The 270,841-nt window shown below is 47.9% G+C and overlaps 4 protein-coding genes and 1 long non-coding RNA gene across 12 annotated transcripts; 2 read left to right on the forward strand and 3 right to left on the reverse strand.

Annotated features, from left to right (window-relative positions):
* Positions 1–2,216: 2,216 nt before the first annotated feature.
* Anks1a (ankyrin repeat and sterile alpha motif domain containing 1A) lies at positions 2,217–163,164 on the reverse strand. 6 transcript variants are annotated; one of them, XM_085679889.2, is made up of 25 exons: positions 162,855–163,162; positions 106,520–106,600; positions 104,655–104,811; positions 102,599–102,661; positions 95,842–96,138; positions 95,095–95,170; positions 94,791–94,892; positions 94,592–94,696; positions 88,950–89,146; positions 86,237–86,329; positions 81,335–81,455; positions 68,428–69,014; positions 28,142–28,208; positions 23,492–23,598; positions 14,237–14,335; positions 13,198–13,350; positions 13,010–13,117; positions 12,390–12,554; positions 11,178–11,303; positions 10,865–10,936; positions 10,478–10,564; positions 7,855–7,992; positions 6,363–6,533; positions 5,456–5,553; positions 2,217–4,306 (listed from the first exon to the last, which is right to left on the reverse strand). In XM_085679889.2, exons 1-25 carry the CDS (start codon positions 163,040–163,042, stop codon positions 4,303–4,305), a joined length of 3,462 nt encoding a protein of 1,153 aa, XP_085536015.1. In that variant the 5' UTR covers positions 163,043–163,162; the 3' UTR covers positions 2,217–4,302. The 6 variants fall into 6 exon arrangements, with proteins under 6 accessions (XP_085536015.1, XP_085536018.1, XP_085536019.1 ...); XM_085679892.2 differs by lacking the exon at positions 2,217–4,306 and adding an exon at positions 6,002–6,100 and having other exon boundaries at positions 4,313–5,553; positions 162,855–163,164; XM_085679893.2 differs by lacking the exons at positions 2,217–4,306; positions 102,599–102,661 and adding an exon at positions 6,002–6,100 and having other exon boundaries at positions 4,313–5,553; positions 162,855–163,164.
* Positions 38,644–41,054, forward strand: LOC146890871 (uncharacterized). Its single transcript, XR_014998385.2, has 2 exons — positions 38,644–38,783; positions 39,567–41,054. It is a non-coding gene; the product is annotated as an uncharacterized LOC146890871 (long non-coding RNA).
* A 117-nt stretch (positions 163,165–163,281) lies between the features above and the next one.
* Positions 163,282–171,076, forward strand: Taf11 (TATA-box binding protein associated factor 11). 2 transcript variants are annotated; one of them, XM_087898389.1, is made up of 6 exons: positions 163,282–163,418; positions 164,069–164,857; positions 167,044–167,192; positions 169,288–169,375; positions 169,850–169,946; positions 170,482–171,076. In XM_087898389.1, the coding sequence occupies exons 2-6, from the start codon at positions 164,687–164,689 to the stop codon at positions 170,610–170,612; spliced, it is 636 nt and encodes a 211-aa protein (XP_087754515.1). In that variant the 5' UTR covers positions 163,282–163,418; positions 164,069–164,686; the 3' UTR covers positions 170,613–171,076. The 2 variants fall into 2 exon arrangements, with proteins under 2 accessions (XP_087754515.1, XP_048307138.3); XM_048451181.3 differs by lacking the exon at positions 163,282–163,418 and having other exon boundaries at positions 163,866–164,857.
* A 787-nt stretch (positions 171,077–171,863) lies between these two features.
* On the reverse strand, positions 171,864–225,856 carry Bltp3a (bridge-like lipid transfer protein family member 3A). 2 transcript variants are annotated; one of them, XM_085679895.2, is made up of 21 exons: positions 225,694–225,856; positions 197,559–197,721; positions 197,421–197,459; positions 197,079–197,170; positions 194,539–194,728; positions 194,218–194,358; positions 193,709–193,879; positions 192,305–192,503; positions 190,855–190,941; positions 190,038–190,208; positions 189,512–189,651; positions 188,900–189,041; positions 188,324–188,517; positions 186,717–188,164; positions 183,635–183,831; positions 181,008–181,159; positions 180,782–180,932; positions 177,565–177,827; positions 176,271–176,379; positions 176,032–176,132; positions 171,864–175,676 (listed from the first exon to the last, which is right to left on the reverse strand). In XM_085679895.2, the coding sequence occupies exons 1-21, from the start codon at positions 225,735–225,737 to the stop codon at positions 175,551–175,553; spliced, it is 4,320 nt and encodes a 1,439-aa protein (XP_085536021.1). In that variant the 5' UTR covers positions 225,738–225,856; the 3' UTR covers positions 171,864–175,550. The 2 variants fall into 2 exon arrangements, with proteins under 2 accessions (XP_085536021.1, XP_087754514.1); XM_087898388.1 differs by lacking the exons at positions 197,079–197,170; positions 197,559–197,721; positions 225,694–225,856.
* An 8,938-nt stretch (positions 225,857–234,794) lies between these two features.
* On the reverse strand, positions 234,795–247,296 carry Snrpc (small nuclear ribonucleoprotein polypeptide C). The gene is made up of 6 exons (XM_048451179.3): positions 247,187–247,296; positions 246,865–246,907; positions 245,446–245,554; positions 242,633–242,722; positions 238,766–238,870; positions 234,795–235,129 (listed from the first exon to the last, which is right to left on the reverse strand). The coding sequence occupies exons 1-6, from the start codon at positions 247,192–247,194 to the stop codon at positions 235,005–235,007; spliced, it is 480 nt and encodes a 159-aa protein (XP_048307136.1). The 5' UTR covers positions 247,195–247,296; the 3' UTR covers positions 234,795–235,004.
* Positions 247,297–270,841: the final 23,545 nt, after the last annotated feature.

The raw sequence follows: 270,841 nt of genomic DNA on the forward strand, positions 1-270,841 counted from the left end.
TTGTCCTCCCTCCTGTGCCTTTGAGCCGTGGCTGACCACGCTGTCCACTGCTGCAGGTACACAGGCAAGGGCTTGCAGCCGGAGTCTTGCATTAAAGCATGCTTGTGTTTCTGTGGCTGACCTTCCTGCTATGCCAAGGTTTCGGTCTGGCTAACTTTCCCACCAGCTTTTCTGGGTCAATTTCTGGTGACAAAGTTCTTCCATTTTCTTTCACCCTCAAAGGCCCTGATTCTGGTTCCTTCCTGAAAAATACTGACTTGTTTTCGATGAGGTAGGATTGTTGTGGAATATTTAACTTTGCAAGGGTGTGTTTAACTATGTAAAGATGTGTTGCTGTTTTACCTTGCTTGCCTAAGGCACCTGAATGGTCTAACAAAAAGCTGAACAGCCAAGAGTGAGGGAGGAGGTATTACAGGCAGGACTTCAGGCAGGGAGAGTAAGTAGGAGGAAGAATTTAGGCTTAGGGGAAGACAGAAAAAGACACCAGGGAAATGCCAGGGGCCAGCCAGGCACAGAGGAAGCAGGAAAGCAGAGCACACAGAAGGAAAGAAAGGTAAAAAGCCCTGAGACAAAATGTAGGGGAAAAGAAACAGGCTTAATTAAAAGAGCTAGTGGGGCAAGCCCAAGTAAAGGCAGGGTATTCTAAATCTCCATGTCTTTATATGGGGCTGGCTGGTGACCCCCAAAATGCCAACTACATAAGATTCTGGTTTGTCAATTCCTCCCTCCCCTCCCATCTTTTTTTTTTTTTTTTTTTTGAGGTGCAGGGTCTTACTCTAGTCCAGGAATGTACTAGAACTCAGGACATAACCCAGAGTAACCTCAGCTCATGACACACCACCCTAGCATCCCAAGTGCTGGGTTATAAGACCAGACATATGCCACTATGTGCAGTGGTGTGGGCTGAAGACAAGTTCCATGTCATCCAATTGCTTTTCTTGTAGTGGTGCACACCTTTAATCCCAACACTGGGAGGCAGAGGCAGGCAGATCTCTGAGTTCAAGGCCAGCCTGGTCTACAGAGCAAGTCCCAGGACAGCCAGAAACCCTGTCTCAAAATCCCTCCCCTCCCCCAAATTACTTTTTCTTCAGAAATCTGATTATGCAGTACTAGTATCTTGGGTAAGGATTTTGTTGGGTTTATCCATTTTCAGGTTTGTTCTGCTATCAGCAGGTTTGGGTTTCTTGCCAAAACTGTGATTAAGGCATTTATTTATTTATTTAGTAGTATTTTTCCTTTTTGAAATAGTCCACCAGAGAGTCTGCCCACTCTGCACTCTGAGTCCAAGCTGCTCTGAATGCAAGCCCTCTGTGCCTTTGCCTCCTGAAAGCTGGGGCTGTAGACTTGTGCCGCCCGCCACAGGACTGATGCCTGGCTGGAACTGCTGCTGTTGGCCACCGCTCTGCTAGCAAAGGGATGACACAGCTTCCCTGCAGCCATGCTAGACAGATCCAGATTCCTCCTTTGGCCTCAGCCAACACCACTGTCCTCATGAAGAGCCTCAAGTAGACAGCCAAGCTCCCCTGTGGCATTTGGATAAAGGGGAGCAAAGACCAGAACCGAACTGTCTTGTCTTTCAAGGCTGCCTCTTCCCTGGTGCTGATCTACAACGACTTTTGCTTGCCTCCCTCACTGCCTCCACCCAGCCAATTGGTGTTTCCATTGTATCTGTCCTGGGTTTAAACTGTCCTGAAGAAGGGAAGCAGATGTTCCCAGTCTTCTTATCGAGCCACCCTGGGTTTCATGTGGTACAAACATTAATTCCAGTTGTTTCTTTTTATGAATGGCTGCATTTTGCTATGCAGAGATGTTTGGTTTTATATAGAGCTGAGCACATAAAAATGTATCAGGGTTTTAGTGCATGCTTGACAGGGCTTTTCTCAGTAAGACCCTGCGATGGAGGCTTTGGGCACTGAGCTGCGCATGTTCAGCACAAATCTTGCAGCCCAGCTAGGGGAGCAGTTCTTCCAGCTTTAGACCTCAGTGGACATCTGTGGGGGAGCCTGGCACAAGGTGTAAAACCCATCTGTGGCCACGCATCCCTTGTGGTTCGGTCATGTCCCTAAGGATCCTGCTGCAAATAGGCCTGGCTGCCTGGGCTTCCTTGGCGCCTGCCTGCTGAAGGACACAGGTCCTCGACCTGCAGTGGCATCTAGCCCGTGTCCATGCGTAACATGAGGAAAGCAGCTTTCCAATTCAGACTCAGAAGCGATGGCTGGTTTCCACCGTTCTCCTTTATTAGCTCAGTCTGTCCTAAGCTGTACAGCTACGAAAATAACAGACAGAGCCGGAAGCCCAGGAGACGCACTCCGTAGTGAGGTCAGCCTATGCTGTTGCACGGTCGGTTATGTTTGGTACCACAAGGTGTTCATAATTCAAACAAAATTGGACAGATTAACAATTTTATGTACAGTAAAACAAAAGGGAAGTCATTCAAGTATCAAAATATGGAAACAAAGATTAAATAACATTTTTCTTACAATCCAGTCCCACTGTCTGCCATGAGCAACAACTTCTGTGACCTGTAGCTTAGCCGACTGTGAGACACCGTGACGATTGCAGCCGTGGGTTCTGAGTGTTCAAACCCAAGGCTTCTGGAGAACTCCCAAATAGGCAACCTCAGAGGCAGAGCCTGCTGGAGCGGGCCTCCTGCTCAGGGCAGCTGGCTGGCTGGGAGGCCAGGAAGGGAGCCTGCGGCCACTGCAGCAAGGGCACTGGGCACGTTTTACCACTCTGACCAGAATGGTTCCTTCACAGCCTCGGTCTTGCCATAGGGCATGACCTGTACAAGTGCCAAAGGCAGACCCTTCCACTTGGCACCTGTCCTGAAAGGGAGAGACCCACCCCGAGGAGTAGAAGAGGAATTTGACTATTCAGAAACCAATCTTGAAAGGAGACCCAGAGCAGACAAGCTAGAGACTTTCTGGTAGAAACACCCTGAATAAATAAGACATAGCAGCGTCAAGGGGAAGTGCCTGCCTGGGATTTCTAGAACAAAATGCAGCTGGAGCTAATTGTAGTGTCTGCAGTGTCCCCAGGCTTCGTGCCTACCACTGAGCTCACCTCTGGGAGCAGGATTCCTGCAAGGTGGGGGCGGAGAGTGTGAAGCAGGGAAAGGAAGTTCTGTGGCCAGTACCTAGCAGTGGAGGACCACTGGCTTCTTCCCAGGAAGGACAAAAAGCCCACAGGCCTAGCAGAGGTAAACCCTGCTTCCCAAGGAGCAGCGCTCCATGCGCACACCCCGAGCTGCAGTCACAGATCTGCTCAAGCCGGGCCTCCTGCCCCCAAGACCAGAATGCGTGCTGCCAGAGAGGCCTGCCACCTGCTAACGCACCCACGGGCTCAGTGCTTCCCTCCTTCGCTCTCCACTCCAGGAACGCCGGGGAGTGGCTGGCCTGGCCGTCCCCATCCCCAGGACTCTGCTCCTCACCGCTCCTCAGGCCCGGGAGGATGACTGCCACCTAAGTCACTCTAAAGAGCAAAGCTAGCAGAAGAGTCTAAGGGACACCAGCTTGTCCTCAAGACCATGGCCGGGAAGACTGTCACTGGACATAGCCTTTTCCACATCTGGAACAGACTTGTCCAGCAAGAGGAAACAACAGTCAAAAAACCAGAGTGAGGCCAGCCAAGTTCCAAGCTGGCAAGCTGCAATCTTAGCTGATAACCACTAGCGCCCCAAACAAAGCCACTTCTCCCTTCTGACACGGCTGCTAAAGCCTGCCAGCACACGGCACGGCTGCTGTGGGCAGTGCTAACGTGGACAGGAGAGTACCAAGGGGTTCCCCACACCACAAACTACTTGCTCATCCCCACTGGAACCCCAGAAACTTCTGCTCTGGCCAAGGGCCATCACCCCAGTCCAGCTCTAGACTAGTAGCTGGGAACAAAAGTCTAAAGTCTCAACTCTGCCCCAAGTCTCCCCCAGGCTGGGACTCCATCTTGCAGGCAGAGGGCTGGACAGATGAGGTCTTTTCCTGTCATCTTGATCGACAGCTTTATCCAGAAGCTGGAACCAAGTATTAAAAATTTATATATATAAAAAAAAGATTACATTTTCCTATTAAAAACACATGTCCTGGACAGGCCACTCTTGGGCCACCAAGAGTTATGGTCCCGTCGGCTAGACGCCTGGTGTCTTCTCTGCCTCCATGGCTGGGTTTGATCTGCCAGACCAAGCGCTGAAAGGAGATCCTACGGGCAGGGCTGGGCCTGGGTCTTCAGAGCTGTCGACGAGGCTCGGTGCGGGGGCAGGAGCCTGTGCTTTCCACGGCTGTGTCTGCAGCACAGTGGCTCCTCCGTGGCTCAGCTTGGCAGAAGCAAACAACGGGGGAGGAAAGAGTTAAACCAAAGTCTGCGCAAGGTGGAGGAAACGGAAAGGACACAGAGCAGAAGAGAAGGCCCCTGCCTCCCCCGAGCAGGGCCGAGCGCCCTCCACAGCCTACAGCCCACCTGTCCAGGAAGGCACAAAGACAGACACGCTCGAAGGGCCAGCCCTGGTAGACAGCTCTCTTCCACTGTCCTACACTGTTGGCACCAAGGCCACAGGAACCAGTTCTTCTGCCTCCTGCCATCTAGACTGATCTTCCCACATCAGGACATGTGGGGCTGTCTCCAAGATGAGCTGCATGATGCTAGCTGGGGATGGCTGGATGACGGCTGTCTCAGGTCCCCACCACCATAGGGAGTGTGAGAAGGCTGCCAGACACCAGAGAAGCTGCTCAGTCTCCGCCCTGTGCGCAGGCAGCTCCACTCTGAGAAGGAAGAAGGTGCACTTGTGTGCAGGGCACACCTCGGTGAGCTGGACTCCAGAACCAGGCCGACAGCACAGAAAGGGGCCAAGCACACGCAGGTCCCTCAAGAACCCACTGTTTGGACGTGCTCGAGGGTGTGGCCAGTACCAGCCTTGGCCCTTACAGAAAGTCTGTCCCTGGTGAAGCCATATCACGGGGCCTGACCAGGTGAGAAAGCAGCTGTGTGCAGGGCCCCTGGCACTGGGTGATCACAGTGGTGGGTGGGTCACAGCAGCACCTGAGAGTGCTGTGTGCAGGGCCCCTGGCACTGGGTGGTCACAGTGGTAGGTGGGTCAGGAAAGGTGGAAAACTGGTAGCTTTTGGCATCCAGCTGTGACCCAGGATAGGACAGGAGAGGAGAGCAACCCTGGGGAGGCTACTGGGGTCCCCGTGGAAGCTACCCCCACTCCTCACCTCCCAGGACCTATTGCAGAGGCTTTGGGGCCCTCGAACGAAAGCTGCCCTAGCTGTCCTCGGCCCACAGGGAGGTTCACAGTGTGGGTGGTGGTAAGCAGGAGCTCTGAGGGAGGAGGTGTCTAGAGCTCTGCAGGAGGGCAGGTCTCATGCAGCTGGAAGGAGAGCTGAGACAGCAGAGCCATCGGGTGGCAAAGGCACAGTGGGGTAGTGGAGACAGGGTGGCTGTTTAGAAGATAGTGGTCTCATACTTGGTGCTGAGGCTCCGCTTAGAGTCTGGCTTTGGGTCCACAATCCAGGAAACACTAGCATGGGATGGGGCCTCCTGGTCCGAGTCAGGCGGTTCCAGCTGCCAAACAAGGAGACAGGGTTAAGACTGAATGCAGCCTCTGCACAGGGCCCAGCACACCTGCCCGCCCTGAAGGTGAAGGACGGGCACCTCCAGGAGCTTGAAACAGTTCCTCGGGGGCTACACAGAGGAACCCTGCCCCGCTAGAGTTCACACTCTAAGCTGCAGTCTGGTCATGGTGGGCAGGAAGGGGACGAATGCTCAGAAGCCCCCAGCCCCTGGGTCCCTCTAGTGGGCAGAAGAGCTCAGCCTGAGGCCGACCACTGCACGCATTCTAGACCTTTCAGAGGACACACGACAAAGACAAAGGGCAGAGCACACAGCGAGGGCATCTCCAGAAAGGAAAAGAGTGTCACACAGGCAGAGCATGAGGCCACCAGGATATGAGACAGCTCACGGACGACGCTTCAGAGAGCCTGACACACAAGACAGCGGGAGGCAGAAAGACCTTGGCTCCAGGACTAAGAGACGGCAGCGGTAGGTAGGAAGGACGGTGGGTGGTGCAGGTGTGACAGTGACAACAGCGAGTATCAGGGGGCATCGGCACCTGAGGCGCAGAGCAAAGCAGACAGACGGGGATGTCACTGGTGTTGTAGCCACACACGGCAGCCCCAGGACGACTTGCCCGATCGGGCATGACAGTGGAAGACGGCTGCCCTCTCCTGCCCAAGGAACCCAGGGCTGCAGGGGAGGGGAGCTAAAGGAAGAGGGCTGCTTTCCTGGGGCAACTGCCAAGGACTGAGAAGACATTTGATGCCCAGCTCCACCCAAGCCCTGGGGTGCCTTGTGGATGGGGGATGGGCACGTACTGCAGACTTCCTCACGCCGACCCGAGGCTTAGGCACCGGTTTGGAAGATTTTGTTTCAATCATTGCAGCTGCAGAGGCCCCCATCGCCCTGGATTTCTGGGCCTGAAGGGCCAGCTGATAGGCCACCTCAAACGCCTGCCCCAGGGTCAGGATGATCTCGTAGGTGAGGTTCTGGGAAGAAACAGAGAGGCTGCTGAGCACTGCAGATTCCTGCGGACCCTGTACTCCTACAGGGAGCAGGAAACTTCTTTTTGAAAATACAAAGTTAAGCCCAGCAGTGGTGGCACACACCTTTAATAATAGCACCCAGAGCCAGGGACTTTAATCCCAAGAGGCAGAGGCAGGCAGATCTCTGAGTTCAAGGCTAGCCTGGTCTACAGAGCAAGTTTCAGGACAGCCATGGGTTACACAGAGAAACCCTGACTCAAAAAACCAAAAACAACAAAACAAAATAATTATAAAAAAAAAACAAACCCAACAGACTTATTTCACAGTGAGGAATTCCAGCACACTTAGCTTCCTTAGGCACGATTCTTTCAAACACTAAACTTCAAAACCAGCTAAGCTGGGGCTGGAGAGCCAGCTCAGAGGTTCAGAGCACTGACAGAGGACCTGGGTTCAGTTCCCAGCACCCACATGGTGGCTCACAGCCATCTGTAGTGAGATCTGATGCCCTCTTCTAGCCTAAAGGAATACATGCAGATAGAGCCCTCGTACACAAAGATTTTTAAAAAACCAAAGCACAGCTGGGCTGCTCATATCACAAGAAGAGACACCTGTAGCCCATCCCTGGCGTCCTGGGGACTGTGCTCTCTCCTGAGTCTTCTCTGGCTGGCTTCCCAAGGTGGAGGGAGCATCAGTGATCGGTAGAGTGTGCCCTCAAACCCATGTGCCTAGAAGCCCCGTGGTCCACTTCTGTGGACCATAGCCTGTGGTTATGCAGCACAGCGAGTTAGGAGCAGGTGTGCCTCTGCGAGCCACAGGTGAGGAGCTGCTAGCTTACACCATGTAATCTTCAGTACAGCCCAGAGGGAGTAGACGTAATGTTTTTACATCATCCAGCTACTAGGGGCAAAGCTGGGCATCTGACACCACAGTCTGGGGCTGCAAAGACTTCCTGAGCGTCTGTGTGGAGGAAGCCCCAGAGAGCTAGACACAGGAGACTTCCTGCTGGGTGAGCAGGAGCAAGGAGAGCCAAGGCCAGGGTGTAGCACTATCAGCAGCTTGGGGACCTGTCCCACCTAGGAAACACGTAGCTAAAAAACCAAGGTGCCACCAATAGCCACGCTTAGGGTGCTTCCCTCTGGGCTGCCACTCCTGCTGTGAAAAGGGCTGCACTGGGCACCACTGGCTTCATTCGCAGGCTAGTCCTGCCTGTTAGGGCTAGGCCAGCACAGATCCCCATCTAGTCACAGGGTGGCGGGCTCCTCCGTGGCCTTGGTCATCTTTGCCTTCTCAAGGCAGAGCCTACTGTTGTCACGGGGACACTCACCACATCCACTGTGCTGAAAACATGGCAGTAGTGGTGGCTCGTCTGCAGGTCCTTGGTGATGTAGGCAAAGGTACATAGGTCCTCCGGGTCCTGCGCAGCGCAAGAAATGTTCCGGATCTCATGCTCAGCAATGACATTCTGCCAGGAAAAATGTGTTCTGGAACTCACGGTCCTCTCAGGGCATGCCTCTAGGATTACTACCCTAGCCTTTTAGCAGCCTGGAACTCCAGACAAACCCCTCTCTTTCCTCACCCCTGGCCCTGGCCAACAGGCAGCAAAGTGTTCCCAGGCAAACGCATGCTCCACCTGTCCCCCCACACGAGGGCAGCAGAGCACGGAGGGAACCGCTGAGGCCAGGCCAGGGACCTGACAACCAGGTGGCTCTGCCCACTGCTACCCTTTGGACAGGAAGTGCTTCAAAGACTCATGTACTGGACACTTTTCTCCAGCTTTGGCAATATTCTAGAAGATGCTGGAGACTTTAAGAGGCGGGGCACAGGAAACAGGTTATCGCGAACATGCTTTTGGAAGGTTATATGGGCCAAGGCCCTCCTCACTGGTTCCTGTCCACCACAACAGAGCAAGCTTGCTGTTCTGAAACCGTAAGCCAGACAAGCCCTTTGTGCTCTGAATTAGTTCTGGGCTGCTTGGTCACGGCATGAACAGGTAACGTGACATGGAAGTGGAGCTAGGCAGTGCCTAACCTGACAACATGGTTCCGCACCCGTGCAAAGGTATGCATGTGGAGGAGTCTGGAAATGCGGGATAGAAAAGGCCACTCCCTGTCCCTGCCCCTGGACTGAGAGGCTGAGGTGGAGCAGGTGCATTAGAAGGGGCTACAGCTATGGTGTTTGAGCCAGGCTTACAGGGAGAACTGGAAACAATAACCAAAGCAGAAAGCTGTAATGAAGCTGCCCAGGACAAAATGGTTTCTGAAGACAGGAGTAGCATTAAAAAGGAGCCGAAGGCTCTGCATTAGAATAACAGGAAAGTGACTTTGGAGGCAGTCTGGGCACTGGGCAGACCCTACCCACGACAAACCCAATAGGATGGAAGCGTGAACTTGTGAAGGGCAGCCGCTAGAGCGCGCTCTGCCTGTGCGGGACCGCCTAGGAGGTGTTTTCCTGGAGCCATCTGACCGTGTTCTACCACTGTGGAACACTCCTTCACTGTGAATATGTGTCACTGGCTGGTTTAACAAAGACGCTGACTGGCCAACAGCTGAACAGGATAAAGTTAGGCAAGAGAGCCAGACTAGGGAGAGGAAGGGCGGCAGACACAGAAGCAAGACGGGCATGTTGTACTGAGAAACGGCACCAAGCCACATGGCAAAGCACAGATAAGAACTATGAGTTAATTTAAATGTAAGGCTTAGCTAGTAACGAGCCTGAGCTGAGCTATTGGCCCAGCATTCATATTAAACCCCTGTGTGTTTATTTGGGAGCTGCTGGCAGGACAGAAACTTTGCCTACAAGCCACAGCCGTGGCCTAAGGGCCCAGCTACTTTAGTGACAGCAGACCCTGGCATCACCTATGAGATACTAGTTTTGCTGTCATGAAGAGTGAGAAAGGTTACAGGGTCATGGAGGCCTGCTCTCCAATTTCAAAGGAAGACCCAAGGGCCAGGTGGGGCCAGGCAAGAAGCTGTGACGGTAACAGCAATGGAGACTGAAGGCACCAGGAATATGGATATTTCCCAAGAAAAGCTGGGCACAGTGACCAGAGGCAAGAGCTGAAACAGCAGGCTTCCGACCCCCCCTAGCCCTCAGAGTAACACACCACATGCCCAGATGCCAGCCATGGAACTATGGGTACCACTGACCTTGCTGGGCCCTGGTTTGCTTTGGTCTGATCTTTCTCTGCTATTCATGTTTTCCTTAGAGTGAAGTTTTTATTCTGTGTCATTTGGTTAGTTGGGAGCATGAGATTTGTCTCCTAACTTCTACTATTCAGGAAGTAAACATGCGTAGGGAGTTTTGCCTGTGTGTGCCTGTGAGCCACATGGGCCTGGTGCCTGCTGAGGCCAGGGAAATTCCATCTTCCTGGAAGTGGAATTACAAATGGTTATGAGCCATGTGGATGCTAAAAATTGAACCTGGGTCCTACGGCAGAGCAGCCAGCGCTCTTACCCACTTAGCATCTCTCCAGCCTGGTTTCTGACTTTTATTGGAGCTCACAGTTAATAGTCTGAGCTGGGCATGGCAGCACATGCTTTTAATCCTGCACTCGTGAGGCAGAGGCAGGCAGATCTCTGTGCGCTCAAAGCCAGCCTGGTCTGCAGAGTGCCAGGACTATAGATTACTAGATGGTCAGGAGCCAATGGGACCAGCGGCAGAAGACATAGTTAGGAAATGAGGTGTCCCTGGAAGGATCATGTACTGATGGCCGGCCTTGGCTGGTAGTGCTATTATAGGAGGTGCCAGAGCCTTGTCCCTGCCCTTTCCTGTCTGTCCCCTTGAGCTCCATGAAGTGAATAGCCTCTACCACATGTGCCCCAACCCCGTGTGTACTGCCCGAAACACTGAGGCAGGTGACCACAGACCAGCCCTTCTGAAACTCAGGTGGTTTTCTCTCAGGCATCTGGTTATGGGACACCTGCCGGCAGGCCTCACAAGAACCATACCTTGTTGGAAGCATCGATGAACTTGACCCCTTTGTATGTGATGGACAGGATGATGGTCGGGACTTTCTTCATGTGCTCTGTAGATTTCTGTAAGAAATATGGGGCAGGCTGAGAGTGATCTGATGGTAAGGTCCACCCCTCCGTGGTGCAGTCGGCCCAGGGGTGGTAACTGGCATTCCCACTTGCTGTTCTGGTCAGCCACCTCCCCGCGGTTTCCCTTTCTATTTTCATGCTGTGTATATGTCAGCAAGAAGAGGGCATTGGATTCTCATGGAACTGGAGTTACAGGTAGTTGTGAGCCGCCATGTGGGTGCTGGGAATTGAACCAGGGTCCTTGGCAAGGGCACCGGTGCTCTTAACTGCTGAGCTGTCTCTCCAGTCCCTTACCCGCATTTTGGCACAGGCATCTTGTGTGGATTCTGTCCCTCGCAGATCTTTAATCAGCATGGAGCCCAGATACTGTGGGAAGGGGCAGAAGGTGGGTTTAGGAACAAGTGTGCTGTCGTGTAGGATGACCTAGCCAATGTGGGCCATCCTGCTGTTAGAGGGTTACCTTTCCCAACACAGTCCTCTCCTGTCCCATCAGAGTTCCCTCCCCTTAGCACAGCAGAGGCTGGCCTGTGGTCCTGGGTTCAGCCTTGTGAACAGCTGCCCCAGAGGGAAGGGTGGGTGGCCATCTGGGAGAGAGTGAGCGACTCACATTAGCCTCATAACCACAGGATTCAAAGATGAGTTTTTCTGGCTGGTGCTGCCAGCTCTGCACCGGAGCATAGGGGGCGGCCAGGCTGGGCGGACGGAGGGTCAGCTTGGTCTCACTGGGCTCCTCCTGTAAAAACACACACAGTTGGACACAGCTCACCTGTTCCAGGGGAGCTCACAAATTCACTTTCCGGCTCTAGCATACCCAAGTGTGGGGAAACTGGTGACCCCAGCAAGGGCAGGAGTCAGGTGCAGAGGGCACTGGGGCCAAGGGAGGTGCTCTCAGGGCAAGTGCAGCCAGGAAGAGCTCCGGCACCCGAGACAGGAGCAGGCACATAGCAGGATGTGTGGAAACACAAGCCGCAGGCACGTTTTGCACAAAGAACAAAGGCTGAGGCCATGGAGCTGAGTCCTTAGATTCCTCAGGTCCTGGGCAAAGGATGCGATTTAAATGGACCCTCTGCTAACAACTGGGGTGAGAGGAGCCACCGTAGTACAGGGGATGGAGTCTATACAGGGGATGGAGATACAGGTTCAGAAAAGATCTCAGACTTCTGCTACCATTATGTGCAGGCTCCACAGAGAACTGAACAACTGGGCAGTGTTCAAGTCTGTAAATAAACAGCTGCAGAAAGGAGAGGGAATGCGGAGAGAACAGGGAGACGCCTAGTGACGTGGAGTGTGTGCAGGGTGTCACCTGTGGGAGTGAGATGTCAGCTCTCCCAGAGGGGAAGGGACACCTGCCAAGTTGGGGTCCAGAAGGCTACTTGCAGCAAGGGGCAGAGCCAGAGGCAGGAGGACAGACAGGCAAGCACTGGAAGAATGTGTGAGGGTGTGGGCTCCAAAGGCTGAGCCCAGAATGCGAGACTGCACCAGCCCTGCCCTGGTGAAGCACAGGGAGCAGCAAATGTCTAGCTGTGCTCAGAGTCTAAGGACAGCGGCGGCGGAGCACACGGGGAACTGGGTTGTGGTTCTGCAGGGTTGGTGGACAGGAGGACAAGGAGCTTTCAGCTACAGAGAAGTTCTGGGGGCCAAGATGGGTGAGAGGGTGGGATTAGCCATGGGGATGAGCAAGGGCCTGCAGGGCTAGACAGGACGACCATGCCACAGGAGAGCCCCAGATCTGAAGATGGGAGGCCCTGGGTAGGGGTGAAGTAGGCCGCAGTGCTGCCTCCTGATGCTGACCCCTGCAGGTTCTGACCCTTCCGCTCACCTGGACTCTGAAGCGCTCGACTCGAGAGGCTGCCCCAGGGTCGTATGGGCTGTCGTGGCGCCTCCTGCTGGTGTCTGCCGAGGGCAGCAGCAGTTCTGCTGACCGCCCTGTGCAGGAATCATTCTGGCTCAGCGGGGACGACGTCTGGGAGATTAAGTCCTGGCACTGTTGGGCAAGAAACTGGTGAAATTCCCAGCTGAACATGTCGGCTGTTCTGAGGCTATCTAGGGTGAGTACAGAGCTGAGGGGTGGAGAGCAAGGAGGGGCACAAGTGGCCAAGAGCAGTGGACAGAGGCGACTAGGCCTTGCCTGGGCCCAGGAAGGAGCAAATCCCCCAGAGGCCAAGTAGCCTCACCAACCCCATCCTGCAGAAGCCGTGGGCTCACATTTATTAGCACTAGGTGAGGCCCCAGCCTGGAATCGCCTACGTGAGCTCTTTGCTATAGCTAAAGTGGTCCTTCGCTGGCGGCCATCTTGCACCTTGGGATACAGACAGGTGTCACTCTCCTGTGTGTGAGTCCAGCAGGAGAGGGCAGCAGAATAGCTGTCTGCTATTCTGAGTCATGTTGAAACCAGGACAAAAACACAGAGTCAGAGACCGTCTCCCTCTTTGAACTCACTCTTAGCTGGGAAAACCTCGGGGGCTTCTGGGGTGGCTCCTCATAGGGCCTTTCCGCAAGCGAGGCGATGATGCGTTTACGGTGGCCCAGCAGGTGAACCTTCAGGACCTGGTGTTGGAGCAGAGGGGTGGTGAGTGGAGCGGGGCTCCTCAGCCCCCTCCTGCCCTAGCCTCCCACGCTGCACTCACGTTGACAAGCTCCAGCTCCCAGAGGTTCTTCACAGTGTCGATGGAGCTGTAGCCGCTGGACAGGAAGGAATGGATGTAGTCCTGCAGCCCCAGTGAGTCCAACCAGGAGGGCACCGAGGGGGGGCTGACCCCATCATAGCCAAGAGCCTTCACCTGTGGTGTGAGGAAGCAGAATGGCATCCCTGAGTCTCAGAGCACCTGGGGACCGAGGGCTACCCCGAGTCACAGCCCTCACCACTCTGAGAGGTAGCAGCTGCTTGATATAAGGACGAGGGGCCAGTAGGTGAGGCAAGATGGAGGGAAGGGGTGACAGACTGCTTCTCCCTGAGCTCTGGGAGGTCACAGGCTTGTAATGGCAAGAACAGAATGTGTGCCAATGAAGCAGTTACTTCCTGAACTCTGGGTTAGTGAAAAGATCAATGGGACACTGGCCACGGCACTAACCGTCAAGGGATGGAGGCTGTAGCCGCAGAGAAGTCAGTGCTGCCGCTGCCTCTCATGCCTGCTCCTCTAGGGCCTCTCTGGGGTCAAGATAGGCTAGCCTGGGCTCTGATGAGTCAAAAGAGACTCCAAAGGTGGCACCAGTGACAGGCCAAGACTATGGGACTAGGTTCTGTGCCAAGAGGACCCTAGATCTTCCTTGGCCAATAAGACAAGATGCTTATTACCTCTGAGGCCCTGTGGGGCTTTACAGGGAAGGAACCAAGACCCTCTGCCCTGCTGGGCTCTTATGAGGGCAGACATGGGACAAGACCTGCATGCCTTAGAGCCAGGCTCCTTTCCACTCAATCTAGGTCAGCGGTTCTCAACTTTCCTAATGTTGTGATCCTTTAATACAGTTCCTCGTGTTGTGTTAACCCCAACCATAAAGTTACTTTGTTGTTAATTCATAGCTGTAATTTTGCTGTTGTTGTGAATTGTAAATATCTGATATGCAGAATATCTGGTAATGTGACCCCTGTGAAGGGGTCATGACCCACATGTTGAGAACCACTGGTCTAGGCATTCAAGAAGACAGCCCTGGCCCAGGAGCGGTCACCTTAGGCAGTGAGCGTGCAGCCTGCAGCAGCTTCCGCCGGTGCTGTGGGTCACTGATGCCAATCTCCCTCAGGTCTTGCTCTTCCATCACATTCGAGCCCTGAGACAGAGAAGAAGTTAGGTCCTTCCTACACTGAAGCCTGGTGTCTGTCAAGTCAGCCTGCCATGACCCCATGCCAGATTTTTCTGTCACAGCTACTAAGTGAAGGCAAGACGGTCACCAGACAGCGGCCAGCATAAGCTGAAGGCAAACCTGCTCAGACTGTCCATTCCCCGAGTGCCTGGAGCTTAGGCCAGGCCAGACTGCACTCACAACCCCTGGCATCAGACATACATCTGTCAGCCAAAGCTGAGGGGACAAAGGCAGGCTGACAGCTGCTCAAGAGAACGGAGCTCCCTGCTGTAGGGGCGGGTCCAAGCTAAGCTTCACTCAGCATTCCCACTGACCTCCACTACAGAACAGACGGGTGGGGTGGGGTGGGGAAGCTGCAGAGACAGCGTGGCGTGGCACTGAGTCTGACAGGGAAGTAGGGGACAGCTGGCAGGCCACAGGCCTGCATCCTAGGTGCTGCTTTTACATGGGTTACCCGACCTCACCACAATGATGCCAGCCTCTCTAGGAATCTTGGCAAGGTGAGGAAATGGAGACACCTGGCAATCAGAATTTTCCAGAACTTCTATATCTAGCGGCAGAGCTTAGATCTGAACCCAAGCAGTGAGACCCCACACCTGTAGCCCACGAGACTGTCCCATTGTAATAGACACAAGTTTTTTAGTTTTTTTTTTGGGGGGGGGTGTTGAGACAGGGTTTCTGTGTAGCTTTGGAGCCTGTCCTGGAACTCACTCTGTAGATCCGCCTGCCTCTGCCTCCGGAGTGCTGGAACTAAAGCCGTGCACCATCACCATTTGGCTTGTATTGTTTTTTTGAGATAGGTTTCTCTCACTGTGTAGTTCTGGCCTGAAACTAAGAGACACCCCTGCCTCTGCTCCCGAGTGCTGGGATTAAAGGCGTGCGCCACCACATCCAGTTGTGAGAGTAGAAAATCTATGTAGTCACAGCTCCTCGTGAGCTCAGCTCTTTGATCTTCTATTTCCCTGTGAAGGGGTTACAGGTGCGCAGCCCCATGCCAGGATTTCATGGTGCTGGAGACTGAGGTCAGAGCCTTGTGTATGATAGGCGAGCACTCTGCTCACTGACCCTCGTCACCCCGGGTGCACGGCTGTTGTCACCTTTACTTCTTTTTCCAGGACAAGGTTTCTCTATGTCACAGTCCTGGCTGTCCTGGAACTTACTATGTAGACCAGGCTGGCCTTGAACTCAGACATCCACCTGCCTCTGTGTCCTGAGTGCTGGGATTAAAGGTGTGTGGCACCACCGCCCAATGACACCTCTCCTTAGTTCTTCCGATTACCCAGGCCAGGCCACTTACGCAGGCTGTCTTTCTCTGAAGCCAGTGGAGTCCCTGGGTGAGGGCGTGCCCACTCCCAGTGCTGGAGGAAGAATGCCTGGTTCCAGGTCATTCACAAATGGCACCACTAGAATCCCAAGGCACTGAGCTCTGCTAGGCCAGAGCTGCAGACAGGAACCTCTTGCTTACAGGGTGTGTACATTTAAGGTCCTGGCAGATGTGTCTCATCAGCGCTGGGTTGCCCATTCTCAGGGAAATGAGCACTAGGTGTCCCAGCGAGGCTGATGTCTTCTCATTTTGTTCAGGCATCCATCAGGGTTCCGGCTTCGTGGTCTTCCTGCTCTGCACACAGGCCTTCTGGGTTACAGGCGCTCTCTGTTCCTGCATGGCTTTGTGTCTGCCTCCAGGGAGGAAGCAGACCTCCTCTCTGAGCAGGCTAGTTCAGCTACCTCTCCTTGGCTACAGGACACACCTCCTTTCTGCCACGCAGAGTCTGGGGCCAGCTTCTAGGTCACCCCATGTCCAAACATCACCCCGCTGTTTCTGCAGCTGCTCTGCTTCTTCCAGCGTCCCTACGGGCTTTCTGTCAAGCCCTTCTTTTCCACACCTGAGAGGGCTCGGCTCCCGTGGCACATAGTGAAGGTCGGGCTTGGGAATCCCTTCTAGGGTTACTCTTTAAGCACTGGCATTTTCTTTTGTGTAGAACGATGTCCTTGAGCCAGTTTTCTTCCCTTCCGGGCAGAGGCGGTCTGTTTCTTTAGCGAGCTTTATCTAGAACTGGAATTGTGTCCTGTGGGTCTAGAATGGCTGTTTCTGGGCCTCTTTCTAGAAAGGCTGGTATCCACTCCCACTCTGCACTTGGATGTGTTGAGTGGCTTGGGGCAGTGCATGCAGACCACGGTCTGGCGGCCCCACCTCCACCTCCTCGGCACCTGTGTGTGGGACAAAGATCCTGCAGAGGACACCACCAGTTTGAGAGCTCTGTACTCGGCTTTGCTGCTTCGGGGCTGCAGAACGCACCCCCTGCAGCTGCTTAGGACTGAATCAAAAGTCTGTTGCCAGGTAAGGCCACATACCCAGACTGTCCCTCTTTTGACACCTAAGCAAGAACTTGAGGTAAACCAACATGAACTTCTAGAAGCGTGGCCCAAGAGCCACTTCCATCACGCTCCTGCTAGCTCTACCGCCAGGCCGGTTCTATGTGAGTCAAACCCTAGTCCAGGGTCAGGAGCTGTAAGCTCTGAGGAAGACGAGGAGAACAAATGAAGGAAGGGTACGATGGGAAATATGGCTCCCAGAGCAGTTCCTTCTGTGTTCCTTCCTCTCCCTGGGACCTTGACAGTGTGAGCTTACAGGAGGCCCAGCGTCAGATGCCATGGGAAGGGGAGGGTGTGTGCATGCATTGGTGGCTCTTGCTGCCCCGACAGGCCCTCTCCTGACTCAGCTTGCACCTTCTTCCCTACAGTTCATATCTCTAGAGTACTTACAAAGCTCAGCACAGTGCAATGCCAAGTTGTTACTGCATTGTTCTGTGTCTGCATTGGTCAAACACTCTTGACCAACGGCTGAACCCACTGTTAGAGAGGATTGACTGCATATTCTGTCTGCTGGACACTCATTTTCTTCTCTTTATTTCCTAAACAATACAAGGTAACAAAGGGTGGTCCAGTAAATCCTGGGGAGAGAGAGGGCGCAGAAGGCCCTGCAACAGTGGGCAAGGGCTGGACAGATGGACAGCAAGGCAGAGGAACCAGGTCTTACACCAAGAATGGGGCTGTCACTGAAAACAGTGCCAGTCACGGTCTGTCCGTGCTCCCGACATCAGCTGACCCTAGTGAGGAGCCACGTAGCCATACGTGCCTTCACAGTGGAGTAAAAGACACATTTCAGAGACCAAGGCAGCCAGGCCACTTGCCCAGGTGAACTAGTTCTTGACTGTGAGCCTGTTCCTGATGGCCAGGCTGAGAGGCCTGGGGAGAGGCAGATGGCAAGGGATTGCAGGGGTAAGTACATTGGGGAGTGTAGACCTCAATTAGAAAGACCGGAGCTTCCCAGGTTTAGGGCTCCAGGGAAGCCCAGCTGAGGGCAGGGAGCTCCCCAGCTGCACATAGCAGGCAGGACAGGCTGGCTTCAACCACTTCCTTGAATCCAAAGGAGGAACATGGTAAGAGGCACAATCCTGGGCTCTGCCAGATGCCACATAGGCAGCACCCCAGCAATCAGGTCCCAGACTAGAGTGTGACCTCCCTGATCTCCCTCCCTTCTGTGGATATAAGGAGCAGCATCTGTGAAGGAACATTCCAGATAGAGACGGACAGAAGGGAAGGAGCTCCAACCTGGACAAGTGACAGCTGCATTGCTTTCCGGTCTTCGGGCCAGGATCAGGTGCAGAGTGCAAAGGAGACCCCAGAGCAGGTTACTCAATGGGAGGGGTTAAGAGGCTGCGCGGCACTCAGCCCATCCGTGGCTGTTTGTTCCCAGGACTGAGTATGCTGTTCACTAGAGAGTGCTAACAGAAAGAGCAGATCGGGGAGCACCCTCCTCTACCACCTGTCTCTGGTTTGTGTTCACTGAGTCCTGCCTTCTCCACATCAGGAAAATGTTTTCCTCAGTTGGAAACTCACACAGGTTTATTACAGAACATTTCAAAAGTGAAGGAAGCACAAAGCAATTGTGAAGGCCATTTGTCTATCTGTCCCCTAGGTAGGGGACACCATCATTTTTCTTTTCCTTTGTTTTTTGCCTCAAGATGGTATATTTTTCCCAGTGAGTTAATTTTTGTTGTCTTCCATTCTGTTTTTGAGACAGATCTCACTGTGTTTCTGGGGTTGGCCTGAACTCCATACGTAGACCAGACTGAGCTGGAACTCACAGTAATCACCTGTTTCTGCCTTTCGAGTGATGGGATTAAAAGTGTGCACCACCACTGCCTGGCTTTAGACACCTTTGAATAGTGCACACCATCTTGCTGTTTCCTTGTGGAAAGAACTGTGGAGGTGCTGGGGTTTATCCAGGCAGGTTCTTGTTGTCTCTGTCCTTTTGGTCTGGGAGAGGCAGAGGTGCTGGTTTTGTCCCCACTTCTGCAGGGTTGGTTTGTTGAGCCAGAGTCAGCAGAGAGTTGATTGGTTTCAGTCTCGTGTGTCTGCAGGCACAGGCACTGGTAGGCAAAAGCAGCTCGATCTCTGCAGATGCCATTGCTGCCAGCTCTGCTCCAGAGGAGGGCATGTGCCACCCTATGGACCCTCAGCCTCCACGCAGTAACAACCGCTTGCCAGTTAGGGTAATAATGGCACACTCCCTTTGGAGCTTATGCGAATGCATGGGACCATGAAGGACACTAGTACACAGCACCTCACAGGTAGGATGAACAGGGAGGAGGAGAGCCTGTCCAGAGCTGCTGGAAAGGATCTAGAGAATACATTGTCTTCACTTAGGCTTGTTGAACCAAGCAGAGCTGTGAGTTTTCTCCTGGACTTTCCCTAGCTACTACATGGTGACCACAACCTGGCCTTCCTATGCAGGTGTCATGAGCATGTGCCACCACAGGTCAGGCTGCAGAGCACAGAGAAGACAGATTTTCCTCAATTCCCTTATCAGCCTTTTGGAGGGTGAGTGGGTGGAATTTGGATCAAGAGACCATCAGTGTCTGGGGCACCTGAGGAGTTTAGCTCTCACATGGCAAGGCTGATGTAGCCCAGAAAGGACACAGGCTTTTCTGAGAACTTGCCTGTCTATGCCTCATCTCCACCAACCTCCTACTTTGGGCTCCATGTCAATGGGACAGAGAAAATCGTAGCCCAGCAGTTGGCTCACAAAGTGCTGTGCAGAGACAAGCAGAAACTCGGGGAGTGGGGAGGGCGAGAAGCTGGATGCTGTGCAGCATCTGGGCAGCTCTGCTCCAGTTGGCTGTGGTTCTCAGACTAGCAACAAAGGTAAGGGGGGGGGGCACAGAAGGAGGAAGTGGCCATAGGGAGCACAGGAGCCAGGGCAGGAGACCCGTGAGTCAAGCAGAGTGGCTTGAAGGGAACAGTCTGTGGAACAGGACGGGGCACCCTAGAGCCTGGGGACTGGAGCTGACAGAGAAGGGGCTTCTGGTCAAGCGGTGCCAAGAGTCAAGACCAATAACCTCAGAACAGACAGGAACCCCGTGGGAGCCTATCAGCCCTCAGCAGAAATCCTGTGGAGAAAGAAAGCAGTGAGGGCAGCTGGAGGCCTCTCAGGTGCAGCATAAGAAACAACTTCTTTCCCATCCTGTCTGCTTCTAACCAACTTGGAGCCACATTCTCCCCCCCGCCCCCCAACACTCCACACTGACTGTCCTGACACTTTAAACCGCCTTCTGGAGCCAGAAGACAAAGGCCCTTCAACACAGCGTTCAGAGACATCAAGGCACCTCACATGGCTTTCAGGACTTCAGGGTCAGGTGCAGCTCACCCTCCTGCCTCATCAGGCCCTGCTCTCAAGCCAGCTTCCTGTTTTACTGCCAGCAGTCTCTGGCCCATCACCGGCTTTCCCCTTCAGACTTGGTAAGCACAGGGCCAAGTCTGGAGCTACTCTCTGCTGCAGCCTCAGCGCCCTGGCCCTCCACTGTCCCGCCTGTGGTCCTGTCTGCAGCAGAACGTGGCTGTTCTACAGCATCTAGAGCCTTCACTCAGGTCTTAGCACGAGGCTGCTCCAACATGCTACTGCTTTCTGAACTTGTCATCTACAGCAGGATCTGCTGTTCCAACTTCACCCCATTCACAGCAAAAGACAGAGAAAACCCATTATTCCCCCCAAAGGATGAATCTCCTAGAGATCAGCACAGGTGTATCTTGGCCGTCCTTACACCGCCCATGCACTGTGGGTCATGCATCCCTCTGTGCGCTCCCAACAGCCCCACATGGTCTCCCTCTATCAGATATTCTTTGATTCTACGTCTTTTCACATCCATCACAACCCTCTGGCTTCGGAGCCACCATCATTTGTGCCATCAGCACTCCCACGAGGCTTTCACTGCGGCTCAGCAAGCTTGAAGGCACAGGTGTGCCAGCCATCGATGCCCTCCTTCTGAACTGACTGAATGCGTTTGCTCCTTACTCCCGGGAAAGCCCATTTCCTGTGGACATGGTCTGTGGTGAAGATGAATGGGCCATGCGGCAGTGTGGTGGCTGCTGGCTGGCAGGGCAGCCACACTCCCTTGCCTGGTTTCCTGGTCCTAGCATTGAGCCCCTCATCAGTCTCCATCAGCACAAAAGCTCAGGGTAGCTCTCATGGCCTTGGCTTGACCCTTTCTGCCTGCAGGCAAGAGGGTGTGGAAGAGGTTCAAGCTATAAAGTGCTGGCCCAAATTCATAATCATCAAGCGAACAGTCAGGATTAAGAGCACGAGCCCAGACCTCATAGAAACTGTAAAGCCACCATGAAGCTTTCAATTGTCTAGAGGACATAAGTCTTCTGTGTGGTCCCAAAACAGCCTGGGAGCGACAGACAGAGGCATGAGGACTCAGTGTAAGTGCGAGCGTTAAAGCGGCCAGAGCACTGGGTCCTCTCACTGAAAACATGAGGGCAGAGATGATCTAGCATGGTGAATGCAGATCGGCCTGGAACACGCCTTACCATGCACAGAGCTCCATACTGCTCATGAGCACCCTGACATGGAACTCCACAGTAGCACCTTGACTATGAACATGTGTCCAGATGTTCCCAACACATCTGGATCTGGGGTTACTGAAGCTACCTTGCATCTGGTAGAAACATCTCCAGGGAATCTTAGAACTAGGTGAAACATTCACAGCCTACTGTGACCCAAACTGGACGGGCACACCAGGACCACGTGCTCAGTGTTTCTGGAATGGGAACATGCCCCTGCTTAAAACTTATCCTCGAGTCCACCTCGCGGTTAACATACAATACCCAGGATGGGGTTCGCCACTCAGGCCCATCCAGGTACCTGAAGCAACATACTGACCTCAGGTGTGCTCAGGTCACTGCTGGGCAGCCCTCCTGTGGACGCCCCAGACGAAGAGCTCTGCCCTGGAGGAACCAGGCTGTTAGCTACAGGGTGGAGGGTCTTTCTGGTACAGGCTCTGCACCTTACATGGCCATGCGGTTCAGGGCCATGCTTCCCCAAAAATGTCATCTAGGCGTTTTCTGGTTTGGTTCTAGGTAGGGTCAGGTAGCCCTGGGGTTGCTCAAGGGCTGGAGAAGTAACCCTTCCCAAATTTAGGAGCTGTGTCTGCAGGCTCAGCCCCTGGAGCACTGGGGAGTCTGCAGATCTCAGCCACTCTTGTTTGATCTGCCAGCAGCATGGCGAAAGGAGGACTTAGAAGGAAAGACCACAAAACCCCACAGCCAGGGCCAGTCGTCCTTCCCACTGACAGACCCCACCGCCTTCCTAGTTCATGGTCCTTCCTAAAAGAGCGTGGTGAGTCAGAAGCAAAAGACCAGAAATCGTAACACACTTACACAGCTTAAATTTTACAAAGGGAAAAACAATTTTAAAACTGTAGCTTTTAAAGTTTGAAAATGCAGTCCAACCTTGGCTCGCTGCAGACTTGCACAGGGACAGAGACGGCTTGGTTAAGGCGCCTCCCACGGGTCTTCCCTGGAAACCAAAGCAGGACCCCCTCCCAAAACACCAAACCCTGTGCTGACAGAGTAAACCCAGCCACCCCACTGAGGCGGGGGTCAGCTGGGGCTGTGCCAGCTCTACAAACATGGCCCTCACACGAGGGACAGAAAGTGCACAGTGACCGAGCTCTGCTGCAGGGGACGGTCCGAAGCCCCCGGGACCAGGAGAGGAGGGAGGAGCAGGGCAGTGGTTTGCTCACTTACCAAGGTGTGCAGCTTCTAAATAGTTCTGCCACACCCCAAAATGAGAGAACGGGCAACACTGTTCAGAGAGCGACTTCTCGCCTTCTAACTCCCAAGCACGCATTTTCATTTGGCCAGTTCCCAGCAGTGCGGCCCTGGCCAAACCACTGAACCTCTGTATCACACTGTCTGCATGCAGGGAACAGGTGACGACAACAGCACACGCCATGGTGCTGGGAAGTCACAGAGCTCACATACATGAACTGCCGAGATCGGCACACAGCCCGCTGTAAGGACATTGGCTATCACGACTGCTGTGATGTCACAGCTCCTGGGCATGCCTTGGCTCAGGCACTGCCTTGAATGACCCACGAGGACAGACACACTGGGCAAGGTTTCTAGGAGACAGACAACAGTGGGACCATTGACTCCTAAGCCCAGGGTCTAAGCTGAGTCCCCACTCCCCAGGGAGTGGAGAAGCCCCAGTTATTCCAATGACTCCTTATATTCTGAGTGCAGACTGAACCTTGGAAAAGCAACCAAACTGACATTCAGCCTTTCCCTGTCAGCCTGAGGCCAGGCACACGTGGCCCTGGCCTTTCTTACTTGGCTGGAGACAGGGACCTTTGCTTCAGTGACAACAGCAAAGATCTGAAAAATAAAGAAATTCCTGGCATCCAGCTGAGATGGGACATGGAGTCCCCATGGGGTCCTGTCTACCAAAGCTGTTGAGAACTGACTCCACATGCAAGCCAAGATGTCCCAGCATCCAGTCTAAGAAGCAGGGCTGTGGTACGGGTCTGAGTTAGGGATCCTTCTGAGAGTGTTCCACCCGAATGGTATCTGGGACAGAGATAGTAGGGCCAGGAGTGTCTGCAAAGTTGGCATCAGGCACTCTGCCAACTTCCTAGCCCACACCCCCTCTGTTAGCTCCTCCCTGGGGTAGGGGATTACATGCTCTTTCAAACTCCAGCTGGCTCAGTTCAGTCAGGGAAGCCAGGGTTCAACAAGCAGCACCAGTCGTGGCCACTGAGGTGGCCTGCAAGCACTTACCAGGAAGCGGACATCATCAAAGCCATTCAGCAGCAACTTGCCCTCGTACTGCTGCAGGCCAACCGACTCCAGCCACTCCCCGACGCTCTGCTCCAGCGTCCGAGAACCTGACGAGAGAGGAATCGGCAGACGCTTGAAAAGGGAAAACCCATTAAGGCGGTAGCAGCGGCACTCAGAGGAGGACAGATGGCACTGCCACATCATGGTCATTACCATAGAGCAGCCAGACTATGTACAAGAGAGCAGAGAGAGCAGGCACGCGGCTTCTGCTCTCTCCTCCGTGCAGGCAGGGTAGAGCTGCCTGGTACTGTACACCGGCCAACTCGGGCGGCTGCTGCCCACTCACACCCCACGGTGTGAGCTGTCCAGGACCAGGGCCGAGGCTGCACATGCACGATCTTGCCCTAGGGGTTGGGGGAGCCAACTCCCAATGGTCTCTGGGTCAACTCCTAATTAGTGTCCACACAGAGGCATGGCAGAAAGTCTGTCCCCATAAGCATTAGAGGGGGATACTACAGCTCCTAAGTGCCCACCAGCCTGGCCGCTCCTCTCCATGCAGCTTCTAGAGCTGCTGCGGGGCTGTGGCGAGGGGCTAGTTCTGCGACCTTGCAGCATAAACCAGTCAGGCGTGAGTGAGCGCGCGTCTTCATGCAGCTGAGGGCACAGGCACACAGCGAGGGCTCCGGGAAGGAAGCAGTGGCGGCTGTTCACAGGGACCCAGCACATGCAACACAAGCAGCACAGAACATGGCAGGGGGAGAGAAGGGACTTTTACTTGTTGTCCCCCAGCAGTCCCGGAATAAGCAAACCATGGCCCCAGCTCTTTGTGCTCCCAGTTCAGGACAGTCAGGGGGCAGTGTGGGAATCAGGCTCAGGTGTGGCTCTGCTGGGCCAATGGCATGGTCTTCTACCGGGCTGTTTGGCCAGCAAACTTGGGTGCCTCCGGGGCTGAGACGCTGAGCACGAAGCTGCCTTCCTGGTCTGGGTTGGCTTCCGGGAATGTGGTGGTGTTCATTCTCCCCCTCTTCGGTGGCGGTTCCCGTGACCCGCCTGCCTGCTTAGGGGAAAGCTGCCGGGCTGTTCAGTTCTTGGTCAAAGACAAAACCCAAGCAGATAAAAGGAAGAGGCGGCACTTGTCTGTCAGGAGCCGGCAGCTCATCTATTTACACTGTGCTGCTCTCTGGCCGTGAGACACACACAGCTTTCTTCCTGGGGTCTCTGGTCTCACCATCTCTACAGATGCACAGGCAAGGGGATAGTTATTCACTGTGCTCTATGGTCGGCACAGGACTGTGGCAGTGCAGGGAGGACGAGAGTTCAGTCCTTCCCGGCAGTCCTAGGATGTTCTGAGCCGGCCGCATTCACATATCCCACCTTACTTCTTTGGTTCTTGCAGCAAGAACGGGCAAAAGAAAGATAAAGAAGGGGAGAAAGAGAGCTTCAAGGCAGGAGAAAGAAGAACCAGCTACAGAAACATCACCTCCCAGGGACTCTTCTCGACACGGTGAAAGTCATTTTGCCGTTACTGGCAGTCTCTGCCCTTCAAAGCAGGGCAACGCCAATTTGCTTGTCTTAGGGACCCTGCCGACCAACTGTGGCAGCCGCCACTCCTCTCCTGTCCTCCGCAGAACAGATGGTGGGTGGTGACAGGGTAGTCTCTGGATGCAGGCGGTAGCAGTGTTCCAAAATGCCGAGTCTGGGGGCTCCTAGACTTGCCCTTGAATGGAAAGTCAGATCCAGGAACCTACGCAGCAGGCTCTTGAATGCTCATGAGCTTGTATGGCCCCCACTGCTGATTCATTCCTGCTTGTAATCCCAGGGCTGGGCAGCTGTGGTCCAGGCTGCTGCCGGTGGATGTGTGCGCTTACAGAGCCGCAGCAGAAGGCTTTGTCTCAGGCTCCGGGGCTCCACACTGCTGGCTGCCGGCTCCACAGTCCTTGCTCACTCTCGTGTCTGGCCCTCCCCTTCCTCCCCTCCCACCCTTCCCCCTTCTACGCTCAGGAAAATACATCAGGGATCGGACACTGGAGCAGAAGCCGCTGCTGCCGAGGGAGCCAGAGTGAGAGGACAGGCTTCTTGAGAGCGACGCTGCGATGCAGATGAAGGCACCAGGGGGAGACAGCTGCTTCATCTCAAGTTTGGGGGACAGGAAACTCTTACGGGCACAGAATAATCATGCCTGTAACTTGGGCTGGCAGTTTTGAGGACAGCCAGGAGAGGGGACCAAGGGGCAACACAGCCCACAGCTAAGTGACCCCAACCTGAACCTTTAGGAAACATTGTCCTGTTTGGCAAAAAAATGGGAAAGCGAGGCTGCTGCACCTGATGTTCCCTAGATGAGCACGCAGGGGCCAGGCAAGGAGGCACACACCTAGAGCAGGACACTCAGCAAGGGACAGCCAGGGAGGGGGAAAAGGTCACAGATATACAGGAACCACACATCACCCTGGAAATAGGCTGGAGGTGCCTGCATCTCAATAGGTCACTATGGGCATTGTGTCCAGAGGGACCAGGCCCTTGGAGGCTACACTCGGCAGTTACTCAATAGTGAATGGGGAGTACAAACAGAAGAAAAGCCAGGCTATCGTCTCTACAGGGCAGGCCTTTGTTCAAAGACTGCAGAGTGTTAGTGTGATGGACTGCTGGTAGTTGGCAGAGACAGGAAGGAGTTGTAAGACATGTCTTTTGGGAATTTGGGTATCTAGCTCCAGTGTGGACAGTCCCGGGCTCTTGGGTATCCAAGCAGAACTGGACTCCAGTGCTGTGGTCTTGCCCTTCAGGAGGGAGCCCTGTGCAGAGTCTGCCTCTCTGACCAGCCATCACTAGCTTGGGGCCTGTTGTTGCTGGAGGCTGTGCCTCCAACAACACCAAGCTGCTGGTGCCAGAGCCCAGGTATCTCCTCTTTGACTCTTGCTGACAACTGAACCCTAATACACTCAATCCTGACCACTCAAAATGCACTCTGCTTTGGCCTGAGTCAGCCTCTCCAGGCTTCTTGTCCAGGTAGTGGTGCAGACCCCATGCCCTGGGGCTCTCTACACAGCATGGAACACATCTTCGCCTGTCCTGGGTGTCCCTAAGCTGGGGTGTAGAAGGTGGCTCAGCAAAGTAAGCATGTATACAGGAACAGGTGCTGCGGTCAGGACAGCCCAACGGTAGAGAAGCCCTCTCACCACTCCCCAGGGTGGGAGAGAAGGTGAAAAGCTCAGTGCAGATGCCTTCAAGCGCAAGGCTCTTCCTAGGAGGCTCTTACTGGACCCAGAGGCAGTGGCCTTCTGATTCCGGCCTCTTGGACAAGCGTGGCTTAGGCTCCTGATCCTTAGATGAGGTACAGGGAAGCAGTGGCCACAGCTAAGCTCAATGCCCTTGGTGCCAGCTGTGATCAGTCCCAAAGCACAGCCTTGAAAGTGGCATGAGGGTTTATCTGTCCATCATAAACACCTATTCCCTACAAACACCTGACCCTAGCAAACATGTTTACTCCGGAGGTGCGGGCAACCGCCAGGCAGAGTGCAAACAACTGGAGAAAGGTCCAGGGCTGGAAAAACCATCTGTCAACTCCAGCCATCATTCAAGATGACAAGGACCAAACCCAGACCAGTCCCTCTGTTAGAACCCAGGAACTGAGGCCTGCTGGGAAGGAGGCTCCAGGAAACAAGGCTAAATGCGGAGGAAGCCAAGGCAGGGAGCAAGTGCGCTGTCCCCAGAGTTCATCGGTGTCATAGAAATAGGCATGGCTTCCATTCACTTAAGCGCATGAGTATCTGATTGGTTTACTATGCGGTAAGCGGCTGAGAGGTGCTGGTAGGAGCCTGGCACTCAGGTGGGATGAAATGAATGACTTGCCCTGAAGTCTGTATCTAGAACCGGGATTTGAACTCAGGGCAGTGCGGCTCCAGGAGCCCAGACTCAAGTGTGCACAGCACCTGCCCCGCCTCCATCAGGCCTCTTGGCAGGGCAAAGACGCCTAAGACTGGGAAGACCCAGGAAGACTTCTGGGCCAGTGCTAAAGGAGGTGCAGCACAGAACCCTGGAGAGGGGCACACTCGTCAGAAAGGGATGTCCTAGTTCTGGGGTCTGAAGGAGGGCTCTTGGGCACTTTAGGGACCTCTCTCCTGAGAAAGAAACCTGGCATGATGGTCCATTTCACAAAAAGGGAAAGCAAGACGGACCTTACCCCATCGGCTTGGATGAACAGACTGGTCTGTTCTGTGGGGATCTGGGTAACACGGGCAGATGACTGAGAGACCTGGGAAGGAAAGAGACAGAGCCCCTCCCAGAGACTCTGACAAGTGCTAGCAGGGAGCACACTCACCCAGCCCAGACTGCCAGTGTAGTGAACAAGGCATATGGGGCTATGGTGTCATGAACAGCTGGTGCCAGGGCCACCTCAGTCTGATGAAGTCCAAAGCAATGAGCGACCTGACAGCCACGACATTACAACCCCTTTTCTTAACAGCCAGCCTCACATTCAATCCATACACTTGCCCCCAGAATGCAGGGCCGTTTTTCCATACAGGTCCAGAACAGGGCGTGGCCCAGGCTGGCCCCTTTCTCCTACAGACATCTGTTTTGGTTCAGAGAAGAAGCTGAGGCTGCCAGGGCCAGGGAGAGGCCTGTGCTTTTACAAGGTGGGAACCAGTATAGTACCTGAGAGCTTCTGCTGTTCCTGAGAAAAGTCAATTCCTTCTCCAATCGAGCTCATGATTTTCTCAATCTGAAACAGAAGGAAGAAAGCAAAAGAGGGGTCAACTTGGGGTCAGCATTGCCAGCTCAAGACCAGCACCACCTAGCTGCCCTGCCAGGGTCTAACCTAGGACGGTGTGGAGAGCCATTCTGCAGGGCTCCAAATAGCAACAATGTGGACTGAGGTAAAGATGCGACCCCCTTCCTGGCCTCGGAAGCCTCACTCTCCAGCCCAGTAGTCTGCACCAGTCACCACTCGTTAGAACTGGGTTTCCTGAGAGGACACAGCGCCAACTTTGCTCTTGGCAGACCGTGAGCACAATGCAGATAAGTGGCGGCCATAACTGCTAGCCCTGAGGTGTAGGGGTAGGCAGACCACCTGCACACAGGAAGCTCCCGGAAGGTGTGTGTGTGTGTGGGGGGGGGTTGCATAGCCCTGGATGGAAACCCTTTTGCATCTGGGAGGCTAGATGGAGTTTTGCACGTATTGGGGGAAAAGAGACACCAACAGTGACCTTCCTCTGGACCACAGCAGAGACAGTCAGCCTCAAAGCATCTAAATGGCCTCAGCATAGCCCCTGGTAGGGACCACCTGTCTCAGCACCTGCCTTTGCTTACTGTGGGCTGGAATCAAGCTGCCCCATCTGCACCTCAGTCCAGTGTGTTCGGCCAGGGGTAGGTCTAGACAGCCAGACAAGGATCGCCTGTCCCCCTTTCTTGGGCTGCAGTGATAATGAGCTCATTCACAGCTTCTTCCAAAGCCATGAAAAGAGGGACCTTTTGTACCAGGGCTTGGATGCTCTTCCCCTAAGTGCAAGTAAGGAGACCGGGTCTGACAATCAGAAAAACAACTCCCAGCTGGCTTCCAGCTGGCAGACAGGGCGTGCAGTTGACACCCAGGGGAGCACAGACTAAGTGCCTTCTCTCTCCCTGAGGCCAGTCCAGCCCACATCCTCAGCTAGAGTTCAGTCAAAAAGCACAGGGACACAATCGAAGCAGCCCTCGGAGCAGACTGTGGCAGGGACGTGTGCTTGAGAGGCGGTTCTAGGGTGGGTCTGCACTGCCCCTTGGAGTAAACAGCCGCCCACATATATCCCTACATGATTTCAGGTGCTAGAGCACAGGCAAATGACCCAGACAGCCAGGAAGAGACCACCAGCCTCTAAAGTCTGGGATGTAAATACATAGAGACTGGATTAAATCTATACCGTGCTCACACGACATCTAGGGGATACCACGCTCACAGTAGATGCTCAACAGAAATTAGCTTGTGCTCACTGTCCCCTGTTGCCCTATGAGGGTTCCAGCCTACTAGAGCCTAAACTTGAAGCTTAAAAATATTTTTATTGTGTATGGGTGTTTTGCTTGCAATAATGTCTAAGCACCACATGTGTGCCTGGTGCTTGTGGAGGCCAGCACAGGCCAAAGCAAGCCCTGGAACTGAAGTTACAGATGGTTATGAGCCACCACATGGGTTCTGGGAATCAAATCATAGGTCCTCTGCCAGCAGCGAATGCCTTTAAACCTTGAACCATCTCTTCAACCCACTCAAAAAATATATATTTTTAAAAATTTTCAAGACAGGGTTTCTCTGTGTAACAGTCCTGGCTGTCCTGGAACTCACTTTGTAGACCAGGCTGGCCTTGAATTCACAGATATGCTCCTGTCTCCGCCTCCAAGTGCTGGGATTAAAGGCATGTGTGCCACCACCACCTGGCCTCAAAAATATTTTGACTCATGTTACTTTTGAGACAGGATCTTACCATGTAACCATGGCTGGCTTAGAACTCACTACACAGTCCAGACTCGCCTTGAATTCAGAGATCCTGGCTCTGCCCACCCACCAGTGCATCACCATGCCTGGCCCTGGTATAAAGATGTGTACTTCTTTATACACACACTACTACTCAGAAACTACACGACTATTCAGAGAGCAGCATGCCTCCTGCTGGCCTCCCATTGCCTTTTCCGTCCACCCTTTTAGATCACTCCCCAGATCACCCCAGTAGACGTATCTTGCTTTTTCCATTAAGCAAGTTCTGGAGCTCTTCATGTTCACAGAGAACTTGCAATGGATGAGCCACACTGCCAGAGCAGCTCTCCAACTATGTGTTTAACAGTTGCCTGGCACATGTATGGGTAATGAGCTGTTCCGAGCCTGTCTTTGTGCACATTTGCAAGTATGTGAGTGGGGTCACTTCTGTGTGTGTGCTGAAGCTGTGTAGTCTGAGGAGGTGGCTCGGTGGTGAAGTGCTGTCATGCGAATGTGTGGCCCTGAGTAAGGATCCCACAGACTCGTGGACAATGATCGTAATAACAGATGTGGGAGCTGTACCTGTAACCTCAGCACCGACTGTGAGATGGGAGGTAGGGACAAGAGTCCCCAGCTCACTGGCTCGCTAGCCTGGAATGCAGTGACAAACAAGAGACCCCGTCTTAAAAAGGAAGGTGAAGTGGGCCTCTGACCTCCACATACGCACTGTGATGAAGCATGGGAGTGCCTGCTGCACTTACACACGACACCTGTGTGTGCATGGAGGCAGAGCCCTGCTCCCATCCTCAGCAATTCTGCTGAAGGTCTTCCAGGAACGGTGATCAACAATGCATACTGTCAGCTCCTTCCGTCTGCAGGGTGTCTACCTGTGACATTTGTCTTCCCCAGAGTTACAGCTTTTCTGTATGTACTCCAGGGCGAGGGCTTCTGCCCTCCGGAGAGGCTCGCCTGGCCCAGCCTAGAAGACACCTCAGGGCCAGTTCTCAAAGCTTGGGTTACCCGGTCTAATCATAGATGCCTCACAGCCAGGCAAAGAGCAGTTACTCAATAAATCCTGCTCCCTCGCCTTCCTTTTCCTTTCTAGAACATCTGTAGAAGAGAAAGGCGCTCAAGGAGGGAAGACCATATGGGGGAGAACGAGGCGGTGTCAGAGTGGGAAGATGGGGGCCTCTATGGCAGAGTCCCCAAGAGTGAAGTCAAGGGCATTTTATCCCGAGCACGGCACATGGTGAGTGAGTGAGCAAATGGACAAACAGGCACCTTCCATTACGACGGCCTAACAACAAAAAGTCATTGTCCAAGTCACAGCCCGTACCATGGAGAGACAGCTGCAGTGGGTAGTGGTCCCGTGGAGATTTCCCAGAGGGCCATTTGACATGAGTGCTGTTTGACCCCAGAACCACCCACATGTGCCTGGAGGCCGGCACAAGCCAGGGTTTCCGCAGCCTGATCTGTGCGCCTGTGCCAGTGGACACTGCCCTGTGAGCTGCCACAGCCAGGCCATGGAGGACCTGCAGGAACGCGCCAGTCTTCCGACAGCAACTGGAACTTACAGAGGAGACAGGGTGGCTGGAAGGGGTTCCAGGCAGCCCTCAAGTAGGACTGTGGAGTCACAGGGGGCTGGGCTTTGCTTTCCCGGAAGCAGTGGACCGTGCACCTGCAGCTCTGCTGTGCAAGGAGAGGCAAGTGGCAGGCAGACGCCACCCCCCAACACACAGAGCCGGTTAACTGAACAGGGAAAGCTGAGGAACATGAGTGTTCCCAGAAGTGTGCTTTCAAGGGAGGAGGGGTGTGTGACAGGAGGGCATGGATTTCTCTTTCTGCTGCTCGCATGAGTGACATTTCTGGAGCGATGGCTAGAACTGCACTCCTCACCAGCTGCAACCAGAGAATGTCTACCCGTGTTAGTTAAGATAAGGCCCTGGAAGCGGTCACAGGGAAAATTCTTGTGTTAAAAAATGTTTTGAAGCCTGGTGGTGGTGGCACACGCCTTTAATCCCAGCACTCAGGAGGCGATGGCAGGTGGATCTCTGTAAGTTTGAGGCCAGCTTGGTCTACAGAGCTAGTTCTAAGACAGCCAGGGCTACCCAGAGAAACTATCTCAACAAAACAAAATCAAACAAAATGGAAATGACCCATTTCAGCAAATGTTCAGGATGCTTCTGTTCAGGTGGCTCCCCTGCCAGTGCTGTACACTCCCCAAATGGCTGGGAGCAAACCCTGGCTATGCTGCTGACCTCTGCACAGAGCCCCTAGGACCCTGGATGCCTGCCTGCAGCTGCCCATGGGAGGTGGGCCCGTCCAGCCATTGAGATGGTACTGTGCTTTTCAAATAACCACTGAAGCAGAAGGAAAACCTCCTCAAGTTCTGAGGAGTGTTGTGTGTGCGCCAGGAAGCGTGTGAGCTGCAGGCGGTCCCTGGGGCACCCTGGAGGGTCAGTGCACTCCTGCTCCTGAGTCCGTGGGAAATTTCCCTTTTGGGTGGAGGACAAGTTAGAGGCAACACTGTGTCCAGAGGTTCCATTTGGGATCAAGCCAATCAGACAACAGTCACCAGTTAGGTGTGTGCCTAGAGGTTGAGGACTCTACGGGGAGGAGAGGAACTGCCTTCCTCTTCCTGTTCTAAGTGTAAATATTAAAGGCGATGTTTCTGGAGAGCCTCAGAGTTGGCTACTGACATTGTCCAGCTCCTTCCTGCTGCCTGGGGAGCATTTCCACACACATTCCCTGGGAGTCGGAAAGCATATGCTAGTGTCCTCAGGTCTGTCCTACAGAGCTGGAGGTGCCCACCTCCGTCCTCCATCCCCCACTTAAGAACTTTCCAGAAACCTGTCTGGCTCTCTTGTTTTTAGCAGTTTTAATGGTGTATCCCAGTGAAGCCAAGAACATGGGGCGGGGGCTGTCTCTGGGCCTCAGATCTCACCCTGTGTCTTCTACAGAACTGGCGGCTTGGTGACGCTCAGGCCCAGTGATAGCAGTGATACCTACTGTTAAGAGCTCTCCCCCAAGCTGGCCACTAAACATGGAATCACGCTTACATAAATGGAGAACACAGGGAGGGTGGCCTACGTTGGCTGCGGCTTCTGGGTCTGTCTGGATCCTCTGAAGTTCCTTCCCTTATTTTTACAGCCTGCCCAACTCCTCACCATCCCTGCCGAGCCTCAACCCATTGTAGAGCTTGCTGTGGAGCAGGCAGAGCCTCACATCCAGGGAGGAATCCAAAGTGCCACACCTTGGCAGATCCTTAAACGCCAGCAGCCAAGCCTGCTACTGGGCCCGAGAGGCACCAAACAGTGTTTCTGGAGGAATGAGGTGCTGAGGACCAGGCAACAGCCTTTCACCTGCCAGAGGTTCACCCTACCCCATCCTGTGACCACTGATGCCGACAGGGACACTCCCAGACCAAGAGTCCTGAGAACTCATGGTCCTCTGCGTTGCTCGACTGCCTCTCAGAGCAGACAGGCGCTCAGCCTTGAGTGGGCTTTGACTCAATATCTGAGAAAGGTCAGTACCAGCTGTCTACCAGGGTCTACCCGGGTCTACGGCAGCTTTCACCCTTCCAGACTGAGCTGCAAAAGGCCTCAGGAAAGACAAAGATGGACTGAAGTAATTATTTGTTCTGGCTTTCTAACCTTGTCCATGGCTTTTAGAAGAGGCCAGGATGGTGTGGAGAAGCAGGGGAGGGAGGGTGCTCTGCGGTGGAGATGGATAAAGATCAGCCAGGGGTTCAGGGCTTCTTCTCCAGAGGGCCAGGCTGGCAGCTCTGGAAACAATGGACAACTTCTCCTCAGAGCGGACTGTTAGTCTCAGCTCAATCTGTCTCATCACCAGAGGGCACATAGATGGATACCATATTTACTGTGGTATCCCCTCACTCTAATGTCCCTTCCCTCGCTGCTTGCCTTCTCTTAAGAGCCCTTTTTCTTCCAGGCTAAGGGGTAAAAGAGCTGCTCCATTTCAAAAGTGCTTTGTCCTGCCTGTAAAAATGTCTGCCCTCTGTGATGGCCCCAAACATAGAAGGGCAGCCTGGTAGGGAGGAGAGCACGGATGCCCAGTCCTAGGCCATGTCTCTTCCCTCCAGCCTGCACCTCTGGACTGCAGATACTGGCCCTGCAGCCCTGGAGTGCCTCCTATGGGTCCCTGCTCCACCCAGGGGCAGGGCCAGTGATCCTTAACTTGCTTGTCAGTCTGACTGGGTTTGGAGTCGTGTGAGACTGACTTCAGGGCACGTCTGTGAGTGTGTTTTCATAGAGGTTGAAAAGAGAAGACACCCCACGGGCTGGGCTGAACTGAGCAAGGAGGAAAGTGAGCTGGGCAGCAGTGCCCATCCGCCTCTGCCTCCTGACTCTGATGCAGTGTGACCTGCAGCCTCTACTGCCACCACCACACTCTCCTGCCACGGTGGGCTGTACCCTCAGACCGTGACTGCTTTTGTCACAGTAATAGGTAAACAGAAAGGAAATACGTAGCTATGACAGGGCATGACAGAAGAAGCCACATGGAAACAAGCAACTGTTGCCAAGTGGCCTCCTCCCGCCTGGACGGCCCCGCTCTGAAGCAGTCTTTGACTCAAAGTTGCTGGAAACTGCTGAAAAGAGAAAAATTGGGAGACCTAGATTCCAATTAACTTTATTATTGCTTGCCACATAACTCTGGGTTATGTGCCAGGCTTTGGCTTTAAAAAGTGGGACAACTATCTAAAAGATTAATGAGACTTCGCATTTGGGTTCTGGTCCAGTTTATGCTTAGTGTTTGGCACATGTAGGAGGGACACGAGATAAGTCACACAGCCTAAGGTGGGGCACAGGCCCTGGACTGGCTGGGGATCCTGCTTCTGGTGTCACCTTCACTTTCCTGTCCTCTGTGTGCTGTGATGAAAAAGAGGCCCGTGAGAAGGGTGAGATGGGCGCAGCGCTGGGGGAAGCAGAATCAGCTCCTCAGCCTGCCGGCAAGCGGCTCCTCACAACACAGCAGTTAGAGGACAACATGCGTACAATCAAGAGTCAGTTCACCACCATATCATCAGCACCCGGAGGCAGTCTCACTTGTCAGCCCTAATTACTGCTGGACAGGAAGAAGTTGTAGAAACAGTACAAAGCCCCAGACTTTCTTCTCAGACAGGACCGTCTTCAGCTAACACACAGTGCACATCCTGCACTGCTGCCATTTAGATGGAGTGACAGACCAGTCACCATACCAACGATTACCGTAGTAAATGCCAGAAGAGGAGGTGACCAGGAGGTCTAGGGTGGGGTTGGGTAGGGACTGCTGGGAAGAGCAGGAGGGAACATTCCGGGGTCACAGTCGTCTTCTGCATCCTAACGGAATTTGGGGTTACACAAATGTGGTCTGCCAGAGTTTATGCAATGACGGCTATGATCTAAGCTTGTCTCTGAGTATGTATTACCCCACTTTCATGGCCCAGACTATAAACAATTGCTGAACTCTAGTAATGACAGCTTTCTTTCTTTCATTTCCTTTTGTTTTCTTCTGAAACAAGGTTTTTCTCTGTAGCCCTGGTTGTCCTGTAACTCGCTTTGTAGGCCTTGAACTTTTTGATCCACCTGTCTCTGGCTCCTGAGTGATGGGACCCACGTGCGTGCCATTATGTACCGCTAAGGACACAACTTTTTAAAGTTTAGGGATGAAATGTACTTATGTTTGCAACTTACCCTGAGACACACCAAAAAAATAACATGGTTTACTAAATGGACAGAGGGATGAAGGGCTAAGATGCACAGAGGGCTGAGCAAAATGGCAGTTACAGAATCCAGGACCTGGACCTGGCATTTCCTATCTCAGTCACTCGAGTTTCTTGTAGTTCAGAACTTGGAACAAAATCCTGGGGAAAAATGTTTTAGGAGCAAATCTTAGAAAATATCAAATTAAACATGGGTTCATGTTTTCTCTGTTAAGAACTCTGCTCAACATGTCATAACATAACCAAAGGCATGCCCAGCAGAGGCCATGTAACCAAGGCCACACCGAGAAGAGGACATGAACCACAGCCATGCCCAGTAGTGGTCATGGAACCCAGGCCACACCCTGCAGTGGCCATGCAAAGAAAAGGATGTGAAAGCCTCATCCCTGTCCTTCCCTGCACACAGCACGGGCTGAGGGCTCTCCCGTGGCATCTGTGCTGTGCTGTGCTGTGCTCTCCTGTGGCTGCTGTGCTGTGCTGTGCTCTCCCGTGGCATCTGTGCTGTGCTGTGCTGTGCTCTCCTGTGGCATCTGTGCTGTGCTGTGCTGTGCTGCTCCATTCTGGAAGCAGATAAATCCAGGCCCTGCAGTCTGAAAACCCAATTACTAGTGTTCTCAAGAAAGCAGAGTCTAGGAGACTGGATAGACCCACGAGACACCAAAGAAGTTGATCCCTGCGTCGGGAGTGACAAGACCAGAGGAAGCAGCATGCAGGAACGCTCAGCTCTTAGCAAATTCACATGCCTGACAGCCTGAAATCCACAAACCCTCCCAGGACATGGAAGGAGCAGGGAGCAGGTGTGGGCATGCTAAAGGCTTGTTAGGCTAACCCCTTCCTACTTTAAGAGGTTATATGTCCTTGGAAACATTACAACTCAAGCCCTGCACGGTGCTTGGTTCTGTCAGTGGAGCAGGTGGGCTGGACACCAACACAACCCTCTCCTCCTTACAGCCCACCGGTGACATCCATGCTCCTAGAGCAGGAGGGATGGCCACCAACACAACCCTCTCCTCCTTACAGCCTACCGGTGACATCCATGCTCCCAGAGCTTCACTGGCTCTGGTGAATCATTTCCTACTAACTTCCTGTCCAGCTTATTTTATGGCTAGGCTCTGCTGTGTGAAAGCTCAGGGTAGGGCTTCAGATCTGCCGGAAGGACACCACTAAAGGCAGTGATCAGGTGCGGGCAGAGCAGACTTCAGAATAAAAATCCCAAGTTCAAATTCTGCCTCTCTCCACTCATGAGCAGAATCTTGGAGAAGCCATTCAACATCTCTGAGCCTTAACACACTCCCAAAAAGTATGAGAAAATTCCTCACTTACTATATCATTACTATGGCCGATGACTTTTCTTCGTCCCTCTCCCTGCTCCCCTGAGCAAGTCTCACAATGCAGCCCAAGCTGACCTCGACGTCAAGCCTAAGTTTCCTCAGTGCTGGGATTTGCGGCATGTACCAGCATGCCCAGCTAGTTCCTTCTCAGTCCCAGTTTCTCTCTTCAGAGGCTGCTGGGAAGGTCTGAGCTGTTGTATGAAGCATGGGCAGAAAACAGCCTGCGTTTTCCAGTCCGAGTGTGGGAGGCCTGGATCCTGGTGCCAGTCCGCTATTCCCCGATGACATCACTGTTGTGGAATATCACTTTAACCATATAAAGATGGGCATTTGTTTATGTTGCATTTGCTTAACGATGTAAAGATGTGTTGCTTTGCCTGCCTAAGGCAGCTGATTAATCTAATAAACTGAATGGCCAATAGCTAGGCGGTAGAGGGATAGGTGGGGCTGGTGGGCAGAGACGAGAGGAGAAGGAGGGAAGGAGAGGGAGATGCCAGGGTCAGCTAGGTATGGAGTAAACAGGAAGAAGGACAAACAGATGAAAGAAAACCAAGAAGCCCCGAGGCAAAACATAGGTGAGGAGAAACAGGTTAAAGTAGTTAAAAGAGCTGGTGGGAAAAGCATAAGGTAAGGCTGAGCTTTCATCAATGATAATAGGTCTCTGGCTGGTAGTCCAAGAAAGCCTACTTACTATACATCACCCTAGAAGATGAGGTTCTGCGGTTCCTCTTCCAGAGGTGGGTCTGTCTGCACTGTCTTGGGAAGCTTCAGCCTAGGCCTTCCTGGGCTTCCTCAGCCCAATCCTTAAAAATGTGAAAACTGAAAGCTGGGAGAAGGAAGGCAGTGTTTAGGGAGAAGCCATGGAGCTGCTGCTGGAGAAAGATGTGCTGAAACTTTGCTGGTAGGCCACAACCTAGTGGTGATGCACAGATTGATGGAGATGGGTTAAATTAAGATGTAAGAGTTAGCAAATAAGAAACTAGAGCTAATGGAAGGCAGGCAGTGGTGGCTTTAATCCCAGCACTAGGGAGGTAGAGGTAGGTAGATCTCAGTGAGTTCAAGGCCAGCCTGGTCTACAGAGTGAGTTCCAGGACAGCTAGGACTATTACACAGAGAAACCCTGTCTGGAAAAACAAACAAAAACAAAAAACAAAAAATGTGGGCTGGAGCTGGATCATCATCTGCTTCCTGCTCTGTATCCCACCTGACTGGATGCCATCCTTCCTGCTCTGGGACACATCTATAGTCTTTGTAAATGGCATATGCCAGGCCAAGTGTTCGACACTCCTCCCTCCTCACTCATTTACTGTAGTTAGAAAGGCTGCCACAATTTACATTCATCTCATTCTAAAATAAACAGAATTCCAATTCCTTTAGAGATTAAACCTGACGGAAAGGGCAGAAACGTTCACAACCCCCGTGAACAATAGCTTCTTGGACACAGCTGGTGGTGGCTTCTCCATCCAGGACAAAGTGTCCCGGTGAGGGAGGGCCTTCCTGGTAAGAGCTTTGGGACAGTGCAGGCCTGCGCTGTTCCAACAGGGTAGAGGTGAGGGCTGCTGTATCTGCGCTCTCCATACTCGGGAGAAAGTTGGCTGCACAGCAGGTCACAAGACAGGCACATTCGCTGCAGTCTGCTCTGTAGTTGTGGCCACTGTGAGCTTGTACTTGACTAGCAACCCTCTGCCTGCCACTGACAACAGAGACGGTAGCAGCAGCTCCTAAGTCTGTGGTCACCTTCATCCCACCTACCTGCAGATTAGCTAACTGCACAGCATCTCCTCCATCAGCAGCTGACAGGTACTGCAAGGCTCACAGCCTACAGGCTTCTCTCCAGTACCCACAGGGGAGGATGGTTGGGAACTGCACCCAAACTGTTAATGGCGGTCACATCTACTGATGGGAATGAGAGTGTGCTGTGTGTGTGTGTGTGTGTGTGTGTGTGTGTGAGTGTGTGTGTGTGTGTGTGTGTGTGTGTGTGTGTGTACAACACACCCGTAACCTCAGTGCTTGGGAGGCTGAATAGGAGGGCCTAGAATTCGAGGCCAGCTTGGGCTATCGTGGGACCATGTCTAAAACATAAATAAGAAAGAAATTTAGGACTAGGACCATAGTTAATTTTAGAGTAAGTGCCTAGTAGATGCGATCTCCAGCCCCATCCCCCACCCCCACAGGGAGATAAAAGAGAAGAAGATGTAATTAAATGTTACAAAAGTAATGAAACAAGTAAAAATGCTGTTTCTGTAACAACCAAGTGGATAGACTCAATAAAGGGAAGATTGGAAAATGTGTTCTTCATGAAGCACAGTTGGTAAAAAAAAAAAGTTTGAGAGATTCTGAAAGAATTCTATACTCAGATTGCTTCACAAGTGGCTCAATGCTGGCTTTATTTACAAGAAAGTCACACTGTCAGCTCCAGCCAGAGAAGCACTGTGGATGTGGGTCATAAAGATGGGCAGAGGACACAAACTGAGCAGAGCCACACTGAGAGAAAGACCGGGTTCCTTTCAAAGAGCACACATCTATAGTTAAAAAGTAAATTGATGTTTGTATTCCTTTAAAAATAATGACCTTCTTCAACAGGGCTTGTAATTAACCTAAGAACCCCACGGAAGCAGCTGTGCCAGAAGCTGCCACTAAGCAACGGGACAATGTAGAAGAGCACCCACCCCCAGAGCTGGGGCCTGAAATACAGGGCAGCACTGACTTTCTTTCCAAGCGCCTCCATCATCAGGCACGTTCCACCTCCCGGGGCACAGTCCCTCTCTTGATGCTTTTCTTAGAAGTCAAGCCTCTCCACCGACTGGAGAACACGAGGGAGTGGGCATCTCCTCCTTTATAGAAGACCTGTTTACTTTCCCTGATTACTACCTTGGTTTGGTACACGCCGCCACAGTCTGGCCTTGTTGAGCTACTCATCAGAGCACATAGGTATCGGCAGAGCCTGGGTAGCCCAGAGGCGGCTGGAGTTCTAATTCCAGCCTCCATCCACACACGGCAGGCGGTGAGCCAGGGCCCAAGCAGGGAGCACAGAAACAGGCTATCAGGCTAAGCCCTTTGACATGTGGAGCCCTCTCTACCCGGGCAGACCACAGGACGGGGGCAAAAGCAATTCAAAGATCATTCAGAAGCTCAAGGACACCCAAGGTTATCTAAGAGAAAAATGTTAAGCTATGGAATAGGAGCTAACCCACACCCAGCCTGGCCTCTGCCCCACAGAAATGGCATCCTTGTTCCCCAAAGGCAATCCTGGAGAAAAGTTTCCATGCCTGAGAATGCTGAGAAGAGCCGAGATCAGGAACAGGGCAAAAGCAGGGAAGCCTGGCTTTGGTGGAAGATGTGACGGTGCTCCTGCCAATCTGTGCCTAGTGTCCTGTCCCCATTCCTGCTGATGCCGGAGGTCTCTGGCTAGAGTCTGCAGGCCTCTGCTCCTCTGTAGTCACCCACTCTTCACTCTGCAATGCCTCTCAGGGGCAGTCTGGTCTCTGCTCTTCCCTGAGGTAGCAGAATAAATCTTCACAGTCAGGGCAAGGCTTGTGCTTGGCTGGCCTTTCCGCTAGCTATCACCTACCTCAGTTTAATCCATGCATGGGAGCCAAAACCCCTCCATGCAGGCAGCAGGGTGAAATGGAGTGGTTGGCACTTGCACACACTCGTTAGTCCATACACCCAAAGTTACTGCATTGAGTTCTCGGCTGCACACAGCAAGGTCAAAGCACTTGCATACACAGGCTTGGCCCCAACACACTCACAGGCTGCTGAAACGTCTGCGAGGCCCTGGCCCCTGACTTACTAAATACGAATGGAAAAATGAACCTTTAATGAGGTTAAACGCTAACTGCCCCTTAGGCACAGAAGTCCTAGGAGCATCCCTAACGAGGAAAGAGGAGGGGACAAATAGTGGCTCGCCCTGAAGGACATGGTGTCTTCCCATCTAGAATTCCTGCAGCTGCATCTTCACCCTGTGACGCTAACATCCTTCAACATGAGCTCATGATGTCCTCCGCTGTTGTAGGATGTTTGTTTGTACTGTAAAACCCCAAGATTGCGTTAATAAAATTAACTTTGGATCAGAGGCAGAACCAGTGACTAGTTCACAAGAGTTTGCCATAGAGAATATGAAGGACAAGGGAAGTCAAATAGAGAGACAGACAGGAAGGAGAAGGAAGACATTTAGAGATTTGCAGGCTTTTTGGTTTGAAACAAAAGGAGAAATGCTCTTACTGGGTCTTCAGGTAAAAAGTCGGCTGGTTGTTTCTCGACTTGTCTGATCTAGCAGGTTTTCACCCCAATATCTGATTCCCGTGACTTTATTGGTAAAAAGAACACTTAGATAAAAACATTTGGCGTCCGACATGTGGCATGAGATCCCGCAGTTGCTTCCAAACCCACCACTTCAACCTGCCATTGCAGTCATCCCCAGAGCAATGCCCGCCTCTGCACCCTGGGCTGATGCTGTGTGACAGCTGCTTATGCTATGGCATCTGCTTGGGCTTCTTCAGCTGTTGCTGCTGCGCTACCCAGCCTCAAGTGCCTCACAGCCCTGCCACCATAGACGGCACAGCAATTTGGTGAGACACCTGGGTAGTCCAAAGAAAAATCTTTCCCACATTAAGAACGGGAAATACTGCAATGCGGGGAGTTAGGACGCTGTAGTGCCGCCATGGATGGCTTGGAAACGGAAAAAATAAATGAAGGGATAACCAACTTAGCTGGGACCAACATAATGCCAGTTAGAATTACTACCACTTTGAGAACTCAGATTTTATTCTTAAAAAAGTGGTGGCGCACGCCTTCAATCCCAGCAGAGGCAGGTGGATCTCTGTGAGTTCAAGGCCAGTCTGGTCTACAAGAGAGAGTGCCAGGACAGGCTCCAAAGCTCAGAGAAGCCCTGTCTCAAAACAACAACAACAAAAAAGTAGTTTCATAAGTGTGCCAAATATGAAAAATTGACTGATAAGATATAAGCCCTAAAAGACCTAATGAAAATAGGAAAAAATCCAGATAGAGAAGAATTCAGACGAGAGCCGACTGCAGCACTGCATGATGAGACTGAAGGGGGGCGGCTCACGGACAGAGACCCAACCTCAGTTTACCAGCTACTGTGCAAGAACAACAGACAACAGGCACCCACAAGGTTTTGCAGAAGTTAAATGGAATCCTATAAAAATACCAGATTTGAGGAGATTCAAGGAAGTGGTCATTTCATATGTATGCATTCACCCTATGTGAAACAGATGTTAAATTCCTGGGCAACCCAGAACACAATTATCCCCCAAGACTGGAAAGATTTAGCTACAGCAATATTGGTCCTCAGTTACAATGGAGAACACAGTGGAAAGAGGAACCTAGGGCAATAGAGCAATGAAATATGGCTAGAGGTATTGATATTTCCCAAGACCAGTTCTTGGTGAAGGCCAATGCTGACTTATAAAGACAGTTTGAATTTGATGACCACACCTTGGCCCTGTATCATTTAGCAGTTTTGAATGTTTAGGACAGGATGAAGACTCAGGAAAGAAGTCTGAGTCATTCGCTAAAATTATTCAAGGCCCAAAAGAAGACTTCACTGATATTTTGCAAAAATTGGCTTCAGCTGTAAATAGAATGGCACCAGATTCAGAAGTCAGACAAATATTAATTGAATCACTGGCTTTTGAAAATGCTAATTCAGAATGCGAAAGGGTGGTAAGGCAAGATGGGGAGCAATAGATGAATGGATTAGAAATACCGCTGACATTGGATCTCCAACGTATGATGCTAACTCTGACAGAAGTGACTTCTAAATTTTTAAGAAAAATCAAAATGTTAAGTGCTTTAATTGTGGTAAGCAATGCCATCTGAAAATGGATTGTAGGCAAGCTGTTCCTAGAAACAATATTTTTCTAGAGATAATCCAAACAGAAGGCTCTAGTCTTGTAAAGGCAGAAGGTGTGACAAAGACCAGCATTGGACTAATGAATGCAGATCAACAAGGGACAGACAAGGAAACACCTTAGGGGCCTCCCACAAGCTCCAAATCAAATTTGGTTCAATCATTCCCTGTCAGAATTGGAGAAACTCATCCACAGAGCAATTAAAAGACTCAGTGCCTGTTTGTTAAAAACAGCTCTGCCCTGGATGTGATCAAGGACAGAACAGCCTCAGTAGAAAAACAAAAACTTCAGGAGAGACAATAAAACAAGTATTTTGGCAAACTTCTATAAACAAAAACCAAAGCTGAAAATACTAACAAATGGCATTGTGATTGAAGGATTACTTAACACAGGTGCAGCTATAACCATAATTTCACCAAAATCTGACATTCAGATTTGCCTCTTCAGGGGGTAAATATTCAGCTTTTAGGAATTGGAACTTTTTCTCAGGTTAAGAAAAAAAAAAGCACAAGGTGGGTTGAGTGTGGCTAACACAGCAATGAATTTATGGGGATGTGATTTGTTACAGTAATGGGAAACACAAGTTAACATTTCTCCAATCTCAGAAACAAACCATAAAATAAAGAATGCTTCCAAGAGCAATATTAAGAGGTGTTATCAAGAATAGCCACAGATTGTTGAGGTTGCACATAAACAGGGTGTAACAGCTGTCTGCCTTTCAGAGGTACCAACTACCCTACCTTTAAAGTGGTAACTGACAAACCCGTGTGGGTAGAACAATGACCTTTGACATCAGAAAAATTACAGGCACTGGAACAGCTGGTATAGGAGCAGCTAATCCTCAGCTTACTGAAGAATCGACCAGTCCTTGGAAAATGGGGAATAGTAACAGATCTGAGAGCTACTAATAAAGTGGTCCAGCCAATAGGCTCTTTATAGCCTGGAATTCCCTAGCCTTTTTTATTACCTAAAGGATGGTCTATTACAGTAATTGAATTAAAAGACTGCATTTTTACTACACCTTTACAAGAACAGGATAGAGAAAAATTTGCCTTCACATTGCCTACTTTTAATCATTCCCAGCCTGTTAAAAGGTACCACTGAAAAATTCTTCCATAAGGAATGCTAAACAGCCCCACCTTGTGTCAATATTTTGTACAACAGCCATGAGAAATATTTTGTAAATAGTTTCCTCAATCTATAATTTACCATTATATGGATATCTTACTATCTAATTCAGACACAGATAACCTTAGAAAAAAATATCTGATGAATTAAAGAGAATTTTGCTCTTGAAAAAAATAGAAAGAGAAAATTCTATTAATTACCTAGGATAGAAGATAGTCTATTAATTACCTAGGATAGAAGATAGGTTTACAGAAAATTCAACCAGAAAAATCAGTACAAATCAGAGGTTATCAATTATGAACTCTTAATGACTTTCAAAAATTGCTGGGAAATATCAACTGGCTATGGCCCATACTTGGATTAACTACTCAAGAGCTAAGTAATTTATTTCAAATCTTAAAAGATAAGGACTTAAATAGTCCAAGAAAATGATCAGCTGAGGCTGAAACAGAATTGGCTCTGGCAGGAAAAGAATTATAGGATGACCATGTGGATTACTTGGATCCAGAGCTTGACTGTATCCTAGTTAGTTTACCTACTATTCATTCTCCTTATAAGGAATTCTTATGCAGAGAGAAGATAGTATCTTAGAATGGGTATTTTTAGCACATAAACAGTAAAAAAAATTAAAGACTTATATAGAGGTTTCTGAAAATTCTGAAAAGACAACTGAGACTTTGTCAACGAAGAGAAAGGGACTCCGTGGAAATTGTGGTACTTTTACTACTGCTGCAGTCGCCTCACAATGGGCAGAAAATGAACACTGGCAAAGAGCTTGCAGCAACTTCTTACGTGAGATTATCAAGAAATATCCCCAAAGCAAAAAATTTAAGTTTAAAAAGAACTAATTGGATCCTTCCTCACATTGTATGGGGAACACCAAAATCTGGAGCCCCTACATTCTATACTGATGCAAGAAAACCATGAAAGGCAGGTTATAAGTCAGGGAAAATAAGTCAAGAGGCTCCAAGCCCTTATGGTTCAGTTCCAAATCAGGATAAATGTTATTCTTATGTATCATTAGATTTCCCTCAATCTCTTAATACAGTTCCTGACTCTCAATATGCAGAAAGAGTTGTTTTACATATCAAAACCGCTGAACTTATTCTTAATGAATCAGAATTAGCACAAAGTCATGATGAAATTGACCAGCAACTTGTAGGAAATGTGCTGGAAGTGTCAGGATTTCATAAACATCATGTTAATAGCACAACTTAAAGAGTTTTCTATCACTTGGCAAGAAGCCAAGGAAATTATACGTGAATGTCCTACTTGTTCTTCGTGTAACCAAACTCTACTACCCGCAGGGAACAACCCTAAGGGTATCCAAAGAAATAAAATTTGGCAAAAGAATGTGTTTTATTTTTGCAGAATTTGGAAAATTAAAGTGTGTGCACCATACCATAGATACCTATTCAGGGTTGAAATGGGCAACTGCTTTAAATTCTGAAAAGGTTGATTCTGTAATTACACATTTACTAGACATCAAGGGGATACCTATACAAATTATGATAGATAATGCTCCAGCAAATGTCTCTAAGAAAATGGAAGCTTTTTACAAATTACAACATAAAGCATATTACAGGTATACTATACAATCCTCCAGGACAAGCAGCTATAGAAAGATCCAATAGCACTTTAAAAGAAATACTTAATAACAGTAAGGGGTAATAAAGACCCCCAGAGATGGATTACACAATGTTTTATTAACTTTAAAATTTTTAAATGCTAGTTGGGTGGTGGTGCACACCTTTAATCCCAGCACTTAGGAGGCAGAGGCAGGCAGATCTCTGTGAGTTCAAGGCCAGCCTGGTCTACAAGAGCTAGTTCCAGGACAGGCATCAAAGATACAGAGAAACCCTATCTCAAACCCCGCCCCCCCCCGAAAAAAAAGAAAAGGAAAAAGAAATTTAAGTGCTAATGAGAAAGGAACAACAACTGCAGAGAGACTTTGGACAGTAGAAAAAAGTGCTAAATTAAATCAGCTGGGAAACTTTAACAATGTGTTGACCTCAGAATGCAAATCAGAATATATATTAGGCTGGGGAAGAGGTTTTGCTTTTGTTTCTACAGGAGAAGAAAAGCGGTGGATACCATCAAGATTGATAAAGATTAGAGTCAAACAGGAGAGACCTATTGATTAGAAGAAATGACAGGTCATCAAAGAGCATGACCATTCAATCTAAACTAACTTGTGAGACTAACAAATGCCTTTCATTTGATCAGGTAAAAAAAACTATTAATGATAATACTTTTTTATGTTATCAGAAAACATTCTGCCTTAACAAAGATATTTCTGCCAAAAAAAGGAAAGGAAACTCCCCAAAGTTAAGATGGGGGCAGGTGTCTCCAGAAGAAACATCCAACTAAGGAGTCTGCAGACCACTGGACAGATGAGACATCTGAAGGAGGAGGATGAATCCGAGAGAGAGAGAGAGAGAGAGAGAGAGAGAGAGAGAGAGAGAGAGAGAGAGAGCGCAAGCAATTGACCTGATGGAACAGCACAAATCCAACAGGACAAATCCTCATAAATCTTCCCAGATGCTTGTTTCTCCACAGACGTATAAGGCAAATGGTCTTTTTGTAGTCCCGGGTCCAATTAAAGAGTAAAGCTGACTCGAGTTGTAGTGTGGCTTCCCTTCTCTAAACCCAACCATGTTTGTTAAAAGAAAATCCAAAATCTGTCTCATGCCAGAAGAGCCACCTGATATGGGACAGAAGAAAAACCAAAATTAAGGGACTATCCTATTGCCACTAATCTCATAAGCCTTTGGTTTTATTATGATCTTTAAAAACTTCTATTAAGATATAAATATTATCTCAAAATTTATAAGATTATATACATTTAAACCTGTCATGATATTAATGGTCATATAGAATACTAATCCCAAAAATAGGCTTCATCTAGCTTCCTGTACATGATTTCAGGCTTGAATCTCAAGTAAGTAACTAGGAACTAAGTTTGTATACCTGGGATGTACTTAACAAATTATAGTCCTTTAACCTCACAGAGATCTGCTACATATAACATTTAAAATGTTTTAAGTTTTCTCCCGTGGACCATGACCATTCCTAGCAGTGACCTTTGAAATCTACAAGAAGATGATAGTGCCCTACAACAACAATGAATCTACCTGGATTGTGGTAACACCACAAAGCTGGCAAACACCACCCAAAGATCAGCTTTGGACTACAAACTGCTCAGGGCAATTTCAAAGCAGTTAGCTAAGATGGTCCAGCAGTTAGCACAGACTACTCCAGCCAGGCCTTCAGACAAGTCCTGAGCTTTCCCATCACACAGAGAACAGACAACAAATGCTACATCTAGCTCTCCCAGGACTTGGCCATTATCCCAATTTTCTCAGGGCCCCCTAATGATGCCATCATCCCCAACACATCAAAAAGTAATTTTAAGAACACAACAGTCACATTCCTGAGAGATGGGGTGTATGGTTTTTGGTTGTTCAGTGAGTGATGGATTTTGTCATTATTTGGGGGGTTAGTGGCAAGTTGTTATTGGTCATGATCAGAGAGGAAATTAAGAAAAAGAGGTTTAAGGGAGCTCCTTCTGAAAAGAAAAAAATAGGGAGGGATAGGAATGATAGGATAAAAGGGTAGATTATTGAATCACTTTTAGACTAAAAAGCAACTACTAGTCTCAAATATTTTACATTGTTATGGATTTTTGTATACTGATACAAACTTAAGGTTATTTTTGTTACAACATATTATAAGGTATTGTACCTTTGCAACTCGTTTTGTAATGTAATGTTCTAGTCTTTGAAAGCTATTATTACAAACTGTTTAGGACAATGAAAATAACAAACTTGTAGTAAGGGTTTAGATGTAGATAGAAATAAACTTTCTTTAGACTTGTGTATTTTAGACAGATAGGTGGTCTTCATACACTTCCGAGATTTACAGAATATGGCATTTAAGATGTTTGAATAACATAGGGCTATTCACGACAGTGAGATATGTCTACTCCTGGCAGCACCAATTTATTTCAAAGAAGATGATGGCATTCATATGGAATTTGCTTTCACTGTGGCAAAGTTAGATGGTCCTTCAGGGTTCCTGCTTCACAGAAGAAACTGCCAGGTATTCTGCAGGACACAGAAGAAAGCAACTGATGAACTTTGAACAAGGCAAAACAGATCTCCAAATTTTCTGCTTCACTGAAAAGTCTGCCAGATATTATGGGCCTATGATAGGCTGAAGATGGATGCCCCAACATTACAAAAAAACTTTGGGTGACTGTCCAGGCAGCGAGATGTCTTTGTCATTTCTAGAAACTTGGAAATTGCTTACAATGCACCTGTTTACTTAGTAATATTATATCATTCTGTAGCCTTTGATGGCGTTGAAGACAGATAGTTATAGTTATAGCTTTCCTTAGATATGATAAAAGATAAATTAGATATGAAACTTTCCAGATACAAATAGACTAAATACTGTAACTGTAATTCTTACTTGATACCAGTTTTGTTACATGCAATTTTGCTATGTTCAAGTTAAAACCTTCCTTTTTATTTAGACAGAAAGGGGGAAATGATGTGAGATTCCCCTCTGTATGCTGTGAATATATTTTATTACCACTGGTTGTTAAAGAAGCTGCTTTGGCCTATGGCAGGGCAGAATAGAGCTAGGCAGGAAAACTAAACTGAATGCAGGGAAAAAGAAGAAGTCACGGAGATGCCATATAGCCTTCAAAGAAGAAAGACGCCGGAACCATTCCAGTAGGCCTTGTGGTGATACACAGATTAATAGAAATGGGTTAATTTAAGATGTAATAGCTAGCTAGAAATACACCTGAGCCATTGGCCAAACAGTGTTGTAGTTAATAGAGTTTCTGAGTCAATATTCGGATCTGGGCGGCAGGGAAACCAATGCATAGCCTCCGATTACAACTGTTCCTACAGAACACAGAGGTCCTACGACTGCAGGAGCCAAACTCCTGTTTCTAGTGCTCCTGGAGCCACACCTAGGGCCAGACACTCATCTCTCTGGGGCGAGAACAGTGGCCACAGAAGGACCAAGACCAGAAGAAATGCAGTCCTGTACTGGGCACATAGAAAGCCAGCTCCACTGACCACTCTGTGTGTGGGGAGCCACATGCAACAGCAGGAGGGGGTAAGCTCCCCACTGACAAGGAAGCACAGAGTTAGTATAGGACCCCACCGCTTGGAAAGGCTCTGAGACTCCATATGTGGTGCACTGTCAAGGGAGCTGCAGGGAGGAACTATGAAATGACCATTTTCTTGGAAAGGACGTAACGTAAGCAGAACACAGAACAGGGGAAGGCAAGAGAAATGGCCACATGGCCACCCCGATACCTTTGTGCTGGGAGACCCTAAGGCTGCCCTACCCATGAGCCGACGATGCTCTGCAGCGTTAGTCTGCATGAAGACCCCATGGCAGCATCACCCCAAGCCCAGTCACTCTGTAATAAGGGTCAGTGCCAAGGCTGGGCCTGCAGGGCTTTGTGTGTGTCTGGGCTCTTCAGAAAAACAGAAGATCTGCCAGAGGAGCCAAGAAAGACCCAGTTTATTAATGAGAGTAAGACCCAGGGCAACTGTTTCTCTTAGTGTTTCTCCTAATTTTATAAGAGCCCCACTTCTGGTTACTTATGGGATTTCTGCCAATTTCTGTGTTTCCCACTTTTGTTCCAATAATCAATAAAGACTTAGAGTGGATCATGTGCTCATTTCAGATGCAGAAACCATGGCTGGGTCGCTTTGTTCCTTCCTGAGTTCTAGGGCAACAGGAGAGAGGGAAAGACTGGGCAGGGGAGGCTTGCTGGGATCCCAGGGGAGCCTGGCGGTGGGGCCCAGCTCCTGTCTGTGGTACAGCTTGTCTTCTGAGACACCCCCTTTGCCTGATCAGGAAGTGAGCTGCTGCAGAGCGGGGGTGTCAGGCTGAAGGAGCGACCTAAGGCCTCACTTTTCTCACTCTCTGAGCTCAGGCTATGTGCACATCAGAATCTCAACTATGCTCCTGTGGGGTTGAGAACAAACATGATGGCTCTAATCAAACCGTGAGGCATGCTGAGTGACGGTGGCACACACCTTTAACCCCAGCACTCAGGAGGCAGGATTTCTGAGTTTGAGGCCAGTCTGGTCTATATAGCTAGTTCGAGGATTAGTAGGGCTACACACAGAAAAACCATGTTTTGAAACACCAAACAAACAGCAAAGAACTGTGAAGAAAGAAGCTTCTAGACTCCCCCATCCTACCCAATTTGCTCCCAGAAGTAGGAATGAGGTCAGCTGGTGCAGGTTCTCTCCGACATGTCAGTGGGCAGGCAGGACAGGAGGGTGAGGACAGAGGAGGAGCAGGGACCTCTTTGAGTCTCTAGGTCAATCAGTGCAGAGACCCTAAGATGCTCGATGACTTAGAAGTAACGGCACCAGGCATTGCACTGGCTATGTCCTGCTTTCTGCCCTCTGCTAAAGCCCACTGACTGTGATAGGAAGTGGGAGTTATGGGGTACTTGGTGAAGGTACCCTGAATGGTGTCCCTCCAATTCAGATGGTGGAAGTGAAGAAAGTGTGTGGCACTGAGGTCTTTGCCATACACAGGAGTGTGGTGTCTATAAGCTGGGAGAACTGTCGTGAGGGGCTGCACATGGGACTCCAGACTCCCTCAGAGCCGACACTGACTCTACCACACCTGAATATCCACAGAAGCACAAAGACGAGGGCCACTGCGCATCCTCATTCTCTCCCCACACCACAAAGCAGAAGCACACACCTGCCTCTCTGACAAGGCAGCCTCCAGCCAGGCCACCTTGTGTCCCAGTTCACCTGGGAGACATGGGGCAATGACCTTGTATTTGGCCAAGACCAAGCTGTGTCTCCACTTAAGGGGAGGAATGGAATGTTAAGGCTATCAACTTTTCTCAGCACACAGGAATGAAGTACAGACCTGGGGTCAGATGAGGGAAATCTCTGTGGTGACCCAGTGCTCAGTGCAGGACGCTGCCGTGGCACCGTAGGGCTGTCTCTGTCAGTTATGGAGCACTGCCCACAGGCAGAAACTAGGGAATGGCACCAAAGGACCACCTGGAACCATTCCTGTAACTGCTTGTGAATACACAACTATTCTAAAATAAAGCATTTGGGTGAAGAAAAAGAATGTTAAATTAACCATGCCTTTTTTTCCCCAATAGAAGAAAGGTCAGCTGAGCCAAACACTGGGAAGGACAGACAGAGCAGAACCAGTGCTGATACACCCCTGGCCCTCTGGCCTTAGTTCTTCTCTCCTGTGGCCGCTGACTGGGGAGGCAGGCAGTCTCCATCCTCACCAGCCTGGCAGACACGCAAGGTGCCAGGACACCCACCCCAAGGGAGGCTGGCACAGGCTCCCTTCCTTCCCACTGTGGACAGGAGTTTGGGCTGGGGCTAAGGAAATGAGCATCCACATACCTGTTCTGCTTCCCACTCTGCCACCAGAGCCTCTCCCCTCCTTTATGGCTCTCTCTTGAGAAAATGGCCTCTCCCCTCCTTTACCGCTCTCCCCTGAGAAAAGGGCTTGAGGTCAGCTGTCTTCACTACTCAGTTTTGGGTTTTTTTTTTTTTTTTTTAAATCACCGAACCCTGCTCTCCCTGGCTGACCCCGAGGGCTAGTCTGTCCTCACAATACCCTGCCACCATGCAGCCCCAGACTGGAGCAAGCCCTCCTCTGTTAGGAGGGCAATGGCGGTTCTCTAAGACACAAGGGGCAGCACACAGGGCAGCAGAGGAGTGGGGGAGCAGGTTGCTGAGAGGTTACCCACACCCAGCTGGCACTCAGCAGGTGTAACTTGGAGGTTCCTGCAGCCCCTGGGAGGGGTCACCATAAGCATTAGTCCCACCTCCCCTGAGGGGAGCAGCTCACATTGCAATTTTTGTTGTTGTTGTTTTTTGTTTTCAGGACAGGGTTTCTCAGTAGCTATGGAGTCAGTCCTGGAACTCACTCTGTAGACCAGGTTGGTCTTGAACTCACAGAGATCCACCTGCCTCTGCCTCCCGAGTGCTGGGATTAAAGGCGTGCACCACCACTGCAGGCACATTGTAACTCTTAACCCTCGCTCTACCTGCAGAGTCTAAGGAGGTCGGTGTCCTGCTGCCCAGGAAGTCACTGCCCCCTCCTCAGCTCCAATCAGCGCTCCCTGGGGTCACCTCCAAATAAGCAGTTTGGATTTAATTCCTGCTTTTGGAACTCAACCTAAGATAGGTGCTCACAGGGCAATGAGGGCCAAAAGCTAAACACAGTGAGTAAAAATGAGGAGTGGAGAAAATCCACAACAGCAGCAAGGCGGCCAGCAGCCACCCAAAAGCCTGGGTAGGGTGGAAGGATGTATGTCCATAATGTGAATGCGACAGCCACACGTATGAATGACTTTCATCTGCCGAGTTACCACTGGCACAGTAACCACACCTATCGGATATGTGAGCCAAAATCCGCACTAGATTTCATTTGACTACCATGCTCGGGTCCCAGGGCACTCTGGGAGCCAGACCACTTGCAACCCAGGTTTCTAATTATGAAGGTTGAGAAGCAGCAAGAGCAGCTCCCTCGGCTCTTCTGTGGCGCTGTCGCGCTGGCCGACGACACTTCTGAGACACATTCTAGAGGGGCACAGACAAGGGAGAACTTAGGGAAGGTCGGCACTGGTGACATCACCAGGTGGCAGAGGAACAGGTGGCACTATCTCATCCAGTACACTCACACTGGGTTGGTACAATGATAGCTTACACCAAAAAAAAAGTAAAAATTAACTCTACTACTCAGACAGATGCCAGGAGGCCTGGGCTTACTCGGGGACTCAACAAGTGCCCCGCCTGTGCCAGGATGTTGCTAAGCAACAGAGACTTGGGCTGTGTCAAAGGTCAGGTGAGACTGAGGTCACCTCCTGTGTGAGCCTCGGTTGCTCATGTTTAAGGCCATCTGGCTCTGGTGCTGCACAAAGCAAAGCTGCAGAAACACGCTGCCTGCTGCAACACCAACCACGATGGCGGGCAGTCCAAGGACGGCCAAGGACTGCCAGTGTCTGGGCCCAGGGACCTTCCTGGGTGGTTGGAGTCCAACACGGTTCAATGAATGCCAATTAAAGGTGTTGCCAAGGTGAGATAGTACGACACCCAGTGGCAACTGAAAATGCAGAGGCCCAGCATGAGCTCACACTCTTAACCCGCACTCCCCTGGTATATTATGACAGTTAATCACAGCACCGCTGAAGGAAGCCAGGCTCACACCACAACTGAAGATGCTGTGGTAACCTCTGCTGGGCTTTAAAGAGCCCTTCTGCTTGGAATGCAAAGCAGGCAGAGCAGGGAGGTGGAGCAGCCACCTGTGAAGGGCATCCAGTCACTCTGCTCAGGGAGCGCTGGTGCTGTGTAGGAAGCCACCCAGTCTGACCTTGCAGGCCCCATGGGAAATACACAGGGAATATTCTTGTCTTTTCTTGTTTTATCGGGAGTGAAACCCACGGAAGACAGCAGAACTGTGCGTGGTTCTGTATTGACAGGCCTGGGGAGTCCTGGTACTGAGCAGCCAGGCTGCAGGGAGGGAAGACCTAACACACCTGTTAGGGTGTCCTAACAGACACCCACTCTAAGACCTAACGTCGCTGAGGCATTAGGGCTGAAAGGGTGGAAGCAGAGTTCTTCCGGTGGGCCAACATGAGTTCCGCCCTTTTCCGACAGGCTCCAGCCTTAGAGAAGAAACCCAGAAAGCTATTCTTGTCCTAACACACAAAATGTAAGTCAACAGGGAAACCACTGGGGCTTGCTTGAGTCCTAGCCCCTGCCTCAGCATAAGCTCTGCTCTCAAAGCTCTTCCTGTGGCGTCAGGAATGGCCCTGCAGGCTACAAGCCTAGAGCGCTGTGTCCTTCAGCTCCACCCCCCTGCCCAAGGCACCCCGCACAGCCTGAAACAGTGGGCGCCATAAATACCTGTTGATAAAGCAAAGGGCTCGGTGCCAGCCAGCCTGGTCAGCGCTGGCAGTGAGGTTGAGAACAGGGCTCAGGGAGGCCAGCCAGTGCCGCTGGCCTGTTACTCAGGGAGAGCCTGTTCCTAAGCCAACCTGTTCTGCTCCTCACATGGCAACGAGTCCCTCGGGTTCATGGCACCGGTGTCAGCTGAGCTGCTTGTTTATGTTTTAAAATACCAGCCTAAGTCTCAGCATCTGTGCTTTAGCTGGGGATGCCAGGTTCACGATCACAGCTAAGCTTCTGTGGCCCTGCTGTCGCACCTGTCAACCACTGCTCTACTTGGACGCAGTTTTGTGGCTTTGTTAGTCTCCAGACAATCTCAGCTCGGATTAGTAATGCTTCATTTCCTTTTCTAGATCAATGCTGAAGACATTTAATTACCTTATTACATATAATTTCTCAAACGATGCCAAGACACTGACTCAAGTCATCTTCCTTCCTTCCTTCCTTCCTTCCTTCCTTCCTTCTTTTTTCTTTTTTTTTCTTTTTTTTAAATTTTCAAGACAAGGTCTCACTGTGTAGCTCTGTCTTAGAACTCGCTACATAGACCAGATTGGATTTGAACTCAGAGATCCATATACCTCTGTCTCCCAGAGCTGGGATTAAAAGCTTGTGCCACTGCCCAGCTTGGAAATGTATTTTAATTAGAACAATAAAAAAAAATATGGTCTAAACTAAGCACAGCCCAGACTTGGCTGGCGCACACATGCTCACAAACGCAGAGAACGCCCCACAGGCTTGGGTCTGGCCCAGGACTGTTGTCATTTTCTTGCTTCATACTCTCTGGCCCAAGTCACTAAGTGGCCTTCATGCACCCTGCTCACCTCATGCCACTCGTACGTCCCTGAGAAACATGCTGGGTGGGGCTGGAGGCACGAGTGTGCCTCAGGTTTGACTCCAGGGAGAAAAAATGACTAACCATGGTGGAGTCAAACAAGGCCCCACTCCATAGCTGGTCCACACTCCGCAGCGAACTGCCCTCCGTGAAACACAACACAGGCAGCACTTTCTCCTTGGAAAAGGAAAAGCCAAGGCGAGTGGTAAAGAACAGTTAAACAGCAAGAGATCCAGCAGGAACTACCAGGAAGACTCCTCCCCAGGCCAAGAGTAAACCTGAAGGTCATGGCAAGGGGCTGTTCTCACCCCTTCAGTATGCAGCTGTAAACCAGGCAGGAGGGGCTCAGTATATATCTTTTTCAGACCAAAGGAACTGTGGGTGTCGGTGACTCTGTCAGCCTTAGTAGCGTTCTCTGGTGGGCAGCAGCAGCCTGCCCAGGCCCACCCAGGGGCATAGCCCAGGGCAGGAGAGACTTCAGGCCCTCACTGCAGGAGGACCAACAGCCTCGATTTCCACCCTCAAGGCCAGATCAAGGCTCAAGGCTCACCAGAAGAAAGAGCAGATCTTGTCCAGAGTGAAAGAGCCAGACAGGCTCGACCCTCCAGAGAAGTTAGCAAGAAAAGCTTTCCCTGCAGGGACCAGGGCCCGACCAGGGCTCATACTCCACTGAGAACACTCATCCAAGTGATGCCCCTGGTATCATGTATGCCAGCGACGTGAGCCCTCTGCTTTCTTGACTGTTTCTTTCAAGGTCTCGGCAGCTTGTCAGGTTGTCAGGGTCTAGCACTCCACCTCCCAAGTCTCTCTTCAAGAGCATTTATTTCATTTGTGATAATCTTACCAGTTTGAACTGGCTTAACATCAGTCTCCCTTTAGACATTTAAGTGCCTCAGAAGTGGGTTGTCTTTTATTTTGTTGTTCTAAACAGCAGTAGGCATAGAACCAAGGGGCTCAGGTATGCTAGGCAAGCACTCTATACCACTGAGCTATAGACTCAGCCCATTGTTTTATTTTATTTTGTCTCAAGATAGCATCTGGCCTTTTTAACTCTGCAGTCCAGTCAGGCCTTGAGTTTGTGATCCTCTTGCCTCAGCCTCCTGAGCTGGGATTACAGGCCTGGGTCACCAGGCTTAGCCAAAGCTGGGTGTTTATCATGTTCATATTTTCATTTGCATGACCAACTCATAAGCAATGCTAGGTATGCAGCAGGCTTTCGATAACTGTGGGGAACTGGGACTGGGAGGCAGCTCACTGGGTAAGATGCCTGCTGCACAAGCCTAAGAACTTGAACTCAGAGGCCCAGCAGCCAGATAGAAGGTCAGATGCCATGGCATGTATCAACAACCCTAATGCCGGGAGGGAGGGGCAGGGGAGACAGGAGGACCCTCAGAGATTGCTGGCTAACCAGTCTAGACAATCAGCTCCAAGTTCAGTGGAAGCCTCTACATCAAACAGTAGTGGCTAGGTAGTGGTGGCACACACCTTTAATCTTAGCACTCAGGCGGCAGAGGCAGGTGGATCTCTGAGTTCGAGGCCAGCCTGGTCTACTAAGCGAGTTCTAGGACAGCCAGGGCTGTTATTCTAATGATTGAAACAATAATAATCCAAAAAAATTTGAGTTCTAAAATCAATTGTGCTACAAGGCACCTCCTCCTCCATTTATCAATGCAAGGTCACAGGCCAGGTCTTTCAGCTCTTCCTCTCAAAACCCAAACTACACTGTGGACTAGATCAGATCACTGCTACAGACAGACAGAGAGCTCAACACTGTGGACTAGATCAGACAGATCACTGCTACAGACAGACAGAGGGCTTGGCAACAAAACAGAAACCCCAGAAGAAATCACGGCTGAAAAGCAAAGCCGTAAGTTCAGAGGGAAAACAGCGCTCTTTTGGGGAAGATCTTTTTAACCAAAGACACAAGGCGGAGGTCACTGAGGAAAAGCAGGTACTTTAGAAGGGTGTTCATTTCTGGGGCTAGAGAGGGCAGCTAAGACAGCTGGAGAGCTGGAGGGCAGAGGGCGGAGCTCTGCTCCTAGCTCCCCTGTCAGGTGGTTCAAACCACTTGTAACTCCAACTCCCAGTGGAACTGAGGTCCTTTCCTGGCCTCTGCAGGTGCCTTCATTCACATGTACATCCCGCCCCCATATGCAAGTAATTAAGATAACATCTTAAAGATCACTTTAAAATGGCTCAGGCCTTTAACCCTAGCACTTGGGAGGCAGAGGCAGGCAGATCTCTGAGTTTGAGGCCAGCCTGGTCTACAGAGCGAGTTCCAGGACAGCCAGGACTACACAGAGAAACCCTGTCTCGAAAAACAATCAAAACAAAACAAAATTTAAAATTCCTTGCATTTTTTTTTTTTAAAGAATGAGGTGCAAGCATCAAGAGCTCAGCTCAGCAATGGAGCACTTCCCAGCATGCAGTGTCCTGGGTCCGGTCGTCAGCAGGAGAAACAAACCCAAAAAGCAGCTGTCGAGTTGGTGAAGGACCAATCCCTTCAGACACACGGAGCTTCTACAGTCGGTAAGAAGAACACTTCAACATCAAGGAAAGAGAAAGGAAACGGCTCTCTGATTTTATCTTTTGTTTCTGAGCTAGGGACTCATCTAGCACAGGCTAGCCAGAACTTACTTTGTAGCTGAGGATGACCCTGAACTTCTCATCTTCATACTTCCACCCGAGGACTGAGATTCATGCTACACCACAGCTGGCTAGAGTTTCTGCTGCTGTTGTTTTTAAACAGATTTTAAGCAAATGGAAGAAATGTCAACCTCATTCGTAACGAGACATATTGGAAAGCTTTACCAAGATAGCATAGTTGGGCTATGAGCAGTGGCGCATGCCTGTAATTCCAGCACTGGAGAGGTGGAGAAAGGGAAACTTAAGTCCATAGACAGTCTAGGCTACACATTTGCCTTTAAAAAAAAAGAACTACTCCAATCTGCTAAGCAAAGTGCTGGATGTGTTACTTGTTGATTACCCCATGCTAGGGAGCACAGAAAAGCAGCTTTTCCTGTGTGTTCTGAGTGGGAGAGCAAGTTTGACAGAAAGCCAGCCATTCGGTTTCTGGAAATGACCACACAAGGATCCGCCATTGCCCCAGTACTCTTCTTAATCAGCAAGAGCGCCATACAGTTGCCAGTCCACCAACAGGAACCTTCTGCAGTGGACAACAGTGTGTGTGTGCCACGGGGTCTAGGACTAAGCTCTGCATGCTCTTGGTTAGTCATCTAAAAAGCTATTATCAGACAAAAAAGGATTCGCGCAGCACATACACATGGTATTGTCTTAAAGAGAACAATGTTTGCTATGTTGGTGATGCTCCAACAAGTGAAGGATGAGGATACTAGCGACTAGGGAGAGGAACTGAGGGTGTAAGAAGGTGGGGGAGACTCACTCCTCGCTCCCTGTTCCTCACTAAGTACTTCTGAATTTGCAGCCACATGGCTGGTCTGTACTTGCAATCCCATCAACCAGGAGTTGAGGATGGAGGGCAGAACATTCAAGGTCAACCTGGCTCACATAGCAAGACCTATTACTGAGGAAAAAAACCAAACAAACATTTATTTCTGGTCAATGGCTGGTATTAACTTAAAAAAAAAATCCCCAGGGTATAAACATTCCACTTTCAGAGTTGGCTCTGCCTGATTTCCACAGCCAGTTGGGCAGGAGGGGGCTGGTTAAGACACAAAAGCCCTCCAGAGGCGCAGAAACAGCCTGAGACTCAGGGTTGGGCAGCTCAAAGCTGAGCAGCAATGTGAAGACAAGATGCTCGCCTCAGTCACGGCCACTGGGTTTCAGCGTTCTCTACTGTCCACTGAGCCGCGTGGTGGGCAGGGCTGGTGGCTGGAGAGAAACTCTCCCAGGAAAGCGTTGGTGCCAGCATGGAGAACAGTTCCCAGCTGAGACTCTAGGCCTGTCCTTGCCCAACAGACAAGGCCTCATTGGGCTGGAGCACATTCTGCTGAGTCAAGGCCTCCTGCAGTGGAAGGCAGGTGGGCACAGGGGTGCATGCCTGTGACCTTCAACCCAGGAAGCTCACCAAGAGCTCCAGACCAGCCCCATCTGTGAGTGACACTCTCTGTCTTAACACCCTTCCCCCACTACCCAAAGAAACCCCAAAGAAAGAAGAAAATGGGAAGAAACCAGAACATTTGTACAAAGCACACAACTCTTGGGGCTTACAATGGCTTCTTAGCTGTTTAAATCAGGCCAGCCAGGAACAGATTGCCAGGCAAACTGTCATTTGTCAGCCCCTACTGAGCTCAGACAGTTTCCCACCTGTCCAGACAGACAAACAGGCTGCCTACAGCTATGGACAGGTGGGCCCCGTGGTGCCAGACACTGGGTCATTAGAGCTTGTGAGACACAGAAGAGCCACTTAGCAGCACAGGCCCAGGCTTCCTTCTCACCCACTTACTCGGTGGCACAGAAAGAGAACACCGGGGAAGACACAAAAACAGCGACAGAGGAACCCTGACCTGGAAGAGCAGCTTGATACAAGTCTGGAGCTACGACCTTAGACTACAATGCACCTCCTTCCCGGGGTGGGGTGCCTCCGTGCTGCCTGAGGGCTGCAGAGGCCCAAGGAAGCCAAAATGAGCTCCAGGAACGGCTTTCCTGGAGTTGTACAAAATAAAGGCTTGCCCCCCCCCCCGCCACTATCTGGCCAAGGAATCATTTAGCTGCAATGTTAACCACTTAAACTTGTCTGAGGCATCATCTTCTGCCTTCATATCTAGTGCCTCGGAAGCTCCTGCTATACTGACCTACAAACTCCACCCAAGGCCAGAGAGGAAACTGAAGTCCCTATATTTCATTCTGTAACTGGCTGTGGTGAAATTTGCAACTCATGTACCAGCCTCCTAGGGGTACGTATACAAAATGTATCATGCTCCAGGGGACACATGTAAGATGCACCGGACTCGCCGGGCGGTGGTGGCCCACGCCTTTAATCCCAGCACTCGGGAGTCAGAGACAGGTGGATCTTTGTGAGTTCGAGACCAGCCTGGTCTACAAGAGCTAGTTCCAGGACAGGCTCCAAAGTCACAGAGAAACCCTGTCTCGAAAACAACAACAACAACAAAAAAAACAACAACAAAAAAAGATGCACCGGGCTCCTTGGAGATACATGCAAGATGTATAGGGCTCTTGGGGGGGGTGCATGTAAGATGTACCAGGCTCCTGGAGGGACACATGTCAAACACACCATGCTCCTGTGGTATACATATAAGACACACCATGCTCCAGTGGCACACATATAAGATGTACTAGGCTCCTAGGGGGATGCCTGTAAGATGCACCAGGCTCCTGGGGGACACATGTAAGATGTACCAGGCTCCTGTGGGACACATGTAAGATGTACTAGGCTCCTGGGGGACACATGTAAGATGCACCAGGTTCCTGTGGGGAGACTGAACGGCACACGAGGCAAATTCCTTGTGGCAGGGCCTCTTACACCTGCACTGATCACCTTGGAGGCCTTTACACCTGATCCATTCACTGAACCACCGTCTTTGTAATTCTGAACCCTTTCCCTTGTCTTAGAACCCTGGAATTTAGGTTTCAGCTCCACTGATCACGTGATAAGTTCATGAAAACTTCTCCTGAGGTAGGGACGCAGCAGAACTCACCCGGGGAGCCCACCCAGTGGAAAGCATGATGGAACCTAAGGAGTCTCAAGGATTCAGATTTCACCATAGTCCACAACTTAGAAACATGATGCGCGAGTACTTAAAAGGTGCCAACACAGTCTAAAGGAAAAACAACAAACCAAACCAAACCCACGGGGAATAGATGAGAAAAGGCGGGCAGCAGTATGACCTGGAGGGGACCGGGAAGGAGACCTAAGTTACAGGGTTCTCTCTGTAACATGTGAGCACAGGATGGAATTTGAAATTTCTTTTACAGAGAGAAACAAAGTAGCTGAATAATATTGCCGCCCCCAGCAGTGCCACACCCTTTACCCTAGTCCTCCCCTGCGGACTAACAACACACTAGCAAACCTGCTTATCGACCTCCCTTTCCCCCTCCAGGCTGGCTTTCTAGAATGCCCACACTGTGGAAGCCAGAGGCTCTGTCTTTTTGAACTAGGCTGTTTCCCAGCATCTACAACAGTGCCTGGGACACAGCGGGCACTCAACAAACTAGCTCGATGAATAACTGCGAAGGAAAGAAAACACTAAAAAGATGCCTACTGTGTCTCAGATGCCATTGTTTAGAATTATCCAAGGCAAATTATCATTGCCAAAATCATACCAAACCTTTCCTTCCACAGCCTGGGGCGCTGACGATGACACTGGAGTCAGGGCGTGTATGTCTAGACATGCCCCAGTATGCGGAAGCTGGGCGTGATGGTGCACCCCTCTAACTTCACTGTTGTCACCCGAGGTCAGCGTGGGCACATAGTAAGACCTCAAAGTACCGCCCCTCAAACAAGTCAGGAGAGAATGTCTGAGGGACTCTCGGCTCAGGAATGAAGATCACATCTGATAGTCTCCTCACTCACCTCCTTGTGTCACCAGAGTTGGGTTTGTTGTTTTGTTTTGCTTGTTTGCCTTTTTGAGACAGGGTCTCTCTATGTAGTCCTGCTAGGCTGTCCTGGAACTCGCTTGTTGTAGAATATTATTTTAAGGTGTGTTACTTTTGTTTATGCTGTGGAACATTTGTACATTTGTTTAATGATGTAAAGGTGTGTTGCTTTTGGTTTATGTTGCATTTGTTTAACTCTGTGAAGCTGTGATTCTTTGCCTGTCTAAAACACCTGATGGTCCTAATACAGAGCTAAACAGCCAACAGCAAGGCAGGAACAAGGATAGGTGGAGCTGGCAGGCAGAGAGTATAAATAGAAGGAGAAATCTGGGTATATATCCAAAGGATGCTCAATCGTGCCACAAGGACACGTGCTCAACTATGTTCACAGCAGCTTTGTTTGTCAAAGCCAGAACCTGGAAACAACCTAACTGTCCCTTGACTGAAGAATGGATAAGAAAAATGTGGTACATTTATATAATGGAGTACTACACAGCAGAAAAAAAAAATAACATCTTGAATTTTGCAGGAAAATGGATGGAGCTAGAAAACATTATTTTGAGTGAGGTAACCCAGACCCTGAAAGACAAGTACTCACATGTACTCACTCATAGGTGGTTTCTAAACATAAAGCAAAGAAAACCAGCCTACAAGCCACAATCCCAGAGAACTTAGACAACAATGAGAACACTAAGAGAGACTTACATAGATCTAATCTACATGGGAAGGAGAAAGTAGAAAATGACAAGATCTCCTGAGTAAATTGTGAGTAAATTGGGGGAGGGTTGAAGAGGGAGGGGAGAGGCTGGGAAGGGAGCAGAGAAAAATGAAGAGCTCAATAAATATTAAAAAAAAAAAAGATGCAGCGCTGCCTGGAAGCAAGAGTGACTTAAGTGGTTAGAACAAAATGCCTCAAACCTAAAACCAACGGAAACTGAGAGGATGAAGGAAGGCTGTGACTCCAGTGTGTGCCAGGAAGCAGCTTAAATAGACATTCCAGGCTCCGGGTTGTCCCCAGAGGTGGGAGTGCCACATTCTTGTTTTGAGTGGGAGGGCTGTGCTCGCTATAAAGCATGCCTGTTTACACACCAAGGAACAATGCACACTGCAGACCTGTGACACACTCAGAGTCGTCGGTGGAAGCACAGACCTCTTGTCTTCTCAGGGGTTAAAGGCGAACAAGGCCTCTGTGGAGCTGCACCAATCATCTCCCCTCTTGATGACATCACGCTAGCTCTAAGGGACAGCACTGGAAAAAGGGAAGCCTGGGGACTTGGCCTGGAAGGGTGCTCTTCCTGCCATCCTTTCAGACTGAATCAGGGTGAGCTCTGTCCGAACTGACATCCCGAAGCAGGAATCACTCCGGGCCTACGGAAAAGGCATTCGGAGCACGTTCCCGCTCTCCACCACCTCCCACTTGTTTAATATTTATGAAGCTGATTATAAAACACAAATTTATCACTTAAGCCTTCAGCCAAGTGTTCCCTGACTCAGATATTTATGCTAAGTAGACAAGCAGCCTTCTGTGGTTTTCTCCTTCATAATCCCCAATCCCATTCAAAAGCAGGCATGCGGGGAACCTAGCTGTCCTCACAGACGGTTGTCTTTGCTCTTACAGACAGCGTCCACTTCTGAGGGCCTATACCTGCAGGTCCAACCAACTACAGAGTAAAAAGTTATGGACAATAAGCTGATGCCGATGTTCTACATATACCATTGCTTTCCTTGTCTACATTACAGAGTTAAACAACTGCTCCCGCAGCGCTTCACTTTGTTAGGCACCGTTAAGTAACCCAGAGATGGCGTGAAGCATGCAGTGGTGTGTGAATAGGTTGTAAGTGGCTCCGCCATCTTATGCAAAGGGCTTTACTATCTTTGGGACTTGCCTAGCATGGCAGGGTTGGTTTACAGATACTATGGTATAGAAGACATTTAATTCTGCCATTATGTGCTTCTGCTGCTGCACATGTGACTGTGGGCAGGAGGCAGTTAGGAGTTTATCTAGAGACTCAGACACCACTGAAACTGCCACCTTGGCAAATGGAATTCTGGAGCCTTTCCTACGGCCGGAAGTGGGAAAAGCTGTGAGTTCTGACCCTCCCACTCGCCATCTCTCAGCGTCCTGAACACTCAAGCACTGCACACAAAAATCAGTTTGCCAGAGCTGTGCTCAGCACAAGCCATCTACACTTGCTTAGAGGTGATACAAATAAGGTCCCCACTTGAGAAAGATGTCTCGTTCCACTGAGGAGACTTGATAATGGCATTATTGCTGGGCATAGTGGCACACATCTGTAATCCTAGGACCTCACAGGCACAGTCTAGCAGAAGGACTACTGTGAATGAGATGCTCAAACAACAACAAAAAAGCCAGCATGTATTTGTACAAAGAGCGCCAATATTAAGCTTCAGGGATAGTGACAAGTCAGAGTGGGGAACCCATGCTCAAAGGTAGAGGGACTAGAACCTGGACACACCTGCTCCTGGAAAAGGCCCCTCATAGGAATGGCCCCCTTTACCAGAGGGACACAACCAGCCCCACTCTCCCTGGGACTTCAATGTAGAACATACAGGCAGGTTAACAATGTTGATGGAAGGGAACGGACTTGAAAGGTAGGAGGGCGTAGTGGGTATAGCATCTTGGAAGCCCAGCAATGCTAGTGCAGCTAAACAAGCAACACTGAACCTTAGGATCCATTGAGACAACCCGATGGCAGAGCATTGGACTAGCACACATGGGTCCTGGGGTAGATTCCTAGCAACACACATACAAGGGCAGGGGACAATATTGACTTCAGCTCTAAATTCTACCTTGTCATGGAAAGGTATCTACAATGTGCAGTTATTGGGTAAGAAAAGTAAATTATAAATTGGTAAACATACAAGTCAAATTTGGCTATGTAACAAATATTCACATAGGTTACCTATGTGGGAGGTATATGTGGTTTTTTCCTGTCCTTGATACACAGCTTCTCAGTTTACCCGCCAGTGAGCTGCAGGAGTCATGCTCGAACTTGACTGGAGAACTCAGATAACATCTGGAGTCTGGCATCAAAGGGCCCTCTTAGGCAGAGCTCTTTAGTAAGCAAACTCCATTACTTCTCCATTAGCAAGACTCTAGTAGGACATAAGAAAAAGGCTAGTGTCCTTACGGGATGCTCTGTTGCAGGCTGATCTTCACCAGGCCAGCACTCAGAAGGCATCTTGCCCAGGGCAGTTCACCAAGGGCTGCATCACCAGCAGTAAAGAGCATGACCCCAAACCTCTGGGCTAAGCATGCTCTCAGGCAGAACACCTCGGCCATCCGTCAACCAGCTCTGCTGGTCACAGTACATAAGATGCATTCGGTGGACCCATGCATTTGGGGGCTGAGTTCTCTCCCATCTTCTCTAGGAAGAGACGGAAGTTCACAGCCCCTCCAAGACCTAAGGATGTCTGCCTGGCTCTACCAGGCCAGTGTACACTCCCTCTCTCGGTGGTGGTGGTGGTGGTGGTGATGGCGAGCCACATGGGAAGAGGGTCACATGAAGGGCTTGAACTCCACTGCTTGCCAGTCACTTGGCCACCACCTGAGGATCACCTATAAAGAGGGCTGCCTTTCCTAAGGTTGAAAACTGTTGAGGACTGTGGACTCTCAGACCCTGAATTTTCTATGACCCTTTGCCTGCCAAAGTAAACAGTTTGTTTTCCTGTGCTTGCAGCTGCTCTGAACAACCTATGCTTGTAGCTACTCTGAGCACGAGACCCTAATGGCAGGGGGGTGGTTTCTGGTGGCTTGCAGCTGAAGGATCCTGAGAGCTAGGGTGTGGCCATTGGTCAGGGAAGGCACTATGTAAGCTGCCCTGGAACCCAATAAAGTTGGCATTCTTGTTTCAAGGATGACCCGTGTCTCTGTCGTGTGTGTGTGTGTGTGTGTGTGCATGTGTGTGTATGTGTGTGTGTTTCAATCTCTAGTCCCTTGCCCGACTCGCGAACCACCGTCCTGTAGTACAGGCGGTACTACAGGCATAGTATCGTAGTACACAAAGTACAGGCGCTACAGGACCGTTGTACATGTAGTAGTATGGACGGTACAGAAGACAGTCTAGATTCAGTTCTGTTTCTCCAAAGCTCCAGTAAGTGATAATACTAGATTCTGCCATATAGCTACCTCCTTGGGCACACCAGGAAGTGTGTGAGGTACTTCTATGTGTCCCTACTTGGGGCTGTTCCACAATAAAGAATAACCCTGAGAATGCAGAAAACATCCACGGGATGTGAAGTGGATGGTGGTAATGGCTTTCGAGTCAAATTCACAGCGGTTCAAAATGTCTTCACATCGCACTGTCTTCTAGAAGCGCCAGCCAGAGTCACTGCAACTCCTCAGTGCTATGCCACAGCTGCCCTGGACCTTTTCCTCTCCCTCACAGGCCTCAGTGAGGAGGCGCTGTGCCCTGTCTTCTTCAGAGCTGCTTACCCAAGACTGCGGACCCAAAGTTCACCGAGGAAAAGCTAAGCACGCACAGGATGCGATGATGCAGCCTCAACGCCCTGCCTAGGGTGGGGTGGGCACAGTCAGCACCAAGGCCCTCATATGCGACAGCCCACCAGAGGCTTGGGTTCAGGACTAGTCCAGCAGACAACTTCTGAAATTTTTTCAGAGAGAGGAATCCACAAAAACAAGCAAATTATGGCTCAAAAGCAATGCCGAGAGGCTGGGGATGTATAGCTCAGGGGTACAGAACCTAGCATATGGGTTCCATCCCCAACACTGCACAGGCTGGTCACAGGACCACACAATGTGGGTCCGACCCCAGAATAGCACGCGGATGCTGGACTACCCACAGCATGCCTCTGATTTTGCGAGCAGGGCTCAAATCTTTCATAGTGGCTCAACTATCTTCACATTTTCTCAGATTTAAGATACAGCAGTGCAGTCTGGCACAGTGGTGCATATCTACAACCCCAGGACTGCAAGCTTAAGGCCAGGCTAGGTTACACAATGGGACCAACAATCAATCAAACAAACCTGAGAAGCACAGTAGTGCTTCTGGTGCTTTAGACTTACTGCAGAAGTCCAGAGCCCAGCGTGGTGGTTCACATCAGTGATCCGAACAGTCAAGCAGTCAAGGGTCGTGGCCAGGAAGCAAATCTTAAATTTGAGGCCAGCCTATGCCACATAGTAGAACCCATCTTGGAAAAAAGAGTGTGTGTCTGTAAAGGTGTAACAGCACAAAAACCTTATCACATTATAAAGCAGAGAAACTTTGTATAGGTCTAAGTGGCCAGCTTCACTTCACCGCCATAGTGATCTGGCTTGTTCTCCAGGAGGAAATACAAGGTGAGAATACATGCGGCTGCCTGGCAGCGCCACACCTGAGTGCAGTGTGCTTGCCCAGCATTAGGATCTTAGGATGAGGACGCCTAGGCCAGGGAGCCATGAAGACGAAGTCAGTCAGCCAAGCCACCTTCTAGCAGATCCCGCCATACTGCTCTCGCCTCACCTTCAGGGCCTCTCTTTGTCTGGTCCCAAGCCCCACACACACACCTGCACACTCCAGGAACCCAATGCCCTCTTTTCCTATCTCCAGCAAACTATCTCTTCATGTGCTAGCCTCAGTCTGCTTTGAACCAAAGGAGTTATTAGCTCCTTGATTCCAGTCTAATTCCACTTCTCCATGGTCCTTCTGGAAGCTCCTTCCCACACTCTACTGACTTTACCGCTCCACCATGTCTGGCCATCACCCTAAAGATGTTCTGAGGGACATCCTTTTTTTTTTTTTTTTTTGGAAACAGTGTTTCTCTAACTTTGGAGCCTGCCCTGGAACTTGCTCTGTAGACTGGACTGGCCTCAAACTCACAGATATCCACCTGCTTCTGCCTCCCAAGTCCTAGCACCACCCAGCGAGGGACATCTTCTTACACACATACTCTCCAATGTAATCTGGGGCACCCAGGAGCAACCTCACACACTGACTTCCCTCTAAAGCCTGGCACCTTCTGGAACAGGTCCACCAAGGTTTTGATTAAGCAATGAAAAATCATTTGCACAGGGATTCCTGGGTGTCTAAACAGTCCTAAGCCTGGTCTTATCTGGAGATAAGGAGCAGAAGGAGTTGCCCTGCCCTGTCCCACACTGGGAATGGGATGGGCTTTGGTTTATGTAACTTTGCAGTAGCGACACCATCAAGCTGGGTTGGGCATAAGGGCTACAGACTGTTCACAGGCACATGGCAGCTGTACTGCACCCTCCTTTTAAAGAGTTTAATGCATCCCAAGATTGTTCCTGGGAGACAGGCTGAGTCCACTTCAAAGGCAGCTCCGTCCCAGCAAACAGACTGTAAGGCGGGTATTTTAACATTCCTAGGGTATTTGCCAATCATTCAGACACATGTTCTTTTGCCTAGTAGAGCACTCTAAAAGTCTCTGGGAAATAATCGGTTCTACCTCCAAATGTTTAGTAACAGTGGTTAAGAAGAACCCTAGGTCTCACACCAGAAATGCTTTCTCCTCACCAATCTTTGATTCTTGAGCCTCCAAAGGCTCTGCCTAACCGAGCTGGGAATGTGGGACGGGCTGCGTGCATCTGCTGGGAGAGGCTTCTGGGTTGCAAGAACATGGCAAGAATAGCCAGGAGGAACCCAGAATAGAACATCGTCCCTGGAACCCCTCTCCACAGCTTCTTCCCAGCACTCCCGGCTATCCCCACCTGCTGCCCTGCTAAGCTTGCTCTTCCCTCAGCCTCTCCAAGGACACGCAACCAGTGCCAGGGGCCCTTCTGAAGTAACTTCAGAGTGAGACGGGGCGGAGGGGCTCCAAATGTTTCCAAACACATGTCATTTCTAGGAACCGTCCCTCCCTCAGCCCTGCCCTGCCCTGCCGGGCCTCCACTCTCAGGTTTAACCATTCGGGGACATGTCCTTTGGGACCCGGGCTTCTTGGAGCTTGCCGTAGTAACTATCACCAGAGATACTCTTAGCACAGTGCTCAGGGACGGGGCAGCCCTGGCACAGATCCTGGTCCCAGAAGCCAGTACACGGGGAGCTGGAGTGTACTCCAGCTACAGCCAGGTGGGCCAGCCCAAATTCTCTGTGACATCACAGCAGCCTTACCTCGTCCCACTCAGAGGCAAACGAAGGTGACTTCTCCAGTCTCTTCTTTCCGAGGCTGCAGTTGGACAAAGACTCGCTGCGACTCCCCATCGTGGTGTCCTCCGTGGGGGAGCAGGTCAGGAGGTCAGAGTCAGACTTTGACAAACTGCGGCTGAGCTTAAGCTCAGCCTTGGGCTTGCTAGTGGGAGGGGCTCGGCTTCTGGCCCCGCTCCTGTCCTCCTCTTCCTCAGCCCCAGCAGGGTGCAGAGCGACTGTGTGAGTCAGAGTCTGGAGGTGTGCTCGGCCGGCTGAGGCACTCAAGCCTGCTGGGAAGCCCACTCTCTTGCTTTGGTCCAGGACGCCGGGCTGTGGGTTTCCAGTGCCTTGCACGCCCGGTTCCTCTAGCTGCATGCTGGCCTCGTGGCAGGCGTCCTGCTGGGGGGACCCTGGGTGGTTCTGGCTGGGGGCAGTAAGCAGCTGGAAAGGGTCCTGCCCCACCTCACACACTGGGGAGGAGCCGTGGAGGAGGCCCGAGAACTGCTCCGGGACCTGCCCGTCCTGCCCCTCCACAGAGTCCTGGCTCCGGCTGCCGCTGCTCCGCCTGTGGTCTTGGAGTGGACAAAGAGAAATAAAAAATTAAACGTGGTAAGAATCAACAGAGTTCTGATGCAGCGCGTGATGGCAGAGCAGAGTTCACAACAGAGAGGAAGAGCGAGGCTGGGTAGGCTGAGGGGAGGGAGAGAACAGAAGAGAGGAGGGAGGAAAACAGTTTCATATTGTTCATGTTCAATTTGTACCCAAAGTCAGAGCATTTATGAAATTCCAAACACTGGTCTGATTAATGCTGCCTGGCAGCCATCCTCCTGTTAGACCTCTGTTAACATTACGGACCAGACCTTGCTATATAAGGCCAGGAGAAGCGCTAACTACAGACAGAAAGGACACACATAAGGACAGAGTAAGGACAGAACAAGGGACCGGGAGCGAGAGTGCGCCAGCCAGAGAGAGCGGCTCCTGGGACACTGGATACATTTCCATGAAGGCCAGTGTTATTTAGAGCCACCCGCCCGCCCTTCCTCTGGCAAGCAGCTGCAAGGGAAAAGGGAGGTCACGATCACAACCTGCAACTTCTGGAATTCCTTAACTGAAAGTGCAAAACAAAACGGAGGGGGAAGTAACTGCTTCCTTTCTCCTCCAGGCCTCTCAGATCCACATCCACGCCTCGTCCTTCCGCAGGAACAGACTTTCCCCCTTTTTTCTTTTTGAGAATGTGTGCACCTCACTCCTGCCAAGGCCTCCCAGCTGCTCGCTCATATTTGTTTAAGTTTAACCTTAGCTGATCCACTAGAAAAGGAAACAGTCTAGTTTGTCAAACCAGGAGACAGCTGCTGCTCCCGGGAGACCTCCCTTATACCCTAGAAATCTGACACCGCTAGTTCCCGAGGCCAACTACTGCCACACTCTCAGAAACTTCTGCCACGAAGTGGTGTAAATCAGCAGCTGAGTCCACGTCTCACGTCAGCACCACCCTGGGGCACCCGGTGGGAACTCAGTCCTATAGCAGATTTTCACCTGCACTCTCAGCTGAGGCAACACCACACCCGGCAGTAAACCACATTCCAAAGCACATCGTCTACACGCACACAAGTGGCACCTATGCCACTTCCATGGCATGGAACCAAAGAATTCCCTGATCTGTCCAAACAACCCAAGAACTGTTCATGGGCTGGAGCGCCACAGAGCAGTGTGTGGTGCCGGTGTTTTCACGGACGAGTAATCTGTGGCCCCAGGCACGGCACACTCTGCCCAGGGTGGTTGGGCAGAGGTTCACCCAGAGGAAGAACTGGCTCTGCTCCTCTCCAGCTGTGTGGTCAGACATCTTGCTGAGACTCTGGCTGGGCTACTTGATGCTTAAAAATCCCTCAGCCGCCATGACAGTGATGAGAATCCCAGTCCCCACAATCGGAGATGGGACCGGTCCCTTGGATGCTATACAGTGCTGCCTGTGCCTCTGCTGCTGCAGAGCGCAGCTCCCACTCCACACTTTCTTGCTTTCCCACTGGCAGCTGCAAGGTCCTTGAAGAGGCTCAGTATACAACACAGGGAAGGAAGCTGGGGAGAAGGGGTGCAGATGACCAGCGTGTCACATACATGAGGGGCATGCTAGGGTCTCACAGTGCTGGTTCTTCTGAGAGTCTCTACAGGCCCCAACAACCAGCTCCCTCCAGGCGCCCTCACGGCTCAGCTCTGGGCAGGTCTGCAGGGCAGAGGAGCAGCCAACTCATTCATTACAGGCTCTGATCACTAATCCATGGGAACTCAGAAGTATGAACTGCGGTGCCTCCCTTCTTTACATCTGACAACTCTGGAGTTCACACCCTCCATTCACTAATCCTATACTCTTTACAGGGCAGGTCCTGCGCCGTGAAAAAGGTGAGAACAACCTGAATGAGTTCTCCAGGTAGAGAAAACAGAGAAGAGGAGTTCCATTCAGTTTAACTGGGGCCTGAGGAAGCCATGACTTTACAGCCGCACACACACTATAAGAATGAGCACCAGGCCAAAGCTGCCTGCTGACTATATGAGGCTACAAAGAAGACAACACGTGACCACCTAATGGAGGTTCAGGGTAACAGTGTTTTCCTTGGAGAGGTGGATGGGTCTGTCGTCTGTTACCCTTGTTGATATTCAGGAAGGGGCCTGGGTGCAGGACACATGCCTCTGCTCCTCCACATCAGCTTCCAGGCTCTTAGGGAACCATTTGTGAGTGGTGAAGGGGCAACAGAAGGAGAACTCCACAGCCCAGCACTGGGAGACTTCTTGGCTCACCGAATCAGTAGGGCTCAAAACCCAAGCCAGAGAAGGTTCTGGCTGCTTGCTGGGGGAGCTGACAATGAAGGCCTTCAGACAGCCACTCATTCATGCCAGCCATCAATGAAGAAAGGGAAGCAGATGCCAACACCAGAGAGATGCCAGGGAAGGCTGTGGGCAGGAAGAAAGGAGAGGAGCTTATGTAGGATGGAGGTCTGTGGAGGGAAAGAATCTCTGCCCTCACAGAAAATACAGCCTGCAAATCTGTCAACAGGAGAGAAGCCTCTGCATTGGAAAAGCTAGCTCAGCAGGGCACAGGAACTTTAGTGTGTCAGTCTGTCTGACCCCCGTCTGTCCCACCTCCCTCTCTGTGTGTGCTGAGACAATGTGTGCTAGCTAGGTAGCCCTGACTAGCTTAGAACTCTATAGCCCAGGTTGGCTGCAAACTCACTATCCTGCTCCTCAGCGCTGCAACTACACTGCATGCCACGATGCGTGGCTGAAACTGGGATCTTAATATGCTAGTGAACTGTCTGTCTCCCCAAAACTGCACCTGACCTAAGTATGGAGGCTTAAGTGACTTTTCTATTTCCAGAAGAAAACACCATGACCAAGGCAACTAATAGAAGAAACAGGGCTTATATTTTGAACCGCAAGCATGACGCAGAGAGTGAACTAGAAATGGTGTGAACCTTCACACTTCCAAAGCTGCCCCAGTGCCATGCTTCCTCCAACAAGGCCACACCTCCTGAGCTTCCCAAATAGTGCTACCCACTGGGGATCAAGTACTCCAATGTCCAAGGCTATGAAGGACATCTTATTCAAACCATTCCAGGGCTCAAATCTATAATTCAATTCTGGATTCTGAGGCAGGAGAACTGATCTAAATTCAATGTCAGTCAGGCTACATAGCAAGATTCTGTCTCCAAAAAAGCAAGAAAGAACATGCTGAAGGTATCTGTGTCCAGCAATCCCAGCACAAGGCTACACTGCTCTTGGACGGCACACACTTTCTCAAGGAGAAAGGTTCTGACCACATGACGCAGGCACTACTACAGACGAGGATCTGAAGGAGCCCATTCCAGTCCACAGCGACTCAAGAATAGATCAGATGATGGATAGGAGTCAAGAGGTCCAAGTGACAGTCCACCCCAGTGACCTTCCCTCTTGGGATCTTTCTCAGAACATGAACAGCTGGGACGCATGAGGACATCCTGAGCCTCTGGTGTGACTGTATGATCACCCTGTCTCTGCAGCCCCTCGGGTGGAGAAGTGGTTCTAATCAGGGGCCTGGACTCTGTGGACCAGGGTTTAAGTCCCAGCTCTGACACCAGTGCTGCGCATTCACGGCCACTTGTTTTCTCTTCTGCGGCTGCTGCAAGGTTGAGCCGCTCGAGTCTCAAGAAACAACTAACCCATTCCTCCATAGATTTACCTCACCCTGCCAGCTCCCCGGAGTCTCTCGGCTCATCATGCTCACTCCTCAAGGTTCCCCCTGCTCACCACACTGGCGCCCCCAGGTTCCCTTGCTAAACTCTGCTCACCCAGCTGGTTCCCGAGGCTTCCCTCTAGGAATCTCTGCTCTATGTTCATGGTACTAGAATTCTCAACAACCATGAAGAACTGGTGCCCCTTATTTACACAGAAACTGAAGTTTCAAGAAGGTAAATGACCCTAAAGGCCACTGACCAAAAGGAAACAAGCAAGTGTTCTGATGCAAGCCTCAACACCCGACGGGGTCAACTTAATTCCTTCTTCCTTCTTTCCAAACACTCTGATGTCACCATCAGAGCAACTGTCTCTTCTGTTCTTTTAAGCCAGCATCTTTAGCCACAGCACCTTCCCCAGAAGACTGCAAGACAGGTTGTAACTGCTCCATCCTGTCCCGTGTCAACACCAGGGAATTTCACTTCTTCCCCTTTGTCTCAGAGAAGCCCTGCACCATTAGGATGTAGCAACAGCCCTCCGATCACCCGACACTTTCTAGTCCTCTCCTTCTATTCTGGAGTCACTGCACACAGTGGTAATGGTAACCGTGTGCTCCTTTTCCTCTGCTTCCTTGACCTGCAATTCTTAGAGTTTCTGCCACCTGGGATAAAGGCTGTGGTTGCTGCTTGGGACAGCTTCACTTCACTGTCCCTGTTGGTGTGAAACTTGTGACCTCTTGTCCTGCTCACCTGTAGATCAGGTTTTAAGGCTATTCGAGTCACACGCTCAATGTTTAGGGACTATCTTTAAAATGCCTTCTCCTTCCTATGCTAATGACTTGAAAGTGAACAGTCAAAAAGGAAGCAACAGGTCCCAGGTCTGTGGAAACAGACTTCCCCCAGCCCTGTGCTCACATCTATAGAGATCATTCAGTTTGCTGGTGCTTCCCATTCGTTCCTCTCTGGTTCAGCCCTTCTAACCTCAGCCTCTCTCCTACTCTTGAGAAGCACGTCTCTGGGTGCTGCGGGCATACCCACACAGATGTTCTAGATGTAGTGTCCTCCCTCAATCACGGCCTTCCCAATCCCCATCCAAACTGGTTATATAACACTTTCTCAGCCAGGCTAGAAACCTCAGAACCTCCCTCAGCACCCAGCCCTTGTTCACCCACACTTGGCGGCACCCTCCTGTCATCCTACCCCTGAAAATTACCCCACCCTTCTCCCTCCCCATAACTTCCTTCTGTCCCTCTAGGATAGATTCTAGTTACCCTCAGAGATTCATGACAGTTGCTGGCTGCAAGCTATCCCTGCACCAGCCTTTCCCGAGCCAAGACTCCCGAGCTCTGTCCCTTTAAAGTGCAGCTCCTGTGCTGTCACCCCACTCCTAGAGTTTCAACAGTACTGCTCTGTCTCTGGAAGAAAGACTGACATTTGAGATCCAACACTCTATGACAAGTTCTCTTTGTTCCAGCCAAACTGGAGTGCTGGCTGTGCCCCAGGCAATTCTCCACCTCCTCCCCCACCCCCTCCTGCCCTGAGCCACGCCCCTGCCTGGAACCTCTGATCAGCTCCCTCCCCAGTCTTGCCTATTCAGTTGAAGTCTCTATTTCTGGGCCTGGCTCAGACCTTCTCTTCATAAAGCTATCTCTGATCTCTTACGTGGACATAATTTGTCTCGCTTTTTCTTTGTACCACTTTCATATGAATTTAACTCTGTCCCCTTTCCACTATTTTCTGTATTTAACACACATGTCCATGTGTATATATATAACTGTCAAAACACTCTGTGGAAGAAAATACAAGAAAATCACAAGGCTTATTCGACCAGAGGGAAAAAAACTACTCTAACCCCAAAGCAGCAAGAGTGCAAAGGAGCTGGTCCCAGTCTGGCTGGGTCAGGAGGCTAAGTCAGGGGCTGGGGAGACTCGACTGCCACGCTGTTGACAAACTCAGGCATGCACACTTCCACCATGAAAAGCTTGGACTTTCAGGTAAAGATAGGGACTGAACACTGGCACTGTTTTCTTTCTGAATTCTGACTTAATCAATAGCAGTGATGCCAGGCTGGGAGAGGCCAGGCTGCTGGGAGTCACCAAGGCTCATGTATGGAAGCAGAGGGAGACCTGCACCTGGGAACCCTTAGAACTCGAACAGCACCACACATGTACACCGCCTGCAGATCAGCCACTGCTGCCCATGCTAAACCTCCACTTCACAGACCATTGCTGGATCTCCTGGCTACTTTCCTATGTGCTATCAAACCCACAGAGACAGCTACGGAAAGCTGTTGCTGCAACTCTGAGTGCTCACAGCCTGGAATGTCCAGCACAGAGTCAAACACTAACAGGGGGGCACAGAGTGCTCAAACAAACCACAGAGGGACATCCCCACTTGTCAAAAATGATCACAAATGCCACGTGGGCCTGATGCTTTAGGAGGACATGCCTTTTCTGCCTCAAGGATCTGCTAACATTTTCTCCCATGGCTGGGTTTTTCCAGGTCCCTGGGCGTGAATAACATATCTGGTGGAAATTCTCCTGTGCCACAGCAGGCTCAGCATCCCCGCCCTCCACGACTGAGGGCCAATTTTAAGTGAGTAGGGATCCTCTGCAGTTCAAATTGCCTCACACACAGTGCCGGGTGACTGAGCCATTAGTCTGTGTCCCCACTGGAGTTTGGCTCTGAATCTTCAAACTCTCCCAACTATTCTGAATGCTCCCCCAGGGGTGATGGCACACTGCTTATTAAAAAAGACCTTACAGCTTTTTACAGTCGCTGAATGTCAGGCTGGCTGCAAGTTCCTGACATCATTCCCACACATGCTGTTTATGATTAGTCCATCATTTTACTCTCCTGCTCCTGCCTTTTCCTCCTTCAGATGAAGTGTGAGAGCTGCATAGGCCGGCGGCTACGCCAAGAGGCAGCGTATGCCCATGCCTTATCCCCACTCTTCCTGCTGCCCTCCCAGCTTTCGTGAACTTCAAATGCCACCCCTCTCAGGGCCACCACACCACATCATGAGGAAAAGTTTCTGCACCCCAAAAAAACCTCTCCGCCGACACAGCAATCCACAAGACCCAATCAAACCAAATTAGAAAAAGCCCAGGTTTAATGGATACAAATACTCCTGGATAGCTTTCCAGCCACCCAGAGAGGAAACAGAGGAGACGGGAAAGGAAGACCAGAAAATCACGTGTAGAGTGGTCTTAAGCATCTCTGGGGAGGGGTCATCGTTTGGGGGGATTTCCCAAGGGTGGAGTCTGGACTAAGGCAGCTCCAGGGGAGGGGTCTTGGGGTGGAGCTTCCATCTGAACATTCCAGACTCTTTGAATATATGTATGCCAGGGGCTGGGGTGAAGCTTCCACTCAGACAACATGTACTCTTAAGAAGCATTTCTTTCATTTTCCCTTTCTTTTGTTCTCTCGTCTTTTGAGACAGGGTTTCTCTGTGCAGCCCTGGCTGTCCTGGAACTTGCTCTGTAGACCAGGCCGGCTTCGAACTCACAGAGATCCACCTGCCTCTGCCTCAAGTGCTGGGATTAAAAGTGTGCGCCACCACCTGACACATGAACCAATTCTACTGCCACTGTTTTTTTTTTTCCTTCCTTTTTGAGCTGGGGGGTGCTCACTATGTCACATCCGGGATGTTCTGGAATTCCCAGACTTAAAAGACCCCCTGGCCTCTGACTTCCAAATGATGGAACCACAGTTCGTACCACCTCACCCAGACACCATTAATTTTAATGTAAAAAAAGAAAACTGAAAAACAAAAACATAGGCATCTCAGAAACTAAGTAGGTAAGACTATATATCTTCAGAGGTTAATGCATTTGCCAGCTTTGTTTCCTCAAGCATATGTGTTTGTGTGCCTTTTCACACTGACGTACGTGTGTGTGCATGAATAGATCATCAGTGCTATTACTGACTGGGGAGGTTGGGTCTCTCACTGCACCTGGGGGCTCACCCAGGCCAGCTGGAGGGCCCTCCTGTTTCTACCTCCCTGACACTGGGAGTAGAGATTCACATTATCAGCTGGGCACTGGTGGTGCCCAAGTCCCAGCACTCGGGAGGCAGAAATAGGAAGATCTCTGTGAGTTCGAGTTCAGCCTGGTCTACAGAGTGAGTTCCAGGACAGCCATGGCTACACAGCCCTGTCTCAAAAAACAAAACAAAAACAAAGAACAAAGAATGAAGAAAAAAATTCATGTTTATGTCCATGTTTGGCCTTATGCTTGCAAGGCATGTGTGGAGTGACCCAAGTCCTACTGCTAATTTTACTTTTTTCTTGAAGAATTGTTTTATAATTCATATGTACGTATCTGTGTGAGTGCACACCCATGTGTGCAGGTGCCCAAAAAGATCAGAAGAGGACACTGGATCCCTGCAGCGTGACAAGGTGGCTGTGAGCAGTCTGATGTGGCGCCAGGAAGCAAGCCTTGGTCCAGCTCTGCAGCCCAACCTTCTGGTAGTGCTGACGCGACAATGACAGTGGGGACAGCACGCTGGGGGGCGGGGTGCTCTCCTTACTCTTCCTCCTGCTAGTAGGGAAACACAAATGTGTACACCGCATGCCTGCGGCAACACAATTCACAACAGAGAAACCTTGGAGACACATACATCCACCAACTGGAAATGAGAACTGAGAGGGGCTATTTAGCAGTGATTAAGAAATAGCTTAAATAGGCTGACATTTAAGAACCAAGACAAAACTGGATCCATGATCTACAAACAAGTGCAAAAAGCAAATTCTCATGGTCATTTGTCACATGTGACTCCATTCTGGGTTAAATTCCAGTCGGCCTGGAATTTCTTCACACATTGCTGTGTGAAGACAGCAATGGCCTGAGTGGGCCAGGTTTCCACAGCTCGGGAGCCTCCAGCAACTCCAGAACAGAGAGGCACAGAGCCTTAGCATCCTGTCTCTATTTATTCTTGTAATGTGTAATTTCTTTTTCTTTTTGGTGAGTATACACCAGTATAATTAACAAGGCAATTCAAAAGTATCTCCCATTCAACCCCACACTACAGACTAAGGTAAGCCAAGCTCTGTCTCATTAACATAAACATAAGCTCTGGAAAACAGATCAATTAATTCCTAAGAGCTGCATACGACAATGACATTAATGGAAAAGGAAAAAGGAGTCATTTGAGCTAAAGCACCACGGGCTGCTGACTGCCTCCCCCTGGGTCAGTGGAACCTGTGTGCCGACAGGACGTGCCGGGTGCCTGGGAGACCAGCAAGTTGTTTCATAGTTGGTGTCTCAGCCCTTGTCTAAAGCTCCAGGGAGTCAGGCTAAAAGGCAAGCCCACGGGCAGGGTGCCCTACACACCATGGTTCAGTTAAACAAGCTGCCCACAGCACTCACTCTCAACAGCAAACAGGGCAGAGCAGCAAGGAGCAGAAGGCAGACATGAGACTGCCAGGAACTGGAAGAACTCCTGACCTTGGGACAGGAAATCCCCAGGCAGCCAGGGGACAGGTTTGCTCAGAAAGCTGTGGTCCTTCCCCTGCACTCGAAAGGCTGAGCAAGCTGTGTGCAGTCATCCCATGCCAAGCCTCTCAAGGAATCACCCTCCTCCTTCATGGAGCACCTTCTTCAAGAGCAACATCAGAGGACAGGCCTGTTTTCCAAAGTTAATTTCCATGATCTTTTCAGATAGGGACTCGCAATACAGCCTCACCCAGCCTTGAACTCTGGAGCCCACAGCCCTTTCCTAGGTCTCCAGAGCTGTGGGGTTACAGGAGTGAACTCACGCGTGGCTCACGTCATTTAAGACTCAAGATTAAACTAAGAACGCACTCACAGGACGGGCAAACTCTCACGGCCAAGGCACCAGAACTTACCAATGTGGGGGACGCAGCATGAACCCACACGCAGACCCAGTATGATCACGTATAGAAATCAGCATCTCGGTAAGATGAAAGAACCGAAATACTCAAGATACTTCCGGAATAATAGCAGTATTACCAAGGCGATTTAATAAAGAAAAGGATGCTTCAACATAGTGCTGACACAGCTGGACGTGCACACATGAAAGTTATCTCGAAATGGGTAACATCCTTAAGCAGAGAACTCAGAGCTAGAATTTCAGCTCTGAAAATACAGAAAAGAATGCCCCTGGAGCTAGGAGGATGGGCCGGTTAAGAATGTGTCTCCTGTGTAGCAGGAGAGCCAAGTCAGAATCTTAAGCACCCTTCTAGAAAATGCCAAAGTGCGGTATATGCGGCTGCAGCACCAGCTGAGGGGGGGAGAGCACAGCTGGGGGCCCCAACAGTTCAGTGTCAGTCAGTCAGTCCAGCCCCATCAGCAGCCCCTTCATCAGGAGACCTTGTCCCAAAATACAAGGTAGATAGGGTGTGGTGACACCAGCGTTTAATCCCAGCACTAGTGAGACAGAGGCAGTGGATCTCTGCGTTCAAGGCCAGTCTGATGTATGAAGAAGCTTCAGTCAGCCAGAACTACACAGCGAGACACCGTCTCAAAGGTAAATAAATAGAGGAAACCACAGAGGAAGATACTTGACACCAACCTCCGGTCTCTGCACAGACCCACACATGCATACACACGCAAGATCAGGCATACCCCTCCCCAAGGCACGACTTTATCCATCAAAAAAAGAACTTCTCTAAAATGAAGCTCCTAAAGGCCACGGTAAGTGCGGTTATACACTGAGAAGAAAGCACATTCGATAAAGAAGTCAGCAGAGTGTGGTGGTGCAGGCCTGTGAGCCTAGCTAGCACCTGGGAGGTTGAGGCAGGGGAATCACTGAGAGTTCAAGGTCAACTTGGGCTATAATAATAAGACCTTATCTCAAAATCTTAGAAAACAAAAATGTTCAAAACAAATAAATAAAAAAATAAATTCCAATTCAGTCAGGCATGGCGATAGACATACATAACGACAGCACTGGGAGGCTGAGGCAGGAGAACTGCCATGAGTTTGAGGCCAGTCTGAGCGACACCTTGTCTCAAAAGACAAAAAAGAATTTATGCCAAAAATACATAGAGATCTCACAGCAGGTGTCCGCGGACACTGAGGATGGGGCACACAGAAGCTCTGCTGGGGCAGGTGGGGGTCCCACTTCTCCGAGGATGGCTGAAGCTTAACAGACCTGATGGTGCTGCGGCCTGGGCCGACAGTACACCACAGCAGGGGATCCAGAATGGTGTGTCATTGGCACATAGCTGAGTGGCTGCTAATGAGAACCTACGCCTACATGAAAAATGGTAACATATAGGAGTTTTACCTGAAACTCAAATACTGAAAATGACTAACTGGTCCTGGGTGGGGAAAGGATAAACTGTGGCACACCTCTATAAAGGAACACAGCTCAGCAATGAGAGGGAAGAAATGATGAAAAATGCAAGATGGATGCACTGTGCAGGACAGAGGTGCACGCTGACTCCTGACGTGGGACTCCCCCCCTGTGTGCTGTGAATACCATTAGTTAATAAAGAAACTAGCTTGGCCTGATAGGGTAGACAGGTGGGGAAAACTAAACTGAATGCTGGGAGAAAGGAGGCGGAGTGAGGAGAAACCATGTAGCTCTGCCAGAGACAGACACGCTGAAATTTTGCTGGTAGGCCACGACCTTGTGGTGATGCAGATTAATGGAGATGGGTTAAATTAAGATGTAAGAGTTAGCCAATAAGAAGCTAAAGCTAATAGGTCAAGCAGTGATTTAGTTAATACAGTTTCTGTGTGATTATTTTGGGGCTGAGCAGCCGGGAACCAACAAGCAGCCTCCATTAACAGACTCCATTCACATAATGTTCTAGAAAAGGCAAATTATTGGGACAGATATCAGATGCCCTGTCCCCAAGGCAGGGAGCAAGCAGATGCAGAGGGACAGAGGAAAACCCTTCACTGTGCTTAGACTGTCCCCTATTTTGTTTCTGGCTGCAGTTACTCACAGACTGTGCACAAACACAGATGCATTTCATTGCACCCAAATCAGAACCTTTTAGGAAAGTTCCCAATGGAAACTACACAACACACACAACTACTATGACTATGACCGAAGTTCCTACATCCAGGGGAGACCTCTAAGCAGGATGGGAGGCAGTGTGCTGGGGTATCTGGTCAAGGTGAAACAGAAGGGCTGTGAACTGACAGAGTCAACAGGAGGCACTAGGCATACATGGTGGAGGACCTCATAGCTGTAAGTGTGGGGAGCAGGGACAGGCAAGTTCCCTCCAGACACTGCCCTTCAGTTGGCTTGGTGTTCATGCATCCTCCCTCTGCAGGGCTGGAACTTAATTCCAGAATGGATTTTGCTGAAGCAATATAGGTGGGCACAGTGACAAAGCACTGTAGTTACAGGTGACAGCCCATCATGACCCTAACAAGGAGCATACTGTCCCAAGGTCAGGAATCACAGAGTCCACCCTGCCATTGGCATGGGCCTGAACAACCTAGCTTGCTAGGCTAGCACCACAGGCTCCAATCAGTCTCCACAGTAGTGCTTGCTGTCTCCCTCCCACAGCTGCCACCTGGGTGCCCTCGCCTGCCCTGGCTGCACCTGTGGGAGTGTTGTGTCCCCATCCACCCAAGAGCATAGAGTCTAGGTATTGATGAAAACAACCATGGGGCCCCAGACTTAAGAACCTTAGCTGCATGACTCACACCTGCAGTACCCGCCCTCCCGCCATCCATCCCTGTGCCATGGAGGGAAGCAGGGAATACCTTTAGTCTTTCCGTCTGTGGCCCCCAGCTTCTTGGTCTCTGCTGTGAGCAACAGCTCATAAGGGTGCTCGTCCTCTTCCCGGGAGACGCCGCTCTGAGTCCTGGGTCTCACAGTCAGGGCCTAGGAGACAGAAACACCCAGGATCCGTTGGCAGAGATGGGTGGTACACAACAAAGCTCCAATTCCCACAACCTTGCAGGGCAGGCCGAAGCAGGGAAGGGAAGGAGAGTCAGGACCCTGTGGACTCCCAGGAGATTTTCTGAGCCTACTGTGCGCTCTGGTGCATTCCCCAAAGGTTACCACACCAGAAGCTTGACGTGCAGTGTGGCGGGGATGGGCCCTGGTGGGTGGGTGGTCCTCAGGACTCCTCTCCTGAGTGGAGTCCTAGCTTATGTGGCACCACAGCAAAAGGCTGTCATCACCCGGCACCCCCTGCTCTTTCCTTGGCCCCACTGGGACGCAGCTGAAGCCCCTGAACCAGAAGCTAACGAACAGATGGAGCCACTTTTTGGTAGCCCACCTGTGAGTCAAATCCTTTTCTTGATAATGTACTTTGACTTGGCAAGAGAAAAGCCAAGAACAATTCCTGTATGGGAAATCTCCACAGTATGACTAAACTTTTTTTTTCCTTTGGCCACATTTTATCCTTAAAAAAAAAAAAATGATAAACTCCAAGCCTCTCCCCCCCCCCCCAGTGTTTCTGTGAGAATACTTTCCTAGCAGTTGTTACCTAGGATGCACCGCAACTGCCCTTTCTCCAGGCTTCCTGACTGCACATTTCCTCCACCTCCAAAGAAAACAAAACACCCTTGCCACTTAAATGGCCTCTCCTTCTTTCCTCCTCTGCTGCTGCAGCCCTGGTAGCCTAGGACTTGCTGTGCACACCAGGCTGATCCTCTGCCTCCGCCTCCCAAGGCCCAGGATTAGAGGCATGAGCCACCACAGCCAGCTTGTGACTATCTTCTTCACAGACTCCCTAAAGCCAGCTTTCTATTGGGTGACTTCAGATGCCTCCAACCGTCTTGAGAGTAGACAACTAGCAATGCGAGTTTCTGTGGGTGAACAGCAGCTCTGTCTACTGAGGTCTTGATTCAAGCAGGTTAAGTGCCTCCCACACGGGAAATGCACCAGCTGCAGGGCTCGGGGTAGGTGAGCATCAGGGGATCCTCAGCTAGTCCTGGCATTAGAGCAAAGTTGGTAAAACCACAGTGCTGGAGACACAGGGAGGGGCTGTGGAGAGCCTCTGCTCATCTGCCCTGGTGCCCATGTGTTTTAAAGGCAAGTCAAGAATGATCACAGATCAGCTACAGCAATCAAGCCAGAGCACAACGCTTCCAGAGCTGTTGGAAGAGATGAGTACAGCCTGGGAGGGAAGTAGGGGTAGCTAGATTTCCACACATACCGAATAGATCAGCAGACCCCACAAGGGAAGCTCCCACCTCAAACAGACACCTCCCACTGTACACTGGAGAAGCACCAGGTTAGTGTCCACCAGAGTCCTCCTTTGTGGGGACAGCTCACAAGTCGTCCTGAAGAGAGAACTGCACCCCCAGTCTCAGACAGAAGGAGATGTCTATTTATTAGCCACTCACGGCAGAACAATGGGCTCACTCTAAAACTGCTGAGCACAGCAGGTACCACACCATGCAAGTCACCTGGATGCTAAAGACGCCTTTACTCTGGGAGCCCTGTTTTTATAGGAACACAATTAAGGGACCATTAAGTAGTTCACACCGTGTCAATTTAACACCACAGGTGTCACTGGCAGGAATTTACGCTCTGCAGGTTTTCACCCATATGATCCCTCAGGCAGAGCCCTGGAAATCCAATTCCCAGTATGTTTGCCTCAGCAAGACTTCTCACCAGGCCCAGGCATGCTTCCCTGGAAGGTAACCACAGCCCTGAAGCCTGGCCTATAATCCAGGGCAGGACAGAAGACTTCAGTGGCAAATGAGTCCCCCAGGGAGGGCAAATGTGAGCCAAGTTCACCAACCACAACTAGGGTCCTGGGTCTAGCCATTTCACCTGTAAACCCAGAGGGGGTCAGGGACCTGTCCAAGGTTATGCAAAGTTCACAGCAGAGCTGCAGTCATTAAATGCAGTTTCTCGGATTCTAATCCAGATTGGCCTCATTTTTCTCCATCCAATTTGGACCACCTTCCCTTCTTCAATTACATAATGAAAGCCCAATAAACGAGGGTGTTCATTTCCTCTTGTTCTGACCCTGACCAAACTAGGAGATTAAACCTTCACAGTCAACAATAAACTTTTCTTCCAGACATCCTTGCTCCCACAGAAGCGGCACTGTGTCACAGTGACTATGGCAATAACCGATTTTCAAAAGAAAGGATTCCATTTTTAACTAAATTACTTCTTAATCTTCTTTCCCTTGTCCTCCGGGGCTGGCAATGGCTCAAAGCTCAAGAGTCTCTGTGGAGAGCAGCACTGCTTGGGCACAGAGGGTTGCAAGGAGCCAGCTGTCACCCAGCTGTGGCTTGGAGAATCCACAGGGGTGTGGGTGGCTGAGAAGCCTTGACACAGAGGATACCATGGCCAGCCCATGGCAGCTGGCAGTTCATCATGAGGAGTAAAAACCTTGTGTGTGTGTGTGTATCTGTGTGTAGCGTGTGTGCGTGCACGCACACCTGTGCATGTGTGTGATGTCTCATGCCTGGCATCATGATAAGCTCTCCAAAGTCAAATCCTTGACCACGTGACTGACAGACGCACAGCCCTAGATCTGGCTGGTCATAAAGCCTTCCTTAGCACCAGAGACTGCTGTGTTCAATCCTCCCAGTGCTGTAAACAAAGCAAAATGGCCTAAAGTTTCTTGACATCAGTGTCTCGGTGTGAAGTTTCGCTTCAAAGCTTTGAGCGAGCTGGAAACAAAGACAGTGGGGTGGGTTGTGGTCCTCGCTGCTCTGGCAAAGGATCAGAGTGTAAGTCCCAGCACTCACAGTGGGCTGCTCATGAGCATCTGAAACTCCAGTTCCAGGGGATCTGATGCTTCTGCAGCCTCTCAGGATCCCAGGCACACTTGTGACTCACAGACAGACAGACAGACAGACACATATGCCAGAAAAAATACCATAAACATAAAATAATAAAAAAGTCCTATAAATAAATAAATTAAAAAAAAATAAAAAAATCTTGTCTGGATCATTAAGAGAACAATGACTCAGGCCATGTTTCCTCTATATTTATGCATCCATAGTAACAGCAAATAGGAAAGTTCAGGGCTGTCACTGTCATGGTCTTCCAAACATCAACTACACTGGTTCAACTGATTTAGAATTCCAGGCTATTATGAAACACTTTCAAAGGATGAATCTCACATCACATACAGACATCCCACCAAGCAAGATGGCCCAGCAGGCAGAGCTGCTGCCTCTACAACCTGTGCTCAGTCCCCTGGACAACATAACGGGAGGAAAAAACCCTGTCCTCTGAACACATGCGCACGCGCACACACAAACACACACACACACACACACACACACACACACACACACACTGTAACATAATAAAAAAATTCTATTTTGTTTTTCAAGACAGGGTTTCTCTGTAGCTACGGAGCCTGTACTGGAACTTTCTCTGTAGACCAGGCTGGCCTCAAACTCAGAGATCCATCTGCATCTGCCTCCCGAGTGCTGGGACTATAGTCGTGTGCCACCACCTTCTGGCCATAAAAACATTTTTTAAAAACGTAGACTATAGTCAAACATAGTGGCACTGACATTTAATCCCAGCACCCAGGAGGCAGAGGCAGGTGGATCTCTGTGAATTCGAGGCCAGTCTGGTCTACAGAATGAGTTTCAGGACATCCAGGGATACTCAGTGAGAAAATGTCTTGAAAAAAGAAGGTAGACTGTTATAAATAACCACCTCTTTCCTTCTCACCCTCCCGTATACCTCCTATATATTTTTTATTTAATTTTATAAACTTGATTATTTAATAAACTTGCAAATAAAATATCATGTAGCAAAAGTAACCAGACCAAAGTCCTATCTTTTCCAGCTGTCAACTCTAACTTGATTCGTGTTTATATATAGTCTTCACAGGAAGTAGTGAAAGGGTAAAAACAGAAAGGAGGCCTCTGGGGCCCAGCCACCAAACTTCATAACATGGTACTGTTCATACAATGGCAAGGACAAGGGTACTTGGAACCTTGTGTCAAACACAGGGTAAAGGCAAAGAGTCGAACTGTTCAGCTGGGGCACCCAGACAACAGCCGGTTATGCTTCCCATATGGCCGGTATGCTAATGCTGCACCAGAACTCTTAGTCTGAAAAGCCTTGATCCAGATACCCACACAGGGACACCACGAGAAGATAAGGAGTCAAGGCTGGTGATAAGGCCAGGGGGTAAGAGTGCTTGCTCTGCAAGCATTAGGACCTGAGTTGGAATCTCCAGCACCCACATAGACAGTGTGGCATAGCTGTGTGTGCCTGTTACATGTAGGGCACATGTACCTATACACTCATGTATAAGCCTCACACTCACACACAAATACAACGATGATCTCTCCACAAAAGAAAATAGGCTGGGGAAACGGGTGAGGGACAGAGTGCTTGCTTGGCATACACAAGGCTCTGGATTCTATGCACAGGGGCTGGAGAGACAGCTCAGCAGTTAAGAGCACTCACTGCTCTTTGAGGGGACCCAGACTCAAATCCCTGCACCGATATGGTGTCTCATACCTACCTGTAACTCCAGTTCCCGGGGATCTGATGCCCTCATCCTACCCCCACGGGCACCAGCATATAAATCTACACATGCACATACAAAAAAAAAAAAATCTTAAAGAAAAGAAGCAGGAGAGAACAAAGCCTCCTTTGAGCTCACACAGCTACCATCTAACAAATGCTAGGTCAGTGATGGGGTGACCCCAACCCTCTACCTCAGAGGCTGTCAAGGGCAAATACTTCTTATCTACGCGTTCTTCCTCCTCTTCATCAGGTGGTGGCTTTGCTGGAGGCGGTGGACGTTCCCTCTGCAGAAGAAAAATAAATATTCTACCATCTCTCCTTTTCAAGTATGTAACTTTTTGACTTACCCTTATTTTAGTCCTTGGAAATAAAAAGAATTACGTAGGGAGCTGGAGAGATGGCTCAGTGGTTAAGAGCATTGCCTGCTCTTCCAAAGGTCTTGAGTTCAATTCCCAGCAACCATATGGTGGTTCACAACCATTTGTAATGAGATCTGGTGACCTCTCTGGCCTGCAGGCAGATATTGTATGCATAAAAAATGAATAAATATTTAAAAAAAAAAAGAATTACGTAGAGAATTCCTCAGGAGCCCTAAGTTAAGGTCCAGTCTCTGAGCAGAAGCAGGACCCCACACACAGACACAGTTCGATCAGCTGCACTACGGTTTCTGACATCTGCAGCAAAGACCACACACACCTCCTTCCTGGCTGCACGGGGACCGCAGGGAAAGCTCACAACCGCCCCACTGGCACAAACACTACACGTGACAGACACAAAAAACTGACAGCAAAACGCAGGGCTCAACTTTCAGCCTATGCTGAAAAGAAGAAACCTGAGACCAAAGACGCAGTTCCAGAGCTCTTCTAAAGCCAGGACTCCCGGGGAAGCAACGGGAAAAGCAGCTAAAGACGGAACATTCGTCCTTGCTCAAACTCCAATGCTGTGATACTGGTCACCCCTACTCAGGAGGGAAAAAATTCCACACCAACCTCTCTCAATCTCTCTCTCTCTCTCTCTCTCTTTCTCTCTCTCTCTCTCTCTCTCTCTCTCTCTCTCTCTCTCTCCCTTCTTCCCTCCCTCCCTCCCTCCCTCCTTCCCTCCCTATGTCCAGACATGACAAAACCAGACATGGTTTCTCTGAATAGTCCTGGCTGTCCTGGAACTCACTTTGTAGACCAGGCTGGCCTCGAACTCACAGAGATCTGCTGCCTCTGTCTCCCAAGTGCTGGGATTAAAGGTGTGCGCCACTACTGCCCAGCCCACACCAATCTCTTAGAATCTGTAGTTTCAGCTAGTCAGGGGACCGAGGCAGGAGGATCACCCAAGCCCAAGAGTTTGAGGTTACCCTCAACTCAAAATAAAACAAAACAATAAATTGGGGGTTTTGGTTTTACTTTTTTTGAGAGAGGGTCTTACTATGTTTTTCTGAGACAGGGTCTCATGGAACTTATTATGCAGATCAGATTGGCGTCACAGAAACCCTCCTGCTTTTGAGTCTGGGTGCTGGGATTAACAGTATGGCGTGTGCTACCACGCCCAGCACGTCTCTTGTTTTCAGTCACCCCTTCAATAATAACATATAGTTACAGGGAACCCTGTGAGCCGCCCCTGCTCATTTACACAGGAGCATGAGCACCAGTCTTTTTTGTTGTTGTTATTTTGTTTTTTGAGACAGGGTTTCTCTGTGTAACAGTCTTAGCTGTCCTGGAATAGCTCTTGTATACCTCTTGTAGACCAGAGGCTGGGTAACCGAACAAGAACGGCTACAGCACACGCAGGCACACATGCCAAAGCACGCATTCCAAGATGCTCTGGCTTTTGCTTAGCACAACCAGCAGAGGCTGGCCTTCAAAGGTTATTCAGCTCTCTTCAGGACGTGTGGCTTCTAGCAAAGGCACTAGCGCCCCCTACTGGGAGACACCTGTAAGCACCACTTAAAGCAAAGCCTTCTCATACAGGTTAGATACCAATAGGGAAGAGAAATGCCATGCTTGGCAAATGCACTTCCGCCACTCACCAGAGTGCAGAGTACACGACAGTTCCTACTCTGCTAGGCTGCCACACTAGAGGGCTGACTGAAACCCGCACTCAAACACTGCCACGGCATCAGGTCAAGCAGACCACCAACAAAGAATACTCCATGAAGTTCTAGGCCTTTCCGAGGCCACAGTTAGAAAGGTCAAGGATGACTATGTCCATCAGAGCTGGGCCAGAAGGGAAGGCCAACGGGAGAATACCCCACATATGCCCTCACATCTGTCTCTAGGTGGTTAGCCAGCTAGGTCAGACAACCACCAGAGTATAGAAACTCAGATGGATAACAATGTGCGGAGATGGAAAGAAAGTGGGGACAGGGCTGCAGACGAGGCATCCTGACTCTGGGGGAGAAGGGGAGTCAGGAGTCTGGAGGCCCATGGACAAAGCAGTACCAAGACAAGAGGGGCTGACCACAGAGAAACACAGTGCCGCTTTCATGAAATGGGGCCAATAAAGAATCAACCAGCAGACATACTGTCTAATAAGAGCACACACTGTCCGATTAAGTCTTGCTATGCCCTCCCCCTGGGGCAGGACCACCCCGTCTACATGGCTGGTAGGGCAAGCAGGGCTTGGAACAGTAATTCCTGTCACTGGGGAGTCCTGTTCTCCAGAGAGAACAAACCATGAGCCCAAAGGCTTGAACAGCATCAAGGCTAAACCAGAACAGAAGACATGGATGTCTGCGAAGGCAGTGGGGGTGGAGAGATGCAAACTGGCTACACAGACGGAGCCTGAAAAAGCAAACTTCTACCTCAGTATGAGCTGTAGTTTTACCACATGAACACGAGCCGGCACCAGACGTCCTCTTGCCAGCACCCACAGCTACCACTACCACCCCCGGAGGCTCAGGCCTGGGTCACGTACAGGCCTGACTCCAGCAGTTCTTGCTCCTGTGGCCTCGGTCTCCTTGTTCACAGAATCTCGGTCAGACGATCGCCCACTGGCCGTGCTGTCCAAGGAGTGACAGGACACAGCATTGTACAGTGCCTCGTAGGGACCCTCCTCCTCAGCATGCGTGTCAAAATCAATAATCAGTTCAGTGACTGCTTTCTCCACGTTGCCTGGAGAAGACAGAGAACACGATCATTAGCAAGCAGGGGCAGAGCCTTGGGTTCTGGACACTCCGGCCGAACCGCAATGAACACTAACCCTCAGGGAACACGATCACTTTGATAAGGACGAGGACTGATTTTCTCTGATTCAATACAGGGAGTGCAGCATAGTGGTAGTACTCAGCTTAGCATGCACATAAGCCCTGGGTCCAATTCCCAACAAAAAAGAAACTACTTTAAATATGTAATTCATATGTTTTTTTGTAAGCATTCCAATGTCTCAATACCATGTAAATGCCAATTTAACTTGAAAATGTAGCAATGTGTAACTGAAAATTAAAATGGTTTAAATTATAGTTGATTTCTTTTGGGGGGGGGCAGAGTTTCTTTGTGTAGCTTTGGTTGTCCTGGAACTCACTTTGAAGACCAGGCTATCCTCAAATGCACAGATATTTACCTGCCTTCTGAACTCACTATGGAGACAAGGCTGTCCTTGAACTCAGAGATCCACCTGCCTCTGCTTCCCAAGTGCTGGGATTAAAGGTGTGCACCATGCTCTGGGTTTTGTGTTTGAACATGGAGCCCACTTTAAGTGATTCAATGAAAGCTACAAACACTCAGAGGAAAGCAAAGCCTTTCTGAGACAAGGAGCTATATGACTTAATGCTGTCTCCTCAGCACTGTTAGAAATGGCATCCCGAGTAGCTTGTAATAGTCACAAATACCAGTGTGAGCTCAGTGAATGATTGATCCCACTGCTAGCAGATTCCAAAATCAAGAAAAAGTTTGGAGTGGGGGGGCTGAGTAACCCAGCAAAGACATGCCGGGAGTCCAAAGCCCACCCACTTCCGCTCTGTTCCACTCCTCCCCTTTCAGTGTTGCTTTACTGTTTATTACATCTACATTTAGGGGAAGTTGTCAATCAGCAGTTATTTGTCTTTGTCTTTCATCATACCACAAGCTACTCAGCAAACCAGAAAGGATTCTATTGTGGAATATTATTTTAAGATGTGTTATATTTGTCTCTGCTGTAAAACATGTTTAACGATGCAAAGATGTGTTGCATTCTTTTATGTTGCATTTGTTTAACTCTGTAAAGTTGTGTTACTTTGCTTGTCTATAACACCTGATTGGTCTAATAAAGAGCTGAACAGGCCGGGCCTGGTGGCGCATACCTTTAATCCCAAGGCAGAGGCAGAGAAAAAAAAAGATATATAGAATAAAGAAAGGTAGAAAGCCCCGAAGCAAAATGTAAAGAGAAACAGGATTAGTTAGAAAAGCTGGCTAGAGACAAGCCAAGCTAAGGCTGGGCATTCATAAGTAAGAATACGTCTCTGTTTATTTATTTGGAAGCAGGGTGGTGGACCACCAAAGAGTAAAAAAAAAAAAAAAATCAACTACATTTTGGCATACCAACGTGAGAACATGAGGCTCAAATACCTAGGGCCTCAGAAAGCTGAAAAAGAAAGGAAGGGGATATGGCTCCTTTAAGGAACTCTGCTAGCCAGGCAGTAAGTGGCACACACCTTTAATCCTAGCACTTGGGAAGCAGAAGCACAGAATGAAGTCCATGAAGTCCAAGACAGCTAAAACTGTTACACAAAGAAATCCTGTCTTGAAAAACCAAAAAAAAAAAAAAAAAGAAAGAAAGAAAGAAGGAAGGAAGGAAGGAAGGAAGGAAGGAAGGAAGGAAGGAAGGAAGGAATCCTGCCGCACAGCAGAGCACTTAAACAGCCTTTTTCACTCTAAGTAAAACAAAAAGCTAAATACAAAGCACGTGCCACAGTGCAGAGCACTGGCACAGAGCTGGGGCCTAAATGCAGTTCTCAGTCACCTACCTCTGCCCAGGCCCAAGGCTTGGCTCTCAAAGACCAGCGGTGTGGGCAGAGCCCGTCGACAAAGCTGTGGCAGAGGTCCTAGGCATGCCACTTAGCAATTTAAAGGCTCACACGGTCAGAAAAGGACAGAGATGCACAGTAAAGACGGATTCAGACGGGAAAAACCTCTAAACAGGTTACGGTGTGTTTAACAATGTGCATAGGCTTCAAGAAAAGAGAAAGGGTACAGACGTCACAGAAAAAGAGCAAATAGTTTAAAGTTTTTAGGAAGAGAAGTAGAGTAATATGAAAAATAATAAGCTGCAGAGACGGAAACACACAGGGAGCCTGCATCTTGGATGCTGCTGCACTGACCTTGCATGGATTGAAAGAGGGACTGCTGGAATGAACGAGCCCATATAGATAAAGAATGCCTTCATTATAAATGCACTGCCTGGGAAAAGAGGTGGGTGTGGGTAGATTTTGGCTATTTAGTGGGTTATAGATGTTGGTTATCATTTAGAAGAATATAAGAATACAGGATAAAAAGACAACTATGAGTCTCAGATATTTTGCACTGGCATAGATTTTGGTATATTGATACAAATCTAAAGTTATTTTTGTTATGCTGCATATTTCTACTCTTCTTTGGGGTATTCTGTTTGTAGTTCATTTTAAAATACAATGGATAACTAAGAAATGAGGTTAGCTCAGCACTTGGGAGTCAGAGACAGGTGGATCTCATAGTTTGAGGCTACTCTAGAATTCCAGGACAGGTTCCAAAGCTACAGAGAAACCCAGTGTTGGGAAAAGAAAAAAAGAAAGAAAGAAAAAATAAAAAGAAATGAAGTTAGAAGTTAAACTATAATAATCAAACTTGTAGTCACATTAGGTATGTTTTCAAGGTAAAATGGGTATATTTTAGGCAGATAGGTGAATTTCAAACACTTCAGAGACCTACAGAATATGGTATTTAACATATTTAAGACCTAAGGATTTTCATGACAATGAGACACATCTGCTCCTGGCAGCACCAATTTACTTCATAAAAGGATGATGGGCATCAAAGAAACTCCATATGGAGTTTGCTTTCAATGTGACAAGGCTAGCCATTTGGGTAAGAAACTGCTCTTGCCTTGACTGCTGACATTATGGCCTATGACTGTTGAACTTTGTTAGGACAAGGTAGGACAGTCCTTTGAGATTCCTGCTTCACAGATGAGTCTGTCAGACATTGTGCAGGACAGAGCAGAAAGCGAACACTGAACTGTGATAATACAAGGGACAGTCCTTCAAATTTCCTGCTTCATTGTAGGACAAAGATGGATGCCCCATTGCAGAAGAACTTTGGGTGACTATTCAGGCAGCCAGATATCGCTGTTGTTAGGTAATATTACATCCTTCTGGAATCTTTGATGGAGATTATATAGTTATAATTGCAGTTTTCCTTAGTTATGACAGAAAGTAAATTAGGTATAAAACTTTGGAATCACTAAGATAGATAATGAAGTATTTTTTTCTGAATCTGATAAATACAAATGGACTCTGTAAATGTAATTCTTACTTGATAGCTGTTTTTGTTGTATACAGTTTTACTATGTTAAAGTTGAAACTTTACATTTTTGTTTAGACAAAAATGTGTTAAGACGTGTTACATTTGTTTCTGCTGTGGAATATTTGTTTAATGATGCAAAGATGTGTTACAGTATTTTATGTTGCATTTGTTTAACTCTGTAACGCTGTGTTACTTTCCCTATTTGAAACACCTGATTGGTCTAATAAAGAGCTGAACAGTCAATAGCTAGGCAGGAGGGAGAAAGATGGGGCTGGCAGGCAGAGATTATAAACAGGAGGAGAAATCCAGGCTGGAGAGTAGGGGGAGGATCAAGAAAAGGATGAGAGAAGAACACCAGTGACTAGCCACACAGCCACACAGCCAGCCACATTATAGGAAGAATAAAAAAAGGTAAAACCCCAGAGGCAAAGTGTAGTTAAAGAGAAACGGGAAAAGCTGGATAGAAACAAGCCAAGCTAAGGCTGGGCATTCATAGTAAGAATAAGTCTCTGTGTACTTATTCGGGAGCTGGGTGGTGGGCTCCCAAAGAGTTTGATTTATTGCCACAATTGCCATGTGCACAAGGACTAGCCAGCAGACCCTCACTGGACCAACAGTTCCCAAAGCGCTGCCATGTGTTTTAGGATAGAAAGCAACAGCAAACACAAGTTCTAAGTTGATCTTGAGATGACTCTGCCAATTACACATCCCTACAGAAGTACAGGCCAAAATAAAGCAGACATGGAGCTGGAGAAATGGCTCAGAGGTTAAGAGCACTTAGTGTTCTTGTAAAGAACCCAGGCTTAGCTCCAAGCACCCACATGGCAGTTTACAGTCATCTATAAAACCCAACACTCTCTTCTGACCCTTATGAGCTCCTGTATGAATGCATGCATGCAGTGAACATAAACACACCTGGCCACATGCAATATATATATTTATATTTATGTTATAGTAATAAATATAAAAACTATATTTATATACAAGTAATATATTTTATTTATATTCTATATTTTATATTTATATATGAATATTTTATTTTTCTATTTTATAATAGTTTTTATATATCATATTATATTTATAAAAATATAAAATATGTTTATAGATATAAATAAAATGTTGGGAAGTATTATTTTACGGTGTGAGAGTTTTGTTTATGTTATGTTTGTTTAACTGTGAAGCTGTGGTTCTTTGCCTGTCTAAAACACCTGATGGTTCTAAAAAGCAGCTGAATGGCCAATAACATGGCAGGAGCAAGGACCAGCGGGGCTGGCAGGCAGAGAGATTTAACAGAAGGAGACCGAGGAAGAGAGGAGCAATGAGAGCCCAAGGAAGAATGTCAACAGTCAGCCGCCCAACCATCTAGTCAGCCGCGGAGTAAGAGTTAAAGGAAGAGATACAGAAGTAAGAAAAGAAAAAAGCCCAGAGGCAAAAAGTAGTCAGGATAATTTAAGTTAGAAAAGCTGGCAAGAAACAAGCCAAGCTAAAACTGGACATTTGTAACAAAGAATAAGTTTCCATGTGTGATGGGCCCCACAAGAGTCCAGAAAGTTAGAATAAAAATCACTACATATATATATGTGTGTGTGTGTATCCACACACACACACACACACACATGTATATACACACATATATATGTATATTGCATGTATGTATGTATATACGTATATATGTGTGTATTTTATATATATAAAAGTTATATGTATATAACTTTTGTTCTGTTTTTTAAATTTAAAGACAGGGTCTTACTGTGTAGCCTGGTTAGCCTGGACCTCGCTATGTAGACTAGGCTGGTTTTGAACTCACAGAGAGCTTCCCGCCTCTGTCTTTCAAGTGCTGGGGTTAAGGCCTGGATTAATTAACACAACTTATTTTAATGAAAATGGAAAAGTAGAACAAATGATATCCATACCAAAATTTGCATCATGCCTGCTAAGACTTCAGGAGCAGGGAGACAACCGAACTGAGTAAGTACTAATAACACCCTGCAATTATCTGAATGTAGAACTTTCCATTCTACCCAAGAGTGACTGGCTCTCCTCAGGCTACCCCTCGTTCCTGGCTGAGGAGAAGCGCCTCACCCTGAGACTTTGGTGCCGTGGTGTCCGTGCTGGAGAGGAGAGGTAGCTGAGCTGTGGTGCTCTTCTTCTCTTCTTCTTTCACGCTTCTTTTTCCAGTCATGTGGTCTGTAAGGAAAGATGGTTTAAAAAATAAAGTGAGCGGCTGCACCACGCACAGTGCAGGTCAGCGGTCCCTGGCCCCAGAGCATGCAGCCCGTACCTTCTATCAGGGCTGCTATCTGCTGGCTCTTCTGCGAAGGCAGGTCGCGCACAGTGTCGAGGGCAGTCAGTCCGCGGCTGTCCTTTATGTTAACATCGATTCCTGGGAGGACAGCAGGTGGGCCAGGGAAGTGAGCATTTCAGGGAGGCCCAAGGACTCGCGCGGCTCTCAAGTAGCTCGACCGGCATTCTTCACCCACAGCCAACAGCCCAGCGCTCCAGGACCAAGTCACACAGCTCTAACCACACACAGACGCTGGGCTCAAACACCGCCCGGCACACAGGATCAGCACTGCCAACCTCACCTGCAGCCAGCAGAATTTGCACCACATCGGTCTTGCCAAACAAAGCAGCCTCATGCAAAGCGCTGCCCATCTCCGTCTGGAAGGCAAACAAGAGCGCAGCAGCACGTCATGAGAACAGTTGGTGTGTCACGTGACAAACGGGACACGGGTAAGGAGGGGTGGCAATCGAGCTACACAGGGCCCTCTGGGGCTTCAGCTTTCCAACATTTCTTGTATGGGTTCTAAAAAATCCACACAGCAAGACCACTTGGGTGCCATCTCAGGCCACGTGCATGAGTCCCCACTGCTTGTAGGGATGCTGACTCCTAAAACTTGACTGAGCTCCACTTTTCTGAGAAGAGGGAATAAAAGCACCTCACGGCCCACAAGGAAAGTCAACACCAAGCTCACGGAAGTACTGGCTGAGAGAAGCTTGCCATCACAGAGGAGTGCCAAGTTATGTTGGCAGTTGAAGCTTTGGCAGTGCAAAAAAGGTGGCGGGGGTAGGAGGTGGGGGCCATGTACGGGAAGGCAATGAACCCTTCTGGTTTGAGATGGCCCACAAGCACTTCTTTTCAGGGGTTCAAGACTGTATCTCACACCCTGAAAAGAAACAAGCAAAACCACCAGACTCACTCCACAAAGCTCTAAGATGTCACAGCAGAATAGTGACAAACGGAAGCACGTGAGTGTGATGTGAAACGTGCTGAGCACACACACAGCCCGGCGGCATCGTCCCTGTGCCAGGAGAGGTGCCCGCCTTGCTACCTGGTAGTTGCTATCCATGCCGGCGTCCAGCAGGACCTGCACCACGGCCTTGTGGCCATTCCTCGCGGCCAAGTGTAAGGGGGTGTGCTTCCTGGTGCTGCAGCTCAGGAGGTTGGGGTGCGCGCTCAGCAGCATCTTCACCACCTCCAGCCGCCCATAGAGCGCTGCCAAGTCCAGAGGTGTTTCGAACTTGTTGTTGCGCATGGTGGGGTCTGTGAGCTCCTCCAACAGAGCCTTCACGACCTCCGTGTGGCCGTACTGTGCTGCACAGTGCAGGGCAGTCTCGTTGTCATTGTTCTGAGGGTTAACAAGCACAGCATATCAGAAAGGGGTGGGGTAGGGGACCAACATCTGCCTGTATAATCACCCATAAAAACCACTGAAATTTAAATGAAAAAAAAATAGCAGCAATACTTGGAAACTTACAGGAGTCGGAATCCAGTCACCGCCCCCAACAATCAAGCCTGATTGCTACCATAGGCCACATCTGCCCTCAGTCCCTGCAGGAGGGGAGCATTCTCTGAACATTTGCAATCTCTGTATGCCATTAAGGGCGCATCTCCATACTGAATGCGAGGGAACAAGAAAATTTGGCAGGCGTTTGGTAGACGGCCTGGCACGCATGTACTGCTGCCATTGTTTCATTTAAACTTCAACTGGTTTAACAAGCATTTCTTTGATCGACCCTGTGGTTCTGATTCTGGGTTTATCCACCATCCACAGCCTTCCACACAGTTTTTTAAAAGGAGGTTGTCATCTGTGTCTGGCATGCAAATCAATCAGCCAGCAGAGAGAGTAACAGAGCAGAGCACCGCAGACCACTCTCGAGATAGCAGTGGGCAGCCATTTCTGAGGAAGGCATAGGCTAGGCATGAGAGAAATCGAGACCCTATCCTGCCCTCATGACGGCTGCAGAAGGGCACATGAGGCAATTCCCATGGCTTCTGCTGCATGAGAAAGTGAGCACGCTGGAGAAGCCTTCTCACGCAGAAAGGGACAGGCCCTAGACACTTGGTGTGAGGGGAGCAGAATATTCCACTGCAACACTGCCCTCTATGCAACTTGCAGTCTGAATGCTTCTGGTGCCAATCTTGTCTCAAGGACAAAGGCTGGGGTGAAAGTGGGGAGCACTGTGTTTTCCCAGCTGTCAAAAGTAAGATGTAAATCATGCCGATTAAGCCCTTTGCAAGATGGATGACATATACTGGAGGAGAAAGGCTCTCACACGTCTCAGAGTCCTCAGTTTACCCAGGAAGCTTCTGCTACTTTGGGGAAGACAGGGCTTGAGAGGGCCTGTCCTGAGTCGATAGTGTGCACCTTTCAGCTGCCAGAAGTTAACAATTAACTACGTCTACGGTTGTTTCAATTCTGTTAGTGACGTTAAAAGGAACAGATGAAGAGTTACCCAAACATGCATCAATTCCATCTGCTTTTGACTGCATCAGGGTTTTGTTTTTTGTTTTCTTTTGATGGTTTTTTTCCCCTGGTTGTTGTTTTGTTGGTTTTTTTCTCAGCTACATAAAAATGGATGAGAAAGTTCCCAGGCTGCTGAGACCAAGACCCCAAGCGGCCAGAGTGACAGCAAAGAAATGTTTTAAACGAAAACAAAGACAGAAAAGGTGGCAGCAGGGGCACATGCAGAGATAAAAACATGTAAATAAGATGCAGAGGACAGTGCCAGAGGGCAGCACAGCTTGGCAAAAGCAGCTTTCAGTGGCCACTGGGCATGCCCACCTCCTACCAAGCTAGGGCCCAAGGCCCCCCAAGCAAACTCAGGGCTGTCACTTTGCTTCCTGGTGACAAAACACAGCTACTTCAACAGAGCTCATGGGAGCTTTCTGGAACATGCCACCCAAAGAAGTTTAAGAAAAGTCTCTAAGTTTTCTACCTCAACTTTTGCATGCCAATCAGGGCCAAAAAGTCGGCTTATTCTCAATAAAACTCCACCAGTAAAACTTAATGACTTTGAGACAAATCATGGCCATGGTGCCTCCTAACATCCAGGATTACATGTCCTAGACTTTGTAAAACATGTGACTTAGGGAGACTGAAAAATTGTGCAACTCTTAAGACAAAACTTTCCAGCAAGGGAGGAAGGGGAAAAGGAGGGAGGGGGAGGGAAGAGGGGGGACAGAGATATAAAGATGTGCTAGAAATGTAGCTCAGTGGTAGAAAAGTGCTCAGCGCTCACAGGGCCCTGGGTTTAGTCCCTAATGGATCCTACCAAAACGGCAAACATAGCGAGTGCTTTTTACGTTTTCTCTGGCCTCTTTGCTGGTTTTTGCTAGAAAGATGACAGCTGTTCCAAAGTTGCCCTGCTAAGGTACAATTGTGGTCAGCCCTGGCACATCGCCTGCCTGGTGCTAAACACCACCTAACCACACACCTCACTGGCACAGTGTGGAAGCATCTGAGAGTGTATTGGCTTTGCCAGATATGAGCTGGTAGTTAGCTTCCTTGAGCTTGTTGTGGTGACCATGTCACCATGACTGATCACATGCTCTCCTGGTTTCTACTTGGAGCCAAGGGCTGTCAGGCTAAGGAGTCGTCTGATTCATGGACCCTCAAGAGGGGCAGGGATCCCTTGGAGAGTACAGATTCAGGTCGCAGTCATGGGGCGTACTTCCCTTTCACATCTTCTGAACAACACTACACTCACCACCTTACTCTGAACTGGGGGAAGGTTGCACAGCCCAAGCTAGCCTTGAACTTGATGCTAAACCCTTTTACTCACCCTCCAGCCCCACTCATCTTGAGATTAAGTTTTCCCTGCTACAGTCAATAGGTCTAAGAAAACAGGGGTCTACTCTTCTTTGCAGATTCCACTGAACTTCGGATCCCGTGTGTAACTCACAAATAGATACATTCATATGTGCATAGAGAAAATCATGCAGGAGTTCCACGGGGGAGTATCCCATCATAGTCAGGCTCACGTGTCCCCGTGGACAGAGGCCTGTGGTAAGGAGCCAGAGCTGTAGCCATCTGCAACTGTGCTGCTGGTTCTAGAGACGTAACCAAGAAGAAAGGCAAAGCCATGTGTACAAAATTAACAAGGCGGGAAAGAAAGAGAAGATTGACCCCATGACAGCAAAGAGGAGTTCAACCCCTCCTGGAGCGCAGAACTTGGACCAAAGTGGACAGCAGAAAGACACACCAGTCGGCTGGGAAACTGCAACCAGCAGCCCAGGCACATGAGCCGGGCAGCAGGTAGTTCTGTCTGTTACCAGGAAAACATGGAAAGAAAATGGAAGAGCATCTGTTCAGGTGACAGAGCAAGGATCCCTCCAGGTAGGAAGTTGGCTCAGGAATACATCTCAAAGACTCATCTGGGAACTACATAGAGTTTAAGAATAACCAGGAACTGGCCCAACTTCAGAGTTGGCCAAGAAAGTTGTGAGAGTATAAGGACACATAAAACTATTATTTAAAATTCTGCTGGTATGGTAGGATATACCTATAATCCCAGCACTCAGGAGACTGAGGTAGGAGGATGGAAGACTGTGAGTTCAAGGCCAGCCTGGACCTCACAGCCAGAACTTATCTCAAAACCAGGGCTAAGTGGTTGCCTAGCAGATTCAAGACCCTTCTGAGGTGTACCTTCAAGCCCACTCCCTTGAGGAATGAAACCACCTGCAAGCAGCATTGTTGTTAGGGAGACACAGAGAAAGGCATCACTTCTGTGGAGCCCTGTCCCACACAAGGATCCTGAACCTAACCCACAGTAACAGCTTCATCATGGCTGGCTGGAGGGTGGTAAGAATGACAGGTGGGCAGGGAGGAAGGAGGAAGGGAAGGAAGGGGAAGGGACAAGGTAAGGAGAAAGGACTGAGAGGCACAATATGTATGGACAGCGCATTAGTAGAGTGAATTTTCTGAACTTAGTGACTGCATCAGGGTCTCCTTACTGTCTCCAGACAAGGTCCCACCATGCTCTCTGGCTGGCCTGTCACTCACGAGGGAGCCTGGGCTAGCCTCACCCAGGCTAGCCTCAGACTTTCAGTAACTCTTCTGCCTTAGCCCAAGTGCCAGAATACAGGTGTGCCCCCACCTTGTTCGGTTTTATAAACTTAAAGCCTTTGCTCTCAGATCTTGGGTGAAAATCCAATTAATACAAAACTTAAGGCTTTGGTGTCAAGGCATGAATAACCTAGTCTCAAACACATCACTCGATATGGCCACAGCCACACAGGGAGACAGAAAGGCAAAGGGCGGAATGTCACTGCTGTGCACAAGAAGTGCACACCGCAGCAGAGCCCCGGGCATAGGAAACATCCTAAGCTAAAAGTCCTTCAAATGGAAGGTTCTCCAACAGCTTCTGCGCTTCTGATGCAGTCAAGTCAGGTCCAGTTCAAGGTCCTTCCTGCTCTGGGACGTGGATGGTCAGAAAAACTGGTCTACCACAAAACAAATTTGCCTATGCTGCTTGCTTTGGGACAGCCAGACTAAGGGGAAGCTGTCTTACAAGGGTGCCTGTCTCCCACGGTTCACTGTAGCTACAGTCCATTTTCACTTTTACTGGCTATGATGACTGCTGAAAGGAAAAGTGTTGAAAGGGAACAGGAGAACCTGGGAAATCCACATCTGCTCCTGAGATGGTGCCTGAGACTTCTAAGCTTGTACTCGAGCCAGATAGGATTTAGCATTCACATACGCTTTAGTAAAGCAATTCCTAGCCTTGGGTCAGGCTAACCAACCCCCCTCAAGTCAGGACAAAACCTAGGAGTGTAGGACCTACTGACGCCAGAAGGGTCGGCATCCTCAACACAGATAACCCAGCTCAGTTCTCGGTGCTGTGTGCACACTCATGGAAGAAAGCACAGAGCAGTGCTTCCAGATACAAACGTTCACTGACTCAAATCTTCTGTCCACGAAATAAAAAGCTAGGGAAAGCACTTTTAAGAACCAAAGGTACAGCATTAATTCACGTTTTAGAAGCCAATTCAATCACAGGTGGAAGCAGTCACCTCAGATTCCTCCTCGTCAAACCAAAGCTTGAGCACACTGAGCAATACTTTGCTAACCACTCAGCAGCACTGGAAACAGATCATCTGGTGCCTTTTCAGAACAGCACAGGTAGCCAGGTGTCGTGGCGGGGCACACTTTTAAGCCTAGCACTTGGGAGGTAGAGGCAGAAGGATCTCTGTGAGTTCAAGGCCAGCCTGGTCTACAGCTAGAACTACATAGTGAGACCCTTTTTCCACAAAAAAAAAAAAACAAACCCGCAGATTGCACACAGACATTTCAGAACATTTCACGTATTGTTAGTCACCGGATACTTTATGAACATGACTCCAAAACAACCCAACAAGGAAAGTAGTAACAACCCACTTTATAAAAGAGTAAAAAGAGTAAACCAAGGCTCAGAGAAATCCTGGCTTACTGGGGTCAGCAGCAGCCCAGAGCTCAGAGTCAGGCTGGGGAGCAGCCTGGCTGGCAAGTCTCTACTCTAATGCTCTGCCCCTACCTCAACCCCAAAGCTGCTCCAATTTAAGTGTCCCCTATTTGATTCTGAGAACACAGAAAGAATACACCAGAACAGAGTGGATGCACTGACTGCCTCAGTGAAACCATCTGATGAAAGGGACGATGTCCCTGCCTGTCAAGAGCAAACCCTGGAAGCAGAGTATGCTTCCCTTCCCCAGGACAGCTGCATTCTGAGCAAGCACCAAACACCAACCAGGACAATTTTGGTGTCTCGACCAAACTCCAGACTGCACTCAGAAAGCAGTTTTAGAGCTGGAAGGCAGCTCAGGCAGTCGAGGGCTGCCACACAACACAAGGGCACAGCTGAGCTCTCCATAATCCACGGAAAAAGCAGGGCAGGGCAGTATGCATTCCAGCACTGGGAGGTGAATCATGCAGACTCACTGCCAACCAGTCCAGCCAATTAGCAAACTCCAGGTTCAGTGAGAGACCCTGACTCAAAAATAAGGAAGGGAGTGACTAAGGGAGACACTCAACCCTGTGGCATGCGCACATGCACATGCGCGCACACACATATACACACTTACACAGGGGTGGGGGGTTAGAGAGATGAGGGCTGGAGCAGAGACAGAGGAAAGCATGTGCATGCGTACCAACCCAAAATTCATCTGAGTTAGCATGTGAGGACAAGAACCGTACCCACCACCTACTGAGCTCTGCCTCTTTATGGAGAAGTCTCCGGGCATGAGAGCAGCTGGCCAGGTCGGTCTAGCAAAGCACTGTTGCTCCAGGCACCAGGCCAGAGCCCGTCAGGGTCGCAATGACAAAGCAGAAAGAGAAGTGATGCTAGGCAAGGGAATAGAAAGACCCACACAGGGAGAGGACGGCAGCCAGCAACAGCTTCTGAAGGAATGAAGTGCGGCACCTATGTCCCCCACACCACCACTGTGGCCCCAGAATCCTGAAAGAACGTCAGATTCCACTTCAAAAGAAATGCGAGAGCGGAAAGAAAGGAGAAGTCCGCTTCAATCATCCTCTGTGCTTGTTGCTGTCTGCTGGATCTCTTTGCTGAAGCAATACAATATTGCAGGCTTACGCTGAGGTCCCGGTTCCTATTCCTGCTGCTTCAGATGTTCCCAACCTTTCCTGGATTGGATAGTTTGAAAAATGAAGTCTCGGCCCCTGTGTTCCCTAAACAAGCCAAAAGCAGATGGGCTGAGGCAGGCAGCTGGAGGGTGGTGAGGAGCCTGGGCAGGCGGACAGAGGACCACAGCAGAGGCGCAGCATGGAGAAAGAGCATGGACAATATGGGTCCTGGCCGTGATGTACACACCTTGGCATTGATATAAGGGTCAAAGGGGCCGTACTTTTTGAGTTCTCTGATCTCAAGAGCATTCTATAAAAAGGAAGGAAAAGACAATGTGATGATAAAATGGATGAAATATATCAAAGTGACACGCAGCTCTGTGGCTCAGGGCTAAGCGACCTGGATCTGAACTCAGAGTACCTGAGGGAGTTAAAGAGAGGGCAGCTCCACGGATGCTCACTCTTATCCACGCATCTGATGGAGCCACGTTAATGCTTTAAAACCACTGGCATGGTTCTAACTGCCCAGATCCATTCGGTTCTTCCAGCACCTTGGACAGCCTGCCCAGCCCCTGCCTGCAAAGGTCAAGTACTGGGCTGGCACCCCCTACCCTTGCCTACTCCAGCAGGAGGCAGCTGTGAGCAAGACAAGCTACACATCAAGTGGCTCACAAACCCAAGCAGCTGTGTGACAAGGCAAAGTGGGTGGAGACAGGATTAGAAATGATTGCTGCAATTGCTCAAGTGAGAAGGACTTCAATGGGTGGGCAGCTTTTCAACATTGAAGAGTATTAGCTAAAGCAAGCTTCTCTCTGCACTTCCTCCAGAGTCAGGAGAACCGCACTCAGGCTCAAAGAGGCAATCAGACCACTGTCATCTCATGGCATCCACAGGCATCCTCACCAACGGTCTGTCTGCTGCTTACCTATTGGGAAGCCCCGTCCACGAGGAGCCGGCAGGCTGCCGGACCACTGCCAACACCCAGCTCCACATGGAGCACCTGGAACTGATGGCCTCCCTCCTCAGAGCCACACTCTGGCGGCTCTCCGTGGAAAACTGTGTGGGCCTTGCTGACGACTGGGCTTGCCAGACAGTGCCCTAAGTTCTGAGGAAGGACCTGACACTCCACCGAGAAGGAGCAGCACAGTGCACACTGCAGGAGCAGGGACAACACACGGCCCTCCCCGAGGGACCTGCTCCTGGGACCCAAACTACAGAGGTGGGGGTCACAACAGCCTTGGAATGAAGTCTCTCTCCAAGAACAAAGACGCTGTTCTAAGGGTTTAGATGCAGGGGCCTTGTAAGGTTCTGCTGATTCTCTTCTCTCTTTCTTCTTTTCAGATTAGGGTCTCATGCTGTAGTCTAGGCTTACCTGGAACTTCTGAACTTTCTGCCTCAGCCTTTTGAGTGTGGGGATGCAGGCTGTACACCAACCACCACAGCTAGCTTAGGTAATTTTTCCCTCCCTTCCATCCTCCTGTCCTTCCTTTCTTCTTTCCTTCCTCTAGCTGCGTAGCCAAGGATGACCTTGAAACCCTTGATCCTTTGGTCTGCACTTCCCAAGGGCTGAGATTACAGGCAGGTGCTACCAAATTCAGCGAAGTAGTTTCCCCCGAACACTGCCTTTCTGTTTTCTAATAGCTGTGGCTTCTCAAAGTATGCTCACTCTTAAAGCAGCCTTGGAGGAGGACACCAGGGAAATGATCTTCATTCCACCGGCTCACCTCTGACCCGCATCTACATGGTTTCGAGTTGTGAGCTCATCTTTTCAGTACTAGCACAAACATGCCCGCTTCTACACATTCTGATGTGTGTAAAATAACAGGCTAGCTCACAGGCACTGACAAATGCCAGAAACATTGTGCCGCCTGCTGATGGCACAAGCACAGATTGTAATTATGTAATCCCTCGAGTTTGAAACTAACTCTACATCATTTTGAAAGATTTGTGTCAAATTTTATACTGTGAGTCTATCTGTGCATGTGTGAAACTCTACCAAATTCGCATGTGTCAACTGCATATAAAATGCATCCTCTAGGCCTGGTGTGGTGGTGCATGCCTTTGATCCCAGCAGATCTCTACATTTGAGGCCAGCCTGGTCTACTGATAAAGTTCCAGGGCAGCCAGGGCTACACAGAGAGACCCTATCTTGAAAAACAGAAACAAAACAAACAAATCATCCTCCAGAACACAATCTCCCCACTACTCCTGATGAGGGGGTCATGCCTAGAGAAGGAGGAACTATGTCCTGAGCAATGCATGTCTGGGGACTGAATGAGGCGGAGGACAGTCTCTCTCCCGACCTGTTCATTGACTCTGGTGTGCGAGGGCCCTTGGTGGATGAGCAAGCGCACTATCTGGGCGTCTCCTTTCCATGCTGCCAAGTGCAGCGGGTAGCAGCCTTTTGAGTCAGCAACATTGGTCAGCGCATCGTTCCTCAGCAGAACCTCAACCACATCCCTAGAAAGCAAAAATCCACCATGAGCTTATAGAACCAGACGTCTTCCCACGGGTGTCCTGCAGTTCTCTCTGACGTCAGCCTCCTCTTCTGAGCTCACTGCCAGATCTTCTTCTAAAGCCCCACGGCCACTGATGTATCACCGCAAGGAATGATTCACCTTCCCCTGGCCTTCCTTGATAACCCATCTATTTCCCACTACTTTGAAAACATCTGGACTCCTTGTCTAAACTGTGCATCACTCCCCAGTTTGTGGCAGTTAAATAGCGTTCAGCATTGACACAGAAGCAGTCAAACACGGCAGGTGATGTTCCTCATTACCTAGTCCAACGCCTTGGGGGTGTGGGAGCTGAATGAGGACAGAGCAAAGTCAATGTCACAGACATAAGTCAGATACACAGAGCATCATCTCATAGCATCAAAAAGGCGACTCTGGCTTTCTTCATGGTGACATTGCTAATAAGGCAGACACAAATGTGTGATTATCCCCAGGCACACAAGGTCAGAGAAAACCCTCCCTGTGACTACACACAGGTCCTGGAGAGCAAACTGCCACCTCTGAGTCGAGAAGTCACATTAATTCAGACTTTCCCAACTTCTTGAGAGGGGTCTCAATATATTTCTTTTCTCTCTTTGTGCATATACCATGTGCCATGAAGCACAGACGGAAGTCAGAGGACAACTTTTGGAAATCACTTCTCTACATCTACCATGGATCCCAGGTATCAAGGTCGGGGCACTGGGCACGCAGCAAGTGCTTTACCCTCTGAACCATCTCACTGGCCACGGGCCAGCTTTAAAGTTGTTTTAGAAAAGAAATGGTGTCCACCTTCAACTTGAGAAGAGTTCAGTGCTGGAGCAAACCATCAAGTGACCACACACTGGCCAGGTGACAGAATCTGCAAAGTGTGTGGGCCTCTTCCTTGCTCGGATACAATGAGTGCTGAGTATCTGGGTTAGCGGCAAAGCATGGGGTCAGCACCAAAGATAAGGAAGGGTGGGAAATTTCAGCGAGTCCCTGGTCCCTGCCACCAGCACTACACCCACACAGCTCTTCTTCCTAGGTAGGACTTGGCTCTGACTCTCAATGCTATCTTTTCTGTCCGCTTTGTGTCTGCTCTTCCACATCTGGGCAAACCCGCCCCACACCCCATGACTGCACCTGCACTGTGGGAGCTCTCAGCTCCCCTGAGTTCATCTTCTCCAGAAAACTTTCCACACATATGCCCCACTCAAGTTCTAATAACCTCCTTAGACTTCTGAGGATTACGTGGGCCATGTACAGAGTTTCCCTCTCTACTAGGAATCAGAGTTCACACGGCTGATCTTACAAGGGAAGAATGGCAGCTATCAGACAGAAAGTCAGCCTCTCATGTCCCACCCCCCCCAAACACTGTGTTCATCAAGAGATGGGTGCCTGTGGGCCAGGATCTTTATGATCTGGCCGTCCTGAGTCTGGTCTTCACAGTCACCACCGTTGTGTGAATACTCCAGACAGGAAGGGATCATCAGGAGAAAAGGTGAAATTCACTTCTTTCTAAAGATCTTTCTGGGGGTGGGGCAGAAAAGGATGCTTATGTCATTCACTGAAGAGGAACTCAGTATCTGCATGGTCTGTGTGGACTCTGTGTCTCTCTGTCCTCACAGGAGGCAGAGAGACACCTGAGCTGGGCTCTGCAGGGTGGGCAGGGGAGGAGCCCTGGTACTTACCTGTGGCCATTCAGCGCAGCGTGGTGGAGCGGCGTATAGCCAGTGCTGTCTACGCAGTTCACATTCGGCCCCCTCCACATGCTGATAAGGAAAAAGAGAGAGATTTCAAAGTCTGAAGAGCCAGTTCCCTAATGATATAGTAGATCACCAAACCAAAAGCTTCCACAGACTGCTCATGTGGATGGTGGTGCACAGCACCTACTGAGCAAGGAACCTAAGGAGAAGGCCGCAGTGTCAACCCAAGGGCCAGTTCAGCATCCGTTGGCTCACCTGGGTGGCATCATTACTTGGTTTTGATCTTAGGCCTCTGAGGGTTCCCAACTCACAGAGATATCACTCAAACAGCACAAAACCAAGTCACCTAGCCAGACATGGCTGCTGAGCATCACCCTGTTCTGGTGAGTGGAGACAGGAGCTACCTTGGTACAGATCACAGACTAAGACAGCACCCAACAGTGTCAGAAATGCATGAGGGTACTTGAGTTAACACAAACCAGACTGTGTCCCCTTCCTTCAAAAAGACAGTTGGCTGAGGGGACAGCTGGTTCTGAATTCACAGGTTCAACTACAATGGGCTGAAACAGGCATTAAAAATATACCTCTACTGAACATACCCAGTCCCCTTTCTTATCGTTATAACCCAAACGATACAGTCTAAAACCTGCTTGCACAAGGCTGGAAGTGGTGGCCCATGCCTTTGATGCCAGCACTCCAGAGGCAAGTGGATCTCTGTGAGTTTCAGAACAGCCAGAGCTACACAGTAATCTGTCACAAAAAAAAAAAAAAAAGCCGTTTGTATAGCAGTCAAGAGCACGTGGATGTGTGTGGATAAAGTCCCATGGATACAGCCATTTCACACGAAGGATTACTGGAGTCAGCCTCCTGTGGATGCTTATAAGCCACGACATCTTATCTGTGGATGTCTGTGTATCCACTGACAATCTATCGCTGGAGAGTCGCATCTCCCCGAGAAACACCGCATGGGAAACAATGTCACCTCCTTCAACTCTCAAAGCCCTAATTCCAACTTGTCTCCCATCTCCTAGCACAGGCCAGAGCCTCAAACGTCAAGTCCTTGCTTGTTTCTGATTCCGCCAGCACTGACAGTTGGAAGCACCCCCTCTCTTTTAACTTTTTATGGTTTGGGGGATCAAGCCCAGGGTCTCCTTCAAGCTGCTAGGGAATCATTCTGTCACTGAGCAACATCCCGCCCTTCCCTTCTAAAAGTATTATCAGGGAGAGTTGTTTAATCGAAAAGGATTTTTGGCATCTATGAAAATAACCAACTTTCATGTCCAATGGCCTAAGTGCTGCAGCGTTGCTCCAGCTTCTATATTAAGCTACTCTCATTCTTGGAGTGACCTTATCTGTTGCCACCTGTGAGGGTCTGGCTGGTACACACTGTGCGGTGTCTGCTTTGGAACACAATATTGAATTTTCATGTCTATGTCTGTGAGGCCGGCACAAAGGTTCTGCCTTTTAAAGTCACTGTAAGTAAGTGGACAGTGTCAATGCTCAGTTTGGTCAGAAATCAGCTTGGCTGCCATCCTCTCATACAAAAAATCATTATGCTGATTGTTTTAGATTTGTTTCTTACGTGCATGGGTATTTTGCCTGTGTATGTGTCTAAGCGTCACATGTGTGCCTGGTGCCTGTAGAAGTCAGGCGAGCAGTAGGTCCCCTGGAGCTGGAGTTACGGGTGGCTGTGAGACACCATGTGTGTGCGGGGAACTGAACACAGGTCCTCTGCGGGAGCAGATGTTCTTAACCACTGAGCATCTCTCCAGTCCTATTCGATTCTTTATTTGGGAACCAGGACTCAGCAGCGAAACCATTTGGACACAGTCTTCGAGCCTGCGTGCTAGAAGCTGGATCACTACAGGAACAACTTGCAAACAAGGCCGGTACTACAGCCTAGGCAGAGCGGTACACGAACGATGATGATGAGAAATTCATAGAGGGGAGATACAGAGGGTAACCTTCAATGTTTTCATTGGGTGCTGTCTATTTTCTTCTCCTGACACAAGGTCTCACCAGGATCTGAAGTTCACCAATTAAACAAGATGGGGTGGTCAGCAAGGCCCAGTGACCCTCCTGTCAATCCTCCCCCCAGGATTGTAAGGGTGTGCCACCACACCTTATTCAGTGCAGGGGACTGAGTTCAGGTCCTCATGATTGTATGGCCAGGCATTTACTGACCTGAACCCTCAGCCCTTTATGAGACAGTCTTAAAAAGTAGAAAGTTGATACAGCCAAAAAGAACACAAAGTACACCATTATGTATGACTTTCCACCTATCTGATCTGGAATTATCACGTGTTCGTGAAAGCAAGCACACCACGGGAACAGGTTGAAGTCAACTCCACTGGGAACAAATTTGGCAGCATTTATCAAAACCAAGAATAGCGTTCACTTGGAGCCAACAGCTTCACTTCCAGGCAACTATCCAAGAGAAACATTTGTACATGTGCACACAGCACACGCTCATACAGGACTACTTCATGAGAAGAGAAAGATTCTAAAAGCACACACACACCAAGAGACAAGCAGTTAAGACGCTGGTGCACCCACAACACGAAATACAACACAGACATTAACAGTAAAAACAGAAAGCTGGGCTTCTTGTGTGTCCTGACGTGAGTTCAGCGTGCTGAAAGCCTGGGAAAGAACCTCACTGAAATAGAAGCGCCCCATTTTATAAACACACAGGACACAGACGCTATGGGTGAAAGCAGACAAGTGCTCACCGAGAACTATTCTTAGTGGTGACCTTGGGGACACTGCAGGTGATGCTCAGGCACTTCCATGTTGACGCAGCATTGTACCACGGCAGTCAGAACATGGGCAGCCATGTGCTCTCACAGAGAGGCCTTCCTTTTACATGAAGAACCAATACAAAGAAACGAAAGCACCACGGTGTCCCTAACAGCGGCTGGGTGTGTAGTGGGCCTCTCCAGGAAGCCTCACATACTGACTCAGAGCCCTAGGAAAGGAAGTATTAGGGAAGAGCCGACTGAGCAGCCGCAGGAACAAGTGGCAGAGAATGCAAGAAACACCTATAGGTCACGCACCTGAGAAGCAGCTAACATCTGAAACACACACGAACACAACTGATCGCAAGAAAACAAGCCAATGTAAAGATGGGCAAAGGACACAAAGTACATCTTTATGATTGTGATAGGGCCTCCTGTAGCCCAGAATGGCCTTGAACTATTGGTCATTCTGCTTCTACCTCCCCAAAGCTGGGATAACAGGCCAAGACACAGAATCAACAGGAGGGTCCATTGACAGATGATCAAGAAAAGGAAGTGGGATGCTACTCAGCCCTGAAAAAAGAGGGAAATCCCATCATTTGCAACAGAATAAATGAACCTGGAGGACACTATGCTGAATGAAATGGATGAGTACAAACACCATATAGACGCACTTAGATGGGAATCTGAAGGGGAGCTCAGGAACTTCTCGAGTCATGTCAAACACTGCAGCACATGGACACTCACAGTGCGCTTGCCAATGAAAAGATGAGTTAAAGGAAACAAAGAGTGTAGGGTCGTGCGAGCCGACATTGGGGCAGTCTTCTCACTATGGTAAGCCTGAGGTACGTCCCGACATGAAGATATCAACCACGATGTCTGGTCCCCCTCTGCACCTGCCAAATGAGGAGTCACCAGCAATTACATCTCACCTTTCCCAGCCATTTTTAATACCAAACTTGTCTAATTGTATTTGATAAAAAGAGGACAGAAAGGAAGTGAGCAGGGAGAGCTAGGAGAGGTGGAGCTAGCAGAGCGGTGCTGAACAAGGGAGTCTAGTAGCAAACAGCACCATTGAGAGCCTAAGAGCAGGCACCAGCCATACCAGCGAGAGAGCGGGGCCACTGGTCAGGCAGCTCTTGGCACCCTTCCAGACAAGGACTTTAGGTCTTACTGGAATGCCATGAATGAGCTGGGAAGGCAGCATCTCGCGACCACACTAGCTTAGTGACCCACCAGGCGCCAGCCACCTCCTACTAAACTCAGGGTCAGGCTGTCCTTCATTTCAGCAGGAGTTCTCCAGTACCTCCCCCTTAGGACTGCAAAGGCATTAAACTCCCTCGAGACCATACAAGATGATGACCACAAGGCCAACCCCAGCCTCCTCCGGCCCTCTTTCTCGATCAGCATCTCCTCAAGAGGTCCAGCTAGAGATTCTGGGATCCAGGGAACAGAGCAAGCAAATCTGAATACTGAAGGAAACCTGTGATCTCCCTGTTTGGAGTTTAGCTCTGGACAGGATGGCAGCAGCATCCTCTCCACCCAACGCTCTTCCTTTTCGGCAGCCCAAGGAAAGAGTTATTTACAAATCTTGGTCTTCCGCCCTGTCACAGCTGTCCCCAAACAGTGGGTCCTGGAAGGCTGCTCACCCACAAACACAGCCACAGCAGAATGGAGATGGGGGCGGGGAGCTAAAAGCAGTACCGAAACAAAGCTTCATCGGTAGGTAGGTTCTGCAGAGTCGAATCTTTTGCATCTGACCTGCAAGGTGAATCCTAAGACAACTCTGCAGCCGTGGAGAGTCACAACAATCCTTGGGGTAGCCTTAAAGGTTCAGGGTCTAGGCTCCGGCCTCAAAACTAGCCTTCACGTGGCAGGCACACAGTCTAAATCACTTACTCAATACTCCACACCAACATCCATGCATCTGCAAACTCCACGATGGCCTCCCCGGACTTTCATCGTTCAAAATTTCTAGAAACTTGAGCCAGATTTGCAACATTAGGGTTGAGGGCCTATTGTGTGTGGAAGGCTATGCTGCTGTTTCCACATGCTGTAGGAGCACAGCCTGGTTCAAGGCCTCAGAAGCCTCCAAACACCTTGCAGCGGCAAGGGAAGACATAAAAGCATGGATCTTCGTCTCTGAACCTTGCCTCGGAGCCTCTCCATCCCTGTCCTCCCAGCAGCCATGCCTGCAGGCACAGAGGAAGAACACACACCTGACACAACACTCCATTCAGTGAGTCAGGTCTGGCCACGGGGGTCATTCATGCACGTGTTCAGCAGCATGTGAAGTGTGGTCCACACAGGAAGCATGCTAGAAGCGGGATCGGGCCTGAATGAAAGCCTTTATTTCGTGTGGCCATGAGCCAAGGTTCATGCACTTGGATGTGCACAGAGACCAGAAGTACATCGGGTATCTTCCTCTCTCATCTCCACCTTATTGTTTTGAGACAGGGTCTCTCCTGAACCTGGAACTCACACCAAGCCCCCAGCGGCAGGTGTGCACTGCCACACCCAGCTTTTAGGTGACCGCTGGGGATTGGAACTCAGGTCTCAAGTTTCCCACTGAACTATGTGCTGAGAGAAAGCTCATCTCAAAGGACAGGATCCTGACCCATGGCCCACTTGGCCTTCTCCAAACCCAAACCGGAAACTCCAAGATTCTTTCCTGGAGACACAATGACTCCACAGTAAAGGTCAGCAGAAGCTGATCTGGGGAATCTGTCACCCTGTATTGTGACATGGAGTGTCCCTGACAAGCTCCTCTTGCCTTTGCACAGCACCCAATCAGCTTCTTAGTCTCAGGCTTACACAAGAAGACGACAGCCAGGGATCCTGGACCCTGAGGAAACCTTCAGTATGGGAACACAGATAAGGAGTCAGTAACCCTCAAAAACATCACAGCACACAGGCACAGGTCAGGAGAAAACAGGAAACACGCAGTGAAAAGTTCCTGGAAACCAGAGATCACTGCAGAAATTTAAAATATAAAGCACAAATGACGAAGTTGAATAAATCAGAAGAAAACCAAAAAAATCAGAAAAAAGAAAGACAAGAAGATCAGAAGACTCAGAGTTCTAGAAAAAAAGAGACAAAATAAAGGGAAAAAAATCAAAGTAAAAAACTGGTAGGGAGTGGTGTCACATACTTTAATCCCAGCACTCAGGAGGCAAGGGAGGCAGATCTCTGCATTTGAGGCCAGTCTTGTCCAAGCCTGCCTGCCAAGGCGGCATAGTGAGACTCTATCTCCAAACAACAAGGTAAAAAGGAAGGAGGTTAGGCTCAGTGGTGGAGTGCTTTCCAGCATGCCGGACACTAGGGATTTGATCCCCAGCAACAGACACACACACACACACAGCCAGACACTTGTGATCCAACTCCCAGTGACACCCACTCATCCAGCTGAACACTCAGGATTTGATCCCCAGTGACACATGTACACCCAGCCAAGATGTTCGAGATTCGATCCCCACCGACACATACACAAACACACCCAGTTTTTGCATTTTGAATACATGGAACAACACAAACCATGATTCTAGAGAGAACGTGGCAGCTTACATATGCTATTTCTTCTCAATATTTTTGGGAGCCCTGACTCCAAGAACAATGCCTCCAAACTTGTGAGGTGAAATCATTCCCACTTTAGACCTCTCCAGCAAACACACTATTGTCAGTGCTCAAAGAGAGCAAGACATTCATAGACACCCAAGATCTCCAATCTGACCTCCCACACCTTCTCGGGAAGAGCTGGAGGATGCGCTGCTCTGCCAACACGTGCAATGAGAAAAGGGAAGAGAGGCATCCGGACACCAGGCGCGGGAGAGGCAGACTGCAGAAACAAAATGACTGCAGGAGACAGCGACAGCAGCAAAAACACCTGCCTGCCATGTGGGGAAACCTTAAGGAATTTAACAAGTGTAGTTGTGGTTTTGAAAGTAAACTCAGAAAACAAAGAAAATCAAAAGGTTATTAATAAATTATACAAGAAAAACATAGGATTATATTCCTATGTGCTGTTACTATTATTATTTTATTGTATAAACTGAGGATTATATTCTAATGTATTCTAATTGGCTCAGTAGATGAACCACTGTGACAGCCACAACAGCACAATCAAAACTGACCACCAGGGCAACATCTTCAGTACACAGTGACAGGGAGGGAGCTACAGCCTCTCGTCTACAGTCAAGACTACAAAACGACAGTCAAGCTTTAAGAATAAAGAGGCAAGCTGAAGCCATGGCTCTGTAAGCATGAGAACCAAGTTCAGATTCCCAGTACCCATGCAACGCCAGGCATGGTGGCTGGCATGCACCTCTAAGCTCAGGTGGGAGACAGCATCCTTGAGGCCCACTCAAGTTAGTCTGGCTTAATCAATGAGCTCCAGGTTCAGTGAGAGACCCTGCCTCGAAACCTACGGTACAGAGTGACAGAAGGAGGTATGCATACACACAGAAGGGGAGACGAGGAGGGAAGGAGGAGGGAAGGGGGGCGCAACCGCAGTAACTACTACCGGGGAGGAGAGGGGCAGCAGGAAGTACGGGGCTGGGAGGTGGTTCTATTCCAGTGAGAACAGAGGACTGAGGAGCTTGAGAGGACACTCAGCTAGAGCAGCCCCGTCACTCTGAAATGTAAAGATCCGCTTTCCTGGGAGCTCTGCGGCAGTGTGTTTTGTTGCAGACATGTGATGGGCAGCTCCAGTCCAGAAGGCTTTCCCTCTGGAGGGAGGCACAGGAAAGGCAGTGCTCCACTTCACCTGTGCACACACAACCCACACAGTCTGGAGGAGGGGGGCGGGCCAAGGACAGACATACAGGTGACATCCATTCTGTTCTGCACCTTACTTCCAGCTGGCAGTGTGGGGAGACGAATCACAGTGAACTAGGCAGGCTTTGGGGGAGCAATGACTACCTGGAAACTCCTGGAGCCTCTCCTAGGGCAGGGGAAGCATTGTGCCCTGGGCCCTGCTTGGTGATGGGAAGGGAAGTCAGAGAAGCCCAGGGACCACGCCCACAGGGTGAGTGTCAAGAACCCTACCACGTTAAGATGATCCATGAGCATTCAGAAATAAGTACATGTTTGCAAGCCGCACCTCCCCACTGTTCACACTATTATTAGGGACATTTCTCTTTATTTGACTGAACTTCTCTCAGCAATCCTTCATGACCCTTAAGCGTTCACAGTTTCTGATCCACAGCTGCACACCAGGCAACTATCTGCTCAACTTACAGGAGAATGAACTGCAGGGCTCGGGCGTTAAGTGTGAACCCTCCAGCGTCGACAGTGACGGCAGAGACGGTGCCTGCCCTGGACAGAGTGCTCAGCCGTGGGGAGGGCAGGAAGAGGGAAAGGTCACTGCTCTATTCTGGGTTTATTTAAAAAGATGCCAACCCCTGTAAGGAAATAAGCACACGCCAGTGCGAGGCACCTGCTGAGGGAACACGGCCATGGGGTGGCACGGCCATGGGGTGGCTGTGACCTCACTAGGAGGCAGAGGCACACAAGAGTGAGAGGCAGCAGGGCCTTCGCTGGATTCTTTACAGGAATACCTACTCTGCTGGGTTCTCCCCGCCACACCCGTCAGTCCCTTCAACTCCTGTCCAGGGTAGAGCAGAAGTGACTCCTCGGGGCACCGACAACGCTACCTTCCCTGGCCAGCCAGGCTGCCCCATAAAGAGCAGGTCTCTTGTGCTTGGCCACCCTCGAGACCATCTCACTTCAATTATTTGATTGTCTCTTTCACCAGACCCACAAACAGGGCAGACTCAAGTAAATTTTATTTACCACTGTATTCGCATTGTCAATGAAGTGCTAGACTCAGTACCTTTAACACCTTGGTTACTTAAGGGATAAAGGCTGGAGAGACGGCTCAGTGGTTAGGGCACTGGCTATTCTTCCAGAGGAACAGGATTCAACTCCCAGCACATCTATCCTCCCATCTTGCTCTTCTTTCTCCCCAGGGTCATGGGGAAGCCGCACAGAGTGCTGAGGGTGAGAGACATGGTATTCCAGGCACAGACTGGGTCCCAGAGGGAAATGAAGAGGTATCTAACTGAAGATCCACTAACATTTTCAGAAATCCACTTAGCTGACAGACTTCATCACATAGAAAGTACCAATGCTACACTTAAAGATACCAACGGATGCATGTACTCTTAAGGTAGTAAGATAATAATCTTGTTTGGAGGAAATTAAAATGACAGCAATTTTCCATATAGAAACTACTCATGCAAACAGGTCAAAAGTTACTTATTATCAGACTCACGATCCTTCAGACATCCAGGTATTTCCTGGATGTCCCAAAGGGCCACAGACAAAGCAGGATGGTGACTGTTGCTAGTAAGTGGATGTCTGGGGTCTAGAGTCACCGCTCACACCCACAGTCAAACCAGCGGAATCCTGGATTAACACATCAGCTGCAGAGTCGCTGGCCAACTGCCAGGTGACTCTCATCCGCTGAGATCACCATGGTAAATGGCAAGGAAGCCCTTGGAGTTGTTAGATGGAGTAAGGGGAACAATAAACGTGAAAATAAAACTGTAGACTGCACATGGAAGTGCTTATATTTTAAATAGCGTCGGTTTACAATTCTGGGTAAACACCATGTCCAGAGTCAAGAACGAGACTAGTGCGTGCTGATGGGAAGCAACGGCTCAGTTGCATGAAGGGGGCGGCGCCCTGCCAGTCTGGAGAGTGACCTTCCCTCACACCAACACAGCACACTGTTAGCCCTGACCAGTTCTGGACATGAGGCACACATGACTTCTGCAGTAAAACATGCACTGTGCTCTCTTCCCCGACTGCAGTCTAGTCAAGCCTCTTAGAGCCCCACAGTCTGCTCAGCAGGTGGAGGGAGAAACACATTAATTAAGCTGGAAAGTCCCTGAGCCCATGCTTGGTCAAGATATCCCCAAGTATCCATGGGATAGCTAAGTCTGTACTGTATCTTCAGAACCCTGCTGGTCAGTTCTCTCCCCTAAACTAGAGGCTTCCACCATGGAATCTTCTGTCACTTCCACCCTGTTGAAGGCTACAAATCTCCATTTACGTCTGCTTTATGTGGTGAGAAGCCCGATCCACCTGTTCCTATCTCCCTACCCCACCTCCTGGCCTCTACAACAGAAGCCAGGTCTATTCCACAGAGAGTCAGGCTTCCAGCTGTGAGCACGGCAGAGCATGCACAGAGAAGGGCTCAGGGGACATTTATTTCTGCGCCCTTTTAAGGACCATTGTGGTCCCTGATTTTCAGCCCCTGGAGGGTGAGCACCAATCTGTCCTTCTGAGAGAAGTTCCTAGATCACAAAGGTCGTGAAAAAAAATTGCTCTGGAGACTTTAGCCACAGGGGAGGTGACCATAAGGTCAGTGAGTTCAAAGGCTACTGGACTGAGAAGCCCAGCAGGAACCGAGAGACAGCTGAGACTAGGAGAGGTGAGTGGCAGGTCAACATGGACGCTCGTCTTAGTGTGACACTGCAGTGAAGGGACACCATGACCCAGCGGCTCTTATTACACAGTTCACAGGTTTGGTTTGCTATCATCATGGTGGTAAGCATGGTGGCATGCAGGCAGACACGGTGCTGAAGAGGAGCTGGGTTAGCACTCAGATTGCACCACTCTGAGTGACTTGGCTAGCTCTCAGAGCAGCCATCCAGACTGGCAGACAGCAGGAAGAGAGGGAGACACTGGCACTGACTTGAGCATCTGAGACCTCAAAGTCCACCCTCGGTGACACACTTCCTCCAATAAAGCCATAGGCCATACCTCCTAATAGTGCCAGTCCTATGGGGGCCACTTTCATTCAAACCACCACAGCGCCCAAACCCGAGATGCTTTCCTCCCTGGGACAGCTTCATTTTCAAAGTCACTTTCTTAGTCTTGAAATCACCCCCAAAATGATCAAGATCACTTTGAGTCAGCAACAAAGAATCATTTTCCAGAAGGTGTCACTGTCTCAAGGGCTCATCCAGCCAGGTTTGGCTCAGAGCTTCCTAGGCTGCCCTCCACAGAACAGCTCCTCAACCCCAGAAGCCCTACCCCCAGCAGTGGCAGCACCACCCACCATCCTCACGCAGACCCCTCAGGATCAGCTGTGCGTCTGTCTGCACACACTGCTCTCTCCGCTTTACCCCATTTCAAACTCCGAAATCTCCAGCTTCCTTCAAGGCCCTACTGCAGGGTCACCCCGCTCCCGTGGTACTGTCTGTCTTGTCTTTGCACATGGGAAAGGCCACAGAGGACAGCAGGGACGGGTGCTAAGTGGCTGAGCCACTGCTGCTGAGCCACACTGGGAGCCAGGTTTCTGGTTCTGCAGCACTGTTCTTTCTCTACACTAGCTGCACTCAGTTTGGGAGAGGAACACGGTCATTATTTCTGAAATAGCGGTACAGGTTATACAGATCAAATTCTGCTGCCTTAAGCTCTTCTGTTCAAACTAATTTTTCAAGAAGTTATTTCTCCCTAATTTAGTAAGTTGTCTAGCTGTAACTTCCGTTAGTGAAAACAGCTGAACAAGGCAAATGACTTTGGAACAACAAAGCTGGCTTTGGCTTTAATCGAGCCCAGGTTTTTCTCACTCTCTTTGTTTCTATTTGTAATGTGTTTAAATTTAGCTTAATCCCAGGGCCTGTCTCAGGATCTCGAAGATCTGTCTTTAATCAGTGTTCCAAATCTGCTCTGCTGTCAAATTCTTCATCCAGCTTTCTCAAGAGAAGTGCAGTTTCGCCGTAGAGTCTTTCAAAAGTGAATCCCCGCTCTGAACGGCCAAGGCTGGCAGACACGCAGCTTTGGAAGCAGTACCACTGTGTGCAACATCTGCTGGTGGAGGAGGAAGAGACACAGCTAAAGACAGCGTCCTAACCGGATGCTGTCCCTACAAACAGCTATTTGCCTCCAGATTATAAATTCACAAGACGCAACTAGCCACGATCCGACCATGTGGGAACAAATGAAGCTTCATATACAAGAACAGGGGAAAGCCATCATGGCCGCTAGGCTAGATAGGGTAAAGAAATTCCATCTTCAGTGACCGTGGCGAGAGTCCCCTGGACTAGACTGTCAGAGCAGGTACATGACCAACTCTTAACACCAAATAGGAAAATAAGAATTTGCTTTACACAAATCTGAGTATGTTCAGTCGTGTGGTGTCATCTCCAGGACAGACAGTTATCTTGGATGCTCTCTTCCTAACTTGCCTCCCTCCGGTTCACTACCTACCTCAAGCTACAGCTTGAGGCTCAAGTGTAGGTTCCTAAAATGTTTGAAAGCCTCTTACAAAGTCTTCGGATGCCACCAAGTCCTAATGATCTGTCTGTGTTAGCTGCTAAGTCCTGTGCTCTAAGCACACAGTCTAACAATGACTGGCTAAAAAACAGGGATAACTCACGGTCAGAACATCATGTTCTAAATTATAATATGGATCACTTCTTGGCCTTGTTGCTAAGAGCAAGTATAAACTATAATACCAACTAAAGTCTCTTACTCCAGATTATTGCTCTGAGAAGAAAAAAACAATTTGAGAAACATAATCCCAGGCTAACAATGAAAACACAACAGTGGCAAACGGGAATCAGAGGCACCAAAGGAATACGGTGAATTACTATGCCCACAACCTGGGAACTTCCAAGAAGTGGGCAAACTCCTTAAAATTAAAAGCCTCAACCTACATGTTCATGAAGAAAAACAGATATACACAGGTCTGGATCTATTAAAGAAATTGAGCCAACAATCCCTTCCCTCAACAAAATGCAAATGCCAGGCCCAGAAAGTTTTACTAGTAAGTTCTACCAAACATTGAGAGGAAACAGAACCAGTCGCTTGTCCTCCCTTCCAGAATAGGGAAGCAGAGAGAATACAGCTAATTCATTCTGTAGGACTGGCAGTATTCTAATGCCCAAACAAGAAGTAAACCAGCAGGCACATCTGTGAAACTAGCACTTGGGAGGCTGGAGTAGGAGGGGCATGTGTTCAAGGCCAACCTGGGATACAAAATGAGACCTTGATTCAAAGAGAAGAAAAAAGATAACAAAAGACAGGGAAAGGAAAGAAAGGAAAATAAAGGACCATTATCCCCAATGAAACAAATACAAAATCAGCAACGAATGGCAAGCCAAACAAACAGAAAGAGTTATACACCACGGCCGAGTCATTTAATTGGAGCTACTGAGAACAGGTTCAGACAGACTCACCACCCTGACCTGAGCTCTCAGGCCCTCCTGTCCTCACCTCCCCAGGACAGCTATGAATCCAGCCTAATAAAACTGTAAACTTACTTAAAACAAAGTTGGGAATGTTAAAGCTGTATTATTATTAAAAGGTAGCTGGACTGTGGAGTTCCTGAGCGCAAACATCATAGATGACTACATGGTGTTGCAGCGTCACAAGTCTCACACCTTAGAGAACACTTCCTCCAGAGTGGGCTGCACCAAAGCCATGCAAAGACAGCCAAGAGGAACCTGCCCTGAGTTAGTCAGGACAGCCGGATTCACAGGTCGATACGTGGTGGCTGACACTGTTGATTTTTGCCCCTTACCCAAAAGAGATCTGCAACCAGGCTCTCCTGGGGGGTTCCAACCATGCAACACTCAGCACTCGGTGACAACCCTGGGTTGTTTTTTTGTTTTTTTTTTTTTTTTTTTTTTTTTTTTTTTTTTAAAGGAGCAGCTTGGGTCAAATCTCAGAACTGAGTCAGGGTTGTTGAGAGTGTTGACATTGGAGAACCCAATCCATTTATTATTAAAGAAGATAGGTCGTATACTCCTTTAGTTAAAAGAATACCTGGTGCTGGGGCGGGGAGGGGGAAGAGGAGAGGGATGCTGCATCCGCAATCCCAACACTCGAGATGCCTGAGACAAAACCAGCCTGGGTTACACAGAGATCGTCGTCAAAAAAGAAAATAGTCTTGAAATACACGCTTTCACTGCATATAACAATAGTAATAGCAATAATAATGTTTCTTTTCTTTTTCTTTTTTTTGAGGGGGAGTATTTTGAGACAAGGTCTCTCTACACAACCCTGGTCATTCTGGAACTCACTCTGTAGATCAGGCTGACCTCAAACTCACAGAGCTCTGCCTGCCTCTGCTCCCAAGTGCTGGGATTAAAGGTGTGCGCCACCAGGCCTGGCCTCTTTCTCATGACTTTGAAAGAAAACCAACACAAGAGGCTGGAAAGGTGGCTCAGCAGTTAAGAGTGCACACTGTTCTTGCAGAGGACCCAGGTTTGGCTCCTGGCACCCATGTTTGGGTAGCCTACAACTGTATATAACTTCAAATCCAGGGGTTCCATCATCCCTGGTCTCCATTTATGTCCACAGGAATACACAGTTACAAATAATCATAACAATAAAACATCAACAATGTATTAAATGTAAAAAAATAAAGGCAGATCAGCTTTCACCACTGAAACAAATATGGACTGTATTTGTATATGCACAGAGAAAAAAAATGTAATTTCTTAAGATGTTATAGCGATCCAAAGGATAGAGATATTTTGTAAATTTTACATCTCGATTAAAAAAAAAAAAAACCAGAGGGCATAGTATGTAAATACTTTTAAATGGGTTTTATATTTTAGGAAAATTCTGAAATAGCAACATGTTTATCTTGGTTCATCTGATTTTATAAGAAGCATGTACAAAAGACAATCTTATGAAGAATCATCAGAAAGAACATGTCTCCATTCTACAGACTGTCGCAAACTGAACCACACCTTATTTCTGTTTTTCTTCCAAACTTGTCCTTGTCATGAGTGTCAAGTGCAGATTCTCATAGGTGCTTCAAGGACATAGGCCTTCTGAGCACACTGTCTAGAACATTCTAACACTGATTAGATGCATGTTCTGAGAGACAAGGAGACAGCACACTGCAGGCTGCCCCGCTCACCTCCAGGTCATCCGGATGCACTGCTCACAGCATCAGTAAGGCGTGCACTCAGTAGCTCTGCCTTGCTTTCTACGTCTCCAGAGCTCACTGCATGGAACCAACCTTACACAGTGTCCTCACCAGCACAGACCACATGGCTGCTGATGCTGCGACCATTCTTGGTGTGAAAAGCAACTGAACAGTCTGAGACACCAACTCTGGAAATGAACTCCTGGCCATCTCCCCAGGACCCAGATAACAGACCTGGGCCTGAGCCACAGGGCTTCCTCTAAACCTTAAATAATTGCAGCCACTCCCTACAGGCTGGAACACAAGGTGAAAAGGCCACAGGAGAGAAAATGTCCCAGCTCCCCCAGCCTGCTGGAGATCTTTTCTATTGCAGATAGGAGCCATTGGGAAAACTATGAATGAAGAGCACCAATGTCCCTCAGGTATTCTCCAAGACTTTATTCCCCGAGGCAGGTTTTCTCTGTGTAGTCCTGGCTGTTCTGGAACTTGCTCTGTAGACCAGGCTGGCCTCGAACTCAGAGATTCGCCTGCTTCTGCCTCCCTAGTACTGGAATTAAAGGTGTGTACAACCACCACCCAGCTCCAAATACTTTTTACTTCTCATTACTTGAAAGCAAAATGAAGGCATCTAATGACTTCCCCACAGGAAGGACATTGCTAAAACAAACCGTGGAAGTTCACAATAAAACACTTACAAACACAGGCTGTGACAAGCTGACTGGCTCCAGCCAATGTGATGAGGGGCCTGCCCAGGGGAGGAAGGAAGGGCTCTGGAGACATTGGGGTCAATGATCGCTCAGCAATGCCAAGCTGCTCAGTGCTGGGGAGCTCAGCAGGCTGCACATCAGTCAAGGCCACAATCACTGACCCTGTCACTGATGGCACAGAGAACTTCTATTTCCACCGGACTATTCCAATCTCGTCTTAGCTGTCTGTGAAATAACTGTATTTATTAAAGAAAAGAGCCCCAAGTCAGTACCCAGAGCCCTTATGCCATCTAAAAACCAAACACTTTTGAGGACAAAAATTCATGAACTGGATTTGAAGGTACTCAGATAGGAAGATAAAGAGTTCAACCTGGTCTGGACTATACAGTGAGATGTAATCTCAAAAAAGTAATACACACACACACACACATAAAGTCAGACAGCTACTAAATAGTCTAATATTGTAATACTTAGGAGCTTTGGCGACACACTTGGTTTTTGTTTGTTTGTTTCAGACAGGGTCAGACTATGTAGTTCTGGCTGCCCTGGAACTAACAAAGATCGACTAAACACTGGGATTTTATGCCTGGCCTTACACTTGTTTTTTTAAACCTGTTTTTCAAGATTGTGGGTGAAAACCACGTGAGGTTCCATAACTGAGTGTGGGAATAATAATAATAACCCTGCCAAGTACCAACTGAACAGGAGTGAAGAGTGGGAGCCTTGTTTCAGGTAGATCTTAGTCAAATGCATCTAGTATCATACCAGCTACAGTTTATCATGTATAGCCCTCCGGACACTCAGGAGTTCCTTCTGGAACTATTGCTTCATGACTTGATTGTGAAGTGATACTGAACTGTCAAGCACCTTTTCTGTATCTACTGAGACGATGACATAATTCTTGCCCATAAGTCTGCATGTTGTATTTACTATACAGTGAGGGTCTTCTTTCTCTCGTGGTCTGAGGTTGCTTTATCAGATTTCAGAATGGCTATGGTGCTTGTTTTGGGTTTGTAATTGCTTGGTGGGTTGGTTTCCATTTCCTGGCTCTCCATTTGCGGTCATCTTAACCAGTAAGGTGTGTTTTGGATAACCTGATCTTGGAAAACAAATAATTTAAATATTTTCCTATTATCATTACTTATCATGTAATAAAAAACAATTTATCATCAGATTGACTTATAGTAGACACACAAACACATCCATGTTGTTAGTATGCAAATTTTCTTTCATTTAGTATGTGACAATTCACATGTAAACTGAGAAATTGTTTTAAAATAAATATCTTTAAAAAATTATTTATTTTTATTTTATGTGCATTGGTGTTTTGCCTGCATGTATGTCTGTGTGCAGACAGTTAGTTGTGAGCTGCCATGTGGATGCTGGGAACTGAACCTGGGTCCACTGGAAGAGCAGCCAGTGCTCTTAACCACTGAGCCATCTCTCCAACCCCCCAAATAAGTTTCTCCTTGAGTTATAAATGTTTGATTTGCCAGGCAGCAGTGGCGCTGGTCTTTAATCCCAGCACTCGGGAAGCAAAGGCAGGTAGATCTTTGTGAGTTCAAGGTCAGCATGGTCTACAGAGCGAGTTCCAGGACAGGCTTCAAAGCTACAGAGAAACCCTGTCTCAAAAAAACGTATAAATAAAAAAGTAAGCAAATATTTAATTTGTACACCTTCTTTTTTTTAATCATATGAAAAGTCCTTGTGGGTAAAGGGGCTGTGAAAGAAACTGAGAAGCTCTGTTGTGTGTGATTCTTTCAGTCAATGGGGGACAAAAAGTATGTACCGCAGGGACGCAGACTCCACAGCACAACACCCAGTCTTAGCAAACGCTCAGCAGGACAGAGATGGGCCTGGGCAGGGTGAGGGACTGGTAAGGGGCCAAGGGCAGCTGTAGGGCAAACACCAGCACATCTGCCCAGTAGGGCAGGAAGGCCAAGCAGGGCAGAGACACTGGCATCCTCCACAGCACTCTACTTGTTCCTCAAGAGAAGACGGCTCTCCCTGGACTCTCTCTCTTCTGAAAAAGCCACAGGGAGACTGGATTGTTAAGCGCCAGTTCTACAGGGTGCTCCCAAGCTGGTGCTGGGAATTCTTCTAAGGAAAAGAAAAGCCTTTAAAACTGAGATTAGAAATAAATGGCTTAATGCCGGGCATGATGGTGCATGCCTTTAATCCCAGCACTCAGGAGGCAGAGGCAGGGGAATCTCTGTGAGTTCGAGGCCAGCCTGATATACAACGCAAGTTCCAGGACAGCCAGGGCTACACAGAGAAGCCCTGTCTCAAAACAAAATAAAACAAAACAGAACAAAAACAACACAGAACAAAAATAACCCAACAACAACAGAGAGAGAGAGAGAGAGAGAGAGAGAGAGAGAGAGAGAGAGAGAGAGAAGCTTAAAATGTACTTGAAATGGAGGAAGTGCAGAAGGCATCTATTCTGACTGTATTTGCTGAGGTAATGAGAAGAGAGATCACTACAGGACTGGGGGAGAAGAGGAAAGGACCCGGAAACCGCCACTTCCAGTGATGACAAGTTTGACAGCTCCACAACAAAGGACAAGGGTACAGCACAAACAGGACTCAGTCAGAGCACCATGGAGGCTATGAGGCTGGGAATGTGCTCAGGGCCCCGTCCTCACAGGTTCTGCTTAGGAGCAGAGCAAACAGCACTACCAGAGTCCGCCCGTCACTGGCAAGCTACTGGCCCTTCAGATGGAGGCCAGACCAAGCCAGGGAGAGCACCAATGCTGCGGCTGAGACGCCACACTTACTTTCCCCAGTGTGAACATCTTCACCCGTCCTCACGTGATGCTGCTGCTCCTCCACTTGTGCCACCTCTGCCTTCCTCGCCTGCCTTCCCACTGCTTCACACCGCGAGTCCAGGGCTACAGGCCTACACTTCCTTCTCGGCCTCCACCACAGAAACGGGGCCTAAAGGTCAGCTATCTAAGGCTGTCCCCACAGTACAGTAGCCCCCATACCTGTGGGGGATATGTCCCACGACTGTGTTCTAAAACTATGGACAGCAGTCAACTCTGTCTATGTCATGTTTCCCCTGGGCTACGAGCACTAGGTGGGAATCTTACAAGAATGTACCGTAGTAAAAGTTACTTAAAACTTAGGGGGCTGGAGAAGATGGCTCAGAGGTTAAGAGCATTGACTGCTCTTCCAGAGGTCCTGAGTTCAATTCCCAGCAACCACATGGTGGCTCACAGTCATCTGTAATGAGACTTGGTGCCCTCTTTTAGCCAGCAAGCATACATGGAGGTTGAACACTGTATACATAATAATAATAATTAAAAAAAAACTTAGATGCTAGTAACCTAGGGAAAGAGGCAGGACAGTCACAGACTCAAGACCAGCCTCTCTTAAATACACAATAAAACAACAAAAATAGAAAATAACTGTAAATAGCTTGACCTGATAGGGTAGAGTAAAGCTAGGCAGGGAAAACTAACTGAATGCTGGAAGAAAGGAGGCAGAGTTAGAGACAGACATATTCTAACCTTGCCGGTAGGCCACAAACCTCATGATAAAATATAAAATAATGGAGATGGGTTAATTCTAGAGGTAAGAGCTAGCTAGCTAGCAATACCTTAAGTAATTAGCCAAGCAGTAATTTAATTAATAGTTTCTGTGTGGTTATTTCAGGAGTCTGGGGCAGCCGGGAAGGGAACAAGCAGACTCTTACTACACACACACACACACACACACACACACACACACACACACGGGGCGGCGGGGTGCAGAATAGATCAAGACTGCACTGAGAGGGCAGGCAGGCCAGCCCCTCACAGTCCCCAGCCCCAGAAAGTCTAGGAAGGAGTGATGGTCCAGAGGTGAGAGCTGGCTTGCCCGACTCCTCCTTCAGCAAACACAGAACAGGGTTGCTCACAGAAATTCCTGAGCCTCCCTCAGCAACCCTGCTTTGGGAGAGGAGAAATGTGGTCTCACTGCTCCAGAGGGTAGCTCCACCCAGGAAATACACCACCCCTCTCCTTCAAGGGTCTCCTGACAGCCAGTGGCCAGCCTGCTCAGTGCTGGGGATCAAACCTAGGGCCTAGAATATGCCCAACAAACATCTCCAGCCTGAAACTTTGATATTATAAGGTGGATGTCTATATGTTACCCACTGAGCCTTTTTGTTGTTGTTTTGCTTTTTGTTATCCGAGACAAGGTTTCCCTGTGTAACAGCCCTGGCTGTCCTGGAACTCGATTTGTAGACCAGGCTGTCCTCAAGCTCAAAGATCCGCTTGCCTCTGCCTCCTGAGTGCTGGGATTAATGCCAAGTGCCACCACCCCTGGCCCACTGGGCCTTTTAATGGTAGGCAATAACTGCAAATGTTCATGTCTTTGGGTTTAAAGAAGAAGACAAATAAGGCTACAGGAAACGGGCACAAATATTGTATGCCAGCCCTCAACTTTTTTCATAGTCACATGGAAACGACAAAGTCTAGCATCAGCAAGTCTGCGCTCTCTATCTTATCTCAGCAGGTTTTAGTGCAAGCTGGCACCAAGGCAATCGGATTTTATGTGAAGGCTAAAGCCACTGAAAACTGGAACACAGGGCCGAGGGACAGCTCAGCCAGTACATAGCTTGCAAGCATGATAAGCCCACAGAGTCTCCCCCCCCTCCCCGCAAAGAGACAGTGTGGTAGACAGGCAGGTGGATCCCTAAGGCTCGCTGACTAGCCAGCCTGGTCAGTAGGGGCAGTAGGACATGGTCTCACAAAAAGGTGTCTGCCAGCTGAGGAACACACTAAAAGATTGTCTCCTGACCGCCACACAAAGGCACTCATGTGTACCATGGGAACAATCCGCTCCTGTCCAGAACAGCAAAAGGGTGTTCTCCTATGGGAGTGAGCAAAATGGCCTGCAGAAGGTTGAGAAACTGAGAAAAGAAGAGATTGGAGGAGAAGGGGAAAGGGGAAAGGAAGGCTGGGGGTGAAAAGAGAAGGAAAGGCAAGGCTGTTGCAGTGGGGATATGCATGGTATTTTCTTTACAAGTCTTGGCCAAAATAAACAGGTTCACATGTGCAAGAGCAAGGCAGGCTGGAACAGAGCCAGCTTGTCACGAGGCCCAGGTCCTAATACTAGGTAGGTGGCAAAGCTTCAAGGATTCTTGCAAAAGGGTCAGTGAAAAGGACGTAGGCAAGACTCCTGAGCTACATGGAACTGCCATTGAGAAAACAGACGAAAACCAGGCAGGGGTCTGGAGTGAAGCCAAAACAAAGCTCACCAGACCCTAGGCGAGCTCCAGAGACCAGTGATGAAAACCTGCTTTCACCTAGGCCATGTGTGTCCTGGGAACGAAGTGAGGGCTGCCTTCCTCAGCTCTCTGCAGAAGGTTTCCATTTATGAGAGATACACAAAAAGAGCAGCCTTCACCTCTCCGACATATACAGTCAGTCATCTGGGTGTACACTCTCCCTTTCTCTACTAATTCTCCTGCAACCTTGGTATCCTGGTCTAAGGCCCAGTCTTAGAGTAGAATGCAGCCCTAGAGCGTCAACTCCAGGCCACCGTATTAGGAGGAAACCCTAACTTTCGCAAACAAAATGACAGGCACTCTGTTGTTTCCAATGCTGCAGATTAAAGTCAGAATTTCTCATGCACGCTAAGCGAGCACTCTGCAACTGGAGCCACATCCCCGTTTCCGAAAATCATTTAAAATCACATTACATTAATCCAATTTTTCAGTATTTTTTTCAAAGACGCCATCCTTCACAAGCCTTTGGGAAGATGTCAATCAAAGACACATACACACACACAAACCTGGAAGAAACCAGAGAATCCAAAGATGTCAAATGTCTAAAGGAAGGCAGCCCTTCCAGGTCATGCAGTTCTGCCATGTGCAGTCTGTGCAGCTGCCTTCCCTCACATACACAGGACCCTCTGCCAGCCCGAACTTCACATCTTTTTAGGTTTTCATTGCTAATTGCTGATTTCAAAACATCTACTTGGACAGCAATGTTTAGTCTACAACAACAGAGCTGGAAAGACCAGTGACATGAGTTAAGGTCCAGACTGTCAAATGGAGCCTTCAAAGAGAATCTACTCATTACAGCTCAATAATTAAAAATTAAACCAATTACAGCTGGACAGTGTGGCACACGCCTTTAATCCCAGCACAGAGGCAGGTGGATCTCTGTGAGTTCAAGGCCAGCCTGGTCTACAGAGTGAGTTCCAGGATAGCCAGGACTGTTACACAGAGAAGCCTGTCTTGGGGGAAAAAAAAAACAAACTAAACAAAACAAGCCCAAAAGACCTAAGTAGCAGGACCTTGTACAATGAACACATAACAATGAAAGAAAGAGAGCCCACAGCAAATGGGGTGGGAAGCAGTATCACAACTGTCCCGTCCTCGGAGAGATGACTACAAAGACCAAATGACTGAGGTGTGACATATGGCAGTGGGAAAGATGTGAGGCACAAAGCAGGGGTGGGGCTTGTTCTAGAATAAGAGTAATAGCTGTGAGACGGACATTGGACTTGGATGCAGCTTCAGCCCAGCATCCCCATTAGCACACTTCTCTTCTCAGAGTGCTTAGCTAATGCCTTGGCCCAAGGACACCAGGGGGCTTATCGTACCATTACAGCTCGCCTGTGACAGACTTTTCCTGACAGGGTGATTCCAAGCATGAAATCCCAGTCCCTCCAATGACCCCGGGAGGCTGTGGCTAAAAACCCTGTTCTCCCCATCTGCTGTGGGGCAACCTTCACAGTTCCAAATGTAATCTCCGTACGGCAGCCTGACTAGGAGGGCAAGGTCCGGGCCTGCCCAGCAGGAGGAGCAGCCTCTGCATGCAGACTGGAAAGTATTCCCAGGCTCTCTGGAGGCACAGAGGCTCCTTATGCAAGGACTCAAATCCAATGAGAAGCCTGCAGGTCCAGAGGATCCAGGTAGGGGCGAAGCCAGACAGACAGCAGCCATCAGGATGCAAACATTTATTTGTGAGACAGGCCAACACAAAGAGACCATCTGGGTGCACACAAAGACATCAGCTGTCTCTTCCTGCTTCTGGGTTCTGACGACAGACCGAGAAGCCACCTCAGATGGGAGACGTTTCCAGACGTTTCAGTTATAAGGAACACATGAGGACTTGCTCTCTAATAACTTGCCCTTCCCCATTCTCTCTCCCATGTCCACCTCCACACACACACACCCCGCCCCGCCCAGTGGTCTGTGTGGATCTGGAGATCTGGAGCACCTCGCGCTGGCCTCCCTGTGCCTCATCAGTCCTCCAACCCTGGACACGGGCCGCTGTTTCGATGCTACACTCCTTCCTCTCTACCCATGCTGCCACTGTTGCTCTCCTGGCCGGCCTCCCCGTCACTGCCCCTCTTTCAACACTTGACTCATCCATTCAGACTTCAATGTCCTTTCGCCGTCCCAGAGCTTAGCGCCCTGATGGTCTAAGTATCACTCTACGGTTCTCCTGTTTGGCCAGTGTTGGGATTCACCTGGGGGCTTACTCGTGGGAAGAAACACTCTACTACAAAGCTACAGCCCCAGATCTCATTTTAAAACTGACACAATCTCATTTAAGTTACTCACGCTGACCTGGAACTCATTCTGTAGCCTAAGTAGGCCTTGAATTCATGATCCTCGTTCAACTTCCAAGCAGCTGAAATACAAGCCTGCATGAGCAGGGCAGTCTTGAAAGCAAACATTTGGTGCCTACTTATGAATGAATCAATCTTCTATCCTCCAAACCACACACCCCGTCTAACTTCCCATTACCCCATCAGTTTCCTGGTGGCTTCTTAAGACATACTAAGGCCCTTCTCCCATTGGAACCCTAATGCACAGTGTCTCCTTGCTTGGACACCATCTCCAGATGTCTTCTTGGCCACCTCAGACCTTCAGCCCACTACCAACTCCAAAAAGGATGTCTCAAACACACCCTCCCCAAGCAGGTGTTCTGCTAAGAGGAGCAATACTGATTAGTTATTGTGTGCCACGGTCCACTCCCATTGAACTATGATGACGTGATCCTTAGAACCACCGGATGCAGTTATTTCCAAGGAGACAAACTAAGTCACAGGTCAGTTGGCACAAGGTCACAAAGCAGGAACAACCTAGTGCCAGAACCCATGCCAACTGTAAACACTATACAGCAATTATGACCTGCTTTATAGCGCACTGAGATCATAAATTGCTCTACAGTGGGACCCATGCTTCCACCACCCACACCATGCCCAAGCTGCACAGCTGGAAACAAGGTCAAACCCCCAGGCAGGGACTGGTCATGGCCCAGCAGCAGCTCACACAGCAGGTTTTCTTCTCCTGGGAGCTGTAGGGAAGGGCTAAGTACCATGGGTACTTAAGAAGGCTAGGGAAAAGCCATAGCACCCTCTAAATAACACCAGACTGATGCAAGTGTACCCACATGAAATGAATCTCATGTACATGGACAGAACACGCTTTGTGTCTCCACAGTCAATGGCCCAGGGCTCTAGGATTCTACAGTGCCAAGTATTTGTTTTAGGTATAACATCAGCTACTTGATATATTGGAGAGGGTCACAAAACAACCAATAAGGTTCTTTCTGGCAACGCCATGTGAAGATAGTTGGCAAGGCTGTGCTCTCCAAATCCTCTGAAGATGCTCCAATGGGACTCTCTGAAAACACACCTCTTCCCAGGCACAATATTGGATAGTCAGTTTCCCGTGGCACTGCCATTTGAGATCAGAGGCTAGTCCCACCTTAAACTGTTTTCTTAAAAATATGCAAACATGCTGGCTGTGGTGATATACACAGGCCTTCAATTCCAGCACCCAGGAGGCAGAGGCAGGAAGAGCTCTGAATTCGAGGACAGACTGGTCTACAGAGTTCCAGAATAGTCAGAGCTACACAGATAAACCCTATCTCAAAAGAACAAGTAAAATAAAAATATGCGTTCAGAAGTCTGTGTGGTGGTTCAGACTGTGACCCCATCACCTGGGGAGGTGAAGATAGGATGATTGAGAATTGAAGTCCTATTGAAAGAAAAAAAGAGACAATGAAATAGAAAAACTATCGTGCAAACAGAAAATTAGACTGTAGTGATGTTAAAAGGCTGGGACACTAGTGATTCACAGGAAAACAGCAGACTTTCCACCATCCTGACGAACTAGCACAGCCTGCTACCTTCAAAGGCAGATAGTCACGGTAAACCCTAGTTTCTAATACCTTGTGTTTTCCTCCTTGAAAAACACTCAGAAGAAACTGTGCTTTGCACAACAGTATAATTCTGACAGAAAGTCTAACACAGACTAACCTTTGTGCATGCTCTGTGCCACTCTGAGATGGGAGGATACCCGCAGGGCAAGATTAACTATTTTTGACTTTTGGAAAAGAAGCCATGAAAATAGATGTTTCTGGGCTCTCTCTCCTCCTACAGTTCCCACGCTAGCTGGCTGCCCACAGCCCTATCATTTGGCCGCTCACCGCCTGTGCTACTGAAACACTGTGACTGTAGGGTAGTAGACCCTAGCCACCCAGGATCTTCCCTATGGAAAGCTGCAGTCCCCCCAAAGGTCAGCTTGAAGTCTATACGGCTCCCAAGATGAGAGAGGCTCCAGGCTGGGACAGCAGTCATGGATAGAGGGAACCAGTTAGCACCTAACCCTGGCTGGGACAGCAGTCATGGATAGAGGGAACCAGCTAGCACCTAGCCCTGGCTGGGACAGCAGTCATGGATAGAGGGAACCAGCTAGCACCTAGCCCAGGCTGGGACAGCAGTTATGGATAGAGGAAACCAGCTAGCACCGAGCCCTCAGCAAGGCAGAGAATGCCATAAGGCAGAGTCTACCCTGGCTCTGATAGCCTCTGAGGGCACTTTTATCTAGCTTTCCAACTCCATCCATCTCCCAAACTGGTCTTGAACCCACACCTATCCTCCTATACTAGAACTATAGCATATACCACAAGGCCTATAAAATTCTTTGGGGTGGAAGGGTTTAGGTTTTTTCAGGGTGGATCTCAAGTAAACAAGGCTGGCCTTGAACTCCTGGTTCTCCTATCTCTAACCCCCCCCCCCCAGCTGGGATTGCAGGCGAGCTCACTGCTGTGGAATAATCCTTTTGTATACTGTAAAGATTTGTAACTCAAACTGGTTTAATAAAAAGCTGACTTGCCGATGGCTAGGCAGGACTCTTGGGGCAGACAGCATGTTGGGAAGAAGGTGGAGTCAGAGGAGTTACCAGCAAGAGGAAAGAGAGGTAATGGCATGTGGCTAATGTAGATAATTAGAAATGGGTTAGTTTAAATTAAGAGGTAGTTAGTAACAAGCCTGAGGGATGGGCTGAGCATTTATAATTAATATTAAGCCTCTGTGTGGTTTCTTGGGAGCAGCTTGCAGGACAAAAACTTCCTCCTATACCCCACCACGCACACTTCAAGTTACATTACTTCCAAACAGGCGTAATAACACCTAACTCAGAGAAACTTGGCCAAACTCATAAGGACAGACCTGCAGAACTGCCTGTAAGACCTGGCACAGCAGGCTTACTGAACGTCATTTCAAATGCTCTGTATATCTTAAAAAACTGCCCTTAATGAGCGGTCAGGAAAACAACTTCAACCTCTTAGGTTTTGAATGGGCAAGCAGACCTACTTTCAACCGTGATTTAGTCAGAGAGGCAAAAGCACAGCACAGACCTACCCCAACTCAAATGGCAGAGGAAACAAAGTATACCAGGTACAAGGAGAGAACTGAAGCCAAGACACAGACTGTACCTACTTCAAGAAGCTGCTAAGAAGGACAGAAACAGAAAACAGGAAATAGCAATGCAATAAAAAATGCAACGATGAAACTGGGCAGTGGTGGTGCAGGCCTTTAATCCCAGAGGCAGGCGGACCCTTCTGAGTTCGAGGACAGCCTGGTCTACAGAGTCCGAAGTATTTTGAAACCCTGCCTTGAAAAACAAAAAACAAAGCAAAAACGAGAAACCTACGCTGGTGACAGAGAATGGGCCCCACAGGCAGGAGGGAAGTCTTCCTGTGCAAGCAGTGGCACAGAGGGGATGGCGTTACACAACAACTGCCAAGAAGCTGCCATGGATCTCATCTAACTCTGGGCACGATGCTGTGAAGCTGTTTCTCCTGCCACGCTGAAAACGAAACAAGCCAAAGAGCCATCCCAAGGCCTGAGAGCTATACTGCTGCAAAGCTGGGACCTGAACCCAAGTAATGGCTCAGCTGTGCGCCCAGAGAACTAAGTAACCCTGCACCATCTAGTGTACCTCGAGCAGAAAGCTCAAGAAGGGGAGCTGTGAACCAGACTGAAAAGCCTCAACAACACAGGAGGGCAGGCCAATGGAAGGAAGGCCATGGTCTCAAAAAAGGCGTCCTAAGTCAGGACTTAATTTCCTGTTAGAAACAACGGTCCTCAGGGGACCTTCACCTGGGACTAATTCCCTAGTTTTCCATAAGGGGCTGGGAGCTAACAGTATGGTTTACCAACTATACTGATACTCATGTTTAACTTTCTCCTTTTTCTTTACTTTGGTGATGAGGGTGGAGCCCATGGCCTTGCACATGCTAGACAGGAGTCCTGCCACTGAACTACATCAGTACCCTGGAACTCAACATCTAAAAACAGTATATAAATTTCAAACCTTAGGAGCAACTTCTCAGCCTCACAACCAGAGTGCTAGTCTCACAGTACTCTGCAAGAAGGCGCACTTCCATTTACTTTCTGCCTCAGCAAGATGGAAAGCAACAGGGCGCTTTAAATTGGGCTGTAAAATTCAGGAAGCAGCAGCCGCTGTGGAGACTGAGATCATGCTGTATGGGGTAGCTTCTATGAAACTGGTCCACAGAAGCTTCGTGTTACCTTCTCTCCTCCCAAGTCTCTCCCAGAGTGCAAAGGTGCACTGCGGTGGGGGCTGGGGTGGGGGTGGGGAGCTGGCTGGCAGCCATATTGTCTCAGTACAGCACAGCAACTATAAAACTAACATCTAACAAACACTATCCACACGTCAGGCTCTGCTAGAAACTCTATCGGATGAGATCCTTTGCTCCTCACATCAACTGCATGAGGCATTGGGAAGTGAGGAAACTGAGGCACAGTGTTATAAAACTTTGTGCTGAGGGGCAGCCAGTGCACATCCCAAGCGGTACCTGCCTCATCTGCCCTTTGATTTTCACCCAGAAGCCCCACACCAAGGTCTCGACATTGTGAGTCCTGACGGCCAGACTCAGTCTCTGGACGGACCAGCAGGGAACTGACATTAGGGACAGGTGGAGGGAAGAGTGAGGTAGGAGCGGAGGAGAAAGTCGGGCTCCTAGGAGTGCTCAAGTGTGAGAAGGAGAGCCTCTTCTCCAAGCCCACATTCCTGCGGCTCTACAACAGCACCCGAGGCTCCATGCTTTCTATACCTGGCAGCCATGGGCCAGTTGGCCATGGGCCCCCCTGGCCTTAGGTCTAAAGCAGAGGTCAGGCCGGAAGCAGGGCCACAGGTGTGTATTCTCCATCAACAGGGTGTCTCTTTCTTCCATCCTGTTGGAAAAAAAGCAAAGAGCCTCTACTCACCAAGACCCTTCTGCCAGGTGTGCTGGCTTACCCTGAAATCACACTACACAGGAAGCTGAGGTAGCCAACCTGGGCAACACAGTGAGCACTAGGCTAGCCTAGACTAAGTGACTAAGTAAGACTCTGCTGGGCGAAAGAGAGATGACAGACCAACTAACTAACCAACCACAGTCCAGTCAGCATAACAGAGAAACATGGAGCAAGGCTGGACAGCGTGACACGTTCCTTTTTTTTTTCTTTCTTTTTGGTTTTCCAAGACAGGGTAGCTATGGAGTCTGTCCTGGAACTTGCTCTGTAGACCAGGCTGGTCTCGAACTCACAGAGATCCGCCTGCCTCTGCCTCCCAAGTGCTGGGATTAAAGGCAGGCGCCACCACCAGCGGGACCAGCACACTTCATTTGTGATGCTCGTTCTTCTCACAAAGTTGTAGCTCTCTCCATACAGCGGTTCTAAGAATCTCAACAGGTCATTTGGAACTCAGGGTGGGGCTGCAGAGCTCACGGGGTTTGAAGAGGAGAAATTACCGAATTGAAAAGTGTTGGAAGAAAAGGCCACTGTCAAGCAGCAGCTCCTCCCTCAGCTGAGGGCCAGTCCCCAGTCAGCGCCAGCATTTCCCCATCAGCAACTCTGTCCTTCACTCAGACAGAGAAAGCGACCAGCAGGGTGCTGAGGTTGCTTCTCTGAGCCCTCCTCCTCTCCCAGCTCCTTCCCTGCCAGCCTACACTGGTGCAAGATTTACATAAAATGCAGGAAGGGTTGGTGATGGGTCAAATAAAGAAACAGACTGAGGCACTGTGTAATTGTCCTGGCTAGTTCTGTCAACTTGACACAAGTTAAAGTCATCCTGAGAGGAGGAAATATCACTTAAGAAAATGACTCCATAGAGCTGGACTGTAGGCAGCAGACCTACATGGCATTTTCTTAATTAGTGGTCCATGGTGGGTGGTGCCATCCCTGGGCTGGTGGTCCTGGGTTCTATAAGAAAGCAGGCTGAGAAGGTCAGGAAGCAGCCCCTCCACGGCCTCTGTATCAGCTCCTGCCTCCAGGTTCCTGCCCTGACCTCCTTTGATAATGAAACTGTGTTACAGAAGCATAAGCTTTCCTTTCCTCCCTTTCCTCCCCAAGTTGCCTTGGTCATGGTGTTTCATCACAGAAATAGAAATCCTAACTAAGACAATGATGCTCCAAAAACAGAGATGTCCATCAGAAGGGCCTGTGCCTCTCTGGAAAAGAGGAAGACCCTGTCCTAAGCATGGGACCTTTACTCTAACACAGGCAGGAGGGTGTGTTTGTCAAGTCTTTGTCATTGTAAGGAAATGCCGGAGACTGAGTGCCTTATAAGGAAGAGATGTTTGTAGGATTCCTGAAGGTTCACGGAGCTGATGCTGGTACCGGCACCTCACAACAGACAGCAACGAGGCAGGAATGCGTGTGAAAGACATCACAACATGAGACACACTGCTGGACCCTGAGGAAAGACATCACGACATGAGACACGCTGCTGGACCCTGAAGAAAGACATCACGACATGAGACACGCTGCTGGACCCTGAGGAAAGACATCACGACATGAGACACGCTGCTGGACCCTGAGGCAGGGGTCAGTCTCACTCTATCTTAATAACAGGCTCTTATGAGAATTCACAGGTCCCACCCTTACACCCCAGGACAAATCACCATCCTGGACTTCTGGCAAACACACCACACCCAATCAGAGCAGAGGGGGGCAGGGTAGCTGCCCAGCAGGACAAACACCTTCCAGGAAGTGCTAATGTTGAGGCTGCCTTGGAGAACCGGAGCTATGTGTTCCCATGACCAACCAATGTGGAGAGAAGATCTAGGACACACCAAATAACCTAAGAAGATGTCTCCAAACTTTAGTGTCAAAGAATGCGGTGTCATCTGCCGTTACTTTTATACAGTGTAATTCCCAAGTGAACTACACAGGATTACAAACCCAATGCAGATGGGATTCTGAAGTCAAATATGTTTATTTTTAAATTACGTGGGCGCAGAGCATATTTCAGAGCAAAGGGAAACTTTTCCAATAGACCAAATGAGGAAATGTTTCCTTAAGACGAGACATCTGGAAAACCTGGCAATTCACTTCTTGTTGATATAAGTTTCTGAAAGCCAGGATCTCTCTGCATTATTTTTAAAGCAGAGACTTCACAGGAATTTGTGTGTGTGTGTGTGTGTGTGTGTGTGTGTGTGTGTGTGTACGCACGTCCCACATTTGCTGTTATTAAAATAAGGTCTCCTGGCTGGCCTGGAACTTGTTATACAAGCATGGTGGCCCCAGACTCACAGCTAGCCCCACATCTGTAATCTCGGCCTTCGGAATGCTACAGGTGTGAGCCACACACCCAGCCCTCTCCTACATAGTTTCTGAGATACAGTCTCTCAATGAACTTGGAGCTTGGCTTAGGCTAGGCTAGGCTAGGCTAGGCTGACTGGCCAGTGAGCTGCCAAACCCTCTTGTCTATGCCTCCCTAATATTGGAATTACACTCAGCTTACCTTCCACTAGGTCTAGAGATCTTAACTCAGGTCCTCATGTTTGTGTGACAAGCACTTTACCCAGGGAGCCACCTCCCAGGCCCCAAGAGAGCACTCTGTCTGACAACACAGCTTTCACAGTTTGATGCAGCAATACTTACTAAAGAGCTCGCTGTGGTGAGAGGCTCAGCAGGTAAAGGCTCCCACACCTGCCAACTAAGTCTGGTCCTTGGGTTCCACATGCTGAAAGGGAACTTTCCTCTGTCCTTCACCTGCATGCCATAGCATGCCTGGACCCATACACAATACATAAATTAACAAATGCAAGTTAAAACACACACACACACACACTAGGAGCCAGGCATAGGGGCACATACCTTTAATCCCAGCACTCAGGAGGCAGAGGCAGGTGGATCTCTGAGTTTGAGACCAGTTTGATCTACAGAGCGAGATCCTGGACAGCCAGGGCTGCACAGAGAAGCCCTGTCTGGAAAGACAAACAGTAACAGCAACAACAAGCGTGCTGTGGCCCAGACTTGTCTCGCACTTCAGCACTCCATGCCCGGTTTCCCTCCCACTGACACACTGCCTGTCCCCTAGATCCCTAGGCTCCCGGATGCAGAACCAGGACAGGATGACTGGCTCAACCTTGGAGTGGACCCCAGGCAGAAGAGAGACAAGGCAGAGTCCAAAGCCCAGCTGACCTACCTCAGGACAAAAACACAGCAAGATCCTCTTTTATTTTCACAGTTTCTTTTGCGTGCATGCGTGTGAGTCTGTGTAGACCAGAGACCAAATCTCCCTCACCCTACTGCTTTTGAGAAAGGACCCCTCACTTAACCTGGAGCCAACTGGGTAGACTAGCTGGCCAGTGAGATCTATGCCCTTCTGCCTCTGCACCCCTCCCCAGTGCTGACATCCCAGGACGAATGCTGAGCATCTGAATTTGGTCACCATGCCATCACAGCAAGCACTTCAGCAAAGAGCCACCTCCCTACACCGATGCTTCATTTCTACAGCTTCATCCATCGAAAGTTCAGTAAAGAGAAAAACTTCTGGAAATCTTGGGACTGTAAGGGTCACAGCCCCTGTAATCCCAGCACTTGGGAGGGAAACTGCAGGAGAGTTCTGGCCTGCCCAGGTTACATGGTAATGATGTGGGAGTCCCCTCTATGTGCTGTGATTACCATTAATGAATAAAGAAACTGCCTTTTCCTGTTGATAGGGCAGAACTTAGGTAGGCAGGGAGGACTGGACTGAATGCTGGGAGAAAGAAGGGTGGAATCAGGGGAGAAGTTATGGAGCCACCGGAGACAGATGCTAGGAATTTTACCCGGTAAGCTACAGCCTCGTGGCAGTATACAGATTAATAGAAATGGGTTAAATTAATATGTAAGAGTCAGCTAATAAGAAGCCAGAGCTAATGGGCCAAGCAGTGATTTAATGAATACAGTTTATGTGTGATTATTTTAGTTCCAGGCAGCCGAGACAAACAAGCTGGCTCTCCTCCTACACAGCAAGGCCCTGCCTGAAAAGAAAAAAGAAACACCACTGTACAAGCTGGCAACCTCAATGTATTACTAAATCCACATGAGTGCTATAGGACAAATGTCTCCATGCACAACACAGCACACACACGCACACACACCATGCAAGGCAGGCCACGGCGCTAACCAGGACTGAGAATGTCCTAAGTGTGCAGTGCCACAGGGGCAAGAATACAGGAAACAAACCCATTTGTGCATACCCTAGAGCAGTGGTTCTCAGCCTTCCTAACATGTCAACCCTCTAATACAGATCCGTATGTTGTGGTGACCTCAACCATAAAATTATTTCATTGCTACTTCAAAACTGTAATTTTGCTACTGTTATGAGTCATAATGAAAATATCTGATAGGCAGGGCATATCAGAATATCACAGAATATGTGAATAGTTAATACTCCTTGCTTCAAACAGAAGGACTCTACATACATGATACAACAAAAATTCCATTTTAGAGTAAAACACAGTCCCACTTCACAGCTGAAAAAATACGAATAAAGGGACCAGCAGAATGGCTTGACAGGTAAAGCTGCTTGATGAGCAAGCCTGGCAACCGAGTTCAATCTCCAGAATGCACAAAAAGAAGGAAAGAGAAGACCAACTCCACCAAGCTTTCCTCTGGCTTCCAGATTCACGCTGGCCCCATACGCTCGCACATAATACATGAGCCTTGTTTGAAAATCAGATACATGAAGCAATTTGTCTGAGGTCATGCAGATGACAGCTTTTGTTAGGCAATATTTCTAAGTCATATTCTCCTCCCACAGACAGCTCTGCCTTTCTCACTGATGCTCCCAGAAACCTCGGCAAAATCGCCAGGAAGAAGCAACCACACAACCGAGTGTGGGGAACTGGGAGCCTTGGGATGGGCCTGCGTGCAGTGCCACAGTAGAGTGCCAAGGTCTCACTTTATTGAGAGCAGTTTCCTCCTAAAGCACTTAAGAAGCTGAGCCCAGGTGTGACGGGAGGGGAGATGCAAGCATTAGGAGACAGAGGGCAGTGCATGTTGTTTCTCACATCCTGGCCAAACCAGCATTGGTCAGGACTTTTAAAAAACAAAACCCTTGAATCTGTCCCTTTCTCACTCTTAGAAAAGGCTGACTAGCTCCCTAATTAACTGCAGAGTACACGGTGAGGCTGGATCCATGACAGTGCTAGCCTAGCATTTCAGTACTGCAAACACAAACCACCACAGAAAGGAAAGAGTGTCAACCACATCACTCCACAAGCAGCAAGTGACTCGCTACACTATGACTACGTCCTCAGACAGTGTGTGAAGCTTTAATTAACACTGTTTGTGTCTTGGGGCTTTTGTATTTCATTTGTGTGAGTATTTTACCGACTTGGATACATGTACACAGCACCATGAACACGCCTGGTGCCTATGGAGGACAGAAGAGGGCACTGTTACCTTCTGGAACTGGAGTTACAGGTGGTTGGGAGCCACCATATGAGCGCTGGGAATCAAACCCAGGTCCTCTGTAAGAACAGCGCCCTTAACTGCTGAGCCATCTCTCCAGTCCTGAAGAAAGGAATACTTTTTTTTTTCTTTTGTCTTTTTGAGACAGGGTTTCTCTCTGTGTAGCCCTGGCTGTCTGGCCTGGAACTCAGAGATCCACTTGCCCCTGCCTCCCAAGTGCTGGGATTAAAGGTCTGGCTGGAGAAAAGTATCACTTAAGCACAGCTACTCGATGATCCATGGTTCTGCGTCTGGGTCTGAGGACAGGTCCCAACACACAGAAATACATTAAAACATTTGAAGAAATGATAAATTCCCCTCTGCAGAAGCCAGTGCCCTTTACAAAGTACAGGAGAGGAAACCAACAATAGTGAGTCACATGGAGGTCAGGAGAAGAGGCATCACACTGCAGGCAACAGGCCACCAGAGAAGGGTCTGTATGTAATCACAGCATCTCACTGCTACACACCAGATATGCAAAGACGGGCCAAACACAGTATGCGAGCCTGCAGTCCTAGCAACAAAGAGGCTGAGGCAAGAGGAACGTGAGTTCAAGGCCAGCCTGGGTTACAGAAGAAGCTATGTCTCAAAATAATCAAGCAGGGAGTGGAGCTATAGCTCAGTTACTAAAGGCCTAGGGTGGACAAAGCTCTGGGTTCAGTCCCAGCACTCGGGAGGTGAAGGTCGGAGGATGAGAAGTTCAGTCATTCTCAGCTACATAGTATGTTCAAGACCAGCCTGGAATATATGAGATCGTGTCTGAAAAGATAAATAAATAGGAATCTGAGGAGATGGCTCAGTCAGCAAAGCATTTGTCATGCAAGCATGAGGACCTGAATTTGTTCCCCAGCACCCACAAAAAAGTCTGAGCAAGGTGGCAAGTGTCTGTAACCCTAGCACTGGGGAGGCAGAGACAGGTTGATTCTCTAAGGCTTGCTGGTCAACAGTCTAGTCAAATCCATGAGCTCCATGTCTAGGGAGAGACCCAGTCTCAAACGGGTTGAGAATGACTGAGAAAGACACTTAACATTAACCCCTGGCTTCCACACACACATGAACACATATGTATATACATGAAGAAGCACAAATGTTACTCAAAATTAATTTCTCAGTTCAAAATATATCATGTTCTCGCCAATGGTACTCTAACCATGGTATCAAAGTGTTCTTCCTGATGCTCCCTCTTATCTAGTGCTCCCTCTTATCTAATGTCAGCTCTGCAGGAGAGTGCTCCCTCTGATCTAATGTCTTTTCCACAGGAGAGTGCTCCTTCTGATCTAATGTCTGCTCTGCAGGAGAGTGCTCCCTCTAATCTAATGTTCATGCTGCAGGAGAGTGCTCCCTCTGATCTAATGTGTGCTCCGCAGGAGTGCTCCCTCTGATCTAATGTTCATGCTGCAGGAGAGTGCTCCCTCTGATCTAATGATCTAATGTCCGCTCGGCAGGAGAGTGAGGCAAATCTCTAAGCAGATGTCTGTTCGGTCCTTCCCAACTATTTCAATCTACCTCTTTCATAAAGCATGCTGCCAACTCCTTCTCAGAGACAAGGGTCTTTCCTGGGCTGGAGATGACTAAGCAATTAAACGTACTTGTGGCTCTTGTAGAGGGCCCATTGCATATCTCAGAACCTATGTGAGTACCCCCAACAGGCTGTAACTCAAGTTCCAGGGGATCCTACTCACCCTCATTGACCTTTGATGGCACCAAACACATATGTGATGCGCGCGCGCGCGCACACACACACACACACACACATACATGCAGGCAAAATACTCTTGGAAAAAAATACTAGGGTCTTTCTCCCCCAACTAGCCTGCTGTCCTACCCATAGAGGGCCACTTGGACTCAGAGTCTGCAGCACTTTCCCCTAAAGAGCCCAGCCAAGGTTTGAGAGAATCCACAAAAAGCTCTTGAGAGAATGGGACTGAAGCCCATCCACTCTCCAGGGGGCTGCTGGGGGAGGAAAGCTTTCAGATGCTGTCTTCAGAGGGAGCAACATTCCCGAGTGGTGAGGACCATGTTACACCTGGATCGGAGGAATACTGACACTGACACTGACACAATGAGTGACACAAGCCACAGTGAACGACAACCTGAAGATGTGATCTGGTCATCCCAGCAGTTACTTAGAGAGCCATCCCCTAATTACTATGAAATCCTGACATGCTTGACATTCAAGGGGTGGATCACGAGTGGTGGTCGCATCTCAACATGGAACTCAGGTTGCACATGCTCAGCCCAGCAACAGTGCTCATGCAGCATGTCTGTTTCCTTGCAGTGTGCACTCCTGAGTGGAGCAGGTTACATGCTGTTGCGGTGGTGCACCATCCTGGTACACAGCCACATCCTAGACGCAGGCCCTCCTCAGCACACAGCGCAGATTCCAAGGACAAGAAGTCAGGGCTTATGCTGCCACGGGTCGGGTCTATCACCTGAGGATTCTCAGCCCTGCACATCACTGCCATTTTTTCTAAACTGTCAGGGATTCATGTTAACAGGAAAACTGAAGATGGAGCTGAGAGATGTCTGAATTGGCTGCCCGAAGAGAACAGCTTCCTTTCCGCATGAAAGGGAATGGTCCATGGTTTCAGCTGCCTCTCGGAGTCAGGACTGTAGGGGTCACAATCACAAAGCCCTGGGAACTTGATCTGCCTATTTTCTTTCTTTCTAAAATTAAAACTAGTTTTTGGTTTTGGTCTTCAAGATTTTTTTAAAATTACGTGTGTGTGTGTGTGTACAAGGAGGCACCCACAGAGGTCAAACAGCCCTGGAGCTCCCAGGTACTCTGTGGAGCAGGAAGTACTCTTCATCCAGTCATCTCTCCTGCCCCGTTCTGCCTTTTCCAGATGTCCTCGGTGCTACCCGCACAGTCCTTATGAGTGACAGTCCAACACGAGGGTGGAAGCACAGGCCATGATAGCCAATGGCACCCCACTCCCACCCCCACCCTGCTGTTATCCTGTGTGTGAGGAAGAGCTATCCCAGCACAGTTCAGACAAAGAAAGAGCAGAGCGAGCTCTAAGTCTTACGAACCCTTAGAGTCCATACACTAAATGGTTCACAGGAAGCGCTGACTGGGCTTTCTGTGTATCAGTGAGCAAATAACTGTCAGGTCCTGCAGGCGAAGGAAGGCGGGCCTCCTCTGCTGGCTCCCACTTGGTCCAAGGATCACAGGACTTCTCTGTGGACTACCACTGGAAGACACAAGTGCTGCCATAACAAAGAGTAAGTAAAACAAACTGGAAGACCGACTCATTTGTCTGCTTTTAAAAGTTATCGTTAAGCTGGGTAAGCTGGTGTGGCACATGCCTTTAACCCCAGCACTTGGGAGGTAGAAGCAGGAGGATCTCTGTGAGTTTGAGGCCAGCCTGCTTTACACAAGTTCCAGGACAGTCAGACTTGGCCTCAAACAAAACAAAACAAAACAAAGAGTCATCATTCAACTCTAGGCCTTAGCTACAAACTCCCACGCGCGCCACACAACCTGAGGTGTCTGAAAGCAAGAACAGCCCCCCAAGAAGGAAAGGCATTTTGTTTCACTTATGACCCACAAAAATCCATTCCTTCCATACAGTCCCACTCCGCAGCTTCACGCCTGATGCTAAGACACGGGACAGAGGAGCTTCTCAGTGCAAACCAACAGTCACAGCATCCTATCCATTCCATCTTCTGATGCTCTCACTTGCCTTCTTCCTGCTCCATCAGGATATTTATCATTTTGCAACCCCTAGCCCACAAATTCATTTCATTAAAAAAACAATGAACCGATCTCTCTAACATGTTGAGTTGGCTCCCGTCATTTATCGCTGTAAAACCCAGCACCTTAACATGGTCACCTAACGCTGTCAGCTCTGCACCTTAACATGGCCACCTAATGCTATCGGTGCTGCACCTTAGCTTGGCCACCTAACGCTATCAGCTCTGCCTCCTGCCCAGCTATCTACTCCACAGCTCAGGCCTTGCTCTCACATCCTCCCCAGCTTCAGGCTGGACTGCCTCAATGCGCCCTGCTCTTCTCTAGCCTGAGGCAGCTCTGGCTTTCCCCTCCTCTGCCTGTACAGTTCCTTAGCCTTCCTGTCCTGGGAAGGAAGCTCATCCTTGGTTTCTGGAAAGCCCGCAGTATCCTTCCATCCACAGCACTCACCACAGGATTATTGCCTGTTCGCTCTTCCAGCAGATGATCAAATGGCTGAATGGAGATGTCTTTTCTCTCTGTAACTCCTCTAGCCAACAAGGTGATCCGGCACAGGCAAGACACTCATTAAATGAAGAAACTGCCAATTGTCCTTTGGCTCCAAATCAGCACAATTCCCCCAACTTTCCCAGAGAGTAGCCCACATTTTGATCACTTAAATGCATGTAGAAACATGGATCAGGTGCTAACTACTGCTATTAACCCCATGTGAACCATGGATGGCTTTAAGCCAGTTCAGGACACAGAACAGGGTACAATGGAGAAATCTTGGCAGGATGAGCTCGAAGTTATTAGGCCTAGGAAGTGTTTTCTCGGAGGCTCGACATGCATCTGGAAATGTGTTAGCACAGGCCTTCCCCTTCCCCATCCAACTGTACTGCACAGACCTGAGTACATGGTGGAGCAATAGGACATGTTTCTAGAGACTCCCCAGTGTTAGAGGGCAAGACAATAGCTTCCTCAAGAAGGGTACTCTGGGCTTGGGTGTTGGAATGTTCCTGTGAGCACACAGAGACACTCAGGGGTAAGAATATATAGACCTGAGCCTGCAGTGCTCATGTATTCAATCCCACTCATACTTCTTTCCTTTGGCAGCACTGCACAGCAAACCTTGCACATTAGGCAAGTGCTCTACACTGAGATGCACCTTGAGCCAAGAGAAAGCATAAAAGGATAAGGCTGAGGGGCTGCAGAGATGGCTCGGTGGTTAATGGCACTGCGTCTTCTTCCAGAGGGCTCAGGGTTTCCATGCACTAACTTAGAGGTTCACAACCATCTGTAACTCCAGTTCCAAGGGATCCAATGTCCTCCTCTGGCCTGTGACAACACCGGGCACACAAGTGACACACATGCAAAACACCCACACACATTAAAATAAATAAATGGATACATTTTTAAAAGTAAGCTGGGTAGTGCACACCTTTAATGCCAGCACTCAGGAGGCAGAGGCAGGTGGATCTCTTTGAGTGTGAGGCCAGCCTGGTCTACAGAGTGAGCTCCAGGAAAGCCAGGGCTACACAGTGAAACAAACCAAGGCTTGGAAGTCAAGGCCACACTGTGCAGACAGTGACTGGGCCTGAGCCTGGCATTTATTTCTATAACAAGGTTAGTGGACACACACCCAGGGCGGCAGCATACAGAACAGTGCACACGGTAATGCCTCATGATGACCCAACAGCACTGAGGAGTTTCTTTACTTAACAGAATACTGCAGTAAATAAAATTTACTTCACAAAGGTACTAGATCCATAATCACTTGATCGAACTGTATCTTTCCCAACAAAGATACAACTGTAGACCAAAGGACTCTACAGTCCTGCTGAGACTAAATGAGTTTCTGGACTACTCTGATTCCTCAGTTCTCTCCAAAGTCTATATACTTCTTGAGGCCCAGCATTCAAGCCTGGACAATCTGCTGCCAGCCGACCCAGCAGCCTCACCTTAACTGACTGTGCAGGGGCCTCATGGCACCAACTGGGCAAACAGGTCTAGCCTCCACTTTCACCCCAGCAGTTCCCCTCCCGCCTCCACCCAACCTTCTCAGCGCTCTGGATCCTGAGAGAACCTGCATGGCCGAGAAAGGACTTCCAGACTATCTCCGTGCCCAGCTGCCACCTCCTCCTCCGCACTCCTCAGGACCGACGACAATTTAACCCACAACTGCATGGCTGGGCGCCCAGGAGGAGGCTAGGTCTCCTCTGTGCAGATACTAACACTCCTCAGCCGCCCTGCTGCGTTCTAGCTGTCTGTACGCATCCACACATAGTTCATGATGGAACCTTCAGAAAACCGCTTAGGAGAGCTCTTCCTTTTCTGTTTGTTTGTTATGTTTTTTTATTTTTATTTATTTTTGTTATTTTAGAGATAGAGTCTCCTGCAGCTCAGGCTGGCCTGGAATTCACCATGTAGCCAAAGGTGACCTTGATCCTGCAACCCCCACTTCCCAAGTCCTGGAATTACAGCACACACTACCATACCTAGCTGACGTTCTATTATTATAGATGATGGAAATGAGACAAAGAGATAAGGAAGCTGTGTCAGCCGGCAGGGGGAAAAGCAAGACCCAAACTCAGGCCACTGTTGTTTGTGCATTTTGGTTTGTTGTTCACTTTTTCAAATTCATTTTATTTTTATGTGCATAATTATTTTGCCAGCATGTATGCCTGTGTGCTATGTATGTACCCGATGTCCTTGGAGATCATAAGAAGCTATCAGATCCCCTGGAACTGAAGTTACAGTTCATGAGCTGCCATGGGAGGTATTGGGAATCAAACCTGGGTCCACTGGAAGAGCAGTCAGTGTTTTTATTGTGTGTTTTTGAGGCGGGGTCTTGCTTTGTAGTTTATGCTAACCTGGAATTCCCTATGTAGCCTAGGCTGGCTCCAGACCTTCAGCAATCCTACTCCTGGGTATTAGGATTACAGATGTGACTTCACACCGACATAATTTTAAAAGCATTAAAAAGAAGCATGGAGAGTTCTTGTGCTCCCTTGCAGCTTCTTCCCATTCTGAATATCAGAATGACAATTAATATCCATTACAAAGCAACGGAAAGCACCATTAATATGAAAACAGACATTTTGTTTGTTTGTTTGTTTTGTTTTCGAGACAGGGTTTCTCTGTAGCTTTGGGGCCTGTCCTGGAACTAGATCTTGTAGACCACACTGGCCTCAAACTCACAGAGATCTGTCTGCCTCTGCCTCCCAAGTGCTGGGATTAAAGGTGTGAACCACCACTGAGCAGCTAAACACATAAGAAGTCATTATTAGGGGCTGTAGAGATAGCTCAGTTGCTGGCTGCTCTTCCAGAGGACCCAAGTTCAGTTTCTAGGTTCACAAGTTCAGTTTCCAGTTTCTTAGGCAGCACACAACTGTCTATAACTTCAGCTTCAGGGGATCGGATGCCTCTGGCCTCTTAGGGTACCTGTACTCACATGCACATACCCACGGGACACACATGGAAACACACACACACACACACACACACGCACACACATGATTTAAAACATTTTTAAAACAAGTCTTTAAAAAATAAAGAAATCAGTTTGAGGCCATTGAGATGGGTCTGGAGGTAAAGACACTTGACACACAAGACTGGAGTTCTGAGTTTGATCCCCATAACCCACATAAAGGTTGAAGGAAAAAATGGACTCCATAAAGGTGCCCTCTGACCTCCACACATGCACTGCAGCATGTGTACCCACATATATGCATCATACACACACAATAATAAATTTTAAAAAGAGGAAATCAGTTTCTATGTTCTTTCAACAAAAACAATTTTGGAGTTTGCTTCATCACTGCCTCTTTATCAGCATGACAATCATACAACCACACACACTCCTCTGGGAAATCAAAGACAAGTTTAAATGACTGTGAAATGTCACTCAAAAAAAATCAGGTTTTCCTAAGCGCCTGACGAGAGAATGAGACGCGGTTAAGTACTTGTAACACAAATGTTCCCTTTGTAAATGAACTGCAAAGTTGTTGAGAGCCTCCTTATCAGGGTGGAGGAGCACAAACCTGCACTAGTAGCCCTTGGAAGGCAATGAGGAATGATTAAAAGTTCAAGTCCAGCCTGTACTACAGCATACAGGCAAGGCAGTTCATGGCCAGGCTAAACTAAACTACACAGCTTCTGAATCAACCTATCTCTCTCTCTCTCTCTCTCTCTCTCTCTCTCTCTCCCCACGCACACACACACACACACACACACACACACACACACACACACACACACACGGTGCATACCTGTAATCCCAGCTCCGGGGAGGCTGTCAGTAGAATGAGAGGGCAGCATGGGCTACAGTAAAACAGTGAGACCCTATCTGAAAACAAGCCCTGGGTCCGATTTCTTAAGCACTCTTTAAAAAGAGAAAACTGCTAAACAGTAAAGCAAAGCCATAAATACTGAGCTGTTGACTTAAACGCCTTTTTGAAAATCTGCTCTGTCTGATAATGAGAGCAAAATGAACAGCTGAGGAGCGACTAGCAAGGAAACGAGTCTCCAGCTGGATCTTATATGGACAATTATGGAGAAAGCAACAGATTACAAGTGACAAATCCAGACTCTCTGCCAATTTCCACATCTGAGCTGTCCTTATTGCTAGGTAAAGTAATAGTGCGCCCCATGACTGCCAACCATACAGGACCCAGGGGCTGCTTCCAGCCTCTGACTCAGTCTCCTCTATCAGTCCAGGAGCTGTGAGCTCCACACACGACAACCCTAAGGGCCACGTGGGGAGGAGGGCCGCAATCCCTCTTTGAATTTCATCAGTAAAATGGACACTAATGCTCTCACTGAAGAACTTAAGATTGAAACAGCAAGGATTATGGCAAACAACATTTCCCATCTCACAACTCCAGGCTTCAACTATTAGCCACATCATTTGACCCAGGCAGATTAGAGTCTCTGAAGATCATTTTCTGAAGACTAATTATTATTTGAGAAAGCAAGACCCAGTTGTAAAGACTAAGGGTGGGAACTGAGAAGGGAGAGCAGAAAGCAATAGCTGCGCAGAAGCACACAACAGTGTGTGGTTACAAGAGCACACCCATGCAAACAAGAGCACATGTGGTACATGGGTATGAGTGTGTGTACACATACACATTCACACATACCCATACACAGTGTGCAGCTATGAGCATGTGCAAACATTCACACACGCATGCACGCACACATACACGCCTCTGGCTTCTCACTAGCGGTTCAGACTCACTTCCCTGAACTCACTTTGGCCACACCAGTGTACCTGGCATTTCATCAACCTTAACCACTTTCACCTGACGGAGGAGTCTGGCTTTTCTCCCAGGTAAGATGCATGGCTCCATGAACCTGTCTTGAGGAAACCAAGGCCTCTCAGAGAGGCATATGGGAGGTTTCTCCCTCTTCCTGTGCCACAAGAGCATCATTCCGCACATGCTCTGAACCAGAGAGCTGGCGTACATTTAAAGACATCTCTCCATCCAACTTTCCTATATCCCAGAGAAACGGCCAGTGGTTAGAAAGAAATGAGCTGATCCAATTTTACATAATCAACGTGCTCCGCAGGGCTGTGTTCCAGTCTTGGGAAAAAGAAAGAATTCCCAGGTGCTTAGTAACTAAGCCAGAAGGCTGGAGCCAGTCTGCCTGGGTTCAGAACCAAGCCTCCCACTTCCCGGCAGCTTGCTACCTGGGTGGCATTGCATGTGCCCTTCACCAGTGAGTTGTTACAAAGACAAAATGAGTTAATGTTGGTGAAAGGCGCAACATGGAGTAAGGTATGTAAAAGCAACTATTCTAGGAAATTAAGTAGAGCTTTACTGAGCTCTCCAAGTGCTCCAACAGCTGCTGAGATCCAGAGTTTGGGAGTTGCAGGAACTCCTGGCTCTGCTCTCTTCTGTGTGGCCCCGAGCTGGCCACTTTAAAACCCCTCTAAACCTTCGTCTTTTCAGCTGTAAAGTGGGAATAACCACTGAGCGAGAGTTACAAAAGCAAACATAAAATAGGGATACAGAGCCAAGTACAATGAGTGCAAAGGTGACCTACGTATACACGTGTTCACACCCACCTGCTGACACAGCCACCTGCAGTGGTCTGGAGAGTTGACAACCATAAACACTACAGGGTGGGCCAGGCTCTACACTGGCTTCTTGGGGAAGATGGCCACCCCAAGAAGGCTGGACCCAAGGACCAAAACAATGATAGTTAGGGATAAAGCCAGAACCGGAGCTGGGAGTGGTGGTGCACACCTGTAATCCCAGCATTCAAAAGGTAGAGGCAGGAAGATCAGTTCAAAGTCCCTCAGCTACGTAAGCTCCAGGCCAGGCTACCTGAGACCATATCTCAACAAAAACAAAGTAAGTTAAGATGCAGAAGGAAACCCTGGGGCATCCAAGAGTCTTTCAGGTGCTCAGTTAAGTGGCCTGAGCTGATCAGTTCTGTAAGCGTGCCTGCTCTAGGACTTTTTTATAAGTAAAAAGCTTAATATTCAGAAAAAATGACTTGAGAAATGAAACACATTTAAAGGAAACAGAAAAGGAAATCACAATGACTGCTCAGGTATAGGGAAACAAGGGAAGGCTGTTCCGGTGGATGAACAGGGCTCAGATGCAGGCATACGGTGCCCACAGAGGCCTGGTGTCCAGTTAACTGGGCTCTGCTTTCTGGTTATCTGACAGACTTCAACAGCACCACTTCGCCTGCCTTCTCACAAATAAGAGGAACAACTTCCATTTTTAAGTCATTTTGATTTGGGGGAGGGTGGTACTAGGACTTGAACGCTCGGCCCTGGGCACACTAGGCAAGCATTCTACCATGGAGCTATATTCCCAGCCCTTCTCATATTTTTCATTTAGAGAAGGGTCTTGCTAAATTGCCTATGCAGGTCTTGAATCTGTGATCCTCCTGCCTCAACATCCACAGTAGCTAGGGTCACGAGGTACCACAGACCCACCTCGTCTCTACTGTTTTTGTTGTTGTTTTGGGCTTGGCTTTTTGAGGGTTTCTCTTGTAACAGAGCCCTGACTGCCAGAACTCACAGAGATCTGCCTGCCTGCCTCTCCGCCTGAGTGCTGGGATTAAAGGCGTGGGTCACTACTTTTAAATAAAGGGTTCCTAGGCTGGGGATGTACCTCAATTGTTGGGTGCTTACCAAGAATGCATGAGATTCTGGGTTCCATCCGAGGTGGGGGTAACTATGTCCCTTAACAAAATTAGCATTGTTGAAACTTTAAACTTTCCATACAACTGAAAGGAACGTGATAGGGAATCTGTACTGCTGCTGCAAAGCTGAAACTCACGAACACCCACGAGAATGGACAAATGAACCACGCATGGTGGCACATGCCTGCAACCCTAGCACCTGGGAGGCGGGGGGATCACAAGTTCAAGATCAGGCTCTGTGAGTTGGAGGCTACAAAAGATCCTATCTCCATCCATAAATAAATAGATAATAAAATTTTAAGGGGCAGTAATTAAAAAGTTATTTTACTTATCCTAGTGAGCAAACACTTCCTGCCTGGCAAACTTAATCCTACGACACAGCGCTCAGAGAACACTCAATAAAGGCTTGCATGATCTCCTGGCTACCACCAAACAGAGACAGGAGCAATATGCAGCCATGACAAAGGATGGACCCCACCGCACTGAGGCTTAGAAGCTGCAGATGTGTAATTACCCACTTTAAAAGCTAGAACAGCGCGAGTGAGAGTTGCTGTGTTCACATCATCTCACTGCGAGTGCAGAGCTTCACGTATGTGTTATTCACAGCCTTCTAAACATTTGCCTTGGAACAACATGCCAACCCTGAGTTGACCACTAAAACTCCTATGTTTGGCTAAAGAGATGGCTTGGTGCTTAAAGTGCATGATGCATCATCATGAGGACCAGGGGTTGGAGAGATGGTTCAGCTGTCAAGAGGACCCAGTTTCAATTCCAGGTTCCCACATGATGGCTCACAACTGGTTGTGATTCCAATTCCAAGAGACACAATGACCTCTTATGACCTTTATGGGCATCAGGCATTCATGTGGTACACAGACATACATGCAAGCAAAACACCCATGTACATAAAATAATTTTAAAAGAAAAATTTTAATCATAAGAACTGAAGTTCAGATCCTCAAACCCACTGTAATAAACTCCTGCACATCTAGATCCAAGGACCCAACATCCTCTTCTTTTATTTTTGGTTGCGAGCCTAGCCTTTAATGGCTGAGCCATACCTCCAGGCCAACAACATCCTCTTCTCAAAACAACAGAAACCACTTTTATCTTCAGTTATGAGTACACGTCTGTCTGTGTGGGGATATGTGCACGGATGCAGTCCTGGAGTCCAGAAGACAGTGTTGGGTCTCCTGGAGCCGGAGTTAAGTGTCTGGGAGCTGCCCAGTGTGGGTACTGAGAACTGAACTGAGTCCCCTGCAGGAGCAAGCAGACCTCTTAATCACTTAACTTCTCAACATCCTCTAGTCTCTACAAATGCAGAGACACATGAACGCTCACATGTGCACAAGCACATGCACATACACACACACACACACACTTTTTTAAGGAAAAAAGCCCTACCCTCAGGACAGAGATGTGGCTCAGTGAGTGAAGCTGCCAAGCACAAGCCTGATGAGATCTATCACTGGGTCTCGTGGGTGGAAGGAGAGACCCCACTCTTACAAGTTGTTCTCTGAGGTAGGATGATAGCACACATCTTTAATACCAGCACACAGGAGGCAGAGGCAGGCAGATCACTATGAGTTCAAATCCAGCATGGTCTCTATAGCAAGTTCCAGACCAGTCAGAGATACCACACAGTGAGAGCCTGTCTCAAAAGGAAAACAACAGTGAAAACTTTCCTCTGAACCCCCACAATATAAATGCAATAAAAAATTTTAAAGCCAGGTGGTGGTGGCATACACCTTTATTCCCAGAACTTGGAAGGCAGAGGCAGGTGGATCTCTGTGAGTTGGAGGTCAGCCTGGTCTACAGAGTGAGTCTAGAAAAAAAAAGAAAGAAGGAAGAAGGAGGAAGAGGAGGAGGAGGAGGAGGAGGAGGAAGAGGAGGAGGAGGAAGAAGAAGAAGAAGAAGAAGAAGAAGAAGAAGAAGAAGAAGAAGACGACGACGACTCATGTCTCACAGGAGGAAGGGGGTTAAATAAATGAAAGTTCCTAAATACCACAGATATCACTAAGGCTCTAAAAACAAGGCTGAAGAGTATAAAGAAGGGACTTATTTGCTTGGTTTTTATCTCTCTGTTTTTCTAGACAAGGTTTCTCTGTTTAACAGCCCTGGCTGTCCTATAACTTGCTTTGTAGACCAGCTTATGATGTGGGATGCCCTTCTGTATGCTGTGAATACCACTGGTGAATAAAAAAACTGTCTTGGTCTGTTGATAGGGCAGAACTCAGGGAGGAGGGGAAAACTAAACTGAATGCTGGGAGAAAGGAGGTGGAGTGGAGGAGAAGCCATGTAGCCCAGCTGGAGACAGCTGAAACTACAGCTGGTAAGCCACAGTCACATGGCAATACACAGATTAAGGGAGATGAGTTAAATTAAGATGTAAGTGTTAGCCAATAATAAGCTAGAGCTAATGGGCCAAGCAGTGATTTAAATAATATAGTTTCTGTGTGATTATTTTGGGGCTGAGCAGCCTTCCTACTACAAGCATAGCCTTGAATTCAGAGATCCACCTGCCTCTCAAGAGCTGAGATTAAAGGTGTGTGCCACCACCACCACCACCCAGACACAGGGCCATTTTCATAACACCTTATGTGAAAGTTTGACACAAGTTACTAACACTATAATGTCATTTCCATGTTTAAAAAAGATTTGCACAAAAAATCCAAGTATGAACAGCACAACTGCAACCATTACGTCTTTAGGTGGTAGAATTATAATTTGTGTGTGTATGTGTTCTTGTGTTTTTGACATTTTTCTACAACAAAGTAGATGTCTACAACCCCCAAATAAAACAAGCTCTAAGCCAAGCACAGTGGTACAATCCTCTGTGAGTTCGAGGACAGCCTGGTCTACCAGTGAATTCCAGGACAGTCAGGGCTACACAGTGAGACCCTGTCTCAAAAAGCAAGCAAACAAAGAACCAGACAATTTAGATGCTGTGAAATTATATTTCCACAGTCAGCAGCAACTATTGTGCTGCAAACCCGGCTGCAACTGGAATGCAGCTGCCCGGTCCCTGTCACAGTGAATGCAATCAGTCACCGGACACCAGAGAGTCACGCTGTTTTAGGGACTCACAATCCCACTGAGGGGCTTACATCACTCTCCCAGGTCTTAGTTAGGGTGTCTAGTGCTGTGGTAATCACCATGACCAAAAGCAGCCTGTGGAGGAAAGGGTTTATCTTAGCGTACACTTCCATGTCACATTCCATCATCCAGGGAATTCGGGGCTGGAACTGAAGCAGAGGCCATGGGGGGAAGAGGGGTGTTACTTACTGGCTTCCTCGACCTGCTCTCATTATAACCCAGGACCACCTGCCCAGCGGGGTACTACCCATAGTGAGTCAGGCCCTCTCATACTGACCATCAATCGAGAAAATGCACCACAGGCTTGCCCACAGGCCAATCTGACGGAGGCATTTTCTCAGTTGAGGACTCCAGCCTGTGTCAAGCTGACATAAAACTAGCCAGTACACTCCACAACCCCAAAGCTCCAGCAATTCTGAACATTAAGCAAGAGATTGAAGACCTGGCTTAGCTTTGCCACTCTGATGTTTTAAAAATGAGATTCCTAGGATGGCCATGGAAGTACACGCCTTTAGACCCAGAACTTGGGAGGCAAATGAAGCTGAATCTCTTTGAGTTTGAAGCCAGCCTGGTCTACATAATAATTTCAGGATAACCAGGGCTACATAGAGCAACAGTGTCAGGGGTGGGCTGAAGATTGAGATTTCTTCCCTCTGAAAGAATCAGGAGCCTGTAATATCAATTACTATCAGTTTACAACGACAACAGTAAAAGACAGGTCCTTCACAAGCAGACTCATGGGGCCAACTCATCAAAGGTGGCGACATCTGGATGGCGCTCACCGTGGATGATCAAGCAGCCACGGTCTATTAACCTCTGGACACAGGCTAGGTTGGACATGCCTTGCATATTGTTTCGACTCATCTGATGTTAGAGAGACAGACCCGTCCAGGTTGGCTCTACCTATGAGGAGACAGCTTGGAGAAGTTTGCTAAGCTGCCTCAGTCACAAGCTGTGACTGATGTCCTGAACTCCAGGGCAGCAGCCTGAAGGCAGCTCTGCCTCCTAGGTCACATCCGCCCCACTGGCTCAGTAACTACAGTGGCAGGGCCAGCGGACACAACTGGATTTAAGACAGACAACTGACTTATTTTAAAAACTCCTTTTTGATTTGTAAACTAAATGAACTTGATCTATAAATTACTGAGAAAGGATAAATTGGAAGCCCTACCATATAATTTCTTGCGTTGCTACCACTAACCCTAACCACACCAAAATTATTTGAGGATGTTCTATGGATACAACACATTACACAATATAATTTTCTACACCACAGAAAATCTCCCCGTAATCTTTAGGAAATCAATGTGGGAAACATTTTCCCGGGACACTCCAGAAAGGAGCTCTTGCTCCTTTATCCGCCAGGGAGCATGGTTTCCAAACACAAGCCCTCTACTGTCCACTTTGGGGGCTTCCCTGGTGTCTGCGAGATACAGAACCTAATTTATTTTCCTCCCAAGGACAAGGGCAGAAATGGCCTGAACTTCCTTCTCAAAAACCCAAATTCAAAGCTGTTTGGGATGAACCAACTCAGGAAGGGGACCAAGGGGGGTTTTCTGGAAAGGATATAACGTCTGCTGGTCCCTGAGCTCTTCTGACAAGTGAACAGGCTGAATTGACCAGGGCACAAATCAAATTTCACACCACAAGGCTCTGTAGCTAATGTAGTAAAAACTGAACTCAGCTGCGGAATTTGGAGAAAGGGAAGCACAGACTTATTAACTACATCAACCGCATTCTGCTACACATACTATTCTACTCACTGACACACTCAGCCGGGCGGAGGTGGCACACGCCTTTAATCCCAGCACTCCGGAGGCAGAGGCAGGCAGATCTCTGTGAGTTGGAGGCCAGTCTGGTCTGGAGCGAGCAAGATTCAGGTCAGGCTACAAAACTACACAGAGAAACCGTCTTTAAAAAGAAATTACCAAACAAACAAACAAACTGTACAGAGAAACTGTCTGAAGGGGAAGGGTTTGACACAGTCAGGCAGTGGTGCACACTTTTAATCCCAGCACTAGTGAGTCAGAGGCAGGTGAATATCTAAATTTGAGGTCAGCCTGGAACAAAACTAGTTCCAGGACCACCAAGGCTAAACAGAAAACCCGGTCTGGAAAACCAAACAAAGAGCAGAACTCTCTAGACTGTCTTTCCGACTAGCAAAGATCAGAGTCAAGCCCAGGCCTGACAGGCACCAGCAAACTCCAGCCCTGCACTCCATTCTGATGCCAAGATCCTGGATATAAAGTAACACGTAGTGCCAGGATGGCTACCCCTTTTCTTTTTTCTTTGTTGTTTTGAACAAAGTAACCATTCTCATTTAGAGAAAACACTAAGATACCTCAATTCCAAACTTAAGAAAGATCAAATTCTTAAAAAAGTATCCTAAGAAGTTCTTAGAACTGGAAAGACGGCTCAGTCATTAAGAGCATTCTCTGATCTGGAGGACCTGACAGCCTCTTCTGGCCTCCACTGGGATGCAGGCATGCACTGGTGCAGACACATACAGGCAGAACATTCGTGTAAATTCTTTACAAACTGGTTGGCTGGGGTTGTAGCTGTGTGGCAGAGCACCTGCCTAAAATATGCGCCACCCTGGATTCAGTGTTACACTAGCACCTAAAAAAGGCTTTCTAAATGAAGATAGTTTAATGAAAGATTGGGGGAGGGGGTAGCTACCCTAGGAGTTGGCTGTGTCCTGGTTTGTAAAGTGGGTTTTATTTGTTTTTATTTTGGGGTCTTTCTCCTGTTTGCCTTTGCGTTGACTAGAGCAGGAACTTAAATGAGGCAAATTCACAGGATCACACCACATCACCCATTCTGCCGTCTTACACAGTCAGTGTTCTCCTCTCAGGATGCTAAACACGTTTAACGTCATTTGTATGTTTGTTTTCACATGATGGCAGAGTAAGGACTGAAAACTACACCTACTGGTACTGTCCATAGCTTCTCAGATCTCTTCAGCTGTGGCAAAGTCGCCTTCACAACCACCACCTGCGACTGTATTTCTCTGTGTGACCCTTGGATGCAGCTCACTTTGCCTCTCCTCTCACATATACCGATTCATGGCTCAGGAGGCAGCTCACAGTCTTAGCAATGACCTCAGTCTCTCCATATTTTCATGTTTCACAGACTCTGACCTTTCGGCTTTTTTTTTGTTTGTTTTGTTTTTTGTTTTTTGAAACAGGGTTTCTCTGTAGCTTTGGAGCCTGTCTCTTATAGACCAGGCTAGCCTCAAACTCACAGAGATTCGCCTGCCTCTGCCTCCCAAGTGCTGGGATTAAAGGTGTGGCCACCACCACCAGGCCTTCAGCTTTTTAATCTACATCTTACTGTATTCTTAGACATAAACTGCTTTCTTGGAAATCAGTAGTTTCACTGTAAACCTAAAAATGGCTGACTACATTTCAGGAAAATTTCATGTCTGTTATGAGCTTGAGGCTAAAAGCATCCTAAGTAAAAAGTTTAAAGGCTGTCTTATCCCCAGTTCTCAAGCTATGATGTGCATCTGGGAAACAGAAAATGAGCCTATTCCATGCAAAATATACTCCATGCAGTGCAGGATCTGCATAGCACTTTGGAGAACTGGCTAATCTACTGATCATTAGCAAAGCAACAAACATTATATTTGTTAGAAAGTTAAACATCTACTGAACATAATCATTATTTATTGGTTAAAACTCATAATAAACAGCACTAAGATATAGCACAATAGTGTTTTGGGCCTACTCAGGTGTGGAGAGCTTCAAACCTCTGTATCCACAGTCATTTGAGTCATTGGTCGAGTTAGTTGGGTTGTTAGCCATGACTCGACTAAGGTGCGCGTGTGTACATTCGGCTACACGCCCCATCCTGTCAGTTTGTCCCAGGCATACTATACGACTGTAAACTCTATAAGCTAACCGGACATACAGTGAGAAGGGCTAACTCTGACATGGCATCTACTTTATGTTAGTGTTGCATCTAGCAATCGCTTGGCCTGGAACAAAGCAGTTAATGAATGGCATTTACATGTCTGCCTATGCAGGTCCATACCCTACTGACAGTTTCTAATCCGCCACCTCTCAAAGAAGAGAGAAATCACCAAGCATGAAAGAAACCAGTAAAATGTGTCTCAGTGGGGGCACAGTTGAACATACCTATAATATAGCAGCACTCAGGACTTAGAGAATCAAAAGTTCAGTCATTTGTGGCTACCTATGAGTTCAAAGCCAGCCTCGACTACATCAGACCCTGTCTCTAAAATAAATGAAATAAAACGAAACGTGTTGCTGGGTGGTGGTACACACCTTTAATCCCAGCTCTTGGGAGGCAGAGGCAGATAGATCTCTGTGAGTTCAAGGCCAGTGTGCTCTACAGCGTGTGTTCCAGGACAGCCAGGGATACACAGAAAAACCCTGTCTCAAAAAGCAAAAAAAAAAAAAAAAAAAAACAAAAACAAAAACAAAAACAGAAAGAAAAAAGAAATGTGTCTCACACAGCGATTTGCACGTAACAAGTGCAACACGAGAGGCTGCGTGATGAGCAGAGGACAGTTAACTGCGACTGCACAGGATGTGTTAGGAACTGTGGTACAATTTCTTACCCAAGGCAGCATCTACGGCAGGTAATATTATCCTCATCTTACAGAGAGCGGGGATCAAAGTAGTTACTGTCTACACATCAAGGGACCGGTCCATGGCGGCAGCGGACGGTGCATTTAGACAACTGACTTCAGTCTAGTGCTCTACGCCGCAATAAGGGACGGTAAACACACAGGAGCCAGGGGAACGCAGTGTCCATAAATGCTCTTTCTTAACACTACGCTTCAAGTACACTCTCGGTGACTGAGGACCGCAGCACGAGAACTTGCCAGTGGCAGGTTCTTGGGTAGGGGTTCTAGTACTGTGATAAGCGCCAGGACCGAAAGCAACATAAGGAGGAAAGGGCTCACTTCAGCTTAGAACTCTCAGGTCACACTCCATCCCCCGGCAGCGGGGTCCGAGGGGGTCGGGGCAGGAACTGGAGGCAGGAGCATGGGAAACAGAAGCAGAAGCCACAGAGGAGCACGACTTACTGGCTTGTTTCATATGGCTTGCTCAGCGTGGCGCTGCTCACAGTGGGCTAATAATCAGGACTTTTCTCAATTGAGGTTCCCTTCTCGCAGATGACTCCAGCTTGTGTCAGCTGACAAAAACCAAAACCAAAACAAAACAAAACAAAACAAAAAAAAACTACCCAGCAAACAGACCAAAGAAATGAGCTATGAAAGGGAGGCAAGTAAAGGACGGGACGGTGAACTACTACATATTACAGGACGTGCCCCCCAGAGCTGGCAAGATCTGTGGATACGGGAGCCATTGCAGACTGTGTGAGGTGAAAACCCAAGTAGAAGATGACTCCCTAAGAGACAAGTCATGCAGGGAGAAAAGAGAGCATTTTCTAACTTCAGAATATACTAAAGGGGCTGGGAGGGAGGGGGATAGCTCAGATGGTAAAGTGCTTGCCCTGTAGGCATGAGGACCCAAGTTCAATTCCCTAGAACCCACATAAAAATGTCAGGAGTGCTGGCGGTGTCTGCTTGCAAACCCAGGGCTGGGGAGAAGGAAACAAGAAGAATCCTGAGAGACACTCCTCCCCTGCCAGCAAAAAAAAAGGGGGGACCAACACCTAAAATAATGACATCCAAGGTTCACCATTGGCTTCCACATATGTATACATGCAGCCCCATGAACACACACACACAAAGAATACATACGGGGTGGGGGGGTCATAAATACATGAGGAAACAAACACGTGTGATTCGCAACACCATATCCACTGAAGCCACAAGCTCCTTAAACTGCCAGAGGAAGGCAGGCTGCAGTTGCGGTACTAAGGAGCAAGGATAGATATGTCCTCTGACACAAGTCAAGACGTCAAACTAGGAGTCCGCAGCTTCCAATAACAACTCAGGGTTCCCAGCAAGAGGAAGAGGCTGGATACCTGAGGGAACGCATCTCCGCCATCTCCAAACCTGCAGAGGGGACATGCTGACCTAGCGGTTATGTAAATGCATGGCCTCAACCTCTTTCAGTAGCTGAGCAAGTCATTCCTAATTAATGACACACCTAGGGTAACAAGGGCCTAAACGTCCTCCCTGCCTCTAAAAGTCACAGAGTGGGAGATTAGGAAGCTCACGGACATCTGTGGCCTCTACTAGTCACAGGAGCCAATGAGGAGCCCAGCAGCTCTGTGACTCTAGGGAAGGGAGACACCACGCATGCTTGATGGCAGAAACTGGAAACATCGGCAGGAAACCCAAAGCAAAACCACTGCGCTTGACAGACCTCACTGTCCTGCTCAACGACACAGCAGCTCGCTCTCATACATCTCATCGGCCCTGAGGGAACACCAGCAGGAACCTGACTGTATGTGAGGGCAGAAGTCTACACTCCTCCAGCAGAGTAGTGTGGCCGTTAGGGCGTTTCTGGCAAATCTCCAAGTACTACCTCATCAGTTCATTAGAGGGACCTCCAAACTTGTGTAGTTTTCCCTTACCTCTTAGACACCAAAACTGCTGGATGTCAAAACAGTACAGGAGAAATTGAAAAACAAGCCTGCTGGTGCACACTGTTAATACCAGTTCTTGGGATGCAGAGGCAGGCAGACTTCTGCGAGCTAAAGGTCACTCTGGCCTATATAGCGAGTTCCAGGTCAGCCACGGCTACACAGTCACTGTCAAAAAAAATAAAAATAAAAATAAAAATAAAAATAAAAAGAAGAAGAAGGAAAAAGGGGAGGAGGAGGAAAGGAAGAAAGGAAGGAGGCAGGGAGGGAGAGAGGGAGGGAGGGAAGGAAAGAAAGAGAAAAAAAATGCACTCAATGTTTACTTGCTGAGCACCTGTGTGCTGGCTGCTTTTATGCCAGCTTGACACAAACTAAAGGCATCTGAAAGAAAGGAGCCTCGATTGAGAAAATAAGACCTGACCGTAGGGTATTTTCATAATTAGTGATTGATGAGGGAAGGACCAGGCCCTTTTGGGTGGTACCATTCCTGGGCTGGTGGTCCTGAGTTCTGTAAGAAAGCAGGCTGAGCTAATCATGACGAACAAGCCAGTAAGCAGTGCCTCCACGTCATCTGCATCGGCTCCTGCCTCCAGGTTCCTGTCCTGTGTGAGTTCCTGTCCTGACTCCATCTGGTGCTAACTAGGATGTGGAAGGTCAGTCAGATAAACCGTTCCTTCCCCGGGCTGCCTTTGTCATGGTGTCTCATGGCAGCAGTAGTAGCCCTAACTTGAACGACCTGCCCTCTGTCTCCAGGCACTAATGTGGGGACTGAGAACCTAAGTGTGAGGAGGACTGTCAACAGGAAAGGCGACCAGTGTACCAGTCCTTTCTTATCTACCCTTAAGGGGTCCAACTACTCAAGATCCCAAGCAGGACCTTCTCGGAGTAGCCCACAAACACCAAGCAAGTCTCCTTTCCATGCCTCTGAGCAGGGTGTGCTTACCTGGAACACTCTCACTATACATGACGGATCGACGTCAAAGTTAGCCTAAGTACACCGTTCCCTGAGGTTCGGACTTCCAACCTATTCCTACTCTGAAGCACTAACCTCTAACAGTAAGGACTACCACCCATTTATATAGAGACGGATGATCCCCTGAGGAGACAGCTCAATCCATAAAGAGCTTGTTTAGCCAACAGGAGCCCCTAGATTTGAACCCTAGCACTCATGTTTAAAGGAAGGGGAGAAAAGTCAACATGGCTGTATGTGCCTGTAACCTTAGTACTGGGAGGGTAGGGTCAAGGGGAATCCCTGGGACTGGCTGGCCAGCCAATCTAGCACAGTCAGCAAACTCCAGGTTTAGTGAGGGACACCGTCTCAAAGAGAAGATAGAGAGCAATTGAGGAAGACACCAATGTCAACTTCTAGCCTCCATCGCGCACACAACGATCATTCTCCAATCAGGACTTCTATCTATTCAACAAATTTTGCCAACTACTATGAGCCAGTATTGTTCAAGGGACTGGGGAAATCGCAGCCAACAGACTGGGGTTTTTCCTCCCCAAAGGAAGGGGAGGGTTCTTCTGGAATGCTTCTTAAAATCTTCCTGAGAAGATGTAGGTCGGAACTTAGTACTGGATACCTGACTGTTTCGTGGAGCCTTGGGCTTCTTGGGTCCAAGCTCTCCAAGCTCACTCAAACTGAAGGTACACAAACTAATAGGGAACAAAAGCCAACGAAGCCTGCTAAATGAACTTCCACTTCTTGAAAACCTCAAAAGAACAAGGAAGGAAAAGAAACTGCTACGAAAGCGCAGCTGAACCAACACATTTCATGCACTCTGACAAAGCGTTCCTTCCAATCCCCCTTGTAAGCGACAAAGAGTGACACCCCCGCCCCCCCCCCCCCGCTTGCAACCCCGGATTCAAGAGTCTAACAGATATCAGAAAGTTGAACGCACCTCAGCTTCCTAAACAAGGCTTTCCCAACCTTGATTTCTTACCGAGAAAGTGCCCGGGGGAAATGAGCAGACGCCACTTGGACGAACCCAGCGAGGGTGACTATAAGGAAATTGACAACAAATAGAGCTTCAAGTCCAAGAGAGGCTCAAAGACTGAACACCTCGTGCGCAATCAATGCTGAAGCAATTTTAAAAACAAACAAAAGCCGGGTCCCGCACAGCCCAGTGGAACGTTCCAAGTTCCAGGGAGAAGGAAATGAGGGGAATGTGCTCCAGGGGAGTCGCGAGGCTCTGCGCGGCGTGGGAGCTCCTGCAGGATGTGAGAGGGATTCCGCGAATTCGGGTTGCTCCGAAGTCGCTTTTGTGAGACGCGACAGCTGGCACCCCACGGCGGGCGAGGGTGACGCCGGGTTGTGCCAAGCGGCGTGGGCTGCCACCTGGGCACTCCCCCCATTCTCCGCAGCGCCGACGCCAGATGCGAGAGCCTGGCCTGCGCCGCGCGCGCCCCTGGAGCCGCGACCTCTCGAGGGAGCCCGCGCCGTCCAGGCTGCGAGCCCCGCCGCCCCGCGCCGCCCCGCGCCGCGCGCACTCACCTCAGCAGACTGGAGAGCGGGTGGCTGGAAGAGCCCAGGCCGCCGCCCCCCGAGCCGCCGCCACCGCTGGAACCGCCGCCGCCGCCGCCGCCGAAGCCGGAGGAGAGCCGCTTCCCGGACAGCAGCTTCTCCACGGCCGGGAGGTGCCCGGTGCGGGCCGCCTCCAGCAGCTCCTGTTCCTTCCCCATCCCCAGGGCCGCCGCTCCTCGGACCCCCACCCGGGGGCCACGCAGAGCCTGCTGCAGCTCCCAAACTTTCCGTCTCCGGGCAACGCACCCCTCAAACCGGCCGGGGACGCCACCCCCTCTCCCTCCCCCGCCTCCTGTGCCTCCCCCCCCCGCGGCGCGTCACTTCCGGGATCCGGCGTCACGCGTCACCGCGCCCCCGCGCCCCGCCTCCTTGCCCACCTAGTGGGCGGGGCTCCGGCCGCCGTGCAGGTGACTGAGCCGAGCGGAGCCCAGCGGAGATGGGGTCCACGCCCAGCGCGCCCGCCCATTCTACAGGTCGGAGAGAACACTCGCGGCGCACCGCTGGGAGCCTCCTGACGTGCTCGCCTTCCCAAAGGTTTGGACCTCGTGCGACTGGAAATATGGCAATTTGTTCAGGCACTGTAGAAGTCAGAGAAATTTGGCAACACGCACCTGTGTTTCCAATTCCATTCAAGACTCATAGATTAAATACAGAATAGGGGCGGAGACCTAGAACCAGACGTGAAAAATCCCGTCCTCTGGTGCCTCCTTGAGGAAAGACCGTAGAACTTTAAAATAGCCGGACGTGGTGGCACATGCCATCCCAGCACTCGGGAGGCAGAAGCCGGTGTGCCTCTGTGAGTTTAAGGCCGGCCTGGTCTACATAGCAAGTTCCAGGCCAGCCAAGGCTATGTAGTGAGACCCTTTCTCTAAAAAAAAAAAGTGGGGGGGGGGGGAATGAGGGATGGGAGACGGGAGTGGCCAAGTGTGATGCCCATCACCCACATGGAGCCTCACAACAGTCTGTAACTCCAGGTCCAGCGGATTCGACACCCTCTTCTGGCCTCCCAGGATACCATGATCGCATGTGGTGCACAGACATACACGCAGTCAAAACAACATACACATGAAACAACTTAAAAAATGTTTTCCTCGCGCTCCATCCTAAACAGCTTCAGTGAAACGGTCAGAGGAACTTCCTCTTAGTTGTCGTGAAATTAATCAAACTTTTTTTTTTTAAGTCAGATTTGGACGACCAGTCCCGATTTTGAGTATTGGTGGAGTGGAAAAAACGTGCAGTCGGGAAGGGGCGACTGACTCGAGGTGACCGATAACTGAGGCGTTGAATGAGAGCATTGGAAATGCTGCTGGATTGGAGATGCTTGCGGAGCAGAGGGGAAACCCTAGCAATTCCCTGGTGAACACAAGCCCGTGGTCTCTCTTTCGAAAAATACAAGGCTGGGTCCCTGCCGGAAGCTGTTCAGCCCTAGGCAAGCGGCGGGATTGCGTTTTCTTCGGTTCCCCGACTTTGCTTTCAAGTAGTCAAGTTAAAGAAAGATTAATTGGCGTTGCATTTCCAGGAAGAAGAAAAAGAAGTCTCTCCGCAAATGAATGTACGCTCTTTCAAAAACGCTTCTTCCCTAAAGCGGAGGATCCACGCTTCTAAATTCCTTTCTCGTGAAAACACAGTTTAAAGGAATCCCTTGGGCCAGCAACGCGCTTCTGAAAATGAGCTCTCCGAGGAGCCGTGGGGTGACGTCATCTAGGCGCGACCAGCCGTAAACCCTGGCTCCGCCGGTCAGCTCGCAGTCTCACTCTATCAACTGGCTGTGCTGCGGTGGCCTCTGTCTCGCTTCTGCGGCGATGGACAACCCTGGGGAGTCGCCCACAGACAAGGGCGGAGAGCCAGCGGAGTCAGAGGAGATGAGGACTACTCCTGGGGTCCCGGCGACCGCCGACACTGTGGGAATCCCGGAGGAAACCGACGGGGATGGAGACGCGGACTTGAAAGAAGCGGCGGTGGAGGAAAGTGAGGTAGGTACCAGTTGTGGATAAGGCTGGAGGAGCACCCGAGTTGCTTCCTGGCTTCCGTAGCTAGGAGAACTGGAACTCACCGCGAGTCATTGTGTGTCTACAACCTTGAGGGGCTGGGGACGGGGAGGTCGAGGACCTGTCGGTGCTGCTTCGGTCCGCCCCTACCTTCATAGTGCATTGAATCAGTGTCTTGGATACGAAATTCCAGAAGCCTCGAAAGGCCACCAAAACCATCAACTGTGCCACTTCCAAAGCTAAGCATTGTTGCCTAGTTGAACCTCAGCGTTCTTTCGGTTCCATTTCTGCAGATAAAATCTCAGAGCTTTAGAGCTGGAATTGACTTTGAGAGCTCATGGAATGACAAGTAGATAAGATGGAAATGGACTTCCCAACGCAACTGCCTCAAAATGTTGACAGTAATAACAGTCAGGAAAAAGAAGACGTAGCAAAACTTTATGGAATTTTGCTCTTTTCTTTATGAGGAGCGTCTCCCTAACACAGACTGGCCTTGAGCTTGTGACCCTTCTGACACAGATCGGCAGCAAAACTGTTTTCAGAAGAAAATTTTAAGCTGAATGTTTCATGCGGGCAGCTGAAGTAGAAGGAATAAATTCCAGGACTTCAAGAGCTACAAAATAAGGCCGGCTTCTACCCCAACTACCAAAAAAAAAAAAAAGGAAAAAAAGCAAAGAAAGGAGAACAAAAGAGGGGAAAGTTAAGGACAAATTTGAAGAGCTGAAGCACAAGCCAGGTGCGCATGCCTTTAATCCCAGCACTTGGGAGGCAGAGGCAGGCGATCTCTGTGAGTTCAAGGACAGCCTGGTATACAGAGGGAGTTCCAGGACAGATTCCAAAGCTACAGGGAAACCCTGTCTCAAAAAAGAAAACAAATAAAATTCTGAAGCGCAAAAGTTGGTAAATATGTATAGATCAGTAACTGAAACTAAGTTGAAAGGTTTGTCAGATATATGCCTTCACTCCCCCTCGCTGAATTTCCGAGTTTTTAAATATGAATCTCTTTTTAAAGGAACTGTTAAATCGTAGTAATGAGTTCTGGTATATTAAGATTACATGATCAGTTAGTAGAACAGAATTTGGATTACATCTGTCACGAGTAAAACTGTTGAGTGCTGATATGGAGAGAAAAGTAAATAATGGCTTTTTTAAAGCACAGGGCAAGTAAAACGACTCAGCAGGTAAAGGGGCTTGCCACGAGAGCCTGGGAACTGGAGTGTGGTCCCCAGAACCCACATAAAGGGAGATGAGACCCAACTCCACAAAGATTGCCCTGTGGTCAACACTTGCAAGTCCACACACATTATTTTAAGTTTGGGCTTTTTAAATTTTTTTATTGTATGGATGTTTTGCCCTTGTGTACATATGTTTGCCATGTATGTGCCTGGTCCCTGTGGACGTCAGAAGAAGGCATCAGATCCTCTAAAACTGGGGAACCAGATGACTGAGCTGTCATGTGATTGTTGGTCATCGAATCCTTTGCAAGAGTAGCCAATGCTCATGACCTCTGAGCCATCTCTCAGTTTTTAGTTTAATCTCAGTATGGTAGTACAAGTTTATAATCCCAGCAAGGAGGCAGGACAGGGGAGTGCCAGGAGCCTCAGCTACAAAATAAGACCTTGTCTTAAATCACAAAGAAAAAATGTTTCCAGACTTTGATGGTGGTGGCACAGGCCTTTAATCCTAGCAATTGGGAAGCAAAGGCAGTCAGATTTCTGTGAGACCAGCCTGGTCTACACTGTGAATTCCAGGACAGTCAGGGCTATGTAAAGAGACTGTCTCAAAAAACAAAGTTTCTAGTCTAGTAGTGGGAAGGGTCGGAACACTGCAGGTGGTGGTACTCCCAAGACACATGCTGGATGGAGGACTGTGCTGATGTCTGTGGGATGAGGTAGGGGAGTGCTGATTTGGCTCCTTGGTAAACAGATACAGGATATCTATGTAATTGGCTCAGCTGGAAGACTGGACTACTCATTTTCCTCTCCAGCTGGACTATAATCTTCCTTTAGGAGACAGACAGCCCCTCAGTGCCGATGGTGTAGGCAGTGCCTAGAACTAGACAGCTACTGCATAAACAGATCGACTGAGCTGGAAAGAGGAGGGCATTTGCTGGCCTTGCCCAAGGCTGAAAAGTATACCAAACATGTAACAGTTTCTGTCCATCTTCCCAGATCAAGAGCCAGGACGTCTCAGATCTAACAGCAGTTGAGAGGGAAGACCCGTCTTTACTTACTCCTGCAGCCAAAAAGCTGAAACTGGACACCAAGGAGAAGAGAGAGAAGAAGCAGAAAGTGGACGAGGATGAGATTCAGAAGATGCAGTGAGTCTCTTCTAACTTCCATTCCAAAGCTGTAACTCAGCTCTGCACTCGCTCTTATGTGCTGCTTGTTTGTTTGTTTTGAGATAGGGTCTCATGAGGTTTCAGTTAGTCCTGACTCTTGATCCTCCTGCCTCAGTCTCCTTAGTGCTGAGATTACAGGCATTAGCCACTAACTATGCCTGGATATAATTTCAGGTCAGCAAACTGCCAGATAAAGATGCCTGCCACCAAGCCTAATGGCCTGAGTTCGATCCTGGGAAACAACACTGTAAGGAGAGAACCAGTCCCTGGAAATTGTTCTGTGATCTCCAAATATAGGCATGCTCCTACACATACACAAAATAAATGTGTAAATATAAGAATATTAAATAATTGCTGTTTCAAAATGTTTTGTTCTTAACATTACATTTAGTCAGTGTTTCTCATTATTAGTGATTATCATTATACATCAAAGTCATCATTTTCTTCAAAAAGCTTGACTTTTAGAGTGGCAATGATATGGGCTCATTACAGATAACTCATAATACCAAAAAAAAAAAAGACCCAAAATTCGGCTGCTGAATCTTATTCCAAGAATATAGATGTGGATATATTTGTGTATTTAATCTGGTTGTGCTGCATCTCATCTGTGTGTGACTCATATTAACCCCTTTATCTATTCTAGGTAGACTCTTGAAATTATTATTTCTTTTAACAACACTGATACATCTTTGGACATATCTCTACATCTTATCCATTTCTAGGATAAACCAGCTATATAAACTCTAGTTTGAATGTGTTTCAAAGGATTTTCAGCATATCTTCTGATTTATAAACATTGTGATCTTGTTTAGTTGTTTAAGTTCCTTGATTAATACTTAAGGTTCATTTTCTTCCATCTTGATTGGCCATTGGATTTTTGTGAATTTCCTATTCAACCCTTAGTTCATCTTCTAAAATTGGTTTGGCCATCTTTTTATTTATTTAAAAGAATTAACTATAAAGAATAGAAGGGGCTAGAGAGACTTCTCAGAGGTTAAGAGCCATCTGTGCTAACAGGATTCGCAGCCCTCACATGTCAAGCTGCTCACAAATGCCTCTAACTTGTTCCAAAGGATCTGGCACTCTCTTCTGCCTTCTGTGGGCACCTGCACACACATGTGCACACATACACACACACACACAAGCAAACATACTCACATAGGTAAGCTCAAAAAAAAAAAAAAAAAAGGAAAAGGACGCTGGAGAGATGGCTCAAAGGTTAAGATCACTGTCTTCTCTTTCGAAGTTCAATTGAAGTCCTCAGTTCAATTCCTAGCAACCACATGGTGGCTCACAACCATCTATAATGAGATCTTTTGCCCTCTTCTAGCCCAAAGGATACAGCCCACCAGATAGGGCACTCACCATCAAGCCTGACAACCTAATTCCATACCCATGACCTACATGATGGAAGGAGAGAACTGCTTACCTCAAGTTGTCTTTCATGTGTCCCCCACACATACATACACCACATAGGCATAGAAGATAGACTCAGTAATTTAAAATATCAGGGCTGAGGCTATTGTAGATTACCTGCAGAGCAAGCAGGAGACCCTGTGATGGATCCAGCACTGAGCAAAACTGTAATCCCAACCCTCTGGAGGGCGGAGCCAGGAGGATCAGAAACTCAAGTTTCTGAGGCTAACCTGAGGTATATCATGTCTCAAAAATGTTCTAAAGACTATACATAATTTGAATGTTTTCCTCTAAACATGTTAACATTGAAGAACCCTGATTTGAACAGAAATTTCTGTATTAGATGTTCACTGTCAGTGTGAAATAAGTCAGCATTAGAATACAGTACTTTGTCCTCATACTGCTAAGTCTTTTAGGAGGAGCAGGCACACACTGCCACACGCAGCAGCTCTGTCTCTGAGGGAAGGAAAGTGTGCCCTTTTCCCCTTCCCAGAGGTCCTGAGGAGTGGAGATGCCATCCTCAAGCGCACTAAGCCTAAAGCCACCAACTCCGTGAAATACATTTTGGTTTGTTTTTGGCCTGGGCTTTGCTGTTTTTGACTTATGCCTTTAGTATTCATTCTCATTAACCAACTTAATTATCTGAATCTTTGTCTAGAATCCTCGTCTCTTCTTTTTCTGAGGAGCAGCTGAACCGTTACGAAATGTATCGCCGGTCAGCTTTCCCTAAGGCAGCCATTAAAAGGGTAAGGATGGACTGCCCAGTGTGTTCCCCTCGTGTTAGGAAGACGCTAGAGTCCACAGCTGTGTCTTCATCTGAGTGAGTAATGTTAATTAGGAGGGAAGATAAAATCACCTCTCTCATCACCTGGCATGGCATGTATGCCAGGCATGGCAAGTCATAGCACACAGTAATCCTGCGGGGCGTTTTTCTTTTTGTATTTATTGATGTATCTGTGGGTGTATATATACCATGTACAGGAGTGCCCATGAAAGACAGAAAAGGACATCACATCTCCTGACTGCAGTTACAGGTGGTTGTGAGTCACCCAGTATGGGTGCTGGGACCTGACCTCTAGTCCTCTGGAAGAGCAGCAAGCATCTTATTCTAATAATCTCAGTTTTAGCACACAGCCTTCAGTGTGGCATGTAGGCACCTGTACTACATTCCAAAGCCGTCACTGATTATCTTAACAGTCTTCTTCTTTCTTTCTTCCAAGCTGATCCAGTCTATCACGGGGACCTCTGTGTCCCAGAATGTTGTGATTGCCATGTCTGGAATTTCTAAAGTTTTTGTGGGGGAGGTAGTAGAAGAAGGTGCGTATTGTTGGTTATACAACATTCTTGCTTTCATGGGGATCTCACTTTCAAGAGTGTCTACCAGGTCATTGAAGGGTCTCTGGTAGTTTCCAGCCACACTAAAATTTGATCCTGTAGGGAGCCTTGTCTTGAGGAGAGCATGGCTACTCTTGTAGATTTTATCACTGGGTAGGCGGGGATGGAGAGCAGGGATGAAACCGTCTAGGGAATCCCTCTCCTTAGCCCAGGGTGACAAACAGTTGTGTATCTTTCCTCAGCAGACCTTGCTTGTGCTGTGCAATGTAAGAAGACAGGAGTGCCCTGATAGCAATACCAACTGAGAGCTTTCCCTGAAAGCCTGGCTGCTTCTCCCTGCTCGTCTCCAGCTTGCCTTGTCCTTTTCTTCCCTGTAGCTGTGACCCGGTCCCTGTGGGGTATAACTAAAGCCAGCGTCATAGACTTTGTGAAGCTTTCTTAAGGAAATATATTGGTATGTTTCTGTGGCAAGTTAGTAAACCTTATGTTAATGACGCTATCTCTTTCCCCATGCCAGCCCTGGATGTGTGTGAGAAGTGGGGAGAGATGCCACCACTGCAGCCCAAGCACATGCGGGAGGCTGTTCGGAGGCTGAAGTCCAAGGGGCAGATCCCCAACTCTAAGCACAAGAAAATCATCTTCTTCTAGATCTGCCTGAGAGCGGTCCAGACTCCACAGCTGGGCTGTGCATTGGTGCTCCTCGTCAGTGCTCCAAGGACCCACGATGCTGATGTCAGTGTCTCTGTCACACCTGTAAGGCACTAGTAACAAAGACAAAGACAACCTGCTGGCTTCACTTTGAAGCCTAAAGTTGCTACAACCCAGGTTGTTTCTTGCCTCTGGTTTTTAGAAACTTAACCTTGGGTCATCTGCCATGAAGTCACAAGGGTGACATACTTCATGTTGTTAACATTTCAGATTCTCCTGCGGAGTTACCATTAAACTTTTCCGACTTGTGTGGAAAAGTTTATTTTGTTGAAGGCAAAATTTATCATTCTTCCACTGTCTAAATAAAACTAACCAGTCTTGATTTTGGTTTTTGAAGACAGGGTTTCACCAAGGAGCCCTAGCTGGCTCCCAAGTGCTGGGATTAAAGGCATGCACCAACACCACTTGGTTTTTGTTTTGCTTTGTTTGTTTGTTAAGACAGGGACTCACTATGTAGCTCTGACTGTCCTGGAACTCACTGTGTAGAGCAGGCTGGTCTCAAGCTCACAGAACACGACTACTAAAACCTGGCACTAGTCTTGGCTTTTTCATTTTAAAAAAAAAAAAAAATCTGTTTTTGAGACAGTCTGGCTGGTCTAGAACTCACTATGTTAATCAGGCTGCCTTGAACTCAGAGCCTGTCTGTGGCTCCTGAGTTCTGAGGTGGTCACCACACCTTGCCCTTTTTCCTGAAGAGAAGAAACAAGAACCTCAGCTTTTGGTCCTGAGGAGCTCAGACCCAAGTTCAGTTCCCAGCCTACATCAGGGCACTCACAACGTCCCAGAACTCCAGAACTAGAGGATGCAGTACCTCTTTTGGCCTTCCTAGGCATACACAAATATTCACATACATACACAAAAATCACTAAAAATGAGTATTATGTAGCCAAGGAAATAACCTGAACTTGTGGTCTTCCTGTCTTTATCTCCCCAATACTAGGATTAGGGTATGTGCCCATACTCAGTGCTGGAAATCAGACTCAGGGTCTCCATGCATAACAGGCAAGCATGCAAATAACCTAGGCATATTCCCAGCTTCCAGCACCGTTTACAGCCATGTAAATCCCACATTTGGCCAAGAGCATCATGAGTTTGAGGCCAAACTAGGTGCACAGCAAAAATAACCTAAAAAAAAAAAAAGCACAGGTAAAGCTCACCTTCACCTCCTATAAACAGACACAGAAGGACCAATGCCACTTAATAGTTTTTAATTTGCTTTTCAGGTGGTTCACAGAACCAGTACACGCAGGGTTTGATCAGATATTGCAACATTAGAATCTCCCAATACTGACTAGGATTCCAGTTCATTGCTTTCCTCAGAGAATGAAGTGACGTTTTATTGACAGTGATTAGCAGTAGTAAGGCTACCTGATATAATTGGCAATCCACTGACCTACTTCCCCTCCACTGCGAAGTGTCACAGGAAGGGTTGGAAGCAGTTCTCTTCTGAAGCTTTCCTGGGCAAGTCTTTTGTTTGTAGCACCCTGAGTTAGGGAAACAGCTCAGACTCACGTAATTGGACAGATCTGACTTTTAGTGGCTTACATTGAAACTCATTGGCTTAGCCAAAGCAGAAGACACTTCAGTGGAGCACTCCACAAAGAATGCTGTAAGACTCAGGCTAAATCTTGACCAAAAACTAGTAAACTGACAAAAAAGATTTTCCCTCTCAACTCCAATAGGAAATTCTTAACACGCAGGAACTACTCCTGTTTTGACAAAGGATAATGGATAAGGCAGGAACATAATAGCAGGACAGGAAGCTCTGATCCCAAGTCTGGCCACTTAAAAAGGCCTCACTGTTACTTCCCTGTGCCATGGGGCAAAATGCCTCTTCATTCTCCATAGCTACACTGGGGAAATGGAAAAGCCTGGCAGAAGATGTGGTGGCACCTAGGCAAGGTCCTAAGTCTCCTTAAGGACTGTGTGTGGCCTCTGAAGCTCCAAGAGTCAGTCACTTAAGTCACATCTGTCATGGCTCTCAACCAGATGTTACTCCACTAGCTTGGGTAGTAAACAGCTGTTTTCACCTCTGTGGCCCGACGTCGCTGATGTTAGCAATCTAGAAGTTCCTGCCCAGGAGAACCCACACGGCCTTCCTTGCAGTGTTGCATCTCTGAGTCGCAGTGTCTAAGATGTGGGCTCATCCTTTTCTAGTTCACACACAGGTGCCATTCCTTCAGAGTACAGAAACGTGGAGATTACAGCCCACGGCACAGTAAGGGTCAGAGGAAATTCACAGAATACACAGGAAGAGAACCCATGTTGGCGTTCCATTAGCAATTCAGTTAATCATTCCAGTGAAGTAGACATTGATGGCCATCTCTGCAGCCCAGTTAGAGGACTCAGCTCTAATGCACACACAAAGGCATATTCCCAGTACATGCATGTAAACAGGAAATCTAGACAATCCCAGATGACACAGCTGCGTCAAGTGCTTTACAGCTGAGAGGACGATGTGCGTGGCTGAAGTCTTGGGGGGACAGTGGTGCTGTCCCTCCAGAAGTTCTCTTGAGGTATTATTTCATGTTACAACGGCAACTTCACGGCAGAGCTCCAAAAGGACTGCCCTGCTCGTCACTGTCTTCTACCCTTACCCTGAAGATTCACACGGCCATTTCACGGCTCATGAGTCATCTCCCAATGCACAGGGGAACTGAATTACAAAAATGACATCATTGAAATCCCACGGAATAACAGTTTTATCATGTTTCTTCAGGGATGACTTCTAGACACAAAGGCCAAATCTATCACATAAACTGAAACTCCATTTGCACATGGACAAGAACCCCAGAACCCCTCAGCTCCAAATCATGATATTCTGGCCATTAAGGCATTATCCTTGACACAATGTGTTTCTACTGCAAGCCTGAGGGAAAAGCACACCAAGTGTTAGACATCATCTCCCGGAGGGGTGCCGGAGGGATGAGGATGTGACTGTGAACTTCAAGCGACCCTGATGTTAAGATGGTTCTATTTCTTAGTTACTGGCTCTTGTTTTCCCTCTACGAATCTTAGAAACACAGATGCCACTTCTCGAACAAGCTCTTCAAGCTTCTAACTTTACTAAAAGTGCTTTCTTCTCCCTGAGGCAGTGACAGAGCCCTAGAGATAATGTTTCCAGATTAGGTTCCCCCTGCTCTTGTGTGTGGTCACCTGCTCCCCTCAACTTTCTTCTCTGCAGAACAGTCTTTGCTTTCAAAGCACACCACCGACTGTTCTCCCTATTCTCTGAACGTCCATTCCCTTCTCTGTGCTCTAGATAAATAAAGCCGGTAGACATGCCCAATGGTTGGAGGAAGTCACCCCCACAGTTCTACATGAGACAGGGCTCTTGTCGACCGGCCAACAGCACTGTCCTAATGTTGGGAGCAGTCAGGCACAGCATCACAGCAGCCCCTCTTCCCTCAGCAAGGCTCTGGATTCTTTCCTGAGTAGTTTTAGTAGTAGCAGTAGTAGTTCAGATATACATGAGCTTTAATTTGGTTGTGTCTGTAATGCTGGGGGAGTCCAGTCACGCACATGTGCCACTCAGCCCTTCCCTGTGTGTCACGTTTCACACTCACAACTCTGCTCACTGTGACTTTTCTATGGCTGTGTTTCTCTCTTCTGGTCTGCTTTTCACTGTCTAGAAGCAGCACCATTTAATGGCATTTAAAGTCCTAGGTCATTTATAAAAATCTGAAACAAGGAAGCTTCACTGCTAACAATGTCTCCAGAAGATGTTCCCAAGTCTGCAATGTGTCTCCTCAGTGTAACAAACCACAATCCTGCAAGAACTGTGTCTGGAAATTTGCCTTAGTGGAGAACATGACTGAGTCCTACAAGTCTGAACAAATGCAACCTCATTCCTAAGTATTTTCTTTTACCCTTGAAACGCACAGGGTGGTGCTTTTCCTCCCCTGCCCTCAGCCCCAGGCATCACAAGTGACCATCCCCCACACAGGTGAGTTGGTGATGTTTCTGCTCGGGCAGCACTACCTGGAGCTCAGCACAGAGCCGAATTCTGACAATCAGAAGGAAAGGGAGCTCTCTCACAGTGCCAGGAGGAAACCTGGACCGTTTACTTAAGGTAAAATAGCATGATTTGAAAAAGCCATAGTAACAGGAAGCGGGGCAGCACACTGAGGCGTCGCGACTAGGTCAGACTACCAAGTGCTGACATAGCAAAGGCAGAAAGTCATAGTGCTGGGAAAGCAGGTGACCAGGGACTCCCAGTGCAGAAAGAAGCCAGCCTGTCAGGTACAGCTGCAGGAGCAGGCAGAACTGCACCCCACCTCAGCATGCCCTCAGCTGAGCATGCTAACAACTGCTGTCAGGGACCACGATTTGGCCGAGTCAGTCACAGCATCACAATGAAGACATCGCCAAGATGGGATGAGCCTAGCTCCCACTCCATGGCTCCCTCAGCTCAGGCCTCCTCTGACCCAACCCCTGAGGCTGGGATATTTCCTGATCTACTCCAAAACTCAAGCCAAGGACTTTTTTAGGTATGCCAGAGGAAGCGCTGGGACATGAGATCTTTGGTGGCTGTGCACATGACTCAGATGGACACTTTTCACACACACTGTAAAGGAAGCAAACATCACTGCCATGAAACCAGGAGGTGAAATGCTCTACAGTGTAGAGAAGATTCCTCTCGTATGCAGAGGGCTACAAGGCTACATAATGGCAAGATATGGTGCAGGGCCAGGTACATAGCTATCCCAGTTCCTGGATGCAGCCATGCTCTCCACTGTCCTCCACCCAGGCTAGCAGCCAGCAGGAAGCACACGAGGGTGCTCCCTCCCAGCCCTGCTGGCTCCTCGGCACCTCTATCCTAGGTGGTGCTGTTGCTGGTGATATCTTCTCTCCTTGGCACAGATGGGTGAGCTGCTGTCAGAGCTCAAAGAGAGGGTTGTACTTCCTAACCTCCTGGAGAAGTTTCTCTTTGTCCTGGTGGGCACTGGCCAGTGCTTGTTTGGTGTCCATAAGTTCTTGCTGTAGGGTAGGCAAGTCTTTCTCCTGGGAGATAAGTAGTTCACAATTAGGGAACACAGCAAAATCCTTGCAACCACCACCACTAATAAGGCCGGGGAAGGAGAATTCAACAGAGCACTGGGGCAATGACTGAAACCAAGGGTCCAATTCCCTCTGCGGAGCTCATCAGTTACAGGCATAGGAAGAGCTGCGGCCACACCCACCAGCTCCTGTCTACAGCCTCTAACCTCTCTTCCAGAAGCTCCTGCACTGGTGACTGGAGGCCACACCACCAGCTGCACACAGCAGTGACCTTTTAGACATGTGAGTTTTATTGCTTCCACAATTGCAACTCCCTAGAGCCCTACAGGTTTATGGGAAGATTAGGTCAGGTCCTCACCTGCAGTCCCAAATCCTGTCCTGTGGGCACCAGGAGTACCTGTTCTTGCGGGAGCTGCTGCTTCTCAGGAATTTCATCTAGTGGTCTGTCCTGAGCAGGCGCTGGAGAAATAACCATTTTAATTTCCATTTCCATTTAAGTGACAAATAGGTGCCAATAGCCAGACAGTTCCTACCTGTCAACTATATTGACTTATCAGAGAAAGGGGCAGAGCAGAGAAGCCAAGAAGCCTAACTTACCACCAAGGTGAAAGACACCGTCGTCACTCCGCTTCAGCACAAGATGTTCCACTGCCAAAGTGATGGGAACAGGGCCAGGGGACGTTGGATAGATGGGAGGGATATCATCCTGAAGGACAGAGGGAAACCACGTGACCTACCCACCCAGCTCAGGGCAATATACCCATGCCTCTACCATCTAGCTCAGGACAGTTTGACGTCACTGATTCTCCAGATACTCTTTTGTTTTTAATTACATTTATTATTTATATATGTGTCTCTGTGTATGTGTGTCTGTGTACGCATGTCAAGGCTCTCATGTGGAGATCAGAGGACAATTTGTGGGAGTAGGTTCACATGGTAATGTGAGTCCCAGGGATTGAACCTGGGTCCTCAGGCTTGTCAGTAAGTGCTTTTAGCCACTGACCCATCCTGCAAGGTCACTCACACATTCCTGTGAGGTGCAAGAGACAGAGCAAAGCCCCAGCTGTCCTAGAGACGGTGAGGCTGAGAGTCACACCACCAGTCCTAGAGACGGTGAGGCTGAGAGTCACACCACCAGTCCTAGAGACGGCGAGGCTGAGAGTCACACCACCAGTCCTAGAGACAGTGAGGCTGAGAGTCACACCACCAGTCCTAGAGACGGTGAGGCTGAGTCACACCACCAGAAGCTTGACATGGGTTACATGACAAAGACAGGATTAGGATTACAAATGGCCTAGGCTTTGTGAGTGTTGTGTGCGTGTGTTCATATTCATATGTGTTCAAGTGAATGTTCACGTGTGCATGTGGAGGCCATGCCATTTTTACCTCAATCATGCTCCCCTTACTTTTTTTTAAGGTTCACTTTGTGTATAAATGTTTTACATTCATGCATGTATATGTACCACACGCATGCCTGTCAGAAGATGAAGTTAGATCCCCTAAAACTGGAGTAACAGAAGGTGTGAACCACCAGGTGGATGCTGGGAAAGAACCTCAGGTCCTCTGCAAGAGCAGCAAACACTTTTAATCACTGAGTGCCGCTCCAGCCCTCTCTCAACACTGTTTCTGAGATGGTTTCTCACTGAACCTGAAGCTCACTGGTTAGCAAGTCTCTGGAAAGTTCTTGTCTCCACCTCCCCAGAATGGGTCTTTTAACTTATGGGAAGCAATCTAAACTCGGGTCCATACACTTAAGCAGCAAACGCTTTACCAGCTGAGCCACCTTCCTACACGTCCCCATGCTACTGAAATCAGTCAGTCACCGGGCTGTGAGTGACAGGAAAGACACTGCCACGACAGAGTCCAGGGCGAACACCAAGGTCCCTCTCACCTTGAGGGTAATACTGGAGTTCAGGAGCTCAATCTGCATCGGGACTACCTCTGGGACTTCCTCATCCTCCAAGAAAGGCCCCAGACCATTAAGCACTGAGGTGAACAGCTCCAGGTCACAGCCCCGAAGTAAGAATCGCAGGAAGCCATTTTGTGTGGCCAATGGGGAATGAACAGATGCACCAGGGCCCACCTCAAAGCGCAGGCCCACAGCAGGCCTGATGTGACCCATCTTCAGATTTGAGGACTCCTGGAAGCTTGTGCCTTTGAGAAGAGAGTTGAGGAAAACACATTAATACAGGAACTACCGTAGCATTCCCCTACGCCCAGCACACACGATCCTATGCTGGCACAGCAGAACCATCCCATCTCACAGGAGTGAACTAAGCCACAGAGTAACTAGCCCAAAGCCACACAGCTGTATACGGCAGAGGTGAGGTCTGCAGTCAGGAGCTCAGGCTTTTTGTTAGAACGCCCCTCAAGGAACAAGGGGCAGTAAAAGGCCTCGCCTGAATCTGAGACAGTGGGCTAACGGTGCAGGGAAAGTACTGAACATAAGGCCTACAACTTCAAACTAAGCGTCTCCTTCTCTAGAGTCACATCTGTCACTCATCCATGCTAAGCCCTCCACAATGCCACAGAGAACCATCTGGAGTTTCCCTAAGGCGAGAACCATGGACACGGAATGACTGTGGGAAGTAACTACCCAGAGAAGCTGGAGCACCTGCATTAGTGATCTAGAATCACTACCCAGAGAAGCTGGAGCACCTGCGTTAGTGATCTAGAATCACTACCTAGAGAAGCTGGAGTGCCTGCGTTAGTGATCTATAATCACTACCCCGAGAAGCCGGAGCACCCTGCTTTGGTGATCTAGAATCACTACCTAGAGAAGCTGGAGCACCTGCGTTAGTGATCTAGAATCACTACCCAGAGAAGCTGGAGCACCTGCATTAGTGATCTAGAATCACTACCCAGAGAAGCTGGAGCACCTGCGTTAGTGATCTAGAATCACTACCTAGAGAAGCTGGAGCACCTGCGTTAGTGATCTAGAATCACTACCCAGAGAAGCTGGAGCACCTGCGTTAGTGATCTATAATCACTACCCCGAGAAGCCGGAGCACCCTGCTTTAGTGATCTAGAATCACTACCTAGAGAAGCTGGAGTGCCTGTGTTAGTGATCTAGAATCACTACCCAGAGAAGCTGGAGCACCTGCGTTAGTGATCTAGAATCACTACCTAGAGAAGCTGGAGCACCTGCGTTAGTGATCTAGAATCACTACCTAGAGAAGCTGGAGCACCTGCGTTAGTGATCTAAAATCACTACCCAGAGAAGCTGGAGCACCTGTTTTAGTGATCTAGAATCGCTATCTAGGGACATAAAACCTAGGGAACTCTTGACCATGTGCACCTGGAAGTTCACAGCACCTCTACTTCAGACAGTGACAGAAGGTGGAGCAGTGGCACAAGTAAGTGAGCTCAGGAGGCACAGAGAGAAGATCAAGAATTCAAAGCCAGCCTGGGATACACAGCTGAACTGCAAGTCGTCACAGGCTGCATAAATGAGACCATGTCTATAAACAAACAAGCAAGCAGCAAAACTGGACAATCCGCATGCCTATTCATAATAGACTGAAGAAGTGATTAGGTAATGGATTCAACTAATATTCTATATGTGATAGACATGGGTAATGATGGTGACTATACATACAACTAGAAACTTGAAAGAAAAGAATTTTATGCTATTCAAATTATACCTTAAAACCTGGGGGAGGGGCAGACTACAAGGCAAAACACTGTAAAATGAACTGCTCTAACTCAAGAACCTGCAGCGCTGAGCAGAACAGGTCTGAGTCAAGCATGTGGTTGTGACAATAGTCCTAGCACTGGGGAAGCTCAAGATCACCCTCAGATACAGCCAGTTCCTAGTCCAGCCTGGACTATATGAGACCCAGACTCAAAGAGGGGCTGGGGAGGTGGCTAGAAGTACTGGCTGCTCTTGCAGAGGACCCTCAGGTCCCAGTTCCAACATGGTGGCTCACAAACATCTGTTGTTTCCAGGGGATTAAAACCCTCTTCTGGCCTCTGTAGGCACAAAGCGTGAACCTGGTGTGTACACATCTATTCAAGCAGGTCATGAAAAATAAACTCAGTCTTTAAGATTTGTTAATGAAGCCTGGCACAGTGGTACACATCTTTCATCCCAGAATTTGGGAGGTAGAGGCAGACAGATCTCTGTGAATTTGAGGCAGCCATAGTCTATAAAGTGAGTTCCAGGCCAGCCAAAGCTACATACTGAGATCCCTCCAACCGACCCCCCCCCCAAAATCAATGTTTTGTGAAAAAAAAATCACAAAATAATAAACACCATGAATCTATTTAGAGAAATATCCAAAGTTAAATAACATATTGATAGAAACAAGTATAAAGTTACAATTGAATCAAGAGGGCAGGCCAGGGTCATTGTCAGGCGAGAGTGCCCAGCTGGCACTGCTGTGCTTACCGACCAGGTGTCGAGTATAAGGTGTACAATACAGGAGGTATAAGAGTCCACTGCAGGTTGGGCAGTGGTGGCGCACGCCTTTAATCCCAGCACTCGGGAGGCAGAGGCAGCTGGATCTCTGTTAGTTCGAGGCCAGCCTGGTGTACAGAGCTAGTTCCAGGACAGGCACCAAAGCTACAGAGAAACCCTGTCTTGAAAAAACAAAAAAGAAAGAAAAAAGAAAAAAAGACTCCACTGCAGTGCTGTTATTTTATGTGTACTTTTTAAATATTCTTTGGTATCTACTTAAAATATTAAAAAATATTAAACGAAGCCTATAACATAAGCCAGATTTTCTCTGCCATCTGATGAACATGAGTGACTCAAGTTCCCATCAGACAGAGCTTCTGGTTGGCAGTCACAGACAAAGGAGAGGACATTCTTCCTCTTTAATCCCAGTGGGGCCTGCAGTGAGGACGGACACTGCCCAGGGAGTGTGAAGCCTGGAAAGAGGCCAGGAGGCCTCCTCTGTTAGACAGGGCCTCACTGGAAAATTCCCCTCAGCTGCTAGACAAAAGAGCCAAGAGCTCAGCACTAAAACAACCTCCCGCATAACACGCCGGGTGCCAGCCAGCCCCGCCTGCCTCGGGAATCCCTCCCGCATAACACGCCGGGTGCCAACCAGCCCCGCCTGCCTCGGGAAATCCCACCATTCTTCTGGAATGGTCATCATCTGTACCTGGGCATTGTCCATGGAGAAACTGCCAGAGTCCCACAGTGCCCAACTGTTGCAGGGCCAGTTCTTCTGCTTGCAAGGCTACTGTCAGGTCCTCACCCCGAACTTCAATCCCAAATGACACTTCATTCACCTTCAGGACCAAAACTGACACCTGTCAAAAGAGAGTCTCTTAGTTGGTGCCTGTCCCAGAGCCTCCCCCTGCACAGAAGAAAGCATGGCAGCTGACCGAGTGAAGGACGAGGTCGCCACTGGCTGACACCGAGCTGTTGGTCTCTGGCAATCCCTGGCCACAGTTATCCAGAACAGGGCTCCCTTGAACACCAGTGTCATCCAAAACACTTGTCACAGATGCTGGTGGGACAGACTCCGGACCAGACTCTGCATGAAGAAGGTAATGACAGAGGGTCAAGGGTCAGAAAGGTCTGCTCACAGTCAACCTCTAAACCAGCAACAACTCAAGAACAAACAAAAGCACTGGGCATTTGAGAACAAGAGAGCTGATGAACTCAAGGACGGACCCTTCTTAAAGTGCGGTGCGGGGTTCCATCAAATCTAACCCAACTGTAAACAGAAGCCCCACTTCTGAGAGTCAGCACATAGGATAGACATACAAAGAACAATATTTGTACTTAAAATGAAAGGAAATTCCACACTACACACACTAAAACTTAGAGTCTTGCACACATTCACAGAGAGACAAGCCAAAAGAGTATGGAAGCCTAGAACCTAGGCGGGATCGCAGGTTGGAGGTCAACCTGGTCTATACAGTGAGACTCGGAATTAAAAATCCAAAACCAGGAACTGAAGAGACCTCCGTGGTTAACAGCACGGGTTGCTCTTGCAGAAGACCCAGTTCTGTTCCCAGTGGCTCCCAACTATCTGTAACTTCAGCTCCAGGGCTTCTGAGGCCACATACACTCACGTGCGCATACCCATAGAGACACATAATTAAAAACAAATGAACATCTTTTTAAAAAGACAAAAACATCCCCTCCCTCCCAGAAAAAGAAGAACAAGTGTTAGCAAAAATGTGGAGAAGAGCGGGGCAGTGGGGGCACACACCTTTAATCCCAGCACTCGGGAGGCAGAGGCAGGTGGATCTCCGTGAGTTCGAGGCCAGCCTGGTCTACAGAGTTCTGGGACAGCCATGGAGTGATACACAGAGAACTCTTGCCTCAAAAAGAAATAAAAGACTGTGGAGAAAAAGCAAAGCCACCCTACCAATGTTGGGAGCAATGTAAATCAGTCCAGGAGTTGACAACAGCAGCTCTCAAAAGCAGAGCTCCCACAGACCTAGAACCCCACTTCCAGCGATACTCAAGGAAACAGTAGTGCATTCAAGGAACGTGTGCACTGCCGCGTGTACTGTAGCCTAGACACACAAACGTCCCATTGTCCAGTGAAGTGTGAGTGTGCAGGAAAACCTGTCACTGGACGGCATGGAGACAACGGCACAAGCCGCACAATGTCACTCTAGGAGATTCAGGAAACAATCAGACACAATCGAAGAACAGAGTGAAGGTTGCTATGGGGAGAATGGACACAACCACTGGGCGGGGCAGGAAGACTAGATGGTGCAGGTGAGAGAACTATTACCACACAAACACACACGGCCATCTGTCACTACCCAGTGTGGGGCTCAGAGGAGAGCACATGGTCAGCATGCTGACAGCCTCATTAGAGCAACACCAAACACAGTAACTGTAATAGTATCAATAGGAAAGACATAAATACGTTCTTCAAATAGTCTGAAGGAATCATTTAATAAGTTGCTATTTTGATAAGCTAAGAGTATGTGACTTCCAAAAATTTAATTTAAGTTTAATTCCTAAAAGTTAATCATTGTATGAGGATGAAGAGATTGCTCAGTGGTTAGAGCACAAGTATTCTTACTGAGGAACAGGGTTCAATTCCCAGCACCGAAAGTGGTGGCTCACATCTGTAATTCCAGTTCCAAGAGATCTGACACTTTCTTCTGGCCTCAATGGCACTGCACACATATGTTGCACAGAAGCAAAACACTCATACATACATATATATAATTAAATATACAGTTATATATATAATTATAGATAATATATGTAATTAAAAGATTTAAGTTAATTATTATATCCTTAGACAAAAAGCTTCAGGTTATTTTCCAACAATAAAATACACAAGCAAGGGCTGAGCAAATGGCTCAGAGGTGACAGCACTAGCTGCTCCTGCAAAAGAATCCAAGTTCAATTCCCAGCACCCATACAGTTCACAACAGTCCATGACTCTAAATCCAGGGGATCCAGCACACTCCAAGGGCCTTCAAGGGCACCAGGCACGCACAAAGTATACTTACATATATTCAGACTAAACAAATAAATATAAAAATTAATATAATAACATAAATATAAAATTAAAACAAAAAAATACCTAGGCAAAACAAAGCCCAGACAGCAAGCACGTGCCACCAGTAACAGACACAAACTCTGATCAGCGGACCTGTGGCTCTAGACAAGAACTCTTTGACTTGAATATTTTCCTGTAATAAATGTTAATTACTAAGCAATAACCTGAAGAGATGGGAGTGATGGCACATACTTGTAACCCCAGCCTTAGAGGAGTCAGGAAAACAGAGAGCTTAAGGCTAGCCTGGGTTACCTGAGACCGCCACCCCCCAAAAAGGAACTAAACATAAAAGTAACTGGGAGCTGTGGAAACACAGGCAGAAAATCGTGTATCCTGAACGTTCTCTCTTCTGCTTTGGTTCGGACAGGTGTCTATTTGATCCTCTCTCGGCTGCACTTGAATCCTGCTGGTGTGGGCAGCAGCGAGAGGGCAGGCACGCTCCCTGGACAAACGCGGCTTTTTCCGACATACCGGACTCCAGGAGCATCACAAAACTGTCGCTGCCATCGCTGTCCACTGAGATCCGGTCTTCAGGGCCGCTGCTGTCCAACGAGACACCGTCAAACGACTGCTGAGAGACTGTCCTCTTCATGGAGAAAAAACGGAGCCGGGCAGCACCTCCACTCGCTGGGGCTGCCACCCCCTCATCTGTCTTGGCCATGGTTTCCCTATGTTTAAAAAAAGAAAAAAAAAAAGTTAAAATTAAAAAAAAAAAAAAAACCACCGGTTCAGCTTTGAGGACCGTTTGTTCCCTTTCAACTCACCCAGCCTCAGTCTAATACATTTCCCTGCCCGGACGGTTAACATGAAGACACACTTGCTGTTTGAGCACTTTAACTACTTGAACAGCTAATAACATTAACTCTCAAGGCTATTCAGGGTCATCCCATTCACAGAAGAGGCCAACTACCTACTGCCCTGGTGGTAAGAAGTGGTGCCAAAGCACCTGCATGCACTTCCCAGCCTCGTTCTTATGGATTTGTGCTTGTGGGCACACGGTGGTTTCTGGGGCGTCCAGAAGAGGGTGTCAGGTTCCAGGAGCTGAGCTACAGAAGGAGCTGTGAGCCTTCTAGAGTCCTGCAAGAGCAGCAAGAGCTCTGATAGGCTGAGCATCTCCGCAGCCCCACCCACAAGTCTCGACTCAATTGCTCTGGAGACAAGAGTGCAGGGAGTAAGCTAACAAAAGGACACCCCTGTCCTCAGAAGAAAGACTGGTAAGCAGGTAAGTCCTGTGGAACTGAGTCACACACGCCCTAAGGGCCAGAGGAGAAAAGATCAAGAATAGGAGTCTTAGGAAAAGGCATTTTCTTCCTTTGGTTCTGAAACCAAAGTCTTATCCTGTAGTCCTGACTGGCCTGGAACTTGGACTCCTGAATTCCAGGATTATAAGTCTCTGCCACCGTGCTAGGTTCAAGAGCCAGCACTGAAGTGTATCCATGAAGAACTGGGAAAGAGTCGAAGCAGACAGCTTCCCAAGAAGAAGAGGGCACAAGTCAAAGGGCCAAGCTGGACACAAGGCGAGGGCGTGAGCAGCTCTACCCGGCTCAGTGCAAAGCTACACACAAGGCGAGGGAGGGCGTGAGCAGCTCTACCCGGCTCCACTCAGGTGCAGTGGGGTTGGAGAGGAAAGGAGATAATAAGGCAGAAGGCTGAAGGGACAGCTTAAAGACATTCCAACTCTTAGAGGTGCATCAACAGCTAAAGGGCGGATGAGGAAAACCCCAAGTCCTCTAATGTCCACTAGTGCGTCTCATAAGACCACACAGACTGCATCCAGATCATTAAAAAAACCTTTGGTTAAAGTTGTTTTGTGTTTGTTTGTTTGTTTTCAGTTTTTTGTTTTTTGTTTTTTAACTTGGTGGATGGGTGTCTTTTTGAGACAATGTCTCAAACTCATGGCAATTTTCTAGACTTTCAAAGTTCTGGGATTACAGAAATGAGCAGCTGTAAAAAATCTTAAAGATGGGGCTGGAGAGACAGTCTGGTGGTTAAGAGTACTGGCCGCTCTTCCAGAGGACCTGGGTTCAGTTCCTAGCACCCATAAGACAGCTCATAACCACCTGTAGCTCCGGGTTTGAAGGATCCAACATGTTCTTCCAGACTCTTGAGATGCTGTGCTCACATGGTTCACAGACACAAATGCAGACAAAATACTCAACACTAAAATGAACACAAGATAAATATTTAAAAAGTAAAATGAAAAGAAACTCCCTGGGAGGCCAGGTATAGAATATTATTTTAAACTAGATAAAGGTGTATTACATTTACTTATGCTGCATTTGTTTAACTATGTGAAGATGTGTTCCTGTTCCACTCTGTCTGCCTAACCTGACTGGTCTAACAGAGAGAAAAAGGAGGAGGAGGAATCTAGGCTCAGGAAGTACCAAGGAGAGAACAAGGGTCAACATCATCTGTCTTCCTCGACTGCTTCAACACATTATATTTTCAGACAGGTCTCTCAGTCAACCTGGAGCTCCCTAACTTAGTTCTAAACGGTGGCCAGCATGTCCAAGGGGTCCTCCTCCTCACTAGCTTTAAGATTACAGATAGATGCCCAGCTTTCCTGTATGTTGGTGCTGGGTATACTAACCAAGCCATCTCCCCAGCCCGCCAAGGACCCCTGGGAAGTTTCCTCCCCTTCTTCTATGGCTGACTGCCCTAGCAGGCACTATGCACACAGGCACTACATAGACACCCACTTAGGACAATTCATACAGAAAAAACTCCAAGGAGCTGGGGAGATGCTGAGGCACACACCTGGGAGGCCAAGTCTCAAGAAGATGAGGTCAGAAGCCTCAGTTATATTAAAAATCTGTTTCAGTACGACTAAAAATTTTGTTGCTGGGGGGCGGGGAGAGTTCATTCCAGACGAGCCTGGGATGTATAGTAAGACACTGTCCTGTCTCAAATCACAAGCAAACAATACTTGGGCTAGGAATGCGCCTCAATACTAACAGTACTTGGCTTCTTTAGCAACAGCAGAACAGAATATAGATGCCAGGTCCTGTTATTCTGATACCGCCTAGTCTGTGTTGATGGTTGTGAGGCTACATCTTAAAAGGCTACAAATGTTGACTTGAAGCCTGCCTATTCAACCTGTCCTTTTCCCCTCCTTGGTAATTTATATTTTTTTTTTTGCATTTTTTTTTTTGAGACAGGGTTTCTTTGTGTAACAGTCTTGGATGTCCTGAAAATGGCTTTTTTAGACCAGGCTGGCCTCAAACTCACAGAGATCCAGCTTAAAGGTGTATGCCACAACCACTTGGTCTATAATTTGATTTATGTTCACTGGTATTTTTCCTATACTTACATCTGTATGAGGGTGTCTGAATCCCTGGAATTGGAGTTACAGACAGATGTGAGCTACCAAGTGGGTACTAGGAATTGAACCCAGGTCCTCTGGAAGAGCAGCCGGTACTCTTAACCACTGACCCATTTCTCCAGTCCCCCACCAGCCATTCTTTTTCTAAGAGTGAACACAGCAGGTAGCCTTGAGCCCAGTGGTCAGAACTGGAAAAGGCAGAGATGTTGAGGGAAGCTGAGGACCACTTACTTGGTGGGAGGCAGGGACAACATCCTGTGCATCGTGGAGGTCATACGATCTCTGCCCAAACTGAAGGCGTCCCTAGTCAGGGACACAGCTTCCTTGGTGAGGTCCATGGTGGCATGAAGAGCCTCCTTTGTGGCATCCTTGGTCATGTGAATAGCACTGGACAACTCCCCCTCCATGTTCCTCACAGGCACGGGCTCCCCTTGTCCATTCACAGCAGCGGCCCTGTCAGCTGGGGACGTCAACGCAGCCGCTGAGCTGGCAGTCTGAGCTCTGCTCAGCTTCTTGGCCTGCAGAGACTCAACTGCCTCATGGCTTTTCCCTGTTGGCTGTTGAGTAAGGGGACCAAAGTCCTGTAGCACTCCATCATCCTGCAACCTTTCCTGGGATGCATCCAGATTTTCAACACTGCTGACCTTCAGGACTTTCTCAGGGCTCACTGGGCCCTGGTCTGAGGAGGCATCAGACTTCAGCTCCCGATCCTCTGACTGAGACAGCTCTGAGTCTATGAGGCTGGTGGTATCCGAGCCTGCAGAGTCAGCATCAGCAGTCCCAGGGGCAGGATGCATGAGGAGAGCCACCTCAGCACTGGGGAAGAGGACACCAATGCAAGCTGTCTGGTCCTGCAGGGGAGCCCCAGTCATGGCCTCTGTATCCGTGGTCAGCTGCTCCTGAAGCCCCTGAAGCCCTTCCTTGAGGCGGAGCAGAGCCAAGTACTGGTAGTGGTCGAGCCTCACGCGGACGTGGGCAGGGGAGTGGACAAGCACATGAACGTTCGCCACACCCTCCAGCTCTGCCACATGCCCTCTGTAGTCCACACCAGCATCACCTTCTCTGAGAACCTCTGGGGTTTCGGTCAAGCCTGACAGGCTTTTTAAGTCTCGTTCAGTCTTTGACCTCTGATGGGACACACACTCAGGAGCAAGAGCTTCAGACCGCACAGGACTGCCAAAACTGGCTGACGGTTTTAGCCTCCCCTCTGAGGCCAAAAGGAGCCGCCGTGCCTGGGCTTGCTGCCAACGGAGAGGAAGGCAGGCCCAAACGGACAAGGGGAAAGGGGCCACAAAATTCAAGGTATGGCCTTTAAAGTTCTCTGTGCCTTCAAAGTCCAACGAGATCTGGGTGAAGTGCAGAGACCAAAGATCCTGGGAGGCCGCAGGCCTCTGAGGAGGGAGGGAGCTAGGCTGAGCTGGGAGGGAATCCATCTGGAAGGCATGGTGCAAGAAGAGCATGTGCAGAAGACTGAAGCCCCCTGGGACCTTAGGGAAGTGACCAGAACTAGAACGAAAGAACTCAGCAGCAGCAAAACCCCGGAAGAGACTCTGGAGGTCCGGACAGCTACAGTGTGGGGCATGCCGGGTGTTAGTGGCGACCATGGCGGACGTGGAGAAGACAAGTGCTTGGGGACGGTGCAGTTTTGCCTGCTCTCTCCTCTCCAGCGGGAAGCTCACCTTCAGAGAGAACATGGAACACAATTAAGGCATCCGAGCAGACATGTGGGCATCTGCAGCTGACTTCCCATCAGCTGCACACAGCAGGACTACAGCTCACAGCCTTGAAGAAACGGAGCTGTGTCTACCAACACTGCCAAAGTCCAGCTCTGTTCCTACCTTCATCCCAAATGCATCTACTCGAATGTCCAAGTGCTCATCTTTTTGCCTTGAATCTTCCAGCTTATAGATAGCTTTGAACTGCTCCAAGCTGCGGTATAAATCTAGACAGAAGAGGTTTCCCCACAGCAAGCTGACGGGATCCACAGTAAATGTCAGACCGTTTAGCTGGATGTAGAGATTAGGACAAGGGACTGGAAGCAGAGAACACAAGGATGGTCATCTACAGTGCAGCAGCTGGACTCCCCACCAGCTGCGGTCTCTCCCACTCCCCACCAGCACAGATACACCCACTCCCCACCAGCTAGGGTCTCACTCTCACACCAGCACAGGCACTTGACCTCACTGTGCAGCCATGGGTAACCTGCTACCTCCACCCCTCAGAGCTCTTAGATTACAGCTGTGCATCTCCACCATCGGTCTGTGGTACTGGTGAGGAAGCACAGGGCTCTGCGTGTGCTGGGCAAGAACTCTATCAACAGCTGAGCTGCAGCCGCAGCCCCAGCCCCAGGCAGAGATTTTAGCTTAGACACATGACATTCCGAACCATGCTGAAGGGCAAGTCCAGATGCTTACCTGGAAGCTCCTGGTTATCTGGGAAGTAATACTCTGTGAACTGTACGTGGATGGCAGCCACCTGAGCTGGGAGGTGATGGCGTTTGCGGCTACAGGAGAGCAGAGTGGATGGCTTCTTACTTGGTTGTCCCGCTGTGGAAACCTGAGTACCACAAGTCACTGTTAGCCCGTGTTAGAGCCCCCAGACACGACTGTTTCCTAAGGAACGCGTGCCTCTGCCATACCCCACACCTTCCCTGGGGCGCACAGAGCTTTCCGCATGTCCCACTTGTTCTGCTCTATCCCCAAGTTGCTGCTCTGTTTGGTTTGAGGGATAGGTCCCACATAGTCTCAAACTGGCAATGTAGCAGAGGATGGCTTTGAACTCTTGCCTTTACCTCCAAAGTGTTAGGATTACAGCACCTCAACCAGTCCAAGTTCGTTTTCGGCAGGAGGTTGTAACACAGCATTCTGAGAACACCCCAAGGTCTTTTCTCAGACACCATGCTCAACAGAAACTAACCAAACTATCCATCTATTCAGAAGTGAGACCATTAGGCCCTGGCTTCCATACCTGGGTCCAAGCTGTTCCTAAACTATCTCACACCCTCCGATGCCTTCCTGTGTCCTCACCTGGTGGATGTCCAGGTCATCCACTCGTACAACCAGGCAGCTAGAGCGTAAGCGATTCCACGCTGGAGGGCCGAAGGCAGCCTGCCAGCCCTGAGCAGGGCTTTTGTCAAGAGGGCTCTTTCCAGGACTAGAGAAAGACTCTAAATAAAAATGAAAAGGAAAAAAGAAGTAGATACATTCCTTATTCAATATGAATTTAGAAATTAAAAACCAAAGATCATTAGTAGCATGAAGCAGAAAGAGATCTCTACACTGGGAGCTGCTTGGTAACAATCTCCATGAGTTCAAGACAACAGTCACTGACAGATGAGTGTCCGGAACTGCAGTTGCCGCTGCTCGGAGGGAGCTCCACACTGGCATCGCACTGCAAGATGCAGCTGCCGCTGCTCAGAGGGAACTCCACACTGGCATCGCACTGCGAGATGCAGCGGGGTGAACAGATCCTCCACTGCTCCATCTCCACCAGCTACCCATGGCAAAGAGCAAAAAGCTGAACAACTAGAACTCCCCAGGGCCTTAAACCTACCTGCTTTCTTCCGGAAGGCAGAGTCTACTCCCAGATGCCAGGGTGGCTTCAGACTGCTTTCCTCATACCACTTCTCCATCTTACTCTGAAACTCCGTCACCAGTTTCTGGGCCCAGTGGCCTCGGGTCTCCATGGCCTCACAGTGACGCACCCAATGTTTACAGCTGTCACCTGTGGAGTAAAGAAGAAAAGATCTGAGCCCAGTGCCAATGTTTTCCTCCTGTCAGGGTCGTCAGAGTTCAGATTAGATACCAACCCCAACCCAGAGTTTCCTGGGATAAGAGACAAATGCCAGCTGGGTGCGCCCATCTTTGTCTAAACTCCATATGCGACTCTCACTCCACAGGGTCTCAAAACTACTTCTGACTGTGAACTACTAGACGAGCTTTAAACCAAACGATCTTGAGGGCCTCTATCATCACCAACAGCAGAACACCACACAGGCTGCAGATGCTCGCAGGGAGACACTCCAGCAGGGTATCACACAGGCTGCAGATGCTCGCAGGGAGACACTCCAGCAGGGTATCACACAGGCTGCAGATGCTCACAGGGAGACACTCCAGCAGGGTATCACACAGGCTGCAGATGCTCACAGGGAGACACTCCAGCAGGATATCACACAGGCTGCAGATGCTCACAGGGAGACACTCCAGCAGGGTATCACACAGACTGCAGATGCTCACAGGGAGACACTCCAGCAGCCCTCTGAGCATATGTAGCCATATCCAGCACCCTTCTTCTGGCTGGTCAGGTATGAATCCAGAAATCCCCACTCAATTATCTGGGGCCATGCTAGAACATGTTACACTTCTCTAACCTGCCCAGTGGAAGGGGTAGTAGTCAAATGCCATCTTGCGGAAGGTAAGCTGCATAGCACCACCCGTGAGTCTGTTTGCAGAGACACCTACAGAAGAAAGACATGAGTGAACAGCACAGAACAGTAAAGAAACCTGCACATCCCTTCAACCACTGCGAAGTCCTCTGGAGGCCTGCACCCCAATGCTCTTGGTGAGAGCAACCAGTGGTTCTAACTAATGGGCCCATATCTGTGCTTTATACACTAAAAAGAATATACAAAGATTCCTTTGTTCAATTAATGGAAAAGAAACAATAATTGTCTTAAATTAGCTGATATTAGTATTAGTATAAGATATTAGTATCTAAAATTTAAAACTATAATCACTGATAACGTTGTGGGGGGTCTTTTTTGTGTTTTTTAGGTAAGGTCTCATCAAAGTCAAGCTAGTCTCAAACTTATTCATCATAGCTACAAGTGACCTTGAGCTCCTGGTCCTCCTAACTGCTAGAACTGGAATATGTACAACCACAACATGTATTCTTTTGATTTGGGGGAAGGATATTCCCCCCCTTTTTTTTTGTTTTTTTCAAGACAGTGTTTCTCTGTGTAGCTCTGGCTGTCCTAGAACTCACTCTTAGACTAGACTGGTCTCTAACTCACAGAGATCTGCCTGTCTCTGCCTCCCGAGTGCTGGGACTAAAGGCGTGTGTTACCACTGCCCGGCATCATTCTGAATAAACACAAACACACGTGTGACACGACCTTAAGCAGGCTACTAACAAAATATAACCTTCTACACATATAAACACAATATATATAATTGGAGAGGGATTGAGACAGGGTTATCACTATGTAGCCCTGGCTGTTCTAGAACTCTCTATGCAGACCAGAATGGCCTTGCACTCACAGAAATCCACCTGCCTCTGCCTCCAGGGTGCCAGATGTGCACCACATCTGACTATCACAACATTAATATGAAAATGACTTAAAACTCTGAACATTATGGCTCCAGGTAGCAGTGCAGCAGAACACCTGTTAATTTTGCATACACACGAGGTCTGGGATCAATCCTCAGCTCCAGAAAAGAAGAGAGAAATCTGAGAACTCTGAGCTTCCTATAATTGAATTTCCTTTTCTTAAACTCCCCCAGCAGTGGTACTCAGCCTCTGACAAACACCAGCACTTCTCAGGGAACAGTTTATGCTGGCTGGGCTCGATCCCCGAAGATCTGCCTGGTGTGGTGCGATACGGGCCTTCCACGTGCACGCTGCGACGGGTGGCTCCCGCTACCCCAAAGTCTGGAGAACACGACCTCAGAGCTACCCCAGGAGGGCTGGGTCAAGCAACGCCTATGATTAGGGAGCTAACTGAAGGCTGGATGCCACAGTGTCTGTGGGGAGAGACCTTCATCCTAGGCTCTGCCCAAGACAGGGATATGCGACCAGCCAGGCGCAGGCCGCATGGGTACCTGGCTCCCGGGACGGGCTGTCGTCACAGATGTGCAGGTCCAGGCGGGAGATGAGGAGATGGTAGGAAGATTCCTTCACGTCAAACCTCTCAAAGTACTGGCTGAGGCGGCTGCTGCTACTGTTGCTATTGCTGTTGCCCTGGCTGCCACCGAAAGCCTGGGCCCAGGTCTGCTGGGCACTGGGAGCAGGTGGAGTGAGCTACATGTGACGGAGAGAAAAACATGAAGGGCTGGGGAGTTGGCTGAGTGGTTGAGAGCCCTGGCTGCTCTTCCACTGGATCCAGGTTCAATTCCCAGCCCCCGCATGGTGGCTCACACCTGACTTTAACTCCAGTCCCAGGGCTTCAAACATCCTCACACAGGCATACATGCGGGCAAAACGCCAAGGCACATAAAATGAAAATAAATTATATATTTAGAAAGACAGACAGACATCAAGTCCATGCTCTGAGAGGTTCTTTCTGCTGCTTCCTGAAGCTTAAGTCCACATGAATAAAACCACACTTTAACAGCACCCCTTCTGTCTCCTAACTGCAGTCCAGGCTCTCACTCAGCACTAGTGCCATCCCAGTGCATCCTCAGGCTGAGCTGCTGCTGTGGGACAATGGTCTTGTGCCCTGTAAAGATTTGTCTGTTGTACTGGTTTAATAAAACGCTGATTGGCCAGTAGCCAGGCAGGAAGTAGAGGCGGGGCAGCCAGAACGGGAGAATTCTGGGAAGAGGAAAGAGTCAGTCTGCAGTGGACCCAGAAGTCAGACACAAATGAAGTAAGATGAGAACGCCTCACTAGTAACAGGTACCAAAGCCACGTGGCTGACACAGACAAGAATTATGGGTTAATTTAAGATATAAGAATTAGTTAATAAAAGCCTGAGCTACTAGGCCAACTAGTTTATAATTTATGTAAGACTCTGTTGCTTCTTTGGGACTAAACGGCTATGGGACCTGGTGGGACCGAAATCTCTTATAACAAGTTTCCCTGCAAGCTCTCAGCTACCAGGACTGCGCTGAGCCCAGTCATCTCCTCTAGAATGTCCTCCCTAAGGGCGCTGCTGTGCTGGATGGGCAGTGCCCTATTCTCCACACTCTCGCAGCACAGGGTCTACCTGCTACAGAACCTGGCACACCACATATTAACAATTCGTCCACTGTCTATCCTCCAGACAGTGCAAATCCCAAGGGGAGGAACCAGAGGCTCACACCACTCTTTTCTCTGGAAGGTAGCTCCATCTGCTACACGGGAGGAATCCAGTGGACACAGCAAATGAAAGAGGACAGGTGTAAGCAACACAACTGGTGAGCTCCGTAAGCAAGCCAACGACGTCTTCATTCCGCCAACACTAGCATAAATCAGAGCTGGCCAACTGCCTCCCCAGCCCCGCAAGATGTGCAGTCGCCTCTAACCTGCACAGGCTCAGGAGCCAGGCTCTTCCTCTGCTGGGCTGACTTCTCCATGGCCTCACTCAGCGACTCGGCATACTTCATCATCGCCTTGAGCTGAGAGTCAGTCAGCACCCAGAGCAGGTCATCCAGCAGGAACGTCAACTTGGAGGCAACCACATTGCAATCTTTGGTCTGAGGGGCCAGAGAACACGGGTTGGCATCCTGTATCTTCCAAGGCCTTAAAGCGACTGTGGCCCGGTTCTTCCAGGCAGCTTTTCACCCTCCAGGAGGTGAAAATAAACCATCAAAGCATTTTGGAAAGCCTATTTCTTACAAAGTAACTCAGATTTGCTTCTTTAAAAAAAGTACCAGTCAACCTCAAGATGCTTAGGCCAAGAGTATACGTAATAAATAAAGGTCGAAACTGGTTTCCAGAAGTACCCTAACAATGAAAAGCTTCTCACACTGGTGGGGCCAACAACAATGCGGACAGAGGCAGAAGTTCCCCAGTCTGGGGAGCACACACTCACTCTTCTCTTAAGGGCTATTTGGATCCGGCCTTGGTTGGTAATGAGCCTCAGTGGAGTGGTAACTGGGTCCTGATCCCCATTATCTGTGGCATCTGCCTCAATTCGAAGTGTCTGCCAAGTTATTTCCTTAAATGTTAAAACCTGGAAGGAGGGAAAATAAAATCCCTTGATTCTGTGATCAGGTGAACCAGGAGACGGAAGAGCTGAGGGGAAAGACAGACAAGGCGAGTGGCCTCTCAGCCAGCATCCTAACTGGACGTATTTGTTTTCCTCTACTCCCAATCCCTCCACTCGTTCCCCTCAGAACGCTAGAGCGGTCACCTCTCCTCGACGGGGATCGGTGATGCGGGTCAGACGCAGGTCACTCTGCTGCCAGTTGGGGTTGACACTATAGCCCTGGAGCTGCCACAGTTCAAAAGAAGCGTGGAAGGCCTTGGAGTGGATCTTGATGGTGATGGAATTGACAATGATGAACATCCCCTCCACCACCTTCTCAGCAAAGCCATACTCACTGCAATGGAGGAAGGAGAGAGATCACACCCAGGGGCTGCAGGGATGGGACTGTTCCAGAGAAGAGACATGGCTATAAACATGACTGCTTACTTTTCTTTCTTCTCTCCTTGTTGTTTTTCCCCTCTAAATTTTTTTGCTTGGGGTTTTTCCCTAAGTGTATGAGTATACTGCCTACATACATGCTTATCACACAGCACATGCTTGCAGTGCCCACAGAGTCCACAAGAGGGAGCTGGATCCCTGAAACTGGAGTTACGAATGGTAACAGATGCCCAGTGGGTGTTAAGGACCAAACCCAGATCTACTAAAAGAGCAGCCAGTGCTCCTAATCTCAGAGTCATCTCTCCAGGCCTTTAATTTTCTATAAAAATCTTCAAAGACATAGAATACTGTAGAAAGGGAATAGGAAGAAGAAAGAATTTCAGACAGGTCAGAAGGGGTTTACAGTGTCAATTCAAGAATACTCCCCCCTCCACCTGCCTACTATAGCCAGTGCTCCCGCTTCCACCTGCCTAGTATAGCAAGTGCTTCCCCTCCACCTGCCTACTACAGCCAGTGAGTGCTCCCCACTCCACCTGCCTAGCATAGCCAGAAAGTTCCTTCCCCGAGAAGCTAGAAATGGCAGAGAGAGAAGAGAGAGATGCCTAGAAATCCTCAGACTGTGAAAAACACATTCTTTTTATTTATCTTTTGACAGTTTTATTCAAGTACATGATGCTTTTTGGTCACCTTTACCCTTACCCTTACCTTTCTCACCCCTTCCCCTCTCTGAGCCTCTGTTTCCTCTCCCTGCTCTAATGAAACAGACAGACATTCTGAAAATGTTCTTTATTTTTATAAGGACTGGAAGGCATCCAAGGGTCTCAAATCACACGTAAGGGGCGTGGTTGTAAACTGCACTGTTGTCTTAGCCAAGGAACTGTTGATTCAAATTTTGGAATCATTTCTCATTACAGGAAACAAAAAAATGTATCTAGAGCTGGGTGGTGGTGGCGCACGCCTTTAATCCCAGCACTTGGAAGGCAGAGGCAGCTGGATCTCTGAGTTTGAGGTCAGCCTGGTCTACAGAGAAAGTTTAAGGATAGTCAGGGCTACACAGGGAAACCTGTCTCAAAAAACAGAGAGAGAGAGAGAGAGAGAGAGAGAGAGAGAGAGAGAGAGAAATTAAAACTGGAAGTACACATTTATATGCAATTTAGTCACATAGGGTAATAAAAGGTCCTACAGCCCAATAAAAATAGAACAAAGTATACACAGTTCACAGAAGAAATAACGCTAACCCTTACACATAAATCCAAACTATAGTGACACCGTGGAGTACAGCTAAGTGGTCGATCTCTTGCCTGCCATGCTACAAGCTCTGGATTCATCCCTAATATAACAATAATGAAAACAGCTGTGGCTCACACCTGTAGCCCCAGCACTGAAGAAGCAGAGGCAAGCAGATGCTCGTGGGTGTCAAGCCAGCTTGCTCTGGGGTCCTCTTTTCCCACTCCAGAGCTGAGGTTACCAGTGGGCTCCCACACCCCTCTGGCATCATACCGGAGCTGGTGATGCAACTCCAGACCTCACGCTTACAAAGCATGTACTTTACCCACTGACCCACCTGCCACCTACAAATACTTCTTTAAGAAAAAAGCAATGCTATGCCTTGAGGAAACTTTTAACTTCAGCACTGAAGAGACAGAGGCAGGAAGATCTCTGTGAGTTTGAGGCCATCAAGTTCCAGTGATAACATGTCACACAAAACGTTAAAAACCAATACAATTTGGTAAACTGTTGGGAAAAATTTGACAGTTTCTTCCAAAATCAAAACTCCCCATATACCATTATCATCCATGCAAGTCCATCCCTAGAAGCAGCACACAACCTCACAAACACATCTGATGGACGTTCACAAAAGCCAAGCGCCACAGTGAGTGACAGTCAAGTGAGAGGGAGCTGGGCATGGTGGCACAGTCTGCAATCCTGGGATCAAGGCCAGTCTGAGCTACCCACAGTGAATTCAAAGGCAGCCTGGACTACCATATAATGGAATGTACTCAGTTCGACACTCTGTGACCCAAGTTCATACTGCTGTTAGTAACACAGAGGTACAATATGGCATCTGGGATTCGCCTTCAGGTCCTGGAGCACACAGGGAAAAGACTGGCAAATGTTGTAATTGTTGAGGTTTGATATTTGAAACAGGGATGGGATACACTAGCCTATCTGCTTCAGTTGTATGTGTGAAAGTGCCGCACACTTATAATCCCAGTACTCATAAACTGAATCGGAAACCAGCCTGGGCACAGTAAAAGACGATTGATCAATCAATCAATCTTCTGACTGGGCTCACAGTCACTAACCTCTGTCCTGAAGCAAGGGCAATGGGAGACTGTCCGTTGGGGGGGCGAGGATCCTCACAGGTCTGCATCTCCACTTCCACCTTATCTAGACACTGGAAGAAGAGTCACACAGAACTAAGCATCCACACAACCCTCGCACAGCACCAGCAAGACAGCAGACTGCCACAAGCCGCCCACAGCCAACACAAACCACGCTTCTTTCTGTCTGTCTGGATCCCAAAGGAAATGGAAAGATAGATCTTGAGAGGTAAAAATCATTACTTAAAGAAACAAACAAGGCTGGGCAGTGGTGGCAGAAAATTAAAACACAAAAGATTACTTTCAAGCATAAAAGGTCTTTACCAAGCAAATTGGATGTGTCTTCAACTTGGTCCACTGGATCTGAAAGAACAAAGCAAAGACGTGGCCTGTGACAGCTGTTCCTCAAGCAAACAAGCCTCCTGGTCCAAGACAGCAACAGCACTTGGACCCCATGCTCACCCGGATGGAAGCCCTGTTGCAGTAGACCCTGGTAATGGCCAGCCAGGTAGGCAGTTCCAGCACATTCTGCAGAACCTCTTCATCTAACTCCAGATTGGTCAGCTGACCCTCCCCTTTCAGGGTGCTCAAGTTGATCTTGTCCGGAGAAAGATTCTTGGTGAACCTGCAAAGAGTGACAGGAAAGCACTGTTTCTAGGGCAACGTGATAAATGGGCACTACCACAGTCAACCGTCCTGGTCTTCATGCCACACACAGACCTGGAACTAGCTCTTGTAGACCAGGCTGGCCTCGAACTCACTGAGATTCACCTGCTTCTGTCTCCCGAGTGCTGGGATTAAAAACCTGCACCTCCACCGCCCAGCAAGACCTCTTCTACTACTGTGATAGTCACCATCTTACTGACAATGTATTGTGGGGAATCTGGAGTCATGGATGGAGTGGCAACACAGCCTTCTATTTCTGGATCTGCACATAAAAGTCCTCTGGAAACAGAGCAGCTAGGCCAGATGTGTGTGTATGCCTGTGATACCAACACTTCAGAAGTGTAGGTGAAGATCAAGGCCGTAATGAGTTTGAAGCCAGCCTGCGATGCCCCAAAGGCAACAGAACAAAGACAGCAAATAAATAAAAACATAGAATGGCTGGGTGGTGGCACACACCTTTAATCCCAGCACTCAGGAGGCAGAGGCAGGCAGATCTCTGTGAGTTCAAGGCCAGCCTGGTCTACAGAGCAAGTTTTAGGACAGACTCCAAAGCTAGACAGAAAAACCCTGTCTCAAAAAACTTATAAAAAGAAAAATAATAAAAAATAAAAATCAAAAAGTAGAGTTTGATTCCCAGCACCCACATCAAGTAGTTCACAATTGCCTATTAACTCCAGTTCCAGGAAATTAAATATTCCCTTCCTGCCTCCAAGAGCACCCATGAACATGTGCACATCCTGACACACACAAATAATAAAACACACACACACACACACACACACACACACACACACACCCTTTTTTTTGGGGGGGGGGGTCAAGGCAGGGTTTCTCTGTGTAACAATCCTGGCTGACCTGAACCTTGCTTTGTAGACCAGGCTGGCCTTGAACTCACTGAGATTCACCTGCTTCTGTCTCCGAAGTGCTGGATTAAAGGCGTGTACTACCACTACTACCCAGCATAAAACACATTTAAAAAAAAAAAAACAAAACAGAATGTCTCTTGCTCATTGGTTGTCCCCATCCTAACTGTGGCACCAAGCTCTGCCAGGTCATGATGCTTTTCTGCCTTATGTGCTATGGCTGTGGCTTCCCCCAGTCTGCACACAGAATTCACCAGGAAGACCTACTACCTCACGGTATCAATTTATCTGCTAGATCCAACCAGCTGCAAGCCATGAGACTAAGCCACTGACCTTCCAGAGTCAGTAAGTAAAGACCTACTGAATTCAAGTCTCAACCTACTAGACTCAACGAGTGACCAACCAGATCAAATAGTGACACAGCAGAACTGATTATTGATCTAGAGACATTTTGTTTGTTTCTGGTTTTCAACACAGGGATTCTCCATGTAACAGTCCAGGCTCTCCTGGAACTTGCCCTGTAGACCAGGCAGTGGTGGCACACACCTTTAATCCTAGAACTCAGGAGGGAAGGCAGGTAAATCTCTTGAGTTCAAGGCCAGCCTGGTCTACAGAACCAGTTCCAGGACAGCCAGGGCTACACAGAGAAACCCCATCTCAAAAACCAAAAATGGGCTGGAGAGATAGCTTAGTGGTTAATAGCACTGGCTATTCTTTCAGAGGACCTGGGTTCAATTCCCAGCACCCACACGGAAGCTCACAGCTGTATGTAACTCCAGTTCTAGGGGAGCTCTGACACCTTCACACCAAGGCAAATAAATTAAAAAAAAAAAAAAAAGAAAGAAAGAAAACTAGAAAATGAAGCTTCCTCAAGTCCTTCTAAGTCTCTATATGGAGACAGGCAGATGGGTAAAAACAGACAGCCAGTAATGTTTTCAGCAAGGATAGAGAACAAAGCAGAGGGCTGCAAAAACGCCCCACAAATCCAAGTGCAGAGGAACACCTAGGACTCAGTAAAAACCAAAGCAAGAACCACTGGGAGGGTTCTGCAAGCTACAAGAGGCCAGAGAGAACCCAAGCAAGTACAGTAACCTAGTCTGTCAACGCCAGAAACTAACCTAATGTGCCTTTCAAAATAAAATAAACAACAGATTTGAGAGAAAGATGCTCTAAAGCGGCGGTTCTCACCCTTCCTGAAGCTGCAATCCTTTAGTACAGTTTATGTTATGGTGACTCCCTCCAACCGTAAAATTATTTTCATTGCTACTTCATAACTGTAATTTTGCTACTGTTGCGAACTGTAAAGTAAATATCTGTTTTTCCAAGTCTTAGGTGACCCCTGAGAAAGGGTTGTTCTACCTACAAAGGGATTGCAACCCACAGGCTCAACACTGCTGGTCTAAATCATGGTAGCGACGGAAGAACAGAGTAGCAGCTGGGAAAGAAAACCAGCCTATTTTTTCATAGCATTAAAAGCAACAGAGGCACTCTGTAGACTCTGAAACAGTGACAAGCTGATGGGATCCATGAGCAAACCAATAACCGTGGTCGTCCCAAAAGGACGGATCCTGCCTCACTATGAGACATGGAGTCTAAATGCTCACCCACAGGAATCACAGAACAGAACTGCTGGTCTAGAACTCTGAGAGTGCCATAAACAAAACCCTGGCCAGGAGACTCGGGCCAGCCTTTTCTCTGGTCCACGCTCGGCTCCCATCTCCCTCCCTTTCCTGGAGCACTCATCAGCAACCCACCTGGCTCCTATCTTCTCCACATTCCTGGAGTCTGTGACACACTTTCTTGTCACAATCACAGCGACGCTGGTGTGCAGCTGTGCTTGCTCAGTTTGACAGCACACCTAAGACAGGAGCTTAGTCTACACATTCTTCCCAAGCACTGACTGTGACTCAGCAGACGGCCCTGCTAGCGAACGACTCCCAAATCCTTTCTCATCTTTTTGACTGGATCAACATCCGCCTACTTCTTCAAAGCTGAGCCTGCTCGTCTGTGGGACAAGCAAGGCAAATGATCCTCCTCTTGCTACTGCACCTCAGGGTTGCTATCTTCTGTCACAATAAGCAATGTGTTCTGTCCTCTATCACTAGCTTTCCTTGTGTTTACTTATGTTAATTCTCATCTTAGACGCTAACACTTTAGGCTCCAAGTTTATATTTACGAGCTTTGCCCCACGGTCCCTTTCTCTCTAAGCTGCCTTTCAAAGGTGTCCTTCCTTGTCCATACAAATCATCATGTGCACGTTCTCCCGTTACATTTTTTATTCACCCTAAAACAGGTGTTGAAAATAAACGAAGTATGAAGCAACTTTGCTCTTTTTTTATTCTTACTGTGTGTGGGGGGGGGGGGGGTGACAGAAGGGATGTCAAGTGTCTTCTTCATTGCTCTCCACCTGACTTTCCGAGACAGTGGCTCTCACTGGACCTGAAGCTCACTAACACGACTCCACTGACTGGCTAGCAAGCCATGGGTCTCTCTTGTCTCTGCTTCTCCAGTGCTGGGATTATAAGCATGTGCCTGACTTTGCTGAGGGTGCTGGAACTCTGAATTCAAATTGTCATGCTTGTTCAGCAAGTACATTTTCTTTAATTTATTTATTTTTATTTTATGCATTGGTGTTTTGCCATTGGTATTGGGTTCCCTGGAAATTACAGACAGTTTTGAGCCACCATGTGGGTGCTGGGAATTGAACCTGGGTCCTCTGGAAAAGCAGTCAGTGCTCTTTACCACTGAGCCATCTCTCCATCCCCCCAACTTTGTTTTGTAAATGACAGAGACCAGCTTTGTTCCCATGGATCCTTTCCTCTGAAAACTAGGACCTTCCTTTTACTGAAATGAATGCCTACAAGCAAACAAAAACAGGGTGAGAAAAAGTCCATCACTTCCTAAACAAGAATAGGCAACCGAGGATAGAGCACGCCTCTAGAAGAGAGGAGGGGGAGGTCCCAGCACCTCTAGAAGAGAGGAGGGGAGAAGGGGGAGGTCCCAGAGCCTTTAGAAGAGAGGAGGGGAGGTCCCAGCGCCTCTAGAAGAGAGGAGGGGAGGAGGGGGAGGTCCCAGTGCCTCTAGAAGAGAGGAGGAGAGGTCCCAGTGCCTCTAGAAGAGAGGAGAGGTCCCAGTGCCTCTAGAAGAGAGGAGGGGAGGTACCAGCGCCTCTAGAAGAGAGGAGGGGAGGTACCAGCGCCTCTAGAAGAGAGGAGGGGAGGTACCAGTGCCTCTAGAAGAGAGGAGAGGTCCCAGTACCTCTAGAAGAGAGGAGGGGGAGGTACCAGCGCCTCTAGAAGAGAGGAGGGGAGGTACCAGCGCCTCTAGAAGAGGAGGGGCGATCGTCAGGAAGAAAACGGGCAGAACAAGCTCAGCATACTTGCTATCAAAGGGCACGTCTGCATTCAGAGGATTCAAAGGATTACAATTCCTTTCTCAAACTCCCCTAGCAATCCTTCCTTCAGTACAGACAAAATTAGGATGAGAACCAGCAAGAAACGCTGCTTTTCCTTATAAGAAGGAGGCCCCCAAGCTGGCCTCAAACTAGCAATCCTCCTGCCTTCACCTCATGAGTTCTAGGATTGCAGGTACATGGTACATACTGTCATGCCTGCATGAGAAGTTCTTGTCTGTTTTCAACACAGGGTTTCTCTGTGTAGCCCTGGCTGTCCTGGAGCTTGCTCTGTAGACCAGGCTGGCTGAGCCACCTCTCCAGCCCCTTCAATTTTCAGGTAAGGTTATAGTGTAATATCATCAGAAACCTTTCTGAACTTAACCAACCCAATCATTAGCAAGACCTTGAGAATGCCAGGGTTACTTCATGTCCCTCCAAACAGCAACCCGTCTCCACCAGGACGCTGACTGGTGAGCACAGGAGGTGCTGTGCCACCAGCTGGATGACCAGGTACAAAAGCAAAGAGCGCCATCAAACACCAGAAGTGGAACACTGCTGCTACTGGAAGGTCTTCAAGTTGGGGGTGGGGATTCAGCTCAGCGCTACAGTGCTTGCCTAGCAAGTGTAAGGCTTAGTCCTCCTCACCAGAGCACTCCCAGGACGGCAAACAGGCTCTTCCTACGACATCAATGACTGTGTCAGCAGGTGTCGCGTTCACACAGGGACACAGCCTGATGATGTACCCTTTGGCCACTGTCACTGACCGTACTACATGAAGACACGAAGGCACCCTGTACACCTTGGCTGTGTGATGCGCAAGCGCTCTGTATATCAGGTCTGTCACTGACCAAAGCACAGTACACAAATGCAGAACTGTATTTCCTCATCAATGACAGGAGGATGCCACCTTACAAGCTTCTCCAAAAACACAGTAAGGATTCCTCAGAAGTCAAGCACGAACCTAACACACGAGACCCCAAATGGACCCCCTAGACAATCAACCAATAAGAATTCAGAGGGGCTTGGTGGCACCTTTAATCCCACTTGGAGGCAGGAGGATCTCTGAATTTAAGGGCAGCCTTTTCTACAAAGTGAGTACCAGTCCAGCCAGAGTTACTTAATGAGACCATCTTTAAAACAAACAAAATTTCCCTGAACTGGTATTTCCTGAAGTTTACTACAATGATAAAGAATAGGTTTTAAAAGGTGATCCATGGGGAGGCTGAAGAGATAGCTCTGAGGTTAAGAATACCAACTGCTCTTCCAAGGGACCTGAGTTCAATTCCCAGCACACATAAGGCAGCTCTCATCTGTCTGTAACTCCAGTTCCAAAGGACCCAACATCCTCACACTGACATATGTGCAGGCAAAACAGAAATGTTCATTAAAATGGGGGGGGGTGATTCATGGAGCCAGTTATTATGGGGAGAGGGCAGAGGTTTCCTGAACTGAGGTTCAGCAAATGCCATGAGCTCACGTGGCTCTCCCACTACCTATACAAGGAATTCCAGCACAAACTCTGGCCCATCATTTAGTTCAACTAGATTAAACTGAGGCAATAAGATGAGGCCAACTGTGCCACGTCAGCCTCAGACACCAAATCAAGCGCTCAAAAACAAGAGGAATTCTAATGCTTGAGAAGAGCCTCACTGTGCACATCTCTGTCCTTACGGTCCCTGGCCTTGCTGTGCACATCTCTGTCCTTACGGTCCCGGGCCTCGCTGTGCACATCTCTGCCCTCTATGGTCCCTGGCGCAAGCTCTATCCAGCATTTGTGTTCTACCTGAACACAGTATCTACGATCCCTCACAGTCCAAGGGTGGCTAAAAAGGCTAATGGCAGCCTGGTATCTGTTCCAGCCCAGTATATGGGGAAACATTCTCAGGCCATCTGTTACTATCACTGATACAGAGGCTTAGATGAAGTCAAGTTGGAAAAACACACTGATCAACTTCATCTCTGCAGGAGAAACACAATCTGCCCAAGAAGCAATGGAAAGGCTCTCAATCATCCTTGCAAATCTGTAACACGATGTCAGGAAGACAGTTTTTAAACCTGCACACTCTAAGAGTCAGAAACTTTCTTAAGTCAGTGTCTCAAGTAGCCCAGGCTGCCCTTGAACTCAGTACTTGGGAGGCTTGCCTTGAATTGCTGATCCTCCTACCTCAGACACCTAGTACTGGGGTGACAGGTATGTGCCAACACACACAACCAAAAAGGATTTTAAATAATTTTAATTCAAGTTGGGCAGTGATGGCATGCACACCTTTAGCCCCAGCACTTGGGAGGAAGACACAGGTGAGTATCTGATTTCAAGATCAGATTGGTCTAAATAGTGAGTTCCAGGATAGCCAGGGCTGTTACACAAAATTAATAATAACCATTAATTGAAAATCTATAATTTACAAATGAAAACACAGTGATGAGAAATGAGAAAGGGTTACCCAAGAGTCCTAGTCAGCTGGGGGTTAACCGTGGGACTGAGCACACCACAGAAATGGGACAGAACCCAGCATTCATCCTCTACTCTACTACCTGCAGAACTCGTAACAGCTCCTCCCCTCTCCGCTCCATAAATGCACTCTGCTCCTTCACTAAGAGGTATAACAAGACCCAGTCTCAGAAATCCAAAACCACAGGGACTGGAGAGATGACTCAGGGGTTAAGGGCTCTGGCTGCTCTTCCAAAGGACCCAGGTTCAATTTCTAACACCCACAAGGCAGCTCACATATGTATATAACTCCAGAGTATCTGACGCTCATTTGGCCCCCTCAGACACTGCGTACACACAGTACACAGACACATTTAGGCAAAAGACTTTTTTCTAGTTATTTTCTAATTTAATTCCATTTGGTCAGACAACCTAGTAAGTTTTTAATATTTTGAATCTCTTATTTTACTATTTTTTACATGTACAAGTGTTTTAATTGCAAGTATGTATGTGTATCACATAAATGTCTGGCACCCACAGAGGCCAGAACAGGATATCAGATCCCCCAGAGCTGGAATTACAGTGAGCAGTCATGTGGGTGCTGGGACTCAATTCTTGATCCTCCGGGAGAACAGACAATGCTCCCAACAGCAGAGCTATCCCTCCAGCTACTCGCTATCTTGAAAATGGTTGGAAGAATTTCCTGATCAGGATATGGCCTACCTGGTGGACGTTCTTCTAGTTATCATGTTCAGAATTCTAGGAATGTGTACAGAGAACATATAAATATAAATCCTCTACATGGGGTCTTTTAAGGAAGTAAGAACCATGAAGTCTTTTATATTTCTGTTGCCCTTCAGTCTTTCCTGTAGGCCGAAGCGTCTGCATGTTTTCATTTCGTCTCCCATTTAAAGAATTTAGTAAGTATACCTTATATTGGGGCTGGAATCCTCAATCTATTATCTAAAAAATGTCTGTCTCTCTCTCTCTTCGTCTCAGTTACTTTTCTATTGCCGTGATAAAACACCATGATCAAGGCAACGTACAGGAGGGGTTTATTTTGGGCTTACAGCTCTAGAGGGTTAGAGTCCATGACAGGATTCGCATGACAGGAGCAGTAGCTCAGATCCTCACATCTCAAACCCAGGCAGGGGACAGAGACTAACTTGACATGGCAGGAGTGATTAAACCTCAAAGCTTGTCCAGTGACACTTACTCCAGCAAGGCCACACCTCCTAATCCTCCCCAAACAGCACCGTCTGGAGGACCAAGGAATCAAATGCCCAAGACTTGTGGAGGACATCATTCAAACCGCCACATCCTTTTAAGGATATGTGAGCTGGGTATGAAATCTGCTGAGTTCTTTCAGTGCTTGACCTTTCCTCCCCCCTCTTCTGCTGCAGGAGCAAAATCACCCAGGAATGAAGCTTCATTTGCAGGTGTTTTCCTTTGCCTTTTCGTTTTTACCAATATAAACATCATATCTCCAGGATTTTGCTGTTATTAGTTTGAGGTGGCTTTTCATAAAGTCCAGGCTGGCCTTGAGCTTGCTATGTGGCTAGAGATAGCTTTGAGCTGATCTTCCTGCTGCCACATCCCAAATGCTGGGATTTCAGGTGTACACCATCACCACACTAGGCTTGATGTGCTGCTGAGGATGAACGCTAGGCTTCCTGGACACAAGGCAAGCACAAAACCCCAGACCAGGAATGGTTTTCCTTGTCCTTCTCCTGCCTGTGAAAACACCTCCACGTGCCATACAGTCCATCCATTTAAAGTGCACAAGCCAATGACTTTAGTACTACCAGTTGTGCAACCCTATGTAAAGCCAACTTTAGAAAAGCTTCACTACTCCTCTCCAAGAAAACCCACGTGTGGTTGCTACCCCCGAGACCACCACTGTCCCACAGCAGTCCTGGTCGACCACCAGTTTATTTTGTGTCTATGGCTTTACCTAGTTTGGATATTTAACGTAGCAGAACTCATATGGTCACTCTTCTGTGAGATTTTTTTATTTACCACAATATTTTGTGCCTGTACATATATTGCAAGCTCATGTCTACGTGTGTGAGTGCACACACGCATATGTGTTAACAGATGTGTAGTGATCAGAGGATAACACTGAGTGATCAGGCACCTCCCACCCTTTAAAATGAAATTCCAACGTGTATACTCTTTTTCACAGCACCTCCTAGGCAGGTGGCCATGTCAAGATGAGGTTGAAAGCTACTTTCCAGCCACTGGCTGTCAAAAACTCTTTAAAGAGAAAGATGAACACAAACGCTGTGTTGTCTCTGAGAAGCGCACAACCACAGAAGTAACTAGGTGAAGAGCACCAAGAGTTATGTGGTCGGAATCAGTGGACATCTGTTCCACATTCTGCTCCTTCAGCCAATAGCCTTTAAGATACCAGCCCACGGGGGCTGGAGAGATGGCTCAGAGGTTAAGAGCACTGACTGCTTTTCCGGAAGTCCTGAGTTCAATTCCCAGCAACCACATGGTGGCTCACAACCATCTGTAATGAGATCTGGTGCCCTCTTCTGGCCTGCAGGCATACATGGAAAGTTGAACACTGTGTACATAATAAATAAATCTTAAAAAAAAAAAAAGATATCAGCCCACTTGGGCATGGTCTCTTTAGTTTAAAAAGCAGCGGAAACCGTGCCCGCTCTCTTTCTTCTGGCTCAGCATCCGGCTGCTAGCCTGTTTCCTGTTTGCACTCAGAGGACTGTTGTCTAGGACAGTGATCTGTAAGTTTTTCCCCTTAAATAAATAACCCTTTTTATAATCAAGAATTCTTAACTGGTGTGGGATTGTTTTACAGCATCAGACATCAAACAAGGTTTTCCAGGAAACAGGATGTCTCGAGCCACAGCAGAGTGTGCCTGTTGTTGTGTAGGGCATTCTTGTTATAGACTAAGGGGAGCTGGACAGAGGAAGCTCAAGTCTGCCCACAGATGTGTTGTGGATGTCAATCTGGGTGTTCTCGACTTGGTTACTCTAAGCAAAGCAAAGGCGAGGAGGTTTCTGGACTGGCAGGTACAGCTGTGTTTCAGTGGGTGGGGCCCAAAAGAGCTGGCAGAATCTGAGGCTTTTTACTCTCTCAAGACGGTGTTGGTCAGAAAGTCCTTAAACCAGTGGTTGTCAACCTGTGATTGTCAACCCGTTTGAGGTCAAATATCAAATATTTACAACTAGAACAGCAGCAAAATTACAGTTCTGAGACAGCAAGGAAATAATTTTATGGTTACAGTCACCACAACTTAAGAAACTATACTAAAGGGTCATAGTGTCAGGAAGGCTGGGAACCACTGCCTTAAAAAAAGGTGAGAAGCCCAGAACCAAAGCACCCAAGATTCAGCATCTGTAACACAAACACCAATGTATTTTCTCCAGGTATAGTGCATTAAGAAAAACAAGGAGGCTGCAGAACATGCTAGACTTTGGGCCAAGAAAATAAAGGAAGTCAAAGAAAAGCGCCAGGAACAGATTATTTAGAATGATGGCTGGCTATCCCTGCTGAGGGCTCCCACTTCTAAGTCTCGTCAAAAATAGTCTTTAAAGCCAGGCGGTGGTGGCACGTCTTTAATCTCAGCACTAGGGAAGCAGAGGCAGACAGATCTCTGTGAATTTGAGGCCAGCCTGGTCTATACAGCAAGTTCCGGGACAGCCAAAGCCACACAGAGAAACCCTGTCTCAAAAAAAAAAAAAAAAAAAAAAAAAAAGAAAGAAAGAAAGAAAGAAAGAAAAGAAAAAAGAAAAGAAAAGTCTTTAGGGGTAAAAAGTAAGTGATCAGACCTTCAAGAAAAAGAAACAAAAGGGGCTGGAGAGATGGCTCAGCAGTTAAGAGCACTGACTGCTCTTCCCGAGGACCCGGGTTCAATTCCCAGCACCCACATGGCAGCTCACAACTGTCTGAAAATCCAGTTCTGGGGGATCTGACACCTTCATACCAATGCACATACCAATGCACATAAAATAACATTAAAAAATTAAGAAAAAAAACAATAAATTAAAAAAAAAAAGAAACAAAAACCAAGGGTAGATAGATCAGCACGGCAGCAAGCGTACCAGCATTTGTGACTCCACCCCCTACCCTACCTTACCATCAGGGTTACAAGCCTCTACACCAGCCTGGCTTTTTCCGTGGCTTCTGGGGATCTGAACTCAGGTCGAGCTTGTGAAGCAAGTACTTTGCTCACTGAGCCAAGCCCAGGTCTCTGTCATCACTTCACTTCTCATTATGGTCTAGCAATGTGCTGTCGACAGACACGTCACGTGTTACTCATCTGCCATACAAGCATCAGCAGCTGACAGGCATTAATTAGGGTTTCCTCTTTGGGCTATTATGGAGCTTAAACACACACATGTAAATTCTAGTGTGAGCATGTGATTTTCTCTCTCTTGTTGGGAGTGTGGGAGTAGAACCTCCGTATCTGGTGATGTGCACCAGAGGAACACGCTGCTGGCCACCGCCTTCTTCACTGTCGTCATCCTGTGTACAGTCTGTCTCCACAGCTCTCACCTGCAGTTCTGGATGGCATCCTCTTACGTGACAGCTGGCCACACGCATGTCTTCTTTAGAGAAATGCCTACTTAGATCCTTTGCCCTTATTTAAATTTGGTTGTCTATTATTTCAGTTAGCTTTTGGTGTTTTTGTAATAAGATCTCATGTTTCCTAGGCTGGTTTTGAACTGTACAGTAAAACAGTTTTTGCTTTTGTTGTCTTTTGTTTTCTTTGAAACAAAGACTCATTCTGTAGCCTTGCTGTCCTGGAACTCACTCTATAGACCAGGCTGGCCTCAAACTCAGAGACCCAGCTGTCTCCGCCGCTTAAAAAGCTGGGATTCAAGTTGTGCACCACCATGCCAATCATCTCTCTTTTCTTCTTCTTTTCATTTCATGTGTATGAGCGTTTCAACTACATGTATGTCTGCGTCTCACCACGCTCTGCCTGGTGCCCAGAAAGCAGAAGAAGTTATCAGGACCCCCGGAAGAGGAGTTAGGTGGCTATGAGCTCTTAACTGCTAAGCCATCTCTCCAGACCCAATCTTGCATTTCTGGGGCTCTTTCCTTGACTGCCAGGGTCACAGGCATGTGCTACACTCCCTATATATGTGGCGGTATGGATGGGGCTCACAGCTTCATGCGTGCCAGGCAAGAACTCTACCAACTGAACCATATTCCCATTGCCATTATTTCAAATATCTTTTCTATCTTGTTTTATTATCTGATGCTATATAAAAAAATCTCTCTATGCCTAATGACACAACACAGCATTTTATTAAAGTCGTGAATTCTATGAGTTATAAATTTACTCAAGAAGGAGGTTCAGTTGGTATTGTTCTTGCTGTTCAAGTGTAAGAGCACAAGTTTGGATTTCCCAGCACTCACATAAAAGCAAGACTTGGGGGGTGGCATGAAGGGGTTGATCCTGGGGGCTTGCTGGCCAGACAGTCCCAAACAGGTTCAGTGAGAAACCCTTTCCTAAAAAATTAAGATAGCAGAGGAAGACACCCAATACTGACCTCTGGCCTCCACACATGATGGGCGTGAACACATGATGGGCATGCACACTCACCCCTCCCCCAGTAACACACACATAGAGAAAATGACAACCGGGCAGTGGTGGCAGAGCACTTCTTTAATCCCAGCACTCGGGAGGCAGAGGCCAGGTGGATCTCTGTGAGTTTGAGGCCAGCTTGGTTTACAGACGGAGTTCCAGGACACCCAGGGCTACACAGAAAACCAAAATAAGCTAAACAAAGGAAAATAATAGTTTCTGCTATACGGGATTTATACATCTAGACAGACACATAAACTGTAATTGCCCATATTTTTTAAAGCTTGTTTTTATTTTTTTTAATTTATTTATTTATTCATTATGTGTACAATATTCTGTCTGTGTGTATGCTTGCAGGCCAGAAGAGGGCACCAGACCTCATTACAGATGGTTGTAAACCACCATGTGGCTGCCGGGAATTGAACTCAGTACCTTTGGAAGAGCAGGCAATGCTCTTAACGACTGAGTCATCTCTCCAGCCCCGCTTGTTTTTATTTTTAAATAATATAATCAATATTTATATATTATCAGACTCTTAGGGGAAGAGGCAAGATCTCATATAGCTTAGCCTAGGCTGACCTCAAACTCACTATGTAGTCAAGGCTAGCCTCAAAATCTCAATCTTCGTACCTCCAGCTCTCAAGTGCTGGAATTACTACACAGGCTTTTCTTTTCTTTCTTCAGGCTTTTCTTTAGACAAGGTCTCACTCTGCAGTTCAATTTGCCCTAGAAATCACTGTGGAGACCAGACTGACCTCAGTACTGCTCAGCTTCCCAGCACCTGGGTTACAAATGTGAGCCGCCTCGCCCGGCTTTAGAGAACATTTTCTGAGAAGAGACTTCGTACAGCATAAACTGGCATCTTCTCCCCAATCAGCACTTGTCCCACTCCTCAACCAAGGTGACAAACAAAACAACTCTTGCATAGTCACAATGATGACACAGAAAGCAGCTTCTGTATCTTCCTCCTCTCCCTCCCTCCGTGTCCTTAACCCTTGAGCCAGAGCTCACTGCCTAAGTACATCACATGCACCACATACACTTACCCACTGTGGGTTTGTGGGGGAATTTAGGAAACTGTTCAGCACTGGAAGACTATTTCTACTGGTCACAGGCTCCAAACTTAAAACTTGAAATAAGTTTTCAAACTTAAAACTTAAAAAGTGAAAATTGCAGGGGCTGGAGAGTTGGCTGAGCAGTTAAGAGCACTGGCTGCTCTTGAAGACAGAACCTGGGTTCAATTCCCAGCACCCTCACAGCTGCTCGGAACTCCAGTTCCAGGGGATGTGACGCCCTCTTCAGGCCTCCACAGGCACTACATGCAAGCAGTTTACAGACATACGGGTAGGCAAACATACATACACACACAGTTTTTTAATTAATTTTTTAAAGAAAGAAATTAAACTTGGGGACATCACAATTCCATTCAGTCAAACCTGTAAATACTAGTATCTCAGTACTGATATCCTTCAAAACTTCTTTTCAATTACATTTATTTATGAGTAAAAGTGCTTTGCCTGTGTGTACGCATGTGCACTATGTGTGTGCAGTGGCTACAGAAGTCAGAAGAGTGCACTGGGTTCCCTGGAATTAGAGTTTCAGACAGTTATGAGCTCCAACATCCTTCAGAATTTTTTAAAAATTATGGGCTGACAGCCAAATTATATACAACCAAGGTACAAAAGACTGAGTTACATGTAAGATTACTGAAGTCGGCAAATGAAATACAGCCAATCATGGAAAGTTGGCATAGACTTCATGCCCTTCACCTGAAGAACTAATGTAATATTTTTTTTAAAATATTTATTTATTTATTATGAATACAATATTCTGTCAGTGTGTATGCCTGCAGGCCAGAAGAGGGCACCAGATCCCATTACAGATGGTTGTGAGCCACCATGTGGTTGCTGGGAATTGAACTCAGGACCTTTGGAAGAACAGGCAATGTTCTTAACCTCTGAGCCATCTCTCCAGCCCCCCTAATGTAATATTTTTAAACTTTAATTCACCCCCGTTACAATCAATCAATACTAATTGATAAAACGGAAACACATTCTTTAGCGTTTATTACTGGCACCAGTAACATGCTAGCTAGCCCACAACACACAGATAAAGGGGATAAAGGGGACTCCCTGATCCACTGGCTGGAGTCCCGTCCTCAGAGCTAAGGTTTCCTCATTCCCAGCGGCGCACTCACAAGCACACTTGGGGATGCTAAGGCAGGACTGTGGGTTCAAGGCCACCTGTGCCACCCAGGGATACCCTGTCTTGTGAAAATCAACACACTACGATGTCCTCTCCAACATCTCCTCCCTACACTGACCTACACGTGCCACCACCCAGACTCTAGTCTGGTTTTGATCTTTTACCATAGTTACTTTGCAACTGCGTGTGTGTGTGTGTGTGTACAGTGTGCCACACCCAAGACAACACGAAAGGTGGAAAGGAAAAATCACCTGCAGTTGTTCTCGGCTTCCAGCACACCCAGGTCCTCAGGCTTGGGCAAGTACCTTCATCTACTAAGCCTTGGACTCTAGTTTTGAAGAAGTCAAGAGGCACAGTTCCTTCTGCTTTGGAGCCACTACCCAGCTGGCAGAAAGAGCTGGACTAAGTGAAGGTAACTAAATGTTCTGTATGGGATTAACCCAGTGTACACATCTGGCTGTTTTACCTTGTGGTGGTTTGGATGAAAAGGGTCCCTATAAGCACATGTTTGAATGTTTGGTCCCCAGTTAATAAACTGTTTGGGAACAATTAAGAGGTATGTTCTTGTTAGAGTTGGTATGTCTCCGAGGAACGGGTTTTGAGGTTTCAAAAGCCCACACCTGGCCCAGTGTCCCTCTCTCTCTCTCTCTCTCTCTCTCTCTCTCTCTCTCTCTCTCTCTCAATCTGCCTGTGGATCAGGACGCAGAGCTCACAGTTACTGCCCCAATGTCATGGCTGTCTGCTTCCCTCAATGATTAACACAGACTAACCCTCTGGAACTAACTGTAAGCAAACCCCTGATTAAATGTGTTCTGTTATGAGAGTTGCTTTAGTCATGGTGTTTCTTCACAGCAATGGATAGTAACTAAGACACATTACACTAAGGTCCCAGTCTCCCCAGTCATGTGTCATGGAATGAGAGAATGCTTCCTTCCCTCTTTAAACACAGTGCAAAAGCATTTATCCCCACTCTGTAGTCTAGAAATGTAATATTAGAGACGATGGAAATTGCTCAGTGGTTAAAGTTCTTACCAGTCAAGCATTAACGACCAGCGTTCAGATCCCCCAAAACCCATGTAAATACCAGGCAGAGTTAACAGCCCGCCTGTCACTGCAGTCTCAGAAAATGTAAACAGAGGAACCCCAGAACAAGTTGGCCACTGAGGTCATAGTAGGGAGTTCTATGAGATATTCTGCCTCAATGAGTAAGTCTGAAGAACAATGAAGATGATTCCCCAATACCAATATTGAACCTCCACATATATACACATGTACCTATACCCATCCATATGTAAAATCATGCATGTATACATGCACAACACACATAGAAATATGAAAAATAAAGAAATGTGATTAAGGCAGGAGAAATGACTCAGCTGGTAAAATACTTGCCACCCAAGGCTGATGACCCAATTTTGGTACCCAAAATTCAAGGATAAAACTGACTACAAATTTGTCCTCTGATCTCCACACATGCTGGCATAAACACCCTCTACAACAAATGTATTGGTTTTATTTATTTTGTTTTCTCAAGACAGAGTTTCTCTGTGTAGCCCCAACTGTCCTGAAACTCGCTCTGCAGATCTGCCTGCTTTACAGGACTAAAGACGGAATGCTTCAGAGAAAAAACAGGAGGCCTCCCCCACCCCAACACAAAGATGACACAGTGAAGCAGCCGTGTTACTTTTAAAATGTTATTTCTACCCTGGCATGGTAGTGGACACCTATAATCTCAGCACTAGGGAGGCTAAAATAGGAGAATTATAGATTCTAGGGCTACACAGTAAGGGTATGTGCTTCAAAAACCATACAAACACATAGGCTGGCCAGGCAGCTCCGTGGCAGGGCACTTACACAGCATGTACAATGCCTGGCACCCGAGGAGAGGAGTCAAGAGCAAAACAGCATGTGTGTACTCTGTAGATAGGGAACTAAAAGTCAAGAAGCTAAGAAGCTTGCTAAGCAAAGGGCTTGGAATTCATGGAAACTAAATCCTAGCACTTTCTGCGACACCAACAAGCTCTCAACTCAATCTCTCGAGGCAAGTGCTTCTCGCCAATGAGATCCACTAGAGCTACAGAAAGGCCTTGCATGTGCTAGCCCACAGTACGGCCTTGCATTTGATAGTCCACAGTATGACTTTGATGTGCTAGCCCACAGTACGGCCTTGCATGTGCTAGCCCACAGTACGACCTTGATGTGCTAGCCCACAATGAGACTTTGCATGTGCTAGCCCACAGTATGACCTTGATGTGCTAGCCCACAGTACGGCCTTGCATGTGCTAGCCTACAGTACGACCTTGCATGTGCTAGCCCACAGTATGGCCTTGCAGTGATAACCCACAGTATGACTTTGCATGTGTTAGCCAACTAAACTGCTACACTCAGCCCCAGATTTTCTTTCAATTTTTTTTTTTAAGACAAGGTTTCTCTGTAGCTTTGGTGGCTGTCCTGGAATTAGCTTTTGTAGACCAGGCTGACCTCGAACTCACAGAGATTCGCCTGCCCCTGCCTCCTGTCTGGCTCAATTTTTTTTTTTTAAGTTTTATTTTAATCCATGCTTGTGAGTGTTTGGCTAGTATGTATGTCTATGCACCAACTGTATGCCTAGTGCCCTCAGAGGTCAGAAGATGACATTAAAACTGTAGTTATGGATAATTATGAACACTACATGGGTGCTAGTAACTAAACCCAGGTCCTCAGCAGGAACAAAAATTGCTTTTAACTGTCAAGTCATCTCCAGACCCAAGTTTTCTGCTTCTAATAAAATACTACAGAAAAAGAACCCATAAGTTTGAAAGAGAGCAAGAGGCTGGGATGTACAGGAGGGCTTGGAGGGAGGAAAGGGCAGGAAGAAATTATGTAGTTATATTATAATACCAAAAACTTAAAATTTGCCGGGTGGTGCATGCCTTTAATCTCAGCACTTGGGAGGCAGAGGCATGTGGATCTCTGTGAGTTTGAGGCCAGCCTGGTCTACAAGAGCTAGTTCCAGGACAGGCTCAAAAGCTACAAAGAAACCCTTTCAACAAAACCACACACACACACACACAAAAAAATAATTAAAATATATTTATAAGGCTGGAGAGATGGCTCAGAGGTTAAGAGCACTGCCTGTTCTTCCAAAGGTCCTGAGTTCAATTCCCAGCAATCACATGGTGGCTCACAACCATCTGGAATGGGGTCTGGTGCCCTCTTCTGGCCTCCAGGCATACACACACAGACAGAATATTGTATACAAAATAAATAAATAAATATTAAAAAAAATATATTTATAAAGTTAAAAGAAAGTGCTTCCTATAAGCCAGCATAAGCCTGGCATGGTGGCACACATTTGAGAGGCAGAAGCAGACAGATGTCTATGAGTTCAAGGCCAGCCTGGTCTACATGAGTCCCAAATCAGCCAGGGATACACAGAAAGACCCTGTCACAAAAAAAAAGTATGACTTTTTGTCAGGCACAGTGGGTCACCCCTGTATTCCTACCACTCAGGAGATACAGGCAGAAGGATTGCAATTATGGGGCCAACCTAAGATACTTACTGAATTCTAGGTTAGATCAGAATACAGAGAGAATACTCCACACCCAGCCTGCTGACTTGGTTTCAAATCAATGGACCCACATGGTGGAAGGAGAGAGCTGACTTCCAAAAGTTATGCTCTGACCTCTTTGTGGCACAGGTTCGCGCACACACCTACAGGCACGCGCACACACACACTTTAACACACCAATGTAAAGAGAGACCCTGTTATAAAAAGTTGTAGATAAGCTACGCAATTCAAATTTCTATTTTTGAAGGAAAAAAGAAATGTGTCAATGGGTAGCTAAGATTCCAGAACAGAACACTCAAATATTTAGAGAACAACCCTCTACTCATTTACCGTATCATAGTTACTTTGAGAGCTGTCACATCTACTCCGAGTAAGACATGTTTTGTCTGAGGGTTCTAACATGACTATCTCCACTGTCTCTTTGTAATTTGAATATTATTCTGGAATTACATCACATGTTCTCAAGATTAGGCCATCAGAATCTAAAAACTGAACACAGACGAGGGCCTTCACCTCAGTGATAGCATGTGCTAAGCAGTGCAAAGCCATGGGTTCAATCCCTAGCACCACACACACACTGAGCAGACAGCAAAACAAAGTGTTCAGTGGTTTACCACAGGAAAGGGCTTTAAACATTTTGTTTCCTGTGGGTTCTAAGACAAGGCCCCATACTATAGCCGGGCCTGGCCTTGACCTTGCAGGCAATCCTCCTGCTTCAGCTTAGTAACAGCTGGGAGAGCCACCATATCTATCTTTTCAAAATAAAATTATATGTTCCAGAACAGCTGCAATGAAAGGACATAAAATGTCAAGTGTTGCCCAGGATCTAGAACCAAAGTTCCCATGCTTCAGTCGCAGACAGACCAGTTGGCATGAAAGCCCACACACTCTACAACCCAAAAGATCCCAAGCCCTGGTCTTAAAGAGACCCCCCACAGGTGTGTAACATTTGTCACTGAAAGACATGTCCTAAGACATCCCTAGGATCACACTATTATTCATAATGTCTTAACTGAGAAAATACAGAACATTCACCAAGAGCAAGTATAAGGAAATTGAATTCTATTCCCACTAACAGAACAGCATACAGTAACGGAGTACACGGCACAAGCCTGATCGTATACTACAACAGACAGGCTAGGGAGCTGGCTCAATGGGTAAAATGCTTCCGTGCCAGCATGAGGACCTGAGTTCAGTCCTCACCACCCACACAAAAAGTCAGCTGAGGTAGGGTACATTTCTAATCCCAGCTCAAGGGAGACAGAGACAGGAGTTCCAGGACCCAGTGAGGTAACTGATAGAGAGCTACGGAGAAAAGATGTATGAACACATGCACAGACATACCTGTTTGCCTCGGGGCTTCAACCCAGCTCCTGGCATAAGCTCCCTCCCCTGGAAGTTGCCTCAGTCCAAACTCCACCTCCAAGCCCGCCAAATGATGACCCCTCCCCAGGGAAGGCCAGGACCACTCCCACAGGCTATTTAAACTCCCCCCCCCCAGAATAAGCACGCGGTCTTCCCCACTCCATGTTTCCCCAGGCCACCCAGGAGTAAGGCCATCTATTAAACATGGGAGTCTTTTAATTCAGTTTAATCTGGTCTGATTGGGATTATTTGCATTGGCAGAGAGGCTCGTCTAAGAGAAAATACCTAACATTTGGAGGTTCCACAGTGACGGGCTGTTTTTCCCACAGGCCCCGAGTCACATGTTGGAAAATGCCACCGTTCTTGCACATACTCTCCACCAGGCTAAGATCAGCTTCATTTTGGCGAGTTCTCCTTTTTGACTACACACCTCTCTAGGGTCCAGGAACCCATTTGGGTTTATTTATGGTCAATTTTCGGGCTTTTCCATGGGAGTCACGACTGTGTCGAATGCTGGATTCAAGCGGTGAGCCAGGCCTTGCTGAGGTGGGACTGAGTGGATAGAGACATCTGCCACTCATTTCTCATGCCCCCCCCCCCCCGTTTCTAACTCAAGAGCCCTGTCCCAGTGGACACACAGTGGTAGGCTTGAGTCCCAAGATTTGGCACAGACTTCTAAATGGGCTCTTGCGATTCAAAGCCAGATCCTCTAACGCCCGTGGGCTGCCTTTTACAAAAAAATCCTTTTAAAATGGTGCTATCTAACATAAAAACAAACAAGGTTCCAAAAGGCCACGGTTTCTGGATGGGGGGGGGCGGGGGCGGGGCGGGGCCCACTCCCTTCCCTGCTTCTCTAGCTGTTCGTCTGTTTGTTCTCAACAATGGATCCAGATCTGTTCCCCCCTCACCCTTCTACCCTAAAACCGTATAATTCTTCTGTCCTTATGTTTCTGTTCCCTCTTGCAACGTCTAATTCGGTCCATAGCGGGACCACCTCTGTGCTTCCCTGGCTTCTGCCGCCTGCATATACCAGGATTTTTAAGTTGGTCAGCTGACACAGGCTCCTAAGTGTTTTATTTGTCTGTTAGAATAATGTGGCCTCAATATGTCTGTGTGAGTATATGGGTGTGTTTCCACAGTATGTTTGCTTTATGTCTCTGTGAATATGTGTGTTTGATTTCTCAGTATGCTTGTTTTATTTCTCTGTGTCTGTTTTAAGATCTGTAAAACTTGTAACTCCAGATTACAGCAGCTCTGGAAAGATAAAAACACGTGGGTAACCTCCTCTTTAACCCCATCACCATTTGGGTAAGAGTACCATGTGTGCTGGTATTCTTTGACTTATTAAAACATTCCTTTTACTCTTCTTACATTTACTAGCATTGGTAAGCTGTAACTAAGTGGGTAAAATACATGTCTAAATTTAGCTTATATGTCTAATTTAAATGTAACAGGCAATGGTACCCAATTCTCAAGTGTCTACAGATCTGAGAGTAAGGCATTTAACAAAAGAGCTTCTAACACAGAGACACACCAGCTCCCACAGCACCCTATAGCTCCTCCAAGAAGATGCACGGTTACAGAAGACCTTCCACCTCGAGGCTTGCCTTTGGGTTTGGCAAAGTCACCTGCACAGCAAAAAGCAGCCTTCTACCTCACCAGCTTCCTGCAAGCCACCAGGGGAATCGATCTTCTCATCCTGCCAAGACTAAATCTACCCCCAACAGGAAAATCTTACAAAGAGCACTGCTTCTAGGTTGGAGTTCTCCAAGGACTAAGGAGAGATGTGGGGTTTCCTGTATAGCTAAAAAAGCTGTCTCATTTCTGCTCATTTATCCCCCTTAGATCTGTCTAATGGCATTTGGTGACTTAGGGTACTCGTAGCTCATGACTTCATTTGTTGTTTCCTGCTAAAATACAGACAGGTTTGTCTCTTTAACAGGCTTCATAGTCCAGGGCTAACAGGTTTCAGGTGTATCTTCAGAGGCTCAGGTTCCAATTCCCTTTAATTGTCTTCTAAAATGTTCATACCTTTTAACCTAAAGCAATAGTCTTTTGCTATGACACCAAGATGTAAATCTGTTCCAGTTGTCTTACAGATACCTACAGGTTCCTGGGGAAAAGTTCTGCTGGTGTATCAAAAATCAAGTCTGAAAAAAACTAACAGTCTTCAGAGAGTTATTTTTAACCCCACCCATTTTTAAGAATATTTTACAGGTCACTACTGCTGTCTGGGCCAAGACCAACTTACAAAATATTCTCCAGACAATGCCAACACCTGCACCAGCTCCTGGGTCACCACTGGTACCAACTCTCCTGGATCAAGGATACCTACCAACTAAAATCTGATTTTATCTGCTATTTGTTCCACTCACATACCCAAGCCTCACCTGTACAACCGGGCACTTCTCGGTCCCATTCTTTCTGGTAGTTAATGACTCTTCCCATGGCTAGCCCCATTCATAGGGCCAATAATAATATTTTTTCTCCTAGCCACCTGCCTTCTCATCTCCCTCAGGAAACAGCTTCCTGAGGTCTCCAGGGTGACAGAAAACCGGATGTCACTCCAGCCACACCTCTCACTGAGCAGGAGCCCACCAACTCCTAGCTCTTCCCTCTCCCACGTTGCCCCATGCCCATAGGAAGTAGCCAGACTTGAACCGGTGCCCCTTTATCCAAGGAGTCTAAAATGTTTGGTTGAGGGGCTTCATCTCAGCTCGTTGGCACCCCTTTATCCAAAAGCTCTGGAATGTTTGGTCAGAATCATCACCTCCCTAACACCCCTTGATAAAAAGTCTGGATTGTTTGCCTGGGGGCTTCACCCCAGCTCCTGGGAGTTGCCTCAGTCGAAACTCCACCTCCAAACTCCACCTGTCAAACGGTGACCCCTCCCCAGGGAGGGTCAAGAAAGCCTGCCAAATGGTGACCTCTCCCAGGGAAGGTTGGGACCACTCCCACAGGCTATTTAAACTGTCCCCCTAGAGAATGAACATGTGGTCTCCAGGTTTCGCGTGGTTTCCATGTTTCCCTGGGCCACCCGGAAGTAAGGCCATCTATTAAACATGGGTGTCTTTTAATTTGGCTTAATTTGGTCTGACTGGGATTATTTGCATTGGAGAGAGGCTCGTCTAAAAGAAAATACCTAACAATACCCAAGGCACAAAAAGATGTTTAGGCCAAACAGAAGTCAGATGCAGTAGTTTAAACCTGTAACACATATACGTTCAATAAATAAAATGCTGAAAATATGTATGTGAATAAATAAACGCAATGGGCTAAGAATGCAGCACCATTGGTAGTATTTACAGCCCATGCTGAGGCACTGGCTTCAGTCTCTAGGGCACAGGGAGGGAAGTGGGGAGAGCCACAGGCAGTGGTGCACACCTGCAGTCTGGTGCCCGTGAGCCTGAGGAAGAAGACTGCAGAGCCTCTGGGGGCTGGGGACGCAGCTCAGTGGCAGAGAGCTTGTGTCAAGCACACAAAGCCCTGAGTTCTACCCCAGTACAAACCAAAACAAAATATGAATCTAAAATGTTGCTTGTTTTTGGTTTTTTGAGACAGGGTCTCTTTGTATAGCCTTGGCTGTTTTGAAACTCATTCTATAGGCCAGGCCGGTCTGGAACTCAGATCCACCTGCCTCTGCCTCCTGAGAGCTGGGACTGAAGGTGTGTGCCAACACCACCCAGCAAATTTCAAGATTTTTTTTTAAAGCACCTACACTGTGCAATCCCATTTATATAAAACAAGACAATGGTCCCATTTTGATGGAGAGGTAAGGACTGAAATAAGGCACGGGTGCGGCAGGAAGCCTCCTAAGTGCTGGGAATATTGCTTCTGCACCAGGTGCTTCAAGTAGGTGCCGTGTTCTGTCTGAGTATGCAAAGATGCAGAGCACTGCGGCAGCGGAGGTCAAAGGGCAGCTCCAGAAGGAGCCTGCACCGGAGTCTCCTTCTATCACTTACAAGCTGTGGTTCTGGACCCTTAACCCTCCAGATGAAATTCTTCATCCACACAGCAAGCTTCCGCCTCCAGCAATAATCTCAGTTCTACAAGACTGCAGATGCTTGTTAATACAGACGGCCACCACTAAATGCCTGCTGAGTAAACACAAGAGGTTTATTCTAAATCAACATTAGAAAATGAGAAAGGAAATGGAAACAGGGCTTGAGTGTTACTAGAAAATGGACGGAATAATTACTGGAGAAGTGACGGTGCTAAAAACTAGTCTCGCTGGCGGCAGTGGGGCTTCACTTTAATCCCAGCACTCGGGAGGCAGGGACAGGCGGATCTCTATGAGTTGAAGCCAGCCTGGTCTACAGAGCAAGTTCCAGAACAGCCATGTAGAGAAACCAAAAATAAACAAACAACAAAAATCCTAGTGTAGCACAAAGGAAGGAATTTAACCTACAAATTACGACTAGTCCTACAGACTTCCACCCAGAGGCCCTGACAGTCAGCTGTGAGATCTGAGGCCCGTGCATCCCGTGACAGAGGGATACAGTGACCTGGTGATCTTCAAGATCCTTCCAGTACTTTGACACTCTGGGGCACTAAGAAGCCCCATCAGGCCTGCAACAGCTCAATTCACTCAAGTCCTCTTTTCTCCAGAAGGAATTATGAAACTTCCCACATCTCTGAGTTCCAGCACCTATGTTTATAAAACTCCAGGCTGACATTTTCTACAGTCACTTAGGAGCAAATAACGAAGACCGCCAATGGGATTCTGACAGAGGCAGCAAGCATTCCGTCATCCGCACTTTGAACCTGTCCCCAACTCCTCTTTGTTTAACACAGTCTCTATGTCAGGCACCGTGACAAACGCCGTGTTCCCAATCCTCAAAGCCCTCTGCCAGCCTCTACTACTCTTCCCTATTCACTCACACTCATGACAGCACAGCTGGGAAAGCAGTCCTGGCTGACAACGGCGGAGCTAAAGATGAACCTGTGATGCTCTCTCCATCGAGAGTCCCGACTGACTTCACCGCCTATCGCATACCTTCTTACTTGTACAATCCATGGTCATTAGCAAGAAGAAATGCCAGGCACGGTGGCATTATATCAATAATACCAATACTCAAAGGCTGAAATAGACAGGCAGGGTTCTCAAGAGAGAGAGGGGGGAAAAAAGGAAACAAACAAAAAACACTAATAACCTAATTTAGTGAAAAATCTATTTTAGCATTTATTTATAAAACAGGGTCTCACCGGGCAGTGGTGGTGCATGCCTTTAATCCCAGCACTTGGGATGCAGAGGCAGGCAGATTTCTGTGAGTTCGAGGTCAGCCTGGTCTACAAGAGCTAGTTCCAGGATAGGCTCCAAAGTTACAGAGAAACCCTGTCCCGAAAAACAAAAACAAAACAAAACAAACAAACAAAAAAACCCACAGGGTGTTAGTAAACTAAATGGTCCAGGTTGGCCTCAAATTTAAGACCTTCCTGCCTCAATCTACTAAGGGTAGGGATTACAGACCTGTACCACCAGACCCAGCTAATTCTGACAATTTTTTAAATAAATAATTACTTCCTATTGCTAGGTAGAGTTCTTTCCACGGGTTCATTTCAATGAACATTTAATGGTGTATTAAATTTCTGCATATTAGACAATGGTCTCCCAAACCAGGGTGAAATTCCTAAGAGACATTTAATCCCCACTGCCTTCCCAGTGCCCAGATCAATATCTTACAAAGAGACATTTAAAATAAACATGTTAAATTAATAAAATTACCAGGATGCACTTTATCATCACTGGCCTGTCCTCTGCTCTAGGACACTGTCCCTGAGGTCAGATGGCACTGCCAGACACCTGTCACAGTTAACACAACTCTGCAAACCTCCCCAGCTTTCCTTCCCCACCAGGTGCCACAAGCCACAGAGCCACAGCTCCTTCCTCGCCCATGAGGGTGAACACAATACACATCAATGTTACACATGATTACAGAGTCCACAATAAACAAAGGCCCTGGGACTCTGGCCTTACCGACCAGACCTACAGCCTACTCCTCTGTAGGGGGACCTGACGGTGCAGCTTTAAGTAACCCTTCCTCCTCCCAGCCCCACACTCAGGATATCAGAAATAGCCCTCCATGTCAGGCATGCTATTCCTACTTTATTTAAAAACAAAAAATTTCTTCTCCCAGGACTCACCAAATGTGTCAGGGAACACACAGAGTTAGACGCCAGCTTGAGGGACATGACGCCTCAAGGAAAAAAAAAATCACAAAGGCTTCAGCACATATCTTTTAAATGTTATGTTCACAGAAGGTGCACAGAATGTGTGCACACGCTAGGGGAAGTGCGCAGAACATGTGTGCACTACGGGGGAAGCGCACAGAACGTGTGTGCACTACAGGGAAAGGGCCCCAGTGTTAGGAAGCTGGTTCGTCCACACTCCCTTATGTTCTGGACAAGTCACTCATCCTCACTGGGCTTCTTGCTTTCTCAGTCAAAAGTGAGGGGTTGAAGTCAGGCATGATGGCACATGCCTTTAATCCCAGCACTTGGGAAGCAGAGGCAGGAGGATCTCTATGAGTTTGAGGCCAGCCTGGTGTACATATGAAGTCCCAGAACAGCCAAGACTACACATACTGAGACCCTGTCTCAAAAGAGATCTAAGGAAAATAAAGAAGAGGGGAGGAGGGAGTGGAAGAAAGGGAGGAGAGAAAAGGAAAGGAGGGGGAGGGGATGAAAGAGCAGAGGGGCTGGACTACATCAAGAATTATTCACTTATTCCAGGATGCTCTGAGAGAGTCAGGTAAGTGCATTAGGATTCTCAACACCCACAAAAACTTCTATAACAAATTACCTGAAGTCAGGCCTGACGGCAAATGTCAATTATTGCAGCACTTAGAAGGTTAAGGCAGGAAACCCACTCCAGGCTCCCTTGAGCTGCAAAGTGAGGCACTATCTCGAGAAAGACAGAGGCAGCAAGAGAGAAACAAAAGATCAGCAAGATGGCGTTTGCCATACAAACCTGTTGACCTGAGTCTGATTCACAGAACCCGTATAAAAGTGGATTGAGAGAAGTGACGTCCCAAAGTTGTCTGGCACCTTCCACATGCACGCTGTGGTACTCCTGCACCTGCGCAAACGCCCACCACACACACATACTCCATAATGACAAAGTATTTTTTTAAACTGTCAGTATATATGAATTTGTCCAGACAGGTCTACAAACGGTACTAAATTGTCACACACATTATGACTGCAAACAATAAAAATACCCGTGTCCTATTGAGCACTATGTGTGAGGCTCTGTTGTAAGTCTTTACATGTAACAACTCACGTAGTCTAACACGTAGTCCAAGTCCAAGGCCAGACTTGATCTCCAGGCTGGCCTCAAAACCCCACTCCTGCCTCAGCCTTCAAAAGGCTGGACTGCCGGCATGTGCCACCACGGCAGCCTACAATAATCTTTGCGGTATATACCAGTACTCTCCTCAGTTTAAAGAACATGAAAGTCAAAGAGGAAGTGCCCGGGCTCGAGGAGGAGCCCTGGAGCCCAGGTGTGTGTAAGGGGGCTAACCAGAACATCTGAATCTAGCTGATAAAGTCTGAGCTCACATATGCCATGTCAGCCAGGAAAAGAAGGACACCATGTCAGGAACAGACTCACATACCATTTGCCAAATAAACACAATGAGAAGGCCTGAAAGGATACATCAGCACAATCCCTGGTGTTCCATATTGACACACACACAAACCCTCTTTAAAATCACTAGCCACCATGCAGACAAACTGGATCACTAGAGGAACTGAGACCACCTAATTAACAACCATTACCAACCCCAGGCTAGAAAAAGTTAAGAAAACGAATCGCAAAGCTAGCTCCCAATGTTCTGCAGTCACCAGTTCTAACAAGTTGTGCCATCACGTTGAGACCAGGAGTCCTTCAGGTACAGCTCAGAGTTGTCCTGCCAGCCAATCCCTCTTGCCCCAAACACCGAGCCACAGAACGACTTAGCAGAAGGCTACAAAGCACAAGCGGGCACTGGCTGTCACAAGAACTTCCATGGCATCTTAAAGGGAAGGTTGCTGAAACTTTATCCCCCAACTCTGACCTTTCTCCGATTCGTCTGTGTAATGAGAAGAAAGCGAAAAGGAGAAAGGAGAAAGGTCGGAAATGGAGGACTAGCCTCGGGTGAAGGGCTTACATCTTTTCAAGGGTGATGCAACAGGGTCAGACAGAAGAAAGCCAGCGCCGGCGCTGCAAACCTAAGGGGACCTGGGTACTGCAGCATCGGGCAAAGCGAGCAATGAAGAAGCGGAGGCTGGGCGGCTCTGGAGGCGGGAAGAGGCCTCGAGGGGCGGGCAGCGGTGCTCAAGAGGAATCGGCTGACCTGCCTGAGCTCCGTGCGGGTCTGGGCCAGGAAAAGAGCCGAGTGACCCGCGCGGAGGGAGGCGGCGGGGGGAGGGGAAAGAAAGGGACCGAGCCGGGGCGAAGGAGGAACGCAGCGCTGACAACGATCGGCGAGAGTAGAACCGGGGCCGCCCGGCCGAGCGCGGCCTGAGCGATCAGGAGGGTTCGGGAAGGGCCCGGGTACGCAGGGTAGCGCTCTCACCGGGACAGGTGCTTCAAGATCTGCTTCTTAATGATCCCGGCCATGCCGCGGCCGCGGCCTCCTCGGCTAGGGAGCAGAGGCGCCCCTCACCTCGCCGCGGCGCGGGCACCGGCTGCCGTAGCTACAGCGGGCGCCATGGCGCTCTGTCGCCCCTGCCGCGGCGCCCGGAGGTCCGCCACGTTCCCACCCACCCGCGCGCGCGCCGCCGCAGCCTCCCGCGGAGAAGAGCCGCGACCGCACGCCGCCCTCCCGGCTCCCGCTGGCGAAAGCGCTCGGCGAGGGGCGGGGACGCGTGCGGCGGCACAGGCGCGCACTGGGTGAGGGGCGGGGCAGCCGAGGCTCACGAGGCGAAAGGCGAGCTTTAGGGGCGGGGCCGGCGGGGCGGGGGCGGGGCTGGCGCGCTGAGGGAGGGGCGGGGTTCACTTTGTGAGGCGCTGGCTGGGGAATGCGGCTTTAGGCAGGACACTCCGGAGGCAGAGGCAGGCAGGTCTGTGAGATCGAAGCTAACCCGGTCTACATAGAGAGTTCCAGGACAGCTAGGGCTACAGTGAGAGACCTAAATCCAAAAAATAAAAATATGCAAGTGTCCTCTGGACCGTTCCTGTAACTTCTAAATCTGAAATCTCACGCTGAAGACGCAGCTCACTTGTGACTATGTCTGCTTGCAACCGCCCACAGTACCGAAGGAAAATGCCTCGAACCCTGAAGAGCAAGGACAATAAGAAATGTTTCCAGTGACCATGTCTGACAAACTCTTCCAGTGATTTTGAGCCAAGAAATCTGACCTTTCTTTAACGCTTACAGTTTCAAGGAAAAGAAAACCCTGCAGTTATTAAGCTTCTACTAAATACATAAGTATTATATGTATTTATATCTTCATGGTAAACAGTGACAGACAAGCCTTCAGGACTCTGTTGGACACCGGCGGCCAGGCTTGCTCTGCACTTCACCACTATATCTAGGAGTCTAAGACACCATCTGGTCAGAGCTATGCAACTGGAATAAGGGCCGAATCTTGTTTCCATGCAGGACCTTGGCTCAGCGCAAGGATCTTATTTCCCAATGCAGCATTCTGACAAACTGCTGAGACATCAGGACTCCAACCAACCAAACCAAAGGTAAACAACACACTTTGCATAAAGCCTCCTTTTAGAAAGTTAAAAATAAAAACCAATCTCTATTGACCAGTACTATACATGATTCAAATAAAGGGGAAGAAAATCATACTCAGCAACGGTTTTCAACTGCCCTTGGAAAAAGCAGCAACCATGCAGACGACTGCTAATGTCTTCAGTTCTTACTTAGTGTGCTTTTACATTGTTGGTTAGCTGAGGGGGTTCTGGGCAGTAGTGAGTTTTACACTGAGTGCCTCAAGCACTTTACTACTGAGCTACAACCACCCAGACAACCCCTTTTAATATGTATTGTTTTTATCAATCTGTATTGTGCTCCTATGTGAGTTTATGTGCACCATGTGCACAGGGACCCGTAATGGCCAGAAGCTGTCAGATCCTTTGGAACTGGACTTACAAATAGCTGTGAGTCAATTGGTGTGGGTGCTGGGAACTGAACCTGGGTTCTCTATTACACTAAGCACTTAACTGCTGAACCACCTCTCCAGCCCACACTTGCTGCAGTTCTCTGGCCTCTACCGCCTGAGTCCAAGATTACCGCTGTGCACACTGCACCTGGCTAGACTCCTGTTTTATTCACTTCGATTAAAATCATGGAACTGTCACAAACTATCATAAGTTTTTCTGAAACTTATTTTCAAGATGAGTGCTGTTTCCAGGGCAGAGATTTAATTAAAAACAGTTTGGGCTCGCTCTTCCTGTTGCCTGCCGATCCAGACATAGAACTCTCCTCTTCTCCAGAACCATGTCTGCTGTGCACTGCCTTGCTTCCCACCATGACAATAATGGATTGATTACACCTCTGATCCTGTAAGCCAGCCCCAATTAAATTTTTCCTTAGAAGAAAGGGGGGGGAACCACTTTGGGTCAGACACAGTGGTACACGTCTGTAGAGCTGACTACTCAGGAAGCTGAAAGAGGAAGATAGTTTGAACCCAACAAAGCCAGCACGGACAGCAGAGGAGACCCAGTCTGTAAAACAGAACGGAGTGGAACGTGCCTATAATCCCAGCACACAGGAGCGTGAGGCGGGGGATCAAAGCTTGGGACCAGACTACATGAAACCTTATCTTAAAAGAAAAAAGGGGGACTACAAATATGACTTAGCAGTTAGGAGACTTGCTGTCATTTCAGAGGGCCTGAGTTTTGTTCCTAGCACACATTCAGGCAGTTCAACTACCTGAAATTCCAATTCCAGGGGATCTAACAGCATCTTCTGCCCTCTGGAACTATCCCCGGAAACACAGAATGCATGCAGACACAGACACATAAACACATAAATAAAAAAATTTTAATTTTTAGTAAATTAAAATAAAATTAAAATTCCATTTTTGGGGTAGTGATACATGCCTTTAATCCCAGCACTAATGAGGCAGAGGCAGGTGGTTTTCTGTGAGTTTCAGGACAGTCTGGTAAATGAGAACTAGTTTCAGGACAGGCTTCAAAGTTACTGAGAAACCCTGTCTCGAAAAACAAAAAAGGAAGAAAGGAAAGAAAAGAAAAAAGAAAAGCAGCCAGACATGGAGGCACAGACCTGTAATCTCAGCCTCTGAAAGGCTGAAACAGGACTATTAGAAATTCAGGGTCGGGGGGGGGGGCTGGAGAGATGGCTCAGAGGGTAACAGCACTGGCTGCTCTTCCAGAGGTCCCGAGTTCAATTTCAATTTCCAGCAACCACAGGGTGGCTCACAACCTCCTTGCCAGCAGTACATTGTATGCTTAATAAATAAATCTTTAAAAAAAAAAAAAAGAGGGGCTGGGAAATGGTCAGCGGTTAAGAGCACTGGCTGCTCTTCATAGGACCCTGGTTCAATTTCCAGCACCCACATGGCAGCTCACACCTGTCTCTAACTCCAGTTTTAGGGGACCTGACACCCTCACACAGACACACCTGCAGGCAAAACACCAGTGAAAACAAAATACAAAGAGATTTAAAAAAATAGAATGTTAAATTGTTTAATAGTTTGTTTGGTTTTGGTTTGGGTTTGTTTTGTTTTGTTTTGTTTTCACAACAGGGTTTCTCTGTCTAACTTTTGGAGCCTCTCCTGGGACTCACTACGTAGACCAGGCTGGCCTTGAACTCAGAGATCCACCTGCCTCTGCCTCCTGAGTGCTGTGATTAAAGGCGTGTACCACCACTACCTGGCTTGTTTACATCATTATTTTTATTTTAAAGATTTGTTTATTAATTATGTATACAGTGTTTTGCCTGCTTGTACGATGCAGGCCAGAAGAGGGCACCAGATCTCATTACAGGTGGTTGTGAGATATCTTGAGGTTGCTGGGAATTGAACTCAGGGCCTCTGGAAGAGCAGTCAGTGCTCCTAACCTCTGAGCCATCTCTCCAGTCCCCATCATTATTTTTAACAATAACTCAGCCAGGCAGTGGTGGCTCACGCCTTTAATCCCAGCTCTTGGGGAGACAGTGGCAGGCGGATCTCTGTGAGTTTGAGGACAGCCTGGTCTACAAGAGCTAGTTCCAGGACAGGCTCCAAAGCCACAGAGAAACCGTCTCAGGAGAGAGAGAGAGAGAGAGAAAAAAAAAAAAAAAAAAAAAAAAACCTCAAAATACAGGATACCAGAAAGGGACAAACTTTTCTCCTCTCATCCCTGACCCCAGCTACTATTTGCTCATCCTGAGCTACCAATTTTACAGTTGCTTATCTACTACACAGGCAAGTAGAAATAATTACTAAGGGCAGCAATGAACTTGAAGAAACTATTTATTTTACATGCACACACACATATAATATTTCTGGGATCCATCCCCGGTGGTAGACAGGTCCCAGAAGAGGACGTAAGGAGTAGGCAAGGAATGGAGTGAGCCAGGCCATGATGGTCAGGAGAATCTTGCAGCCTGACTGACTAGCAGCAGCCAGAGTGCTTCTTTATTTATACAGACTTTAGTAAGCAGGGATACATTCATTTGTTCCAAAATATTGATCATATCATTTTTGTTTTTGGACATTGTCTCTTGTATATCTTTTAATCATCATTAATAAACTATGACAGAACAGAGTTATTATTTCCAACCATTTTCCCTCAAGTTTTGACCTCATTGATAAAGAGTTATCTTTTATAATCATTCTTACTCATTAATCCCATAACCCAAGTTTTAAGAATCTGGAGGCATGTGACAGCCTGCTCTTAGGCTGGTAGCTTTTGTGGATACAAGGACACTAGACCAAAACAAAAACAAAAACAAAAAACCTTCAAGCCAGTCCAGGCATAGTGCCATGCCCCAAGCAGGGTATTATTAACTCTAAATGGTCAGAGGGCCCAAGAAAAATCCTCAGGCCAAAGCTGCTGCAGTTATTAATTTGTCTCTATGTCTAATCCTGGCACTCTGTTGTTCCTTGGTCACAGACACCACAGTGGCCCTGCATGAGCGAACTTTCCTAAGAAAGGGAGGCCCTTGCATCTCTTTTATGGTCTTCCCACTCCATACTTTGCTCAATACAAGTCTCTGTGCAGGGCAGTGGTAACTTCGGCTAATCTGACTAATCACTGCCTGGGTGTATAGCAGGAAGAGGTGTGCGATCTGAACTGTGGCCAGCTCCTCTAGCCCACCGAATTCTGTTGACCTTTTGGAGTTTGTTTTGAATATCTTGTTCCTGTGTAAGTACAGGGACAGATGTTCCAAGAATATCTCACAGCCTCGTTGTAGAATATTATTTTAAGGTGTGTTACTTTTGATCATGTTCTGGAACGTTTAATGATGCACAGATGTGTTTGATTAAATAAAATTCACCTGTGGTCAGGAGGCTGAGTCAGCAACGAGCTGACAGGAAGTGGTAGGGAGGAGCCAGGCGAAGAAGGGTTTTTAAGGAGGGATGAGGAGAAAAGGAGGTGAGCTGGGTGAGCGGCTCTCTACTCGCTCAGCCTTTGAATCTTGAGTTCTTTAGAGAAACAGAGTTAGAGCAGTTCCTTCTGTAGCACTGAAAGTCTGTGCCAGAGGGACACAAGTTCCTTAGGCTGTGTGGTCGGTTGCAGTAGAGTTGCAGCTGCTGACTAGGATAGCCTATCTTAAAAGGCAGAAACAATTGAAAAGGAAAACAACACCTCATAAAGAGACCTCTGGCACTTTTATGTACCACAACCTCCAAGACATAAGGAAGACATTCAAGCAGATAAGGATATCTCCCTAAAAGAGGAGGGAAGGGGGCTGGAGAGATGGCTCAGTGGTTAAGAGCATTGCCTGCTCTTCCAAAGGTCCTGAGTTCAATTCCCGGCAACCACATGGTGGCTCACAACCATCTGTAATGAGGTGCATTCTTCTGGCCTGCAGAATATTGTATACATAATAAATAAATATTTAAAAAAAGAATATAAATAAAAACTTATTAAAAAAAAAAACGGAGGGAATAGTGTGCTCAGGACTGTCCTGAGGAGGCTTAGAAGCAGTACTCCTGGGAGAAGGCATAAATGCCTCACAAGACATTTTCCATCAATCCAATATCCCTAAACTGTACAAATATTAAAGTCCTCCAAGTACGCAGCAGGTGGAGATGAAACCAAAGGTGGCAAGGTGGACATCATGCCGATAAACTTTGCTGGTCTTTGTCAAGCAGCTGTGCTGGCTTTATGACTTTTGCCATTCCCATCAGATATGGCCGTTCCAATACATAATCTAGATGGCTTGTTATTTACATGAACCAAGGCACAGAACCAAGCATATTTGGGCTTTTTCTGTCAGTACACACAGCATCTCTTTCTCTTTTAAATCAATTATATAGCCCGGTGTGGTGGTGCACACCTTCAATCCCAGCACTCAGGTGGCAGAGGCAGGTGGATCTCTTGAGTCTGAGGCCAACCTGGTCTACAGAGCTCTGAAACAGCCAGCTCCAGAAAAAGAAAAACCCTGCCTCACACTACCAATAAATAAATAAATAAATAAATGGATGAATGAATAAATAAGAATCACTATGTAAAGCCAGGCATAGTGGTACAGGCCTTTAATGCCAGCACTCAGGAGGCAGAGGCAGGCGGATCTCAGTGCAGCTTTAGAAGCCTGGAGGCAGAAGACCGTTATAAAGGGGCCTTCTATACCTGCATATTGGCAAAGGCATCATGGCTGCCTGTGAAGGTGGAAACAGTACTGTGTGTCTAGGAATGCGGCTGGCCTAACCTAATAGTTCCAGAGCTACAGAGGTGACGTGGTGAATAAAGTGGTGGCTTTGCACCCACACAAAAGCAGAGGTGTAACGGCTAACTGTGTTTCTGCACTTGAGTATGGAGATGGATCCCTGATGCAAGCTGGCTAGCTAGCCTAACCAAGTCACTGAGTTCTGGCTTCAATAAAAAAGCCTGCCTTCGCAAAGAACAGAGTGATTAAGGAAGACATCAACCCGACATCCACATGTGTCCACTGCACATGAGCACAAACACATACAACAAGGAAAAGCTCCAGACCGACAACCAGCAAAGACACAGACATCTACTTTACAGAAGCAAGGAACTAAAAGCTTCCACACGAGCTGAGAAATCGATGTGAGCTTCAGAGGAAACAGCCCGTCTTTACTCTTAGACAACTGGCCTAAGTTAGCATGCTTGATTTCTGCTACAGAACTGTCTCAACGACAAAGGAAGCAAGCTGGTCTAGTTGGAGCCAAACCAAACAGCATGCCCTTTTGGAAATGGGATTTTGGGACCCGTGTTGAGGCAGCCTGAACTTTGAATTTATTCACTTCTGCACAGATGCTAAATCAAGTGGCCCAGAGTACAGAGTACTAAAGCGGTGCATCAGCAAACTGACCATCTTGTGCTTGCTTAGTGAGGTCCTACTTTCACAGGTTGGCTCCAGATGCTACATTGTTGACAGTATTAATTACCTCTAGACAGATGTACTGTTTTAGCGACTGTTTTATCTATAAATGTACTACTTAATCCTTTCAGAATTAAATACACCAAGTTAAATGAGTCAGAAAAAGAACTGGAGAATTTTACAAATCTTGTAGCTATGAAGCCATTTACTGGCAAGGCTGGAAGTGGTTTTCCTGTCATGCCAGCACTAGGGAGGCAGAGGATGCAAGGTTCAAGGTCAGCCCCAACTATATAGTGAACTCAAGTGCAATGTGGACTACATGAGACCTTTGCTTACAGTGCTCCCCCACCACCACACCACGGCAAAAAACCAAGGAGAGAACCCGAGAAAAAAGAGTAATTGACTGAAGTGGGCAGAGTAACTTGCATGTGGCTAATAATCAGAGTTCAATCTTCACAAGTTGTCTTCTGACTTCTACAATCACACACACATCAATGTAACAAACAAACAAACAAATAATGGTTTTTGAGACAGGGTTTCTCTGTGTAGCCCCAGAAGTCCTGGAACACACTCTGTAAACGACGATGGCCTCAAACTCACAGAGATTCACCTGCCTCTGACTCCTGAGTGCTGGGATTAAAGGAGTGCACAACTACCACTGAAAGACTCTAAATGCATTTGTAAGTACCCTCATCCCTAAGACATTTTTCTAAAACTTACACTCACTCTCTCTTGGAAAGGGGAGACACACAGACACACACACACACACACACACGCTGGACTGCTCATCTTCCTGTGTCCTTGTGAATAATCTTCAAACACAACTCCATTCTGGGAATTAAGGCAAAGACAACCCACAGATGTTGACTCAGTTCCTGATGTTTGATTTAGTCACTAGAACAAGGTCAGGATGGCCCATAGATGCTCTCTTTATCTCACCTGACCACGCAGCTATTCTCCTGCCCTGGAATGGACCAATCACTGCTAGTGACCTTTTAAATAAGTTAATCCAATAAGTTGGAAAACAACCTACAGGTTCCCCCCTTGTGTCTGTGGCTTTTGTTTTATTTATTTTTTTATTCTTTTTTTTTAAATATTTATTTGTTTATTATGTATACCACATTCCTTCCATGGATGCTTGCATGCCAGGAGAGGACACCAGATCTCATTATAGATGGCTGTGAGCCACCATGTGGTTGCTGGGAATTGAACTCAGAACCTCTGGAAGAACAGTCAGTGCTCTTAACCAGTGAGCCATCTCTCCAGCCCCTGTGGCTTTTGTTTTAAAAGATGGACTGTAACAGCTATCGGAGGTCCTTCATATCCCAAACCTGAAGGGCCCTGCCAGGACAGAATAAAAATCCTCTTGCTTTTGCATCAATTGTGGTTGTGTGAGTGGTGTCTGGAGCAACTCCTTCCTGATGTTTGTACTTCTAGTCCAACACTACCTGGAAAAATTTTTTAAAAATGTATTGATGCCCAAGCCAAGAATGGTAGTACGCACCCATAATGCTAGCATCAAGGCTAGCCTGGGCTTTATAAGATCCTATCTGAGCCAGGCATGGTGACATCACCATCATCCTCCACTACAGTGGGGGAGGTCAGCTTGAGTCACTTGAAAAATATGTCTTGGGGCTGAAGAGATGGCTCAGAGGTTAAGAGCACTGACTGTTCTTTCAGAGGTTCTGAGTTCAATTCCCAGTGCATGGTGGCTCATAACCGTCTATAATGGGATCTGGTGACCTCTTCTGGCCTACAGGGATACATGTAGGCCAAACGCCACATACATAAAAAATAAATAAATAAATCTTCAAAAAAAAAAAAAAAAGACATCTCAAAATCCGATAGATAAAGCCAGGGAGTAGTGGCACACCCCTTTAATCTCAGCACAGGCAGCAGAGGCAGGAAGATCTGAGTTCAAGGTCAGCCTTATCTACAGAGCAATTTCAGGGAACAGCCAGCACTACACAGAGAAATCCTGTCTCAAAAGAAAAAGAAATAAATACTATCTGAGAATACAAAAGGAAAACGCTCCAAAGTCCTATAATGAGGAAGTGTAACTAGACACAGACAGGCAAGCCCAGGGCCTCGCCATTGCTGAAGAATCTCACACATGGGACATGCTGGAGAAGAAGCTAGCAGAACACAGCTGACTTCACCTCCTTTACAACACAGAACAGAGAAGGAAGAAAAGGGCCATGCTCTTAACTCAAACAGCTGACAGTTTTATTTTCACACTTCACAATGTAAGTGAGCGCTGCACTTTTTCTAATCCCACTTCTCCCCTCCAAACTATTCTGTTAGGAAAGAGGAAGCCTTGCTTGTCATGCAGCTGAAAACACCCAGGCTCAGCACCGTGATCTCCTGCTGAAACAGAACAAGAAATACAAAACCGAAAAAGAGCTTTTCCGCTCTTATCTGTCTGGCCGAGTCATGCCAGGCCGTGTGGGCACCATCATAGGGCGAGCAGGAGGTCTCATCATTGGAGGCCCGGGCATCATGGGCATGTGGCCACCCATGGGAGGCCTCATTCCAGGAGCTGTAGAACAAAACAAAGGGGAAAAGGGATGAGAAACAACATTCAGGAGACTTCAACTGAACACCTTCAATTAATCCCAGCACTCAGGAGCGGGGGATCTGAGTTTGAAGCCAGTCAGTTTACAGAGCGAGTTCCATGACAGCCAGAGCTACACAGAGAAACCCTGTCTCGAGAAAACAAAAAACAAAACAAAAAACTAAGTAGTAGACCCTGACAAATACTAGAAAAAGACACATAACAAAAAAAGTGCAACAAATCCATCACATTTTAAGTCACTTAGGACATCAAAATAAGAGAACACGAGAGCACAGGTCCGGGAAGCTTGTCTGACAGCAGGGGCTGTAAATAGACCCAGGGACTTGAGTTCTGCTTTGCTCAGTTTGCTTGTTTGGTTTTTACTTTTGTTGCTGTTGTTATTTTTGGTTGAGACAGGGTCTCTCTATTATGCAGCCCCAGCTGTCCTGGAACTCACTCTGCAGACCAGACTGCCTTCAACACAGAGATCCCCCTGCCTCTGCCTCCCAAGCCGCTGAGATGAACAGCGTCACCACCACAGCTGTACTACTCAGCTATTTTAGCAGATTACCTCCACCACACCATGCAACAGGAGCTGTCTGCTCCATGTCCTGGAAAAGAGGGCAGCCTCACCAATAAGTGACTTTGGGAACTATGGGAAGGTGATCAAACCCAGGATGAAAACCTGATAGTAACAGCATTAAGCTCAAATCATGAAAAACAAAAGGCAATCATGAATTGTATCAAATGGAATACACAGAATTTCATTTTCCAAACGCAATTTAGGAACTATTAATCAGTTTTGTATGTGTCAAAAATGAACGAGATCTATGCACCAGGGAGGGAAGGGGCAGCAGCCAGTGGTAGGAACATCATGGCGGTTTCAGCACAACTCACTGTCCACGCCTCATCTGGATGCTGGGCTCATCAAGATTCATTTTTCTACTATGCTCTATTAACTGTTATTCTCTATAAATTCTTTATGAATACCAAACTTTTCTTTGTTGTTTTTCAAGACAGAGTTTCTCTGTGTTACAGCTCTCGCTGTCCTGGAACTCGCTCTGTAGACCAGGCTGACTTCGAATTCACAGAGATCCGCCGGCCTGCCTCCTGAGTGCTTGGATTAAAGGCATGCACCACCACTGTCTGGCTATAAATATCGAGTTTTGGAAGCACAGAGGGAGTTGCCTGTATCCCAGAACTTGGGTAGCAAAGGCAAGATGATTGTAGCAAGTCTGAGGCCAGTCAGAGTTACAAACCAAGCCTTTATCTCAAAAAAGGAAATAAAATAATAAATTGGGTATGGGGTACACAGAAATACAGATGCATCCTGGTATCCAAATATTGTTTATCTGATCTTGATTAAAGGCCTGTGGTATAAGTAACTCAATATATAACAATATTTGAAGTTGGATGTGGGGTACAAGCCTGTAATATCAACACTCTGAGGAGAAAGAGGGCTCCTGAGTTCAAGGTGATCCTGGGTTACAAGAGTAAAAGTATTTCTCAAAAATTCAACAGACTCTCTTTTCCCCACTACAGGAGGGCGATTGATATATTGCGTACTTGAGCATGTGAGCAAGCACATGCGCACACACAGCCACACTCACAGGTAACTGCATGTGAAATGACAATACAACAGGTACAGAAGCTGTGAGAACCAGTGTCAATGGTAGCATGGAATATGCACTCTGAAGTCCACAGGGTCCATGAGCACATTCACACTGGGCAATCTGTACGTAAGAGTGTTTGCAGGAGACTGGGCACCTGAATATTTGTTCTCTTTGCTATCCACAGTGAATTGAATTCACATTTACCAACAATGGAATTTCATATAGAAGTTGTAGGCTCATTGCATCTATAAAAACTCTTGGAGCATAATCAGGGTAGTAAAACGGGTGTGATCGTCACCCACGTCTTCAGACCCCATGAGAGCCAAGCCCTGGGAGCCTTCTTTCCCTTTCTCTATCATTTGTTTTTTATGTGTTAGTTTTAAAGAAACACTGCCTACTGTGTGTGTCTCGAAATATTCTCGAGTAATTAGGATCACTCAAGAAGGATTATAGGCTTGTGCCACCATGCCCAGTGGGATTTCTTTCAATGGCTCACTCATTTCTGGTTGCCAACATCTTTAAACTCACTTGGTATTTCATTTTGTGACACTGGCTTAGAGAACAAGCAGTTCACGATGGCATGAACTTTAATTCCAACATTTGGGAGGCAGGGGCAAGCAGATCTCCGTGAGTTCCAGACAGCCCAGTTTACATGAGACTCTGTCTCAGAAATATTATATAAATAGTAACTCCATCTAAATCACCTGGCTGTGTTTTGAGTTCCTATGCCAGTAATCTGTTCTGTACCCTCCCATCCTTCTAAAGTCCACACCGACGCTCCTGGCAAGAAAGCTGCTTTCGTCCCACGCTGTGCGCCTGGTTTGTCCCTGAGCTGGCAGCACCACTCGTCTATTTTCAAACATCTCCCTGTTATCCCAGCAATTAGATAATCTTAACTATTCTGCAATAAATAAAATGTGTGAGAACTTGCCAGACAATGGTGGTGCACACCTTTAATCCCAGCACTCGGGAGACAGAGACAGGCAGAGCTCTGTGAATTCAAGGCCAGCCTGGTCTACAGAGCAAGTTCCAGGACAGCCAGGGCTACACAGAGGAAACCCTGTCTGAGAAAGCTGGAAGGCTCTAGGCTAGATGCCCAGAGCATCAGTTCCCTCTCCAGCAAGGAAGACTTCAGGAGCAGATGGTACTGCAGTCTCCAGCCACTTGAACCTGAAATTCCAGCTGAGGCGAGCACTAGGTGGGCAGAAGCAGGCAGATCACTGCAAGTTCAAAATTACCCAAGGATATATTATAAGACTTCATCTTAAAACAAACCACTTGGGGCTGGAGAGATGGCTCAGTGGTTAAGAGCATTGACTGCTCTTCCAGAGGTCCTGAGTTCAATTCCCAGCAACCACATGGTGACTCACAACCATCTGTAATGAGATCTGGTGCCCTCTTCTGGCGAGCGGGCATACATGGAGGCAGAATGTTATATGCATAATAAATAAATAAATCTTTAAAAAAAAAGAATGCTAACTAAGCCCATTTTTAATAAATAAATAAATAAATAAATAAATAAATAAATAAAACAAACCACTCCGCAGAATTAGGGTGTGGGCAAGCTGGCTAGGCAGACAGCAGAGCTTGCATGCAGACCTGAAGTCAAAGGTGGCAGGAGAGAACCAGTACTACCTACCCTTCAATCTCCACACATGCAAGGGCGTGAGGGTGCCACGCACATACAAGAGAAAATTCCTTTCTGTATTTAAAAACCTGCAAGGCCCTGGGTGCACTTCCAGGCTCTGGCAAAAAAAAAGAACTATAAATAGAATTTTTGTGGCTGAGGCTAAGTGGTAGAACTCGTAAGCACATCAAGGCACTGAGTTCAATACCTGGCAACCAAAATAGAAAGTATTTGACCTAAATATTTTGTGGGTTCCTACATTAAAAACACTGACCAAATTCAATGTTACAAAACTTACATACAGCTAACAAAGAATGCCCCTTAATGCAAAACTAGAACCCACCGCACAACTGAAAGGTGACCCATTCCATTCCAACTCACCAGGTCCCACAGGCATCATCCCCGGAGGAGGAGGACCCATCATCGGCATCATGGGAGGGCCTCCCATGTGGGGTGCAGGCATCATGCCAGGACGAGGAGGACCCGCTAAAACAGACAATGGAGGCTGTGGTTAAAACAGGTTTGCTTGCTGACACTTCCTCTCAGAACGAAACTAAGAGGCTCGCACAAATGGTCCAAACTCTAAACAAACCCCCTGCAGTTTCTTATTCTAGCAGGGGACTTACACATAGAGCATTCCATAACTTGTACTTCGTAATTAAAAAGCAGTGACAAAATCCCAGCACCCAGGAGGCAGTGACATGTGGATCGTGTTTTTGCTGTGAGCTCACGGTCAAAATAGTGGTCTTGGCAAGTTGCAAGGCAACCAGGGCTACACAGAGAGACCCGGTTTCCAATAACAAAACAAAGCATAAAGAACACTTGGTCGATCTTCCAGAGGTCCTGGGTTCAATTCCTAACACCCACATGGCAGCTCACCTCACAATCATCTTTAATTAAAATTCCAAGGGATCTTAGTTTTTTATTTATTTATTTCTTTAAGTTTTTCAAGACAGGGTTTCTCTGTGTAGCCCTGGCTGTCCTGGAACTCATTCTACAGACCATGCTGTCCTGAACTCAGGGTCCACCTGCCTCTGTGAGTGTGGGGTTAAAGGAGTGCGCCACCACTGCACAACATGAGTAAGCTCCAGGGCCTCTATTGCTATCATCTGGTCTCTTCTGGCACCAGGCACACAAACAGTACACTTAACATACATGTAGGCAAACCACTCATACACATAAAATTTTAAGAATTCTACAAATGTGTTTGGCTATTGCTGTTCTGAGACTCACTGTAAAAAGATGTAGAGTGGCCTCAAACCCAGAGAACCAATCAGAGGGGAAGCAGAAGCGCAAGTGCCCTGGAGCTGCCCAGGCACCACCGGCGAGCGTGCCTGACGGACCTCTGGGAGCACCTACTCTGAGCAGCCCACATATACAAGACTGTTTAGGTCGCTGCTCAAGTCCAGTCTGAACCTTCCCAGGGGAGCAAAAGGACAGTGACCTTGCACTAGACACACCCCTCCCCAAGAACACAGGCTCATGGTCCACTCCACTGTCAACTATCCAATTCTTACCTTTCAGGGGCTTAAGTATGTTGTGGGGTATTTGTACACTGTGAAGGTGTGCTGCTGTGATTGGTCTGTGAGAAAGCTGAATAGCAACTAGCTAGGCAGGAGATATAGGCGGGACATCTGGGCAGAGAGGGGAGGAGGAATCTAGGCCCATGAGAGAGACAAAAGGAGACATGGAGGAAGCAGGATTTGCGGTACCAGACAGAAAATAGATTAATAGAAATAGATCAATTTAAGTTATAAGATCTAGTGAAACAGACCAAAGCTAAGGCCAAGCTTTCATAATTAATAAGTCTCCATGTCATTTTTGTGAGCTGTGGCTAAAACAAATATCTGACTATATCGGGAAAAATATAAAATTAGGGAAAAAATAAAAATAAAATAAAATAAAATAAAAAATAGGGCTGGTGAGGTAGCTCAGAAGCTAAGAGTATTGGTTGCTCTTCTAGAGGTTTTGAGTTCTCAGTAAACCACATGGTGGCTCACAACCTTCTGTAATGAGATCTGGTGCCCTCTTCTAGCCTGCAAGCATATGTGCTGGAGGAACCCTGTATACATAATGAATAAGTAAATGTATCTTTTAAAAAAAGGAAAGGAAAGGAAAAAGAAAAGAAAAGGAAGAAAGAAATTGGGAAGACTGAGTTTATCAGCTATTTAGGTCTTCTAGTGTTGTGTTCATACCAATAAAGAATTTAATTTCACCGGGCAATGGTGGTGCATGCTTTGGGAGGCAGAAGCAGGCGGATCTCTGTGAGTTCAAGGCCAGCCTGGTCTACAAGAGTTAGTTCCATGACAGGCTCCAAAAAAAGCTATAGAAAAACCCTGTCTTGAAAAAAAAAAGATTTTTAATTTGTTCAGTAGCATCTATTCACACCTCACAGGTTCCTTCTGAACTCTCCATTCCTGGGAAGTCACAGATTTCAACTGGAAGTTAGCCCAAAGGCAAGCATGGAACAGTCCTAGTGCTTGGGAGGCTGAGGCAGAGAGGACTGAGTTTCACGATAGCCTGTGCTACATGTTAAGACTGCCAGACTGGTGTAGTATATACCTTTAATCCCAGCACCCAGGCAGCAGAGTAGGCGGGTCTCTGTGAGTTTGAGTTCAGCCTGATCTACAGAGTGAGTTCCAGGACAGCCAGAGTTAAACATAGAAAAACCCTGTCTCAAAAAAGGAAAACCAGAGCCGGGCGGTGGGGTGGTGGTGCTTTTAATCCCAGCACTCAGGAGGCAGAGACAGGTGAGTTCAAGGCCATCCTGGTCTACAAGAGCTAGTTCTAGGACAGGCTCCAAAGCCACAGAGAAACCCTGTCTTGAAAAACTAAAAAAAGAAAAAAAGAAAAACCAAAACAACAACAAAGACTTGGTCACCCACAAACTAAACAAAAAGAATTATTAACTTCAAAACTATTTTAGAATTTATACCACTAAAAGCCAAGTAGATAATTTTAGTCAAAAAAATACTTTCCATCTAGGCATTAAGAACTGAGTTCAAAGCCAGGCACTAGTAGCTCATGCCTTTAATCCAGCACTCCGGAGGCAGAGGCAGGCAGATCTGAGTTTGAAACCTTCCTAGTCTCTAGAGAGAGTTCCAGGACAGCCAGGGCTACTCAGAGAAATCCTTAGTAAACAAAAAATGAAAACAAAATAAAACCAAAAGACAACTGAGTTCAATCACAACGAAAAGTCAAGCAGTGCATGTGCAGTTGGGACCCCAGCACTGGGGAAGCAAGGATACCTGGATCCCTGGGCTCACTGGCCAGCACACCTGCCTAACTGTCAAGCCCTAGATCCCAGAGGGAAACAGTCTTGGAAATTAAAGGCCATGAAGATGGCTAAGTGGGAAAGGGCACAAGCTGCTCTTTCTCTCAACCCATAAAGGAGCAAGCGAGGACTCAGCCCTCCAAGCCTTCCTCTGAACTCCACACATGTGCCACAGTATACGCATACAATAAAACACCAAAACCACAAGGTGGTTGACTCCAAGATCGGCCACTAGTCTCGATGTGAAGACTACACACACTTTCACACTCACACAAGAGGAAATTATACGGTTAAAGTTGTTTTCTTCAACTAGTGAACTATGCTGTGGGATAACGCTCTTGTACACTGTAAAGATTTGTCACTTGTATTGGTTTAATAAAACACTGATTAATCAGGAGTCAAGTAGGAAATATAGGCGGGGCAACCAAACTAGGAGAACTCTGGGAAGAGGAGAGGCAGAGACACAGTCAACAGTCAGAGGCAAAGGAAGCAAGATGAGAATGCTGCACTGAGAAAACGTACCAAGCCATGTGACTAAACATAGACAAGAATTATAGATTTAGCCAGGCGGTGGTGGCGCACGCCTTTCATCCCAGCACTTGGGAGGCAGAGGCAGGCAGATCTTTGTGAGTTCGAGGCCAGCCTGGCCTACAAGAGCTAGTTCCAGGACAGGCTCCAAAGCCACAGAGAAACCCTGTCTTGAAAAACCAAAAAAAAAAAAAAAAAAAAAAAAAAAGAATTATGGATTAATTTAAGTTTAAGTTGTAACAGCTAGCTAATAATAAGCCTGAGCTAATAGGCCAAACAGTTTATAATTGATCTAAGCCTCTGTATGTTTCATTGGGACGGAACAGATGTGGGACCGAAATTCTGTTTAGTCAATCAACAAATTCTGGAAGCCAACTATGTGACAAGCTACTAATCAAAGGATAATCTGAGCAGCTGCACACTTTACCACAGAGTTCCAAACTTACGGAGACTGGGGGGAGGCGGGATCATGGCCCCTGCAGGAGGAGGAGCAGAGAATGGAGCTGGAGGTATCTTTCCTTGTTGAAATGCAGCCGCTTAAGATAAAGAAAACAAAAAATAATGTGTTAAATGCAGCAACTCATTTACTAAAATAACCACCTTGTTTCTTTGAAATGAACTCTATTCCAAAATTACTACACACAGAACAACAGTTTTAAACCATTGAGATACTCAATTATTACAACTGCAAAGAACAGCTTACTAATTCAGGTACTCAAAAAGTTTTCTTATAGTTTAATCATTTAATAGCTATTTGTACTCTTCACTTCAAAAGGTAAAATAACTGTGCTACAAGGCATGCCAGTACACACCTGTAACCCAGTATTCAAGAGACGCAGTTGGAGGACTTGAGCACAGGAGTCTGAGATCACACAGGCAATAAAATGAGGTAAGTCTTTACATTTTAAAAAAAGTTAGTTTATAACTAATTCAAGCCATTAGTTTTATTTGAAAAACGCACAATCTGTGGCCAAAGGCCAGGTTTTAGAACAAGTCTTTTCCCATCCTGAGTAAAAACAATGTCTATTCCTTGCTTTCCTCTTCTGAAACAAAGGTACTGAACCAGATGATGAAGAAACAAATATCTAAAATCAAGAGACTGCACTGAAGGAGAGTATCTTCTTAACAAAAGTCTACCACAATCAACTACTTTTCTCTTCCGACACACAGAGGCAAAAGGAAGAACAGAAGATAATGGAAGCTATGTAGTCCAGGCAGTAGTGGCACACACCTGTAATCCTGGCACTCTGTGAATTTGAGGCCAGCCTGGTCTACAGAGAAACCCTGTGTCAAAAACAAAACAAAACAAAAAAAAACAACAAAAAAGAAAGAACGAAAGAAAATGGAAATGGAGCCGGGAGTTGGTGGTGGATGCCTTTAATCCCAGCAGGGCTGGGACACAACGACACAGAGGCAGGTGGATCTTTGTGAGCTTGGGCCAATGTCTACAAGAGCTAGTTCCAGGACAGGCACCAAAGCTATAGAGGAACCTTGTCTCAAAAAAACAAAAACACACCAAACAAACAAAAAAACACCAAACAAAACAAAAGCAAAAAAAAAAAAAGGGGGGGGGGGAATTATCTACATGACTTGATTGGAGTCGAACAAACAGTATAGTGGCAAAGCCTATCAGGTATCAGGCCAGTACTGGAGAGGAGATGGCAGAAGGCTCAAGAGTTCCTAGCCAGCCTGGTCTACAGAGCTTGTTCCAGAACAGCAAAGGCTACACAAAGAAATCCTGTCTCCAAACAAAGAACCAAAACAAAAGAGCCTGAAAAACAAAACAAAGAAACCACTCAAAATAAACAAACGAGCCACACTCTGAGGAAGCCAAAGCCTAAGTCAGAGACAGACGTAGTCCATCCATTCCATCGACCAATGCAGCGTAGGCAGACCATGACTAGAGCCTGTGTCCCTCCAGAGATTTTCCCTGTAGGGCTTACAGTTAGGCCAGCACTGCCCACATCCTATACAGGACAACAGGCTGTAAGGAGTGCAGAGCGAGCAGCAAACTCCTACCAACAACTACAGACATCACAAAGCGAGTTCCTGACAGTTTGCCTCCCTGACCCAAAAGTCTACTTAGCTGAGCATGAGGGCGTTGCTGGAATTATCACCTCTAATCCAAGAAGACAAGTTTGCCAGCAGTTGCAAAATACCCAAACAAGGCTAGAGAGATGGTTCAGGGCATAACAGTTCTTGCTTAGGCATAAGTAGCCAAGTTCAAATTCCTGGACTCCAGTTAAAGCCAGGCACAGCCACGTATGCCTGAAACCCCTCAGTAAGGAACAGACAAAATCAGATTCCAGCTCACTGGCCAGGCAGCCTAGCTGAAATGGTAAGCTTCAGGATCCTGTCTCAAGAGAGTAAGATCAAGCGTGATAAGAACAGAGGCCAGGCATAGAGACAACTGCCTTTAGTTCCAGCACTCAGGAGGAGGAGGCAGGCAGATTCTGATGAGTTCATGGCTAGCTTGGTCTAAATAACAAGTTCTTCTTTTTCCTTTCTATTTTTCCAGACAGGGTTTCTCTGTGCAACCCTGGCTGTAATGGAGCTCACTTTATAGACTAGGCCAGCCTCTGCTTCCCAAGTGTTGGAATTAAAGGCCTGAGCCACCACACCCAACTTTAATCTTTTTGCCAGAGCTACAAATATGAAAGCCAAAATAAAGTCTCTTAAACCCACTCTTATGTTTTCCAATTATTATGGGAAAATCTCAAAATTGTGAATTGCAGGGGCTGGAGAGATAGCTCCGAGGTTAAGAACACTGGCTGTTCTTCCAGAGGATGTGGGTTCAATTCCCAAAACTGACATGGCAGCTCTCAACTGTCTGCAACTCCGGTTCCAGGGGAACTGACATCGTCACACAGATATAAACACATAGGAGAAACAGCAAGGCGCATAAACATAAATAAAGCTTTAAAAGAAAAAATGGTGGATAGCAACTTTTCAAAGAAAGGTTCACATAAATGTGCTACAAAATCTTGTTGCCATTAACAGGAAAATCAGAGGAACTCTATCTTCTCTAACCACCTCCCAGTCTAACCAGCCTGCACATTACTGATCTCTGATGGATTATCTCAATAACGAATATTAAGGTGTTCCTATAGTCCTGGAAAATAAGTGACCTTCCACTCCGCTCATTCAACTTAGGCAAACAGCCCCCTGTATCACACAGAGGGAGTTGTTTCTGTAAAAAACAGAGATGGGATAAAAAGGCAAGGGACTGTTCTATCACAGAGACAGAGACCGGGCGTACTTGTTTTGTCAATCAGGCTCTGGGCCTGCTCTTCCATCCATTTCTGGTAGTAGTCTTTCACATTCTCCTTGTGCTTTCGACCGCTGCAGTGTGTCTTTCTCACAGATGGCTGTAAACAAAAAGCTCATATCAGACACAGAAACAAAATCCCCAAATAAAGAAGCTGAAAAGGTTTGCCTCTGCGTTGGTAGGCTGGCTAAGATGCTGAAGTAGCTTTGACAAACGCTGCCCTGCAGTATACATCTTTGCTAAACTTATTACTTAGAGGAGGCAGGCACACTGTGGCCTATGAGTCAATCACTTGCTCTTGAGTACTGGAACACAGACACAGATCCTTTCCTCCACTCCAATCAATACTAGGATTGGAACTCAGGGCTTCTGCATTCTAGCCAGCTGAGCTACCACTGGGCTCCACATCTGCCCCAACAAATGGAGTACTCGTTTATTTACTGTCTAAGGCTTGTCTCTACAAGGACAAACTTGCATGTTAAAAAGATTCCATATTTACAAATCTAAATCACAATTTGCTATTTAGAAAAAGTGTGTGTGCCGCTGGTCTAAATCATAGTGCTATTTTAATGCCCTCAGCCTCTACACTGGAAAACAGCAGCTTCAATGCACTTAAGCAACAATGTTACAAGAGCACAGAACTTTAAGCTGGTTGTAGTGACTCCTGCCTTGAATTCCAGCACTCAGGGAACAGGAACAGCTAGATAGCCTGGTCTACATTATAAGTTCGAGGCCAGCCATGGTTATATGAGACCCTGTCCAATAAATAATCTTCACTCAGAGAAACTATTAAAATCATAATAACACCAAATTATGTTGTTGCTAAAGGGTTTGTTTTGGTTTGGCTTTCTGAGATAGGATCTCACACCCCAGCCTTAAATTCACTGTGTAACTGGAACTCACTCTGTAGACCAGGCTAGCCTTGAACTCCCAGAGATTCACCTTCTTCTGCCTCCAGAGGTCTGGTTTTAAAAGAGTGTGCCACCACAGTCCAGCGATTTTAATAAAATTTTTCAATAAAATGGTATAACCAAATATATGAGTTGTAGGAGCACACTCCTGGGTTTTGGGGAGTTACCTGGACAAGGCCTTGGTATGTATCCTAGGCTAGCCTGGAATTCACCATCTTCCTGGTTCAGGCTCTCAAGTACTGAGATTACAGGCCAATGCATATGTAAATGTTTTCATCCTCAAGCCTGTTAACGCTTTATCACCCTGCAATTACCTTCACACTACAATCACTGTAAGGATATTAATAAAAAACACACTTCCCAGTTACTTTCAAAGAACAGTAGTGGTAAAATTCCCAGCAGGCTGTAAAGCACATACATGGACCTAGATAACTGAAAGACAGAAAATCTTATATTGCATACGAGCCGTTTTAAGACTACGAAAAGACGAGCCACTTACAGAATCATGGGTAAGATACGTATCACAGTAGTCACAATAAAACCTGCAAAGACAAAAGAATATGACAACCCTTAGCAGATGTCCAAACAAGCCAAACACCCTCAAACTCAGATGCTTAGGCGCCAAACAAAGCGTTCAGACAGGAGCGGGGCCGCGAGGGGAGGGGCCGAGCCTACTCGGATCGGGGGCAAGAGCGCCTCGTTTCCCATCCGGATCTCACCAGGGCGTTCGCCTTCCCCTCCAAGCACACAAACCAGCGCCCGCCGCGCTCACGAAGACCCAACCCACCAACGCAACCCGCCAACCTCAGCCCCACACTCACTTAGGCATGTTGCTCCGCAGGCCGTTGGCTACCCGCTTCCGCGCCGCCGGGAAATGACGCACACAGCCCGCGCCGACTCGGTCGTCGGACGGAAGAGAGAGGGCGGGCCTTCCGCTACGGAGATCGGCTTTGCGGAGTACGGCCAGGAAGTGTGCTATGGGTGCCTATGAGGGTCAATCCACGCCCACTTACTCCTGATTGGTTATTCGCTCTCCGAAGTACATTGTTTCATTCTTTCAACTGCAGGTTCCAAAAGGCAGATCCTCTCCTGTGTTCCCTGCCCTGCAGGAAGTGCTGGGAAAACAGTAGAAACAAAGCAGGTAGACCTGATTAGCAGGAAAGTGGAATAGATCAAATCAAAGTCCTATGCTTGGGGAAATGAAGCAGTATAGCACGACTGATAAAAACCCAGAGACAGAAATTGGGGTTCAACCTAAAGGTTAGTAAAACAAAACATCCAGCCACTGCCTCTTACCTCTATCTCAGTCCAAAATGGTGATCCTGTCTCCAGGAATCCCAGATCGAGACTGTGTGTGAGAGTTGTCTCCTCCCGTTTTATATTTCTCCCTAGTACTGGGATTAAAGGCATATACCACTACCGCCGGTTTCTATGGCAAACTAGCATGGCTACTGGGATTAAAGTGTGTGTCAGCACTGCCTGGTCTGTAAAGTTGATCAGTGTGGCTCTGAACTCAGGCAAGCTTTATTTATTAAAATACAAACGAAATGCCACTACAAATTAGGGAAGAGGGGAGTTCGACTTTAAAGAAGACGGAGAAAACTTGGAAGACCACCACTGAAAAATTAATAAATTTTCCAAGGACTAAAATCCAAATATGAGCTGCGTTACATTACCATCCCTTGCAGGAGAGATGACTTAGGTTGGTTAAAAGCCCTAGCTACTCTTCTAGAGGACCTGAGTTCTATTTCAAGAACCCACATAGTGGCATACAACCATCAGAAACTCTAGTTCCAGGGGCTCCAACACCCTCCTCGGTCTTCCACGTAGTACTCATGCAGGAAAAAACTCATGGCCGTAAAATATGTCGCTTTAGAGTGCGCAGGCTTTGTTGTTGTTTTTGTTCCTTTGGTTCATTGGTTTGGTTTTTGGTCTTGAAAGACAGGATTTCTCTGTGTAGCCTTGGCTGTCCTGGAACTCACTCTGTAGACCAGTCTGGCCTCGAACTCAGAGATCTACCTGCCCCTGCTTCCCGAGTGCTAGGATTAAAGGTGTGTACCATCATCCAATCTAGAGTTCCCAGTTTTAAAACTGTCTCACTATAGCACGAATAATAAAAACCCAGAGACAGATATTGGGGTTCAAACTGAAGATCAGAAAAGCAAAACAGACAAGCCACTAGAAAGATCTTACCTGTATGAAATCTTCAGACTGAAAGAGCAAGTTCCTGTCTTGTCCTCCTGCCTTATATTCCTCTCTAGGGCTGGGGTTAAAGGCATGCACCACCAGTGCCTGACCTCTATGGTTAACTATTGAGGCTGCAGGGATTAAAGGTGTGTGCCACTACTACCTGGTTTGTACAGCTGATTACTGTGGCTAGGTTTGCACTCTGATCTTCAGGCAAGTTGTATTTATTAGATCATAAACAAAATATCATTATATTTCTCCTTTTGTCTAATTAAAAAAGGTTATAGCTAATAAAAGAAAGACTATATATGATAGCTATGTACAATATATGCAGGCAATAAGTACACCAATAATATTTAGTCTATTGCATTTGATAAATTCAGAGAAAATACTTCATATCTATCCTGTCCTGGTGAGTCCAAAGTCTTGTATCTAATTTACTTTCTATATAACTTGCATTACCATCTAAAACTATCTTTTGATATCTCTCAACCTTATACACTTTACACTTTGTTAGTGGATTTCTTTTCTGAGTCTTGAAAACAAGGAAAGCTATAACTATCTAGTCTTCAGCTCCCTCAGAGACCTAAGAAGGAAATAATATTAACTGAGTAAGCAAGAAGTGCAAGCAAGCAACTTCCAAAAAATGTGAGAAATGGCAAAAGCTGCCTGGACAGTCACCCAAGGTTCCTCTGCAACATTGGGTCATCCATCTTCAGCCTACAGGCCTAGAATATTCAACAGATTTTTCTATGAAGCAGGATTTTAAAGGACTATCTCACCTCATCTTGACAATATCTGAAAATCACTCTCTTTTATGTCCTGCTTATCCAATTAGGACAGCAAACTGTCAGTAGTCCAGGCAAGAGCATTTTCTTGCCCAGTGTCTTACTTTTGCCACTAAGAAAGTAAACTCCATGTGGAGTTTCTTCAATGCCCATTAACTTCTCTGAAGTAGATTGGTGCTGCCAGGAGAAGACATGTCTCATAGTCGTAAAAAAAGAACCTATGTTATTAAAACATCTTAAAAGCCATATTCTGTAGTCTCTGAAGTGTTTGAAGATGACCTGTCTGTCTAAAATATATCTCTGTTTGACCTTAAAAACATACCTAATATGACTACAAGTTTAATTGTAATAGGTGACTAATTACTAACCTGGAATTCTTTATTATTCTAAACAGTTGGTAATAATAACTTTCAAGACCTAGAAATTTGCATTTCATTGTTAAATAAGCTTAAATACCTTGCGCAAGATTAGAAATGTATGTATAGTATGTTTTAACAATATTAACTTTAGATTTGTATCAATATACAAAATTTGTATACAGTATACAAAAGTCCAATCCAATGTAAAATATTTAAAACTAGTAGTTGCTTTTTAAAAGTAGAATCAATAATCTACCCTTTTATCCTATTATATCTGCACCCCCGTTTTTCTTTTCAAAACAAGAACTCTGAATCTAATCTCCTTTGTTCAACTTTCCTCTTGACTGCAACCAATAACAACTTATAACCACCCCCCAAACAATGACAGCTATTTATAACCCATGAACGATCAAAAACTGCCCACTCCACCTCTTGGGAATATGGACGTCACATTTTTAAATTTACTTCCTGCTGTCTGGGAGTGATGGCATCTTTAGGGAATCCTGAAAAGAAAATTTTGGACTAATTGTTGAATCCTGGGAGAAGTAGCTATGTCATTGGTCTTTTCCCAGTCTCTGCATAATGGGGAAGGGCAAGGCTTGTCTCAAGTTCTGACTAGAGTAGTCTGTGAGGCTGGATCACCCTAGCTGGCCACCTTGAAATTGTCTGAGCAGTTTGTAATCCAAAGCCAATCTTTAGGTGGTGTTTTTCAGCTTAGTGGAGTTATCATAATCCTGGAGGAATCGTCATTGTGGGATCCTACCTTCCTTGGGAATACTTCAAAGGTCGCTGTTAGGCATTAGTATCATGACAAAAAGATTAAGAGATATATATATCTTATAAAATTTATTGCTTAAGAAATGCTGTTAAAGAATCAATATGAAACCAAAGAATTATGAGATTGGTGGCAATATAATGGTCCTTAAATACTTGTTTTTCTTCTATCCCATATCAGGTGGCTCTTTTGACATGAGACAGAGATTTTGGATTTCACTTTATATTTTTGATTGTAAGCCTAGCATTTAACGGTTGAGCCATCCCTCCAGGCTGGATTTCACTTTAATAAACATGGTTGGGCCAGGCGGTGGTGGTGCATGCCTTTAATCCCAGAAGTTGGGAGGCAGGGGCAGACAGATCTCTGTGAGTTCGAGGCCAGCCTGGTCTACAAGAGCTAATTCCAGGACAGGCTCCAAAGCTACAGAGAAACCCTGTCTCGAAAAACCAAAACCAAAACAAAACAAAACCTGCTTGGGTATAGAGAAGGAGAGAGCCCCACTCCAACTCCAAAGCTAATTTTAATCTTTAAGTGGACTGAGACTAGGACTATAAAAAGGCTATTTGCAGTATGTCTGTAGAGAAGAGCAGAAACAAACATTTGGGAAGATTTTTGACTTTTTATTAGTTATAATCTTTCTTATTTTAGACAAAATGGGGTATGTAGTGATATTTTGTTTGTCCTTTAGCAATTAAAACTTGGCCAGGCAGATGGTGGCACACACCTTTTATCCCAGCACTTGGGGACAGAGACAGGTGGATCTCTGTGAGTTCCAGGCCAGCCTGGTCTGTAGAGAGAGCTCCAGGACAGGTTCCAAAGCAACATAGAGAAACACTGCCTTGAATGAATGAATAAATAAACAATAAAAAATAAAGCTTACCTGAAAATCAGAGTGTGGAACTAGCCACACTAGTTAGTCATAGAGGCCAAGTGGTGGTGGCTCACACCTTTAATCCCACCACCAGGGAGGTGGAGATGGGAATTAATATGGCTGGGTGGAGAGAGGAGTATAAGGAGGGAGGAGACAGGAGCTCGGGATTCAATCTGAGGTTTCATAGAGATGGCATTCAGTCTGAGGACTGATAGAGGCAGGACACCCCATTTGATCTGAGGATTTCAGAGAGGTAATGACTAGTTGCTGGCTGTTCTGCTTCTCTGATCTTTCAGTTTTCACCCCTTAATATCTGACTCCGGGTTTTTATTATTAAGACCAATTAGATTTCTGCTACGTCTCGCCGCCTCCTAGCTGTGCTCCTTTCTCTAAGCCTTCACTTTCTCCTCTGAAAAGTACAGGTAATAATTCTTGTGGGATTTGAAGAACAACTGTAAATTTGCTCAGACGGTTGGAGAGTCGGCCTGGTGGTTAAGAGCATTTATTGCTCTAGCAGAGGACCCAGATTTAATTCCCAGTATCGACATAGTAGCTCACAAGCATCTGTAGCTCAACTCCCAGGGGATCTGACAACTTTTTCTGACCATGCCCACACCAGGTACACACGTGGTGCACTTAGGCCACCTTAAATGGCAGTTATTCCTTAGGAAGAAGCTGATAGCAGTGCCTTGCCACCAAGGGTCGGGCCAAACTCACAGTCCAGCTACATCTTGTACTGTTTTTTTGTTTTGTTTTGTTTTGTTTTGTTTTGCTAGAGCTCCAGAGAATATGGAAGGCGTGCCCAAAACTTGGAGTCATACTGCTGCCAAAAATACAGAAAATTCGGGTGGTGGTGGAGCACGCCTTTAATCCCAGCACTCAGGAGGCAGAGGCAGGCAGATCTCTGTGAGTTCGAGGCCAGCCTGGTCTACAAGAGCTAGTGCCAAGACAGGATCCAAAGCTACAGAGAAACCCTGTAAAAAGAAAAAAAAACGAAAAAAAGAAAAAGAAAGAAAGAAAGAAGAGGTGTCATAAGCTCGGCCAGTCCGCGATGTCAAAGCAATGATCTCCACTGTCCCCTTCAGGTAACTTGGGTCTGTACTAGTGCCTTAATGACCTAGACCCTTTCCCTCAATCTTCCATATTCTTCCCTCATCCTAAAGCTACAGAATGTAATGCCTGGTGTGGTAACACCCCTGTAATCCATGCACTCAGGGCAGAAGCAGGAGGATTGCTTCAACTTTCTGACAAGCCTGGTTTACATGGGAAGTTCCAGGTCAATCAAAGGTGAAAGTTACATCCTGAAACTGTCTCAAAAAGCCAAAGTAAGAGACTGGAGAGATGACTCAGCAGTTAATTGACCCAGGTTCAATTCTCAGCATACACAAAGCAGCTCAAAAATGTCTGTAAAGCTAGTTACAGAGAACCCAAAATCTTCTTCGGCCATACATGCAGACAAAACAGCCATACACATAAATAAATGAATAAATAAATAAATAAATAAATAAAATATTAGAGTCAATCTAGGATACTTGAGATTGTGTCAAAAAAAAAAAAAAATACCAGGCCCATAATTACCTTGTCCACCTGGTGGCTACCAGGTGGCAGTAGACACTACCTATCCTTGGCAAGTGAGAAGGAAATAATGATTCATGAGTTCTTCGGTGAATGTTTTGCCTCCCTTGTGGTAAACAAAGATTTTACAGCTAAGAATAGAAAAGGCTAAAGTCCTAGGGCCTGGAGAATGTGTTGTCCTTTGAACCTCTTTATTAAGCTAAAGCTATTAGAGCAACAGGTTTTGAAAGCAGAAGGAAGTCAGGGCAGAAGAACAGGTTTAGCGGGTTGGCTCTGAGTAGTGTGTTATGAGAAGAGTTATTACTCACTAACGCGATGCCTCCCTTTGCATGGGCAGGACATCATCTCTGAGCTTAGTGCACTAGCACACAACGTGTTCGGTCTAACACAAGGGGTGTCCTGCTAGAAAGCTAAGACAGGACCAGCCCAGCATGACCCGAGAAGGACACACACGCACACATATGCACACACGCATGCACACATGCACGCACACCAGGGCACTCCATCTCTTGCCCCAGGGTAAACTGTCTTGGCTCTTGAATGGAAAAACAGGAAACTACGAGTTATGAAGCACCTAGTTGGTGTCAGCATTAGAGGAAGCATTTTCATTGCTATCTGATGGAATGGGATGGAAGTTTTTACTGATAATGAAGTGGGGGGTGACATAATCTGCATGAAGCTGCAAAGTTAGTAACTGGGAAAGTCAGGACCTGAGATCAGATAGTCAGAGCCCAGCACCAACCTCTCCGTGGAACACGCCGCGGTGTTTGGGTGCATGAGAACCTTTGAAACCAAGGCTGAGAGTAGCCTCATCTGCCTTTGATCCACTGAAGAGCCACATTTGTTCAGATAGGTCTTCAAAGCACCAAGGGTAGCCTCAGACAGTCTGCCTTCCACATAGCCGAGATCACACCCCGACAATATACCTCAGAATGGTGTTTCATGACTGGGACGTTCCTGAGGCAGGAGGACCAGAAGTTCAAATACCGTATAGAAAGTGAAAACGGAGCTCGCTCTGAAGGCATGTTTCCTAGGCTACACACGAAGAAAAGAAAAGAAAGAAAGTGAAAACGGATTCCCACACATGGTCTTCTGACGCCACAGGAACATCTTGACACTCATGTGTGCATACTGACATACAAGATTAAATTAAATTTATGTAAATATATCAGAGTGGTCGGGGAGCTGGCATTAAATTCCAGCACTTGGGCAGCTGAGGCAGGTAGATCCCTGAATTCGAGGACAGCCTGGTCTACATACAGAGCAAGTTCCAGTACAGTCAGGGTTATCACACAGAGACCCTGTATCAAAAAAAAAAAAAATTCAAAGACATGCCGGAAATCACAGAAAGACTCTGACTAAAATGGCAGTGAGGAGGGGGGACTCAAAGTTTTTGCACCAAAAGCCTGATCTAAGTTTGGTCCCTGACACTAACGTGGTAGAAGGAGAGAACCGTGGGTCACAAGTCATTCTTTGACCTACACACACACACACACACACACACACACACACACACACACACAGAGAAATAAAGTCTTGTTTAACTTGCTGGAGAGATGGCTCTAGTTAGAGAGAACTAATTGCTCTTCCAAAGGACCCAATTCAGTTCCCAGCACCCATCCCAGGTGGCCCGCACTGTAACGCGATCCCAGGGCGTCCATCGCTCTGTGCTGGCTCCATGAGTGCTTACATCAATGAGCTCATATACCTCATATATATACACACTTGGAAACACATGAAAAAAATTAAAGTATTTCTTTAAAATTAAAAAGTAAATGTAAAAGATGTTAAAGTGGGGAGAAAAGGAGGATGGAGCAGGTGAACCTCCTGTCTGTCCACAGTGGTGAACACCACTAAAGCCGCTTTGGAAAAGACTGGGAAGTTATGCAAACAGCGAAAAGAGCCATCCAAGGCCAAAGCCATCCACTCTCAAGCCACCCAAGAGAAACGAAAACAGTCTACACAAAGACTCGCCAAAGAACACTCGAAGAAGCTTCCTTGTAACACCAAACTAGAAACAACTGGCACTTCTGTCTCCGTGGAAGGGCAAACAAGGATCCCACAACAGCGCTCTATTCATCTCGATTCCTGCACTGCCAGGAAAAATGAACTTTGTTTTGCGGTTTTTTTTGACAGGGTTTTTCTGCGTAGCTCTTGCTGTTCTGGAACTCGATCTGTAGATCAGGGTGACTCCAAACTCAGAGATCCAGTTGCCTCTGCCTCCCAAGTGCTGGGATTAAAGGTGTGTGCCACGGCCGCCCAACTGGAGCACAGATATCTTTTTTTTAAAATGATTTTCCCATTTTTTTAAATATTTATTTATTATGTATACAATATTCTGTCTGCATGTATGCCTGCAGGCCAGAAGAGGGCACCAGACCTCATTACAGATGGTTGTGAGCTACCATGTGGTTGCTGGGAATTGAACTCAGGACCTTTGGAAGAGCAGGCACTGCTCTTAACCACTGAGCCATCTCTCCAGCTCTAGAGCCCAGATCTTAAATACACAGTTTGGCAATGTGATCCTTTGTTTTGTTTTGTTTCTGTGGGGTTTTCGTTGAGACAGAGTCCCAGAGTCTCACGATGTAACCCTAACAGGCTTGGAAAAGCCTTGAAGTCACAGAAATCCTCCTGCCTCTGCCTCCCAAGTGCTAGGATTTGATGTGGGATTCCCCTCTGTGTGCTGCGATTACTATTAATGAATAAAGAAACTTCTTTGGATCTATAGCATGGCAGAACTTAGCTGGGGGCGGGGATGGGACACAACACTAAGCTGAATGCTGGGAGGAAGAAGAGCAGAGTTGCCTGGCGGTGATGGGGCACGCCTTTAATCCCAGTACTCCAAGAGCTAGTTCCAGGAGAGGCTCCAAAGAAAAAGAAGGGTGGAGTCTGAGAGCCTCCAGAGACAGACACGGGTCAGAACTTCAGCCAGTAAGCCACAGCCTTCTGGCGATACACAGATTAATAGAAATGGGTTAAATTATACGTAAAAGTTAACCAATAAGAAGCTAGAGCTAATGGGCCAAGCAGTAAATTTATTAATACAGTGTCTGTGTGATTATTTAAGGGCTGAACAGCAGGGAACCAACAAGTGGCCTCCAACAACAAGAATTCAAAATGTGCACCACTCCCACCACCCCCACTGAGGGATGACTTTATTTTGAGACAGGGTCTCACATAGCCCAGACAGTCCTCAGGCTTCCTAGGCAGTCAAAGCTGGCCTTGAACTCTTGATCTCTTGTGTTTGTCTCCCAAATGCTAGGATTCCTAGTGAAGGGTGTCTTGCACAGCTGTCCTGAAGGAACTTCTATAAACAAGAGAGATAAAACCCAGGCGGAAGAGTGTACAAAACAAACATTCTTCCAATTATGCAAAGATCTGAAGTAAACACAATGGTGATTACCTGGCAGGAAAGATACCAGGCTCACAAAGAAATGTTCTCACAGCAAAGCTTAATGATTACTTTCCAGCATGCCGATCCCTGAGATTTCCTGAAATATGGGTGCACAGTTTATGATAATTGACAGGGATATCTGTGCCCTCCAAGGCAAAAAAAAAAAAAACAAAACTAAAATAAGGCTGGGTGGTGCTGGGACATGCCTCTTGTAATGGTTGTTCTGTCTCTTTAAGAGACAAGCCACGCCCACTCCCTCCCCCATCCGCTGAGGCAGGCTGATCTTCAGCTTCCAGTTTGAGCTCACTCTTTTCCATCTTCTTCTCGGAGAGGCAGTTTTGCTTCTGCCTCTCTCCCCACTTCTCCGCTTCCTCCCCCTTCTCTCTCTCTCTCTCTCTCTCTCTCTCTCTCTCTCTCTCTTTCTCTCTCTCTCTCTGTCTCTCTGCCCTCCCTTTTCCCTTCCCCTCTATAACCTCCTGAATAAATATTCAACCTCACTCTGCATGTCATGTCTATCCATGCTATCCATGTCTCTGTCTACTGCCCGCTCGCCATGTGTCTCCCTGCCTGGGACCAGTCACTGCTCTGGGATCAGCAGCCGTCTCTGCCTGGGACTGACTGCTCCCAGAGCCCTCTGCCTGCCGCCACATGGCCCACTACCACCATTTGGGACCTACAGCATATCTGCTGCCTACTGCCGCTGGGGATCTTGCAGCATTTTTAAAAAAATCATAAAACCTTTAATATCAGCACTCAGGAGGCAGAAGCAGTTGGATACCTATGAGTTCAAGGTCAGCCTGGTCTATAGAGTGAGTTCCAGGACTGCCAGGGGTAAACAGTGAAACCCTGTCTCAAAAAGCCAAACCCAAGCGGAAAAAAAGTAAAATGTAAATGTTTTCAGGTCCAAGGTTCAACCCCCAGTATTCAGTATTTCAGTATTTCAGACAGCAAGGCTCCGACTGTGACCCCACTGCTGGGGGGCTGGGGCAAGAGGATCAGGAGTGCAAAGTCATCCTTAGCTATATCACAGGTTTGAGGCCAGCCTGAGCTACTGGAAACTCTGCCTCAAAAATAGAAATAAGCTGGGTGTGGCGGTGCCCACCTTTAATTCCAGCACTTGGGAGATGGAGACAGGTGGGTCTCTTTGAGTTTGAGGCCAGCCTGATCTACAAAGTGAGTTACAGGACAGTCAGGGATGTTACACAGAGAAACCCTGTCTCAGGAAACCAGTAGGTAGGGATAGATAGATGATAGATAGATAGATAGATAGATAGATAGATAGATAGATAGATAGATAGATGATAGATAGATAGATAGAGAAAAGATGGTTTGTAGAGGACTAAAATGGACAATGTGTACATAAGAAACTAGTTGAAAATCAACTGTAGGAAACTTGCCGAGGAAGTGGCAATCTGAACATGTTTTAAATTCTGGTAGACTAATGGGTTACATGAAAGGAGGCAGGGCCAAAATTCACTAATCAAACAAACAAACAGACAAAATAAGTGTGATTGTGTGTGTGTGTGTGTGTGTGTGTGTGTGTGATTTGCTAGAATGACCTACAGGCTGTGGCCCAGCTAATCCAACATGGACTGCCTGTCGACAGAAGGTCCACGAATCCAGCAGTTGTTTAGTCCATGAGGCTGGATGCTGCAGGCAGTCTTCAGTCTGCACTGGAGTTTGAAGGAGTCTAGAGTGCCAACGAAGGAGTGGACTTGCTAGTGAGGGCACACGAGCAAGCAGGCAAAGATTGAGGCTTCCTCTTCTACGTCCTTTAAATAGGCTCCCAGTAGAGAGTGTGGCCCAGGTTAGTGGTGGATCTTCCTACCTCAAAAGATGTGGATTAACAAAGATCTTCCTGCTTCAAATGATTTAATTAGTCAAAAATCGCTCATAGGTATGCCAGGCATTTTTACGTTTTAGTTAATGCCAGATTCCAGAAATAAAGTTGACAAAGTAGTAGTCAACCAGGTGACTCTAGGTTGTGTCAAATTGAGAATAAAAACTAACCAACAGACAGGCAGTGGTGGCGCCCCGCAGAGGCAGGCAGATCTCAGTGAGTTCGAGGCCATCTGGTCTACAAAGCAAGTTCCAGAACAGGCTCTAAAGCTACACAGAGAAACCCTGTCTCAAAAAACCAAACCAAAACAAACCAACCAGCACAATGTGTGTGCAAAGCACGCGTTTCATAAGCACAGCGAGTGTGTAAGCACACGCGCCATAAGCAAGCGTTCCCGTGGCAGTCGGAGGACCACGTGTGGACGTCTGCTCCCTTCCACACCGTGAACCCACAGAGTGACACGCAGGTTGTCGAGTTCTCAAGCAAGAGCTTTTACCTACCGAGCCATCTCTATAGCCCATGCCCAGTTTCAGTTGTTGGTCGGTGCTGGGTTTTAGTTTGTGTGTTGAGACAAGGTTTCTCTATGTATCGCTGACTGTCCTGGGATTCATGCTGTAGACCAGGCTGACCTCAAACTTACAGAGATCCCTCTCCCTCTGCTTCCCGGGTGCTGGGATTAGAGTTGAGGGACACCACTGCCTGGCAAATAATCATTTACTTCGAATTCTTTTCTGTTGTTTGCTTGTTTTAGTGTTTTAAGTCAGGGTTTCTCTGTGTAGCCTGCTGTTGGTTTTTGGAGACAGGTTCTTGCTATGTGCCCCAGGCTGGTCTCCTATCTCTATGTAGACAACCTGTCCGTGAGCTCCCAGTTCTCCCGCTTTGACCTTCCAGTGCTGCCGTCACAGGTGTGTACCACCATGCCTAGCTTTGTACTACGATTTTGTTTTTATTTTTGGTTTTGTTTTGTTTTGTTTTTGAAACAGGATTTCTCAGTAGCTAAGGAGGCTGTCCTGGAACTCACTCTGTAAACCAGGCTGGACTCACAGAGATCCATCTGCCTCTGCCTCCCAAGTGCTGGGATTAAAAGCGTGCCCCACCACTACCAGTCAAAAATAAATAAAATAAAAGATAAGGTGGAGAGCTATTGAAGGGGTTACCCGATACCCTTTTCTGACTTCTGCATGAGTTTATACTCACTGACCCCCAAACAAATCAAAACAAAAAACTTCATACAGAATTGTTATTACATTGTCATCTGCATTAGATATCCAAGTTCTCTGGGTTTAATGAACTACCAAATTTGGGAGCACAATAAAACAAAGTACAGATTATAAATCAGATTTGGAGTCCACAGGAAACGTTTAACAGCTTTTGCTGAAGCCTTTTCCCTGATGGCGCTGGGGAACAGAGCCAGGGTCTTGTACAGGCTAGGGGAGCACTCTACCAGGGCACCAGGGTCTTGTGCACGTTGGCGCTCCACTAGGGCACTGCATTTCCAGCTCTGCTGAAGACTCACCAGCCCTGTAGCCTGCCAGACAGGGCTTCTGTTTAGTCCTGGCTGTCCTAGAAATAGTTGTGTAGACCAGATCTCAACTCACAGAGACCAGCCTGTCTCAGCCTCTCAGGTGTTGGGATTAAAGGTGTGTGCCAACCAGCAAGAACTGTTACACACGATAATCCTGTCTGGGAAAAAAGGCTCAAGCAGGCTATTTCTACATAGCCATGGATGACCTGGAACTTACTGCGTAGACTATGCTGGTACAGAACTCGTGGCTATCCTCCTGCTTCTATTTCTCAAGTGCCAGGATTAGCAGCATGCTTCAGCATACTCAGCTTCAACTAAAACTTTTTTCTTAACATTTATTTATTTTTTTACATTTATTTGGTGTGGGGGACAACCAGAGAACAACTTAAGGGAGTCAGCACTTCCACCCTGTGGGTTTCAGCATCAAAGGGATCAAACGGGGACCACCAGGCACAGTGGCCAGTACCACTGACCCACTGCCAGTCCTGAAGTTTCAAAGTACAAAATCCACTTCCCTAAAGTCTGCCCCATCATTGGGGAAGCAAAGGCAGTTTCCGGGTCTCTTAGTAAGAAGTTCCCTGAGGGCCTAAGCTGAGCCTCAAGTCAGGGCAGGTGGGTCCAGAAATCCCTTCTCTGTCAGAGGGAAGTCTGGGCAGCCTGTGCCCAGGGTCAGTGTCAGACTCTGCTTAGCTGTGCTGTATTTGGTGACGGACTCTGACCTCTTGGACTCTAGACCTTATTATGCCAGTTTCAACTTCTGGTCTGGTTCCACTTCACCCTTACCCCAGTGATCTCTGTGAACCTTTTTTTCTGCTGGTAGTTGTCAGAAAGCCCTGCCTCAAGAATCCCCCTCCCCCCATCTCTCTGGAAGAACCAGAACCCATGGCTTTATACTCTGGCAGCCCTAGAGTTATGCCTGCTGGCGACATTGGGAGCCAGGGAATTGCTATGAAAGCCACATATGCAATGCTATTTATGTGAGCAGTGTGCACATCTGGAGTTATGTGAGTAGTGTGCACATCTGAAGTTATGTGAGCAATGTGCACATCTGGAGTTATGTGAGTAGTGTGTACATCTGAAGTTATATGAGCAGTGTGCACATCTGAAGTTATGTGAGTAGTGTTCACATCTGAAGTTATGTGAGTAGTGTGCACATCTGGAGTGACTGCAAGGAGGGTAGGGAGGCTACACGCTCCCGTTGGGGCCACGATTTCCACACACTACAACAAAAAATGAGTGGAAAAAAAGATCTGAAAAAAAAAAGTGCCAGACCATGGTGGTGCAGGCCTTTGATCTCAGCACTCGGTAGGGAGGGAAAGGCAGGTAGATCTCTGAGTTCAAGGCCAGCCTGGTCTACAGAGCAAGTTCCAGGACAGACTTCAAAGCTACAGAGAAATCCTGTCTCAAAAAAAAAATATTCATAAGGTAGTAAAATTACAGCTATGAGGAAGCAATGAGAATAATTTTACGGTTGGGGTCGCCACAACGTGAGGTATTAAAGGGTTGCAGAGTTAGAAAGGTTGAGAACCACTGCGCTAAACCCTTCAACACCACCGCTACTTTCTCTCTTCAGATCCATGGCCTTTTCTCATTGGTCGCTGTCACACGAATGGATGTACATGTATATATCCCTGCATAGGTAAGCACAACCGACCCGGTCTGTATGTTCTTTGTGTGTATGTGTGGTGTTGTACTCTTCCCTGGGGAGATGACGTCTCCTGCTCTCAGGGTCCCTGGTTTTAGTTCTTTGTGTGGTGTTGAGGCCTTGTGGGCTTTTCTGCATTCGGTCGGCCACCTACGTCCAGTGTTGTCCTTGTTCAGTTCCTCTTCAGACAGTCACGTCGTCGGTGAGACTTTAAGGTTGTGGCTCTGACCTTCCTAGGAGACACAAGCTCACAGCAAGACAGCAAAGTTCCAAAGTCCCTGTTCTTCTGGCTTTTTGTTTGTTTGTTTCTTTGTTTGGGTTTTTTGTTTGTTTGTTTTGTTTTGGGGGGGACAGGGTTTCTCTGTAATTTTGGAGCCTGTCCTGGCACTAGCTCGTGAGACCAGCCTGTCCTCGAGCTCACAGAGATCTCCTGCCTCTGCCTCCCTAGTGCTGGGATTAAAGGTGGTGCACCACCACCCTGCTCTGCTGGCTTTTAACAATCTTTCCACCTCCTATTTCCCAGTGACCCCTGAGCTTGGGTGTGCCATGATGCCTAGCTGATATGACACTGTTTTGTTTTGAGACAGGGAGACAGGATTTCTCTGTGGTCTTGACTTTTCTGTGATATGGTGCTCTTGACTGAAAATTTTCTTCTTTCTTCCTTTTTTTTTTTTTCGAGACAGGCTTGCTCTGTGTATCCCTGGCTGTCCTGGAACTCACTCTGTAGACCAGGTTGGCTTTGAACTCAGAGATCCATCTGTCTCTGCCTTCTGAGTGCTGGGATTAAAGGCATGCACCACCAGAACCTAGCCTATGAATCGTAATATAAATATTTTTGGAGGTAAAGGTTGGCCAAATGGACGGTGGCCATCAGATTGAGAACCACTGATTTATTGGGAGGGAAGGGAAGGAGAAAATGATGTAATCACAATTTCAAAATGTGAATGGTAAACATTTTCAAAATTTAGATGGCAAAAGCAGTACCAAGCATATTCAAATCACCAAAAATAGGAATTTTAAAAGTTACTGCAGCAATTCATTTGATATAGGAAATCGCTATGTGTAGAACTGATTTTTTATAAAACTATTACTTAAAACTTAAAATAACCAAAACCCAAACCAACAACCAGAATGAGTGTCCAATCACAGGTCTGCTACCCACACGGTCAGATCTGAGCCTGAGGGATGGAGAGTCACAGAACTGTGCTGTGCGGTTTTCACAGCCTCTAATGTGTAATCCTGCCCTGTCCCTGGCTCCCCCATGCCTCTGGTCCCATAGGTTTCCCAGACGAAATCACAACTTTTCTCCCTTCCTTTAGGATTTCTCTCTTCCTGCAGCTCCTCTCCAGGCTGTTTTTCATTGACTTGTTCATTTGTGTTTGTTTCTGAGACAGGGTCTCATTGTGTAGGTCTGGTTGTCCTGGAACTCACAGAGATCCACCTGCCTCTGCCCCGCAAAGTGCTGGGAATAAAGGTATAGTCAGCACAGCCAGAGAAGCCTGCTTTTCCATTACGGCCTCCTTATGTGGCCTGTCACTAAGCTGCTGTCCTACCTCCAGGCCCTGCCATGCCCTGCCCACCACAGTCGTGAGGTCCCTCATTTCTGAAGGGTGAATTCACGTCCACTTCTTTCTTGAGCCCACCCATCCTCTTCCTAACAAAAGGCAGTGGCATTTCACACTGTCACCAGCGTCTTTTTCTTCTACTTTAAAGAGAATTGTTTATTTTTATTTTATGTGTGTTAGTGTTTTGCCTACATGATATAGATCTGTGTGAGGGTGCCAGGTCACCTGGAATTGTACTGACAGCCAGCTGCAAGCTGCCACGTGTGTGCTAGGAATTGAACCCGGGTCCTCTGGAAGAGCAGTCAGTGATGGTAACTGCTGAGCCATCCTCCCAGCCCATCACCAACATCTTCTGAAAACTCATGTGATCCAGCAGAAGTGAGACAGAGGAGCTGGAGAAGGGGAGGGGGAGGGGAAGGAAAGAACTTTCCAGAAGCAGGTTTTCAGGCATAGGCATCACCCATAAACCCTGGCAGCTGATGACTCACAGACACTTGCACATAAAGAGGCTCTAGAGGAAGATGGTAGCACTGGGCCCTCGGCGGGGTGACCCAGCTGTCCCAGCGCTGCCACACCCTGTGAGATCACTTAGCTCTTCTCTCTGAGTCTCTCAGTGTCTAAGGAGCTGCCCTGGTCACCAAACTGTCACACCCTGAGATCAGCAGGTACTGTGAGTGCTTTGCTTGGCAGAGGTGGTTTTTGTTTAACCAGAAGCTCAGGGTCCCTTGGAATTTCCTCTAAGATCTGGGGGAACCTGATGAATCATGGCACATGAAACATCTTGTTTTGTTTTATCCTAACTTCCCCATTTCTCTTCACAACTTTTATCTGTGTTGAATGTCTCAAAACAGTGTCTCCATGAAAGGGCTTGCTTGGCATACAGAACTCTGGGTTCTATTCCCAGCACCGGGCAAACTTGGTACAGTAGGGTACACATGTAATCCCAGCAATTGGGAGGCAGAGGTAGGTGGATCAGAAGAATTCAAGGCCATCCTGGGCTACTTAAGACTCTGTCTCAAAAAATGGGGGCAAAGTGACTGAAGAGATGGCTTATAGGAGGTCTAACTTCCCCTATGACATGGAATATTACTTTTACTATGTTGAGATGTGTTACATTTGTTTATGCTGCATTTGTTTAATGATGTAAAGATGTGTTGCCGTTTTTTTACCTTGCCTGCCTCAGGCACCTGATTAGTCTAATAAAAAGCTGACCAGCCAATAGCTAGGCAGTAGAGGAATAGGCAGGGCTGGTGGCAGAGAGAATAAATAGGGCCAGCCAGCCAGCCAGGCACAGAGTAGGACATACAGAATGAAAGAAAGGAAAACAGCCTAAGGCAGAATGTAGGTGAGAGAAACAGGTTAAATTAAGTTGTACACGCTAATGGGACAAACATAAGATAAGGCTGAATATCCATAACTAATAATAAGTCTCTGTGTCATGATTTGGGTGCTGGTTGGTGGCCCAAAAGAAACCCTGCTATGACTCTACTCATTCAGAGGACCAGAGTTCAGTCCCTAGCATCCACATCAGGTAGCTCACAACCTAAGTCCAGCTCCAGGGATCTGACACTCTCTTATGACTGTAAATACTGTACTTACAAGCACACACACACACACACACACACACAAATGAATAAAAATAAATCTTTAAAAATTAACCTTAGCCAGGCGGTGGTGGCGCACGCTTTTAATCCCAGCACTTGGAAGGCAGAGGCAGGTGTATCTCTATGAGTTCGAGGCCAGCCTGGTCTACAAGAAGTAGTTTTAGGATAGGCTCCAAAGCTACAGAGAAACCCTGCCTTGCAAAAACAAAATAAATAGATAGATAGATAGATAGATAGATAGATAGATAAAATAAAAATTAATCTTTATTTTATGTAGTGGGTCGTTACACCATTTGTTTGGTTGTTACTCCTGATGTCCCCGAGAACTGGAGCTATGGTGTGGACAGCTGTGAGAATTAAACCCTTGTCCTCTGAAAGAGCAGCCAGTGCTCCTGACCCTGGAGTCATCCTTCCAGCCTAAAATAAAAAGTTTTGAAAAAGCAGTGTGGTGGTGGCACACACCTTTAATCCCAGCACTCAGGAGGCAGAGGCAGACAGATCTCTGACTTCAATGCCAGACTGGTCTACAGAGCTAGTTCCAAGACAAGGGCGGCACAGAGAAGCCCTGTCTTGAAATCCACCCTCTTCCCTGGGAAAAAAAAGCGCAGAGAGACTGAAACCTCAGAGCAGAAACGTTCAAAAGCAAACTTGAAGTTCTTTCTCAAGGTTGCTGCAGGAAGTACCTAGCAGAACACAGCCATATTTGACTTGGTATACTGAGTCAGGGAAGGAGAAACAATGGACACACACACAGCATGCAAACTGACCTTCAGACACTGCTATTCTCTGATGAGCTCCTGTCTCACAGACTTGTTCCCCTGACCTCCTGGACACTCAGACCATATCCAGTCCCTTTCCTTACTTCTGCGGTGCCAATCATAATGATTGACAAGTGTTGTCACTTCCAAACCCTTTGTGGTCAAAGCTATGCAGTCTCCACTTTGTAAATGCTCAGACCACGCATGTGTTTCAGGAAACAGTTTTTTCCTTTTTCCGTCTATATCCAGAGAATGAACTCAGGTCATCTAGGTTTGGCAGCAGATGCCTCATGCACTAGGCCATAAACAATTTTTTTTTCAAGATGGGGTTTCCTCTGTGTAACAGCCCTAGATATACTGAAACTCCCTCTGTAGACCAGGCTGGCATCAAACTCACAGAGATCCACCTGCCTCTGCCTTCCGAGTGCTGGAATTAAAGGCATGCACCACTACTGCCCAGCCCTAAACAATTAATTTTTAAAAGTAAAATTTAAATCGATAATTAAAACATAAGAAATAGTAACTTGAACTTCTGAGGGATCTCCTTTGGTTGAGAATAACTTGAGAGCTCTACTAAGGCTGAAAGACCTGGATAAATCCAGACCCCTCTAGCAGGAAGAGAAGAGCCAAAAATCTAGGACTAGCCGGTTTAGTGACTCTGTTTCAGGAACTAATTTAAGATAAAGTTAGATTATAATCTTGAGAATAATCTTGAGAAACAGGGAGTTACCCCCTTGTGATTATCACTGGTATTTTCGGAATTTTCGATGACGCCCTCCCTACCCCTTGGATTACTGGGTTGTGGTTTCTTCCCTTAAAAACCCCTTTTCCTAGTTACTCAAGGTCGAACTCCTCCCCTGCGTGGGGTTATGAGTTTTGACCCCAGTGCACTGGTTCCTATCCTGTCAAATAAACCTCGTGTGATTGCAGCAAGGTCGGTCTCGGTTTCAGTCTCTCGTGAGTTACTGAGGGGCGGTGGGGTCGTGTTATCCGAGACTTGAGTGAGAGTCTCCCTACACTGGGGTCTTTCAGGCAATGGTACCGTGATAGAACTTGAGAGTCAGCTTTCTCTCTGGCTCCAAGGACGGGGACAGTCACTGGATAATTTTCTGTCTGGACTTCTCCAGTTTAGAAAGAATGTCAGAGCAAAGAAGCACTGGGGCTTTTTCCAGGTCATCTGGGAGTTCACCCACATCTGAGGCTGTTGGTGTATTTCGTCTCCATCTGCAAGGTTCTCGCTGCTTTGCTCAGGATCCAAAAGATCTTGAGGTCAGAGTAAACAAACTAAACAAACGTGTAGGGAAAAGTCCCTGGGGAAACTCTGTGTCGAGGAAAAGGTGTTCTTGAACCAGAATGACTGTTGGGGATGTACACAGGGCTCTGCTAACACAGCTGTGGTTCTTTGACCTTGGGGATTTCCCTGGAGAGGTCAAACTATTTTTATCACAAGAAAAATAATTTGATAAAATAAGGATGGGGCTGCTATATTTAACTATCAAAAACTGGGAGAAGCGAACCTTAAATATAAAGGATACTATAAGCCAGGCGTGGGTCGTGTCTGCAGGGCTAGCCCGTGGAAAGTGGAGGCAGGAGACAAACCTGAAGGCCATCCTTGGCTACATATGAATTTATGACCAGTTTATCTACATAAAGAGATCCAGGCCAGCCAGGCTTACATAGTGAGACCCTACTTCAAAAACAAAAGTAAGGGTTGGAGAGATGGCTCAGTGGTTAAGAGCACTGCCTCCTCTCCCAGAGGACCTGGGTTCAGTTCCCAGCACTCCACTGGGTTCAGTTCCACATGGCACTCCACTGTCTGTAATTTCAGTTCCACACACGAGCACACACACACAGTAAGTAAATAAAAACAAATTAAAAAAACAAAGTGAACACGTATATTTCCTGTAACCTTACCATGTCATTTACCCTTTCAAATTGCTTTCTTTCCAATTAAAAATTAATTTATTGGGCTGGTTGGATGGGTCAGTGAGTAAAAGCGATGACTGCACACACCTGAGAACCTGAGTTCAAGCCTCAGATCCCACAGTGCGAGGAGAAAACCAGCTCTCAAAACTGGTCCTCTGACATCCACACATGCACACATTCACACAACATAGAAGCAAATATTTCTTCTTGCATGTGTCCCTGGGAGTGAATGATCGTGTGTGCACAAGGGTGTGTGTATCTGCGCCTGGCATTCTCTTTTATCACTTCTCCACCTCTTTCTCTCTCAGTCTGGAGCTTGCATTTTCTCAGCTCCTCGTTTTCATTTATTGATATAGAGTATTCTGTTGCTCAAAACTGTTTGTTTGTTTTGTTTGAGTCAGAGCCTCATGAAACCCAGGCTGGTCTCAAATTCACTATGCCACTGAAGCTGGCCCTCAATTCCTGACTTCCAGCCTTTACCTCCCACGTGCTGAGACTGCAGGGGTGTTACTGAAGGAGGCTCTCGAGACCAGGTCTCACGTAGCCCGGGCTCACCTTGACCTTGCTAAGCAGTGAAGGCTGGCCTTAAATCCTGATCCTCTGCCTCTTAAACACTGGGATTACACCACATGACATGATGTCCAGGTCATCATTCCATGTGTTAACTTGGTAATTTCTGTCCTAAGAAAGCACGAGGAAGGAGCGTCATCGGGAGTAGACCGTTTAGAAGAGTCTGATGCACTGCCGGTGTCCGAAATACACAGGTTTTCCTTCTGATCACCCTGAGCTCTATTCCTCATGTCCCCACAACTGCTTTCTGTGAAGTACATGCAACTCAAACACACCAGCGAAAGCAGAGTTGGATTTGCTAATCTTTAATCAAGTTGAACTGTGGAGCCAACTCTCTGCGGCAACATCTGCCTTTGCTTACAGTGCCAATCTTCAAATCCGAACACGGTAAAAATCACCAGGTGAGCTCCAGCCCAGACATACTGACTTCAGTTGGGCTCCTGGACATAGGAATTTTTTTTTTTATTTTTGAGACAGGGTTTCTCTGTAGCTTTGAAGCCTGTCCTGGAACTAGCTCTTGTAGACCAGGCTGGCCTCGAACTCACAGAGATCCGCCTGCCTCTGCCTCCCAAGTGCTGGGATTAAAGGCGAGCCCCACCACCGCCCGGCCTTGGATGTAAGAATTTTAACAAGTGTCTCTTTTTAATAGTCATCGCGGCAACCCCTGTAATCCCGGCGATTAGTAGGTAGAAGTAGGAGGGTCAGGAGTTCAAAGTCACCTTCACCTGCCCCTTCTATGGTTTTTCAAGATAGGATTTCTCTGTGTAGTCCTGGTTGTTCTGGAACTCATAAAGACTAACCTGCTTCTGCCTCATGAGTGCTGGTTTAATGTCACTTGGCTTAACTGTAGTGAGTTAGAGACCAGTCAGCCAGAAATACCAATGACTTTGTCTCAAAAACAAAACAAAACAAAACAAAACAACAAACTAAATTAAACCAGACAGGCGGTGGTGGCCCACACCTTTAATCCCAACACTAAGGAGGCAAAAACAGGTGGATCTTTATGAGTTTTGAGGCCAGCCTGGTCTATATAGCGAGTTCAGCACTATGTGGAAAAACCCTTTCTCAAAAATAAAGAATTCCCAGAAGCTAGGTATGCTAATTCATGCCTGTAATCCCAGCAGAGAGATTGACACAGGTTTTTTTTTTTTTTTGAACTTCGGCTTATGTTGGCTTTTTCAATTTATTTCTCTTTGAACAAAAGATTTACATCAGTGACTTTTATTTCCCTAATGGAAGATGGAAATAGTGATAATACTGATGTGGTTTGGTTGTGAGGATCGAGTCAATCAGCATGCGGGTGAGCAAATACCTGGCACCACGATTTCCTTAAACAGACCTTCTAATACCATTCCTGCTCTCCAACTTCACCCTGACTGAGATGAAGTGGGACAGCAGTATTCGGGCAGATTGGGATATTCTTGGTGAAAAGAATGAAGGAAAAGCCAAGCGGTGGTGGCACACACCAGGCAGAGGCAGGCGGACCTCGGTGAGGTCAAGGCCAGCCTGGTCTGCAAGAGCTAGTTCCAGGACAGGCTCCAAAGCTACAGGGAAACCCTGTATTGAAAAACCAAAGAAAAGGGGGCTGGAGAGATGGCTCAGAGGTTAAGAGCATTGCCTGCTCTTCCAAAGGTCCTGAGTTCAATTCCCAGCAACCACATGGTGGCTCACAACCATCTGTAATGAGGCCTTGTGCCCTCTTTAGGCATGTACGTAGACAGAATATTGTATACATAATTAATAAATAAATATTAAAAAAAAGAAAAACCGAAAAAAAAGAAAAAAAAGAAGGAAAATATAATAAATTAGAAAATCCTTGGGGTTTTTGTTTTTGCCTTTTTAAATTTTGATTTTCTTCTCTTTCAGGTTTGTTACAAGAGAGAAGCCCATGCTTTTTAAAAACTAATTACTATTTAAAAATTATGTATGTGTTTTTGTAAAGATGATTTTTATTATATTGTGTACATGTGTTAGTATGTACACATGTATGCAGGTGCCTACAGAGTCCAGAAAAGGATATTTGGTTCCCTGGAAATAAGAGTTACAGGCAGTTGTGAGCTAGCTGAGAACTGAACTTGGGTCCTCTGCAAGAGCATCAATCATCCTTAACCGCTGAGTCACCTCTCCAGCCCCTTTACCGGTGATTTTATAGTTATCAGAATGGAGGGAAAAACCAAAGGAGTCTTCAAAGAGCAGGCAAGGTCTCACAGCTGCACAACACTTCTGAAAGCCTTCACTGCCTCAGACCCTGTGGACAGACAGCTGGGCTGTGGTCAGGGCTCCTAGAAGGAGCCTCAGGAAACTTGCCTGTTCTCTCTTCCAAAGCCCTGCAGTCGGCACTTGAACACAAGCTTTCTTGCACTGTTGCCTGCTTTTAATATCTATACACATATACATTACATTTGCTATATTAAATATATATACTCATGTGGGTGCATGAGTAGGTGGGAGTCAGTGTTTTCCTTCCACCATGTCAGGATTAAATTCAGGTTGTTAGACTTGGTTGCACGTGCCTGTAACCACTGCCATCTCACTGACTGGTACTTTTGATGGTGGGAACGAAACCTAAGTTCTCTGTAGCTAAGAGGTTGATGTCCAGGGTCTTCCTCTATGGCTCTCTGCTTCACTTGGTGAAGGCAGGCTTTCTCACTGAGGTTTGCCTCTAGGGCTAAGCTGGCTCATCAACTACCTCTCAGGACATGCCTGTCTCTGTGCCCCAGTGTTGTGATTACAGACACAAGCGCCATGCTTGGAAGGGAGTGCTGGGGATTCAAACCTCAGATCCTCAGGCTTGCACAGAAGACGAACCATCTTCCCAGCCTCATAGCTCATGTTCCCACAGAGGGCCAGTAAGAGAAATGAACTAGAAGATAGGCCATGTGAAAAAGCAATCCCTGAATACTTTGGTTGTCTAATTCCGAGGCCACCTCTTCATATCTACTGCCTTGTACAATATCAGTTATATTCTGAATGCCCATTCTAGTTGTCAATCTTATTGAGCAATGCATTGTGCTTATATATTGTTACTTTTTTATATGAATCAACTTCCTCGATGGGTCCTATTGTAACAAATAGTTGGCAGAATGAAAATTTT

The sequence above is a fragment of the Myodes glareolus genome, chromosome 18 (genome assembly GCF_982192425.1).
Source record: "Myodes glareolus chromosome 18, mMyoGla1.1, whole genome shotgun sequence".
NCBI lineage: Eukaryota > Metazoa > Chordata > Mammalia > Rodentia > Cricetidae > Myodes > Myodes glareolus.

Bases quoted from the DNA above. Each gene is read 5' to 3' on its own strand.
- Anks1a (XM_085679892.2), bottom strand. From the start codon at position 163,042: ATGGGGAAGGAACAGGAGCTGCTGGAGGCGGCCCGCACCGGGCACCTC. The intron at 106,601-162,854 runs GTGAGTGCGCGC...TTTCCTTATCAG, and splicing joins CCGCTCTCCAGTCTGCTGAG to CATGTGGAGGGGGCCGAATG. The intron at 5,554-6,001 runs GTCTTTCTGCCT...CTTGTTTGGCAG, and splicing joins CTCTTAGTCCTGGAGCCAAG to CTGGAACCGCCTGACTCGGA.
- Taf11 (XM_087898389.1), top strand. From the start codon at position 164,687: ATGGACAACCCTGGGGAGTCGCCCACAGACAAGGGCGGAGAGCCAGCG. The intron at 164,858-167,043 runs GTAGGTACCAGT...CCATCTTCCCAG, and splicing joins CGGCGGTGGAGGAAAGTGAG to ATCAAGAGCCAGGACGTCTC. The intron at 169,376-169,849 runs GTAAGGATGGAC...CTTTCTTCCAAG, and splicing joins CTAAGGCAGCCATTAAAAGG to CTGATCCAGTCTATCACGGG.
- Bltp3a (XM_085679895.2), bottom strand. From the start codon at position 225,737: ATGGCCGGGATCATTAAGAAGCAGATCTTGAAGCACCTGTCCCG. The intron at 188,518-188,899 runs GTAAGCATCTGG...CTCTGCTTCCAG, and splicing joins AGATAACCAGGAGCTTCCAG to TCCCTTGTCCTAATCTCTAC. The intron at 176,133-176,270 runs GTAAGTTAGGCT...TTATTTCTCCAG, and splicing joins CGGTGTCTTTCACCTTGGTG to CGCCTGCTCAGGACAGACCA.
- Snrpc (XM_048451179.3), bottom strand. The intron at 242,723-245,445 runs GTACGCCCGGTC...CTTTATCTTAAG, and splicing joins GAGCCTGATTGACAAAACAA to CGGCTGCATTTCAACAAGGA. The intron at 235,130-238,765 runs GTGAGTTGGAAT...TTTGTTCTACAG, and splicing joins GATGATGCCTGTGGGACCTG to CTCCTGGAATGAGGCCTCCC.